At 44.4% G+C, this 243,793-nt stretch overlaps 1 protein-coding gene across 1 annotated transcript; it reads right to left on the reverse strand.

Annotated features, from left to right (window-relative positions):
• Positions 1-66,347: 66,347 nt before the first annotated feature.
• LOC124775289 (sterol O-acyltransferase 2-like) lies at positions 66,348-242,412 on the reverse strand. The gene is made up of 9 exons (XM_047250127.1): positions 242,025-242,412; positions 158,230-158,383; positions 143,618-143,788; positions 134,079-134,227; positions 111,524-111,663; positions 111,024-111,187; positions 91,667-91,940; positions 75,329-75,563; positions 66,348-66,553 (listed from the first exon to the last, which is right to left on the reverse strand). Exons 1-9 carry the CDS (start codon positions 242,410-242,412, stop codon positions 66,348-66,350), a joined length of 1,881 nt encoding a protein of 626 aa, XP_047106083.1.
• Between the last annotated feature and the right edge of the window lie 1,381 nt (positions 242,413-243,793).

Here is a 243,793-nt window from a genome sequence, read left to right on the forward strand (position 1 = left end):
AGCTGCATCAAACCAGTCTCAGGACTGAAGACCACAACAACAACAACAACCTTGTTACTAACGGAACTACATGCTAAGTTCTTTCACATAGATAGTTCAGGTAAACCAATCACAGGCGACAGCGTAAAAGTCAAGGTATTAACAATATATAAAAATATTCTGTCCAGGACATAGGAATGGCTTCGTATCGAAAATACAAAAAGAAGAAACCTGTTCGATGTTATAAATGCTAAAAACGGGACATTTTGCATCGCACTGCACGGAAAAACGAGTAAACAAGAAAAAAGTATTGTTCCAAAGGGAACAGAAAGGAAAGCAAACAGTAAAGGTAAGGCACTGCATATTATTCATGGCAAAAATCGGAGTAACAGTGCTGGTTAGTTCCCTGATTCTGCCGTGTTTATGAATATAACCAAAGGCCAATGAGTTTTATACGATGTTTCACCTAAAACATACAGTGTTGGTCTAACAGTGGTTGGTTCTCAATTACAATGTGAATGGGAAGGAAAGAAAAACTGTATTACAGCCAATAATGTACATTATATTAAGATTTGCCTTCACTTAGTGAAACAGTGAATAAGGGCTACAAATTAATATTTTTATTTTGAAAGGTGGAGAAATAATTCATCAGAGGAGCAGTGTGACAGCCACAGATAGTAAAGAAAAAGTTATTTATAAATTATATGTTCCTGAAGTTTGAAATAGTTATTCAGTACATTCCGCAAACAGTTTTTTACGGCATAAAGGACTGGACATCTTAATGGGAAAAGTCTGGCCTTGTTAAAAGATACGGCAACAGGTTAAAAGGAATATGTGTTGTAACTAGCGTTGTGAAATTTGTATTGAATGATATCAAGCCAAATCACCGTTTATTTGCTAAGACCCTACTATTAATCGTTGGGTTGCAGTTAAAGAACATTTAGATATTTAAAAGGAACTGGTGATTACCAATTAAGTAATTGTAAGACAGTGAACTAGAACTTGGAATGTTTCAAGGCAGCTGTATCAAGTTGATGGGAGGATTAATATCCTGGCCTTGCAAGAAATAAACAACAGTGGTTTTGATTAGTGTTGAGGCTGAGAATACGGCATTCTCTTTCATCATACCAGAAGTGTTATGGTTAATAGCTCTAATAGGTGAAACTGAGCCACATACGATTATTGAATCTATCGAAGTGTTTTCCGACAACAAGGGAACTATCACGCTAGCTCAGAAGCAAATAACAAGTGTACGATTCAAGCATATTGATATTAGGCACAATTTTACTAGGTATCGCTAAAACAGAAGGATACGGCTATAAACTGTTTGTGTACGGAGGAAGCAGGTGCTGATTTATTGACCAAGGCTCTCAGTAAAGACAAATTCCAGGATTTGGGAAAGCTGTATGGTTTAACAACATAGAGTACCATGCGTAGTGCTCTGAAATGATGTAGTGTTCATGATTATTGTGAGCACATAAAACATTTGTTCAACAGGAAGTGTTGAATGTTCGTGCTCGAAATATGTGTTATGTGTGTCAGCATTGAGTTGACATGTATAGACTTCCTGGCCCAATGTATGTAGTCTTGGTATATATGCTAGATGTTATGTGTTCCATTCTTGTTGTAGTATGTCTTTGTAAATTACGGGGAATACATCAAATATAATAAAAATATGTTCCTAAATAGCGTTTCTCCATCAATATTATTTTACTGTGTAAATGTGCAATGCAACAATTAAGTACTTTGTGAGACTGGAAACCACTAAATATTTTCAATAATAAATGTCCGTTCCTCTATTTCGAATCCATTTCCATTTCACAACACATCAAAATGCACAAAATAAACAGCTTGACAGACTGCGCTGACTGACATACAGCATTAGCCAGAGACATTAGCATTAAAATCTAATTTCAGTAGATCCGTCAGTGTGCCGTACAATACATTACACAACTTTCAATTTTACCTACAGACAGCCAATAACATTGGGCAATATGAAATAATGCATCATTCCCTGACATTTAGTTCCCACAAGTATACAGTGAAAATATTATTGAATAATACGTATACGTGCATCCAGAAATGTGCTCAATTACGTGAAATACACTGACATGCACAACCCCTAAATTTAAGATAATGTTGTAAACAAACCAACCTCAAACACATGTACACCAGCTGTCAGATTTGAATACTACCAGGGCTACAGTTCTCGCCTGGTCAGAGCAAAGCACACTTATAATAGGTGTGCGAGCACACAGTGTAATGGGTTTGTAAATATGTTCATTTCATAAAGTTATTTATGTATTATGTCAGTAACATGACTCTATACAACGCGGTTAATCCACTGAATGAATGAGAGCAAATATGGCTATTATTTTATTAAATAGTAAAAACGTTATAGGGTACATTTATGTGTTCGTACTGTTGCAATGACAACACTATCATAAAAATCAAATAAAAAAAGTCTCGATCGCGTTTCCAGATTTTTCATTTGTTAGCAACCGGTATGGGCTCGTTCCTCAGGCCATCTTCTGGCTCTTTCTGCCATTATGGCTGGTGGTGACGGCAACCGGAGGGAGATCCGTGGAATTACGGTTCTTTAGCATATTATACCGATCGCTGTGCTCCAACTACAAAATGCTTCCTAAAATTATGAAAACATTGTCGTTGATTGACTAAATATTATGACCGGAGCAAATTTTGTTTTAACGAGAAACCAGATTGACAAAATATTATGACCGCTGCAGATTTTGTTTCAAAGAGAAACCAGATACCGTACTACATTACATTTCCAGCTAAGAGCCTTATTTGCGTAGCAGCCTTTTTCAAAAATCTTCGCTTTGACTGCAGCTCACGCCGCTGCAGTATTCCAAGATAGTATGGCGAGTCTGGTATTGGACGATAATATGCTGAAAATGTTTTTAGGTCCGTTATACATCTGAGGTAGAGACAGCACTCCGATACTGGCGCAGCTGTCGGCGTGAGCTCGATGTCGTGGAATTGCAGGTCCAGAGTGTGCATAATTTGATACATGCGAACATATGTTCGTATATTGTTCTGCTCAGTGGAACATGCGATACAATTTCAATTCAGTGATTTATACGACACAGTTTTAGATTTACTCACATACAATTTCAATCTTCGAAACACTCAAACGAGGTACCATGCACACACATGTTACACCAGTGCCCTACCGATCTGTGCCCAAAAACTGTCTCAGTTTATTCAAGAATAAAAGTGCAACACACAGTTCACATAATATTACTCGCTCTCTTTCGGCAGTTCCCATGAATACGCGCACGTATTAATTTAAATGATTTATCCATGACTTAACGCGCGAAAACCAACGCACCAGCCATGCCACATGTCAGCAGTCCGCGTTCTCATGTTACTCACCGCCCTACAACTGGACTGTTCAGACTCTACAGGGTCATTTTTTTCCACCGGGTACAACCTCAGAGATTGGTCGCTGAGAGGATACGGAACAAAAAATGTCTAATGAACTTACTTACGGAAGTGCATGGTTTCCACGCTAGAGATCATTTATTCAATCATACTTTGATACAGAGGCTGCGGTCTGATACGCGATCCTGTACCATCAGCCACAGTTACAGTATGCATGTTTTTCTCCTAGAGGGTGGTACAGTTCTTCAGGTGTCATGCCCTAGAGCCCTCTCCTGCCATAGTAATTGGTAACGTTGTGTGTGATTCACTTCTCTATGTGATTCACGTTGTAGTGGATGTGACACAGTGTTGTACACAATGGTTCCGACATGGCGTTCACTAACAGAAAGGCAAATGGCAACGTCGGGAAGGGGGGGGGGGGGGGGGAGCGGCAGCAAGGTTGTACCAGGAGAGCTATCCTCACCGATAATAACTACAGCATTCTGTTTTTCGCCATTTGTCTGATACAGGGTCGTTTCAGGAAACAGGAAACCATGAGGAACCTACCCGAAATATTCGAACACCAGACTTGGAAGAAAATATAATTAACACACCAGGAAGGCGACCGCCGTGTCAGTACCTGGCGGTTTCCCCCCCAGTGCAGGGTACGCCAGACGACCGAGTGGAACTTTCTCCATGACAGTTGTTACTATCCTTATCACTTAAGACGTGTGCAGGGCGTTCTAGAGACAGACTTTCCACATCGGGAGCAGTTTCGTCACTGGTTTCTTCCCCAGGCAACCACGATTCTGGGATTTATGTCGTCTGTCCTATTCACAGCTGATACCACCTTTACGAGGAGTGGTATGTTCAACTTTCTTATCAGTGATCTGTGCTATAATATGCAGAACCCCCATGGTATGGCGACAGCGAATTATCAGCATCAGAGCAGCCGGAATGTGTGATCCGGGATAATTGGCGATCGTCTTTTGACACCAGTCTTCCTTCAGCGTCGCCTAACGGGCCGGAACTATCGGCGTTTCTTGCGGGTGACTTTGCCTCCCTTACTGGAAGAAGTGCCAATGATGATTCGAAGGGTTACGTGGCGGCTACATGATGGTTCTCCAGCCTACTGGACGCATCTTAATCGTGTCTTCCAGGTCGGTGGACCGGACGAGGGTGTCCAGTTGCATGGCCTCACGTTCACCGGATCTCAACCGGTGTGGTTTCTGGTTATGGGGCCATCTCAAATGTATCCTGTACACAGAACCTATTCCAGATATGTAGACAAGGAAGGAGGATATTCATGCTGCCTTTGACACTGTTCGGATGCAGCCTGGCCCACGTGAACGTGTGAGACAGAGCATGCTACAGCGCGTATATACATGCCTTGCGGCACACGGAAATCATTTTCAACACATACTGTAGCTATAGCTGCATGCTGCAGCGTGCATTAGACCGCAGTCTGTATAACACTGTATGATCGAATATGTGGAAATCATGAATTTCCAGACATAAGGTCATTAGACCTTTTCTGTTCCGTATCCTCTCATCGATCAGTCCATAGACTTTGTACACGGGGGAAAAAAAAATCACCCTGTGTTGTCGAAAACAGGCACTTTTATAGCATAGGTATAAACAGAAACAATGAAAAATTAATGTTCAGGTAGGACTACTATCTGAACATCTTGACGTTTACTACTAAACACAATGAATAAAACAAAACAATAAAGGGAAAAATTAATTATGTAGGCTCCCTAGAGTTATACCTTCAATTTTTTAAAATTGTTTCGGTTTTCAATTAAGATGACTTGTCTGACACAGTCTGTAAATGCTCTATGGATGAATAAACAACTAATTACCAGTGCCTCGATAGATAATGTCTGAAGCATTGAACATACTGTAGAACATCCTCCTTTTCGAACTATATCTTGGTAAAATGCTGCTTTCGATATCTTAAACCATTATTCAAATACAATATTTGTATGCTTTGTGATTTTTCATCATAATCTAATATTTGCCTTTTTATTTTTTTAGATTTTATGAAGTCAGTATGTCCATTCCTGAACCGCGTTCCGGAAGACCAGAAGGATAATTTCTTAGATGATTGGCTACAGCGTATGGAGAAACTGAACGGATTATCAAAGGACGTTGGAAGCAGCGAAGAGCCGAAATACTATATCCACTTTAACATAATGGTGGCTATGGCCAGAAAACTGTAATTGGGAGTTTTGCACCACCGCTTGAACAAGAAACAATATTAAATAACGCAAATGAGAAGCTACGCAGAGCACAAACAGATTTCCCCGCCTAATCTGTTGTTAACAGAAAATTAAACTATAGACATTCATATGTAATTATCTTGCCGTAAAGTATCTGTTAGGAAAAGCCTCTCTGATGTAAATGGTACTATAAGAGTATCCTGATCTGTACAGTTTTGACGATACTCCTGTCAAAGATATTCCAACTGTGCTAGTATTCCGTTTCTAATTACCAGGATGTCAACATGACGCTCCTTTGCTCCCTTAATTCTGTGGTTTCTCCCTCACTTTAACATCAGAGTCATAAATGATTCGTTTCGCACCTCTGTCGAAATGAAGAACTACCAAAGGTTTGCTGCTTTAGTATAAATACCACAACAGAAGCATAAGCAGGGAGCTTACCAATGGAATGGAGTGAAGTAACCGGACAGAGAGACTACTAAATGTTTGCACCTTTAGTAGTTCAAAAAATGGTTCAAATGGCACTGAGCACTATGGGACTTAACATCTATGGTCATCAGTCCCCTAGAACTTAGAACTACTTAAACCTAACTAACCTAAGGACGTCACATAACACCCAGTCATCACGAGGCAGAGAAAATCCCTGACCCCGCCGGGAATCGAACCCGGGACCCCGTGCTCGAGAAGCGAGAACGCTACCGCGAGACCACGAGCTGCGGACCCTTTAGTAGTTCCTCATGTCGACAAGGGTGGCGAAAGGAAATGTATTGTTAAGAAGAGTTGTAATTTATGCCTTTACTGGTATTCACTGAGAGATGCAGCTGAGATTACTACGAAAGGGGTTACTATTGCATGACTTACGCCTATTTTCATGCCAAATTTTGTAAACACTGCAATACCAAAATTGCAACCCTCAAATAGTGTGAAGTAATACGGCGTGCGGAAAAGTAATGTCTCCGATTTTTTTATGTGAAAACTCTTAAAGATTTTTAAATAATCCAACCTTATGAAGATTATGCATCTTTATTGTTCATGCCTACATATTTATTTCTCAACGTAGTCACCATGGCGACGAACACATTTTTCCCAACGAGGGACATGTTTGTTGATATCGTCACTGTAGAATGCTTGACTTAGTTGACGGAGCCACGCCCTCACCTCCGGTTGCACCACTTCGTCACTATGAAGCTGAAGTCCTCGAAAGTGTTCTTTAAGGTTTTGAAAGAGCTCAAAATTGGATGGAGCCAAGTCGACATTGTATCGAGGACGGCCGTTGACAGCGAACCCAAGACGTCGGATTGTTGCAGATGTCGCAGCGCTCCTGTGTGGCCTGGCATTGTTATCCTGAAGGAGAGGGTGTTCGATATGCGGACAAACTCTTGGAATTCGCGCTTTCAGGTTTCTCAGTGTCTCGCAGTGCACTGATATTGTTACGTAACACATCGCCATGCTGCATACTATAGTTGGGAGTCCTCAAGTGGCAGAGAGTTGCAACTTACGTCAGCGATGCGGAAAAGTCGACCGGCTAATACGCATGTCATGTAACTCCTGATATTGAAAATAAAATAAAAAAAAATTCGGAGGCATTACTTTCCAACGCGCCCTCGTAACCGGACAGTGGTACTTGAAGTTAAAGGCGACCAGAAAAAACAATCTTCAGCGAAGCTCTTTGTTGCCCAGTATTTAATGTCTATGCATATCTAAATGTTTTCAGAGTGGGCAGTAGTGGCATGAAATTATTTATGTTTGTGAAGAAAGTGGCACTAGAAAACTTAAAGTGTTTACGTTTCCTAGCAGAATAAGCTGCAGAAGTGGCACAAAGGAAAATGACGTCAAACCTCTGCATTTGCATTATTGCAAATAATTTAAGGTACGAGGGCGAAAGAAATAGTTTTCTGAAACTTCCTGGCAGATTAAATCTGTGTGTCGGACTGAGACTCGAACTTGGGGCCTTTGCCTTTCGCGGGCAAGTGGTCTACCAACTGAGCTACCCAAGCACGACTCACGACCCGTCCTCACACAGTTCTGCCAGTTCCTCGTATCCTACCTTCCAAACTTCACAGAAGCTCTACTGCGAACTTCTCAGAAACAGCACTCTTCGAAGAAAGGAAATTGCGGAGACATGGCTTAGCCACAGACTAGGGAATGTTTCCAGAATGATATTTTCACTCTGCAGCACCAAGATTTTATAAAATTCCCGTCCGATTCCAGTTTTAATCTGCCAGGAAGTTTAATATCAGCGCACACTCCGCTGCGAAGTGAAATTCTCATTCTAAATTGTTTTCTGATTAAATAGGGTCGACAACTCAAAGTTATCAAATCAGGGCATTGCTTCACAGAAAGCAGTACGTTTTTTTTTAAAAAAAGAGATTGACAGTTACCTATTTTAGAATCTACTTCTTCATCTACATCTACATGGATACTCTGAAAATCACATTTAAGTGTCTGGCACAGGGTTCATCGAACCACCGTCACAATTCTCTACTATCCAATATCGTATAGCGCGCGGAAAGAACGAACATCTATATCTCTCCATACGCGCTCTGATTTCCCTTATTTTATCATGGTGATTGTTTCCCCCTATCTAGGTCGGCGTCAACAAAATATTGTCGCATTCGGAAAAGAAAACTGGTGATTGGAATTACTTGAGAAGATCGCTGCGCAACGAAACACGCCTTTGTTTAAATGACACTCTCTCCCCTATTTCGCGATAATACAAAACGTGCTGCTCTTCTTTGAAATCTTAGATGTACTCCGTCAGTCCTATCTGGTAAGGATACCAAATCTCGCAGCAATACTCTAAAAGAGGACGGACAAGCGTAGTGTAGGCAGATCTGTTACATTTTCTAAGTGTCCTGTCAAACGTAGTCTTTGGTTAGCCTTCCCCACAACGTTTTTTATGTCTTCCTACCAATTCAAGTTTTTCGTAATCGTAATTCCTATGTATTTAGTTGATTTCTCGTCTAACCGAAGTTTAACGAATTCCTGTTAGCACACATGTGGATGACCTCACACTTTCCGTTATTTAGGATGAACTGCCAATTAATGCACCATTCAGATATCTTTCTTAAATCGTTTTGCAATTTGTTTTGACCTTCTGATGACTTTATAAGTCGATAAACGACAGTGCCATCTGCAAATAACCTAAGACGGCTGCTCAGATTGTCTCCTAAATCGTTTATATAGATAAGGAACAGCAAAGGGCCTATAACACTACCTTGGGGAAAGCCAGAAATCACTTCTGTTTTACTTCATGACTTTCCGTCAGTTACTTCGAATTATGGCTTCTCTGACAGGGAATCACGCGTCCAGTCACTAATTGAGACTATATTCCATAAGCACGCAGTTTCACTACAAGCCACTTGTGTGGTTACAGTATCATAAGCTTTCCGGAAATCTAGAAATACGGAATCAATTTGAAATCCCTTGTCAATAGCACTCAACACTTCATGCGAGTAAAGAGCTAGTTGTGTTCCACAAGAATGATGTTTTCTAAATCCGTGTTGACTGTGTGTCAATAGACCGTTTCCTTGAAAGTAATTCATAATGCTCGAACACAATACATGTTGCAAAATCCTGTTTCATATCTATGTTAATTCTATGGACCTGTAAGTTAGTGGATTAATCATACTACCTTTCTTGAATTTTGGTGTGACCTGTGCAACTTTCCAGTCTTTTGGTACGGATCTTCCGTAGAGCGAGCGGTAGTATATGATTGTTCAGTATGGAGCTGTTGCAGAATCAACAAATTGTTCATATTTCACAGTGGGATAATAAACATACTCTAATTTCAGAGGTTGGTACAGGAAAGGAATTCGTGGCGGGCCGCATCAAACCAGTCAGTAGACTGATGACCAAAAAAAAAAAAAAAAAATCAGTATGAGCAGAAAATAATACGAGATCCTTCGAATTAGTAGGATGCAGTCATATACAGCGACAGTACTTCACTGAACTTCTCACTGAAACAGCACTTGTAAACAAGATAGCAAGCAAAATCTCTAGCTTTAAGTGATTAACTAGCAAGCCTTCGTTTCACAGCGTGAAAATATCAGGATAATCTAAAAGGACTCCAATATCTCGAATCGAGATATCTATTACGTCTATTGCGAATGCAACATTTCTCCAAAGAGTTGCGCCATTGGTAACGAGCCTTGCGAAAAAGCGATGGCCAAATGAGGGCTGCTTGTCATGAGTCCAATTATGATACACAGAAATTCTTTAGATGATGAAATGAAACTTCGTCACCAGAAAGCTGGTCATTTTCTAAAGATGTCTACAGATGTCACTAACCTCGAAATTTTTTTAGTTATTTTTACGTATGGTGAGTAGTAACCGAATCCGAGCATCAACGTGTTCTGGGAGAGTTTCTTTTCCGCCCTTTTAAAGTAGTCTGGTGCGACGTTTGATGCTCATCGTACTATCATTCTGGATATTTCTTACACGACAGAAGTTGTAAGGAGCTGCTTCTTTTACTAAATACTACAGTTCGTTTAATTTGAAGGCCGGTCCTTCGAAAGGAGACAACTTTCAAACTTCTCCCACCCGAGATATTATGAAATCTTGTGCCTACTGTCTTCATTACTGGCACACAAAATTAATAATCAATTATGACAAGAATGTACTGCAATAAAAAACGATGGAAATTGACTTGGTTTATTAGTATTAAAACGATATAAGATATTTCTCATTCACACTAATTACACTCTAAGACAAGAGAAAAAAGGCACCGCGAAGAAATTATCCGAATGAAACAGAAGTCGGTAGAACTGATGTTCACGTACAGACAAGCAAACGACTACAGTTTGAGCAAAACTGGGTGATTTGTTTAAGAGAAAGAGCTTCACAGATTCAGTAAATGAATAACGCATTGGCCGGGCGGAGTGGCCGTGTGGTTCTAGGCGCTACAGTCTGGAACCGAGCGACGCTATGGTCACAGGTTCGAATCCTGCCTCGGGCATGGATGTGTGTGATGTCCTTAGGTTAGTCAGGTTTAATTAGTTCTAAGTTCTAGGCGACTGATTATCTCAGAAGTTAAATCGCATAGTGCTCAGAGCCATTTCAACCATTTTTTGAATAACCCATTGATACACTTCTGGGCCTTAAGCAAGCAATTATTCGGTTTGGCACTGGTTGATGAAGTTGTTAGATATCCCACTGTCCAATTGGCGCGTTAGGTTGTCAAAATCGCTTTCAGTAATGCACGAAACTTTCTCAACTGGGAAGAGATCCGGCGACCTTGCTGGACAAAGTAAGGTTTGACAGGCCCAAAGGCAAGCAGTCTTCACACACACACTTGTCGTGTTTGGGTGGGCATTATCTTGACGAAATACAAGCCCAAAGTGGCATGCCATGAAGGGCATCCCACTGTGCGGCAAGGGACCGTTCACTGATCATCGGGGCCCATTTCACAGCAGGACACATCACTGGAGACAATTCTACTCCGGTACTCTACGTGGGATGTAAAACGGATTCTTTCTGACTGCCTTGTAAAGGATAAGGTATACACGTCAAGTACTAACTTCAAGCTTTTAGACCTACTGGCTGAAAAGTTATGGAGGTAGTATGGTTATGAGAGATCTGTCGCACAATTCACGTGTCCACCATTAATCTGCACTGCAGTTGGTGAAAAAATCCAAGATGGCGACGGCAGAAAATTTCTTAAAAATCCGAGATGGCACTGGTGAAAAAGTTAAAAAAATCCAAGACGACTGATACGTGGCGCTGCTGGCGCCAGTCGCTTCTCAATATTCATTTAAGACCTTTGCCATCGATTCTGTATCGCGTGGCCGCTGTTTTCCTCTTTGGTCGCTTTTCGGCTACTTAAGCGCACGACGCTGTGGGGAGCGGGCTGGTTTTGGTTGGTTGGTGGGCGCAGTCTGGTTTTCGGCGATCGCTCTTTGCGCATGCTCCGCCTCTTTCTGTCACGTGGGCAGTGGGGCTGCGGACGGAGACGTGCGTGCGGTCGGCGAGTGTGTACTGCGTCTAGTGAGAGGGCGATGGTCCCGTTTGTGCTGCTAAACGGCGTGAACATGTGATAGCGCCTTTCGTATGTATCAGCCTGCAACCGGATAAGCTACAGAATCAAACTGTGGGAACTATTCAGGCTCTTAAAGTTCTGATATATATATATATATATATATATATATATATATATATATATATATATATATTCAGTTTCGTGCTGTTTGCAGTTAAGGAATCTTACAGTATTTGGCTTCCCATGTTATCTGTTTCGTATTGACCACACGTGCACAACTTATTGAATAGTTGTTACCTGTGTGAACGAGGTTTGCCTGTTTTGAACGCACTCAAATATGGGCAAGGAGTGTATATTTAAGTGTGTGTCTGTGCACTCCGAAACAACCACAGGCTGAGTTTTCTGGCTGTCTGCTGGATTTTAGGTAACGTGTTCAGAGGTAAACAAGCGGTGGCTCAATGACGAAAAATTTATTGGGTGCTATTACTGAGTGTGTGTTTATGGAATATATATAACTAATCGGTTCTGGGGTTATATTATGAGTTAAGTTACGGGTGCGTGATTTAGCACTATGACCAGCTTCTTATATTTTTGAGTATATCATCACTTCCTGCTCTGGCAGGAATAAGCCTGTCTGCACGTATTATTAATGACAAAATAGTGCAGATATCCCGTGTGGTAATATTCCTGTTTTGAAATTTCGTAATGTTTTAAGGAATGTGTTATTCAGGGTACTTCCCAGTTGCGGTGTGGTTTTGTGTTGGTGTTTCCGTGGTGTAATCAGCGGTGCGCGTCGTCCGTTGTAGCTGGTCGTTTAGCTGGGGGACGACGCCTTGGCGGCGGCCAGTTTGATTTGTAATCGAAAGCGCAGTCGCCGTGTTTATCCGTAGACAGCAGTTCTCCGGCGAATCTAAGTTGAATATTTTGTTATTTGTTCCTGGTGACGCCGAGGCGTCCGTCTTTCCTTTTTCAACGTTCCTTTCAGCTTTCATTCAGGCTCGATCTAAGTTGTATTTCCGCAAACCTTTGATTTGCCATTACCTGTCACTGAAATTTTTGTAATACCTGAAAGATGCCTTTCATTCTACTAGGTTTTTAATGTCTTACAACTGTTATATCTTAAAAGGTGTCCTGCTTGTGTGGGAGTGTTTGTCAGTAAACCATTTACTGTTTATATAGTTCTTAAGATTTATGTAAATAGGCTTCTACAATTATTTGTTTAGGGTGGGCTTTGACGCCTGTACACATTTTGTTTCTTTAGTAATGTTTCAATTTCTAGTGTACTTGTGTATATTATTCTGGGGTAACAGCATTTTGCTGTTGTCATGCAACTGTTAAATAAAATCTGTTGGAAATTACAAGCCAGGGTTTGTGTTTCATTGATAATTATTGCCTTGTCTTTATTGGGTTGAAGTATCCTTTAGCGTGTGTCCCACGTCACAATGACGCTGGTGGTATAAAAAAAAGATGGAAGATGGTGGTGGTGGAAAATTCCAAATTGCAATAAGTAAAACTAACCCAGTTGTGCTATTGGGCAATTAAAAACAATTAAATTTGAAAAATTAAAAAAATTCAAAAACATTGGAAGTATACCAGTTATACCTTGCAAGACTGCTGATGCAACAATCCAGTAGGCCGCTGTGTTCAAAAGTATCTGAACGATCCGGATTTTGTGCCTCAATCAAAGGCAATCGATTATACAACCCAATATGATTATTAATTCTGTGTAATTTTCACTGTTCTTTGAGTACTTTTTTTTCGTGTACAGCCTTTTCACAAGCCGAGTAAACGCATTTTTCATGTAGCTTTAAATTTCACAAGGAGAAATTTTATTGCAAGTAAGAAAAATTTTATTTTAATAATCTGGAGTAGCTGGCTATACTGTCACGTCCATCTGATTGCTAGGGGGAAGCTTCAGTTGATTGTGGATGTGCTACAGTGTTGAGAGACTACATTTGCATTGTTAGATGTACTTTTCCAGTTTCTTAAATGAGTTTCAACAAGTGTTTGAATAACTCAAACGTATTCTATTATGTTTGTGTTAGCTATGTAATTGGTAAGAAAAGACTCGTCATTAATAGTTTTGTGAAAAATGTCTACTAAACAACTTTTTTCGTATAAGGCTTGGTAATCAAGACAAAAGCTGAACACCTCACAACGTGCGCCGTACATATGTTAAGGGACTGAGATTGTGGAATAATGGGAAGAGAAAATCAGTGCTTTTTGCAATTCCCATAGTGTGGAGGAAGCTGCAAAAACATGTATATCGTTGTTGTTGTTGTTGTTGTTGTATGGTTATTGTTGGACACAAAAAGAAAGAAAGACACAAAATGTCCTAACATTTCTTCGCCCTTACGACCGGTTATGCATTCTGAATCTCTCCCTATTCCAAACCCACATACAATTCTTAAGATTTTGCGAGAGGAGAGCAGCACCAAAAATGAATGCGATGATGGAGGTGATTACAAGCCAGAAAAAGATTATGTACCATAATTGTTTAGTTAAAACGATATAAGTGATTTAACTTGTGACTTGACTGACAAGGGATCCTGCCAAACTGTACGGGCGTAGACTGAAAGCGAAACACTTATTACCTGGAGACTCATTCTCTCTGTACAGGAACAGAGAAACAGTAAAACTATTTATTGTAGAAGATATGGCTCTTTGTTGTGATACTGAACGTTTATGATCCATATCAGTGGAGGTTATTTAGTCTTATCAAAACATAGCAGAAAGATGTACTTTTGCGTAATGGAAATTTGTTTGGCTCAATACCAGTTGCACACTCAGTGCACCACAAGGAGATGTACTGTGCCTTATGCGGCACTGTTGCCTAGGTTTGCATTAGCAGCCCCAGGCTATCGGTTACCTATACTGCCTAGTAGTTGGTGCTCTTCCCTCTCTGTTGGCAGAACTGGTTATTGGTAGCAGTCAAGACACAGACGAGATCAGTGAGTTGGTCGTAACCACTAAGAAAGGCAGTCGCTTGTTTGCTCAAGAAGTGCTTATCCACAAGCTCTCAATGTGGTTTGTTTATGAGCCCACCACATACACTGAGTGATTGCTGCCCTAGAGTAGTGTGAGCTCTGTGAATGAAACAGCCTGAATTTATCGTGATTATAGCACGTTTACTCGAGTTCGAAGTACGGAAGGAATCCATGTATGCTTCCGTTTGAATCAGGTACTTTGTCTTGAAGTGGCCATATCAGCATTTTCTAGTTACTATTTAAACGGATTGTGCACCGATAGAGTTTGAAAGTTGGACGTTCATAGCGTCTTTTGGAGAGTTGGCTATTGATTCTGCTGCTGCGTGCATACAGCAACTTTGAGATATTATTATTGCGAGTGGTAGCGAGCGAACAGTTAGCTGTTGGTAGTAGTGGGACGCAGCCTGGCGTGGGGAGAAGCCGCGCGTCAGGAGAGGTTGCAGCGCGCCCTGACCGCGATGGTGGCGCCGGAGGAGAGCTCTGTATTAATCGAGGACTTCCGGTCATTTGCAATTTGGTGCGCCTAGTTGATCGCCGAAGGGATTTTCTCAGTTTTGTGTGTGTATACATTGAAAGTAATATTCATATCTTTGTTGTCACCAGATACATAATTACTGATGTAAGAAATTGTGGAATAATTGATGTTTTCAAAATGTTCAAGGAAAAAAAGGTCTGAGTGAAGTTTGTCAGTGTGTCAATCATCAGTTTTCAGAATACCATAAATTAAAAGTTTTTGTTGAGTCCTTTCATTTTTACACCGCTCAAGGCTTGTTGACTAAACCCCTCCTGTTCATTTAATTTCTATAAAAACAAGGAGAGTGGTTGCATCATTAGCTGCGACCATGCGCTGTACTCTGCATGGATCTCAGTATTTCTTTTGAATTATTTTAGCATGTTACTGGATGAAGAATATTCACGCATTTGCAGCGGAAAGACGAAAGTTGTCTGTAGCGTGCAAGAGTATTACAATGTAATTGTTAGATGTTAGAGAATACTTCAAAAATTGCAGTCAGATACAAGAGAACTTATCAGATGCAAGAGAACAGGTTTTTCATGATTTATGAGAAGAGTAATTAATTTCTGTTATTGTTCCTTGCTTCTACTTCCCGTAACTGAAAGTTCAAGAAAATGTTTGAATGCTGAGGTGTCGGATTAAGTGTTTTCATAATACAAACCACACGGCTACATATCAGATTTTATGATAATGATAATTAAGTTTCACTAGATAGCCTAGAAATTTTTTGTGAAATGGTATAGGTAACGATAATATCGTTAGATGCAGGGGGAAACTTTCAAGTTATTTAAGCTTTGTTAACAAATTTGCACATAGCCTAAGATTGCTTAAATGTGTTACAAAATCACAAAATTTGTCTGTACTCTTGAGAGAAGAAGAGTAACTGTTGGGGAAAAATTGTAGGCAATTTGTGCTGCTTTAAAATGAAAACATTTAATTCTTTAAAGTTACAAATACAGACCAGAAAAAATTAAAACTGTGTACCATTTTTGTGGACTGAAATTCTTAGACATCACACAGCAGGTCCAAAGCATGATACACAAGTGATATTGTTCGAACAGTGGAGAAGGTTGAGGTCTTTTGTTTTTCGTATTTCAATCGAGTACTATTTAGTTATCCAGCAATGGACAAGAACTGTTTACAATTAAACTTACTACATTGACAGTAATACAAAAATAAAAGATTCAGAAAAGAGAATCACTGTCATATGTTTTCATGAATATCAACGGGACCGTTTCCCACCCCAGCAGCAACATGAGAAATTGGCAGTTTCCGTACCAAATCAATCTATCAATTATTTATTTTTCATCCATTTGAAAACTGTTTTGTCTTTGTCGACAGAATGTACCGTATATTCATAACTCTAGGTCATTTTTCAGTACTTTTTGAACGGTGCAGACATAGCTGTAGCTGTGTGAATTCCTCTTTCCTCCCAGAAATTTAACCAAGTTATATACTTCTCCAACTACATGTGCTAGATCTGTCATTACAGTAAAATCTAAACAGATAGATATTATCTGGGGTGTCATCACTCTTCAAAGAGACGTGAGAGTCAGAATCAGTCTCCTTAGTTTGTTTTCTTCTTTGTGTAGTTGACATATCTTTGATCACAGGCATAATTTTGCATAACTCCTACTTTTGGACAGCTCCTTTTCTGTTAGGTGGCTTTTCTTTTTCAGCAATGAGTTTACTGCTAGAAATGGGATCTCTCGCAGTTGTGTAGTCGGCACATGGAAAGGCGACGCCCCCGGTACACAGCTGTGTGGCTGGGAGCTGGGCACTGGGTGACAGTGTATCACTTTTAGAAATGAACCGTGTCATACATACATTTATGTGAGAAAAGTCAAGAGATATCTCCTAGTATCGTGTCGGACTTCCTGTCGCCCGGAGTAGTGCAGCAGCTCGACATGGTATGGACTCAACAAGTCTTTAGAAGTACACTGCAGAAATATTGAGCCGTGTTGCCTCTATAGCCGTCCATTATTACGAAAGTGTTGCCGGTGCAGGATTTTGTGCATGAACTGACCTCTCAATTATATCAGAAAAATTTTCGATCGGATTAATGTCGGGCGATCTGGGTGGCTAAATCAATTGCTGGAACTGTTTATAACGTTCTTCAAACCGGTAGCGAACAACGGGGGCGCAGTGGGATGGTGCATTGTCATCCGTAAAAATTCCATCGTTGTCTGGGAACATGAAGTTCATGAATGGCAGAAAATGGTATCAAGTAGCTCAAAATAACCATATCCAGTCAATGCTTGATTCAGCTGGAGCAAAGGACCCAGTCCACTCCAAGTAGACACAGGCCACACTTTTATGGGGCCACCAACAGCTTGCGCAGTGTCTTGTTGATAACTTGGGTCCATGGCTTCGGGGAGTGTGTACCACACTCGAATCCTACCATCAGCTCTCACCAACTGATTTCGGACTCATCTCACCAGGCCACGATTTTACAGTCGTCTAGGGTCCAACCTGCTTGATCACGAGCCCAGGGGCATAGCTGCAGGCTATGCCGTGCTGTTACCATATCCATAGCGTTGGTCGCATGCTGCTATAGAGCTCATTAACCAAATGTATCCGCACTGCCCTAATGGATACGTACTTCGTACGTCGCACATTGATTTCTGTGGCTATTCACTCAACTCTACGGAAATGCCGCTGCTCTTGGTCGTTAAGTGAAGGTCGTCGGCCACTGGTATGTCCATGGTCAGAGGTATTCTAGGCACGCTCTTGGCATTGTGGATCTGGGACCATTGAATTCTCTTACGATTTCCGAAATTGACTGACCCATGCACCTAGCTCCAACTACCATTCTGTGCTGAAATTCTGTTACTTCCCGTCGTGCGGCCATAAGCACATCGGAAATCTTTCACACGAAATCACCTGAGTATAAATGACAGCTCCGCCAAAAAACTGCCCTTCTATTATACCTTGTGTGCACAATACTACCGCCATCTGTATATGTGCATATCACTAAGGTATGACTTGTCACCTCAGCGTATTCTGGAATGAAGCGTATCATACTTAAGGATTATATTGATCGTTCAATAATTACCTTATTATAACAAATGTGCCAATAATGAGTAATTTTCCGTGTATGAAACACAAATTTGACTTGACTTAATTCCTTTGGCCCCTATGGGGGCATAGGGCATCCAGGAGAACTCGCCATCCGTCTCTGTCTTTGGCCATTTGCCTCAATTCTGCCCAGGTCTTGCCAACACCTTTTGCTTCCCCTTCCACTGTCCTCTTCCATGTGCCCCTTGGTCTTCCTCTCTTCCTTGTTCCCTGGGGATTCTATTCCAATGCTTTTTTCTCGATGGCTCCATCTGGTTTTCTTAAGGTGTGCCCCAAGCATCCCCACTTTCTCTCTCGTATCTGGTCTTCTATAGGTATCTGGTTTGTTATTCGCCAGAGCTCCTCATTACATATTTTTTCTGGCCACCAGATATTCATGATGCGTCGAAGACATCTATTTATGAAGCTTTGTAACTGGGATGTATCTTTTTATCCATTTTCCAGCTTTCACTGCCGTACAGAAGCACAGACTTCACATTTGAATTAAAGATACGGATTTTTGTTTTATACGTGATATTTCTAGTTTTCCATGTTGGATACAATTGTATGAAGGCAGCATTTGCCTTTTTAATGCGGTTTTTCACATCATCTCCAGCTCCACCATCTTCCGCCACTATACTACCCAGATCAGGAATGAGTTGGCAGTCTCCACCCGCTGCTCACCTATTAACAATGGCACCTCCATGTTCCCTGAATTTACTCTCATTTCCTTTGTTTTACCTATATTTATCCTGAGGTCAGCAGTCTCTGCTTCTTCTTTCAGTAAGTTTAATTTATCTTGCATATCAGTCAGCCTTGGAGCTAGTAAAACTATGTCGTCTGCAAAATCCAAATCCTCCAGACGTTCGTGGATCCCCCACTGGATTCCTCGTGTCCTGCCAGCAGTGACTCTTCTCATAACAGAGTCTAGAACGAGTAGAAAAAGTGTTGGTGACAAAATGCAACCCTGACGGACTCCAGTTGTTACTTTTATGGACTCTGTCATATTTCCCTTGTGGAGAACGCAGCATTTGTAGCCATCATATAGATCTTTTATGATGTTTAAGATCTTCTGTGGCATGCTATACTTCCGCAATACCTGCCAGAGCACTTTATGTTTCACGGAATCGAAGGCCTTTTGAAAATCAATGAATGCCAGGTACATGGTTGCTTGGAATTCTTTGCTTTGCTCTGAAATGATCCTAAGAGAGTTAATAAGATCAATACAACTGCGTTGTGCCCTAAAACCGGCCTGTTCTTTACGGAGTCGCCTTTCGAGGGATTCTTTAATTCTGTTTAAAATAATTCTGGTGAGGACCTTACTGGGCACTGACAACAATGTAATACCACGCCAGTTGTTACAATCTGACAAATTTCCCTTTTTTGGGAGCTTTACCACCAAATCATTTTTTCACTCCTTTGGAGCTTTCTCTTCAAGCCAAATATGCTTCAGCAAAGGATGGAGCATTTTAACAGTACTTTCAATATCAGCTTTTAAGAGCTCCGGTGCTATGTTGTCTAGGCCTGTAGCCTTTGTATTTTTTAGTGTTTTCAAGGCAATCCTAATTTCGTCTGTTGTGGGGCACTGCAAATTTATATCTTGATCTTCTTCGACTTCCTCTGGAACATCTCTTACTTGTTCCTCTTGGTTGTCTTCACAATTTAACGGTTCCTTGAAGTGCTGCTCCCATCTCTGCAGCTGTGCCTGTTGAGTTGTAAGCATCACCCCATCCTTGTTCATAACTGGTCCTTCATGTCTGAAGTTCTTCATTGACAACCGTTTGGTAATGTTGTAGAGCTCTTTCATATTTCCTTGTTTTGCTGCCTTTTCTGCTAATTTTGCTTGCTCATCTATCCATTTCCTTTTATCTCGACGTAGCAATGTTTTCACTTTTTTGTTCGCCTCCATGTGTTCTTTATGCGCTTCGCTCTTCTGTGCTCTTGTCTTACAAAAATTTAACTTAAGTTCTAGTTCTTTCCTGTGGCTGATTTCATTCCATGTAGCATCGGAGATCCATTCCTTCCTTTGATGTGCCTTAAACCCTAAGATTTTTTTCCCCACATCTAAATAACTGTCTTTGATTTTTTGCCAGCATGTTTCAGTTCCCTCTGCCACAAAATTTTCTTCTGAGAGGACCTGGAATCTGTTTTCTAGTTCAAGGGCAAATGTTTCTTTGATCTGTTGGTCTTTTAATCTTGCCACATCCATTTTCTTGCACCTGTGATTGAGCTTGGTTCTATTTGCCACTATCTTCAGTCTGAATTCCGCCAAAAGTAGGTGGTGGTCACTTCCAACGTCTGCCCCTCTTCTATTTCTGACATCTAACAGAGAGTGTCGGAACTTGCAGCTTATGACTATGTGGTCTACTTGATTTTCGGTAACGTGATCTGGAGAAACCCACATTATCTTATGGCAGTTACGGTGTGGAAACAATGTGCCTCCAATGACTAGGTCATGTTCAGCGCATGTATCTATCAACATTTCACCATTTACATTCCTGATCCCCATTCCATGCACGCCCATGATATGTTCAAGCCCTTCGTTTTCTGAACCAACTTTTGCGTTCAAGTCACCCATTAAAATTTTTATGTCCCTAGAATTTGTTTGTCTAAGGACTCCGTTAAGCTCTGTATAAAATGCATCTTCTAATTCGCCTTTAGCTATTTCAGTAGATGCATAGCATTGAATTACAGTGACATATCGCACATTTGTTTTAAAGCGTGCGGTTATTATCCGTTCCGAGACTGGTTTCCACTCCAGTAAGCTCTTCTTGCTGCTTTTAGATAGTAAGAGCCCTACACCATTCTTATGGATTGCATGCTCACCTGTCTGACCCGCATACAGCAACACTCCACCATTTTGTGTTTGGAATTCCCCAGATTCTGGCCACCTTACTTCACTTAGTCCCAATATATCTAGTCGATAGTTCTCCATCTCTTTTTCAACCTGTCTTAGTCTGCCTGCCTAACGTCCTTACATTGCAAAAACCAATACGGGTTTTCCTTTTCAGGCCAAAGATCATATCCTTAAGATCCATCCAGCTGCTTCTTTTAGTTTCTGTGATATGTGTTTTTTGGTGATGCAGGTTTATCATCCCACAGCCCCCGAGTGTCCTGGTGGGGCTGCCACCTCATGGCCTGGACACCTGCCAAGGTTTTATTTCAGGGCCTTACCCCTTAGATAGCTTGTCTTCACCACGACTACAGAACGCTATCCATCCCTTCGCAGTAAGGCCTATGTTCATCAACGTTGTCCTGGTTTCCAAGGGTCTTCCGCTGTCCACATTAGGGGACTGTGTCTGCTGCCACACAATCACAAGGAGGAAAAGGAAAAGAAGGGAGTGTATAGGATGGGACAGAACAGAATAGAATAGGACAGGACAGGACAGGACACTAGACGGGACGTTGTGAGACACACTTTGTCTGGATCCTCTAGAGAGACCTGTCCGGCTTGGGAGGCCCTGCTGGTAGTTACACCACCGCCGGCACAGCCCTCCACTTCATTGGATCACACAAACCCCCTCGCCCACATGGACAGCGTTTCGTTAAGGTGGTGTCTTGGTAGGTATATATCGAATATGCGTAAATGTGAAAAGTATTGTACAGCTGTATGCACATTTATTTTCGGTATAGAAGTGCTGTTTGTCAAAAGTTTCTAATGGAAAAAAAAATTGTGGGTAACTATTCCCAAACAGTGGCAGCATAACTAACAGTAGGGATATTTGTCGTTGTGTGGCCTTCTTATAAACAGACCGAGTATATCATATTGGTGGAAAGTTTTGGCTATACAAGTTTTAGTGCACTATTGGTTCTGTATAGCGATAGACTTCGTGGGAGTGTAGGTTGTGAATGGAAAGTTGTATGATTACCTTTAACCATCTATGAATCGCACACATATTTTAATGCTGTTATATAACTGTAGTCTTGCAGGAGGATATGTTGCTGATGTGTAGTCAGCTTGTTAAATTTATAGAAAGCGTTGCTATACTATCTGACCACGGCAAGGTTTTTAGTTTACTCTTGTTACCCTGCAGTTGTCTGAGGATAACTGTGACCTTTCCTTATATGTGTATTTACTGATGGACTGCAGCTCCAGTATTAAGGCCTATGTGACGGCGCTGGGCTCCTGTCAACGAGAGCTTCGTGTTTATTGAAACTATTATCTTATTCTCCTTAATTGGTTGACTATTCACAAAGTGATATTGAGTCCAGTCCGTTCTGAACTTAAAGTACCGTTTTGCTCTCCTAAGCTATGACACTAAACAAGGTGCTAAGTTGTATACAGACATTTTCTTAAGAGTCTTCTTATATCTTTAATGTTCGAGTAAGACTATGTATCTAACTGCTGACGTAATTTCGTTGGACCATAATGTTTAATTATATAATATTTAACATGATACCAAAATTTTAATAAAATATCGTTTTGTCGTTGTTATTACTTCTGCTGCTAATATATATATATATATATATATATATATATATATATATATATGTGTGTGTGTGTGTGTGTGTGTGTGTGTGTGTGTGTGTGTGTGTGTGTGTGTGTGTGTAAGTTTCACATCTCCTCCTAAACCAGTGGACAAATTTCAACCAAACTTGGTACACATATCCCTTACTGTCAGGCAACAATCGTTGTGGGAGTAAGAGCCACCTACCTATTACAGTTCAGGAGATATGTCATAAACAATGAGATGCGTAAGAAACTACTATCTCATGTGTAACGTTTAGATGTAATACTAATGTGCTAGTAACTGCATTCGCAATAAATGTCGTAGGCACTATCCACATACGCCGTTAAACGCACTTCTAAAACGTGTATCATGGTACCACGTATTGTTCTGCAGACATGACGTCATAAACACTGAGATGCGCAAAACATTGCGGCATCAGCATTGTGCATGACATTTAAATTTACTTTTTGCTACTCTGCCCACAGCATATTTCGCTGACAGTATTAACATATGCCGCTGAATGAACCTATCATTGCACGACATTTCATTCAAGAGGTATGGCGTCATAAACACTTGAGATGTGTGAAAAAAATGCAACATCACACATGAAATTTTCACACATTTATTCTTTACTACCAACAGTAAGACACTCCTACAGTCGAGTCGACGTAAGGGAATACCTGACATATTGCAACGCCTTTGACGCTTTTAACTGCGAAACGCAAATGTTTGTAGGCGAAAACTATAGTCGTCTATGTGGCCACGAAGAGCCGTTACCATAGAGACGTTCACAAAATCGCGTTGTAGAGACGCGAATTAGCTGTCCCCAGTGCACAGAAACTATCCAGAATCATGTTTCTCAATTCGAATAATACATTTGTAAATTAAGCGTATTTCTTTGTACGACTATTTCGTAAGTTCAGAGGTGTTTTCACGAATACAAGGAAATCAAACTTTTACAATACTTCCTTATAAATACAGATCACTTTTTGTTTTCGTCTGTAACAGAAAATTGACAAAATGAATACCCAGGCAGTGCCAGGTTTGTCACGTAGTCAAACTATAATTTTAGTGTTATCAGTAGATGAGTATTATTTTACTTTGAACTCAGTCTATCGATTTCAGCTTTTTGTTTGGCCTTGGGCCTACCTCCTTCCCACAGTACGGAAACCTGAAATCTATGTTGAAACACAGCAACTATCAAAAACATTATGGCGCAATATGTGGGAATTTGAGAGTAGCTGGCATGTTACTGGTCAACAAACTCGCTGCACAAAAATGTCGTGTTCATTTGTGAGGGTGACAGCCAAGCCAAAAATAGGCATTCGAAGGTAACTAACTGGCCAGAAAGATGAACCCTCCAATTGGGTTCATAGAATGTAATAAATGAACCAGTTGTTCACAAAATATAATGACCTTTTCATATCACGCTTGGACTAATGAATAGTTCACTACAGTATTTTCAAAAAATGGTAACTGCTTCCTGTACTTGATAACAAGATTTTCAAAAATACAAGAAGCTTAAAGAGGGGTGTTCGTGAATCCGCAGATCACAAATTTTATGAAAGACGATTTGTTTGAAAGTACAGTGAATCCAGTGGAGAAAAAAACTCCTGTTCTTTTTAATGAGATAGTGGCCAACTTTGTGCGCGACAACAAATATCTCATTTACAAAATCATTAATAAAGCGATGTTGCGAAGTTTCATGAAATTTTGATGTAATGTGAGTGTGAAGCTTCATTTTCTACATATTGAATTTTCCCTGTGAATCTTGCCACTGTCATTGAAGAACATCACGGCTGACTATTGTTTCATGCTAAAAAGAGATGGCACTGGTGAAAATAGACAGTCAATGAAGGGAAGTTTTGCCCCATGTCAGAAGGAACTTGTTGCTGTGAAACCAGCGAAGCGAAATTAAATTGTCATACATGTTTTGCGCTTCGTAATAATTATTAGCATTTTAAGTTAACATATGCTATTGTCTATTCCAATGCAGTGTGTAGTGATTCTGCACAAGATTACAAAATAAATAAATTTAGTGCAATTAAAGAATCCTGTGTCAGAAAAAAATGTGATTGCAGCTAAAACTTTAGACATCATTTGTACAAAAAGCTGATGTGGTGCAAAAAAACGAAAATCAAAATTTAATGTAACCAAAGGACCGAAAAGCGATGCAATAAAAGATCTGTTTGAAAAATTTCAACGGACTGGGAACGTGATGGATGAACGTGCTGGAAAGGTAGGGCGACCGCTTACGGCAACCACAGAGGGCAACGCACAGCTAGTGCAGCAGGTGATCCAACAGCGACCTCGGGTTTCCGTTCGCCATGTTGCAGCTGCGGTCCAAATGACGCCAACGTCCACGTATCGTCTCATGGGCCAGAGTTTACACCTCTATCCATACAAAATTCAAACGCGGCAACCCCTCAGCGCCGCTACCATTGCTGCACGAGAGACATTCGCTAACGATATAGTGCACAGGATTGATGACGGCGATATGCATGTGGGCAGCATTTGGTTTACTGACGAAGCTTATTTTTACCTGGACGGCTTCGTCAATAAACAGAACTGGCGCATATGGGGAACCGAAAAGCCCCATGTTGCAGTCCCATCGTCCCTGCATCCTCAAAAAGTACTGGTCTGGGCCGCCCTTTCATCCAAAGGAATCATTGGCCCATTTTTCAGATCCGAAACGATTACTGCATCACGCTATCTGGACATTCTTCGTGAATTTGTGGCGGTACAAACTGCCTTAGACGACACTGCGAACACCTCGTGGTTTATGCAAGATGGTGCCTGGCCACATCGCACGGCCGACGTCTTTAATTTCCTGAATGAATATTTCGATGATCGTGTGATTGCTTTGGGCTATCCGAAACATACAGGAGGCGGCGTGGATTGGCCTCCCTATTCGCCAGACATGAACCCCTGTGACTTCTTTCTGTGGGGACACTTGAAAGACCAGGTGTACCGCCAGAATCCAGAAACAATTGAACAGCTGAAGCAGTACATCTCATCTGCATGTGAAGCCATTCCGCCAGACACGTTGTCAAAGGTTTCGGGTAATTTCATTCAGAGACTACGCCATATTATTGCTACGCATGGTGGATATGTAGAAAATATCGTACTATAGAGTTTCCCAGATCGCAGCGCCATCTGTTGTTGAAAATTGTAACTACTGTAATTTCGAAAGTTTGTCTGCCTGAAAATGTACTGTTGTGCCAAGCATATTGCAACAAACGGTGGATTTCTATCGCTGCTCGTTTAGTTTTTATTGCCGTTTCAAATATACCGGTCATTTTTGAAACACCCTGTATAATTGTTATACAAGAATATAAATCACGTTATTAAAAATGAAATGCTAAGCAAGCATTGATACATCGATTTCAGGCCTACATGAGGCTATTCATAAAAATGTTGCAACATTTACCGATTGTAACTACGGCGCTAAGGGTCTCTAAAAGCGTTACAGACTATTTCCCTTCCTTTCTCTAATCAACACCTACTTAATATCAAGATATTATTGTAAAGAGCGTAATATGAAATGTAAACATACAAAATGGTCAAACAAAATGTTGAACAAGGTTCCACAAAGAGAAGAAAATTGTATGTATTATTTATCGAAATATACAGAAGTTTGTTCTGTAACACGACAAAACACTTATGGTTGTTACTTCTGAAAAAACTTGCACCTGAAAGTGCACTTGTCGAAAACAATAGCTTGATCTTTGTGAAAAAGTAAACACTGCTAAGCCATGTCTAAATTGTCTGTATGATTTGTCAAAAACAGGTCTTAGTTCGATTAAAATTGAAGCGTTAGTCAAAGAGCACAGTGATCGCCATGCATGATCATTAGCTTTATATTGCAGTGCGAAGCACTTGTCTTCAGCTGGTAATGCTAGCATGCGATATCACACAGTGGAGACCACAGGAAGCTTCAATGAAACAATGTAACGAAACTGTGTAATATCACAATAGTAAGCCACATTTCCATGTAGTAGGCTAGATCTCGTCATTGTTTAGTCATACCATCAGATTATTGTGAATTTTGCTTACGTTACTGTTGCTGTTACATTGTCACGCCCCTGATATGTGGGTGTGTTATTGCATAAATTTGCAGCTGTAAGACAAGAGTTAAGTCACTTTTTATTATAATATTTAATAGTTTTAACAATCCAAGTATCAAGGGATAACAAAAATTAGTAATCCGTACCTCTTTCTTTTTCCTTCCATGCGCAACGAAGGGTTTGTATCTCGAGATAGAAATGATCTGCTATATCGATTTGAAAGTGCAATATAAGTGCTGAGTATCGGTCTCTTAGCTGCATAGTCATTAATTCCAGAGCTGCCAGTTGGTGGACCTGCCATCACCATGAAGAGAATAACTTACATCACAGAACAGTTTTGTTAAATGGAATATAAATGTTTTTAACATTGAAATCAATACACAGTGAAGACTGCAGTTGTCATAATCATTGTAATTACGTAGGTTACATCATGTTAATCGATTACCGATCTTCTTTGTATAACTATTTCATCTTGAGACTTATGGACATTATATTCCTTTTCAGAGGTTGTCGCGAAGAGGTAACGTGTATTAGACATTCATCAAAATTTTATGATATTTAAAGTACTAACCAATTAATTTTTATGTAATAGGAATTTGTTTAGGAAGTGAACTGTTTTAGGCGTTCTCTGCGAGGCATACTGTTTGTATATAACTGTAAATGCGGTATACGCTACCTAGCCTTGCCTTTCTCGAGCATAAGAAGAACAGGGCACACAGGCGCACGAGGTAGCCCCACGGTCTCAGGCGCCTTGCCACAGTTTGCGCGCCTACCCCCGTCGGAGATTCGAGTCTTCCCTCGGGCGCGCGTGCGCGTGTGCGTGCGTGTGCGTTTGTTTTGCCCTTAGTTAGTTTTTAAGTTAGATTAAGTAGTTTGTAAGCCTAGTGACCGGTGACATCAGCAGTTTGGTCCCATAAGAACTTACCACCACCACCAAAGGACGTTCAAGTAGAGGTTTTTTTTCTTGTCTGAATGAGACCAACCGATTTTAGCGATATTTAAATTGTTCTAACTGAAAATAATTCGCAGATTAGTTATATTTATTACCTTATAATTGACATGGAGCCTCAGAATTACTTATGCAGCAAACACTGCCAGAAGATCGTATGACCACTAAGTATGATCAAAAGACCAAGAGTACATATAATACTGGTGCAACATTTCATCAAGAGTTCCGCTGGCATACGAGCTGTTCCATTATTAACATGATCTGCAGTCCGTGTAGTAACATTCGAAATAGGACATGTGTCCATATGGAGTTTTCTTGTTTCAAACCAGAATTCCTGTAATATCCTTAAATGTTGACTGTTCCTTCTGGGAGACACTGTATTACATAGCAAATATGGTCTGAAATAACTAGTCTGCAATTTAAGCCAAAAAGTTCACAATGTGTAATGTTTCTATGTTTTTACATCAAAAATACACAATTTACTTAATAACTTGAAAAACAACGGAAATAGCTGAACAAGTTTGTCCGAAGGACGTTTCCTTTCTAAGCTGACCTGAATTCCTTCTCAATCGATTGTAAAGAAACTATTTGATAAAACAACTTGATTCTGGTATATCACAAACATTAATTTGTTACCTTCATGATGAACTGCCTATCGTGTCATTAATGGTCATAGTTACAGTGATATTTCGAGATTAAGTAAACTACTGCCTGAAATTTTTAAAGTATGCCATGAAAAATAGGAGTCACTATGAATTTGCGTTTGGTGCAAGTAAGGTCATATTTTGTTTCCTGTGAAATGTAGCTAACGCACTGAATTATTCTTTAAGCTTGGGAGGATATCGCTAACTATCTCAGGGTTTTTAAGTTTTGTGATGTGTCTGGACTCTGGCCTAAACTTTTAGGCTGGAGGTTTTAGTGTATTGCAGAGTGGCTGACTCCTCCCTTTTTTCCTTGCGGCCAGCCAGCCAGCCACTTCCATCTGCTTCATTGTTTTAGCTCCCTCTATCATTTTCTTCCTGTGTTGTCCATGTTTTACTGCTGACACCTTGCTTCATCCGACGCTTGGGTGTGGGTGACCACATATTTTTCAATGATTGTTCCCCGAGTTTTATGTTCCGTTTTATGTAAATGTTCTGAGTTTTTTCTTCTTGACACCCATCTCACTATGATACTGAACGGGCGCTGAAGACCTTGCTGTCGTGCGCTCACAAACCCCTCTACTACTACTACTACTCCATTCTTGAGAAAATGGATTGAATACAAAGCGCTTCATCTCAAACTCACGTGCCAACAGAAGGGTCAGAATGAAATATTCACAACATTCCTCATATCTTATAAACGTTTTGAACTATCGAAACAAGATTTTGCGAAATTGCGAAACTTCCATATGTAGAGCCATATTCAAGCAGGTACCGGCTTGTTCAGTGAAAAAATGTGATTTTTAAGGGCAATCGACAGCTGGAGAAACGAGAATTGCTGTGAGTTTGGAACAATATATGTGAAGAAATTACAGTTTACTTTCATATCAAAAATGGGTATTTTGATTAACTACTGATTTCTCTTTTCCTCAGTTGCTAGTTTAGGAATACTGTGTTTTGGCAAAAGAAGTGGATTTCAATGTAGAAACGAGCGGAAGTAACCCATTACTCAAAACGCATTACTAATAACATTTATATGAAAATATATGAACATGGGGGAAATAAACTGCTAATTTTGTTGAAATTTAGGTGTAGTCCTATAACCCAGCGTATTTTCAATAATGAACGACTGGTAACGAAACAGGCCACAGGATATTACTTCTATACCTAAATTATCTGAGAAATATGGAAAAAGTGAATACGATCCTTTAGTTCCAGTCCCTACATGGAATGAAAGATGTATTTTTTTCACCACAAAGACCTTTAATTTCATCGAAGATATTGACGATCTCTTTACACTATAAGGGGTAAAACACAAAAGTCTGTAAACTGAAATGTTTTCATATTTCTCAAATAACTGAGATATAGAAATAAAAGCCTTAGGTCAATCTCATTACCAATCACTCATTATCAGAAATAAACTGTATCATACGACTACACCGAAATTTCAACAAAAGTAGTAATTTATTTTCCCCAGAGTTCTTAGAAATCTTTTTCTTTCATAGAAAAGTTATCAGTAACGTCTCTTGTTGCCGTGTTAAAATCTATTTCTGTTGCCAAAACACAATATTGTTTACGAATGTTCATCTCAGTAATCTTCCAATCCAGTTCAAATTGTGACAGAATCCTAAGAGGATGTATTATCAAACCACCACATGAGAGCAAGATTGTTAAATAGTTTACGAAAAAGCCCATACTCAGTGCTACAGTTCACTTATATTGTTGCGAAACACACAGCAGTTCTAGTTCCCACAACTATTGACGGCCTTAAAAATTACATTATTTCATTGAAAATCTGTAGTTGCTTGCTATTGTAGTAGTTGTAGGAGTTTCACATATCAATCATTTGTCAAAATACTCTCCTCTTTGTGTGCTATCACATACCGAAATCTTGTTTCGATCATTCAAACTATTTATAAGATACGAGGGATTTATGAATACTTCGCTTTTTTCGCTGTCACGCTGATTCAGGACGCAGTGCTGTACATATAATTCATTTTCTACAGACTGTAGACTGACAGCGATATCCTCCAAAGTTTAAAGAACAATTCAGTGGGTTACCTACACTTCACTTCAAAGATAGCGAAGTATGATCTAACATCCTCCAAAATCCAAATCCCTAGCGATCGCTATCTGCGGTGCGAACCTTTCGAATTTACTGCAGTACCTTACTTATTCTCGAACTATCTCAGTAAGTATAATCGCTAAAGAAACAATAGACTATTCTCATGAGACTGATGAGTGAAGCTATAAAATTTTGAAGAATGTAATTTTGATTACCCAATAGTTTCTTTGAAATCTTTTCAGAAAGACTACAGATAGGCCAGCTTGCGAACCTTGCTGTTCACGTAGTCAATTGAGCCTGTTAGCTTACGCGCCGACTTTCACACCGTCTCAGAGATCCAGCATGTGAGGTAACCATAACTCCTCTCCCTGACAGCCGGCAGTCAAGGGCGCCATTTAGCAAACTTACGTTGGTTGGTTTGGGGGATTAAAGGGACCAGACTGCCATGGTCATCGGTCCCTTTTTCCAAAGACAAAGAACACCCACAGAGAATAAAAACAAGGAACAGAAGATATCACAGACGATACAGAACAAGGGATACTGAGACAAAGACAAGACAAAACAAACTAAAACCACACAGAGTGTGACGGTGGTTGGCCGACCATAGACATAAAAAAGGAAAGGCCAGCCACTTAGAAACACATTAAAAAATCAGTGTAAAACCATAGGCCAAAGGCCAGAATCAACACAAAACAATAAAATACAACAGAAACACTCAGAGTAAATGATAAAATCCCCCTGCCCGAATAAAACGTAAAACTAAGTCAGCCATAGTGGAGTCGTCTGTTAAAATGGCAGGGAGCGTAGCAGGCAGCGCAAATGTCTGCCTGACCACTGCTAAAAGGGGGCAGGCCAGCAAAATGTGGGCCACTGTCAAAGCTGCCCCACAGCGACATAGAGGAGGGTCCTCCCGGCGCAGTAAATAACTGTGTGTCAGCCGAGAGTGGCCAATGCGGAGCCGGCAAAGAACGACTGAGTCCCTGCGAGTGGCTCGCAGGGATGACCGCCACACAGCCGTCGTCCCCTTGACAGCACGGTGTTTATTGCGCATTGGCAGTTCGCGCCATTCATCGCCCCATAGCGCCAAGATTTTGCGGCGGAAGACTGCCCGCAAATCAGTCTCTGGGAGGCCAACGTCCAGAGATGGCTTACTGGTGGCCTCTTTCGCCAGGCGGTCAACATGTTCGTTACCCGGGATACCGACATGACCGGGGGTCCACACAAAGACCACAGAGCGGCCGCAACAGGCGAGAGTATGCAGAGACTCGTGGATAGCCATCACCAAACGAGAACGAGGGAAACACTGGTCGAGAGCTCGTAAACCGCTCAGGGAATCGCTACAGATAACGAAGGACTCACCTGAGCAGGAGCGGATATACTCTAGGGCACGAAAGATGGCGACCAGTTCAGCAGTGTAAACGCTGCAGCCATCCGGCAAGGAACGTTGTTCGGAACGGTCCCCTAGGGTGAGCGCATGCCCGACACGACCAGCAACCATCGAACCGTCAGTGTAGACAATACCAGAGCCCTGATACGTGGCCAGGAGAGAATAAAAGCGGCGGCGGAAGGCCTCTGGAGGGACTGAGTCCTTCGGGCCCTGTGCCAGGTCCAGCCGAAGGCAAGGGCGACGAACACACCATGGGGGTGTATGCAAAGTAGCCCGGAAAGTAGGTGGAACAGTGAAAACCTGAAGCCCAGAGAGAAGCTCTTTGACGCGGACCGCTACTGTACAACCAGACCGGGGCCGACGATCTGGCAGATGGACGACCGATCGCGGGAACAGGAGACGATAATTTGGATGCCCGGGCGAGCTGAGAACATGGGCAGCATAAGCGGCCAGCAAACGTTGGCGTCGGAACCGCAGGGGAGGGACACCTGCCTCCACGAGTAAGCTGTCCACAGGGCTGGTGCGGAAAGCACCAGTGGCAAGGCGTATCCCGCTGTGGAGAATTGGGTCCAGCACCCGTAACGCAGACGGGGATGCTGAACCATATGCCAGGCACCCATAATCCAGACGGGACTGGATTAACGCCTGGTAGAGCCGTAGCAGGGTAGAGCGGTCGGCTCCCCAGCGGGTGTGGCTCAAACACCGGAGTGCATTGAGATGCCGCCAACACGTCTGTTTGAGCTGCCGGATATGAGGCAGCCAAGTCAACCGGGCATCGAAAACCACCCCCAAAAACCTGTGGGTCTCCACCACAGCAAGGAGTTCGTCGGCAAGATAAAGCCGCGGCTCAGGATGGACTGTTCGGCGCCGGCAGAAATGCATAACGCGGGTCTTGGCTGCCGAAAACTGAAACCCATGGGCTACAGCCCAAGACTGCGCCCTACGGATAGCGCCCTGTAGCTGACGTTCAACAGCTGCAATGCCAGGAGAGCTGTAATAAAGGCAGAAGTCGTCAGCATACAGGGAAGCAGAGACAGAATTACCCACGGCCGCAGCAAGCCCGTTAATGGCTATTAAAAACAGACAGACACTTAAAACAGAGCCCTGTGGCACACCGTTCTCCTGGACGTGGGAGGAACTATACGAGGCCGCGACTTGCACGCGGAAGGTACGACACGACAGAAAATTGCGGATAAAAATCGGCAGAGGACCCCGAAGATCCCATCCATGAAGCGTAGAAAGAATGTGATGACGCCACGTCGTATCGTACGCCTTCCGCATGTCGAAAAAGACAGCGGCCAGGTGCTGACGGCGGGAAAAGGCAGTACGGATGGCCGACTCCAGGCTCACCAGATTGTCGGCGGCGGAGCGGCCTTTACGGAACCCACCCTGAGATGGAGCCAGAAGGCCCCGAGACTCCAGTACCCAATTCAAGCGCCGGCTCACCATCCGTTCAAGCAACTTGCAAAGAACGTTGGTGAGGCTAATGGGACGGTAGCTGTCCACCTCCAGAGGGTTCTTTCCAGGCTTCAAAACGGGGATGACAATGCCTTCCCGCCATTGCGACGGAAACTCCCCCTCGACCCAAAGACGGTTGTAAAGATCGAGAAGGCGCCGCTGGCAGTCCACTGAAAGGTGTTTCAGCATCTGACAGTGGATGCCATCTGGCCCAGGAGCGGTATCAGGGCAAGCAGCGAGGGCACTGCGAAATTCCCACTCACTAAATGGAGCATTGTAAGATTCTGGGTGGGTGGTGCGAAACGAAAGGCTCCGACGTTCCATCCGCTCTTTAATGGAGCGGAAGGCCTGGGGGTAATTCGCAGAAGCGGAACTCATAGCAAAATGCTCTGCTAAGCGATTTGCAATGACGTCGGAGTCAGTACAAACTGCTCCATTCAGTGAGAGCGCAGGGACGCTGACAGGTGGCCGATAGCCGTAGACGCGTCGAATCTTGGCCCACACCTGCGATGGAGTGACATGGAGGCCAATCGTGGACACATACCGCTCCCAGCACTCCTTCTTGCCTTGGCGGATAAGGAGGCGGGCCCGCGCACGCAGCCGTTTGAAGGCAATAAGGTGGTCGAGGGAGGGATGTCGCTTGTGACGCTGGAGCGCCCGCCGGCGATCTTTAATCGCTTCAGCGATCTCAGGCGACCACCAAGGCACAGCCTTCCGCCGAGGGGACCCACAGGAATGGGGAATGGCAGATTCGGCGGCAGTAACGATGCCGGTGGTGACCGATTGAACCACCGCATCAATGTCATCGGTAGAGAGAGGCTCAAAAGCGGCAGTGGAGGAGAACAAGTCCCAGTCAGCCTTATTCAGAGCCCATCTGCTAGGGCGCCCAGAAGAGTGGCGCTGTGGTAGTGACAAAAAGATCGGAAAATGGTCACTACCACACAGGTCGTCATGCACACTCCATTGGACAGACGGTAAGAGGCTATGGCTACAGATTGAAAGGTCAATGGCGGAGTAGGTGCCATGCGCCACACTGAAGTGTGTGAAGGCACCATCATTTAACAGCGAGAGATCGAGCTGCGACAATAAATGCTCAACGATGGTGCCTCGACCTGTTGCCACTGACCCACCCCACAGAGGGTTATGGGCGTTGAAGTCGCCCAATAGCAAGAAAGGTGGCGGCAATTGGGCGACCAGTGCAGCCAGGACATGCTGCGAGACATCACCATCCGGTGGAATGTAAAGACTGCAGATGGTAACAGCCTGTGGCGTCCACACGCGTACAGCGACAGCCTCTAAAGGCGTCTGGAGAGGAACAGACTCGCTGTGCAGAGTGTGAAGGACATATATGCAGACGCCACCAGACACCCTTTCATAAGCTGCTCGGTTCTTAAAATAACCCCGATAGCCACGGAGGGCGGGGGTTCGCATTGCTGGAAACCAAGTTTCCTGGAGAGCAATGCAGAAGAAAGGGTGAAGGCTGATAAGTTGACGGAGCTCGGCTAGATGTTGGAAGAAACCGCTGCAGTTCCACTGGAGGATGGTGTTGTCCATGGCTGGGAAAGGCGTGACGAGACTGGGAAGGCAGATTACGCCACTGGGTCACCTGCTGCCTCCGATGGAGCATCCGTACAAATGCCATCCATTGCGTCCGAGGGACCGGCAAGAGCGAGGTCCTCAGCGGACGCCAGAATCTCCACCTCGTCCTCAGAGGCAGAGCTTGTAGGAAGCGGTGGGATCGGTGCCACCGCAATACCGTTGGTCTTGGGGACTTTCTTCTTTGTCGGCTTGTCACGCTGCGCCTTCGGCGGTTCAGGCGGCATGGGCTTCACTGGGTCAGTCTCAGGGACAGACGACGACCGCGAGGCCCGACGACCAGGGACTGGCGGTTGTTTCAACCACTTGCGGGCGTCCGCTTTTCCACTGGTCGGAACTGGTGAAGGGAGAGCCCCAAGGGATCCCTTCCTGGCGAGAGCAGCCGAAGAAGTCTTACGCTTCTCCGGCTGGGAAGGGGGAGCTGATGTCCCCGAAGTTTGGGAGGGTGTTGCTCCTGAAGAAGATGGAGCAGGAGCAACAGGGTGTGAAGTGCCCCCCACGAGCAAGGGGGCCGGTGGATGCTGACCGATCTTAGAGCCGATTCGTGATGACGGGAGAACCGTCGTTGCAGCAGCGGCGTAGGTTGACGGCATTGCCACAGGATGGAGCCTCTCATATTTCCGTCTAGCCTCGGGGTAGGTCAGCCGGTCCAAGGTCTTATATTCCATTATCTTCCGTTCTTTCTGCAATATCCTACAGTCCGGCGAGCAGGGGGAATGGTGTTCTCCGCAGTTAACACAGAGAGGAGGCGGGGCACATGGAGTATCGGGATGCGAAGGACGTCCGCAATCCCGACACGTCATGCTGGAAGTACAGCGAGATGACATGTGCCCGAACTTCCAGCATTTAAAACACCGCATCGGAGGAGGGATATATGGTTTCACATCACAACGGTAAACCATCACCTTAACCTTTTCGGGTAAGACATCACCCTCAAAGGCCAAGATGAAGGCACCGGTGGCGACCTGATTATCCCTCGGACCCCGATGGACGCGCCGGACGAAGTGAACACCTCGTCGTTCGAGGTTGGCGCGTAATTCATCGTCGGACTGCAGAAGAAGATCCCGGTGGAATATAATACCCTGGACCATGTTCAGACTCTTATGCGGCGTGATGCTAACGGAAACATCCCCCAACTTGTCACAATTGAGCAACCTCCGTGACTGGGCAGAGGATGCCGTTTTTATCAACACCGATCCAGACCGCATCTTGGACAAGCCCTCCACCTCACCGAACTTGTCCTCTAAATGCTCTACAAAGAACTGAGGCTTCACGGTTAGAAAAGATTCCCCATCAGCTCTGGTACAGACAAGATATCTGGGCGAATACGTCTCAGTGTCACGCAATGCCTGTCGTTCCTCCCATGGTGTGGCGAGGGAGGGGAACGATTTGGGGTCATAAACGTTACCTTTAAAATGGGCTCTCGAACGCTTAGAGACTGCTGACGGCTGGCCGCCAGCGACAGATGATGTACCACGCTTCATTGCGGGTCATCCGCCCTGATGCCACCTACTCCGACCAAGGGCCCTCCCCACGGGCGCCACCCAGCCACAGCAAAGGCCACCTGGCAGGATGGCCATTGCCGGGAGTCCTGATGCCCCAGGGAGATGGGCATCTACTCCTTGGCATACGTGGGGAGTGAACGGCGCAGGCATCAGTAGAGCGATCCCTGTGTTGTCAGGGGGCTACAACCAAGAGGGTACATGGCGACCCCACCACAACGGACTGGCTACCGTGCTGGATCTTAGGTGCAAAAATGGCCAAGGTCGTCGTCACAGTTAAAAGAAACACTGCAGAGTGCAGCGTGGTAATCGCCCAAGTGATCGAAAACGAGCGGGACACCATTGCAACGACGAGAAAGACGGCTATAGGTCTAATTGCACGAAGGATACAGTGCACCATGTAAGGTGCCCTTCCCCAATTGGCTCGCTCTTCGGAATAATTTAGATAGATGGAGGTCAAACCCGAGAGGGGACCATCACATAAGGCCGAAACGTTTGAGACTCCTTTTAGTCGCCTCTTACGACAGGCAGGACTACCGCGGGCCTATTCTTACCCCCGAACCCGCAGGGGGGAGCAAACTTACGGCAAACCTTACTCCATGTCCATCAGGGTTTATAGGCATTCGGAACGTGGGGGAGGAACCACATTTTCACTGCAGGCACCCATGAAAGAGTGGGGGGGGGGGGGGGGGGACTGCAGGTTCTCTCTTTTTCACCGGCATCCAGCTAGCTAAGAAGCATTTTCTCACACAATCTTATAATTTAATGCCCCCTAAAACTGCCCACGTTATATCAGTCTTAACCACCATTACTCTGTGCATTCACGGTGAATGATGGTGGTGCATGGATATTAGAGATTAACTTACCACGAGGTAGATGACAAGAAAGAATTATTCTACCTCGGAAGCAAAATAACACATGTTGGGCAAATGAAGAAAAACACACACCGCTCTGCAAAACGATATAGATTAAGTAACATATCACATTAACTACTTGGTGGAAATGGACGCAAGTGTGGGAGAATCTTACCAGAACTCTCCCAGTCGTGCACAGAACATTGGACGTCACATGGTGTGAGGTCAGCGTGACTAGTGTCACATGCGGTTGGCCCCAAGCCATGAGATAGGTGAAGGGATCAGTGAACAGTTACTGTATACTGCGGTGGTATTCTTCGTAACAACATGGTCCGTAGACGACATGTGGATGACTTCACACGGTTAACTGGAAGAAGTACCAAGTGTGATGAGTGTAGCCCTAGAGTTTAATACTGCTCACAGCTTTGGTTAACGTGTATGGTGAGCGTTCCGAACTGCTGCCAGGAGGAGAGGAGGTGGTTGGCCACAGTCAACTACAGCAGCAGCTGACAGCTACAAGTGCAACAGGCCGTCAGGTACAATTGGAAACATTTAAAAGGTCTGCAAAGCAGTCTCAAGCTCCACAGCGCCACAGCAAGTGCGTGATGGAGGGGGGAGGGGTCTGGTCTCGTTGTGCGACGACCAGCGTTACGCTGCAATCACACATTGGCGGCACAGTTCCGATGGCGTTAAGAACATAAGGGGTGGACCAACGAGATGTGAGGTCGATGGCGAGAGGTGGGAATACGTAATGTAGCCAGGAACATAGTCGGATTGATCGTTTTGGTGGTCCAAATGTTTGTGGCTGGGTGGAGTCATAACTTTGCATTGGCATTCTGCATGACCTCCAAATCTCTGGACAAAACACACTCACCAGTCAAAGCTATTGCGACGCTGTGCTCCTTCCTGACGTGCGTCTTTTCAGGGGTGCATTTTTATGGATGACGGTGCACGATCGCGGCGAACAGCGCAGGTGGAGAAGATAAAGGAAGCTCTTTCAACGAGAGGATATTCGGCGAATGGACTGGCCTACCCGTTCCCCCAATTTAAATCTCATCGAACACGTGAGAAATGCGTTGGGGAGACGTATTTCAGCACGTCCATATCCAACAAAGACCATCCAGCGGCTGTCAACCTCGCTGGTGGAGGAATGAAACGACCTACCACAGCAATTCCTTACCAACCTTGTGACAGCATGGGAGCGCATTGAGGTGCACGTACCGCCGTCCTTGATTATCACACAATCTATTAAGAACCATGTCCCGCCTTTCGTAACATCCAGGGGACCTTCATAAATTAATGTGACTTCAGTTTAACTATTGTCTTTAAATAAAAGTGTCATTTCTGTTCGTATCATTCCGTGTTTCTTTCAGTTACCTCCTGTACTGCTTGCTTCTATTGGTAGCTGCTGGTAAAACATTGTGCAAAAGCTACTTTCATCCTTCAGTTCTGTAGTGCACAGTAGAAGATCAAACAATCACAGGCAAAGAGGACTTCTTGGCCGAAAGAGGTCTACTAGCACCAAGCATCGACCCTGAGGAATAAATTTCGGAGATCATACGTTTGGAACATCACATTCTGTGGAATGTGAATTACGGACTGTGGGGGAAGCCGAAAAAGAAGAGACTGGAAGCATTTCGGACGTGGTACCTGAGGGAGCTGGATATAATAAAAACTGTAGGAATGTATCAAAGAGGTAATAGAGAACGTTGGGTGCCAGTGCTACTTCGAGTTGAATGAGTTGCCAGAGAGAGCAATTCGTGGTCGGCTGCATCAAACCAGTGAGGAGACTGACAGCCAGGGGGAAGAGCCACTCTTTCACAACCAGTATGCTACAGGTAACAACATTCGCCATACATTGTTTGCCCATCTGTAGTACTGGACCAGAGGTCAACAAATTGTAACGTCAGTGTCGAGAGCCCCAATTTCAACAATCATCAACACCTTCATCACTGTCTTTGATGATGTACGAATAAAGCAAGTGTTGGGGCAGGCGAGAGCAAACAACTGCAGTAGCATTGACTTCAGCCGTGAAAGATATTCCTCAAATCTACGTGTACCACTTACAAGACCTCACAGGATTGTTCTGATAATAAAGACATAATTTTAGAAAGGAGATATCTTCGAGTAACAGAAGATCTCAAGTACAGTGCCTTTTTATCGTCAATTCTGGAATGTTATCTTAACAATGCAATAAAGTGAAATCTATGTATGATTTGTAAAGTTCAATCTATAATATCTTGGATTTTCTGAGGTAGAAAACGAATGATACAGGCTGGCTGTAATTAAGCAATGCTGTCAGATCTTTTTCGCGGATAACACTAAATCAGGCGACTATTTAGTTATACAATCAGTGGAGCTGAACGAGAATGTGTCTGCTGCTCGGTTGCATTAGACGATCATCATTTGACGACGTTTGAAGGTTGGATACGGCAATTTGCCGACAGGACGACACCAGCAGAGACGTGACAATGGGAAGATTAATTGAATATAAACAAAGTGTCCTTAAAACACGATTAGCGTTACCAGGTGCTAGTGTGAAGGTCCATAGTTCAATTAACAATTACTACATCGGACTTTACTGCGGTGGTAAATTGTGGTTTGTTAATTTTAATTGCATGAAGCATATTTAGTTATAGAATTTGAAGCCTCTGTAATGGCGCTTGTGTGAAAAAAAACATACTCGACATGAGTGGTTCATTACGGCAAAATTTGCACCAGAAAATGAAAATAATGTCGGACATGCTTTACCACTTGCATGAGTGCATAGAAAGAACTATTCTCAAAAATATCTGGGCTAGAAGAGCCGTAATTACTAAAAATAGTTGTACCGACCGTAATGGCAGACAACAGCACGATAAGACCATAACTAATAAAACTTTCAATAACTGCAGGAAAGGACACAGTTCTCCTATAAATAAAAGATTGTTATATTATCTAAATCGTTTTCAGAATACGAAATGTTATTTGTTACTATTGAAACAATTATTGTACTTGTTACGGATCTTTGAATATGAAAGGTAGGAAGAGGGCGTCTTGCCAGGGAACTGGTCCAACTCGAAAAGCTGCAGTGTCTTCTCTTTTACCAGACAAATGAAAGTTAACAGAATAAATATTATCTTCTTTAATCATTGTCTACACAGATGATAAATTGTGAATATTGCCTTCGTCCTTATCACTCGATGTTCTTCAGATGAATAAATGTCAATATTTTCCACATATTACAGAAAAATATTAATTCCTTTTCTCAAGGATATTCAAAGGGAAAAATACGCCAGGAGACGGTATACGCCACAGAAGAGCGCCAATGTAGCCACCGGCAGGACAAGTAAAGTTTAGTGTTGCACATATACGCATGGATCAGTAATTTCCTGAATTTTTTAATAAGTATGTTTATCCTTCTATCGTGAACACTGATTTGTCCTCAATGAATTATCTTTATAGGGACCTTTCCCTATTACGGAGATATTCGGAGTTCCTTTCAAGGTTTAAGAATCATATAATAAATGTTGTTCAAAACTGCTGTTTCAATTCGTGGAACTATAATTTTCTTTATTGGTTAGTTAACATTCTGTGGCCGAGTAATTTCCATTAGTAAATGATTAGCGTCGAACTTAAATTCCTATCGAAGGAGTAACACTTTAGGGGAATTGCTGTTCATCTGCATCTACATATACATATACATCCATACTCCGCAAGCCACCTGACCGTGTCTGGCGGAGGGTACCTTGAGTACCTCTATCGGTTCTCCCTTCTATTCCAGTCTCGTATTGTTCGTGGAAAGAAGGATTGTCGGTATGCTTCTGGATGGGCTCTAATCTCTCTGATTTTATCATCATGGTCTCTTCGCGAGATATACGTACGAGGGAGCAATATACTGCTTGACTCTTCGGTGAAGGTATGTTCTCGAAACTTTAACAAAAGCCCGTACCGAGCTACTGAGCGTCTCTCCTGCAGAGTCTTCCACTGGAGTTTATCATCTCCGTAACGCTTTCGCGATTACTAAATGATCCTGTAACGAAGCGCGCTGCTCTCCGTTGGATCCTCTCTATCTCTTCTATCAACCCTATCTGGTACGGATCCCACGCTGCTGAGCAGTATTCAAGCAGTGGGCGAACAAGCGTACTGTAACCTACTTCCTTTGTTTTCGGATTGCATTTCCATAGGATTCTTCCAATGAATCTCACTCTGGCATCTGCTTTACCGACGATTAATTTTATATGATCATTCCATTTTAAATCACTCCTAATGCGTACTCCCAGATAGTTTATGGAATTAACTCTTCCAGTTGCTGACCTATTTTGTAGCTAAATGATAAGGGATCTATCTTTCTATGTATTCGCAGCACATTACACTTCTACATTGAGATTGAATTGCCATTCCCTGCACCATGCGTCAATTCGCTGCAGATCCTCCTCCATTTCAATACAATTTTCCATTGTTACAACCTCTCGATACACCACAGCATCATCTGTAAAAAGCCTCAGTGAACTTCCGAAGTCATCCACAAGGTTATTTATGTATATTGTGAATAGCAACGGTCCTATGACACTCCCCTGCGGCACACCTGAAATCACTCTTACTTCGGAAGACTCCTCTCCATTGTAGTAATAACCTACAGTGTTATAAACTGACGCTACGTTTTTATGAGTCACGTAAGGAAACAAAGTCTGGATTTAGAATACTTCGTATGCATGTACAACTTCTGATTCTTCTTCTTCTTTGCTTTGGCACAGTTTCCCGGCAGCTATTGTCACAAAGGCGTACCTGTAGAGTGCAAATGACAAGACAGCTGTTATGTAAAGATGCACCACAATACAAAGATAAGTCCTGATTTATTATCTCTCACCGTTGATTCTGGGTAGCAACAAAGTTGCAATCTGTTCAACAGTTTCACTTATGGCAGACAAACACGACAGCTTTATATAAAACCAAAAGACATGTAACGCAGGTAAAGCTGCCTCTCAAAGTGATAACGATTCCACTACATCTCTGCTGGAAAGTTTGTTTCATTTTCAGTCCATTATTTCGTGATCTGGATATCAAAATAATAATCGTAAAATGTGTTCTGTAGACTGTTGTAAATCCATAGCTTTAGCTCTTAAGTCATTCAATAGTTCCTACTGCCACTCGACATATTGGCAAAACTTGTAAACTTCGACTTCTTAAATGTAAGAAAGAACCTTTCGGCCTCAATGTTAAATCAAAAATTCAATAAAGAAATTTTAAAAGTTGATAGGTAAATCTTACAATAGGAATTTGAAATTAATACTGTTCGTTTTTGTTTTTAATGCAACAAAAGGCCACGTATCACATGAAGGAAGAATAATGCATGTGTAATTCATCATGTTCCAAGAAATTTGCTATATTGTAATTACCAGTTACCCTGGCATATCTCTGTAGTGCTACAAGTTAAGCCTTCAATTGTTTTTCTTCACAACAAGACGCATTACATGTTCCCCTTACGATTTCCTTTAAGAATTGAAACTCTTATTGCTATTTTGAAGCGATTTAACCGACCCTGGACAACATACTCCTACACCATGCAAGGAAACATTTTGCATTTTGAGAGTGAGTAGGGCGCAAAATTAAATAATGGTGAACTTGTCAAGTTATTCTGCATCTGAGTCTTCTCTAATGTTAAATAACAGTTTCGCAGTACGTCCTTAAACACTATACACAGACTTCTCAGTTGGTTTCTTTCTGATGATCACCACACTAGTAATGCAATAGAACACTTACATCGTTAATAAACGTACTTTACATTTTCGCTGTTAAACATTGTTAAATATTCTCGAAATGGAGTAACTTACACAGGGTGATTCATATGGAAGGATCCACCCTTCTAAAGCAAAACCCCTGGATAACCAGGAATTTAAAGTGGTGGGAGACGAGAAAGGGGGGAAAACCTACAAAGCTGTTACCAACATTGGGACCAATTTTGAAGCATCCATCACGGATGCAAATCGCAATTTCGTAGAGGAAACGGTGTCATCTGACTTATGTAAACAAATTTCTTGTTTATAGATAAACTGTAACTAAGAAATTCCCGAAACAGAACAGTTCAATGATATACGAAATACTATTTCAGATAAAAATATAAATTTAAATATGTATTTAAACAAACCTTTTAAATAATTTTGCTAAAATGCATATTTTGTCACTTTTCTTTGTTATAATGTTTAAGTCTAACAAAAATCTTGAGGTAGTCATATTGTGAGAGCGCAATATGACTTCGTCCGTAGACATACTGTGTAGTGAATGAGCTCATACATGTGCAGCGTCACTATCTGAAATGGAAATGCAGTAGTTGTGATGTGGACAGCTGACTTAGCTATGTACGAACAGTTACTGTGACAGATGAGTTTAAAATGCAGAGCTCGTGAATCACCTTGGGACTGTGGTTTCGAAACTGCCCACAATGCTGCAAAACTCTTCCAATTTCCTTATGTTGTAACTGACTTATTTAAAATCATCCGTTGTGTGTGGTGAGCTTTGGTAGCAGCAGTAGCAACATGATTTACACCGTGCTACGTCTAGTTTTCTGCGAGAGGCCGTGGAACAGAGCGTGTTAATGTCAGTTTAGAACCTGACACAGACCTCGAAGTCGTGGCGGAAAAACAAAAAGTGTTTGACAGTGTACAAAGCATGCTGAAGCAGAAAACAAAATGTTTAAAACAACGAGACTGGGTCACAGAGAGCGCATCTTGCGACTTACAGTATACTTAGCGGGATACGACCATCATCCTACAGTACAGGTGATGAAACTTTGAACTGGTCTGTGCAGTTGATCAATATGTGTATATTTAATAGGATCATCTCATGCCTGCATGCATTCGGTATTTGATTTCGATATAAGGGAGGAGAGAGATGCGGTAAAAATCTTATCGAGTTCTGCATCGGATGAAATTTTTGAAGCTTTTACAGTTCATAATTTTTCTCTGATGGATGGTAAAGAATAACAAAGGTAGCATGTTGAGAAGATAGAGGTGAATGGCGCGGATCTGTAGTACCTGTATGTAGGTTGGGGGACGCACCACAGTGCAGTAGCAAAAATCCTTGGCCTTCTCACAGTTCCCATTTCCATCAATGGTCAAACACAGTCCTGTCGCAGTAACGCAGCTTAGCCTCTTTCTACATGGGTTACAGAAGGTGGTAGATATAGCTTTCTGTGACTCCTCAGTTCAGACTTAAATTGGAACGATCAAATACGTAAAGTTGGAGAAATGGCAGCAGTTGCAAGATGCATGGGGGCTACCTAAAACGAGGTTGTAATTTTACTGTAGCAGATCGGTTCGAGAAAGAGTGACAGAAATATGATTCACTAGTGGCTGTAATGAATGAAGGACTCCTTCATAGGATCCTATGCAGGTATCTGCATGAATGGGAGGACTTGATTCCAATTCCCAGACAGCATTTCTAGTGGATGCGTAGCGCTAGAGATCTGAAGAGCTAGTGTACATTTCTTACGACCTCAATCAACACATCATCCACACTGTGCTATCCTTCTGAATCAAGCATCGCCTATAGCCCAGTTGATGTATCACCGAACCTCTGGCATGGCATTGAGACAGAATGCGTTACCAATACTGGAGAAATATCCATGGGTTGAAAATACTAGTTTCATACCATGTTCCTTAGCTGAATCACTTTCAGAATTGGGTAAGTTTATTACTAGCTTGCTCCGTCGGCGACGTGTAACCTCACGGCTGGTCTGATACTATATACTCCAGCGATCAACGTCTGTATTCAGTGTCACGGTATTTGTGTGGACAAAAACCACCTCATTCAGAGGCAATGCCGTACCTCTATTTGTAGAGCGGTTATAGCATTTAACAGGGATACTTGTATGCGCCTGTAGAACCTAGACCACTTGTGATGGTTGTGTTTTTAAACTTCTCGCTGTTTGTAAGACGACTTCGCCTCTCTTTCTAGGACACAGTGGCGCCACTCGCAAGGAAACTTATTAGACATGTCCACCCAGGGTTGATTTTCGGTTAGTATTATTTTGTATCGCCAGCAATCAGTTACTGACTAAGCAGTATACTTAGTAGTAGGGGAAGTGTGATAGGTTCGCCTTGAGCATGAGGCTTATAAAGCACGTGTCCGAATTCAGCCATTTGCAAAGGAAATGACTATGTCCAGTCGTAAGGAAGGTATGCATTTGACGTGCAATACTGTGATGGCGAAGGGAGGCGTATGTCAAGTCATAAGAATTGTACAGATATTTCTATTTCCAGAGCCAAAGCCGTCAGCAGGGTGTATTTCTGATACTTCGCTCATTGTCGAATGCCATTCAACTGAAACCGCAATCTTAAGATTTAATTGTAAGTATAGCGATCAAATATATATGTGGCCGATCTCATATGATGATTATGTCTATGCGTGGCCTGTGGTGGGAATGATTCACGTTGAAACATCCACTTAGAACAATTATACATGACTGTGCTTAAACTGTCACACAATATTTTTAGCGCAACGCAATCTGACTTTCAATAATCCCTACAAAAGAATGGCCCTGACTAACATTAACCTATACTTTTCACAAATCACTTACCTCACAAAAATCTTCGTTACTCGAACTACTGCAATATAGCGAGCGCCACTACTGCCAGCTAAATAAAAGAGTCTAACTACTGAAGGCACTAACTACTGATAGGCATAGTTAGCAAATGAAAGATTTTGATAGAGAACAAATGATGTATTTACCTTAATAGTCATAATATATATAGCAGTTCGTGACATCCAGTCTTACAAATTTCAAAACTCCGCCATCTCTCTCCCCACATCCACCACTGCTGGCGGCTCACCTCCAACTGCACAACGCTACGCGCTGTTAACAGCCAACAGCCCAACACTACAATTGCAGACAACAATGCAAACTAGCCACAGACTGCACACAGCACAGTCAGTGATTTTCATACAGAGCGCTACGTGGCGTTACCTATAAGAAAACCTAAATAGCCTACTTACATAGCCCCCGTGCTCCCCACAAAAGATTTTACAAATTGTTTTGAGCAGTGGCCAATACAGATTCGAAAAATTTTTTCATAATTACAATAACAAAGAAATCAAATGCACACACTTATTGATATAATGTTGGTCAAAAGCTAAAATTTTCTCACAGTCCATAAAAACAGTCCTGATCATCACAGTAAAATGGCAGTGTTTTTTTTCTCAAAATCTGAGCAGTAAAAGAAAATGCACACGAAAATGCTTTGTGCTGGGATATAGGAGTCTCTACATAGCGGTGAGAAGGTTTGCGTATGTTGAAAGCAGGAAGGGTAACACGTGATGGAGAGGGTGCCAAGTTAGGACCGCAAGGAAGAATGCATTCGACGTTACTCTGCGCTATTTTCGTAAACAGATTCTGTTACAGCAAGAATTTCCATGCAGACAAGCTGAGACATCACTAAAGCTTCTACAAAAATGAGCATTAACTATTTCTGGGATACTATACAATTTCCGAGAGGTCAACTTTGTTCTTATTTTACATAGCAATGTGACATCAGTATAATACAGTTGAACTCTTTACATGCGCTTGCGATGGTGTGTAGTGTGCCGTACCCAGTGGAAATACTGCAAAAAAACTCTAATGTGATACATAAAAGAAATAAAATGGACAAGAGATTTTATCTCAACATTAAATATTATACTGTATGTGAATACTGACCACTCAGGCGGTAGATAATTTTTCTCATGTATCATCATCATCATCTAAAATTCTGTTAAGACTTTCGAGTGAAAAGAATAAGAAGGATGCACTCTGACAATAATGGACAATATAGATGAAAAGGACTGTTTAGTGGTCTTCTTTTATCAGTACACACACTACCTCTCTTGTCTTTGGTGCAAGAAATCAGACATATTGGCAAGTGCTGCTGAATGTAAGATCAATTGTAATCTTAATTTGATAATATAATGGTTTGATGTTAATATTCATTTTTATTTGTAATGGATGAGCCCTCTCTGATGTCCGCTTCCTTTAAATACCTGTATTTCAAGTAATTTTCAGCAAAAGAATTGCAGCCGCCACTGCAGCCATGCACGCCATTATGTGGCAATCTTAATTTATAAAATTATCAGAAGCGAATAATTCTCCCCAGTAAATTATAATAAGCATATTTTCCACAGCTGACAAACACGGCAGCAGGATACGTAGTTTTAAGATTTTAATTTTCAGTTCAACAGCCGATATCCAGAGCCACAACTGACAACAATGCATTACAAAAAAGTGGTAAGAAATAATTCTCTTGCGCAAGTGTGGGCAATGCAAATAATAATCAAAGATCTCATGCTTGAGCAGAAAAGTTTAGCTGAAGCAAAAATATAAAAAAGTTTATTTCATTTTTCAACTTAAATGTAACGTGTTTCAGTATCAATGTGTCTTACATTTATTAACGTGATTAATAATTTTGCTCAGGATTAGCTTTTATTAAACAACCAATTTTCCAAAAAGCAATTTGATTTAAATTCAAAAGTCAAAACGAAAATTCAAATTATCAGTCATTTTGAGAAGAGCCCACTGTGTTGCAACAAAAAAAAAATATTTTATTATATTTCCTCTCATTTAACGATGTTATCTTTGTAATGAGATAGTAGCTACGCGCGCATTGCGGCGATGTGTCAGCTGCGCTGGGCAGGTAAGCATGGCTAGATGCAGCTCTTTTATCCCATTAGGACTGCAAGGAAGAGAAAGCAGGCTGTGCTATTCTAGGAAGCGTTGGAATAGATTTCTATGGAGCTGGACCCGCAGCTCTGCATCATCGCAGCAGTAATGGTGCCTAGGTGAACACATATTTCGACAGGAATTTCTCGGGTGTCAAGTATGAAAGGGATGCCGCTGCTTCAGCCTTGGGGGTGGGGGGGGGGGGCGAAGTGATACCTGAGCAGGGTTCAGCAGCTGAGAGCTGTGTCGTCACTTCATGGGGGCCACCAGTGCATCCTGACTCTTGGGAGTGCAGTCCAGTGGTTGGGGACGGCAGGATGTAATTTTTACTAGCAATCTTTTGTTTGAACTATATTCCATCGATTTCACCAACCAATACGATGCAGCAAATTAAGAAAAACTACCCCATACATGTGAAGATTATCGATTTAATTAATTTCCATAAATTTTTTATATCATGTTAGCGGTACGATAGTTAGGGGAAGGGTGTGCGTGAGTGGGTGGTGTGAAGCAGAACAGCAGGTTAAGTGCAGAACACTAGGTTACTTTGCATAATTTTTATATAAAATGCAGTACACTAGTATAATGGGGGGTGTGACAAAGAAGAATGCGCCAGAAATGGCGTTCAAAAGCATGTGAAATTCGAAAAGTGTACCAGAAAATGGTGGGAGAACATAACTAATTACTTAATTTGGTATGAAACGCGCCACAATAGTTTCAGGAAATGGGGGTGACATGGAAAACCACGTATCGGAACAATAGGTTAAGTAACGACAAAAGGCCGAACATTAGGTTAAGACACCCAGAGTACAGTGCTGAACATTGGGTTACGCAACATGTTTGCCCCAGAGTTGTTTGTGTCTCCGCACATCACTGTACTGTATTATTTACAAGTAGTTTGCAGGTCTGTAGACTATTTACTGCGACCTCAAGAACGTCAGGGTGAGTGTTTTGTATCCGTGTAATAAATATACTATATCAAATCCGTTCATAAATAAATTGTTCCTAAATAAATACACTCCTCCTTCCTTTCCCCTGCAGCCCAGCATAGGCTTTCCCCGCCATTTTCCCCTCCAGACCACAATCTCGGATTTCGTCATGGGAGGGGCGATAGTACCCTCTGTTGTCGGTACTGTGTACTAGGTCTGTTTGACTCTGGGCCTCATGGTGGACACACTGGATGGAGGTATTACCTCAAATTGTTTAAATAAAGACTGCCTGCAAGATAAAGACTTACATCCATCCTGTCCAGCACAGGCTGAGTCCTTTCCCAAGGAAGAGGTGGTGGTCAGATGACAGGTTGTAGTAGGCAGCCCAAGTGATTTTTTTCCCACTATTTTCTTAGGTTAGTGGATGTAGCAATGGTGTGTTGCGTTGTCCTGCTGGAATGTGAACCTCGCACAATTTTCTGGGGGAGGTAGGGGAGGGGGTTTGGTTTAATTAAATAGTTAATCAAATCGATATCAGAAGTGTAGGTGTAACAGCGAGGGGGAGGTGGGTGGGTTGGAGATGTCCAGGAATGAGTGGAGTGAGAGGGGGGTGAGGGACGATAGGTTAATGACCTGTCAATCAAAAGGAAGGATCCTTCTAGCAGAACAATACGTTAAGTACCCATCAGTCGAAGGTGAACAATAGGTTTTCCCCTGAGTGCATGCCTGCCCCTGATGTAGACAACCTGCACTAGCAAACAGTGCTCGTATGAACTTTGCTCTACTACTGACACTCACTTCCCTTTGCATGATGGCAATTTGCTGACGGACAGAAGTGTGGTTCATCTCACCTGTCAGGGTCATGGGACCTCATTCCTCCCTCTTCGGAGAAATCAGGTCTCCAGACAGACCTTTCTACACACCTGAAGAAGTAACTTACATTTCACTAATTGGAATAAAAGAAAAAGTTTTGTCTTCTTGCTCAAATTCTTTGCATGAACTCTACAGTTCATTCGCTGAACCTTAATCCTGAACTTTTTTTTTAGTCCAATCCTCTGCCAAGTGGCGCACTGGGAGCTCAACAGTTCTGGCAGTTTTCAATTTGAAGCAGATGAAAGTTACACAAATCTACATCGAAACCACAGTGGTACCAGAAACTGAGACATTTTGTCACAATCATATTGCGCTGTTTACTGTGGTACTGTCAAACACGCTGTTAACATTCACTCAGTGGCAAAACGACTGTTTTGTGAGGCACATCCAGCGAAAGCTGGTGGTCTTGTTTCAAGTTATTTTAGAAGGTTAGGTCTGAATCATCTAATCGTTTTTCTGGCCAACACAGATACATTATAGTTGTCCCGTTGATAACTGGCACAGACTTTAGTACCTGATCTATTTCACATTTTATCATTGTTTAAGATTCCAATGCATCAAAATGCTCGGCTGGTCACTCCTTATGTGTCCTCTAGTTATTGGATAAGTCTTGCTATGGGAATTCTCATATCTGATTTACATTGCGTCTGAATCTTGGCCGTCTTCATGTATCCTATTAATTCATTAGTTTAATTCCCTTATCATCTGGATATTGTTCAGCACACCTTTCTGTGCACCAGTATTTCCGAATTGTGTGGTATGGCACTCCTTAGCTGTCTTGTTTCTGTTCTGTAATTCTTGCTCTTGTCCCAATCCGCTATTTAACTCCCTGATAACATCAATATCTGCCATTCCAAATACTGTCTTCAGTAATTCCCCACCTGCACCTACCCATGCACTATTTTCAAACAGCAAAGTGTGTCGTGCTAAATGCGTCACTTGAGCCAACTACTCTTAACTGCTCGTATGAGAGCTCAAATCCCTGATATTCCATTCGGATCCGTTTCAATACTGCTTTTTCTCAAGCTTCAAGATGCAATCCAGTGCATATTTTCTCTGGAATCCATTCCTCATTACTTACTCCCTAAGAGTCTCAAGTTAACCTTGGTGTCCATTGGTGGCTGGTTAACACAGCGTCACTCTACCTGGAGGACAGCACACCTTTTTGAGTGGTTCATTCTGTAGTGCATCCACCACTCCTTCCGCAAAGAGGTGTATTGCCATCAGATTTACATTTTACACTTTCAATCATTCCTGTTGTGAGAAACTATATCAGAAAATGTAAAATAAGTCACCTAAATTAACAAACTGTAAGAACTCCATGGAGCTAGGACAATTAAGTAGCCAAAACATGTTTTACAACAAATCAGTTTTGCATGCCTCATGAAACTCTATACTTACAGGCAAGATTTGAGTGCACATGAAAGATTTGAGTCCTGTGAATACTGTGTATTAACTTCTGTCTCTATCCATCTGTTCTTACCTTTGCCTTTTTGCCTTCGTAGGGAATAGCACCTACAGTCGATATAACATGTACAGAGTACCCTTAAAAGGTTTAACACATCCTTCATGGACAATAGACATTTGGATTGGTTACTGCGAATACTCGTTCACATGTGCTGTCACCTCTGTGACCTTATATGGATCCTGGTAGCATGTAATGGTTTCTTCGTTTATGACCTTAAGTGTATAGGGACCTGCTGGCATGACCCACTGGTCAATCCTGTAGAAGTAACTTCACAGCAACTTGTCTCATCTTTCTTGCCACTCATGGGCTCTAGTATTTACCTCATTCACCATCTTCCACACAGTATTCAACGTTTTTGAAAAATGTCCTATTGATTTCTAATTTTTTTCCCAATTTTACGTTTAATAACTTTGAAAGGTGACATCTTCCCAGCATATATCACCTCATAGGATGACAGCCCAACACTAAAGTGTACTCTTGAGTTGTATGCAGCTGTTAAATAAGGCTGATAAAGGTCCCAGTCACTGCAAAACTGTTCACTTGACATTCTACCACTACTGCAGTGATTACACTCAGTTCTCCTGTTTACCTGAGGGTGAAAGGGACTCAATCCTAGCTTATTGATTCGCAGCAGAGGAGATAATTGCCTGCTTACTTGATACAAAATTGGTGCCCTGATCTGGAATTATTGTGTCAGGTGGAGCAGACTTCAATAATCAGTTTTTTACCGTCTCTTGTCCTACTGTACTCAGTTGTTGATTTAGAAACGGTAACCATCATAACCTAATCTGAAATGTGGTCTATGATTTTTAATGCATGTCAGTTAACCTCCATTTCCTGGTTAAATAGACTCAAAATGTGTATCCCTACCATTTAAAATGGCTTTGACACCTCCACTGATGTTTGGAGTGGTTTTTGTTGTTGGTACATGGGACACAGTTCTTTATATTTTGGTTAATGTCCTCTTCCATCAAATTCTTTCAGCTGTTTTATGATACAGTTACCTTTTCTCTCAATGTTCTTCTAATATGCAGCTGTGGGCCTCTTTACACATTTTCCACTGCTGCAGGTACCATGATGCAGGGCCCAAATTTTGTCATTCTACATGGTGGCCCAATGTGCATAGCAAATTGTGGCTGTGTTAGTGGCCTGTACCTTCTGCCATTCTGCTAGATTCAGCAGAGCTGCTTCATGGCTCCAATTTTCCTGCTCAACCTATCCAAACTGCCGTGATTCCTGCTGGTTTTTAACATTAAAATTTAGTGAATTCGATTTTGAAGCAGTGCACATCGAGTCAGTCTGTTTGGAGACTCCTTACAGCCACTTAACTGCTGCATTGTCTGTTGTAACTATGAATTTCCTGCTCTGCGGGTAACAATGAAAGCAAATGCTGCCATATACTAAGTTCAACATCTTAGGTAAGCGATTAATGCTGTCCCAATTTATGTAATTGTCTTGATGCATATGTTGTATGTGTTCATTGCCAGCGTCTACCTGTCTCAGAATGCATCCTACAACTTGGTTGCTCACATCACAGAACAAGATAAACTTTTTCGTAATTCGGAAATGCCAACCAAGGGCTAGGTTTTAGTACCTTCTCCAGTTCTCCAGTGTAGACTGACAGTCAACCAACCACTGAAATTTCACAACTTTTCTACAAAAATGTGGTAATGCGTGCTTAAGCTGAAGTCAAAGCCACATGCCTGCAATGGGCAGTGATCAGCGAAGACAGAGTCCCTCAGGATGCTCCAACGTCCATCCCACTAGGGTGGTGGGCACCAGCATGAGACCTGGTGATATGAATGCTCCAAGTTGTCTGCAGAGGGTTCCCAGCTGAGACAGTTGCCGGTTGATGCTGGAGGTTAAGTCCTTGGTAGGTGACTATAGTAATGCCCACCTCTAGCACCGAAGCTGATGTAGACAGTGGTCGCAGACACAATGTACACATATAAATGCGATCATGTACCCGAACCTCGGACCTGGAAGATACACCAGACTGTAGTGGTCGAATCTCAGAACTGAGTAGCTGTGACTTCTTTCATTCAGTTTCCCTTATTTAGTCAGCTCCTGCTGAAGCCTAGCTGGAGCTGTAGTATTATTGTCCAACTTCGCCAATCAGAATCGCTGGATAGCTTCTTCCACTTGGGCAGCTTCCCGAATAAACACCCTTTCATCCTGATGAAAACATCTTGTGAGACAGTGTCTGAGATTCATGGTGACACATGCATCCCTCGGTATGACGATGACTTGCTGTCGCAAGAGCAGTTCGTCGCACCTGATGGAGACATGGTACAACGAAGTACTTGACACAATGAAGCCAATGAACCAAGACGAAAAAGAGACAAATTAGTCATATTTTAGTGATATGGTAAATTTTATTTATTATTCTAACGCTAAAAGATGTTTCATCTATCTAGAAACATTTCTATTAAAATCATTGCATTAAATCAAACAAACAAATTTGAAGTACAAATCCATCAGATAAGCAGGCATCGCCATAGTGTTAGTGCTTGACAGTTCAGATGCCCTCCAATGACGAAAAGCAGAACCATGACCGGGGAATGTAGAAATCCCAAGATGAATCCTGAAACAATTATTTGCAATAATGCTCTCGGTGGAACGTGAAAGTCTTCGGCCACAGAAGACTTTACTGGAAGATGCATTTCGAATTACAAGCAGCATTTAGGGACGAACTCACAAAATGACATTTGTGACTATGGGTGACAATATCTACATGTAATATCAAAATATTCCTAAATTAATACATTTTGCCATCAACTTGCAATAAGGACTGGAATGTGCTGCTGAAAGTACACTTCCTGTTTAATTTAAAGTGGCTCATTACCCAGAATTAAGCAACACACTACTTCAAAATTTTCTCTCTAGCCTTTGATATAAAAAAAAACTTTTAATATGACAAAAATATAAAACTAAATACTAACTCAAGCAGCTAGGAAATTTTATTACAATATTCATTATTTTGGTTTATTACTCTCTTATCTCTTAATTGTCATTTAAAATTAATTACTACTATCAAGGTAATTTCATTATAGGGATCTGGGAATGGAACTTTTCCTCAGTATACAGTATTACACCAAAACTGGTGCTCCCCTAAGTTCTGATAGGTTTTTCTACTCCTAACGCAGTTCTAGGCATAAGCATATGGGCTTTTCCATGGCACTTCAAAAATACTCAAGGTTTGATTCTATCGGCATTAAAGCCCCAAAATGAATTCTCTCATTTGTGTAATACATAACTTATTTCAAAACTCGTTTTTGCACACTATAGACGAATTAAAGTTGTTAGTACAACAGCCAGATTGTGCGGTAAAGCAATAAAGCATCAAACAGAAGCAAAAATAACAAACTGAGGTGGAAAAATAGGTTGGACGCTTATGCACAAATGGCATATTTTGACACCTCATTGAAATGAGGCTATAAATGTGAATGTTGCTTCACTTATTGATCTGCAGAAGGCATACGATACAGTATCATTAAGTACGCTGTGATTAGCAATTGAATATTTTGGCATCGGCAGTAGATATATTGAAGCAATTCGACAGATGTGTGTTCCAATACTATGGTAGGTAACTAATATTCCCAAGACCTCTTCGTAAAGAAGGGTCTCAGATAAAGGTGATTAGGCGAGACGTTTTGCAAAGTGGAAGCGAAAATGATGCGAACGGGAATTCCTGCATGACAAGAAATACTCTTCGCTTAACTCTTCGCTGACGGCCAGGTCCTGATAGCGGGAGACAAACACGACTGCAATTACATTTACAGAAACTGTATGGAGAATACCCTAAACACAGACTGACTGACAAAAAAAAATTGCATACTAATGAGTGAAGGACAAGGCGGCTGGTACGATTATGTAAAATTAAAAATCTCTGAACATTTAAGTACCTGAGTCATTTTTACAGGCTAGAGAAGAGGCACACAAGGCATCACAAAATTTGACAAGGAAAAGAGTAATTGGCCATGTGTCGGCTATGAAGTGTCAAAATTAGAAAGAAAACGAAGGTCATTCTGTCAGCTGTAGATCGTTTTCCTGAAATATGGAGCTAACCAAAAAGGACAGAAAAACTGATGTCCCTCGACGTGACTTTTTATTGAAGAAGTTGTCTCATCTACAGACGAGTAAGTCAGAAATGAAAAAACTGAGAAAATACATTCTCGATTCCATATGTAGCGAAATATTGACTTGGTATGAGCACAAAAAAATGTTCAAATGTGTGTGAATCTTATGGGACTTAACTGCTAAGGTATTCAATCCCTAAGGTTACACACTACTTAACCTAAATTAGCCTAAGAACAAACACACACACCCATGCCCGAGGGGGGACTCGAACCTCCGCTGGGACCAGCCTCACAGTCCATGACTGCAGCGCCCTAGGCCGCTCGGCTAATCCCGCGCGGTGGTATGAGCACATCCAACAAACGGTAACCGATGACCAAAGAGACGCTATGAATTGACACCACCTGAGCGAAGAAAACATGAAAGACCACCTAGAAGATGATTGCGAGATATCGATACGATATTACAGTGCCTGTGTTGTAAAAAAATACGATGCCCCGTTCTTTCGGACGTGTGTGCATATTTGAATGAACTTTGCGTCATTTTTCTTTAGACGTATTCATCCACCAATATCAGGCAGCGAGTTTCAGTTGATATGTCTTCCCCCGTACGGGAAGTACGTAATGCATACGAATATAGACTTATCCAGGAACGGCTATGTGTGGAAGTGGCACTGAATAATATAACTATAAAATTAAAAATTGTTCACAACATGCAAATGTGTATCACAATTAAAAGTCAAGTCTCAACTTGATCGGAGCAATATTTTCGTCAAAATCGCCATTTTTACGAAAAATTTAAGGAACCAAATATTAGACTGAGAAACGTAAAAAATTCGTATGTAGCCTCAGTTTCATATAAAAACATTACCATGTAATATCGTAAGCTACCTCTATTAGTTTTCTAGTTATTTACAAACAAACATTTGGAATGAGAAAGTCCTTATTCCTGTTATATTGTCATTTGTGCCTGTAATACAAAGTCCTAATCACAACACTAATACATTTAAGCAATAACACAGCTGTGCTAAGGTTCAAGGCTGTATTGTAAATGACAATGACTAGAAGGAATCTTTAAGAGGCAGTTCAGAGGTCATGTTCTTTCAGTTCCGTTCTAAAAATTCTAGCTGCCATAATTTAAATGCAGTCGAGCTAAAAAATGTCAATAACTAACGCAAACTTAACTCAATTTACATAAAAACTAAGAAGATTGTAAATTGTTAAACGACGGAGCTAATAATACGTGTCCAAGAAAGGGGCCATTTAGATGCTGCTACCTGTGTCTAGGGCAGTTGACAGCAGATGTTCCGGTTGACGGTTAGCCATGCCAGTATATAAATATAACCAGAGAGCCGGTTAAGAAGAGGGACTTCATAACGAGATATCAATCGGTTCGCGCCAGTCAAACGCCTGCGTGCGTGCTGCCTCGGACGACGTCAGAGCTGGGCAGACTTCAAGGCGTTTTGGAAGAAGTAGAAAGTGAACTCACGAGGACTGAACACGGTCCTGCATCGCTTAGATTTTACGGAAGTAACTGTTTGAGTGCCACACGCAATGTTAACAAAATTGCAAGGCATATGCGAGATTATTTTCCAATTATAGGCGAGCAGTTAACTTTTGCTGGTTAGAAGTCAGGGCGATATACCGTTTTACTTGGAACTTCTCGTAGAGGCCGCTACTAAAGTGGTAATACTGCTGTTTCAGGTAAGTGTATTAGATAGAAAACCAGGACATATTTTGTGAATGTGAACTTTTATAGAGTACATCAGTTACAACTCAAAACTTATTTACCGTCATAGTTCCTGATTCCACTGAGTAAATAGCTATTAGGAACATTTTCTTTCAGTGAGCACAAATAGTAATGTGAACTTTTAGACTAAGTTATGGTCATTATGTTCTTCATCGCTTTCTCGATACAGCAGAAATAGTTCTCAGGCTCTCGTAAACAGCGAAGATAGGTATAAAGTGTTTTTTATTCCAGTCTTTGATCGCAATATGAATTCTTTTGACGATGACCGGTTTCAGTCAGTAATGACCATCCTCAGATCTTTGTTTACACCATGTCCTAAAGTGGTAAGGCCGTAATAGCATCGTCAAATCATCACTTTAGGATATGGTGTATAAAAAACTCTGAGGAAGGTCATTACTGACTGAAATCGGTCATCGTCAAAAGAATTGATTTTGTGATCAAAGACTGGAATAAAAAACATTTGACAGTATTGGATCACCGTTTATACAAGCGACTATGTCGCAGCTGGCGAAAATAGGTGTAAAGCATGTACAGCCAATTTGTGAGTCTTTTCATAACAACATAACGAAAGTATCGGCCGTTTGCTTAATTCCCTATCCTACCGTACCCTCTGAAAGTCAAAGCACATTCTTAATTTACAGAAATCGTTTACAATTACGTATCATTTAAATTTATACGTATACCATTTTGATGTAGCTGTTTTATTGTGAAAGCACAGTAAAGCAAAAGAACAGTACTGCACTCTTCAGTCGATGACGTGAAAGGCGCGCTTTGTTTTGTCAGCTTCTGCTGGAGGCTCACAGGGTTCTGCGCTTAAATCCAGAAAAATAAAACTTTTTAAAAGCCAATTTAATAAAACAAAGTAGAAATGAAAATTCCTTTACATATAAATAGTGGTATCTTTCAAGAGTAACATTACTCGATGTAACCCCCTTCAGTCGCAGTGATCGTCTCCAATCTTGTCTTGAAGCGATCGCACGCACTCTTTAAAACAGCGCTGTCCATATTCGTGAATGTTGCTTGGATGGCGGTGCCTAGAGATGCGACATTAGGGTGCCTAGTCTATTGGTAACTCACTCTACCACTCTCCGAAGATACTAGTCGAGGGGGTTCAAATCCGGGCTATTCGGGGGGCCAGAACTCCTTTGACCAGAACTCCGAAGCCAGCTTTGGAGTAAATGGATCGTATGAGCCGGTGCACCGTTCCGTTTAAAGACATTGTCTCCCCGAGACCACAGTTACCATCCACGGTTTCACGACATTCGTCGAAACTTCCAGATAAACTTCGTTTGTGACGGTTTGTCCCTCTTCAAAGAAATGTGGTGGCATGAAATCATCCTCACTGGACACAACACCTAAGACGTGAACCCCAGGCTTCTCCGAAGCGTTATACGTGGCTACAATATAGCCGACAACCGATCGCAGGTACCCTAAAAATCTAACTACACTCCTGGAAATTGAAATAAGAACACTGTGAATTCATTGTCCCAGGAAGGGGAAACTTTATTGACACATTCCTGGGGTCAGATACATCACATGATCACACTGACAGAACCACAGGCACATAGACACAGGCAACAGAGCATGCACAATGTCTGCACTAGTACAGTGTATATCCACCTTTCGCAGCAATGCAGGCTGCTATTCTTCCATGGAGACGATCGTAGAGATGCTGGATGTAGTCCTGTGGAACGGCTTGCCATGCCATTTCCACCTGGCGCCTCAGTTGGACCAGCGTTCGTGCTGGACGTGCAGACCGCGTGAGACGACGCTTCATCCAGTCCCAAACATGCTCAATGGAGGACAGATCCGGAGATCTTGCTGGCCAGGGTAGTTGACTTACACCTTCTAGAGCACGTTGGGTGGCACGGGATACATGCGGACGTGCATTGTCCTGTTGGAACAGCAAGTTCCCTTGCCGGTCTAGGAATGGTAGAACGATGGGTTCGATGACGGTTTGGATGTACCGTGCACTATTCAGTGTCCCCTCGACGATCACCAGTGGTGTATGGCCAGTGTAGGAGATCGTTCCCCACACCATGATGCCGGGTGTTGGCCCTGTGTGCCTCGGTCGTATGCAGTCCTGATTGTGGCGCTCACCTGCACGGCGCCAAACACGCATACGACCATCATTGGCACCAAGGCAGAAGCGACTCTCATCGCTGAAGACGACACGTCTCCATTCGTCCCTCCATTCACGCCTGTCGCGACACCACTGGAGGCGGGCTGCACGATGTTGGGGCGTGAGCGGAAGACGGCCTAACGGTGTGCGGGACCGTAGCCCAGCTTCATGGAGACGGTTGCGAATGGTCCTCGCCGATACCCCAGGAGCAACAGTGTCCCTAATTTGCTGGGAAGTGGCGGTGCGGTCCCCTACGGCACTGCGTAGGATCCTACGGTCTTGGCGTGCATCCGTGCGTCGCTGCGGTCCGGTCCCAGATCGACGGGCACGTGCATCTTCCGCCGACCACTGGCGACAACATCGATGTACTGTGGAGACCTCACGCCCCACGTGTTGAGCAATTCGGCGGTACGTCCACCCGGCCTCCCGCATGCCCACTATACGCCCTCGCTCAAAGTCCGTCAACGGCACATACGGTTCACGTCCACGCTGTCGCGGCATGCTACCAGTGTTAAAGACTGCGATGGAGCTCCGTATGCCACGGCAAACTGGCTGACACTGACGGCGGCGGTGCACAAATGCTGCGCAGCTAGCGCCATTCGACGGCCAATACCGCGGTTCCTGGTGTGTCCGCTGTGCCGTGCGTGTGATCATTGCTTGTACAGCCCTCTCGCAGTGTCCGGAGCAAGTATGGTGGGTCTGACACACCGGCGTCAATGTGTTCTTTTTTCCATTTCCAGGAGTGTATTTCAGTGGGCGAACGCCCAGCGCGAAGAGTTTCGATAATCGCGGCTCTTCAGTTGTACTCCCCACTTGTCTGTAGTATCTCGGCCACTTTGAGGTTCTGAGTGTTGTTAGATGCCTACGGCTGAAGAACTCCAATCGTGAGCTCCGGTCGTACTACTGTATGGCGGGAAATTCAAATTGAAACAAATTCGTACGGAGTTAAACGCCGCGCCCTGTACTTGCAGCCCATGTGAGGCAGAGTAGTATCCACCGTAAGCTTACTTGCTGGTTCGTGTTACGGCTTTCCTTCAGGGCGCTCTTCAAGTTTTCTGTAGTAGTCCCGCTGCTGTTTACCTTCAAAGGTTTTCCGAATGCTACCCCTGCTGGTTTATCAAGAATTCTAATCGGTGTCTGCATCTGTGTGACGACTCTGCAATTCACATTTAAGCGCCTGTCGGAGGGTTTATCGAACCACCCACACTGTTTCTCCTAAGTTCCACTCTCTAACAGCACGCGGGGAAAACCAACACTCAAATCTCTCCGTGCGAGCTGTGATTTCTCTTCTTGTATTACGACGATCATTTCAGCATATGAAGGCGGGCGTCAAAAAATTTCCGCATACAGAGGAGAAAGATGCTGTTCGAAATTTCGTGCAAAGATGCCGCCGCAGCGAAGAACGCCTTTGTTCTAACGATTCCCAACTGGCGTATCATATCCGTGACACTGTCTCCACTAGTTCGCGAAGATAACAAAACAAGATACCTTCCTTTGGACTTTTTCGATGTACTACGTCTGTAATATCTGGTAAGAATCCCATACCGCACAGCAATACTCGAGCTGAGGACGGACAAGCGTAATGTAGGCAGTCTCCCTAGCAGACCTATTCCTTCTCCCTAGTACTTTGGCAACAAAACGCAGGCTTTAGTTCGCTTTACTATGTAATTGTTTCTTTTTCAGTGCTATTTAGTCGAAATGGAAGCCTTTGGATTTGTGTGATTTATACTATAACCGAAATTTCATGCAGTTCTTTCAGCAGTCATGTTGATAACCTCACACTTTTCATTATTTGGGATCAGCTGCCAATTTTCGCGCCATACAGTTCTTATCAACATCATTGTGCAACTGGTTTTGATCTTCTGATGAGTTTACAAGACATTAAATTACCGCATCAAGTGGAAAGAATTTAAGACGGCTGTTCACATTGTCTTCACAATCGTTTACGTCTATTACGAACGCTAGATATCACTTCTGTTTTACTCAATTACTTTCTATCAGTTACTGTGAACTGTCTCCTCTCCGATAGGATATTACGAATGCAATCGCACGACACACCATAGGTTCCCTTTTGATAAATCGCCTCTTGAGGAACGGTGTAAAAAGGCCTCTCTAAATATACAAGTAGGTCATCAACCTGCGCTCCCTTGCCGATAGTACTGATTACTTCGAGTAAATAAAGAACTATTAGTATTTCACAAGAACAAGATTTTGAAAGTGTGCTAACTATTTGCCAGTTCTATTTACATGAAATTTATTTAAAGTTGCGAATATGAGCAACCGTCAGCTATATAATGGAATGGCAACCAAAATTTTTGCCAGAGCAGGGCACACTCAACCCGGATTTCCCTCTTATCTCGAGCAGTCGCCTTATCATGAGCTATTTCAGGATGCCCCACAGCCAGACCCAAACTTCCTTACGCCATCAAGCGTAAGTGTATAGCCTGCACTGGTACATTCGTTGTGTGTATTCCCATTCTTGGGAGACATTTTACTTTAAAGTCGCCTGTCCAGTGACGGCAATGGAAAATAAGTCACTAAGAGTTTGTTTTATGCATGTTAGGTCATTTCTGCACATGAAATACAGTTACCATATTGAATAATTATATAATATTTTGAGGAGATGTAGCTATCTTCAGTTTCATGAAAATGGAATGCATATAGTGTACTCAAACTCGTGCGTGCAGACGGTAAAGCCAGAATGAAATATTCGTGACATATCTCATAAATGGTTTGAGATTTTTAAACGCGTTTTCTACCATCATATCATGCAAAGAGGAATTGTACTTCGCTGTATGGTTAATAAGTGAGACTGGTTTACCTACCACAACGTATGGGATACTGGCCGTTTTTTCTAGACAATTATGTAATTTGTAAGTGTTATTGACAATTTTTTTTACGAGAATTATTGTGGGTTTTACAATTTGAACATTTTTTTTACAAAAACGTGCTTTTTCAAGAACTACTGACTTCCCTTGCCCCCAGTTGCTCCTTGAATAACGCACTTTCAAGATCCCACTCAATTTCAACTACAGCAAGTATCTATGATCCTTAAAAATTACTTTATTATATAGAAAAACTCTGTAGCTTCTCACATGTTGAGAAAGTTTCTCATGTTAACCATATGGCAAAATAATTGTTTGCAGGCTATCACGTGCCAAAACCTCATTAGGTAAATCAAACATTTTATAAAATGTGAGGCACGTTATGAGCATTACATTCTCTAAATACGAGCTGAACTACATGTAATCCATTTTCTTGAATTTAGATGTAGCTTTCCTCTCAAGATTACACAGTAATTCAGTATGTTAACTAAATTTCATATGTATAAATATTTAACGTAATATGCACCCCAAGAAGAAAAAAATAAAAATGGAAAGCTAGCGATTCCTACTTTTTATTGCAAACTATTCGACCTGTGATGGAAGCGGATTTTTTGAATCATGTAGTTTCTTTAAACTGGCTTGAGAAGGATCGCAATGAAGCACACAACCTGGCAAACTAATGGTGAACCTTACCCTGTGACAACCCCCACTAAAGCAAGGCGCGTGACGCAGGTGGATGTAGCTGGCAGAAGTGGACGCCGGAGTGTTATCCCTGAAGAGAAAACAGAGTGTGAGTCGAACTTTAGCAGGGGGCAAGGACGACAACGAATGACGTGAGAGTGCGTGAAAAAGAAAATTAACGTTCTGAGATAGAACGTTGAGGATACAAGAGCGATGATAGTACTACAAATAAAATTATCGAAATAGTTTTATTTGATGAAGTTCGAATGTAATTAATAGAGGAGACGAGAAAAAGAACTACTCCAGGCAGTGACCAGTGATGACATCTCAGTCGATACTTTAAAGCTAATGGATTAGTAATCTAGGAAGCATTTAACTAAAATATTTTCGAGTTGTTTGTACAATGGTACATTCCCAAGAGATTTGAGTTAAGCCAAAATAAGCCCAATACGTAAGGAAGGTAATAACAAGATACAAAGAACTATTACTCCGTCAGCCTTCTGTCCACACACTACATTTTTTAAATTAGAATTCGAACTCCAGATTGAGCACTGCACTTGACATGGCTCAGCCAACAGTGCAAGCCAATTTCCGCACAGGATTAAGTGCAATTGACCATATACTCACTCTAGGTGAAACAACAGTACAAGTGAGTCCCATCTAGCTCTTTGTCTTGAAAAGGCATTCGATTCGATTAATCAACAAGTTGTGTTTGAGGCTGTAACACAAGAAAAATGAGTTGAAGAAACCAATGATTTTTCTGTTCAAAAGTGTGTAAAATAAGGTGATTATCCACGAAACTATTCCCAGCAGTTCTAGAAATCACAGTGTCTAAACTGAATAGGAAAACGAAGTGAAGCCGGGTTCCGATAAAGAGATGAAATAACCTATGGTTCCGCTTATAAGTATTGGAGTGGCCCCCAGTTAACCGCTGAAGATTGAAGGGAAGCCCGCTGGACAGACAGTACAGAGACTTGAGAAAGACAGCTGACCTGGACTGGGAACGGGAAGCTCAAGATCGGCAGAAGCGGAGGAACCTGTTGGGAACCTATGCTGCACGCCGACACAAAGAAGCCACATCAAGTAAATTGGCTTATGATGGCGACGGCGAACCAGTGTGGTGCAATCTGTATTTTTTTTTTTTATTTACACGTCGAGTTCCGTAGGACCAAACAGGAGAATCTCCTAGGTCATGGAATTTGTCAATACATGAAATTACAACATAAAAGTAATAAAAGATAAAATGTTAATGAGCCCAAAGAAAGACAAGCCATAAGTTTAAGTAAACGCAATCAACAATGTAACATAGGAATCAGTTTAATTTTTCGAGGATCAGCTCGACAGTATAGAAGGAGTGATCCATGAGGAAAGTCTTCAGTTTCGATTTGAAAGCGAATGGATTACTGCTGAGATTTTTGAGTTCTTGTGGTAGTTTACTGAAAGTGGATGCAGCAGTATACTGCACACTTTTCTCCACATGAGTCAAAGAAGTGCAATCCAAATGCATATTGGATTTCTGCCTAGCATTAACTGAGTGAAATCTGCTAATTCCTGGGAATAAGCTGATATTGTAAACAAGAAACGACATTAAAGACTATGTATATTGAGAGGCCAATGTCAGAATACCCACACTAGTGAACAAGGGATCGACAAGAGGTTCTCGAACTTACACCACTCATCAGCTGAACTGCTCGTTTCTGAGCTAAAAATATCCTTTGAGATTGGGAAGAGTTACCCCAAAATATAATGCCATACAGCATAAGAGAATGAAGATAAGAAGAGTGGACTACATTTCTTTAGATTTGTATATTAAAATTTGGCGCCGCCAAACAAAGTGAAAATAATTTCTATCTCAGAACGAATGTTAATTTCGCTCATGATAATCGACGTTTTAGGAAAGCCTGCAGCTGCGTCATTTATGATTTAAATTATGAAAAACTGCACCAGTTATTTTTTCATGCTTAGCACAATACGTTTCGAGAATTTATTCTCACATTCAAGTCCATTTGTTTACATGAATATTTTTTATGAGGTTTGCAAGTGTGATTTTCTCCTTTGACTCTAGATGTCTCTCTGAGGCTATACTGCAATTAGAAAAGTCGGACAAACTGGATCCTGCAGTGTTTTTATACTCTAATGTTAGATACGGTATTTTTGTTTGTCTAGTTATAGGTATTGTGCCTCCTCCATTGCAAATCATGTCACGGACATTAGTATCACACTGTTTTTTTGTAATCTAAACATGCTATAGAGATATGACAGTATGGTTTCACAAAGAGTTTGTACACAGAGGTATTACAGTGTTTTTGGATTACATTATAAATATTAAAATGTCACCGATAAGTTTTTAGCACTATTGAGTACTGAATTACCAGTTATATTTTTCCATGTACGTGGAAATATACATATATATGAAAATTTCTACAGTTATCACATACAGGAAAAAACTGAAGATGGCCAAGTGGCTCACTACCTAGTTAGTCTTTGATAATTTTTTTCCTTCCTTTTTTTTGGTTTACAAAAACCTCAAGCTCATCCATTTAATGTATTGTACGTGATTTTTGGACGCAGAGTATCTTACCATCTCTGTTTCCCAATGGGTTCCAGCGTTTGTGGGTTTTGCTATTGCTGATTCTGCAAATTCGTTATGTGAGTAACAGGTGATGCGTTGAGTGCATCTAAATTGAAAACTCCTGCTAGTCTCTGCTATGCAGCAGCTAGCAGTATTCATTTTGTCCAATTTCTGTGTTGCAGTGTAACTTTACAAAAATCTACAATACAAGAGAGGCAGGAAACAAAAACTCAGACGTCACCAAACGTATTAATGTATGCAGAATCACTCTAAAAGAGAAATTCTGGTTACGCATTGCGCTAAGCATGAAAACATAAGCAACTGTTACAGTGTTTCATTATTTAACTCATCAAACTGTGGGTCTTCGTTTATTTCTTCATTTTTCCACAAAGGATCAACAAGAAATGAATGAGGCAACCATCCATAGCTCTCCACCAAACTGCAGATGGAATAGCACCTCTTTCGCACTCTCAGGAAGAAACTGCTTCACATGTAGAAGATAGATGATGTCTGAATAGAAAGCCTACGGAATTCAGTGCTTGGGAAAAGGTGCTACATCTACATCTATACTCCGCAAGCCACCTGACGTTGTGTGGCGGTGGGTACCTTGAATACCTCTATCGGTTCTCCCTTCTATTCCACTCTTGTGTTGTTCGTGGAAAGAAAGATTGTCTGTACGCCTCTATGTGGGTTCTAACCTCTGATTTTATCCTAATGGTTTCTTCGCGAGATATACATAGGAGGGAGCAATATGCTGCTTGACTCCTCGGTAAAGGTATGTTCTCGAAACTTCAACAAAAGCCCGTACCGAGCTACTGAGCATCTCTCTTGCAGACTCTTCCACTGGAGTCTGTCATCTCCGTAACTCTTTCTCGATTACTAAATGATCCTGTAACGAAGCGCACTGCTCTCCTTTGGATCTTCTCTCTCTCTTCTATCAACCCTATCTAGTACGGATCCCACACCGGTGAGCAGTATTCAAGCAGTGGGCGAGCAAGTGTACTGTAACCTACTTCGTTTTCGGATTGCGATGCCTTAGGATTCTTCCAATGAATCTCAGGCTGGCACCTGCTTTACCGACGATTTATTTTATATGGTCATTCCATTGTAGATCACTCCTAATGGCTACTCCCAGATAATTTACGGAATTAACTGCTTCCAGTTGCTGATCTATATTGTAGCTAAATGATAAAGGATCTTGCACGTTGCAAACTCTTGCGCCAACAGTTCATTTGGCAGTTATATCATACGTAGAAACTATGTCTTGCGCAGATAGACGGTGAAGCTGACGTTTAACAAACATGAACATTAATATGCAAGTGTGTGACAGTATGTGCCATGTAGCTGAGGGTACTCACGACGGCGGGAGGGCAGCGCCGTCGGGCCTCCCACTCCATGAGGTGGGCGCTGACCAGCAGCCCGGTGCCCACCATCAGCTGCAGCCACAGCATCACGTTGCCGCCCCTCAGCTGGTCGTGCGTCACCAACACCAGACCCACTGCGGCACACAACCAAAGCCATTCTAGCGCGACAGTTCACCGCAAGGCTGCAAGGTAAGTGTAGAGAGTAAGTAGACTGGAAAACAAAATAAGTCGCCCACAAGAGACATCGTGCTAATGGTTCAAATAGCTCTGAGCACTATGCGACTTAACTTCTGAGGTCATCAGTCCCCTAGAACTTAGGACCACTTAAACCTAACTAACTTAAGGACATCACACACAACCATGCCCGAGGCAGGATTCGAACCTGCGACCGTAGCGGTCGCTTGGTTCCAGACTGCAGCGCCTAGAACCGCACGGCCACTCCGGCCGGCACATCGGGCTAATACTGTGTTAGGAAGTTTCTAGGCCTATCGATAGAAACCCGTGCAAGGCAATAGCAGCACCATCATCTGGTGAAGAGCGACTGTTTGTCGGACACATGCGCAGCGCACGTAGTATCAACGAATAGCTGCATATGTGTAGAACAGGCAAGTTTGACCCAGGGCAGATTGCGATGGCCCTGAGGCTAGGCATGAGCCTTTAGAAAACTGCACGACACCGAGGCGCAACCACATCCAGATATTTTAGCGTAGGGCAGCCCCCCCCCCCCCCCCCCCATTACAGATGTCTGACGTCGTAGACAGGGTAGACCGCTAAAACAGGGCACAGACTTTAATGCTGGGCAGAGTACAAGTGCATCTGAATGCATAGTGCACTAAACACACTCCTAATGATGGGCCTCCGCAGGCAACGACTCATATATCTGCCGATGTTAACACTACAACATTTGCAACTACGACTCAGATGGGTATGTGACCATCAGCACTGGACGTTGGTGCAGTGGCAGAGCGTTGCATGGTCTGATGAATTCCGATTCCGATACCACCACCACCACCACCACCACCACCACCACCACCACCACGTCGATGGGAGGACGCGAATCCGTCATCAGTCATCTACCAGGGTAACAGTTCCTTGACACCTGTACTGTGGGATGGAGACAAGATGGCGGCGGCTCAATTATGCTTCCGGTATAACTATTTGTTTATGGTTCATTGAAATTTTGTATTTTTTGCTTTAAAATTCTCGCATATTGGCACTATATTTTCTGTATATATGAAGTACAGTGTGATGTACATAAGTTTGAAATTCTTTGCATTGTATGAGAGTAATGTACGTAAAATACTCTGTAAACTTTTTATTATGTTTAATTTTCTGATGACTTTATATTTAAAAATATTTGTGTGTATAAATTGCTCATGTAAATTTGACAATTTAAGAAATGGTCACACTTAGGAACAATATAAAAATTAGGTGTTATACAAAAGCCGGTATGCTTTTGTTTCAAACAAAAGTGGCTCTGGGGACAGAAGAAACTTTCCCTGCAAATTTGCACAAAATTGCCTACGATGAAGACGGCATAGCTGCTAGTTGTTGAGCTACTGTATGTAAAATTAGACGACGCCAAGAAGATAAATTGAGCCCATACAGAAAGATACTTGCAGGTCGTACTGTTGGTAATGTAGCCGTCGTAATTGTTCGCCACACCCAAGTCTACAGCCACCAAGTAAGAATTATTTGTATTTTACTTTTGTACAGCGTGAACCATTGAGATAAAGTATGTTTTAATAATCATTCTTGAGCTTTAAAGAAACTGGTTCACCCTGTTATTTCATCCTAATCACACACCTATGTACGGTCCTTCCTTGTGTTTCATTAATCCGACTTACGAACTGCCACGTTAATATGATGAGGCACCATTTAAATTGTTTTTGTGTTTTGTTAACTATTGCAAAGCGTTACAGTAGAAGTTCGCTTACATAAACTTCAATCAGACTGTACCCAAGTTACTAGAGTGTGTTCAATGCCTATACAGAGTTAGTTCAAATAACAATAGCTTTTGAAAGTAAATTCCAGTAAGATAGAGGTTTTCGTGAAGTGAAATGTTCAGTACAAAAAGAATGTGCTTTAGTATCCAAGTTTTTTGGGTTATGGGAAGTGCTTTTCTGAAGGTCCCCCTGGCCAAAATTTTTTTTAGCTTCCTTGAATTTATCTACTGGGCTTTTTTCACTTTTAAAACGTAATGTACAATGGTGTAGTAGTCAAAAAGAAACTCCAGGGTCTGCACCAACATTGTCTACGTGGAGTAATGTTTATTTGAAGAAGAAACTTAAACAATAGCAAGAAAGTAGGCAAAATTCATACTACTTCTTTTCCAAAACTTCAGTGTTTGATTGCCTGGATAGGCTGGTGACGATTAGAACATGTTTTAAACCACTGAATGAACTTGAAACTGAGTTGTCATAGCCTCAGTATAATACATCAAAAAAAGTTTTGCATCACATCGGTTCCGAGAGTTCCGAAAACTGTACAGAAAATTGGAAGAGAGATCAACAAAAACATTTCCGCCCTTTTTATTGCACATGAAAACCACACATTGCATGTTATACCACCATATAGCGAGACCTTCAAAGGTGGTGGTCCAGATTTCTGGACCTGTAACACCTAGTACCACGTCCTCTTGCACTGGTGCATGCCTGTATTCGTCGTGGCATACTATCTACAATTTTATCAAAGCACTGTTGCTCCAGATTGTCCCACTCCTCAACGGCGATTCGGCGTAGATCTTTCAGAGTGGTTGGTGGGTCACGTCGTCCATTAATAGCCCTTTTCAATCTATCCCAGGCTTGTTCGATAGGGTTGATGTCTGGAGAACATGCTGGCCACTCGAGCGATGTCATTATCCTGAAGGAAGTCATTCACAAGTTGTGCAAGATGGGGGCATGAATTGTCCCCCACGAAGACGAATGCTTCGCCAACATGCTGCCGATATGATTGCACTATCGTTCGGAGGATGGTATTCACGTATCGTACAGCCGTTACGTCGCCTTCCATGACCACCGGCGGCTTACGTCAGCCCCACATAATGCCACCCCAAAACATCAGGGACCTCCACCTTGATGCACTCGCAGGACAGTGTGTCTAAGGTGTTCAGCCTGACGGGTTGCCTCCAAATACGTCTCCGACTATTGTCTGGTTGAAGGCATAGGCGACGCTCATCGGTGAAGAGAACGTGATGCCAATGCTGAGCGGTCCACTCGGCATGTTGTTAGGCCCATCTGTACCGCGGTGCATGGTATCGTGCTTGCAAAGGTGGACTTCACCATGGACGTCGGGAGTGAAGTTGCGCATCATGCAGCCCATTGCGCGCACTTTGAGTCTTAACACGACGTCCTGTGGCTGCACGAAAAGCATTATTCAACATGGTGGCGTTGTTGTCAGGGTTCCTCAGAGCCATAATCCGCAGGTAGCGGTCTTCCACTGCAGTAGTAGCCCTTGGGCGGCCTGAGCGAGGCATGTCATTGACAGTTCCTGTCTCTCTGTATCTCTATCTCCTCCATGTCCGAACAACATCGCTTTGGTTCACTGCGAGACGCCTGGACAGTTCCCTTGTTGGGAGCCCTTCCTGGCACAAAGTAACAATGGGGACACGATCGCAACCACGGTATTGACCGTCTAGGAATGGTTGAACTACAGACAATACGAGCCGTGTACCTCATTCCTGGTGGAATGACTGTGGCGATTGGCTGTCGGACCCCCTCCGTCTCATAGGCGCTGCTCAATCATGGTTGTTTACATCTTTGGGCGGGTTTAGTGACCTCTGAACAGTTAAAGGGACTGTCTGTGTGATACAATATCCACAGTCAACGTCTATCTTCAGCAATTCTGAGAAACGGGGTGATGCAAAACTTTTTCTGATGTATGTATTATTCATACTGCGTTTCTAACTGCTGGGTAACGTCTTAGGAAAAGAAGTGAATAGTTTGATTTACTTATCCATTAGACACGACATACGGTCAAATCCTGTAAAAAGGGTAACACTATTGATTAGCTTTTCTTATAAATAGGACTATCCTCCAATAGGATACTTTATATGGGAACTAAACTAAATTTTAGTGACAGGGTTATACGTGGCAACATAGAAACAGGGTTTCTGTTATTTAGGTAAGAGTATACTGAATTACAATAGTAGCGATAGGGTTATACAGGTAACATTCACATGGGCGTCCGTGAGTCCAATGGAGCTCGTGCATGGCATCATGGGTGCCAAGGAGTATCCAGGTCTGATCACAGACCATGTGCACCCTTTAATGACGATCATGTTTCTCGACGGCAGTGGCATTTACCAACAAGAATGCGTCATGTCATGAAACCAAGTCTGTGACGGAGTGGTCTGAGGGGCAGAGTGGAGAATACCAGTTGATACACTGGCCCCGCAACTCTCCAGATCTGAACGATATCTACCACATGCGCGGTGTGAGTGTGATGTTAGAGCTCATCGCTCTCTCCCCAGAACGTATGGGAATTAGGTGATGTGTGTGAGTGTGCAGATGTTGTACCAGCTTCCTTCAGCGACCTATTAAGGCGGCCTGCTTCCGTGCAACAACGCTGTTATCTGTGCCAGAAGTTGACATACTGGCTGTTGGCAGTCATAGTGTTCTGGCTGCTCACTGTATTGCGTCAGTTTGGTGAGAAAGTGCGTGCAAGTTTTTCCAAGTAGGCCATATTCATCTGAAGTAATTAGGAGCTGTACAGATCTCAGATTGCAATCATGTTGATTGCTTCACCCAACTGTTCTCTAGTCCCTGTCGACTAGGATTATTTAATTTTACGGTCAATCTTCTTACACCGTGGTACACGGCTGTGAGTGGTATATCATTCGTGTAAGACTCGTTGGATAGTCCACATTGGTACAACAACAAATTTGAAAACTTGCTCATTGGTACTTCCCAATACCACAGCTGCTTTCTGCCATTTTTTACTCTGTTTCAGCTCACCTTACTGAGTCCATACAACCAACTGGCTCGTGCCCACCACTTCACCGTCATGAGCTACATCAGTGGTGGAGGGTAATAGAACCACCTGGTACCTGTTCTACACCATTCACTTCCACTCCAAAACTACCAGTGCACTATAAGGATTTGAGTAGTAACGTGTCTTGTTAACTTTTCATGTAATGGGCTAATATTCCGAACCAAGGTTACTATCAATGTAACCAGGAACAAAAAATGTGGTGATAGTAAGTTTCAATGGGACCAAACTGCTGAGGTAATCGGTCCCTAGGCTTACACACTGCTTAATCTAACATTTTACACATACCCATGCCCACGGGAGGACTAACCTCCAATAGGGGGAGCCGCGTGAACCATGGCAAGGCGGCTAAGACCGTATGCGCCAAAAAATGTGTAATAATTTTAAATCTTTCCATATTAATTGATTCTTCTGTATTTTTGGTAGAGAAACTTCGTAATTGTAAATGGGAAGAACAATGTTATTTGTGTTCCGCAGTGTTAATATGAACTCCATGCCTCGCAGATTCTATAAGCTGCACAACTACCTCATCAAAATTAACCCACCTGTCCAGCTGTAAATTGGACACTATTTACACTACTTAAAAAGTAAGAATAATCGAAATCCTAGTATTTCGAAATCAGCGCGCCTTCTAAACAGAATAAAAGACCTATCTCACACAGTGCTAAATCAGTACCATTTGATATCTCCAATTTTATTCCAATATACCAGTAGTGGAGTGAGTTTATCTACAGATCTAACGGCAAGCCTGTCGAAATGGATGGCTTGAGACTTGGTAGTTACACGTACTTGGCTCATGTGATTGAAGGGACTATGGAGAAACTGGCTTAGCTATTCAGTTCCTTCTTAGTCCACTTTTAGATGATATATTCATGCACAATTCCCAACATTTCTTGAATAAATAGTCTTACAGTAGAAACAGTAAATGCTGCTTCACATAGGTAAAAATCATTTACTGTTTATGTTGATAGGCACTACAAGATAGCTCACCACAATTTTGGATAACAAACAGCCAACCTAGAAACATGCAGTTCACAAATCTATTGGCTGCTGTGACTATTGGTATCAGTATGCAATCATTGTTTCGGACTTCATATAAATTACAGCTAGAGGCACAATAATACCAGTAACACACCAAGTTTCAGGTTTCCACTAAAGTGTGCAAGAGTTGTTATCCATTCAAACATAAAAATAAGATTTTAAAGACTTAAACAATAAAATTTATTGCCTCCACAAATGGCTGTTACCATGTCCTGACTGACACAATCCTCCTATACCTTCCCTCTGTTGTTTCTCCAATGTTTGTAGCAAGTGGTGTACAATTCTATGTCTAGCGAAGCATCAGACAATGTAGCCAAAACACTGAAGTCTAAACTATAGGATTTTCTACTCTGTGGGAACCACCACAGCACAGTGTAGTTTCAGTATTAAAGTTAACATCCAATTATTAGCCAACAGCGAAGTATGCAAAATTTCTGCCCTAGTTGTGTTATATTGGTCAACCAGGCACAATTATAGCTATTAGATTGGCTGAAGATGAACGCAGATGGAGGTTGCAGAATTATGACCTCAGATTTGCTGAGCATCTCCATGTGGGCCACAGATACCAGCCGCAGTATCATGTCCTCAACTTAGGAAACAAAGGCAAAAAACTTAAAACAGATCAAGTTCATGTGACCAAGAAATGTCTGGCACACACAACTGATTTAATAGTATATGGCCAGACAGGCCCAGTACTTCCCCTCTTCTAAACTCACTAAATCCTCCCATTTTCCCCGTGCTTCCCACAGTATTTCGGTCTATACCTGTACTTATTTTGTTGCAAATGTGTATGTGCTCCACTTATCCTGTTGTTGCAATTGTCAGTTCCATCTTTTACTCCGTTTCTGTATCACCTTAATATCACTGTACTGTCGAAGAGGACTTTCAGTCTGTACTTGTACCTCACTCTCAATGTGTAAAATCTTTTTCAGTATTTTTCACGAATTTAGTGTTCTCTTTGACGACGATATGTATTTGAAGTATGACGGTAGCACTGTAATCCGAAAACCGGTTAACAAAATAAATACTATAGAACCGACAACACTTTTTCTTTTATATGCTACTCAACAACATTAAAGCGCTACTTTTTTTGCAACCATGTCAATTCCTCCCATTGCAACACAGGGATTAGTAGTATGGCTCTAACATGCCAGTAGTCGTCCTCTGTAATGCTGCGAAAGCGTGGCGCCCTGCAATGTCAACCTCATGCTCAGCTACTCTTCAAACAGCAAGATGGCGACATATGAAAAAAAAAAATTTAAAAAGTGGCCAGAGCTTGGAAGTACATGTAAGGTTTAAGTTGTGTTAATGATGCCACACTGACAAATTTCACAGCTGTGGTATTACTTATCGATACCATCCCATGGACGTCAAATTTGGTAACGGAATTGGACGTCTCCACCAGACTCCGATAGCAGTCGTACGGGATACGGCGGACCCAATGATGCACGGCCACTGAGCCACGCTTACAGCAGCTCTGGATGGTGAGCGCCCTGTGTCACCGCTACATAGGGTGGCCGGTGGCGGCCAGACAACCACCTGCATTTGGAGCCTATGTGACACTACTACACGGATGCCACCCAGTCGTGGCTCCGACACCATCATTCGTGACTTAGTTCAGAAAGCATCTTCCTTGTTAATATTGAGAGCTAGAGCTGGACTACTCCTTGTTGCATTGTTTGTAGTGAGTCTTCGTAGGCTTTGAGAAATGCCAGTTAAGTAAATCATGTTTATTGTGTTATCTTTTTCGTAAATCATCTGTTTATTGTGTTATCTTTCTCGTAAATCATCTGTTCCTTTCTAGCTTTCCTACGAAGACAGTAGCCACAACACACTGTAGCCCACCTCTCGCTACCATTTTCTTTTTACTAAGTCGTACACAACTACAATGGCCGAATGAGACCATGGACGTGTCAACCCATTGGGAAATTGTCAGACCTTCCTTTATAGCTCACCCCTCGCCCCTCCCTCCTCCCGTGCATAAGCCACAGGAGAGTGCGAAAAAAGAAGGTATGGAAAAGTAGGCGCGCACACTTTTTGTTTCGGATCGCCTTCAGATTTCGTCGAATGCTTTTGAGCGATCCCTAGAGGTTTGATTCTGTACACCAGAGGATAAAAAAAAACTGTGGTCATGCTTCACTCCAAAGAGACGGGACCACGTTGAGTGGGGTTGCAGCCCCGTGATGTCCTTAGGGAAGGGTTTAATCGTATGGGGAGATCAGCTGCAACAAATGTTGTCCAGAACGTCGTCGTGGTGCAAATCCCATACCAAACAATCGTTTTCGATAGCGAAATATCGCCAAGGGAAGGAGTTATTTCATTCACCCCCTTTATGACATTGATACTGAGGCGTTTTAGTGTCAGTTCTGAGCAACGATGTGTTTGAAACCTTTTCGTCGTCCACACGTAAGAGAACTGCTCGATTTTGACGCTGGGCGTCGCGCTGCCAACCCCTGTCGCAGAAGCAGCAAGGGAAGAGGTGAGATGTGGATAAGGGGAAGTGTGACGAAATTCCCATCGCATGACACGTGCACTGTCGCGGTGGGTAGAATTTTGCTGAAATGTGACAGCAGTGTGAAGTAATTTACCCAGTTTACACCTCACTTGTACTTCTAAGCTTTTACCTAATTTTCCTTGCACATGTGAGACCTTGCTGTTTGAAGCGTCGTGGAGAACGTGGGTGACGTCACAAGAAGCCATGCTTTTGCTCTACTACAGAGGTACGTTGTAGGCACGTTCAAGCCATATTTCGGATGTCTCTGGTGCAACGAAAGAAACTGGCGGTATATCAGAAAATTGACCCTTAAATTTCGTTGCACGTTATAGTTAAATTTGTTCTGGAACTTTGAACCCGTACAGCATTAAGAGATAGCACGCACCTGAACAGATGCCGAACGCAACAAAGAGCGTGGGGTAGAAGAAGCCGAACGTGTAGGTGACGATGTACTCGTGGACGGCGGCGGATAGCAGGAAGACGGCGAGCAGCGGCTGGGTGCGTCGGCCGGGCCCCAGCAGGCGGCTCACGTCGCGGAACACGTGCTCGTACAGCCAGTCGTGCACGATCACGTTCCACGTGCGGTAGTACGTCGCGTGCGACCGCGCGTTCCACCAGTCCTGCAACGGAGCGCGGAAATATGACTGCGAGCGGGTCTCGCCGCAGGTGTACGACACCTACCTTTAAGTTTGCTTTGCACCTGTAACAGAGTCACTTTCACCGATTAGCCAGAATACTGTTACCACCTGCCTAATAGCCAGAATGTCCACCTTTAGCAAGGGAACTGCGGCGTCGCATCGTGTCGTGGAAGCAAGGAGGCCCTGGTAGGTAGCTGGGGGGAGTTGGCACCATATCTGCGCACACCTAATCCCCGTAAAGTCCACGAGGGGGAAGGGGGAGAGGCAATGAGCTCTGATGCCACATTCAATCTCAACCCGACTGTGTTCGATCAGGTTCAGATCTGGCGAGATGGGGTATGTAACGTTCGCTGGCAGCACACATCCAAAGTGAAAGTTAAAAGAACATTTCGATGTATAATGCTCACTGTAACAAATAATTTATATGTATTTCTGTTAATTGAATTTCAAATGGACTCAATTTTTTGAGGTAAAATATAATTATAAATTTTACTGTTATAAATGGTTATTCAAAGAGTGTGAACTACTATCTGTGGCGGAGGATGTAAAAACCGCTACAGAAGAAACGGTATGTAATCAAAATGACAAAGACTGTACAAGAATTAGTTAAGATATAAATAGGCAATATATTGTAATAGAATCGCTTGTCTTCTGCACGGACTGAATGGGGAGAGGAACCTGTGACGTTGCATTAGGCTCTTACGTAGTTATTTGTCATAAGTCGACGATCGGCGCCATTTGTAGCTGGGATTGTAAAAGGTGTGTAAAGATTTTAATCGTTTCTCTTAAACTATATTTATCTAGCAAAATCTGTTTGTCACAATTACTGCAAAGTTCGCACCGGACATTACCCATTTTGTTTAAGAAGTTTCAGCATTTTATTGGATATCGCTGGCGGTGCGGAGCTGCGCCGCGAGCGAGCAGTCTGCAGCAGAGGCAGATTTAAATATACGATCGTTATAACGACCACATCCTAAAAAGGGTACAGGTGGAGATGAACGAAAATAATAAAGTGTTTCTTTCCACAGCATTCCAGCCGCAGAATAAAAGGAGATAGTAGATTTTGTCTTGTGCATTCACATGTGGATACAAGACGCAGCTTTTGTAAATTTTCATTCAAAAAAGTGATAAATTCTGGACATATCGTAAAGTGTATTTAAAAGTGAATAATTTTCATGAGAACTTAGCAATATAAAAAAGGAAAACATTTTCATATGGTAAAGATAGTATGCTTCCAAGCTAGTCGGGGTATATCCACTTAAACAAAAATCCACTGCAACGTGAAAATGTTTGCTAAGTTCGATGGACAATAATGTTTTCATTCTTACACAAACAGCTTCAGTACTTGAATAAAAGTAAAACTTGAATAATTATTTTGGATTCTTCAAAGAAATTCATTTTTATTAATCTGCAACAGAATATTTCATACGAAAAGGAATAATCACAGATGAAAAATCTATTGCAACCTTTCATGTCTCATGTCCATTCATGTATATGTTAAGTTCAATCTCAACGGTTTCCCAATCAAATTAAACGAAACAGGAAAGAAAGTTTAAAACCAGACGGTCAAATCCCGAATAATTAAAAGACAGAATCGCATTAAAGGTATCCGCACATCAAATGGACTCGCCAATGTGTTCTTTGATGCATTTCATCGTACTCCGTCTTGTTGAAAAATGCAGTGCCGTCGGGAAACATGATCGTCATGAAGGGATGTAAGTGGTCTGCAACCAGTGTACGATCTCCTTGGCCGTCATGGTGCCTTGCACGAGCTCCGCTGGACAGATGGACCCCCGCGTGATTGTTCCCCAGAGCATAGCAGAGCCGATGACATCTTGTCTCTGTCCCGCAGTGCAGGTGTGAAGGAGATGTTCCCCTGGAAGACGACGGATTCGCGCCCTCCTGTCGACGTGATGAAGGCGGCATCGGTATTCATCAGACCATGCAATGCTCTGCTACTGCGCCAACGTGCTCATCTGAGTCCGTAGTTGCACATGTCGTGGTGTTAACATTGGGACATGCATGGGTCAGCAGCTGCCGAGGCCCATCGTTAGGAGTGTTCGGTGCAAAGAGTTCAGACGCACTTTTACTCTGACCAGCACTGAAGTCCGATGTTAGTTTCGCCACAGTTCGCCGCCTGTTCTGTTTTACCAGCCTGCCCAACCTACGACGGACGGTTCACATCTGTAAATAGGGGTAGCCGGCCAACCCCACGGCGTCTGGACGTGATTTCACCTTAGTTTCACCACGTGTTGGGGACACCACAGCACTCCTCTAACAACTGAGAAGTTGTCGAAAGCCGTTGACAATTTGTCAATCACAATCCGCCATCGATCAAACTAATTTAGATCTGGCGCCTTCCGTGCTCTACACACGGACACCACGCTCACTGAAGCTACGTGCAACGTACTTGGGTCTAACAGTCATTTCTTGCCAGGTGACGTTGCTAGCGGCTGGAGCGGTTTATACCGACAGGTCGGTGATCATAATGTTCTGACTGATCAGTGTATTGCAAGTTAACATTTATTTGTGCTGTACAAGCCACCACAGCATAACGGACAAGTCTTGTGCGCGGGCCTGGTTACGTAACATAAACGACTTATTTGGTGTTTTCCTTTGCCTCTATCCTCCAATACACTTGCAACCTTGCCAGTTTTCGCAACTAATTGCAGGACACTCTGTACACAAATCCTGCACTAGGACGCACTTCTCAGCTTTGCGCCCCCCCAACCGGACACTATTATTATGTGACGCGACCTTGACGGAGATCTTACAGTTATGGCGCCTCCGGTGCCGCTCTCCCCTTTTCCGCTCAAGCGGCAGCTTGTGTCGCTAGGGCCTTAAACCGGCCCGTATTATTCATAGTCATGCGTCTCGTACTGAGCCGCACGAAAATGTGACTAGAACGTAACTCGTCCATCCCAAAATTCTACCCACGTGAACTGCCCGTCCTAGGCCAGTATTACACTATCAAAAATGGTCTTAACACCTTTCATAAAAAAGATCTTTTATAAAAATGTGTTCTGCGGTACTTTTTTGTAGCTTTTTATAACTTAGCGTGGTGCTAGCTTTTATAAACCGTTTTTGAAAGGTCACCGGTTCAACTTCTATAAGAGGAACTTCGGTAACGTGAAGAAACGAAATATCGATATAATAAGACCAAAAACATTTTAGTATCATAACTTATTGCTTTATTTTTCGCACTGTTTAAAATAAGTTCGTTGCCTGAATAAAAACAGAACTTTCTACGGACCTGACAGAGTTGCACAGTCAATCACACTTCCAAGCGCAGGTGAGAGATTTCAATGAAATATTCGAAGTGTAATGAGACAAAATGCAGACACCCATCTGACTAAAGCCACTTTTTCACATGTAACGTCACTCCTGTATTCAAGCATTCTAATATCGAACGCCGCATTAATTTTACTTTCAAACAATGGTAGTGGTAATAGTTTGTTGATTGCGTTTCACATGTTTGATAAATTTTACGAATGACATGTGTCAATTGAAGCTGTTGTGTAATTTTTTAATTGTTCGACATGTTCCAATCAAATACACTTTTGGAAACAGCAGCTGACACACAGCTACTTCTCAAATGTAAAAATGCCTGTTGACAGTAACAAACTAAAAGTGGGTTAAATCACGACAGTAATTTTGAAAGTACGAACCGACAGCGTGTCCGCGCATCCTGTCACGTGACGTCCGTTCACGGTTGGCCGCAGTTGGTTGTATGGTTATACTGCTTCGTTTTTGGCTATGTCAATCAGTAATTCAGCCGATTGTGAAGTGCTCTCGGTTATTCGGTTCTTAAATGCGAAACAAGTTCGTCCTGCTGAAATTCACCGGCAGCTTGTTGAAGTTTATGGTGCAAGTGTTATGAATGATGGAAATGTGCGTAAATGGTGTAGGGCAGGCTGTTTAATGAAGGAAGGAAGGACAAATGTTTGTCATAATGAACGATCTCGACGGCCTACAGTCATGAATTAAGATATGACACAAAGGGTTGATGACAATTAGCCAAAACAGGCGCGTGACTATTGACGAGCTGTATCAGAATTTTCCAAAAGTCTCAAGATCAGTAGTTTTTCACATTGTTACTGACAAACTTCACTACAACAAAATTTTTGAGAGATGGTTGCCGAAATTGTCGACAGATGAACACAAAGCTAGTGGCACATTCTCTGACCGTTTTGGAGCGCTGTCAGAAGGATGGTGACGAGTTCTTGAGTTACATTGTGATCAATGATGAAACGTGATTTGCATACTACGCTCCAGAAAATAAACATCAATCCAGTGAGTGGCATCATTCAAAATCCGCGACGAAACCACGAAAATTTCCAAGATCATTCGACAAGCGAAATCACGACCACGGTTATTTGGACCCGGAATGGCATTCTTCTGTTGGACTTTTTGTCAAGAGTAATGACAATGCTGAGAGGCATTGTGAAACATTATTGAAGCTGAGGCGCGCTATTCAACATCGCCGGCGGGGACTGCTCTCTAGCGGCGTCGTTCTGCTTCACGACTGATCGGTCTAGCGTTAGTCCGCAGCTCGTGGACTTCCGGTAGCGTTCTCGCTTCCCGCGCACCGGGTCTCGGGTTCGATTCACGGTGGGGTCAGGGATTTTTCCTGCCTCGAGATGACGGTGTTGTGTCGTCTTCATCATCAACATTAATCTCCATTACGATCGGAGGAAGGCAACGACAAACCCCCCCCCCCCACTAGGACCTTTTCTAGTACGTCGGTGCGTGTATCGCGCATCGTCCCCTACGCTCCTAGGAGTACAGGACATCATCATCGGCCTCCCGTTACGACAAGAACTAAGACCCAGCTGGACGGGTTTCATTGGCAATTACTGGATCGTCCGCCATGCAGCCCTGACTTAGCACCATCAGACTCATCTGCTTCCAAAACTGAAGGCATTTCTTTGTGGAAAGCGCTTGGAAAGTGACGACATGTTGAAGGAAACTGTTACTAACTGGGTTAACGGCCGGCGGCAGAGTTATTTGATGGGATGCAAAAGCTGGTGCCACATCTTGAAAAATGTTTAAATGTTCACCGTGACTATGTTGAAAAGTGAAAGAACGTGCATATTGTTGTTCATGATACAGTTAGCATTCATAAGCAAAGTTTCTCTACTCCATTACAAATCGGTTCTAGATATCGTAATTTGAACAGTTCCCACCCCTACACTTGCTGTGCCATTCAACCTGTGTAGTTGCTACGTAGAATGTTATGTTTGCTTGCAGTGTGGCTGTGTGCTCCGCAAGTGCATGTGCGACTTGCTAGTCAGCGTGTGACAAAGCAGTAGGTCAGGAGTGGACGATAGGATTTACCAATGTAGGAAAAGCCGATATGCTCATGGTGGGAGAGTAGCAAGAATTCTATTCGTTTCTGTATTGTGCCTGCAGCAAGCTATTCCAATACAAGTCAGCCACCTCGGCAATTATATATCAACCTCTTACTTGAAAGTGGTAGTTCAACAGGAACAAGTGAGGACAGAAGAAGGCACAAATTACCGTTTTGGGTACTGTTGCAGTTTATCCGCATGCTAGCTCCCACGCAATCGCACGAGGAAGTGGTGTGAATCTGTCATGTGTACTACGCATTCTCAATCGACAAAGGTTCCATCCCTATCACGTCACTCTCCATAAAGAGCTGCAAGGAAACTATTCTAGTAATCTACATCCTTACTCCGCAAGCTACCTGACGGTGTGTGCCGGAGGGTACGAGTACCTCTATCGGTTCCACCTTCTATTCCAGTCTCGTATTGTTCGTGGAAAGAGGGATTGTCGGTATGCCTTTGTGTGGGCTCTAATCTCTCTGATTTTATCCTCATGGTCTCTTCGCGAGATATACGTAGGAGGGAGCAATGTACTGCTTGACTCTTCGGTGAAGGTATGTTCTCGAAACTTCAACAAAAGCCCGCACCGAGCTACCGAGCGTCTCTCTTGCAGAGTCTTCCACTGGAGTTTATCTATTATCTCCGTAACGCTTTCCCGATTACTAAATGATCCTGTAATGAAGCGCGCTGCCCTCCGTTGGATCTTCTCTATCTCTTCTATCAACCCTATCTGGTACAGATCTCACACCGGTGAGCAGTATTCAAGCAGTGGGCGAACAAGTGTACTGTAACCTACTTCCTTTGTTTTCCGACTGCATTTCCTTAGGATTCTTCCAATGAACCTCAGTCTGGCATCTGCTTTACTGACGATTAATTTTATGTGGTCAATCCATTTTAAATCACTCCTAATGCCTACTCCCAGATAGTTTATGGAATTAACTGCTTGCAGTTGCTGACCGGCTATATTGCAGCTAAATGATAAAGGATCTTTCTTCCTATGTATTCGCAGCACAATACACTTGTCTACATTGAGATTCAATTGCCATTCCCTGCACCATGCGTCAATTCGTTGCAGATCCTCCGGCATTTCAGTACAATGTTCTACTGTTATAACCTCTGGATAAACTACAGCGCCATCCGCAAAAAGCCTCAGTGAACTCCCGACGTTATCCACAAGGTCATTGATGTATATTGTGAATAGCAACGGTCCTACGACACTCCCCTGCGGCACACCTGAAATCACTCTTACTTCGGAAGACTTCTCTCCATTGAGAATGACATGCTGCGATCTGTTATCTAGGAACTCTTCAATCCAATCACACAATTAGTCTGATAGTCTAAATGCTCTTACTTTGTTCATTAAACGACTGTGGAGAACTGTATCAAACGCCTTGTGGAAGTCAAGAAACACGGCATCTACCTGGGAACCCGTGTCTATGGCTTTCTGAGTCTCGTGGACGAATAGCGCGAGCTGTGTTTCACACGATCGTATTTTTCGAATCCGATGCTGATTCCTACAGAGTAGATTTCTAGTCTCCAGAAAAGTCATTATACTTTAACGTAATACGTGTTCCAAAATTCTACAACTGATCGACGTTGGAAATAAAGGTCTACAGTTCTGCACGTCTGTTCGACGTCCCTTCTTGAAAATGGGGATGACCTGTGCCCTTTTCCAATCCTTTGGAACGCTACGCTCTTCTAGAGACCTACGGTACACCGCTGCAAGAAGGGCGGCAAGTTCCTTCGCGTACTCTGTGTAAAATCGAACTGGTATGCAATCAGGTCCAGCGCCCTTTCCTCTTGAGTGATTTTAATTGGTTTTCTATCCCTATGTCATGTATTTCGATATCTACCGTTTTGTAGTCTGTGTGACAATCTAGAGAAGGAACTACAGCGCAGTCTTCCTCTGTGAAACAGCGTTGGAAAAAGACATTTAGTATTTCGACCTTTAGTCTGTCATCCTCTGTTTCAGCACCATTTTGGTCACAGAGTGTCTGGACATTTTGTTTTGATCCACCTACCGCTTTGACATAAGACCAAAATTTCTTAGGATTTTCTGCCAAGTCAGTACACAGAACTTTACTTTCGAATTCATTGAACGCCTCTCGCATAGACCTCCTCAACACTACATTTCGCTTCGTGTAATTTTTGTTTGTCTGCAAGGCTTTGGCTATGTTTTTGTTTGCTGTGAAGTTCCCTTTGCTTCCGCAGCAGTTTTCTAACTCGGTTGTTGTACCATGGTGGCTCTTTTGCATCTCTTACAATCTTGCTTGGCACATTCTCATCGAGTGCATATTGTACGATGGTTTTGAACTTTGTCCACTGATCCTCAACACTATCTCTACTTGAGTACTCGTGTTATCTTCTGTACTCGTGTTATCTTCTGTACATGGGCATCAAGATAGGATACTCCAGATTTATCATGTCTCTTGTTCAGTGAAGAAGCCACATTTACCAATGACAACCAGGTAAACCGCCGGAACGTGCACTATTGGTCTATTGACAATTCCCGTTGGCCTCGTCAGGTGGAACGTCAGCGTTCATGAAGCATAAACGTGTGGTGAGGGATAGTGAACCATCAGCTCATAAGACCCTTTTTCATAGATAGAGCAATGAATGAGAACTAGTATTAAAGCCTACTAACGAGCCATCTTCCACAGATGCTAGAAGGCGTTCCTCTGCAGACTAGGAGGAACCTATGGTGCCAAAACGGTGGCTGTCCATCCCATATTGCACGAACAACTACAGAGTGTCTTTACGAATTGTTTCCAAATTCTTGGAGGACATTACCTTGGCCGACAAATTCCCAGACTGACTCCAGTAGCATTTTTCCTGCGGAGGAAAACTGAAAAAGGCTACCTACGAGGACATACCAACTACACCCGATGATATGCAACGGCATATTACTGCAATCTGCTCGGACGTCTCCACAGAAATGCTAGCGTGTGTGCAGTGGTTGCTCTGTACCAGACTGGAAGGATGTAGTGGCGCTGCCAGTGGTCCTTTTGAACATAACCTGTGATTGGATATTGTCTCGTTACTGGTCAGAATTGAGGTAACTAGTGTACACACTTGCATTGTTCTATAATATGTGCTACCATAGGTACTGTGAAAGTGTCAGAGTGGGAACTTTTCAAAATGAAGTATCTGGCAAATGACACACTAGAATCCTGCAACAAACATCGATGGCATTCTAATTTAGCCTACTTTTAATTTGTCCACGTCAAAAGGCATTGTGCACGTCAACAGGCATTCTTAATTTAAAAAGTGCACCTCTGCACAAAAAACAGTCTTTATAAGTGTTATTAAAATCTGTTTATTGGCCAACAATACGAACCCATGATTACCAACCATTCTGTGGAAATCGCGTATCAATAGCACTATCCATTTCGGCAATATTTGTGGTCCACGTTTTAGGTGATTCAGCCTTTATATTACACAGTATGATGTGCCGAACGGATATATTCGTCCGTTTAAGAAACTGTACAGTAGCAGCAAAAATAAAACAAAATAAAGTAAAGTAAGAAATGAAAGAGCGATTTTAACTTAAGTTATGATCGTCGATGTGTTAGATTGTCATTGAAAACGCAATTTTACTATTTATATGAATTTTAACTACTGAGATTCCAGTTTCATTTAAAACCACCGGTTTGGTCTGTGACTGCTCTCTTCTGAAGCAATAGGCAATGACCACCCTTAAGGATACTGAAGCTAGCATAGTATCAGTACTGTGGCATTTGATTTGTCTCTTCGTGAATGGGTTATATATTCTGAAGGATCAAACTAATCACCTAGCGATTAGTGTCCGTTTTATTTTCCCACAGCAGCCAAAACTCTGAAAAAATAGTGTTCTACGTCAACTAACGTAATATTTAGGCATATTGAATTATCATCATTCTTGTTCACACACAATTACACGAACTGCGCACTAATTAAAGTACCTGAAGGTAGGAGGGGGCAGTTGCGATAGCGTAATTTAATGGTCCTTTTGTAAATAAAATTTCACTTGGGTGCATGTTTTATTTATTTAGGTTATAATTAATATCAATATCTGTCATGATAATTACCATAATGCATAATAAAGACTGGCCCCTAGTGAGTTCGCGTTTACACAGCTATTTAATGCTTTTAGCTTGTTGTGATAACTAACTTTTGAAGACATCAATTTATGTCTCACTAAAATTACCCCCTCTCCTCTGTACTGCTGATCGTCACAACCCACCATCGCCATCATTGTTTCTTAGCGTACCCAAGCTTGGTATTCTGTACGAGGATCTGTCTCCAGCACTAGCACCAACATCAGCGTCAGCGTCGGCGTCGGCATCGGCAAATTCCAGTGATGTTGCAAGTTACCAGCAAGCATAGCACCCAGCAATATTGGCATAGTCTTCGGTAATGTTCGGCACCCATGCTATTTTCTTTAACATTCGGCCCTATTTACGGCTTCGTGGCTACCTTTTACTGATTTTAAGACGGTACACATAAATATCGGTTTTGCTGCTATCTTATCGATTTTTTGGAAACTAAAAATACATGACTTTAAATGTTTAATAATCTTTTCCTAGTAATAAACAAATGGCCATTTCTTCACGAAGACAGACGTACAAATATCGGTCAAGCAGTCACCTCATCGCGGTAATTCAAAAATTATACGAATACTCAGTGTTAAACAATTTTTATTTAACAAAACACGGACCTATTAAACTGCGCTGAGAAGGTATCGAATAGGTAGTAAATTTTTTAATACATCTTTCTCACATAAATGTGTGCCTGATTTATCGCAAGCAGATGTTAAGGGGGTCACTCCCCTTACCTCTCTATTTGGAATCACGTTACTGAATATGCTAAACCAGAAACTAAAATTAGGTGCAAATCATGCAGTGAGAGCTAACATACTTCTGTGAGTTGCGTGCGCCTGTAGATGGATGGACTGCTATCTTAATACGAAGACTAAATGTACATTGTTGACTCTTAGATTAAGTGCTGTGAATGAAGTAACGGCATCGCGCTACAGTTCAAAAGTTTTGATCGGCAGACGTACTTTCCACCTGCCAAAAACAGAGCAGATGAATGTATTCGCAAAGAATGAACTTCTTATGTTTCGTTACATGATGGTTATATGATAAATGACACTGGACAAATAGCTTTAAGTACGTTGCAGCAGACACACAGACATAGGTTTCCTAGTTTTATTTTCATTGGCTTGTGGAAGAAAATGTTAAAGTCACCAACACAGAGTTGACTTGTAATTTAGCATTTTATCTCAGTTGTTCATTTTTGAAATTAGTTACGTTATTTCGACAATTATCACTCTTACGCTCAGTTGCAGTAGGCTAACATATTATGGACTTCACGAGTGCCTGAGAGAATTGGGTGGATAGCGCACATTCTTCCGAAAGTGTAGTATGCCGGTATATGGGTGGACTTAATGGCAGACTGAATTTACGTTGACTCATAAGTGAAAGGCGGTGAATAAAGTTATGGAATTCATTTGCAGCACAAAGAGTCTGACTGACAATCTTCCCGCTCGCCGTTCACGAATGGTTCTAGTTGATGACGAGAAACAAATATTCCTGACTACTAATAGTGGTAGGGTGTAAATGTGATCGGGACAATAGTGGAACTAAAACGATGGGAGGGAGTGCTGTAACTGGAACACATTGTCGAAACGAGGGAAAATACAGGAATCGTCAAACCGTAATTGAACGTGAAATTCTTCAAAAATATGGAGTCATATACCTCTGGAAACATAAAAGCTTTGTGTCACCCAGAATTGATGTATTCTGAGTATGTGCTGTCAAGGTGTACCCTGTGCACTATCGCAATGACATGACTCGTTTGCAAAATATAGTGTAGATGATGAAACAAAGCTTACTGTTCATGTCTTGCTATGCCGATGAATGTACTAGGGTGAGAGGATGTTAATAGCGTTTTATTTCAGCAACTAAGAGACAAGTTACATTAAAAAGTTTAGCGATCTATACAAGTAAAGGCTTGACATATGCAAGTGTTTGAGCTGCAGTTGCACAAGAAAAACGTCCACATTTTCTTTTTATCATACTACAAGCAACTAGGAGGAACGCAAATTTGTGGGCATGTGGTCTGCTTGAATATGTAGGAATAGTGGTAAGAAAGCGCATTACTTCCTTTTTCAATTGAGATACGCTCATTGGTCATAGACGCTGGTCTCAGCAGCAGACACCACGCTTCTCTGACCATTGGGCTCTGGACTGGTGAAGGAGTGGGGATAGCATGAGCGATGGGTGTGGGAATGGGGAGTCCGCTTGACGAGTACAGAAGACCGTTGTCACAGGCTGTGCCCTACACTTGGGTCCAGTGGTGGAGCAGGAGAGCAAGGCTTTTTTATTCCCCTCTCATTACAGACGCCACCGTTGCTGGACCGTTCAGCTGTGCAACAGAATCTACAAGGAATTCATCACAGCAGTATCTGTGGCGCACTTGGGAGACGCTACACTGTGTGCTGTTTGTTTAAACATAGATGCGGCAGTCATACGCGCGCTATCCCGGCAGTTTGCATTCCTAAACTGCAGAGTATCGACGGTGGCGAAGACAGTGGTCGTAGTTGCAAACTAGAAGCAGTGTCTACATGCTAGACACACACACACACACACACACACACACACACACACACACACACACACACACACACACACAGAGAGAGAGAGAGACAGACAGACAGACAGAGACAGACAGACAGAGAGAGAACACAAAGTTGCGAGGTAAGTTCATTTGAGAGAAATGTAGGCCTGGTGCATATTTGTTAAATGTACATCGTTTAATGCTGAATATTTAAATTATTACATTACCACGATGTGGTATTTATTTGACCGATATTTTTGTGTGTGTCTTCCTGAAAAAAGCAGCCATTGTGGAATTCTGAGAAAAACATTATTAAACAGTTATGTCAAGTATTTTTACTTTTGTTTCCCAAAAATTGAAACAATATCAGCAAAACCCATATTTATCTTCTTAAAAACTCTGTGAAATTACAAAAGCGGTGTTTACATTTGTCTTCCTAAAAAGTGGGGAAAAATAGCACCGAAAGACATTTACCTGTATCTTCTTAAAAGGTGGGGGGAAATCAGCAAAATAAAAATGAAATGTGCATCTTCTTAAAAGTTAGCCACAAAACAGCGAAGGTGCTCAACATTCTTTAAAACTAGGCCGGTACCACTAGGTGCTATGCTACGCTGGTAGTTTATAATGTAACCTGTATATATTGCTGTTGCTTCTTTTTGAGTTAGGTCCACATTAAGAATGATAATCTTGCGGACACAAAGGAATAGTGAGTGTGGTAGTAGGGACGTAGCCAGCAGAAGCATGGAGGGGGCATTCATTTTTGTGACACGAATTGCGAAAATTAAAAATAAAAGTTATCACTTCAAGCTAAAAGCGTTGAACAAACACGAGCCCACTAGGCGAACATTTTGTCCATAAAATACGGTAATTATCGTGGCACCTACTGACCATTAATTATAGCCAAAAAAAACGAAACATGCACCCAAGTGAACAGTTTGTTTACATAAGAGTCATTAAATTATATTAGTGTAACTGGCTGGTTTGTTTCCCTGAAGAGAATAATTGCCCCCCCCCCCCTCCTTTGTTCCAGAACACACATACCCCCTTGCTCCCAATGGCCTGAAATACGCCAGACAAAATGAGGATTACATAATATTGCCATCGTTGTACTTGAGCTAAGCGTTAGATACAGCAGGTCGACATACCGTTCATAAAACGCGTCACAGATAACATTTTCAGATGTTTCACAGAAGTGATATGAAACTTACTTGATAAACTGTTTAGAAATGAAGTGGTTTGGAACCAAAGTGTCTCAGAAGCGCCACTCCAGTCAGCCTTGGACTTCCTCATTTCTGTTAACGGCATGGAGGTGGTTCTGTCCTCACGTAAACCTTGGTGTGCCATTCTCTAACTTTACTTAGATTGCTGCTCTGAAAATATCAATACTATCATCCAGCTGAATGACCATTGGTATTTAGTTTTCCAGTGAGTAGAACTCCTGTGTGTAAAAGTAAATGAAAAGTTAGTCCGAAGTATTCTTAGTATTCTTAGTACCCTAACGATGTGAGGGTAACACTCCCCCCGCGCCCCCTCCTGCTGTTCTTGATAGGACCCCAGTGGCGTATCAGAAAACTGGGAAGAATTTTAGTGCAGAATTCGACGAGAATCACCAATAGGTAGCAAAGAAAGCTAATCACTTGCAGAAAATTATCTTGCCTGTGCTGTCCAGAATTTTCTGCACTTCCTTTGGACAGGATGTCAAACGTGTTCATGTTTTGTCCTTCCTTCTGTGTGATCTCCAGAATTAAAATTTAGTCCAAGACGACGCAAGTTCTGAGAACTAGCGACGAGTAGTTCTAACTATGAATACTACAGTCTTGTGAAACCTTCACTCCATCTGTATCAGAGCGTAATACAGCCAGCAACAATGGCAGCTGCCAGATGAGTTGCGTAGCTACCATACGCTACGTCCACTTCACTGGCTAAGCAATGCAACATCTCCATGATGCGTCATATCACAGATTAAGTGTGCCGGAGTACCGTAACTACAACGCAGGTTGCAACTTTAGTGCCACAGCTTAAAAAAAAAAGAAAAAAAACGCAATCTCTTCAACTTCTGCTTTCCGTCCGTAGTACTTGGTACGTACCACTAAGCACAATTCAACATCCTCTTGGATTTAAAGAAAATGATCGTATTGCATCCGCACTTCTGCAAAAATTTGTGTATGTATTGACACTTCTATCAGGCTGAAAAGAATTCATTCTATTCCACTTACGTTTTCGTCTTTCAGGGACGAATTTTTTCATCCTCTTAGTAGCTGTGTTTTACCATTCTCCGGTGTTTCTTAACCCTTAATTCGCGACGTAACTTTTCTGTAACTACAAGGCGTGTCCTCTGGGACCCCTAACTTTAAACAAAGATTTTAGCTGTAAAAATTTAATTTATGTTATACAACATTTATGGTTACAAATAGGTAAGTGCTGTTTAAATACTCTTTGTCGATTTTATTGCACTAATTAAAGCCAGCAGAATTTTTTTATCACGCAAAAAATTACTTTTGTGAAGTTTCTTCAATAGTACACATAAACGAACTGTTAGAGAACTGAACCTTACCTTTTAAAAAATACTGGTATCTCTGTAGCAAGCAAATTTTCACGTAAAACTAATTTCAGGGATTTAAAAACACGCATATAAAAACTGAGCTCTATAGTCAGAAAAAGAAAGGCTGCAGAATTAACGTTCAGTATTGAGATCTACATTTTTCTTTACCACCACTCAGAACACATTTAATTTTAACTAACACTAAGTATTTTGTTGGAGAAACTGAAAGGTGCTCATCACCATTGTCCTGAAGTTCTTCCTCTGAATAGTCCTTTTGTGTGCTAGCAGAATTCTGATCACTGGCTATTTAAAAATCGTTATTTTCTTTGTCTACTTCTTGTTCTATGTCATTGGCATCATTCTCCAGCCACTGACTAAAATTTCCGTTGAATTTGAATGCGTAAATTGTCACGTTCTTGTGAACACATTTTGTACTCAAATGACTAAAACAGATCCGCAGTTCACAAGGTGGGGTCCAGCAGACCCCATCACATGTCAACAACACATATCAGTAACAATCAGGTAATAATAAATCAAGTAAGGCGATAACGTAACTGGCAATAATAAATCAAGTAAGGCGATAACGCAACTGGCAATAATAATATGTAGGGTTGGTGATTAAAGGATGGTATGTGGTATATAAAAACAATCCGCCGTAACTGACCTACGAGAGCGACTTAGAAAATTCTGGCATGGTCTGAGAGCGCACACCTTGTGAGTTGTGAGTTAAAGTACATCATCTTTTCTTTACTGTCCATTTTGCCACCAAATGTAGTCTCATTTATCTGTCTACAGTTCTGACTTTACTCCCCACAAATGAACTGCTTTTCCCATTACGGATATATATAAGTTTGTACTATGTCCTTTATAATTACTTCAAAGTAGTACTCCACACTAAATGTAAGGTCTCATCACACCGGTGTGTTCTATAGAACAAAAATAAAATGTGAAGAACTCGTTGTTTGTAACAGGAAGGGCCTTCGCGACTACAATATTGTTACGAAAAAAGAATTACTAAATAAAAAACTCCTTTCTGTTGCCTAAATGCCAACAATGCTTTGAGACTTTATTAGAGGATAAACAGTTCTATTTCCCTTTTGTCTCACGGACTAAATAACGTATAACATGAAATGTATTCCCAAATTGCAAATACCATACCCACAATACTATTCAATTTACTCAAAAAATATGAAGATTTGTGCCAGACCGGGACTCTAAACCAGATTTCAGACTTGTCGCAAGCTGTCGCCTGAACTGCTTCGGCCACCTGAGCAAGCTTTCATGTCCAAACCATACCTCCAACTATTCCAGTATCTGCTTCCCATAGTGCTCGCACAATTAAGTCATTCCAACATAGCTTTAGAGTTTCTTATTTGCATGGATGTCTGAAGGAACATTGCTTCAAAGTCCACCGACATGCACGGACACTACACTAATATAATTGATAAATTATAATTTATAATAAAGTGTTGTAATAAATTATAACAACAAATTATAAATTATAATAAATTATAACAAAAACTATAACAATTTATAGTAAATAAAATGTAACATATTGGGTCTTTACATACACTAATGTTAATGCTCTGAAGTATTACCTTGTAAAACATGCGATCAGCAAAACACATCATCTCAGCAAATGCGTTTTGCCACGCATGCAGTACACAGTAGAAGCAGCTAAGAAACACAGCAAGAGACGGCACCATACTTCCAAAAACGGCGGCGATCAGCGACCGGGGACATGGAGGGTGCTTCCCGAAGTCCACAAACAGAGGCAGCAGGCTGCGCTCGAAGGTGATGCTGACGAACAGAATGACGGCGCACACCTCGGCCAAGTGCCAGGCTACCACCTTCCAGCGTATTTCTTTCGTCCTGTGGCAAAAGTTTTCAAGTGTAACTCGCAACCATACAGCTAAAATTACTGTAGGAACAGCGGCGAGAAAAGCCACCGCGGCGAGAAAAGTCATTATTTGGAACATTTCTCCACTTATCTTTACCAGTAAACTGACAATCCAGAAATATCTGAACACACTTGAATGTATTGTAAACCTGAGACTTCTCCACAGTTTCACACACAGGTGAAGAGGTCTTAGCGAGCGTTTCATCCAGCCGTTACGGAGACTGTATCTAATTATTTGATAAATAATAATGAAACTCCTTTCTTAGATTCTTTTCATGTCACTGAACTTTTATTTCATGCTGTTCGCACTCAACCATTTGTGACTGGGGTATAGATTTTTCCACTAAGCACCGAATCCTGTGTATATTACCCACATTCTGTGCCTCCAAAATTCTCTCTTTATCCTGTGTATGAATGAGTGAGTGAGTTTGTCTTTCACGTGGTAGCAATACAGTGTCTGTCTGCCCGCTGTGGTAGTAACATTGCAGCCAACGTAACTTATGCGCCTGTGGATAGCATACAAGGTATAGCGCCATAATCTAAGAATGAAATTAAGAACTAAAGTAGCTTTTCCAAACTCTGTCAACATACGCTTGAGCATTTTGATGCTAAAATTGATAAATCTCAGAGGTATCAGATGAATATGTTTCCCTAAATACTTTGTTTTATGGGAAAAAAACAAGTGGCGCTAAATAATAAAGCTGGAAAGCCAAAAATTGTTCAGAATGTGCAAATGTATGTCACAATCAACTATTGCAAGTTTCAACTTTATCTGAACAACATTTCGGTCAAAATTGGCGTGTTTACGAAAAATCGAACGCGCTAAATATTAGACTCCGAAATATCAAAACTCTTATGAAGCTTCGTTTTTAATTAAAACATTAACCTGGTGACCCCATTAAGCTATTCTAATAGTTTTCAAAAAATTCACTAAAAGCTAAATTTGGAACAAGAACACCCTTATTTATAATAGTACCAGCTAAATTAATGATAGTCAGTTCCGATTTCGGCACGTGATTACATCCATTAAATAACAGTGTCACAACAGTTTCAAGACTTTGATCTAAATACCAATCAATACAAGGTAGCAAAGAGGCAATTCAGAGGTAATGTTGTTCTGTCAGTAGCGTTCTAAAAATTCTAGCTAGCAAAGTTTAAATACAGTCGAGCTAAAACTCTCTCTGTAATTAAAGCCAACTTAACTGCACTGATATAAAAATTACGAAGACTCTAAATTGAGTCATGACAGTGAAATGTGTGTCCAAGAAAGCGGCCATTTGAGGGCATGCAGCAGATTACGTCAGATGTTCCGTTCGGCCATCCGCTGCGCGGATATATAAATACGGCTGAGAGGCAGTACGTACACACACACACACACACACACACACACACACACACACACACACTTCGCACCCAGCTATCTCTGTCTTAAGCGCTACCTAGGATGACGTAACAGCCAATCTGATGCTAAATTCATGTTCCCGGTAAGAATAAGAAGTGAAATCGCGAGGACTGTACATCGTCCTGGATCGCTTAGATTTCGGGGAAGTAATTTTTGTGTACGAACGTAATGTTAACAAAACGAAGTTACAAGTGGTGAGATTATTTTCCACTTTTCTAACGAGCAATTAACTTTGATTGTTAGAAGTCTGAGTGAAAGATCGATTAATGGGAACTTCTGAAGTGTTCATAGCGCTATTTATGATAAAGACCATCATCATCATCATCATCATCATCATCAATATTACTACGTTGTGCGTGTGAAGTTTTATCAAATATATTTCAGTCACAGATTTACGCAGGGGGGGGGGGGGGGGCAAAAGTACAAATATGATGGTCACAATCACAGGTCATCTGTGTGCTTATCTAAACAGTGACTATGCACATTTCTAGTAAAATATCAATTTTTCTCGCTATTCTGGACATCGGCGTGGTTAGAGTCAGGAACATCAGATTGTGAAAAAGTAGTTTCAGTTTCTGCCTATGACATTTAGTAAACTCACAGTACGACTTAGATCGTTGAAGAAAAGAGGCGTTTTCTTTTTTTGTTCGAACTGGCGTTGCAGACCCACTACCACCGAGGAATACTTTTTACGGGATCCTGACTGATCCCTCTGCCATCCTAAATGTCGGAGTTTCCCCCGTCACTCTGCCTAAAAAGCCACAGGAGTGGTCAGTGCAGCCACTTCAGTAAATTTGGCTCAGGAAATTCTTCATTACCTGTGGAGACGGTTCACCGCGTACCCACTGAGCCAATGAAAGAAATGAGACGCTTTCTTACCGAAGTTCTAAACACGCCCAGTCCTCTCAATCACGAGAAGAAGAGTGAAAGTCGCCGCCAACTTTGCTTAACACGTATTGGCATCCATTTTTTTGGAGTTATTTCTGTGTAGAGTCACGTCGGTAAGAATATGGTCGCGTCATGAGGGTATCCACGTGCCTACTTCAATCACCCTAACTACGCGCACACGCCATCTGCCGTGGTTGGGTAAGAGCTGCCGCATTTGCTGCCCTTCGATTTCATTTCTAGAATTTCTCATGGTCAACAGTGTCTCCCATCTTCATCTCTAGGTGGTTTCAAATGTTATACTAGTTGGGCCTTTTGAGCGCTGGACGAGCAATAATCAGACAATTATTTTTCCTCTTTTAACTTCTCATTCAATTGGAGGACTCGCTGTACAAAGAATAATCTAGAACTGTGGACTGATGCTGTCCCATTATCTAGAAGCTACCTCGCATTATGTTGTGTTTTATTGTTTTTCTTACATGTTCCTGTGGCCCGCCCTCTGTCCCTTACTCTGTAACATGATACGGCTGAAAACTCCGCTGTAGATTAGATATCAGATGCTAACACCGTCAAGATGACACGATCTTCAGGTATGATAGCTTTTATCTGGAGGCAGGTATGCAGTAAGAACAACATATTCATATACTTTGTCGTCGTCGTCGTGGTCTTCAGTCCTGGGACTGGTTTGATGCAGGTCTCCATTCCACTCTAACCTGTGCAAGCTGCTTCATCTCTTAGTATTTACTGCAACATACATCCTTCTGAATCTGCTTAGTGTATTCATTTCTTGCTCTCCCTCTACGATTTTTATACTCCATGCTGCCCTTCAACACTAAATTGGTGATCCTTTTTTTTGTTTTGGTTTTAGGGCGCAAAACTGCTATGGTCATTAGCGCCTGGTCCATGACTCAGGAAACAGTAAAAAACCGAAATTGAAAACCAGCAGCAATGGGAACGAAAGTCATAAAATTGGAGAAACTAAAAGCAGAAGGAAGGCTTAAAAATTCACTACAGAAAGGGGTTGGTTGTCCCCCCCCCTCCAAAAAAAAAAAAGCTTCAAATGACTGACGTCATTTCACTGGCACTAATAAACTTGAGAACGCGGTCGGCTGAGCGCGTGTCATCTGCTAAAATCGACGATATATCAGGCGATAGCTGTAGAAGGGAGCGTAACGGATTAAAATAGGGGCACTCAATTAAAAGGTGTCTTACCGTCCACAGCTGAGAGCAGTGGGGACAGAGTGGGGGAGGATCGCCGCTTAAAAGATGTCGATGGCTAAAAAGACAGTGCCCTATCCGGAGTCTAGTTAAAATTACCTCCTCCCGACGACGCGTTCGGGAGGAAGAGGTCCAAGCACAAGGAAGAGCTTTCACGTCCCGCAATTTATTTTGGGGAAGTGTCGACCAATGCGCGTGCCATAAATGAACAACACGACGACATAAAACGCTCCGTACATCGGCGAAGAGAAGTGATTGAATAGCTGGCCGAAGAAGAGAGATTGCAGCCTTGGCTGCAATGTCGGCCGTCTCATTTCCACAGATACCAACGTGTCCCGGGAGCCAGAGGAACGGCACCGAGACGCCCCCCAGGTGGAGCAAGCGCAGACAGTCCTGAATCTGGTGGACCAGAGGGTGGACAGGATAAAGAGCTTGGAGACTGAGGAGAGAGCTGAGAGAATCTGAGCAGATAACGTACTGTATCCGCTGATGGCGGCGGATGTAGTGGACAGCCTGGAGAACAGCGTAAAGCTCCACAGTATAAACCGAACACTGGTCGGGAAGCCGAAAGTGATTTGGGGTGTCGCCAACAATATAGGCACTCCCTACACCTAACGATGTTTTCGAGCCGTCGGTGTAAATAAATGTGGCGTCCGTCATTTGTGCACAGAGCAGCAAATGCCCGACGATAAACAAGTGAAGGGGTACCATCCTTGGGAAATCGACAAAGGTCACGGAGCAGGCAGATCCGGGGACGGAGCCAAGGCGGTGCTGTACCCCAAGTTATCAAGAAGGTTTTAGGAAAGCGGAAGGAAAGAGAATGGAGCAGTTGACGGAAGCGGACTCCCGGTGGTAGTAGGGTGGAGGGGCGGCCTGCATACCCTACATCAAAAGAGGCGTCGAAAAAAATGTCATGGGCTGGATTAGCAGGCATGGAAGACAGATGGCTAGCATAACGACTCAGAAGGACTGCTCGCCGATTGGACAGCGGAGGTTCAGCAGTCTCAGCATAAAGGCTTTCCACAGGGCTGGTGTAAAAAGCTCCAGACACTAAACGTAATCCACGGTGGTGGATAGAGTCGAGACGCTGAAGAATAGACGGCCGAGCAGAGGAGTAGACTGTGCTTCCATAGTCCAATTTCGAGAGCACTAAGGCGCGATAAAGGCGGAGAAGGACCACTCGGTCCGCTCCCCAGGTGGTACCATTCAGGACACGGAGTGTGTTGAGGGATCGCAGACAGCGAACCGAAAGATAGGAAACGTGGGAGGACCAGCACAGTTTTCTGTCAAACATAAGACCCAAGAATTTAGCGACGTCCGAAAACGGAAGGTTGACAGGTCCTAGATGTAAGGAGGGTGGAAGAAACTCCTTTCGTCGCCAAAAATTAACACAAACGGTCTTACTGGGAGAAAAACGGAAGCCGGTTTCGATGCTCCAAGAGTGGAGGCGATTGAGACATCCTTTAAGACGTCGTTCAAGAAGGCTGGTCCGTTGAGAGCTGTAGTAGATCGCAAAATCGTCTACAAAGAGGGAGACCGAGACATCAGGAAGGAAACAATCCATTATTGGATTTATGGCGATGGCAAACAGTACAACACTCAGCACGGAGCCCTGGGGTACCCCGTTTTCTTGGGAGAAAGTACGGGAAAGAGTAGTGTTCACCCGCATCCTAAATGTGCGCTCTGCCATAAATTCGCAAAGAAAAAGGGGCAGCCGGCCTCGAAAACCCCAAGAGAACAGTGTGCGGAGGATGCCTGTCCTCCAAAAGGTATCGTATGCTCTCTCCAGATCAAAAAATATTGCTACCGTTTGGCGTTTACGGAGAAAATTGTTCATGATATAAGTGGAGAGAACAACAAAATGGTCAACTGCAGAACGATGCTTTCGGAATCCGCATTGGGCAGGTGTTAAAAGACTGCGGGATTCCAGCCACCAAGCTAAACGGTAATTCACCATACGCTCCAAAACCTTACAGACACTACTCGTGAGAGAAATGGGCGATAGCTACAGGGGAGATGTTTGTCCTTTCAAGGTTTCGGAACGGGAACGACGATAGCTTCCCGCCATCGTCTGGGGAAAGTACTGTCGGTCCAAATTCGATTATAAAGGCGAAGGAGGTAACGCAGACTATGGGTTGATAAATGCAGCAACATTTGGACGTGGATACCATCCGATCCTGGGGCGGAGGAGCGAGAAGAGGAGAGTGCATGTTGCAGTTCCCGCATGGAGAAAACAGTATTGTAGCTTTCGCGATTTTGAGAGGAGAAAGCAAGATGTCGCACTTCCATTGCACGTTTCTTCGGGAGAAACGCTGGCGGGTAATTTGAAGAGCTCGAAATCTCAGCAAAGTGCTGACCCAATGAGTTAGAAATTGCGACGGGGTCCACTAATGTATCATGCGCGACAGTGAGCCCAGAGACCGGGCAGAAGCTAGGCGCGCCTGAGAACCGTCGAAGCCGACTTCGAACTTCCGAGGAGGGAGTGAAGGTGTTAAATGAGCTAATAAAGAATTTACAACTTGCCTTCTCGCTATCGCGGATGACGCGACGGCATCGCGCACGGAACTGCTTATAGCGGATATAGTTGGCCAAAGTAGGATGGTGGCGGAAAATGCGAAGAGCACGTCGCCGCTCACGTATTGCGTCACGGCATGCCTCGTTCCACCAAGGAACTGGGGGGGGCGCCGGGGCAATTCGGAGGTGCGTGGGATTGAACGTTCCGCAGCTGTAAGAATAACGTCGGTAATATGTGTGACCTCATCGTCGACGCTGGGAAAGCGACGGTCATCGAATGTCGCTAGAGACGAAAAAAGTGTCCAATCGGCTTGGGCAAACTTCCAGCGTCGCGGCCGCATATATGGCTGTTGAGGCTGCAGTCTAAGGACACATGGAAAGTGGTCACTCGAGAGTGTATCATCAAGGGCGAACCATCCGAAGCGCCGAGCTAGCGGAACGGTACCGACCGCAAGGTCCAAATGAGATAAATGTGTCGTGGAAGCAGACAAAAATGTAGGGACCCCAGTGTTGAGGCAAACTAGATCCGCTTGGTGGAAGACGTCTAGCAATCGTGAGCCACGTGGACAAGGATGTGGAGATCCCCAAAGCGGGTGGTGGGCATTGTAGTCCCCAACCAGCAAATAGGGGGGTGGAAGCTGACCAAGAAGATGAAGGAGATCAGCTCGTGCCATTGGTATGGACGATGGAATGTATACAGTACAAAGAGAGAACGTGTATCCGGAACGGGAAAGACGGACGGCGACAGCTTGGAAGGAAGTGGTTAAATGGATTGGATGATAATGGAGAGTTTCATGGAGAAGAATCACGAGTCCTCCATGTGCTGGAGTGCCTTCAACAGAGGGGAGATCAGATCGGACGGACTGGAGATGAGGGAGACAAAGCGATCATGGGGACGCAGCTTTGTTTCCTGAAGACAAAAGATGACTGGCGAGTAGGATCGCAAGAGGACCGACAATTCATCCCGATTGGCTCGAATACCTCGCATATTCCAGTGGATAATGGACATAGGGTGAACAGAAAATGGAGGAATGTGACCAAGGTCGCTGTCAACTTAACGACTGCTCAGAGCTTGCGACCGACAGCAGGGAATGGCATTCAGCCGAAGGCAGAAGATCCTGATCCATAGGTTGGTCAGGAGCAGCTCCTGCCACCAGCGATCGGCCAGTTGATCGGCCGCCAGCAGTGCGCCTCGGCGACACAGAAGACGGCCGAGGGCGATTCCGGCCAGATGGTGCTGTAGATGGGACATGCCTTGGCGGAGAAGGAGATGAACTGGGTTTCTTAGTAGCCTTCTTGGAAGTATGATGTTTAAATGGAGGAGGAACCGATGGTTGGGAAGTTGCGGTACGTGAAAACTCTTCACGAGTATGCTTTTTTTTCGAAGTCTTGGTGTCTGACTTTTGGGCTCGAGATTTAGCAGAACCCGACGAAGGGTGAGCCAGAGAGTGGGCAGGCGAAAGTGGTGAGGTTGAACGGGCGATCTTTGCGCTGGCCGATCTGACGACCGTGGTACTAAAGGTGAGGTCGCAAGTCTGCGTGGCCGCCTCCTTTGTTGGCCGAGGAGAGGCAAGGACAGTGCTGCATTTTCCTGTTTGAGGCACAGTGGGCTGTCGACTGGCGAATAATTTTCGAGCAGCAAAGGTCGACACCTTTTCCTTCACTCTAATTTCCTGGATGAGCTTTTCGTCCTTAAAAACGGGGCAATCTCGAGAGGAAGCAGCGTGGTCACCCATACAGTTGATGCAGCGAGGGGATGGAGGTGGACAAGCACCCTCATGGGCATCCTTGCCACACGTTACACAATTGGCCGGATTGGAACAGGACTGGCTGGTGTGATTGAACCGCTGACACTGATAGTAACGCGTAGGGTTTGAGACGTAAGGGCGAACGGAAATTATCTCATAGCCTGTTTTGATTTTCGATGGGAGTTGAACTTTGGCAAATGTCAAGAAGACAGTGCGGGTTGGAATGATGTTCGTGTCAACCCTTTTCATAACCCTATGAACAGCCGTTACGCCCTGATCAGACAGGTAGTGCTGAATTTCTTCATTAGACAATCCATCAAGGGAGCGTGTATAAACGACTCCACACGAGGAATTTAAAGTGCGGTGCACTTCAACCCTGACAGCGAAGGTGTGGAGCAGTGAAGTACGCAGCAATTTTTGTGCCTGGAGGGCACTGACTGTTTCTAACAACAGGGTGCCATTCCATAATCTGGAACAGGACTTTACAGGACCTGCAATTGCGTCGACACCTTTCTGAATAATGAAAGGGTTGACCGTGGAAAAGTCGTGACCTTCGTCAGAACGAGAGACAACAAGGAACTGTGGCAACGATGGAAGAACTGTCTGTGGCTGAGACTCAGTGAACTTACGTTTGTGAGCAGACATAGTGGAAGGTGAGGAAACCATTGCGGAAGAATCCCCCATGATTATCGGCGTCTCTGATGGCGCGCTCCTCCCTTGTGGGGGCCCTCTCTGAGGGCACTCCCGCCTTAGGTGATTGTTCACACCTCAGGTCACACCTCCCGACAAACGGACGGAGGGACCAATCGGCACTTTCGGAAGCTATCAGCTCGGGTAATCGCCCCTCCCTGGGTCTGGCCGTTACCAGGTGGTACGTACGTGTCCTACCTGTCTACCCGGGGCGGGGAATTACGCGTTACCCCGTCACCGGCTAGGCATGGAAGTGCGTGGGTCGGCCTTCAGACACACACAGGGAGGAAAAAAGAGAAAGGGAAAGGAAAGAAGAGGGGTCTCAAACGCCGCAGCGTAGAAAAGTGCAAAGAGAAGAGGGAAGGAAAAGAGAAGGACAGAGGAAGAAAGCAAGGAATTTGTAACAGTTTCGAGCGTCCGTCTCCGGACGTAGGCACAAACCATACTCCCAGAGGGGAAGAAAGGGAAGGAAAGAGCCAGAAGTGAGGGGGGGTGGGCGAAGATGGGGGATGGGGAAGGATGGGGATGGGGAAGGATGCGGAAGGGGAAGGTATGCAGCCCGGAAAGGAAGGAGGGCCACATTAGCTCGGGGTCCCGTGCTCGCTACGCACGTATCCACAAAAGAGTTGTGGATCCCCTGGGGGGATTGGTGATCCCTTGATGCCTCAGAACATGTCCTACCAACCGATCCCTTCTTCTAGTCAAGTTGTGCCACAAACTTCTCTTCTCCCCAATCCTATTCAATACCTCCTCATTAGTTATGTGATCTACCCATCTAATCTAAAGCATTCTTCTGTAGCACCACATTTCGAAAGCTTCTACTCTCTTCTTGTCCAAACTAGTTATCGTCCATGTTTCACTTCCATACATGACTACACTCCATACAAATACTTTCAGAAACGACTTCCTGACCCTTAAATCTATACTCGATGTTAACAAATTTCTCTTCTCCAGAAACGCTTTCCTTGCCATTGCCAGTCTACATTTTATATCCTCTCTACTTCGACCATCATCAGTTATATTGCTCCCCAAATAGCAAAACTGCTTTACTTCTTTAAGTGTCTCATTTCCTAATCTAATTCCCTCAGCATCACCCGAATTAGTTCGACTACATTCCATTATACTCGTTTTGCTTTTGTTGACGTTCATCTTATATCCTCCTTTCAAGACACTGTCCATTCCGTTCAAGTGCTCTTCCATGTCCTTTGCTGTCTCTGACAGAATTACAATGACATCGGCGAACCTCAAAGTTTTTATTTCTTCTCCACGGATTTTAATACATACTGCGAATTTTTCTTTTGTTTCCTTTATTGCTTGTTCAATATACAGATTGGATAACATCGGGCATAGGCTACAACCCTGTCTCACTCCCTTCCCAACCACTGCTTCCCTTTCATACCCCTCGACTCTTGTAACTGCCATCTGCTTTCTGTACAAATTATAAACAGCCTTTCGCTCCCTGTATTTCACCCCTGCCACCTTTAGAATATGAAAGACTATTCCAGTCAACCTTGTCAAAAGCTTTCTCTAAGTCTACAAATGCTAGAAACGTAGGTTGGCCTTTCCTTAATCTTCCTTCTAAGATACGTCGGAAGGTCAGTATCGCCTCACGTGTTCCAATATTTCTACGAAATCCAAACTGATCTTCCCAAGGTCCGTATCCACTAGTTTTTCCATTCGTCTGTAAAGAATTCGCGTTATTATTTTGGAGCTGTGGCTTATTAAACCGATTGTTCGGTAATTTTCACATCTGTCAACACCTGCTTTCTTTGGGATTGGAATTATTATATTCTTCTTGAAGTCTGAGGGTATTTCGCCTGTTTCATACATCTTGCTCACCAGATGGTAGAGTTTTGTCAGGACTGGCTCTCCCAAGGCCGTCAGTAGTTCTAATGGAATGTTGTCTGCTCCCAGGGCCTTGTTTCGACCCAAGTCTTTCAGTGCTCTGTCAAACTCTTCACGCAGTATCGTATCTCCCCATTTCATCTTCATCTACATCCTCTTCCATTTCCATAACATTGTCCTCAAGTACGTCGCCCTTTATAGACCCTCTATATACTCCTTCCACCTTTCTGCTTTCCCTTCTTTGCTTAGAACTTGGTTTCCATCTGAGCTCTTGATATTCATACAAGTGGTTCTCTTTTCTCCAAAGGTCTCTTTAATTTTCCTGTAGGCAGTATCAATCTTACCCCTACTGAGATAAGACTAAATCCTTACATTTGTCCTCTAGCCATCCCTGATTAGCTAATTTGCACTTCCTGTCTATCTCATTTTCAAGACGTTTGTATTCATTTTTGCCTGCTTCATTTACTGCATTTTTATATTTTCTCCTTTCATCAATTAAATTCAATATTTCTTCTGTTACTCAAGGATTTCTACTAGCCCTCGTCTTTTTACCTACTTGATCCTCTGCTGCCTTCACTACTTCATCCCTCAGTGCTACCCATTCTTGTTCTACTGTATTTCTTTCCCCCATTCGTGACAATTGTTCCCTTATGCTCTGCCTGAAACGAAGTACAACCTCTGGCTTAATCAGATTGTCCAGGTCCTATCTCCTTAAATTCCCACCTTTTTGCAGTTTCCTTAGTTTTAATCTGAGGTTCATAACCAATAGATTGTGGTCAGAGTCTTACAATTTAAAACCTGGTTCCTGTGTCTTACCATTATATAATCTGTGAGATACCTTTTATTATCTCCAGGGTTCTTCCATGTATACAACCTTCTTTCATGATTCTTGAGCCAAGTGTTAGCTATGATTAAGTTATGCTCTGCGCAAAATTCTACCAGGCGACTTCCTCTTTCATTTCTTTCCCCCAATCCATATTCACCTAGTATGTTTCCTTCTCTCTCTTTTCCTACTCTCTAAGTCCAGTCACCCATCACTATTAAATTTTCGTCTACCTTTACTACGTGAGTAATTTCATTTATCTCATCATACATTTCATTTCATCAATTTCTTCATCAGCTGCAGAGCTAGCTGGCATATAAACTTGTACTACTGTTGTAGGCATGGGCTTCGTGTCTATCTTGGCCACAATAATGCGTTCACTATGCTGTTTGTAGTAGCTTACCCGTACTCCTATTTTTTTATTCATTATTAAACCTACTCCAGCATTACCCCTATTCGATTTTGTATTTATAACCCTGTATTCACCTGACCAGAAGTCTTGTTCCTCCTGCCACCGAACTTCACTAATTCCCACTATATCTAACTTTAACCTATGCATTTCCATTTTTAAATTTTCTAACCTACCTGCCCGATTACGGGATCTGACATTCCACGCTCCGATCCGTAGAACGCCAGTTTTCTTTCTCCTGATAACGACTTCCTCTTGAGTAGTCCCCGTCCGGAGATCCGAATGGGGGACTATTTTACCTCCGGAATATTTTACCCAAGAGGACGCCATCATCATTTAATCATACACTAAAGCTGCATGCCCTCGGGAAAAATTACGGCCGTAGTTTCCCCTTGCTTTCAGCCGTTCGCAGTACCAGCACAGCAAGGCCGTTTTGGTTAGTGTTACAAGGCCAGATCAGTCAATCATCCAGACTGTTGCCCCTGCAACTACTGAAAAGGCCGCTGCCCTCTTCAGGAACCACACGTTTGTCTGGCCTCTCAACAGATACCCCTCCGTTGTGGTTGCAGCTACGGTACGGCCATCTGTATCCTTGAGGCACGCAAGCCTCCCCACCAACGGTAAGGTCCATGGTTCATGGGGGAAAAAATACTTTGTTATTCAATTTAATTATTTCACTGAAGGTGTTCTAGTGAGATATTTTACTCAACCCAGCACCACTGCTACACTATGAATTTTTAATTGCCTCACTGGAATGCATTTATTTTGCAATATGTAAAATATTGCCCTGTAATAATTTGCACGTTAAGGAATATAAAGCATTAAGGAAAGAAATCTTATTTCCTTAAATACAGATAAAGCCTCTCAAATCCCACAGTATTTTTCTGTAGACCTTTATTTCCACTATAAAATTGCTACTACTTAGTCCTCCAACTGCAAATATTTTCTACATTATAAGTTATAATGTTTCTAGGTAGGACTCCCAGATCAGTAGGGAAGTGCCCGAATATATATTCATAGGCCTGCGGTTGAATCCTCTGTCAGTTCAGGGACTTTTTTCCGTCTTCACTTCCTTCATATCTAGGAAAAGGATAACGAAAAATGCGAAGCTGGAATTTAGTTAGGATTCCACGTAAAACTGCTAGTCTCCCTGTAACTGGATGCACAATCTATTTAAATTATCAAAAGATACCCACAGCACCATTCCCAGTAAAGCACTGTGGTCCTTAAACCAACTCTCAGGTAGTGTTGATTGCTTTGCCTTTGTTCCAGCTACATAAATATCGCTTCTTCTCCTCATATTTCGGCTGCATAGCGCCCAGCCACCTTCAGAATGAGCCAGGTGACTGGCGCTCCAGCACTACTACAGTCATTTTAAACCCACGGATCGTGCCGAAGATACACAAGGCGCCAGAGGCGTTCATCAGAGGCAAAGAAGTTCAACATATGCATGGAATTAGGTCTGTAGCTACACGGTGATTTGTAAATTTCACTGTGAGCTGCAATTTTGCGACGGAATCCGCCACTTTCTGTAATAAACTCACAAAGATAGCGCAACTGCGCAATTCGCAGTGATATTTTGTTATCACTGTGTGGATCGAGTTAGCATTAGAAGTAGTGAGATTTATGTGGGTGTACGCCCGAAATTTTAAGAAACAATGACTGCTCCGCGAAAATGTGAAAATTATTTGCCATTGTTTTTAGAGTGCGTAAGATAACCGATCCGGAGAGCTCCTGCCTTGAAATGAATTATATTTTACTTATTCTACTACCTCTTCCCAAGTGCATAACTTGCTATGTTGAAAATGTCTTAGTCACTGTACCACTGGGAAGATAGTTTAACATCAATTGCAAAATTCGCATCGAACAGTGACAGACGAAGCTACCTAACAGAACGTGTTGAAATACGTATCAGGGAAACGCATATATGCCACAACTGTAGAGAAAAAAAAATTTCACAAAAAATTTACACTCTGTCAGAAATACTGATACGAGTAACAAATTTGTAACATCGTGTCGGAAACAGTAATAAGTGATACTACAGTATGACACCGATGCTATCACATCCCATTAACGCTACACATCAACTGCAAACACCGGGCAGCTAATACCTGTAATATCTCACACACACACACACACACACACACACACACACTGTGCTAACAGCAATAAACCAAAACGTTGTCGGCAGGCGAAGATTAATTTTTCCACAAACTATCATAGCTAAACCAGCTGTCACTCGATGGCTGTCAACATACAACACAAGACGCAACAGTAAAGAATGAACTTAGATATGTTACTTACTTTCTGCATTTCTACTAACTTGCGAGGATATAGGATACCACAAAGGGGCAAAAAAGTGTACTTTGTAAGGTAACGAGATCGTGGGATGTGATTGGACGCATACTTAGGTGCCAAGTCGGCGGAAACAGTTTGCAGCCAATCCCAGGGCAGCACGTTCCATAGGCTTCTTCCTCAGAAGAGCAGTTGTTAGACAGTTGTACAGACGGGCAGCTCCTAAAACCAGTAATTCCCCGCCCCTCCCCCCACTACAGGAGATTTTCAAACGGACTGCTTAACTATGAGACTGGACCATGGCGCAACAACGCGAGTCCCAAAACTACAAGCAAGCATCACAGTGAGCATTTGGTTTTGTAAATGAAATGGAAGAAAGGGCTCCTATTAAAGGGAGACATGCCTGGAGTAAAAAGTAATAAAATATTATTTCGCAACAAAGGTAAGAGGACTTATGTGAGATTTGGCGATCGCCTGTCGCCTTAGCTTGAAATCTAACAGTTTAAGTGTAATACGGAAGGAAGCCTGGTAAAGACAGTGGGACAGGAAATCATTCTTGGTTGCACAATATTAGCTGGATAGGATGTTCCATGGAAGTGTGGTAGCACCCGTGGATGAGTGACCAGATTTGGCTATACGTATATTCGTTGGCATGTGAATTATTTTCCGGATTTTTAATAGTACAGATATTTAGTTATACGAGTATCATGTACACGTGCGTGCATTACGAGAATCATTAACAGCAAAGTTTCTTTTAGTGTCCTGTGCTGCTGAAGTAATACGCATTTTGTTAACTGGTAATGCTTAAATATGCCTTAGTTCCAATCATCATGCAACGCCGGAAATGCATATCCCTATTTCCATCTATTGTACTTTAAATTTTTTCCTTATTTTGTTACCTGAAGATGTGACATTTCTGTGTCTTTATATATTGTAATTGTTGTACATTTATGTCGATGTATAATTGGTTTGTTTTGTAAATATTATTTGTATTTTTACGCTGGGTCTGGCCTAGGGAAAACTATGCTATCTAACGATTACATCGATAGGTCGTGTGGAGAACAAAAGTGTTTAGGATCTTTGGTAGTGTTAACCTTGCCGCGTGGAGCACGGGCAGGGCAGAGTCTGGCTGGAGTAGGGCGGTGGAGCAGGTGTGTTGAGTGACGCTCCCGCGAGTTGCCGCGCTTTCGGGGTTTGGCAGCATGTAATTACGCTCGACTTGCTGTGATAGCTTCTGGCACGGTGTTGATAGCTTCTGGCACGGTGTTGATAGCTTCTGGCACGGTGTTGATAGCTTCTGGCATGGTGGCGCGGACGGGAAACATTAGCTGGCACACATCAAGAGCCCGTTTCGCCTGAGGACAATGTCGAGAAGAAGGCGCGCTAACATACAGCTTCTGCAACAGTGACGGCCGACAATAAGTGATTGTCGCCACCTCCTCGATCGAAGACTTCAAACCTTCAATCAACCAACAAGGAAGACAACACACGTAAAGTTTTAGAACTGTGTGGCAGACCTCAGCTTTTCAAACTGTTCCATTTGCATCACTAAAATAGAGCAACTTAGCATGAACCTTTGTTGCTCATTGTCCCAATTGCATTACCAAGCAGGGTCTTTTTCTTTTCTGAAATGAACCCGCGTGTTGTTGTTATTCAATCAACAGCATTAAAGTGATGTCGTTCCATTTCACTGCTTTAATTTCGATGTTCAGTTAAAGTATTCATAGCTGGCTACAATATTTAGATTACACAAGCACAAATTAAGAGTGCGACTTTTGTTACCCTATTTTAGCTTACCTGTGACTGCAGCTCAGCTCAGTACATACTAAATTCCAATATTGTTAATTGTTCAAAATCATTTAATTCAAGTTCAAAGCTAAATCTCTTATTTCTAAATTACGTAGATTCAAGCAGCTTTTGAGATGATTGTTGAGGTAGCCCAAGACTAACCTTATTTTATCTAATTTCGTAGTGCCTCGGAAACTAAGTTCACTATTAATTTCAGTCACTAAAATAACTTTCAATTTTCCGGTTTTATTAATTATTTTGCTAAATTATGTCAGAGTGTAGCGAAATTTATTATTTCTGACAAACATTCAGTTTTCACACAACACGTGTCAACCTTCAGTTGCCACGCTTTTAATGTTAATTATATGTGCATTAACCTTTCTTTTTCAGTTATTATAGTAGTTGTCCATAGCACTGGCGGCCGTAATGTTCTCCAAATGTCAAATATCTAACGCCAGTTAATTGTTAACGTAACGACCGCACATTTACTTTCTTCATTAACTTTACCCTTTTTCAAAAATTAATTTCAATTTAATTTGCATTTTTCCTTTCATTTAGATGTAATCCTTCCTCCCTCTTTACCGACAGATTAACTTCGGTGACGATTGCTTTTCCCAAATTTCCATTAGGTACACGCGGTTTAATACAGGGCGTTTCAAAAAGAAAGAGCAGATTTCAAACATTTATTTCTCAAAAACTACAAATGATAGAAACACAATTCCAACGGTCCTTCACTCAATATGAGTACCAAATGTTACACAACAAATATCAAAACTGTACCTCAATATGAGCACCATTTGTTACACGACAAATATCAAACCGGTATCTCATTTCTTGCCACACACGACGCAACTGGTCTTTAGTTACCGAATTCACGGCCGCAACAATTCGATGTCGTACCTCTTGAAGAGTAGCGGGCATAGGTGGGACATAAACACAGTCCTTTATGTACCCCCACAAATAAAAATCGCAGGGAGTAAGGTCTGGTGACCTGGGAGGCCACAGACGATGACATTGATCTTGTGCTCCTGCTCTTCCAATCCACCGTCCTGGAATGGTGTTATTTAGGTACCGTCGTACAGGTTCAGAGAAGTGTGGTGGGGCGCCATCTTGCATGAAGATGAAGTGATTTGAATCTTCCTGAAGTTGAGGAAATAGCCAGTTTTCTAACATGTCCAGGTAAATGGTTCCTGTGATAGTTTTCTCCATGAAAAAGAAAGGTCCATAAACTTTGTTTACCGAAATTGCACAAAAGACGTTAACCTTTGGTGAGTCTCTTTCATGTTGAATAACGTCCCTCGGAGTTTCACTCGCCCAAATTCGTACGTTATGCCGATTAACTTTACCAGAAATGTGAAACGTTGATTCATCTGAAAAAATTAATCGTTCGGCAAAATTGTCCTCTTCCATGTCCTGTAGAATTGCAGTTGAAAATTCGAACCTTTTGTTGTGGTCGTCAGGACGCAATGCTTGCAATAACTGCAGTTTGTACGGCTTCATGTGCAGACGCTTACTCAGAACGCGCCATACCGTTGTTTTAGACATGTTTAGTTCGTGACTTGCCCGTGTCGTGGATTTTCTAGGGCTCCTTTCGTAAGCTGCACGGACACGCTCGACATTTTCATCCGATGTGCGTGGACGACCCGTGCTTTTTCGCTTGCAGATGCAACCATCTTCTACGAATCTGTGATGCCACTCATAAATTTGCTTATGACGAGGCGGCTGTTTGTTGAATTGACGGCGGAATGCACGTTGCACACCAACAATGGACTCTAACTTTGCAAATTGCAGCACACAAAATGATCGTTCCTGTGGTGTCGTCGCCATTTTCCTACAAACAAACGCCAGCGCCACTGCGGATTTGCATGGAACTTCTGCGCGGACCATTGAAAAACTTTGAACCTTTCTCTGACAAGAAACGTTTGAATTGTGTTTCTATCATTTGTAGTTTTTGAGAAATAAATGTTTGAAATCTGCTCTTTCTTTTTGAAACGCCCTGTATTTCACTGTCATTAAGGTCGATAAGTGAGGGGAGGGTTACAATCATCATCGTCATAATAATCATAATTCGTTACCAGGACTGCAGCTTCGCTTTTCGCACCTCGACGCGCGTATCACTGAAATGTTTTCACTTCTATGTAGGTGATAAAGCCTAGTGCTGACCCTTTTACTGAATAGTTAATCTGTCTATATGAAAGGCGTTAAGTAAGTAATACAACACTTTTCTCAGCTATTTCCGATTTAAGAAATTTGGAAATAGTTGTGGGGTATCGTGAAATATTCCCGCTTCAGCCCCTATAGTTTCACGAAGATCCAGTACGCAGCCTTCAAAAAGGCGTTTCCAACGGAGGTGCATTCCAAGCAGAGAGCAGTCACTGAGTTTCTTTTCGCGGAAAATCAAAGCATTGTGGATATTCATAGGCGCTTGCAGAATGTCGTCGGAGACCTGGCAATTAACAAAAGCACGGTGAGTCGATGGGAGAGGAGTCTGACATCATCCCAACAAGGTAGAGCGAATCTGTCCCCCGTCCCGCGTGCTGGCCGGCCGCTCACAGCTGTGACTCCTCCAACGTTTGAACGTGCGCACACACCCATTCGAGATGATAGACGACTCACTAACACCTCGCTACACAACTGAAGTCTCTGCTGGTAGTACTGACACACTCGTCCTCTAGTTGCAGTACTCAAAGGTTTGTACCCGCTAAGTTCGTCGCCGCTTACGCACCTTGCGACTTCCATTTGCGTAACTCTATGAAGAATGCACTCCGCAGGAAGCAGTATGTAGATGATGGGGAGGTATTTGAAGCACCAATACCTTGATTGCGGGGTCCAACAGTAGAGTGATACCATGCGGGCGCACAGACCTGCACAATAAGGTAGCCTTAAGTCATCACATTGGAGATTATATTGAAAACAGGGTTTTCTAACCCAAAGAGAGGGTAATAATGTGGTGTATAGGAATCTTTAATAAACTTGACCTTTCATAAAAAAGTATCGCATTAATTACTGAACGCCCTCGTATTACGTTCCAGAGTTACTAGTTGCCTTGTAATATGGCTTTAGTTAAATGTTAGTAGGCATAAGCTGTGGGAGAATGTGGAAGTGAAATGCAGGTGCGAAAGAAATGAAACAGCATGCACTGTTCAGGAGAATACTTGTCACAGCCGCTCAGGAACTACGAGTAGTCACACAGCGCGCCACCCCCGACAGTATATCCAAGTAAACCAAGAACTTCACAGTAAGGATGCGAAGGTTGTTAACCTTTGAGATCTTGCCGAAAAATAACGTTAAGTGAGAAATTGGATCCATGCTTAAATACAGAACTTCTTTAAAAGTTTTTTGGCTGTTAATGCAAAATGTTTCCTAAAGAAAGAGATACGTCATAACGAACCTACCATCTTTGTTAACTATCAACAGTTAAGGTACGCGAAGATTTACCTTGGATACGAATCCCTGTATAACAGTGTAGGCACGAACATGAAGTACAGAAATTTGCTGAATTCCGGAACCAGCCTGGAACTTCTCTCTGTATGTGGCTTGTACGCCAGAACATGCGGGACGTTGCTACGAATGAAAGCATGCGTCTTCATCAGCATCCTTACCTAGAAAATGATAATTGTTATAAATTAGAGTATTTACGATTTTGGAAGAAAAATTAAAGGAGTTACACGTAGTGCATACAACAATGCCTGTGGGTTATAAATGCTGAACTGTCGAAAAAATGTAACAAGCTCAAATCAGTTATTGTAGAAAATGTCATTTCAATTTCAATGTGACAGGCTATTCAGTTAAACCGGGAAGAAATTACTGGTTTAAGATTTGACGAAGCAGATTGCGAATTGTATAATTCACGGAAAGAACAAGCAATATAGTTAAGAAGTAAAAAATTTTGATTTGGTATCTATCAGTGGTCAGCTGCTCCCCTTGCTAATACTAACCTGTTCGCCAAGAATGATCATAGCAGATACGGGAGGCAGCTTGTTGGCATACAGGATTCGCGCTGGCAGCACTAAGAACTGCGTCTGGAACCACAACAGGGACACCAGGCCGCCAAGGTCCAGAACGCGTCGCCCGTACCCTGAACCAGCATTTAAGAAACAAGACAGTAAAAAAACACACACACACACACACACACACACACACACACACGCGCGCGCGCGCGCGCGCGCGCGCGCGCGAGACATCGGCATCAGAATGACAAATACGTGAACTTGGTAGCTGGAGAAATTTGGCAAATAATATTCTTTTAACATTTTTGGTAGTTTCAAATGAATGCCTATGTCGGTTGGTTACCACTTGAAGTGGACAGTGTAGTTCTTAGTGCAGTAAGTGTAGCTTCTAACATTATGACAGCATGAAGTTCGAGGGGAAACAGCGATGGTTATGCTACGTTTTGGCACACTTTTTTTTTTTCAAAATATTGCGCAGCACTGTTCAAAGGTAGAAAAATGGTCGCTTGTGAGTCTTATGAGGCACACAGGCAAATAATGGCAAAGGGCCGGGGGCAGGGGGGGGGGGGGGTGGGGGGGGGGGGTTCGCAGGAGTTACCAAATCAGGCAGATTTATACATACGTGCGTATTATAAACCCCTTCACTCAAAAATATCTCTCTCCTTCATACCACCTCTGTGTTACCACAGATGAGATGTCACTGATCTCATTTGTACTAAGACTGAAGTACACGCAAGGTGTATTTGCTTCCACTGCCCTGAACGGTATGCGTAAGTTCTATTAAATGTTCATCAACCTCCAGTCTTCTATAGGAACTGTTGCCTCCGCACAAAGCAGCAGGTTGGTCGTGAATCCGGTATCTTGAGACCGTAGGAGACTATTAGCGAGGAACTTACGTTAGGAATAATTAAATATGTAGTCAGTTTGTTTACACGGAATGCCCCTCGCTTTTTATTGGCAGAACAAGAGAAACTGCACGATCACTTTACACTGCACTCAAAAATAATTTCTTTTCTACAGAAAATTAATGAACTGGGTATTTCCGTAATTACAGCTCTCATATTTACGAACTAGACATTGTAAAGTCAGTCTTAACTGACACCGCGGCAGACAACAGGTCTGTCCCCGAAAACAGTCAGCCCAGCTCTATCTTACTGCTGAACCACTTCGCCCGCCATCTAATTTAGGCGCGATCTGAAGATCTCTTAAGTGCTTCGTCTGTCTTTTCGTTTAGCAGTTGTTTATTCTACTGCAGATTATTAATACAGGGTGGAGCAGAGGAAAAGATGTTTTTTGAACCGCTAGTACGCGGCAACGAGAGGGGGTATTGACCTTTAATACTGCCCATACAATGCAGTTTCAGTCGATATGGAGCGCTGGAGCATAGAGCATCGTGTGTTCGTTGTCGAGCAGTAGAAAGAATGATTCCGTAGTCACAGTGCAACGTCTTTTCTGTCAAAATTTTATAGCTGGACGTCTAGGTGCAGTGCCTGATCGAAATACTGTACTCCGATGGGTTGCAGCTTTTAGAAGTACTGGATCTGTGATGAAAAAGGAACCACCTGGTTTTCCCCGATCAGTTTGTACTCCGGAAAATGTAGACAGAGGGAGAACGGCAGTTCTTGCTAGTCCGAAACGATCGGCTGGACGACAGGCTGTAGCGCTGGTTATGTCACGTTGTTCGGTTCACCGCGTCTTACATGATGATCTCAAGTTTCACCCGTACAAGATAATGATCGTCCAGCAGCTTAGTGAAGGGGATTTTGTGCAGTGAAGAGAGTTCAGCCGCGTAATGGACGAAATTTTTGCGGAAGATGCAGATGCTACAGTCTTCATGACTGATGAAGCACGTTTTCATGTAGACGGTTACGTCAATGTTCAAAATTGTCGGTATTTGGTGCTGGAGAACCCAAATGAATTACACCAAACACCTCTCCACAGTTTAAAAGTAACAGTGTGGTGCTGCATTTCAGAGATGGGGATTGTTGGATCCTATTTTTTTGAAAAGGAAGGAACTGCAGTTACTGTGACATCAGCGCACTACAATAAAATGTTAACAACTTTCTTCGTCCAGAAATTGAAAGTCGTCAAGTGAAGATGAGAGAAATATGGTTTCAGCAGGACGGTGCCACAGCTCACACGGCGAGAGCGTCCATGGAAGTGGTTCGACAAATGTTCCCAGGACATGTTATTTCGAGATATCATTGCGCCCCCCCCCCCCCCCCTCGCTCACCCGGTTTGTCAATACGCGACTTCTTTTTTGTCGGGATATTTAAAAATCGAAAGTCTACATGAACAAGCATCGCACAATCGATGACCTGAAGAATTCCATTCGTCAGGAAAATGAAGCCATGCCGAATGAAATGGTGGAGAGAGCCATGCGTAACTTTCAGGAGAGGATCCAAATTTGTATCCAACAAGGAGATCACCTCCGAGACATTTTTCGAACCCAATTAAGGTATGTATATTTCAAAACTTCATTAGAAATCTATTACTTAATGCTGGTTTTTATTACTTTTATCAAACCGTGTCCCAATCATTCAATAGTGAAAAACATGTTTCCTCTGCTCCACCCTGTACTTTTGAAATAATTGAATGACAGCACGCTATTGAGATGCCTTAATTTGAAACGGAAGTAAATATGTTGTTTAGTTTTTCTAACATTAATAATAGAAGTTTATCATTTTGGCGTGCAACTTCCGAACATAGCAACCAATCGCTGAGAAGGACCACAATTTAGGCTGTTTTTCTCACGATATCCGTACAGAGTGAACCATCTGTCATCGGTACGTCACACCACGTTACGTCATCTTGCTACTGCTGTCTTCTCAGTTGCTCTAAGGAGAGCTTCTTGAAACCGAATATGATGGCTGTAAAACCATAAATATTACACAGGCAAGACACCAGTCATTGAATTTGCATCTCCGAGTCTCCACCAAACTGACCTTCCTTACGCAAGCGATATTATATTCTCAAGGTCCTATCGATCACGAAATAGAAACAACAGTGAAAAATGTTTCATTTTCAACATTTTCTACACCATCAAGCTACTTCTCTACGTAGTCCCGCTGCATCTTGACGTTTGTCATAGGATTGTACTGACTTTCCGATATCCTCCGCACAGAAGGTAGTCACCTGGGCCTTCTGCCCATTCTCTACGCTGCTCTGCAGCAGGCTGTTTGTGCCAAAATGCTGTCCTCATAGCCAGCTGATCATGTGAGCAATGAGATGAAAATAGGAAGTTGCGCAGACCCGACTGTGTGGTGGGTGATCAAACACTCCCCATCGAAAACACTGCAAGAATGTGTCGTAAAGGAGGACAATGCCTGATGACAACATTCCCCTTCCCTTGTTCTGAATTGCCCTTCGTAGACCATTTCCTCTAACCACCTGATCCATTCTAACGAACTCGTCTGTTGACAATCTCTTTCTTCCCTGACCGACTGTATAATGAATTAATGTAGGTCGTCCTTCAGAACCCTTGCACCACTGCTGTTCTTTCCTGTCACGCATGACAGTTACGTTAGTGGGCTGGATGAAATCAGGCGGAATCCCTCAGCATAAAGAAATCTAGAGGTGACAAAAGCCATAGGCTACTTCCTAATATCCTGTCGGGCCTCCTTTTGTCCGGCAGTACACCAACTCGACGTGGCATGCACTCAAGTTGTTGGAAGTCCCCCTGCAGAAATATTCAGCCATGCTGTCTCTAAAGCCGTCCATAATTGCGAAGGTGTTTGCGTTGCAGGATTTTGTGCACGAACTAACTTCTCAATCATCCCCCAGAAATGTTCCATGGGATTCACGTCGAGCGGTCTGGGTGGCCAAATCATTCCCTCGAATTGTCCAGAATGTTCTTCAAACCATTCGTGAACAATCGTGCCCTGGTAACATTGTGCGTTGTCATCCATAAAAATTGCACGGTTGTTTGAAAACATGAAGGTTATGAACAGTTGCAAATTGTCTACAAGTAACCGAATAATCATTTACTGTCAGTGATCGGTTCCAAATGAAGTCCACACCATTAAGGAGCAACCGCCAGCTTGCATAGTGCGTCACTGACAACTTGGGTAAATGGCTTCGTGGAGTCTGTGGCACACTCAACCCCTACTATCGGGTCTTACCACCTGAAATCGGGACTGTTCTGACCAGGCCACGGTTTTCCAGTCGCATACGTTGTAACAAATATGATCACGAGCACATGAGAGGCACTGCAGGCAATGTCATGCTCTTAGCAAACACTCACGTGACGGTCGTCTGCTGCCATAACTAAACAACAACAAACTTCAGCACACTGTGTTAACGGATATATTCGTCGTACGTCCTACGCTGATTTCTACAATTTCATGCAGTGTTGCTTGTATGTTAGCACTGATGAATCTACACAAATGCCGCTGCTCTCGTTCGTTAAGTGAAGGCCGTCGGCCACTGCGTTGTCAGTGGTGAGAGGTAAAGCCTGAAACGTGGTATATCTGGCACATTCCTGACACTGTCGATCTCTGAATATTGAACTTCCTAACGATTTCCGAAATGGAGTGCCCCATGCGTCTAGCTCCAAATACAGTTCCACATTCAAAGTATTAATTTCCGTCCTGTGGCCATAATCCTACCGCAAACCTTTTCACGTGAATATCCTGAATACAAATAACAGCTTCGCCAATGTACTGTCCATTTATGCATTCTGCGTGCCACACAACCGCCATATGTGTATGTTTATCACTATCCTATGACTTGGTACCTCAGTGTAATGACTCTACTCACTTCACAATTTGTGGTGGACACTGTTGTTCTAGGCATTTGTACGTGCTGCATGCTTTGAACGGAAACAGTGACACGACGTAATCGGTGGGAGTACTAGAGACTGCACAATGTACATGGGCAAAGCTGCTTCGGATTTCCACGGTGGTATTAATTTCATGACATACGACCTTAAAATAAAAAAAAGAAAGAAGCCCTATTATGTAAACTCTTATACCATTACATCTTTTACGAACTAAAATAAATCATTAGTCAAGGTCAAGTACTATCTTTAACGACAAAAGGATTTAAAAGATTGACATAACAAAGCAGTATACAAAAGAAGGGTGAAGTAGAACGGACTTCCTTGTTGCAAGCAACAGACTGGTTGGCAATGCCTCCGTCAGGGAATGCCTCCGTCAGGCAGAACCCGTCGTAAGTTCGCCAGAGGGTGAAGCTCGCCACTGCATTGGGGACATACGGGTCGGCAGAAGCAGCCCACGAGAAGTCATCAGCACGGCTCAGCGAAAAACACACGCAGCAAGCGGTCCTCCAAGTCGACGCTATCATCGCAGACGATGCTTCCAGATGCTGTCGTGCAGACTCCTGACAGAATTACGGACTCAGTCAGCTCTTAACACCTAGGCTGCATGAATTAAATGGGTTCTGGAGTACCAATGAGCATAGTTTCCTACACCACAAAGCAACGCCGCTATCGTGTAGAACCATCCCCATATATTCGGAGACTTTCTTGAAGGACATTTCCGCCAACTTATTTTAACGCTGTAGCGCTGGCTCAGAACTTCAGTCACGTAATTACCATGTATACTGAAAATACATAATTGATGAAAGTTATATTAACCTTCGAGTTACCTTCATAAGTCATTGTGAATTACTGACGGTGGCGGTTTGTTTGTTGCTACTGGAAGTACTTTATCTTGTAATGAATTTGAAGGAGATAGTTCCTGGGAGTTATTATGGATAGAAGCTACACTTGGCAACCGAAATAAATTAAAACTGATTCCTTTAAACGATCTGCCGCTACAAGTGATTAATTTTCAAAACGGTTCAAAGAAAACTTTACTATTATCTCAAATAGGTAGGGCCTACACCACTCATACAGTTACAGTTGGTGGTGACTTCAGTCAACGTTGGATGTGTTGGCGAAAATGCATGTTCAAAGCCGGTGGACGTACAAAGCAGAAGTTCTACTAAATGCTTTCTCTGAAAATTATTTTGACTTTTTCAGGACCCCTGTAAGAGTGAATAGTTGCGGAAACTTACTTGGCCTCTTAGCAACAAACAGTCCTAAGCAAATAGAGAACATATGACGGATACATGGATTGGTAAACACATGATCGTTGTAGCGAGACTGGCCACCGTAACATCCAAATCCATGTAAGGTAAAAGCAAAATTATGTATTTAAAACAACAGATAAAAATTGTGCTTGTAGGCTTCCTAACAGATAGTCTCCTATTCTCGCCAGATGTGTAAACGTGGACTAGATATGGCATGGATTCAAAGAAATATCGTCTGTGGCAGTTTAGAGACATATACCGAATAAATTAATAGATGATGGTACTGATCCCCTTATCGTACATGAAACAGGACAAAAACACTATTGCAGAAGCAACAAAAAAATATGCCAAATTTAGAAGAACGCACATTTTCCAAGATTGGTGATTTACTGAGCTCGAAACTTACCACGGGCTTCACTATAAAATATTTTAATAGCTTCCTTGAACGAAACTATCTCGAAATCTGACTGAATTCAAAGATTCTGGTTGTGTGTGAAGTCCACCATCTGCAAGCAATACCCTCACTGCGCGATACAAATGGTAATATTACCAATGACAGTGCCATTAAAGCGGCGTTATTAAACTCAGTTTTTCGAAACTCCTTTACCAAGGAAGACCAAGCAAATATTCCAGAATTGGAATCAAGAACAGCTGACAACGTAAGTAATTTATATATCCTCGATGCAGCGGAGCAGCTTAAAGCACTTCATAAAGGCAAGCGTTCCAGTCAAGATAGCTTACCATTTAGGTTACTTTCGGAGTATCAAGGTACAATAGGGACATACTTAGCTATCACATACAAAAGCTCACTCTACGAAAGATCCGTACTGAAAGACAGGAAAGCTGCGCAGATCACACCAATATTGAAGAAAGTGAGTAGGATTAATCCGATGAATTAAAGACGTGTATCACTGATGTCAACTTGCAGGCGGGTTATGAGCCATATACTGTGTTCCAAAATTATGGATTACCTTTAACAGAACGGTCTATTGACACAGTCATCACGTATTCAGAAAATATCTTCGTGAAACACGGCTGGCTCTTTATTCACTCGAAGTAGTGAGTGCTATCGACAGACCATCACAAATCGACAAAAAATCATCGAATATAACAGAAGTGATATCTAGCGTTCCTCAAGGAAGTGGTATAAGCCCCATATAACCGACTTGGGAGACAATTTAAGCAGCCTTCTTAGATTGTTTGCGTGTGTTGCTGTAATCTACCGTCACGTAGAAATCATCAGAAGATGATTTAGACAAAATGTCTGTATGGTGCGGAAAGTGGCAGTTGTCTCTGAATAAGTAGTAGCGTGAGGTCAGACACATGACTACGAAAATAAATCTTAAATTTCGGGTACAAATAAATCCACAAATTTAAATACTGTCAAGCTAACTAAATACCTAGAAATTACAATTACGAACAACAAAGTGGAACATTCACAATAATGTCGTGGGGTTGGCAAAACAAAGATTGATTTATTGCCAGAACACGTAGAAGTTGCAACAGGTCTACTAAAAAGACTGCCTACAATACGCTTGTCCATCCTATGCTACAGTACTGCTGTGCCCTACGGGGTCCTTTCCAGATAGGACTGACGGAGGACATTGAAGAAGTCTAAAATATAGGCATCTCGTTTCGTATTATCGTGAAATACGATAGTGTATCACGCAAATGATAAACGAGTTCGGGGGGAGAGGCGGGGGGGCGGCAATATTTGAAACAAAGGTGGTTTTCGCTGTGATATTTTCACGAAATTTCAATCATCAACTGTCTCCTATAAATGTGGAAATATTTTGTCAGGAATCTACATAGGAAGAAATGATCATCGTAGTAAGGGCAACGAGAGCTCACACAGAGATTTAGGTGTCCGTTCTTCACCAGGTGGTTTTAGAGAGTGGAACGGGGAACGGCAGAGAAATAGTTTAAGGTGGTTCGAAGAAACCTCTTCCAGACACTTAAGTGTCAATTGAAGAGTAACCACGCACATATAGCCTGACTCTGTCCCTAATGTAATCTTTCCTCCGAAGAATTTAGCGAATAACGATGTCTGAGCGGGTGGAGAACAGGCTGGCATCATCGTGCCGCAATCAGTGCCATAAAGAAATCACAAGTGAACTGAAGTGTTAGAGTACATAGAACAGTGACCTCCAGTACTTTCAACAATTTTAAATGTCAAATTACTTTTTGGTCAGTTAACTCTTTTCCTTGTAACGAATTCATTTTAGTCAAGAAATCTTGAGATTATGTGGCAGGTTCTACTCCTTGTCTTGTCTGGAAGTTACTGCTCTTTTGCACAGCCCGGGACACCTTAGACACACTTTCTCTCAAGGAGCACTTGACGCGAATATATGCTAAGCTGGAAAGCAGGAAGTATGTTCTCCATACGAACTGGTACATCCCTGAGCAAGCTCTGAATTTTGTTGTGCCATCTATGATTTTGTTTCCATGAACTTACAAATGCACAATCACTTATTTTGAATACACTGGACTCCGCAACATTGATAACTTTCAGCAGAATTGGTATCTTTAATTTTAGGTCTAGTAATATGTCCCATGTGTGACTACTGAAAACCTAATTAGACAGAATTTACATGTTGGAGCGCAGCGTACTGGTAACTGCACTGGAGGTAAGGTCAAATGAAGTCGACAGGTCTACGAAATGTGGATGGTCTTCGAGGACGCAGTATTGGCAGGTAGGTCAGTATCAATAGAGGGGCATGCATCCCGGTAAACTGCCACTAGGTAAGATTGCCTAACACCACGTTGTCAATTAGGGTCTGACGTAAGTTTTAGCAGAATCGGCCGATGGAAAATTTGTTGCATTTGTTAGCAGCACAACTTTAAGTTCAGTTTCCGACAATCTTACCAGGAGATGGTATTAGAGACGTTTCATGCCCGCAGCGCCACCTGGGGACTTGCACTGGGCAGCGGTCGTAACGTTTTGGCTTAACGGTGTAGCCAATGTTGGTTAAGTGGAAACTGTCCCTAAACCGCGACCTAAGCCCTGATCTAGAGAACAGCCCCGCTAGACGTAGCACGACAGAAGAAACTTCCCAGCCCATCTAATCACAGTCTGTCAAGAAAAGGCCAAACTCACGCACTAAGTTTCTAGCAATGACACCCCCAGGTTCAATTTAACACTCATTGCTATAAAGTTACGTAGCAATTCAATAATGCCATTGGAGCTTTGCAGTAGGTGCTTGGATTCAGCGGCTTCGTCTGGAAAGATACAGACCCACCCTAAGATGTACACAGAAAAGTGTTTGGAGGATTACTTGAGTCTTCAAGTACTCTCCAAGCAGAGGGGTGTGAAATTGGCATCAGTGTCCGTCCCTGCCGTCCAGAAGCCATGTGGCCGGCAATTAAAGAACCGTGTAGTAATCATTGCCGGACGGCATGGTCCACTCTGCGCAGCGCTATTGGACATCCAGCGTTGGTATGTAAGTTCTTCAGATCTGAGACTTACTTTGCATATGCCACGAGGAGAACGACAGTACACACAATAGCTCGTAACTCTGTCCAACTTCCCAATACATTGTAGTGATGCAAGTCAAGGGAAGGAACCGTTGCCGTAATTGTGCTGCCTAACTTAATCAGCTGGGGCAGTGTTTCGCCACCTCGCCAGCGCTACCATTCCGACAATTTCCAGCGGTGTTATTGTTTGAGATCAAACTGGGCGAGGACGACTCTGGTGTTTTGCGTTCCATACAGTAGAAATCAAGGCGCCGCTTGTACCTCACTGCTATGCTGCCCCTCTGCTGTTCTACGAGTATGACGAGTCGGAAAGATGGCGCCGCAGCTGCTCCCCACCCGTCGACTCGTTCCCTCGTAACTACATCTACACTCCACGTTCTGCACAGTGTGCGTCACATTGTACCAGTTATTAGGGTTTCTTCCTGTTCCATTCACATATGGAGCGCGGGAGGAATTACTGATTGAATGCCCCTGTCCATGCAGTAATTATTCTTATCTTCACGACCCCTGTGTGAGCGATACGTAGGGGATTATATTCCTAGAGTCATAATTTTAATTCTGTTCTCGAAACTTCGTTAAAACACTTTATCGGTATAGTTTACGTCTTTCTGCAAGAGTATGCCAGCTCAGTACCTTCAGTATCTCTGTGACACTCCCACGGATTAAACACGTCTGACCATTCCTTGCCGCCCTTCTCTGTATACGTTCAATATCCCCCGTTAATCCTATTTGATACTGGCCCCACACACTTCAGCAAGATTCTAGAATAGGTAGCACGTGCGGTTTGTAAGGAATCTCCTTTGTAGACTAACTGCACTTACCCTGTATTCTACTAATAAACCGAAGTCTACCGCCAGCTTTACCCACGACTGATCCTATGTGACCACGCCATTTCATATCGCTACTGCGTGTTACCTCCAAGTATTTATACGTGTAGCCCGATTTCAACAGTGACAGGTTGATACTATGGTCTTAGGATACCACTTTTTCGTTTTCTGAAGAGCAGAATTTTACATTTGTGAACATTTACAGGAAGTTGACAATTTTTGCACCACTTTGAAATCTTGTCAAGACCTGACAATATTTACGCATCTTTCGATGGTACTTAATTATAGATAACTGCATCATCTGCAAGAAGTGTGATTGTACTATTGATATTGTCTGCAAGGTCATTAATATACGACATGAACAGCAAGGATCCCAGAACACTTCCGTGGGGCTCACCTGAAGTTTCTACTACATCTGGCGATGACTCTCCGTAAAAGGTAACATGCTGCATACTCCCTACCAAAACGTCCTCAATCCAGTCACAAATTTCACTTCATACCCAAATGATTGTACTTTTGACAATAAGCGTAGCTGTGGCATTTACCCAGATGCTGCTCGGAAATCACGAAACACTGCATCTACCTGGTTGGGTTGATCCATACCTTTCATTATGTCATGTGAGGAAAGTCAGAGGTTTGATTTCACATGAAGCGTGCTGGAGTGTTAGGCTAGTTATTTACACTTAGTACAGAAGCCGAATTCACCAACTTATTGTGGTAAATTAGCACCAAAAGGGCGAAAACGACCGACTCTCAAGATCGGATGACCTGTAACAAACAGTTTTCTTCTTACGCCCTGCACCGTCTCAAAAATCCTAAGTAATGCAGTGTACGCAATTGAAAATGTGCTCCTTAAAAGAAATACTGACGCCTGGAAAAACTCAGACATCACAGACCACGATTCAGACGAGAAACGCATTCGTACAAAGCCCGTTCAGTGCAAACAAAAGGGCTGCAATTCTTGTTTATTCCACGTCCACCATGACAAAATATATGGGCTCCGTCGAACGACAACAGGGCACACAGCCTAGTCAGTTATGTCCCTACGACCCAAAAGCATTTAATTTGTGTAGTCTTTTTAGCATGACAATTTGATCTTCGTATTCTGTTTCCTTGTGCTGTTGTCACAGTTGGAAGTCTGTATGTCAACTGTTAGACATTCTCTGCATAGAGATTAGATATTAAAATACAGTTTCAGCAGCCTTTGAATCAGTTTCGTAAGTAAACATACGAATCTGCATAGAGGCGACGGAAGTCATGGAATAGCGACATGCACATATACAGATAGCAGTAGTATCGCGTACTCGAAGTATAAAAGGGCAGTGCATTGACGAAGCTGTCTTTTGTACTCAGGTGAGTCATATGAAAAGGTATCCGACGTGATTACGGCCACACGACGGTAATTAACAGACTCTGAACGCCGAATGGCAGTTGGAGCAAGAAGCATAAGACATTCCATTTCGGAATGCGTTAGGAAATTCAGTATTCGGAGATACACAGTGTGAAGAGTGTGCCGATAATACCAAATGTCAGGCACTGCCTCTCACCACGGAAAATGCAGTGGCCGTTGGCATTCACATGAAGATCGAGAGCAGCAGCGTTTGAATCGAGTTGTCAGTACTACCAAGCAAGCAACACTGCATCAAATGACCACAGAAATCTATGTGGGACACACATTGAACATGTCCATTACGACAGCGCGGTGAAATTTGGCGTTTCTGGGTTATGGCAGCAGATGACCGACGCGAGTGCCTTTAGTAATAGAACATCACCTGCAGCGCCTTTCCTGGGCTCGTAATCATATGGGCTGGATCAGTTGGCTGGAAAACTGGCCTGGTCAGATGAGTCGCTGTGTTGAGTGGTACTTAAGATAGTGAAATGAAGTAGAAATTAGAAAATAAATCAAAAACTTAGTTTAGTTTAGAAGAGAGACACACTGGCAAACAGTGGGCTGAGCAGCAGTGGCAACGGCCGGCGCTTGCAAGTCAGCACGTTCCGGGGAAGCCATCGCCCTCCCCACGTAAGAGGAAGCTGTCGATTCAGCCGTCAGGGCATCGCCCGAGCAGCTCACGTGTTTCTCAATTGCCACATGTGATAAAAGACCCTCGCCTACACTCCAAGAGCCAATGACCGATATTAAGAAGATTCTTTGAGAAGCTTTTCAACGTGACAGACGAGGCAATGACCGTGAAGTCTTTCACCTCCCGTGAACTGAAGTAAATAAATACGTGAGACGCAGTGGGCCCGACAGTAGTTTTCAGTTAGAGTTCAGTTCCAGTACAGTTCAGTCGGTGCTGAAGACCATCATGCAGGAAGAGACTACATCGTACACAGAAGCACCAAGTCCACCACTGTAATGGAATAGCAAGCAGCAGCCTCGCTGCCAAAAGACAGAAGTTGGAAGGTATTTCAAGACTTATTTTTACGTACCCGGGTGACTCGCGAGGACGGGAAGAAGACGGCCTCACATCAGCAGTCACCTGTGAGCTGGGATGAAGATCTGACAGCCGAAGACTGGCAAGCTGGTGTCCATTGTTCTAGTCCGGGACACTGGCCTTCCCCCGCTGCGCCACTCCGCTGGCCGACGCACAACACTGACACACGCGGCCGCATAGAGAAGAGAAACACCAGCCGGTTCACGGCTTCGTTCTCAATAATTAAATGGTCCACACCACCATGTGCGGCTCCAGTCAACTGGGCGAAACAGCGACATGAGAGAGACACCGCCAGGCGTAATCAGACGCCGCCACTCACGCAGCAGAAGGCTTCGCAAACGACACACCTGCCGCTCTCCCAGCCAGAACAATCCAGTAAGGAAGCCATTGTACAAATCTTTTAGTTATCTTATGTAAAAATTTTGTTTCATTCTACCTCATACCCGAGCCAAGGAAGAACCCACCCTGCCCACATGTTGTTAAGAGAGAAAAAGTAATTTCTTTAGTGTTTTTCACCCCGACATAATGCTTTAGAATCAAATGCCCTTTGCAGTAATGCTCATCCTGACAATTGACTAGCATCAAAAGAGGTTACCCAGTTACAGCTGTTTCAATTGGTAAATTGGTAAGAGCTGATGGTATGGTTCAAGTGCGGTGCAGAGCCCACAAAGCCATGGTTCCAAGTTCTCAACAACGTACTGTGGAAGCTGGTGATGGCTCCGTAATGGTGTGGGCTGTGGCTACATGGAATGGACTGGGTCCTTTGGTCCAACTGGACCAAGTGGGAATCGTTATGTTCAGCTACTTGGAGAACATCTGCAGTCATTCATGTTTCCTACCGAAGATGGAATTTTTACAGATAACACTGCGTCATGACACCGGACCACAGTTGTTTGGATTGGTTTGAAGAACATTCTGGACAATTCGAGTGAATGATCTGGCCATCCAGATCGCCGAACTTCAATCTCATCGAATATTTATGGGACATAATCGAGAAGTCAGGTCGTGCACGAAATCCTGCACTGTTAACACTTCCACAATTATGGACGGCTATAGACGCAGTATGGTTGAATGTTTCTGCAAGGGATTTCCAACCACTTGTTGAGTCCGTGCCATTTCGAGTTTCTGCACTAAGCTGGACAAATATGGATGTATATAAATTAACTTGAGAAAAGAACATTATTCACTGGTAATTGGTCAGTCATTATATTGGTATATTCAAAAAGCCCGCGCTGGAACGCCTAATCAGGCTGTGTCCTTGACGGCGAGTCATCGAGTCTGGGGTCTGCTTTAACGTGGGCTTTCGCCGTGAAGTCACCATCGCTGTACTGTCATCCTGGTAACTACGTGGCTGGGGTGATCTAGCCGCAGCACCGACGGGCCAAGGATCGAACACAGGGCTTTCCAGCGACAGGTCCACCGGGTGTCCGCCACACGCCGAGGCAGTCCGGCAATCCGTCTTCGTTACGCCTTAGCCGTCTCGAGAGCAGCTGATCCATCAACTCATCAATATGCAATCATTTTTAAGAAAGGAAAATGATATTTCAGTATAGACGGCACCTCTCTAGAGTGCTGCGCAAACAGTTTCTAGGAATGTGTATTGATTCTCAGTTGAAATGGCATGAACACACGAAGATACTTGGAAACAAAATGTCACGAGCAAGTTAGCCCTTACAGTTCTGTCGTCAGTCTGCAATAGCCAGTGACGTTTAATTACATACTATTCGTATGTACACTGTTCTAAACTACGGAATTCATTTCTTGGGAACAGATACACAAAATATAACAGTTATCAGCCACAGTAAACAGTAATAAGAATAATAACCAAAAATAGTCAAGCACATTGTAAGGACCTTTTCAAAACACTGGCTGTTAACTACGTCATGCAAATACAGTCATGCACCACCTATACATATCGAAAGTAACATTACTATTGCACAAATAGCTGTGTCTATGATCATGGAGCATGAGTTAGGCCGAAATTTCCTTTACAAAGAAAGAAAAAATATAAAAATCAAAGCAGCATTTTTTACGAGGGAATAAAACTGTACAATATATAGCCCAAGGAGATTGAATAGATTCCCAAGAAAAATTATTTAAAAGGCTCTTGAAAGTATGTAGTAAGCAATATATTCTGGACTGTGAACACCGACTACTGGTTTGATAAAGTAAGAAATAAGAACAGCGATAATCAAACGTTTCACATACAACTTTCACGCTGTTTATTTGCATGAAAAAGTTACTCCTAAGACTAAGTTATGTTTAATACTAAGACATTCTCTTTCTGAGATCGACATCTCACTTGCTATAGGAGGTGCTCAGTTTTTGACGCTAGCAAATAGGAAGTCGCGTTACGCAAAATGGGTACCTGAAATCTCCGTTATGGTCCTTATACTATATTTAGTGCAATATTATGAAACCACTGAGGAGCCAAAGAAACTGGTATACCTGCCTAATATCGTGAATGGCCGCCGCGAGCACGCAGAAGTGCCGCAACACGACGTGGCATGGACTCGACTAATGTCTGATTTAGTGCTGGAGGGTAATAATTAACTCCATGAATCCTGCAGGTCTGTCCATTAATCCATGAGCGTACGGGGGGATGGAGATCTCTTCTGGACAGCACGTTGCAAGGCATCCCAGATATGCGCAATAATGTTCATGTCTGAGGAGTTTGGTGGCCAGCGGAAGTGTTTAAACTCAGAAGCCCAGTTTCTGAAGCCACTCTGCAGCAATTCTGGACGTGCGGGGTGTCGCACTATCCTGTTGGAATTGCTGAAGTCCGTCGGAATGCACAATGGACATAAACGGATGCAGGTGATCAGACAGGATGCTTACGTACGTGTTACCTATCAGAGTCGTATCTAGACGTATCAGGGGTCCCATACCACTGCACACGACCCACAACATTATAGAGCCTCCACCAGCTTCAACAGTCCCCTGCTGACGTTCATGGTCCAAGGGTTCAGAAGATTCTCTCCATACCCGTGAATGTCCATCCACTTGATAAAATTTGAAATGAGACTCTTCCGACTAGGCAACATGTTTTCAGTCAACAGTCCAATGTCGGTGTTGACTGGCACAGGCGAGGCATAAAGCTTTGTGTCGTGCTGTCATCAAGGGTACACGAATGGGCCTTCGGTTCTGAAAGGCCATATCGATGATGTTTCGTTGAATGGTTCGCACGCCGACACTTGTTGATTGTCCAGCGTTGAAATCTTCAGTAATTTGCGGAAGGGTTGCACTTCTGTCGCGTTGAACGATTCTCTTCAGTCGTCGTTGGTCCCGTTCTTGCAGGATCTTTTTCCGGCCGCACCGATGTCTGAGATTTCATCTTTTACCGGATTCCTAATATTCAGGGTACACTCGTGACATGGTCGTGCGGGAAAATCTGCACTTTATAGCTGCGTCGGGGATGCTGTGTCCCATCGCTCGTACGCCGACTGTAACACCACGTTCAAACTCACTCAAATCTTGATAACCTGCTATTGTAGCACAAGTAACCGATCTGCGCCAGACAATTCTTGTCTTATATAGGCATTGCCGACCGCAGTGCTGTTTTCTACGTGTTTACATTTCTCTGTATTTCAATACTCATGCCTGTACCAGTTTCTTGGGCGCTTCAGTGTGTGTGTGTGTGTGTGTGTGTGTGTGTGTGTGTGTGTGTGTGTGTGTGTGTGTGTGTTCCCATTGAGTGGGAGTGAGAAACGAATGATGAGTGTATCACTAGTCTTTTACATTATTCAGTAACTTTTGCGTAAAACAATATTGTACAGAAGGAACAAACCGAATGAGGTAGCAATGTTTTAAACAGAATGACCTTTTATTCGGTGGGGGGGGGGGCGGGGGGGGGCAGGTTCCAGTCTTCACCGGCCATCGTGATTTAGTTTCTATGTGATTTCCCAGAATTACTTTAGGCAAATGCTGGGGTGGTTTCTACTGTAAGGACACCAGACTACCTGTCCCGTCCTTAAACTAGATCTGTAAACGCTTGTACACATGAATGGTTATTTTTGTTATTCTTTAAATATAATCCCGATAGAAGTACCACATACTTGTGGAAGTGGCCTACGGATGAATAACACCACTGGCACTAGCACAGCACAACACAGTCGCCAGGAATGGATATGCCTCATCCACACATCCCTCACCGTGGACCACTAGTTTTATACCTACCACTAACAGCCTGACGTGGACACGGGTCTTCCGTAATAACTATTGGAAATAAAGGATTCATATGTCTTAGTGCTGTTTTTTGTGGGGTTTAAGGGCGCTCAAGTACTGAGGTCATTAGCGCCCAGTCACAGTTATTAGAGCACATGGAATCTAGTAAAATTCTAGGGGAGGGGGGGGGGACACCAGAAAGGCTTGACAAAGATGCAGATAAAATAAGTAAAAAAGCTAGATGTCTTCGGACAAGCCAGTCAAAGTTATAAAGCGCAGAACACGAGCAGCTGCTCGAGCGTCATCAGCTAAAATATCCGGTATAGTAGATGGCAGGGACAGGACAACACGAGATTGACTAAAACAGGGACACGACAATAAAACATGGTGCACTGTTAATGCCTGACCACAAGGGCACTGCGGGGCTGGGTCACCGGAGAGCAGGTAGCGGTGGCTAAACCGGCAATGCCCAATCCGCAACCTGGTCAGAAGGACCTCCTCTCGCCGAGATGGTCGGGAGGAGGTTGTCCAAGCAGTTGGGAGCGGTTTTACTGCCCGGAGCTTGTTTCCTTTGAGGGATGACCAAGCATCCCACCACAACGACACAAGCCTCTTACAAACATCCCCACGAACGTCAGATGACGGGACACAATGGGAGGCTGGCCGAGGCAGGAGGACTGCAGCCTTGGCTGCAGCATCCGCAGCCTCATTCCCAGGGACTCCTACATGTCCGGGAACACACAGAAAGCTGACAGGAGAACCATTATCATCCAAAGAATGGAGGGACTGCTGTATCCGTTGAACCAAGGGATGGACCGGATAGGGAGCTCCAAGGCTCTGAAGAGCACTGAGTGAGTCAGAGCAGAGTACATACGATGAATGGCGGTGGCGGCGGGCATACTGAACGGCCTGATGGAGAGCAAAAAGCTCGGCCGTAAAGGTGGAACATTGGTCGAGGAGCCGGTATTTAAAGGTGGCGGCCCCGACGACAAAGGCAGAGCCGACACCATCGTCAGTTTTGGAGCCATCGGTGTAAATAAAGGTGTGACCGGCAAGTCGAGCACGAAGTTCGACAAACCATGAGCAATACACTGCAGCCGGAGTATCCTCCTTCGGGAGTGAGCTGAGGTCGACATAAAAATGAACTGGAGCCAAGGTGGTGTCGGGCTCTCACCCTCTCTGAAGGTAGTAGGGAGGGCAAAATCCAATTGTCGAAGCAGGCGACGGAAGCTGACTCCGGGGGGTAGCAGAGCAGACACATACAACCCGTACTGACGGTCGAGAGAATCGGCGAAGAAGGACTCTTAAGAGGGGTGGTCGGGCATTGACAACAGCCGGCAGGCATACCGACACAACAGTACGTCGCGCCGGTAGGTCAATGGTAATTCGGCAGCTTCAGCATAAAGAATCTCGACGGGACTAGTGTAGAAGGCTCCGGTCGCAAGACGTAACCCCCGATGGTGGATGGAGTTGAGACGGCGTAAGAGGGATGGCCGAGCAGACGAGTAGACGAAGCTCCCATAATCCAGCTTCTATCGGACTATGGACCAATACAAGCGAAGCAGGACAGTGCGATCCGCTCCCCAAGATGAACCACTAAGAACTCTGAGGACATTAAGGGAACGTGTACAACGGGCCGCCAAATAAGAGACATGCAGAGACCAACACAGTTTCCTGTCCAACATGAGCCCTAGAAACTTAGTTGTTTCCACGAATGGGAGAACAACGGGACCGAGATGTAAGGATGGCGGAAGGAACGCTTTATATCGCCAAAAGTTGATACAAACCGTCTTCTCTTCAGTGAACCGGAAGCCATTTGCCACGCTCCATGAGTATAGGCTGTCTAGACAACGCTGAAGGCAGCGCTCCAGGAGGCACGTTCTCTGGGCACTGCAGTAGATCGCGAAGTCATCGACAAAGAGAGAGCCTGAGACATTAGGTGGAATGCAATCCACAATTGGATTGATCGCGATGGCAAAAAGGGCTACGCTCAAGACGGAGCCCTGAGGCACTCCGTTCTCCTGGAGGAAGACGTCGGACAATACGGAACCCACACGTACCCTAAACTTTCGATCCGTTAAAAAGGAATCAATAAAAAGGGGCAGGCGACCGCGTAGGCCCCACCCGTGCATAGTGCGGAGGATACCTCCTCTCCAACGGGTATCATAAGCCTTCTCCAAATTGAACAACACGGCTACCGTTTGGCGCCTTCGCAAAAAGTTGTTCATGACGAATGTCGACAAGGTCACAAGGTGGTCAACAGCGGAGCGGCGGCGACGAAAGCCGCATTGGACATTGGTAAGTAGCCATCGAGATTCAAGAATCCAAACTAACCGAGCATGAACCATGCGCTTCATCACCTTACAGACACAGCTTGTAAGAGAAATGGGGTGGTAACTAGAAGGAAGGTGTCTATCCTTCCCGGGTTTGGGTATAGGAACAACGACGGCGTCACGCCAATGCATGGGGACCTGACCTTCGGTCCAGACGCGATTGTAGGTACGAAGAAGGAAGCTTTTGCCTGCCGGAGAAAGGTGTGCCAGCATCTGAACGTGAATGGCATCTGGCCCCGGAGCAGAGGACCGGGACAGTGCAAGAGCACGTTCGAGTTCCCGCATAGTAAAGGGGGCATTATAAGTTTCCAGATTCAGCGAGTCGAAGGAAGGTCGCCGAGCCTCTTCTGCCTCTTTCCTGGGAAGGAAGGCAGGGTGGTAATGGGCGGAGCTTGAAACCTCCGCGAAAAACCGGCCGAAGGCGTTGGAGACAGCCACCGGATCAACGAGGACCTCATTACCTGAGGTCAGGCCAGGTACCGAGGAGTGGGCCTTAATGCCCGACAGCCGGCGCAGGCCCCCCCCCCCCCCCCATACGACAGAAGAGGGAGTGTAAAACTGTTAAAGGAGCTGGTGAAAGAGGCCCAACAAGCTTTTTTGCTGTCTTTGATGATTCTACGGTATTGCGCCCGGAGTCGTTTATATCCAATACAATTCGCCAACGTAGGATGGCGGCGAAAGGTGCGTAAAGCACGTCGTCGAGCACGGATAGCGTCTGTACAAGCCTCGTTCCACCAGGGGACGGAAACGCGATGTGAAGAAGAGGTAGTACGAGGAATGGAACGTTCGGCAGCATTGATGATAACAGCCGTGAGGTATTCGACCTGTCACAACTGAGAAAATCGTGGTCTGAAAAGGTCGCCAGGGAGGAGTAAAGTCCCCAGTCAGCTTTCGGTATGTTCCAGCTCGAAGGAGGTGGGGATGGGGTGTGGTGCAGGAGACGAACGACACAGGGGAAGTGGTCGCTCGAATAGGTGTCAGAAAGGACATACCACTCGAATCGACGGGCAAGAGCGGTAGAAGAGATCGAGAGATCCAAGTGGGTGTAGGTATGAGTAGAGTCTGAGAGGAAAGTCGGGGCACCAGTATTGAGGCAGACAAGATTGAGATGGTTGAAGACATCCGCCAACAGTGAGCCTCTTTGACAGGATGCAGGAGAGCCCCAAAGGGGATGATGGGCATTGAAGTCGCCAAACAATAAAAACGGCGGGAAGCTGAACAATCAGGTGCATCATGTCAGTCCGACGATGGAGTGTAGATGGTACAAACTGAAAAAGTAAAAGCAGAAAGAGTAATATGGACAGCTATTGCTTGGAGTGGGGTGGTCAGTGGGATGGGATGGTAATAGACATCGTCCCGAACGAGCAACATGACCCCACCATGAGCTGGGATACCGTCCACAGGGGTGAGGTCATACCGCTCCGAGGTATAGTGGGTAAAGGCAATACGGTCAGTCGGGCGCAACTTGGTTTCCTGGAGACCAAGGACGAGCGGACAGTGCAGGCGGAGGAGCAGTTGTAATTCCTCCCAATTAGATCGAATACCTCTTATGTTCCAATGTAACAAGGCCATCGCTAGTCAAAAAAGAGGGGGAACGAGATGGGGAAAGAGCTGGTCACCTCGACGGCCGCGGAGGGCCGGGTATCGAGGGAACAACGCTACAACCGGCGGGAGGCGGATCCTGTTCCATCGAGTCGTCGCCAGCTGCGGCCGCTGTCCGTGGTGGTGTAGGAGGGGCAGCATCATTTGCCGACGAGAGGCCAGCTGAGCGCATGGCAGCAGAGCATCCCAGCGAAACTGAGGACGGCCGGGAGCGGCGACTCACGGATGGAGCGTCAGACGAAACGCCCCAGGGTGGAGAGGGGGATAGAGACTTCTTCTTGGAGGCCTTCTTGGAAGTCCGAGGAGGCACAGGGATGGTGGGCTGGACCCGAAGAAGGTCCTCACGCGTGGGGTCCGTTTTGGAACGCCGGACCTCGGAAGCTGGGGTCCGAAACGTTTCACCAATGGACGCCTGAGAAGAGGATCGCTTCTCAGGCGGTGGGGGGGTTGGCCCTGAGCTCCTCATCAGATTGCAGCAGGAGGTCCCGATGAAAAATAACCCCCTGCGTCCTATTTAGTGCCAGATGCGGGACAATGGACACTGGGATGTCCCCTAGGCAGTCGCACGCCTGGAGCGCCGCCGACTGTGTGGCAGAGGTGGTCTTTATAAGAACAGACCCCGAACGCATCTTACTGAGAGCCTCGATTTCCCCAAAGATGTCCTCAATGTGCTGAACAAAGAACATGGGCTTGGAGGTGGCGAACGTCCCCCCCATCGGTTCGAGAACAGACCAAATAGCGGGGGAAGTACTTCGCCCCAAGCCGGCGGGCCTGTCCCTCCTCCCAGGGAGTGGCCAAGGGGGAAAGGGCAGGAGAACCAGAACCAGATACAGTACCTTTCCTTTTGAAAGACTCGGCCGCAGAGCGACCTGATACGTGTTGACGTTTCATCTGCGAAACGTCCGCCCCGATACCACCCACTCCGACCAGGGGCTCTCCCCACAGGCGCCACCCAGCCTCAGCAAGGGCCACCTGGCAAGATGACCATTGCCGGGAGTCCTGATGCCCCAAGGAGACGGGCATCTACTCCTTGGCCGACGTGGGGAGAGTGCAGCTCAGGTATCGGCAGTACGATCCCTGTGTTGTCAGGGGGCTACAACCTAGAGGGTACATGACGACCCCACCACAATGGGCTGGCTACCGTGCTGGATTTCTGGTGCCATGGAAAGTCCATCATGATCGTAGGTGCAGATGGGGACGCACTATGGGCGTAACTTGTACAACCCATCAGGCGTTTAAGCCCAATTTGAGGAATAGTGGGTATGGTGACAACGCTGTTAGAATGCTGAGTGCCACGGTCTTAGTGCACTGAGGACCAGTGGTACACCACGTAAGGCGTCCTTCCCCAAAAGGCTCGTACTTCTGTAGAATTTTGAAAAATGGAGGTCAAACCCCAAGGGGGACCATCACATGGAAGGCCGAAATGGTTGAAACTCCTTTTAGTCGCCTCTTACGACAGGCAGGAATACCTCGGTCCCATTCTTACCCCGGACCCGCAGGGCGAGTCCTAGTGCTGTCTGTGACTTGGACTGCACAGCTAACACCTCCAGAGCACCCCAATGCCTCTACACCACCTTGTTTCTGTATCACAGTATCACTCACCCGTGTTGAACCTCTTATCACTATACATAATTTTTCTCGAATTTCTAAGCTCATTTAACCTACGGTAACTGACCTTTCGTAGGCAGAGCGACCCGCAACGCTGACCAGCGGCAGAAGACGGCGTACAGACAGCAGGTGGCGGTCTGCATGCAGAGCCACGTGGTGATTACCGTGTGGTACCCGGAAAAGTTCCACCACACCAGCGACAGGCCAAGCTTCACTCTGCAATATACACAACACACCACTCCTCCAACCAAATACAAGTAACACCTAAAAAATAAACTCAATCACGAGATAAAGGTGATCACCCATTTCCCATGTTCCTTAGGAAAAGTGGACCACCACCGCCTTTGAAAACTACTCGTGTTCATTTATACAATTTCTGAAGGGCGTTTTTCCTTGCTCAAGCAACTGTAGCGATTGTTCAGAGTCACATTTCAATACTTTCTATAATTATCTTCGCTCAAAATTTGTGGAAAATTACTGACATTATCCATGTGGTGATTACTGTGTGGTACCCGGACAAATTCCACTACTTCACGAAGTGTATTACAAAAATTTTGCAGGGAACAGTTACAGTGCTGCTAGAGTTGACTCACCAAATTCAATGCAAAGACAATGTCGATAGATCTGCATAGGAGTGACCAATGAGAACAGTACTGATTGATGTTCTTTTCACTTAATTAAACATGCTACTTTAAGTATTGCTGGAACAGATATGCATTATTTACAGACTCTTGTTCTGAGTGAATATTGAATAGCCTCGGTAAACAATATCTACCAGTAATCCTCTGCAGAAACCTTTATACTTGGAATTGGAAAAAAATGGTTCAAATGGCTCTGAGCACTATGGGACTCAACATCGGATGTCATCTACATCTACATCTACATTTATACTCCGCAAGCCACCCAACGGTGTGTGACGGAGGGCACTTTACGTGTCACTGTCATTACCTCCCTTTCCTGTTCCAGTCGCGTATGGTTCGCGGGAAGAACGACTGTCTGAAAGCCTCCGTGCGCGCTCTAATCTCTCTAATTTTACATTCGTGATCTCCTCGGGAGGTATAAGTAGGGGGAAGCAATATATTCGATACCTCATCCAGAAACGCACCCTCTCGAAACCTGGCGAGCAAGCTACACCGCGATGCAGAGCGCCTCTCTTGCAGAGTCTGCCACTTGAGTTTATTAAACATCTCCGTAACACTATCACGGTTACCAAATAACCCTGTGACGAAACGCGCCGCTCTTCTTTGGATCTTCTCTATCTCCTCCGTCAGACAGATCTGGTACGGATCCCACACTGATGAGCAATACTCAAGTATAGGTCGAACGAGTGTTTTGTAAGCCACCTCCTTTGTTGATGGACTACATTTTCTAAGCACTCTCCCAATGAATCTCAACCTGGTACCCGCCTTACCAACAGTTAATTTTATATGATCATTCCACTTCAAATCGTTCCGCACGCATACTCCCAGATATTTTACAGAAGTAACTGCTACCAGTGTTTGTTCCGCTATCATATAATCATACAATAGAACTTACAACTACTTAAACGTAACTAATCTAAGGACATCACACACATCCATGCCCGAGGCAGGATTCGAACCTGGGACCGTAGCGGTCGCGCAGTTCCGGACTGAAGCGCCTAGAACCGTTGGTCCACAACGGCCAGATTTGGAACTGGAAATTTGTGTTAACATCCTATGGGATCAAACTGCTGAAGTCCTCGGTCCCTAAACGTACACACTACTTAATTTAACAAACTAACTTACGCTAAGAGACACACACACACACACACACACACACACACACACACACACACACACACACACACACACAGACAGACAGACAGAGAGAGAGAGAGAGAGAGAGAGAGAGAGAGAGAGATGCCCGAGGGAAGACTCTAACCTCTGCGGGGGTGGTGGGGGGGGGGGGGGGGGAAGCCGCGAGAACCGTGACAAGGAGCCCACCAAGACCGCGCGGCTACCCCGCACGGCACGGCTCAGAAACCTGTACATGTGGAATAGTGACCACATAAAATATTGCAGTAAAATTGTTCGAAACTCAAATTCATTGTAATAATATTAGTTTTACCAAAATCTTTATTTTTATCGATGACTTATACTGTTCCAGAAACTTGGCATTTGCACCACGATAGAGTTTTACTTAATTTCATAGTTGTACCCGGCACAGTGCTCTGTGACAGCTGGTTTGCTTCGTAGTTTTACTGGGGTGTGCTGCTAATATTCAGTTCACCTCTCCTCGATCGTTCTAATAGCCTTCTGTCATATAACACATCCCACATTCACATGTCGCTTACGTTACGAAGAACATATTGTATCTTGTTTAACTTGAGCGAAATGCATGGGAGTATCACATTCCCGTAGACGTATACCCATCTCTCGGCCAGCGTAAAGCAGATGTTCTTTGCCTCCCTTTCGCAATCTAAACTTCAACTGTTGCGGATAATACCTGCAACGCCCGTTCAGATTGCCGATTTGAGTACCCATTCCTTTGAAACACTATTAGTAGATGTTTCAATTATTTAAGATGTCTCCGACCGTCTCACCCAGCAGGTCTGCGAAACTCCGAGAGAATGTTTATTTCACGAAACAAAGCGGGCACTGAATTTTAATTTTGTGTGTCCAGAAATCGATATTTTTCAGCCCAAAATTGGGTCTAGCCCAACGCCTTCTTGCTTCCCTGTCTTAACTCTTAGAGGGTAGTTTTAAAGGGACAATTGAGTCAGGAGACTTTCCTTATCCCGATATTCGGTACAATTACGTCTCTCGTCGCATCTGTAAGGCCTTACCTGATTGCATTTGCCTTCACTGGTCTTACACATGTTCTGATGCAGTTAACGCTTCTCCGAAACTTCCCTCAAGTTCTTTGCACTGGGCGTCTCCTGGTAGTTTTCGGTACGATCTTGGTTCGAGTATCTCTTGCTGGATTTAAGTCTCGCAAGTTCACAGGAATATCCAAATAAGGTGTATCATCATCGAAGGTATTCGTAAGTGTCTCACTGTGTCTGTGACCAGTTCTCCGAGAGCTCATGTCCGTAAATCCAGCCCCTCTGCCCCGTTCATTGAATGGCATGGGTTCCATGCAAGTGGTTGTTAGTTCCTAAGTTCCATTGAAGGCTAAGTTGACCCTTTTGACATCTACAGATCTGTATCACACCGGGCAAGCCTAGTCTTGATGTGAAGAATCACAGTACCCCGACAGTGGTTACCTGGACCTTTGGTCAGCATCCGCGTTTACTGTTAGCGAATTATCTCATATTATTTCTTGCTGGCTTTTCATGGCAGTCTTCTCCCAGTGATGTTTGTACGTCACTTACTGGTCCAGTACGTCAACCACGTATGTCCGTTCATTCGCGTGTTCCAAGGTGAGGCCACTGCATGATACATCCACCTTTAACTCTGCTTGGTTTGGGCATAGATGCAAAGAACATTTCAGCTGCCAAGATCGCTAAAACATTTATTCGTGTAAATGACCAGTTTCGGCAGTTCTCTGTTCGGATCTTCAAAAGATGGGACCGAAAATGCAAGGATACAGCAACTAACGTAGGCTAGCAGCATACATAATCGTATCCAAAATTTGCAATGCATGGATTAGCCAACATACCTATGTTTACACCATTACACGGTCTACTCCTTCAGCACAGTGAGTGGTGCTACACATGTTGATATCGTGAGCTATACTACAAGTCAGCATGTCAGTTTTTAAGTAACAGTTTAAGTGAAGTACACACCTATTACAAGCGCTCACATTCACCACGATTTTACAACTAACAGATCCAATCGTAAACGTTCTTAGTGGTACATAAGTACATCAGATGGCTCAGTGGTAGTACAAATCGATAACACCATCTCAGATTAGATTAAGGCATGGATCTACTATTTCATGTAACTACGTAAGCCTAAACTAGTGTAACATGTAAGCCAAATCAGCATTCTACATTGTTTTTAAATAGTCTGTAAAACCACGCGCAACTTTCATAAAAATTTATACATAAATGTTTTAGATCAGTCAAAAATCTTTAAAACATTCCATAAGCAGTCTTAATAATTTACCAAATTTTCTTTTATACAAAATCACAACCAATAGGATGACCTATAATCACTTAAAAGCTCTAAATGTGCAGCTAACGGTATCGTATGTAGGCTGATTTTAATACAAGTAGCAGCTCGATATCTACAAGCACAGACATGACACTGGATCAGGAATACATTCAAGGTGTGTGTACTAACAATGGAACTATTTTATGTTTGTACTTTTGTTGCCACTTGCGAGGTTCACGTGAACTTACGGAAGTCAACACGTCACTCGAGGTGTAAATGGAATCTCGTCACCTGACGCCTAAATGCAGTGTAATCGAATGGTTCAAATGGCTGTAAGCACTATGAGACTTAACATCTGAGGTCATCAGTCCCCTAGACGTAGAACTAGGTAACCTAACTAACCTAAGGACATCACACCATCCATGCCCCAGGCAGGATTGGAACCTGCGACCGTAGCAGCAGCGCGGTTCCGGACTGAAGCGCCTAGAACCGCTCGGTCACAACGGCCGGCTGCAGTGTGATCACCTGATATCTAGGTAAACACTCTTCCAGTGTTTAATATAACAAGGACACAATTCTTACATCATGTGGGATTGCTATCACTGTTAAAATAAGCGATTGAAGTGTCATCAGCTCTTGGTCTGTACGTACTTTCTCTAACGGTAATCTTGCAATTCTATGTAGCATGATAATGAAGTATTCCAGCTTATATCGCTGTAGTCAATGACTATCATGGTGTCCTAGTAGATGACCTATACAGGAAGGTTAACAAACATTTAAAAATAATTCAGTTAATAGCACTGTACAACAAAACTATTTAAAATCAAAATTTTATACAAATTTGTTAGCATTGCATATAGAACAAGTGTCAGAATAGAACGGCAATTTTTAAAAAAAGCTTGCATTTAATACTGCTAACACAGTATAATCAAACCTAAGACGTAATACTGAGAAAGACAAATATAGAAAGACTGGCGAACGTAAGATTGTGGCGAGTACCAAGAATTTTATGTTAGGGAAACAGGTAGATTTCTTTAGAAGGTTTAACGAGCATACCAGTGCTGACGACGAAGGTGCCCCTGGAGATCACCTGGGTGACAGGAAACGCTATATTACGAACGTAATGCACATAACTTAAGTCTTTAAAAAAAAAGGCCCTAAAGCGAGGATGGGGTTGAGGATTTTAGAGAATTTGCAGGTATATGGCAACCGAAAACGTCATCCGGAACGTTTGTTGAACGATCAGCTGGACTCTGGTCAAACTTTACTGTTTTTGATGAGCTGTGATACATCTAATTAGGTCCAAGGGCGTCTTTAAACCGACTATGCATGTTTAGACGTAGCATGTCATTAGATTCTTTGCCTTTACAGACTATAGAAGGTATTAAAATCTGTAGTAACAATGTTTAGTGTGTAGTAGATTTCCTACTGACTGCGATCTAAAATTGTGCAGCTTACAATCTCATGTTTCAAAAAATTTGTATTTTGGTTTCAGTCATGACTTTTACATGTATACTTTGTTTTATAATAATGACTATTAATATATCATGGGGCGTAGACAGAATAATGTAACCATCGGCCACACTGTATTTCATGATAGCACATTTTACATTAATCATCTAAAGAGTATCATGTGAAAACAGTAACCGTACTAGAACAGATGTGTATGAAGGGTTAGTAATACGAGATCATCAGTTACAATTCTAGAAGGTTTATAATTGTGTGTGCATATCAGACAAACGAATATACCTAGACATCGAGAGACAACGTTGTATAAGTAACATTATGCTGGGTGCCGAGATTTCAGCTAGATGTCATACAACGTGTTGTAAGTAAGGACGTTTATGCATCAGATTAAGGGGAAGAATAAATGTTTGTTAGATTGATCACGGGATCGAAAAGGACTATTGCAATTCCACATGAGACGTCAAAAAATGGAAAAGAATTAGTTTATTTATAGTCCCATATGTAATTTTTATCGTTGATTCCTAGTAATTCTGGATAGATTTAAATTAAGATGATGTACACGCTGGCACCTTGATGGTCATCCAGAGAGAATACATGTGAATATTACACACATACCTACCAATGAATAGCAAAATTAGATCACGAGTTATTTTGAGAGCATTTGTAATCTAAACAGGCTTGTAACTGCGTTGATCATGGAAAACAGAGACTTAACATGAACTTTAGGTGACAAAATTGCAGGTGGACATGGGTAACGAGCTTGCAACTAGACTTAGAACGAGATGATGTATACAAGCTAGAACAAATAGCATGTCTGCTAACAAAAAACAAACTATCAATTGTAGCTCCATTGGTAAAAACGTACAGTGTATACTTTCCAGATGGAAAGTATCATGTATTTATTGCTCCTTTGATTTCGAGTATTTAAAAATGTAATAAAACTAGCTCACTTATGGCATTTTAAGACAAGAAATTTTTGTAATTTTAAGTTCATTTAATGTAATTTAATACTAATAATGGTTAAAAAGATTTCTAGAAATATTTTAGGAACATATTTTTAGAGAAAGATTGGTATCAATGTAATTATGTATGAAGAGTTGCCTTATGGATTTGTTGTAAAAATATTTTTAAAATTATGATTTAGACGTTGCTAACATTCCAGTTCATGTTGACATTTTGGCATTAGCCGTCGAAGATGAATATCGTTCCAGAAAAGGTTTATGTATGAGTGAGCTGGTAATCCTAGATCATGGACTTAGATGAAGAGCGATTGCAATCCCACATTGTGTAATAATTGTACATTGGTGGTATTTAACATTGGAAGAGAGTCCACCTAGCACTCGAGTGAAGTGTTTTCCTTGACAAACTTATGTAAACATCGTAATTGATAACGAAAGTGCAAAAATTAAGTAACTCCATTGTTGGTACACCTACCTTGAAGATATTCTTGATGGACTATCTTGTACGTGCATGTAGATATCGAGCCATCCCTTTAAGTATTACTGTTACCCTACATATATCTCTTTTTTCCAACAAACAGCTTAGTTCATACATACAATACCAGGAACAAAAATGATCTGCACAACGACTTAAAAGCACTTTAGTTCAAAAAGGGGTCCACTACTCAGGAACACTCATCTTCAATCATTTACCAGCAAACATAAAAAATTTAGTTAGAAATAAAGATCAGTTTAAAAGGAGTCTAAAAGACGTGCTAGTGACCAACTCCTACTCCATTGATTTTTTTAATAGAAATAAATGATGTATTGTATATATTCATACTTTTAGTATTGTTATTTCAGCTTAAAAAAATTGACATGTTCCACATCCACGAGTATCTCCTCAGCACGGATCTATGGAACGAAAAACTAATCTAATCTGATCACACATGATACCACACGCTGTAAATACAGAGCTTTTAAAAGGTTGTAGGTTTTCGTAGTGGTCATGATTTTGCGTAAAGGAAAATCCGGTAAAGAATTATTAAGAATGTTCATGAAATGTTTTTAGAATTTTTTAGAATGATAGAAAAAGGTTTACACATAAATTAAGTTTTATGGATGTTGCACATGTTTTTCAAGCGATTTAAAAAAAATATAGAATGCTAACTTGGCTTCTATGTTAGATAATAATTTAAGCAGATGCAGTTATATGAAATAACAGATCTATGCCTTAATCTAGTGTCAGATGATATCTATCTGTACCAGCATGCGCCACCTGGTGTACTTATGTACCACAAAGATCGTTTACAATGGAATCTGGCAGTTGTAAAATAGTAGTGAATGTGAGCATTTGTAACCCGTGCAACAATGTGTGTGTACACAGCTATTATTTTATAATTGACCAGCCGACTTCTAGTATAGCTCACGATACCAAAATGTATAGCACCATTTACTGTGCTGAAGGAGAAGACTGTAATTGTGTAAACATATGTATATTGCTATTGCAAATTTTGGATATATTATGTATGCTGTTAGCTATGTTTGTTGCTGTATCGTGCATTTTCGGTATCTTTTGCAGATCCGAAAATGGCAAATGAGAATTGCCGAAACCTGTCATCTGCAACAATGAATGATTTTAGTGATCTTGGTAATTGTTAACTTGTTCATTGTTCATAATACTACAGATCGCCCCCACGCTGACTTCCGGAGTGTATATGGAAAGCCTTGATTTGTGAATTTGAGGGATTTTGTTTAAAGGAATTTTCCTGGTAGTATTCTAACATGGTGCGTATCGTACGTTCCAGGTTTTGTTCCACCTCCTCAAAACTCTTTCCTTTAGCTGAGATGGTCAGTCGTCGCTGTGTAGGAGCTGGATCATGTAATCTGATGCCGGTTGGGCGTTGGTACACGTAGCTGGAGTCTGAAGTCTTAAAAACAGTTGCGCACAGCAACAATAGCTCAGTCGTTTGCGTCCAGGCAGCGAGAAACCGTACGACAGCTCTCATAACCTAAAGAAGAACGCGACGGTCTCCTAAATACACATTGTGCGCAAAATCTGAACACGTCTGCTGTACACCAGAAATTATGCAACGCGCTGATCAAGAGCGTAAAAGTGATCGGTTTATGGAAAAAGGGAACCTGAGGTCCATACTAGGACTGTTTATATTTTTAAAAATATCGGGAATCCAATACATCTATTTTTAAGAAATCGATATCGGCTCTATATATCGAGGAAAATTATTTACGTACCTGTCTATAAAAATATCGGCTCCACATAGTAAATATACAGCCAGTTTTAGAGCTTTACATGTAAGTATCGATTTACTATTACATGTTCTGCGGATCAATAAGCTAGCAGCCTGTCTATCACACTCACTGCAAAAATTGAAAGGAAAACTATGCATATTCTTGCTTGGCGACAACCACTTTGCTAACAGTGGTAACTGCATGTAAGTAGCACAATATAAGGTGTCCGACAAATCCGTCACATATCTGATTTGTCCGGAACCCTTCATGTCGACTTCCCCTTTCTTTCATTTTTCCCAACGGCAGAGACATAGCAGTTGTGTCAAAAATACAGTGGTGAAGCAAAAAAATTGCAATTTCTATTGTTAGCACCGAGCACCGATTACGTCAGCATTTCCCCCTCAAGTTTCCGCCCACGGTAAAGACTAATCTTGGCATTTAGACTTTTGTTTTTTAACGCAGCTGGCGTGCTTTTTCTTGACATAGGAAATCTTGTTATTCCATTCACACCGCAACCCCCGAGTGCAATCGGACTTCTTTTGTGCCATACTTCATTCACACAGTCTGAGAGAAATATTGGGCGCGATGAAAGCTCTACTAGTATTAGGGCTGCTTCACACTGTCAAAGTAAAATTATGTTCTGCTACAATTCCAATAGAACAACTTTTTACATATTTATCGGAAACTGTGAAAAAATATAAAATAAAAATATCGGCACTAGACATTGCCATTCTGACATATACTTCGCGAAATATTATCGCCGATATACACCGATAATTGTCGAAAAATCTGTCGATGTATTGATGTATCAAAGTTTTACAATAGACCTAGTCCATACTAGTGAAAACATTAAGTTTCATTTTTGTATAAATGTGTCTGCTGTGTTTACTTACCGCCCTTCGATGACAAAGTCGTAGACTGCTGTTTGCAAGAAGAGCATGAGCAGCGTAGCGATGAAGATGTTGTAGACGGTGCGGAAGTGCCGCACCTTGAGCATCTCCGTGAGCACCGACTCTCGGGCCAGGAACTGTTTCTGTGGCAGCGAACCATCCCTGGCAGGCTTACTGTGTGGGGCACATTCAGAGGAATGTATGTTAACACACAATAGTTTGTTGAACAGCGTGTTCCGTATACTGTGAATCACCGCGTTGTGATATGCAACTGCAGAAATTAATATACACTAACACCAAATATAGCACGTTTTCCAAGAAGGCTGTACAGTTGAACATGTTTTATATATCCCCCATTAATCCCGATCTCTTGTTCATCCAGATCGTTACTTTAATTGCAGTCAGCTGTACAGAATGATACTACGCAGGTAATAATTTCGAGCAATTGGTTCATGAACTCACGCGAATAGTAAACGGTTCTGTGAACACACGTGGCCTCTTAGCAACAAATAATCCGGAACCAACAAGGAGCATCAAAACGTATACAGGGATTAGTGAACACAGGTCTGTCGCAGCAAGACAGATTACCGTAACTCCCAAACCGCCCAAAAATAAATGAAAAGTATATCTGTTGAAGAAAGATAAAAATTCGCTTGACACCTTCTAGGGATACAATCTCCACTTCTTCCAAATTAACAATGTAAGTGTAGACCAGATGTGGCTTGAATTCAGAGAAACAGTATCGACAGCAATTTAGAGATTCATAGCAAATAAATTAATTAACGATGGAGGCGAACCCCCACGGTACACAAAACAGGTAAGAACACAGTAACAGTAACGAAAAAAACTATGCCAAATTTAAAAGAACGCAAAATCCTCAAGATAGGCGATCTTTTACAATGCTTGAAATTTAGTGCGGACTTCAATGCGAGATGATAATAGTTTCCACAATGAAACCTTGTCATGGAGCCTGGCAGAAAATCCAAAGAGATTAGTGTCGTATGTAACGTATGCTAGGGGCAAGGAGGAATCAATGACTTCTGTGCGAGACAGCAATGGAAATACTATCAATGACAGTGCTGCTAAAGTAGGGTTACTAAACACAGCCCTCCGAAGTTCCTTCACCAAATAAAACGAAGTAAATATTGCAGAATACGAATCACAGACAGCTGCCAACATGAGTAACTTCAACACATCCTCGGAGCATTATCATTATTATTATTATTATTATTCTTTCTTCTCTCAGACGTTATGTCTGGTCAACAATGGAAAGTGACGCAGACCTAGATCAAGCGTGACTTCCTTTTAACTGTACGGTATATGTTATATTGCATTTAGGAACTTTCGGGTAATTGAACATGTATCAATAATTACGGATTTCTGTAGTTGTATATATAAGTTTGGATGTAGCTGTATTGCATTGATGTATTGGTGGATATTGTGTGGTATGACTCCTGTAGTTGATAGTATAATTGGTATAATGTCAACTTTATCCTGATGCCACATGTACTTGACTTCCTCAGCCAGTTGGATGTATTTTTCAATTTTTTCTCCTGTTTTCTTTTGTATATTCGTTGTATTCGGTATGGATATTTGGATTAGTTGTGTTAATTTCTTCTTTTTATTGGTGAGTATGATGTCAGGTTTGTTATGTGGTGTTGTTTTATCTGTTATAATGGTTCTGTTCCAGTATAATTTGTATTCATCATTCTCCAGTACATTTTGTGGTGCATACTTGTATGTGGTAACGTGTTGTTTTATAAGTTTATGTTGTAAGGCAAGCTGTTGATGTATTATTTTTGCTACATTGTCATGTCTTCTGGGGTATTCTGTATTTGCTAGTATTGTACACCCGCTTGTGATGTGATCTACTGTTTCTATTTGTTGTTTGCAAAGTCTGCATTTATCTGTTGTGGTATTGGGATATTTAATAATATGCTTGCTGTAATATGTGGTGTTTATTGTTTGATCCTGTACTGCAATCACTAATCCTTCCATCTCACTGTATATATTGCCTTTTCTTAGCCATGTGTTGGATGCGTCTTGATCGATGTGTGGCTGTGTTAGATGATACGGGTGCTTGCCCTGTAGTGTTTTCTTTTTCCAATTTACTTTCTTCGTATCTGCTGATGTTATGTGATCTAAAGGGTTGTAGAGGTGGTTATGAAATTGTAGTGGTGTAGCCGATGTATTTATATGAGTGATTGCTTTGTGTATTTTGCTAGTTTCTGCTCGTTCTAGAAAGAATTTTCTTAAATTATCTACCTGTCCATAATGTAGGTTTTTTATATCGATAAATCCCCTTCCTCCTCCCTTTCTGCTTAATGTGAATCTTTCTGTTGCTGAATGTATGTGATGTATTCTGTATTTGTGGCATTGCGATCGTGTAAGTGTATTGAGTGCTTCTAGGTCTGTTACTCCATTTCACTACTCCAAATGAGTAGGTCAATATTGGTATGGCATCAGTATTTATAGCTTTTGTCTTGTTTCTTGCTGTCAATTCTGTTTTCAGTATTTTTGTTAGTCTTTGTCTATATTTTTCTTTTAGTTCTTTAATATTTGTATTATCTATTCCTATTTTTGTCTGTATCCTAGATATTTATAGGCATCTGTTTTTTCCATCGCTTCTATGCAGTCGCTGTGGTTATCCAATATGTAATCTTGTTTAGTGTGTTTTCCCTTGACTGTGCTATTTTTCTTACATTTGTCTGTTCCAAAAGCCATATTTATATCATTGCTGAATACTTCTGTTATCTTTAGTAATTGGTTGAGTTGCTGATTTGTTGCTGCCAGTAGTTTTAGATCATCCATGTATAGCAAATGTGTCATTTTGTGTGGGTATGTTCCAGTAATATTGTATCCATAATTTGTATTATTTAGCATATTGGATAGTGGGTTCAGAGCAAGGCAGAACCAGAAAGGACTTACTGAGTCTCCTTGGTATATTCCACGCTTAATCTGTATTGGCTGTGATGTGATATTATTTGAATTTGTTTGGATATTAAGTGTGGTTTTCCAATTTTTCATTACTATGTTTAGGAACTGTATCAGTTTAGGATGTACTTTTTATATTTCCAATATTTGTAGTAACCATGAGTGGGGTACGCTATCAAAAGCTTTTTGGTAATCAATGTATGCGTAGTGTAGCGACCTTTGTTTAGTTTTAGCTTGATATGTCACCTCTGCATCTATTATCAGTTGCTCTTTACATCCTCGTGCTCCTTTGCAACAGCCTTTTTGTTCTTCATTTATAATTTTGTTCTGTGTGGTATGTGTCATTAATTTCTGTGTAATGACTGAAGTTAATATTTTGTATATTGTTGGTAGGCATGTTATGGGGCGATATTTAGCTGGGTTTGCTGTATCTGCTTGATCTTTAGGTTTCAGATACGTTATTCCTTGTCTAAGTGTATCAGGGAATGTGTATGGGTCTGCAATGTAACTGTTAAATAGTTTAGTTAGATGTGAATGTGTTGAACTTCTTTAGCCAGGAATTTGCTATCTTATCTTTTCCAGGGGCTTTCCAATTGTGAGTAGAATTAATTGCTTGGGTGACTTCATGTTGCAAAATTATCACTTCAGGCATTTGTGGTATCATCTTGTATGTGTCTTTCTGCTTGTATCCACTGTGCATGCCTGTTATGTTGTACTGGGTTTGACCATATGTTGCTCCAGAAGTGTTCCATGTCTGTTATGTTTGGTGGATTGTCTATTTTAGTGTGTGTTATCTATTGTCTGGTAAAATTTCTTTTGGTTTGTGTTGAATGTTTGGTTTTGTTTCCTTCTATTTTCACTTTTTTTGTATCTTCTAAGTCGTTTGGCCAACGCTTGTAATTTCTGCTTCTTTTCATTTAATTGCTCTATCGTTTCTTGTTGTGAGATTTTACCTAACCGTTTTCGTTTTTTTTTCTGACATTTCATTTCTTCTAAATTGTGTTAGCTGTCCGATGTCTTTTCTCAGCTTTTCTATTCTGATCTGTAGCCTGTGTTGCCATGCTGGTTTTGTGGGTTTCTTCTGTGTGTTGGTTGGTTCTAATCTCTGCCTAGTGTGTATATTTAGTGTAGTGAGTGCTCCTATATAAACCAGTAGTTCTAACTCTTCCATAGTTGTGTTTTCATTTATTTTGTTCTGTATGATTGTGTTGATAGTTTTTATTGTTGTTTCGACTTGTGGGTTATTTGGCGGTCTATGCAAGAATGGTCTAATGTCTGTATTTGTGTCTTTGTATTCTATATGTCAGCTGAAATTTGTCTTCTATATCAAACATGTGTGTCACTTCGTGTTCTATTTGTGCTTGTTCTGGTGGCTGTCTTAAGATTTCGTTTTCCTCTGATCGTTTAATTGATGCGTGTTGTTCTTTGTTTGTTTGCCCCGGGATGTTTGAGTCCATTACTGTATTTTCTTCTTCTGATTGCACATTATTTTGTTCCAGTATTTGTTGTACTTCTTGATTATTACACGCATCTGATCAGCTAGTCGTTGTTCTGTTAACAATTTTAATTCTGGGTATCTGGTAATAAATGTTGTGTATACTTGTAATCTGTATCCAGTTGTGTTGGTTCCTAGGTTTGTTGCTTGGTAATAACAGAACATGAGGTGTCGATTAACTTCATCTGACCATCTCATCCTCTGTTTTCCTTCTAGGGTGGTTGCAGGAAGCATATCCTGCAGAACACCTCTATTTGGATTAAAATCATTTTCCAGTTGGCTAGCAGTGTCGTTACGATTGTGGGCGGGCATAGGATTCAAGCGTCGTCCCCGACCATGACTGCGCTTGTCCGAGGCTTCTTTAGTTCTGTCCTGAACCAACTAATCACACTAAAAGGAGGGTTAGCCCTATTAGTGGTTTGTTCTTTTCGTCGCCTTTTACGACTGGCAGAACATACCGGAAGCCTATTCTTTTCCCGGGCCTCCACAGGGATTATTATTATTATTATTATTATTATGTTTGAGGGACGCTCGACATAATTACCATCAGCGACCTGAAGAAAAGTCAGCATGCTAATCTGATCTGATGGGAGAGGACGAAGGCTATCCCCCACATGCTGAGCAGTTTATAATCTATTAATGTCTGCCGCCCTTCCCACCAATTTAGGGATGAGACCTGACAGTTCACAAAATTCCACCAGCCTTGTAACGCTGGAGTCGGTATCTGCGAGGATGGTGGGCAGATCTCCATCGATACTGAGGTCTGCCCTAATATCAGTATGTAGGACACACGTAGCCACAATATGCTTAACTGAAAACGGCACGTCACAAACTTCACAGAGTGGTAGATCCTCCTGCCGGAGAAAGAAGTCGTGTGTTAAAGGGATATGCCGATGCACAGGCTGGTAAGCATTCAGTCTCCCGCTGACGCAGCATGTGTCTGTCAGGAAATGAGGGATGGGACATTGATGGACAGAACCGTCCAAACATGTTTCCTTAGCGGCTTTGTCGGCCATGTCGTTGCCCTGTATCCCAATGTGGCCCACTACCAAACAGAAGACCACCACCTTGCCACAGTGCTGCAGCTGCTGAAAGGAATCATGGATGAGCTGAATCAGCATGTCTACAGGATACATTTGGTGAAGTGTTTGCAGTGCACTACGAGAGTGACACAGAAGAAACCTGTACGGCGATGTCTGTGAACCCTCTCCAGTGCCATCAGAATGCCATTTAATTCTGTATCATAATTGGTGAATTGTTTCAGAAGACGCACTTTAAAAACCATATCAGGAAAACAGCAGAACGACAGAGAGCATTCTCTTACTGGGATCCATCTGTATAAACAACGATGTAACTGTGATACGTACTCAAAATTCACAAAAACAAAGTTGTAAAAGCACAATCTGGAGTACAAGTTTTCTTGTACTGTGTCAAGCTTAAAATCACTGTGGGTCTTTGAAGACGTCAAGGCGGCAATGCGCTCCATCCCTGGCTGTGTTTTTTTATGCCTGAGATATCCAGATCCTTGAGACAGTCTGTAGCACATATCTTAAAGGGCTTGGTCGCATGGAGCCGATTCCTGAACAGCAGTTCAAAGGTGACCTGGACGGCTGAACTAAGTGACTGAGGTGACGCTTATTTTCAACACCTATCGAGCGAAAACTATACGTCGCCGAATCCAGAGCTGTGGTTCAACAGCCACTGCTCACAGTGTCCGTACTGAGCCGGTCCCAAAGGCTCCAGTCGATATCCGAATGCCCTCATGGTGGACAGTATCTGATACCTCGAGGTAGGAAGGACGGGCCGATCCGTAGACCACGCTGCTATAATCTAAACGCAATCGAACAAATGCCCTATAAAACTGCAGGAGGCGGGATCTGTCTGCACCCCATGTTTTTCCTCAAAGCGTTTCAAAATATTCAATGACTGGGAGCCCCTTGTTCGTAGGTCTTTCAGGTGTGGGAACCAAGTTAATTTCGAGTCAAATAATAAACCTAAATAGCGCGTAGTGTCTTAAAAACTTAAAATATTGTCCCCCATTGTGAGCACTGGTTGGTTAAAACTTCGACGAGCACGGTTAAAATCGACGCATGTAGTCTTCTCGGGTGAGAACCAAAAACCAGTTGTCCTGGCCCAAGTTTCCAGCCTCTTAATGGTCAGCTGTAGCTGCCTTGTCGTCGTTAGGTCAGAGGAAGAGAAGAAGATTTCAAATTCATCCACAAACAAAGAGCATTTGACAGGACTCATGACTGCAGAGGAAATGCCATTGATAGCGATGGCAAACAATATGACACTGAGGGCACTGCCCTGGGGGACCCAATTCTCCTGAATATAGCAGTCAAACATGGCATAGCCAACGCGGTATCTAAACCGCCGGTCCTCGAGAAAGGATTGGATATGAAAAGGCAGGCGTCCCCGAAGGCCCCATTGACGAAGGATGTTGTACCTACAGGTAGTGTCATGTTTTTTCGAGGTCAAAAAACACACAAACTAAATTGTTCCAGCGTAAGGAGGACTCTTGTATCGCCATCTCCAGTAGAATTGTCAAGGGTGGAATTGAAGCGGCTGAAACCGCACTGGAAGTGACTCAGATGACCTCGGGATTAGAGCAGCCAGACGAGGCGGCGGTTGACCATGCGTTCAAGTGTCTTACCAATACAGCTAGTAGGGGTTACACTCCGATAACTGTTACGGGCGCTACGGTCCCTGCCTGATTTCCAGAATTGAATTAATATTGCATCCTTCCAGGATGTAGGGTACTATCCAAGAAACCAGATGTGATTGAAACAAGGGAGGAGCTGTCCGTCCGCTTTAGGGCACAGACGACGGAGCATGGCAAATGGAACTTATCAGGTCCTGGATCGGTGTGTCTGGCTGCAAACAAAGCTGATTCCACTTCCCACGTGGAGAACGGAAGGTTTTACACTTCCTCATTACGCGAGAAGAAATTGAGTTTCCTCATCTCTGTAGTCCTACGGAAGACCTGAAAAACAGTAGTTTGACGTCATAACGGTAAAGAAGTGTAACTAAAAACTGAGCCATGTCTTCTGGCGTGTTCACCAAGACCCCATTACTTGACGAGGCCGTAAGACGATTTGTACTTACTTGAAATCAGTCTTATTGATTCCCAAACTTGCGCAGTGGAAGGGGACAGGTTAATGGAAGTCGTGAATTCCGTTCAAGAAGTGCTATTGCTCTCTCTTCAGTCACCTCGCATGTTGTAAAACCAGAGCCCTAAGGCTCTATTAATTTATTTTTCCTTTTTGTTTTATTTAACATTCTGTAGTTAAACTGTTGTAAATATTATTTGACTGTATCGGTACCATAAGAGTGTTTGCCTTTTTCCTTTGTAAAAACTGATGTCATGATTTGATCCTATGTAAGGTAGTTGGATGGAGACAAAACTTACTGTATATAATTTTAATGTGTGAATAATTTTTAGTAGAGATGTCAGTGTGTGTAATTGATCTGTTTTGTTCAATGTGTTTGTTTGTTACTTTGTATGTGCTGATCTTCACTTACGGTTCTTAGTTCTTTATATGTATAAAAGGTGTTGTGGTTCGGAAACGGAATCATGCAGCGCGCGCAAAATGTGGTTGGCATGAAGGAAGAGTTGGGGCAACGAGTTAGTCGGGGACGAGCTACCAAACTGCCAACAGCTTATGTTGAAGTCGTATTGTGCTGGTGCCGAGAGAGGCTTTTTGTGCCGTTTTCCAATATGCCAAAGCCTCGGATGGATGGATAAATAGCTGGCTCTATTCTGGAAATGATACTTATTAATCTGAGGATCGTCGCTACCAAGAAATGACAGAGGTCAACATTACCAACTGCAAAGCCACCTGCCCCGATGTACTCGCGACTACATTGAGCAATCACTGCAACGGAATAAAGGAATCTTAGCAAGGTACAGTGAAGAATCAGTTTATGTGGATGTGGATGTTTCCAATAATAAGATAAACTAAAAGCTATTTCTGAAAACTTACCTTGATTTATCCACAGTCACATATCCATTTGGGGTCCTTCCCATGCTAAATATGCTTACCGAGTGTCCATGTTGTGAAAATAGGACAGCCCAGTCAATTTAATAATGCCACTTTAATATAGTAAGAAAAAACTAATCAAAGTTAAAGTGGCAAACATGTGTGATATAGTAAATGAGGTTTGCTGAATATTTTGCAATTAATACTGCTTATTAAAAGTTTGTGGGCTTTCAGAAGACTGAAGTGAATAATTTAATTTTAAGTAATAAAGTAGTACAAATAGACATTAAAACAATTTGATGTCAACTTCAAAAGTGGATGTTCTCAAAACTGTGGCTTATAGAGGTTTGCATATTAAATGATCATAGTGCAGCCTGTTGAAAATTGCAAAAAGGTGAGTCACTGTCATAACTTTGTCAATTTGTGTCTCACTGTCGTAAAAGTTAAAAACTGTCACTTTTGAAAGTTATATACTTATACTTGCTAAATTCTTGATCCTCATTTGTATTGAAAGTGCATATTACCATCACAACAGGAGCCATAGTTTGCCTTCTGTGCTCACTGATAGAAAATTATTAACAGAAATATAATTACCTATGGAAATAACTTTTCTTTAGAGGACAGTTAAAATTTTTGCTTGCCAGGGAACTAAAATTAATTTTCATGCCAAGTAGAAAAACATTTGATGAATTGAGACTAAATCCATACCCAGATTTATAATTTAGCAGCGAGTTTTAATAGTACTGTTATTGAAGCTATTCAGTTAGACTAAGCCTTGAATATGAAAGTGGTGTCATTAACTGTTGTGTTTAAGCAAATAGGTTTCTTCTGCTATGACTGTCGGCACTTTCTTTAATGTTATCATACGCTTGTGACTGGGTTCATTGCACTCTAGTGTGAGAAAGTATAGGTTGAGTCTTTCCACTAAATTTACTTATACATATATTCTTTGAACAGGAGTGTTACACATTCCTATACTTAATTAGGCTGGCGACCGTTTTCCTTTATCATTTGAACAGTTTAAATAGGTAAAATATTATCTGTTACTTGTGTAATTACGTAATTCTGACTTTCACGTCCGACAGGCAACCTCCTTTAGGCACATCACGGTCAAAACAACAAAATTCCTTCAGAGTGTATCATTGCACTGCTTCTAAATGCCATAATTGGTCACCAAATATAGTATCAGAACGTAAATAAAGAGCAATAGGAGTGTTATAATGTGCTCTCGCAGATCTGAAGACACGGATATTTTCTGTAGCTGGACAGTGTTTCAAGTTCCGCAGAACTGTTCGTCTGGCCCTGATTGCCAATCGACAGTCGTCATTCCACCAAGGTACAAGCTGTCTTCTGAGTTGGTTACTAGACCGGGGATGGAGTCTGCGGCAGCCCGTCTGATCTCACAAGCGGTACGAGCCACCGCCTCCTGTGCATTTGCCCTTTGTATCATCCATCTGTGTGTTCTGTCAACCACCGTGCTAGTCGGCAGACGGATCCACACTGGTGGTCACTAGACTGTAAATATGGAGCCATTTCCCACTGAACTGGGTCTGCAATAGCTGAGGATCAAAAACAAAGGTCAATGGCTGAAAAACACCCTGTAGCTGTGGTAAAGAGTGTTATCTGAGCCGCGTTCAGAAGGCAGATATTCTCAGAATGGACGAGTCGCTCAATCATCCGACCCCTGGATCAAGTGGTAGCCGAGCCCCACAGCGTATTATTGTGCAGGGGGTTCGATGAACGCTCTGCAAGGCACTTAAATGTGTTTTGCAGAGTATCCCTGTAGATCTAAATGTACATGTGGATGGTGCCAAATAGACGATGACATCGATATACAAGGATTCTTACACGGTGTCAGCCATCCGTGACATGTGCAGTCTTATTGCTCTGGTTTGTTACGACTGCCAAATGAAGGCAAAGCAGATAGTAGCCTGTGTAGACGAAATATTAGAGACACTACACAGAATGAATAAAGGAGAATAAAGAATGCTGCTTCTCAGTTTGGTGTTCGAACTTCAATGGAGTCAGATTTGATGAACAACAGGAGGAAAATTGAAGCAAGTCAAGTAGTCGCAGGACAGCCAGAAACGACGAAGATGAGTCGCTAGCTAATGATCTTTTCCTTTGGAATCATGCAAAGAGGGAGAGCATGATTTCTGGTGACAAAATTATCCACGATACCTAGTCCGGAGACACTGGTGGCAGGTGTGTTAGGAGACGAAGCTGTCGCTGAATGTGAAGACATCATGACCCGTAAAAGGCAACAACGCAGATACACAGAGTAACGGTTTGTTCAGAACGCTAGGCGGTATAAACTGTGGCCTTACTAACACTGGTGGCTGATTAAGCACCTGAATGATAATGCTGCCCGTGGACTGCCTACGAATTTAGCTGAAAAGCAACTGATTATCTCAGTGTATAAAACTCGCTGTTTTTTCTGTTTGTAGTCAAAATTTATCATAAGATCATGTATAATTGTGTGTATACGTGGAAATAACTGACGTTTGTGATTATGGCATTTAACACACGTCATCCTATTTGTTCTGTATTTCTGAACCTCCCAATTTTCGACAATGCCGATGACCCGTAATCCTGTCTAGTCCAGATAAATGAGAATCTGCTGTACTTGGAAGCGGGAAGTCAATCGTGCCCTTCCCAGTGACGATAGTTCACAGCAATCAGTTTGTCAGTTGAACGTGCAACAGTTCCTTCTGGCAGTTCTTGAAAAACTAATTTTGCAGCTGCTTTGTAATGCTTGAACAGACAACGGTTCGACAGTACGCAAAACTCTGCGAGCACCAATCAGGATCTACGAGAGTTTGAACTTAGAGAGTGGCTACTATTTATTCACAACCGATACGAAAGAGTTACGTGTTTGCACCTGTTACTGTTCTTCAAAGTAGTCACCAGCGTTGTGTAGAACCCGTTGCCAGCTATGTGGAAGGCGTAGTATACCGTTAGCAGAGCCTGTTCTGTTGATGGTGCGAATGGAGTGGTCTACTGCCTATCTAATCTGTGGAACAGCTCTGAAGGGAATGCCACGAAGTGGTTCCTTCATCTTCAGAATCAAATCGAAGTCACAAGGACTGAAGTCTGGGGAGTATGGTGGATGGTACAGTACTTCCCAGTCCCATCGACCGAACAGAGCAGCCACAGCTTGCACCGTATGCGACCGCGCATTGTCGTTCAAAACTATGGGTGGGCTGCGGAGAAAGTGTCACCCCTTCTTTCGCGAATTCGCGAAGCTGGTCGCAGGTGATGCTTCAAAAACTAACAGTAACACTGTGCATTGACGGTATGCCGTAGAGGAACGTAATGAGTTAGGATAACACCATCACAGTCGTACGCGAGAATCACCATAACTTTAGACCGCTCCATTCGCACCATCAACAGAACAGGCTCTGCTAACGGTATACTACGCCTTTCACATCGCTGGCAACGGGTTCTACACAACGCTGGTGACTACTTTCAAGGACAGTAGCAGGTGCAAACATGTAACTCTTTTGTATCAGTTGGGAATAAATAGCTGCCACTAAGTTCCAACCCTCGCATTTATTAGATACACGTAGCGTTCCGTTGTGGGCAGTCATAGGACGTTGAGATCGTGGGAGTCAGTCATGAGAATACCGATTGATTAAACAGACATGAAGCTGCAAACATCCGGTCAAAGAAATCCATTCTCTCAAAAGTTTCTAGCACCACAATCTTGGCCAAGAAGATGAACTTTTACATGTAGTATGATGATAGCATGGCCAAATTCAAACGCACGTACTGTAAGGTGTTTAGATATTGAAAAGGTATGCGTGGCTGTGATTTACCCCGAATAACTTAGATTTTTTTAGAAGAATATCTACTGGCGAACAAGAATATTTCTTTAGGAAACCACACACAAATGTCTCCATTTCCTCAGTTTAACAATGTGTATACGTTACTATACACAGTCAGTTTCCACTTGTTCCTACATCGAAGCTGATCGTGGTATTTTCCTGTAAGGGAAGAGAGGAAGGGAGGGGGGGGGGGGTAGTTTCAAACAGCTGGCTGAAATTTATACGACAGTTTATCTCTACTGAATGTCACAAGGGGCTCATATAATCTATTGACATATCCAGAAGCGACTGTCGACCTAATGTACCTAATGTACCGGGAAGCGTCGAGCATCTGAACAGCGCGACATGTTTCCATTGGTCCACAATCCAATCTCGATGAATCACTGTCCTCTGCAATCGACGTGGTTGAGTCAACAGGGAACACACATAGGGTGTCATCTGCTGCGGAGACGCACGTTCAAAAATGTGCGCTGAACAATGTCCTGCGAAACACTTCACTGCACCAGCTTTGTTTACGTAGTCACGTCCGTCAGAGATCGACGCCTGTCTTGCTTTACAAAGCTGAGAAGCGTCCAAACACCCCTCCTCCTCCTCCTCCTCCTCCTCCTCCTCCTCCTCGTTTGTCCACCGACTTTCCATACATGCTCACTACAGCAGCTCGCTGACAGACGACCAGATTCGCCATTTCAGAAATACTCGTTCCCAGAAGCAGGGCCATAATCTGTCATTTGTCGACGTCGATTATGTAAAGATTTCCCCGTTTTCCCATCTCAGCTGTATCTGTGTTCCGTCTAAATAGCTTCAATATTTTTCTTACCTCGACAACTGCACGCAGCGCCACCAGATGGCATTCACTTTTGTGGTGGGCAGTGGTGACTTTTTGGCTCATCAGTGTATGTCTATAATTGTTGCCGTAAGTGAAATGCTGACAAAGGTGGGCGCACAGATCAATTTTATATTAAGTAAATGATGACGATACGAGTTTTTCGCTCTCATAGTTCCATACGCCAAATCGGTGACACGTGCTTCTTGAGGTGTGTGTCACATGCTTTTCAAGTTCTGCAGTTATCTGAACTGCAGTTATGCCACAGCGATGTATTAAACACTGAGCTAATTATATTAAAATACTTATTATAAAGGATGGACAAAAATATGCAAACACCAAACACGCAACATTACCACGTCTAACACAGTGCACGAAAACCGTTCGCAATCATAACGACTTCCAGTAGTCTCTGAATGGTTTCCAAGACAATCTTATACCTTTAGTCCTTCAGAATAGTGGCAAGTTCAGGTAAGGAGGATAATTGTAGACAGCGATCATGCACCCTTCTCTCCTACATAGACAGCAAAGGCTCCATAATATTAAGGTCTGGTGACTGGCAGGCAGGCGAGATGCGATAATCCATCATCGTGCTCACAAAACCTGTCCTGGATGATGCGAGCTGTAGAAACAGGAGCCCTTTCGTTTTGGAACACAGCACCAGCACAGGGGAACAAACATACCATGGGATGGGCCCAATTAGCCAGAATGGTCAAACGATCTTCGGCAGTAATACGACGTTTTAGAGTAACCATGGGGCCCCTGGAGTACCACGCTGTGGCTGCCAAACCATCAACGACCTCCTGCTATGTTTCCCTCTTGTGACCTAAATTCGGCTAGAAGTTTGGAAGAAGTATAACAAGACCCATCCGGTCAAATGACTTCCTTTCATTGCTCCACAGTCCATGTTTCAAGGTTTCAGCCCCATTTTTTCTCCATTACGGGGATTTGCATCACTGGTGAATGGTTTTAGAATCTCAGCTCGCCCTGCAGTTCCCTGCTTATATAGCTCCCTGTTTTGGTGCTGACGTTCAGTTCTGGAGTGACTTCTACAGCTGTCAGCTTCTTAGTTTTCCTCACAATCCTCTTCAATAACCGTCTGTCACTGTCACTCAACACACACTTCCGTCCGCGTCGTGACTTAGCGGATGATGCTTTCCCACTTTCCCTGTAAGCGGTATAAATCTTCGGTACGCTAGCTCTGAACACCAACCAGTTCTGCTACCTAGGTTATGGATTCCCACAGCATACAAGCTCCAGTTTTTCCACATTCGAATTCGCTTAGCTCCGACATAATGTAATCACACATACACAGAACACTACCAACACTGGCAACGTATTGACGACATGTCAAACGTGCCGTTCGAGATCAAATACAACAACGCAATCTGTATGCTTGGCTACCACCTGCATTTATGTTCGATCATGCGTTTCTCTCGCGGTGTTTCCATATTTTTACTAAGCTCTGCGTACCTACACGCGAACGCGAGCGAGATCGAGAGAGAGAGAGAGAGAGAGAGAGAGAGAGAGAGAGAGAGGCAGCGCTGTTGACTTACTCCCTGTTGCGGTACTTGGCGCTGTCGTACAGCAGGTGGGGGTGGTGGTGCCTGGGAGCCGGGGGTGGGCCGTCCGCCGCCACCAGCGCTGTCTCCAGCAGCTGCTGCAGCTTCAGCTCCAGTTGCTCCAGGGTCTCCTCGTGCAGCTGCTGTGCTCCCGGAAACAAACGCAAGGAAGGCTTAACAAAACACACTGAATTTTAGAATGAGATTTTCACTCTGTAGCGGAATGTGCGCTGATATGAAACTTTCCTGGCAGATTAAAACTGTGTACCAGGCCGAGACTCGAACTCTGCACCTTTTCCTTCCGCGGGCAAAGGTCTCGAGTTCGAGTCTCGGCCTGGAACACAGTTTTAATCTGCCAGGAAAGTTTCACACTGCATTTTTGTTGCCTCTTATTAAACTCTCTAACAATTATGTAGCTCTGATGATATCAAACATAACGAATTAAATGTGTGTATGGAGCAACTGCCTATGTTTTACTGGGTCCTAATTCGTACGAATATCATCTCTACTATAGTACTGATCTGGCATCTAGGGAACTCCCTGCGAGCTACCTACAACTTTGAGCCATATTGTCAGTACTCAGCTCCTTATGTTTAACAGATCTGTTTGTTTTGTAAATAAAAACACCTACTCTTGCTGCACTTTTCTTCAGTTTCAGAGACGCGTTTCGCCTTTTTTTTTTCACTTTAAGGCATCAGGGGGATATGTAACGATAGAGTTATCATACCCTTTTGTTTTGAGATGTATTATTCCTGTATTATAAAACAGTTCATTGCTCGATTTTTTTAAAGTGATTACTAAACGTTCTTTCTGTTTTTAGTTGGTATCTGTGTTCCCTCTGATCTAAGCACATGCAGGTCGTACTAGCGCTGTATCGCTCTATTTACGAAACGTAAGCAAGCTTTTTTGTGCTTCGAACATTTTTCTTCCCTTTCTCATTTTGTTTGCACTTGTTTTGATGCATTCTCAGTCTTCTGTCACTAGTATAGACGTAACACTAATTTTGCGTGTGTGCGTGCTACTATTTTATATGTTAGTGCAAACAATGAGCTGTTTGGTTTATGCACCTGATCATTCGACAGGATTTTTCTTTTCTGCTTTGGTTTTCTGTATGTGGTGATTTTCTTGCAGGTTTAGGTGGTGTTTTTATTTTTGATTCTAATTATTTCAAAGTCTTCTCTAGGGGTTGGTTTGTGATTGTGTTCTATTAGATGTTCTACAAATGTAGAGTGGTTTGTTCCATACTTCCATGCTCTCGTGTGTTCTTTGTGTCTTACATTAAATGTTCTGCCATTGTCAGTGTTACACTGTATCTGATTTATACCTGCTTTGCTTTTGTCACTTTTGGAGTGTGATTTTGTTTTTGATAGAGTTGTCTGTTGTGTATGTTATGTTTATTCACCGTCTTTTGGTCATTTTATGTGGGAGTTTGTGTGTCGTTGTGTACCATCTTGTTTTCCCTTATATTTTTCTGATTATTTTGTGTAGTTATTATGGTAACGAGTGATTGGGATTGTTTCTATTGTGATGTCAACAGTCTTTTTGTGCTTTCTGCTTTTATTTTACTTTTAACTTTGTTGTTCAGCTTTGTGAGTATGTTACTATTGTACTCATTGTTTTGGGCTGTCTGCATTATGTAAAGTTCTTTTTGGTAGTTTCCTTTGTTGAGTGGGATTGTGTTGACTCAATGGAGCTTGTGCTGAGATGCTCCTTTTGTGTAGGGGGTTGGATCGAATATTTCGGGATGATGTCAGTTGCTATGCGTTTACCTCAAGTTTCACATAAATGCTTACTATTTGGCTTTTTGATTGTAATATCCAGAAAGTTAATTTATTTATTCTGTTGTGTTTCCATTGTGAATTTTATATTTTTATATACATTGTCAGTGTGTAATTTTTCAATTTTTCTTTCTGGTTCATCTCTTAAGAAGCGTATGTCATAGGTATACCTGAACAAGTATAGGATGTTGTATTGTTTTGCTACTATCTCTGTGAAAATGACCCATTCAATGTGATTTATAAAAATATTAGCTAAGGCATACCAAAGTCAACTAAAACCAGGAAGCATCGTAAGTAATCACCTATTAGCATAAAAAGCAAGCAGTATACTGTTTTGTAACTACGAATAATGTATATCTAAATAAAAGTTTATCGGAACTATCATTATAGATCCCACAGGTAATGTCTTACAGAGAAAAAATGCAAAACTGTGTCTGAGAAAATGAAACAGTGTAGCAAGAGAAGACATTTTGATTTACTAAAGAAATATTTCTGCGCTTGCTGTAGAGGATGGCCACGCAAATAAAATCATTCACACCAAGTCAGCCATGTCGATGTAGTCTATACCAGGAATTCGAAGGACTTCACCTGAACGTTCAGGAAATCATGCAACACACAAAATTCAACAGCAAATGCAAATGTAATGATCTTTAACCTAAAAATATCAATGTAAAGGTTAAGAACAGTTCAGTTCACCAAGCGCCCAAAAACCAATGCACGCTGTTCACCAAACAGTTAAAATTCGAAATCAAATCCCAATACGCAACCAAAGAGATAAATTATGAGTCACAAGACGTTTGCAACTCGAAAACGCCATTAATATGACAGTTTTCTCCCATCTACTTAAAGTCTAAAGTCACAAAAAAGCTGCCGTACAAAGAATGGAAACATTCTTAGAAGAAAGATTAGTCAATTCAAAAAACTTTAATCACGATCATCAAAACCACACATAGTCTACTCAAGATTAGTGAATCTTACTGACACACAAATAAGCAGTAAGGAAAGACAACTGTTGGAGAAAGGATTAAAATACAAGGTAAATTCGGAAATAGGTAAAGATTACACACAAAATCTAGTTATAGAAGCAGAAGTTATACTGACAAGGGAAAATAGATAAAATAGTGTCAACATTGGATTAACAAAGAACTATTGAAAAAGAAATCCATTATATAATAACCAATAAAAATAACAGACACAGAAGCTATAAAACTTAGGAACGAACTCTCATTTCAAAAGGAGGCCAGTAGAACACAGTAGTTCTTATAAACAAAGAACAAGAATTATCCTCACAAAATAACATTACGAAAGTAAAATCACACCTACAGACAGATTCTGGACAAAAGTAAAAAAACTCAGTAAAATATAGACGTCACACTGGTAACACAGGTAAAAGAAACCTGACCATGATTAACTCTGCTGCACCTGTCTTCCAAAGCCAAATCTCCCTGCAAGACCAATACTGAATTTCAGAAAACACACACTTACAAGCTTGCAGCATAGATGTTAAAATTACTGTCTTGAAATTTCGAAGTACAAGAAGATAGAACCGTTAAAAACACTACACAACTAATAAAACAAAAGATGAAAAAATCCCAGGCTCACCAGAAATCCTCTCATTTGGTATAGGAATCATGTATTCCAACACACCACTACCAGAAAGAATAGAAATCTCAGATTAGGAACAGAGAACACTGTCAACCCCCACATGAACAGATTAAGGAACTACATTACTGAGACTCATAGCAGAGGATAATTACTTAAAAATCAATAATGAATTTTATTTATGAGAAGGATTACCAATAGAGTCCCCAGTCTCAGGAGCCTTACTAAATATTTTTCTAAACCACACTTAACAGACCATTTTCACAAAAACAACAACAAAACAATACAACATATCTATTGGTTCAGGTATATGGAAGACGTACTCTGCTTAATAGATGAACCACAAAAACAAATTGAGAAATTACGAACTGACAATGTACATAAAAGTATAAAATTCACAATAGAAAGAGAACAGAATGAACAAATTAACTCTCTCTTTATAACAATCAAAAAGCTCTCTCACTCTCGTCACTATGTTATTTGTAGATAGTGAGTGGTGCTGTGGACACTAGAAATTGGAGTGTCAAGTTGAGAAATCCTAACATTCTGCCATGTTGTTCTTCACGAGTTTAGTAGTTGGGTGGCAGCAGCAGAGGCAGCCAGGTACAGTTGGGTCGATTATAGGGATAACGCCATTGTGCAGATCACGGCAAAAAGTTTCTCGTTTAAAGGAGGACCGTTTTTGACATTAATGATTCTTCATGTCTAGGTAGGTCTTCAGGGTCTGATGATTGTTTAAGTGCACTAATCCACAATGATACAGGTCAGCGTACTCGAGAACTGGCAAATGTGATGAACTGTGAGCATTCCACCATCGAGCGAATTTTGCATGCTATTGGTAGGGTTCAAAAATTGGGTGTATGAGGATTGTATGATCAAGCCAAAATCACACAAATCAGTAAGTGGCCTTATGTACATCTCTGGTTGCTCGTTATCAATTGATTTGTGAAAAACACTGACCATTCCCATCCCGTATCGTTACTGGTGACGAGAAATAGTGTCTGCATGCTAATGCAAGTAAAGGTTGGTTTGTGGGAGTTGAAGGGGCAAGACTACAAAGGCATTGGTCCATTTTCCACCATCATGAAATACCCACAAGGAATAAAAACAAGCCATGGAGATTACAAGGGATGACACAGAACAACCAAGACATAGACAAAGACCAGAAAAGAGGAATTAAAAAAACACAGACAGTCACAGTGGTTGGCCGACTAATGAAACAAAAAAGGAAAAGCCAACCCCCAAGACACACACTAAGAAACCGAATCTAAAACCGTAGGCCAAAGGCCAGACTCAACACAAAAGATAGAAACCCTCATAACGAGCGATAAAAGCCCCCTGCACGAATAAAACTCAAAACTAAGCCTGCCATGGCTGCGTCATCCGTTAAAAGTGCAGGGAGCGTATCAGGCAGCGCAAACGTTTGCCTAAGCGCAGTTAAAAGCGGACAGTCCAACAAATTGTGGACCACTGTCAATGCTTAACCACAGCGACAGAGAGGTGCGACCTCGCAGCGCAATAAATAACCGTCCGTCATCCATGTGTGGCCAACGCACAGCCGGCAGAGTACAATAGAGTCCTTGTGAGGGGCCAAGGAGGAGTGCCACACACCAGTAGTCTCCTTGATGATCCAAAGTTTGTTGGGTGAAGGCAGGGTGCACCATTCATCACCCCAGGTACCAAGGACCTTCTGCCACAAAACTGGATGGAGATCATACTCCGAAAGGCCAATCTCCAAAGCCGGTGCACCGACAGCCTGTTTGGCCAATGTGTCAACACTTTCATTACCCAGGATGCCGACATGACCCAGGGTCCACATAAAAAAAAGGAGCGTCCGCAACGGGCAAGAGTATGGATGGACTCCTGGATAGCCATCACCAGACGAGAACGAGGGAAACACTGGTCGATAGCTTGTAAACCGCTCAGGGAGTGACACTACAGTTAACGAAGGACTCACCTGAGCAGGATCGGATATACTCTAGGGCACCAGAGAAACGGCGAGCAGCTCGGCAGTGAAAACACTGCAGCCAGCCGGCAATGGGCGTTGTTCAGAAAGATCCCCAAGAGTAAGAGCATAATCAACTCTAGCAGCAACCATCTAACCGTCAGTATAGACCACGTCGCACCCTTGAAACGTTGCAAGGATGGAAAGACAGCGGTGGCGGAGGGCATCAGGAAGGACTGAGTCCTTCGAGCCATGTGCCAAATCCAGCCAAAGGCATGGGTGGGGCACACACCACGGGGGTATACGTGTATGAGCCCAGAAAAAGAGGTGGGAGAGGTAAAACCTCAAGCCCAAAGAGAAGAGCCCAGATGCGAACCACGATCGTACACCATGACAGGGGCCGCCGTTCTGGAAGATGGGTGATCGAATTGGGGAACAGGAGACGGTAATTTGGATGCCTGGGCAAGCTACAAACATGTGTAGCATAAGCAGCCAGAAGTCGTTGGCGCCGGATCCGCAATGGAGGGACACCAGCCTCCACAAGTAGGTTGTTTACAGGGCTTCTGTGGAAATCTCCAGTTGCGAATCGGATCCCGCACTGAAGCATGTCGAACCTTAAGCCAGACTCCCATAATCAAGACGGGACTGGATCAATGCCTCATACAGTTGTAGAAGGGTAACCCCTGCTTGTGTGACTCTAGAAACGAAGAGCGTTAAGACGGCGTCACAACGTTTGTTTAAGCTGCCGAATATGAGAGAGCCAAGTCAACTGAGCTTGCGTCTCCACCACGGCAAGAGCTTCGCCGTCAAGATAAAACTGTGGCTCAGGGAGAATAGTGCAACGCCGGTAGAAATGCAGGATGCAGGTCTTGCCAGCTGAGAACAGGAAGCCGTGTGTGATGGCCCAAGACTGCACCCTGCGGATAGTGCCCTGTAGCCACTGTTCAGCAACTACAATGCTACTGGAGCTATAGTACAGGAAAAAGTATTCATCATACAAAGAATCAGATACGGACGTTCCCACAGCTGCAGCTAGCTGATTGATAGCAACTAAGAAGAGAGAGACGCTCAAGTCAGGACCTTGCAGGATCCCATTCTCCTGGAATCGGGAGGAACTATGGGAGGCACCAACTTGTATGGAGAAGGAACGAAGCGACAGAAAATTCTGAATAAAATGCGGGAGCATGCTCATAAGACCACATCCATGAAGTGTGGTGAGGATGTGATGTCACCACATCGTATTGTACGCCATCCGGTGTCAAAAAAGATGGCAGCCAGATGCTGACGGCGGGCATATGCCATGTGGATGTAGACTGCAGGCAGACCAGACTATCGGTGGCAGAGAACCCCTTATGGAACCCACCCTAGGATGGAGCCAGCAGGCCAAAAGACTCAAGTAGCCAACTCATCCTCCAGCTCACCAAGAGTTCGAGCAATTTGCACATACTGTTGGTGAGGCTAATTGGGCGGTAGCTGTCCACCTCCAGGGGATTCTTAACAGGCTTCAGCACTGGGATGACAATGATTTCCTGCCATTGAGATACAGTCGAGGAGGTTGCTGGCAGTCCACCGAGAGGTGTTTTAGCATCTGATAGTGAATGCTATCTGGCATGGGAGCTGTATCAGAGCAAGTGGCTAGGGCACTGTGAAATTCCCAGTCACTGAATGGAGCATTGTACGATTCCAGGGGGTGTGTATGGAATGAAAGGCTCCGACTTTCCAACCGCTCTTTCCAACCGCAGAAGGCCAGTGGGTAATTTGTAGAAGGAGAACTCTAAGCATAATGCTCTGCTAAGAGTTCTGCAATTTTTTCTGATTCAGTACAGACTGCTCTCTTCAGGGAAATCCCAGGTACACTGACAGGTATCTGATACCAATAGACTCGCCTAATCGTGCACCAAACCTGTGATGGAGAGGTACAGGTGCCAATGATGGAGACATCCATTCCCAGCACTCCTGCTTCCGTCGGCGAATAAGGCGTCAGGCGTGGTCACGGAGCCATTTAAAGTTTAATCAGGTGTTCCAATGATGGATGCCGTTTATGATCTCTAATCGCCTCAGCAGTCTCCAGTGACCACCAAGACACCCCATAGAACAGGGAATTGCAGATTCTTCGGCAGAAACGATGCTGGTTGTGATCGTGTGAACCACCACATCAATGGCGCAAAGAGAAAGAGGCTCAAGAGTGGCAATGGAGGAGAACGAATCCCAGTCAGCCGTGTTCAAAGCCCATCTGGGGAGGCATCCAGGTGAGTGACGCTGGGGCAGTGACAGAAAGATCGGAAAGTGGTCACTACCGAGCAAGCCGTCATGCACACTCCATTGGACAAATGGTAGAAGGCCAGGGCTACAGACCAAAAGGTCTATGGCTGAGTACATGCCATACACCACACTGAAATGTGTGGAGGCACTATTATTTAAAAGAGAAAGGTGGAACTGTGTTAACACATGCTCAACGACAGTGCCTAGGCCTGTAGCCACCAATCCAGCCCACAAAAGGTTATGGGCGTTAAAGTCACCCAATAGCAGAAAAGGTGGCGGCAATTGGGCTATCAACGCAGCCAATACATGCTGTGGGACATCATCTGGTGGAAGATAGAGACTGCAGACAGTAACAGCTTGAGGTGTCCAAACCTGAACAGCGACAGCCTCTAAAGGTGTTTGAAGAGGGACACACTTGCTGTAAAGAGAGTTAAGGATGTAGACACAGACTCCACCAGATACCCTTTCATAAGCTGCCCGATCCTTATAATAACCTGATAGCCACGGAGGTCAGGGTTTCACATCGTGAGAAACCAAGTTTCCTGGAGAGCAATGCAGAAGAAAGGGTGAAGGCTGTGTAGTTGTCGGAGCTCAGCAAGGTGGTAGAAAAAACCGCTGCAATTCCACTGGAGGATGACATTGCAGCGGACAAAAAAGGCATGAAGGGATCGAAGAGTCAGATTACACCACTGGATCACCTGCTGCCATCGATTGAGTTCCTGTGCGATCGACTTCCATGGTGTCTGAGGGTCCAGCGAGATCTAGGTCCTCAGTGGTCGCCAGAATCTCCACCCCATCCTCAGATGCAGAGCTTGTAGGTTGCGGTGGGGTGGGCGTCACCACAAGTTCCTTGGTCTTAGAGGTAGTCTTCTCGGCTTTTCTCACGCTCCTTGGGTTTCACTGGCTGGGAGGGTTTCACTGATTCAGTCTCTGTGACTGAGGAGGATAGTGAATCCCTATGACTAGCTGCTTGTGGGCACTTACACCACCAGCGGGCATCATCCTTCCCACTGTGGAAACATGGGACCCAAGGGACCCCTTCCAAGCAAGAGAAGCTGAAGAAGTTGGATGCTTCTCCAGCTTAGAACTGGGGACGGACATTCCCAATGGGCTGCCCTCCCCCCCCCCCCCCCCCTCCCATGGTCAAGGGGGAAAGTGTAGTCTTATAGCTCAGGGAGCCGACTGGAATTTGCTCAACTGATGGGGCTATCACTGTTGTTGTTGTGGCGACATAAGAGGAAGTCATCCGCACAGGATAGAGTCGTTCATATTTTCTCTTAGCCTCTGTGTAGGTCAGTCAGTCCAGGGTCTTATATTCCATAATTTTCCACTCTTTCTGTAAAATCCTGCAGTCTGGCAAACAAGGTCGAATGATGCCCTCTACAATTCACACAGATGGGAGGCGGGGCACATAGAGTGTTAGGAGGTGATGGGCGTCCACAAACTCTACGTGTGGGGCTGAAGTACAGCGGGAAGACATGGCTGGAATTCCAGCACTTAAAGCACTTCATCAGGTTTTTTTGTTTAGTTTATGGCGCTCAACTACTAAGGTCATTAGCGCCCAGTCACAATCGTTACTGCACTAATAGCGTAGAAAAACGCAAGGGGGCAACACCAGAAAGTACTTGCAAAGATGCAGAGGAACAAAATAAAAGCGTTAGACCTCTTTGGACAAGTCCGTCAATGTAATAAAACTAAGGACACAAGCAGCTGCTCGAGTGTCCTCAGCTAAGAGTTCCTGTAAGGTAGAAAGCAGACAGGACATCATGAGTGAAGAAAATTGGGACAGGACAATAAAACATGGCGCACCATCAATGAATGACCACAGGGGCACTGCGGGGTGGGGTCACCGGACAACAGGTAGCGGTGGCTAAAGCGGCAATGCCCAATCCGCAACTTGGCCAAAATGACCTCCTCTCGCCGGGAAGGGCGTGAGAAGGTCGTCCAAGCCGTCGGGATCGGTTTGATGGCCCTAAGCTTATTTTCATGGAGAGAGGACCAAGCCTCATGCCACAATGATGAAACGCGCCGACAAAGAACCCCACTAATATCAGTTGATGGGACACAAAAGGAAGCTGTCCGAGGCAGGAGGACAGCAGCCTTGGCCGCAGCAACAGGGGCTTCGTTCCCAGGCACACCAACGTGGCCAGGAATCCACAAAAAAAAGGACACAAGCGCCGGTATCGGCTACCAACTGAAGGGACCGGTGAATGCGTTTGCACGAGAGGGTGGTCCGAATATGGGTCATGGAGACACTGAATGGCGCTCAAAGAATCAAAGCACATGGCATAGGGAGAATGACGATGGCGGCGGATATACTGAACAGCCTGATAGAGAGCAAAAAGCTCAGCTGTAAAGCTTTAACACTGGTCAAGGAGCCGGTACTGAAAGGTATCATCCCCAACGACAACAACACATCCGACGCCAGCAGTAGTCTTGGAGCCATCTGTGTAAATAAAGACGTTATTAGCAAGCCTTGAACCAAGTTCGACAAACCCAGAGCGGTATATCGAATCCGCGGTCCGCTCCTTTGGAAGTGAGCTGAGTTCAAGGTGAATGCGAACCTGAGCCTGGAGCCCAGGTGGCGTCGGGCTCTCACCCATTCGAAAAGTCGTAGGGAGGTTAAAATCAAGGTGCTGAAGCAGGCGACGAAAGCGAACTCCAGGAGGTAACAGGGCAGAGACATACAGCCAGTACCTGCAGGCGAGAGAGTCGTCAAAGGAGGAGAAATATGACGGGTGGTCGGGCATTGACATCAGTCGGCAGGCGTACCGACAAAGCAACATATCGCGCCGGTAGTTTAGCGGTAATGCGGCAGATTCGGCATACAGACTCAATAGGGCTGGTGTAGAATGCTCCAGTCGCCAGACGTAACCCCCGATGGTGGACAGAGTTTAGACGGTGTAAGATGGACGGCCGGGCAGAAGAGTAGACAAAGCTCCCATAATCCAGCTTTGATCGGACAATGGACTGATATAAGAGAAGCAGGACCATTCGATCTGCTCCCCATGATGTACCGTTGAGAACACGGAGGACATTTAGGGAACTGGTACAACGAGCAGCCAAGTAAGACACGTGTAGACCAGCAAAGTTTCCCGTGAAATGTAAGACGTAAAAATTTTGTTGTCTCCATGGATGAGGGAGCAACGGGACCGAGGTGTAAGGATGGTGGAGGAACTGTTTGTAAAGCCAGACGTTCATACAGTTTTCTCACCAGAAAAACTGAAACTGTAAGCGACACACTAGGAAAATAGACGGTCTAGACAACGCTCAAGACAGCGCCCCAGGAGACATGTTCTCTGAGCGCTGCAGTAGATCGTAAAGTCGTCCACGAAAAGGGAGCATGAAAAGTCAGCTGGAAGGTAATCGATTATTGGATTGATAGCTATGGCAAAAAGGGCCACGCTCAAAACGGAGCCCTGGGGCACCCCATTCTCCTGGCGAAAGGCAGCTAACAAAACAGAACCCACACGTACCCTGAACATTCGATCCATTAAAAATGCATTAATAAAAAAGAGGGAGGCGACTGCGAAGGCCCCAAGTGTGCATGGCGCAGAGAATGCCCGCCCGCCAACAGGTGTCGTATGCCTTCTCCAAATCGAAGAACACAGCCACCCTCTGGCACTTACGCAAGAAGTTGTTCATAATGAAGGTCGACAAGGTAACTAGGTGGTCAAAAGCAGAGCAGCGCCTACGAAAACCACATTGTACATTGGTAAAGAGGCGTCGAGATTCAAGGAGCCAAACCAATCGAGAATTTACCATGCGCTCCATCACCTTGCAGACGCAGCTGGGAAGGGAGATGGGACGATAACTGGAAGAAAGGTGTTTGTCCTTTCCTGGTTTGGGTATGGGAACAACAATAGCTTCCCGCCAGCAAGTGGGAACATGACCTTCAGTCCAGATGCGATTATAGGAGCGAAGAAGGAAGCTTTTACCTGCAGGAGAAGGGTTCTTCAGCATCTGAATATGGATACCATCGGGCCCCGGAGCAGAGGATCGGGACCGGGCGAGTGCACTTTCGAGTTCCCACACGGTGATAGTGGCATTGTACCTTTCACGATTCAAAGACTGGAAAGAAGGTGACTGTGCCTCCTCTGCTTGTTTTCGGGGGAGGAAGGCAGGGTGGCAATGGGCAGAGCTCGAAACCTCCGCGAAAAAGCGGACGAAGGCATTGGAGCCAGCCTCAAGATCCACAAGGACTTCATTCGCTACAGTCAGGCCAGAAATCGGGGAGTGGACCTTGGTGCCAGATAGCCGGCTCAGGGCACCCCAGACAACCGAAGGAGTAAAACTGTTGAATGAGCTGGTGAAAGCCACCCAGCAAGCCTTTTTGCTTTCTTTGATAACACGACGACATTGTGCACGGAGTCATTTGTAACGGATACAGTTCGCCATCGTAGGGTGGTGTTGGAAGGTGCGTAAAGCACGTCGCCGAGCACGAATAGCGTCTCTGCATGCTGTAGTCCACTAGGGGACTGGGACTCGACGTGGAGAAGAAGTACGAGGAATGGAATATTCAGCAGCAGTGAGAATAACATCCGTGAGGTATCGTCCCGACTATCGTAGCTGGAGAAGGTTTGATCATGGAAGGTCGCCAGGGAGGTGAAAAGCCCCCAGTCAGCTTTGGAGATGTTCCAGCTAGTGGAACGTGGAGAAGGGGTGTGATGCAGGAGATGGATTACGCAGGGGAAATGGTCGCCCGAGTATGTATCAGACAGAGCATACCACTCGAACTGACTTGCAAGTTGGATAGTGGATATTGAGAGGTCCAAATGGGACTAGGTATGCATTGCATCCGAAAGGAAGGTAGGTGCACCAGTATTTAAGCAGACTAGATTGAGGTGGTTGAAAAGGTCTGCCAAGAGGGAGCCTCTCGGGCAGGATGCTGGAGAGCCCCACAGGGGATGGTGGGCATTAAAGTCTCCAATCAACAAAAATGGTGTAAGAAGCTGAGCAATCAGTTGTATCATGTCTGCCCTAGTAAAGGCAGACGATGATGGAGTGTGAACAGTACAAATGGAAAAAGTGAAAGTGGGGAGAGTAATTTGGGCGGCAACTGCCTGCAGATCTGTGTGCAATTTGATTGGATCGTAGTAGATATCATCCTGAACCAGCAACATGACCCCTCCATGAGCCGGAATACCTGCCACAGGGGGTAGGTCAAAACGCACGAAGATATAGTGTGCCAGGTCAATACAATCTCATGGGCGTAACTTCATTTCTTGGAGACCTACGACAAGTGGGCAGTGCATTCGAAAGAGCAATTTTAGTTCCTCTCGGTTGGACCGAATGCCGCGAATATTCCATTGAAGAAGTGCCATTATGAAAACGAAAAAAAAAGAAACAAGAAAGGGGCACCTCGTTGGCTGCTGAGGGCCTGGCTTCGAGGGTGCATTGCTGCTGCAATCGACAGGTGGTGAGTCATGGGACATCAACTCAACAGTTGCGCCTGCCACCTTCCTGAGCTGGTCAGGAGGGGCAGCTTCCTCCGCCAGTGAAAAACCAGCTGATCGGCTACCAGCGGTGCGGCCTGGCGAAAATGAAGATGGACGGGAACGGCAACCGCTGCGTGGCGCAGGAGAAGAAACGCACCTCGGCGGAGATGGAGAACTCTTCTTTCTATGAGCCTTCTTTGAAGAATTACGTTTTGTCGAAAGAACAATTGATGGCTGTGAAGTTTGTGTATGCAAGAAATCGTCGCGTGTCTTTTTTGAAGGTCCGAGCATCTGATTTAGAGGTCCTCGTCTTAGCAGTAGCAGATGATGATGATTGAGCCTTAGGGTTGGTGGGAGGAAGAGGAGACGTTGATCGGGCGATCTTAGCACTGGCCGATCTGACGACCGAATCCCTAAATGTTAGATGGCATGTCTGTGTAGCTACCTCCCTGGTAGGCCGAGGAGAGGTGAGAACGGTACTGTATTTACCTGCCGGAAGCACAGTGGGCTTTCTGCTATTGAGTAACTTGCGAACAGCCGAGGTCGACACCTTCTCTTTCACTCTAATTTCCTGTATACTTTTCTCATCTTTGTAGACGGGGCAGTCGTGAGAAGAGGCAGCATGGTCGCCCATGCAGTTGATGTAACGAGGGGACGGAGAGGGACAGTCACCCTCATGGGCGTCCCTGCCACAGGCATTTAGCCGCACTTTAACAAGACTGCCGTGTATGGTTAAACCGCTGACATTGGTAACACCTTGTAGGGCTGGGTATATACGGCCGAACAGAAATGATCTCATAACCCACTTTAATTCGTGAAGGAAATTTCACATTGTCGAATGTAAAGAATATGGTTCAGTTCGGTATGAGGTCCTTGTCGACCCTTTTCATGACCCGATGGACGGCCGTCACTCCCTGATCAGAGAGGAAAGACAGAATCGCCTCAACATTTATTCCGTCGAGTGACCTGGTATACACCACGCCACGCGACTAATTCAAGGTGCGGTGGGCCTCCACCCGTACAGGGAATGTGTGTAAGAGAGTGGCTCGAAGTCATTTTTGGGCCTGGAAGGCGCTCTGTCTCCAACAGCAAGTTACCGTTGCGCAACCGAATACAAGATTTCACTGGTCCTGCAATAGCATCCACACCCTTCTGAATGACGAAAGGGTTGACTGTGGAGAAATCGTGACCGTCACATCATGTGACAACAAGAAACTTCGGTGCTGGGGGTAGAATTTTCGGAACAGGAGTTTCATCTAGCTTTCTTTTTTGGGCAGAAGACAGGAGAAGAAGAAGAAGAAGAAGAAGAAGAAGAAGAAGAAGAAGAGAAATCCACTGTGGATGACTCCCCATGATTGCCAGCGTCTCCTATGGCGCGCTCCCTCCTTATGGGGGCTCTCTCAGAGGGCACGCCCGCCTTAAATTATTGTCCATGCCTCAGGTCACACCTCCCGAGAAACGGACGGAGGGACCAATCGGCTAGTTCGGAAGGTAACATCTCAGGCAATCACCCCTCCCTGGGCCTGGCCTTTACCAGGGGGCGGGGAATTACGCGTTACCCCTTCACTGGCTACGCATGCGAACGCGTGGGTCGTCCTTCAGACCCGCACAGGGAGGAAAGAAGAGAGGAGAGAGAGAGAGAAGAAAGAATCTCAAACGCCGAAGCAGAGAGTAAGATACGGAAAAGAAGACAAGGAGAATAGGGCAAGGAGAATGAGGCAGAGATAGAAGGCATGAAAGCGAGGAGAAGAGTGAACGTAGGGAAAGACCAATAGAGGAAGAAAGTGTGAGGATGGAGAAAAATAAAGGCAACAGGATCCTGGAGTTTTCAAACGTCCATCTCCGGACGAAGGGGAGGTAAGGGGGGGAGGATTGGGGACAAGGAGGAAACGGGGGGGGGGGGGTAGGGCAGCCCGGAAAGGAAGGAGAACTGCACTAGCTCAAGGCCCCGTGCTCACCACACACGTATCCACAACAGTTTTGGACCCTCTGGGGGCACCGTATCAGGTGAGGGTATAGGGCTTGACATCACAGCAGTAGACGGCAATATGATTATCCAACTGACCCTAATGAATGCACTGGACGTGCTGGACGAAATGAACATCTCGCAGCTCTAAGTTGGTGCGCAGCTCGTCATCAGACTGCAAAAGAAGGTCCCTGTGGAATATAATACCCTAGACCATATTTAAACTCTTATGGGGCATGATAACTGGAACATCTCCCAACTTGTCACAAGCGAGTAATGCCCGTGACTGGGGAGAGGATGCTGTTTTTATCAAAAGTGGCCCAGAGCGCATTTTAGACAAGCCCCCACCTCTCCAAACTTGTCCTCTAAATGCTCTACAAAGAACTGAGGCTTCATGGACACAAAGGGTTCCGCATCAGATCTCATACATTCTAGATAGCATGGCGAATAAGCTTCATTGCCATTTTTAGACTTACATTCCTCCCATGGTGTTGCCAGAGAGGGAAACAATTTGGGGCCACTCATGTTTGCATTAAATTGAGCCCTGGAACGCTGAGACTGCTGGCGGCTGGCCACCAGCAAGAGAAAATGTGCCACACTTCACTGCATGTCACCCGCACTGATGCCACCCACTCCGACCGAGAGCCCGCCCCACAGGCGCCACCCAGCTGCAGCAAGGGCCACCTGGCAGGATGGCCATTGCCGGGAGTCCCGATGTCCCTGGGCGATAGGCATCTACTCCTTGGCGTACGTGGGGAGTTAACGGCGCAGGCATCAGCAGAGCCATCCCTGTGTTGTCAGGGGGCTACAACCAATAGGGTACATGGCGACCCCACCACAACATACTGGCTATCGTCCTGGATATCAGGTGCAAAGAAGTCGACGGAGAAAGCGACAGCATGGTGGATGGCGGAAACTGCACCCAGGAATGTATCCCCGCCCAAGAGATGGAGAGTGAGTTGGACTGCAATGCGACGATGAGAAAGCGGGCTACAGATGTCAATGCACGATGGACACTATATACCATCTAAGGCACCCTTCCCCAATTGGCTCGGTCATCGGAAAAATTTGGAAGTATGGAGATCAAATCCTACAGGGGACCATCACATGAAGGCCGAAAAGTGTGAGACGCCTTTTAGTCGCCTCTTACGACAGGCAGGAATACTGTGGGGTCCTATTCTAACCCCCAGACCCGCAAGAGTAACATAAGTAAAATAAAGCAATAGCTGAACCCGAAGATATCAGCAGCTTCGCCGTAAGAGTAAGTTTTGTACATCATGATTTTAACATAGGGTAAACTGGTACTAACTGATCGAAACAAAGTTGCCCATGATGTCAGTTTTACGTTACTAATGTGTGTGGTCAGTAATAGCCGTCTCCCTGGTGCAGCCAGCGATCTCACGCTCGTTTATTAGACGGCGTGGGTTTCGAACCGTGAAGGGCGGTAACTCAGCAACAAACCACGTTTTCTGTTCTTTTCCACAGGTCAAATTCAGTTACAACTATGCGGCATGATTTTAGTCGGCAGAGCGGCGTTGTACTTATTACGGGTCGGATAGGCAGTAGAAGGTGCACGAATCTCTTACCATTGGTCACCGACGTTACCTGACCTGTAGTTTTTTCAATGGACATTTATGCCTTTGTGCCTCCTCTTCCACCAGATTTGGGTGAGCAGCGACACTGTATTACAGCAGTGAATGCACACATGCTCGCAAAATCACGGGACGAGTTTCGTTATCTCTGTTTGTCTTGCGTCCGGTTATACCACCAAAAATGCAGATAAAAAGTCTTCTGCGCAATACAAAATATTTCGCCGTTTAGTATGAGTTGACAACACTGAATATGTGAACGTTATTACAGAAACTATATTTAGTACGTAATGGACATAATGTTTTAATTATTTTTAAACGTATGTAATTGAGTGTAATCTTAACGTCAATATTCCGTGGGGGGAGGGGGGGGGGGAAGATATTTTATGGGTGCCCAACGGCGTGGTTATAAATTGCTGCGTTTTCGTCAAGGGAGTTTTTTTGTAAATGTATCGATTGCAACAAAGAAACGGCTGTAGCTGTGCCTATCTTTGCGTATGGAGAGTGTCGCGCTGCAAGCAGAGAGAAGATGCAGCAGCTTGAGTATTGAAAGAGTGCTGAAGAGTGCTGAAGAGTGTGTTGGGCGCTCCGCAGACGCGGTGTGCAGCTGTGATCACGCCAGTGTAGGCGCACCTACTTTGTAAACCAGGGAGTATTGAGATCACGGTCGGAGTGGAGAGGTGCAGAAAGCTGCAATTCTATTTCCTGTCCCATAATTATCCATGGCTCTGGAGACGACTCATAGTTGTCAACCAGCAGCAGCTCATGCGTTGTCATCAGCTACATTTTTCGTCGTCCGCACAGTTACAGCATCGTAAGACTTAACTCAGAGTATAACATTACATGCATTACCCAGTGGCATTTCTTTAACGAACTTTAATGACTAACTTTCTTGTATAATAAACTGCAATAATTAAAACCTTTAGGGCACCTGTGTTGTCACTGACCTCAGACATTATTACCAAGCAGGGTCCCTTTCCACGCAATCACCGAGTGTCGTAAAAAATATGAAAATTGATTAACTGTTTACTTCCAGTTTTGTTTGGTTGCTAGTGGTCAGTTTCAGTCCAAATTTTTCTTCCGCAGTAACTGTTCATTCTTGTATTGCATAACAGAGGCATAATTAACTTCACTCAAAATAACGTAAAGCTTCACTAGCAAAACTAGTAACTAAAGATACAGCACAAATTAAGAGTGCTCAGATTCATATAGTCTGTATTTAGCTCAGTGAGTAACTTCCTCTGGGTTGGTACGTATTCTATTGGTCTTATATTAAAAGTAAATCCAGTTCAATCTTTCAATAATTGAAAGTAAACTGCTTGCATCTTTTCCAAATTTTGCATGAAATTACGCTGAGGCTACTGGAAGTTATTTTTACTTAACAAAGTGTCAGTTACAATCAGTCGATTACTTAACCAGCATCTTCATTTAACTTTGCTTTCAAAATTTAGTATTTCATAATAAGTAATTGCAAACTCAATGCTTTCTAAGCCATTTATTTTCTCGTGAACTGTTATGTTGTGAAAAGCGAGACAGCCTTTTTTTGCCACACCGGGGATTATTTCGTTGATGTTCTTTCCCCATTACCTTTCTTAGGATTTTGGATATTCATTTCCTTAGTGGGCTGGCGACCGTACACCCTTTCCCCCCGTGTGGTTCCTGAGCGACTGCAAAAAATTCCACTCGTTTCAGAATTATCATCAGTATTCACGTTAGGTTTACAATAAATTCTTTTTTCAGATGGGTCTGTTGTACGCTTTCCTCCTACTAACTGCTATTATTTTCCTTCGGTAACGATAACCTTACTCATCATAAATTTTCATCAGTCGTACGCAATCACGGTTGTTTACATCGCAGTCCAATAGGCCGATTAGGAATGGGGACGTTACACGGTGATGAACATTTATGAAACATATCAACAACACAATAACGCAGGCAGATAGCGCAGGTAACAGCCAGAACTAACACAAAATGGGTTTAACGGTTTGTGCATCTAACTAGTTGACAAAAATAGTAGGGAGAAGAATTTCAAAGAAAATCGAGTCTATAATAGATAATCAGTTAGGCTTTGCGAAAGTTTATGACACGAGACAGGCAGTTCTGGCGTTGCCATTGACAGTGGAAGTAAAACTTCAGAGAAGACATTTATAGAAATGATCGATCTCGGAAGCGTTAGACAATGTAACGGTGCAAGATCGAAATTCTGAGAAAAATGGGACTAAGCTACAGCGAAAGATAGAATACAATAAGTACAATAACAAAGGGAACAATAAGAATGGAACACGAAGTGCTCAGATTAAGTCTTGTAAGACAGCGATGTAGTCTTTCGCCCCCTACTGAACAATCTATAGGTCTAAGAAGCAACGACAAATGGAAGAAAGGCTCAAGAGTGGGATAAAGATTCAGGATGGAAGTACGGACGTTAACGTTTCCTGACGACGTTGCTGCCTTCAGTACAAGTGGAGGAGAATTATAGGACGTGTTGAGTGGACGCGTAGTCTAATGAGTACAGATCATCGACAGAGACTGATAAACGATTAATGTAATGTGGAGTAGCAGAAAAGAGATTATCAATAAACTAATCAATATTGGGGACCACAAGTAGATGAAGTGAGAAAAAGCTGCTACCGCGGAAGCGAAACAACACATGAGAGAACAAATGAGGACAGAGAAAGTAGATTAGCGCAGGAAAAGAGGGCATTCCTGGGAGAGAGAGGTCTAATACGCATTAACCATAAGCCTTAATTTCAGAAAGAAATTTCTGAGTGTGTACGTGAGTGAATTATGCTCTGTGGAAAAACCGGGCAAGAGGAGAATCGGAGGGTCTGAGATGTGGTGCTACAAAACGACGTTGAAACTTAGATCGACTGATAAAATGAGGAATGAGGAGATTCTCAACAGAATCTGTGAAGAAAGGAACATGTGGAGAACACTGACAAGAAGGAACAGGATGGTAGGAGATGTCTTAAGACATCAGGAAATAACTTCCATGATACCAGGGCAGTGGTTCCCAACTTTCCTGAGACCATTAACCCTGAACTACGAGGGTTGCCCCGAAAGTAATGCACCGCGTTTTTGTTTTCCTTCAACAATTCTTCATTGAACCTAATGAGAATTACACACATTAAAGAATGGTGTTTTATCTACACACAATGTTTTTCCACGTGATCTCCATCCGATATATGGCATTTCTCCATTTGTAAACTAGGGCGTGTATGCTCTGTCGGTACCAATCCTTGTCCCCATGGCAGAGCGAGTGCTTCACTGTGTGAATAACCTCATCTTCCTCAAAATATCTTCCACGAATGGCACCCTTTAATGGCCCAAACAAGTGGAAGTCCGAGGGTGGGAGGGGGGGGGGGGGGGTAGGTCAGGTGTGACAGCCGTGGACGGTCTCACCTACCGCTGCAAATCGTGGAGCTCCGCCGAACCGCCTTCTGATGATCTCACCCTCCGTGCCCAGCGACCAACTGTACTTTTGTCGCAGCAGAAGCATTTGCACAAGCATTTGTGAATATTCCCCACATTTTCTTTCTCTGCAGTGAGAAATTCAATGACGGCAAGTTGCTTGTAATGTTCACCTACAGACGCCATTTTGAAACTGTCCCGCAGCTACACTATCTGTTGGAAGTGACGGAAACTTGGCGCGCTCACTCAGGAGGCTTAAAATAATAAATAAGTAAGGTTTCGCATTCGCAGCATTATTTTCGGCTGAGGAAAAAATGCAGTGCATTACGTTCGGGACAACCCTTGTACATCATATAGAAACCAATACTCTTACACGGTTTAGTGCCTAGCTAAAATATTGATTGGGGAAAATTTGTTTGAACATTCGTATCTTTTAAAATTACAGGAAAATACATAATAGGCCTACTTCATTAACGTTCACCAAATAAGGCTGATGTTTTTGCAGGTGCTATATCAAACCAAGAAGTAATGAAAGTCAATGAGATAGTTGGTAGTGTTTACTTTTAAGAATCTTTTTATATGTGCGGTTTGGTCTTTGCCAATGCACATCTTAAATCGTCTTCAAAGTTCAAGCTGATTCCTATTTTTTATTTTCATTGCCACAATAGTCGGCCATCTACTTTCACACAAGAAAGTAGCGGCGTTTGCAGGCTGTATTAATAAAGCATTTTTATAATAATAGTGGAAACTCGTCATCTGTGTCTCTGAAATGTTCCTAGTTTGATTTTAGAGAAAACTGTTTCTAGTGTATCGTCTTTACCTAGACCAAGAAATTTGCTTTGTTTTTCGCTTCACTTTCTGAAAATATTCCCTTATTCACTGGAAAAGGTTTTTACATCCGGGCATTTACTTGTCACTTCCTCAGATCATGAAATTCGTTACTTATAGAATTTATTACTAATAGTAAGTTCTTGGGTTTGTTTTGTTTTAGGGCGCAAAAAACAACTGAGGTCATACGCGCCCAAGTCGAAACTATAGAACACAAACACGAGGGGAACGACTGTGTGCCAGTCCCAATGGACAGAATAGGAGACAGCTAAACAAGGCACTTGGAGAAAGGGCCGGCCGGAGTGGACGAGCGGTTCTAGGTGCTACAGTCTAGAACCGCGCGACCGCTACGGTCGCAGGTTCGAATCCTGCCTCGGGCATGGATGTGTGCGATGTTCTTAGATTAGTTAGGTTTAAGTAGTTCTAAGTTCTAGGGGACTCATGACCTCAACAGTTAAGTCCCATTGTGCTCAAAGCCATTTGAACCATTTGGAAAAAGGGCTGAAAAACACCATACAAAATAGGAGATCCAAAACCAACAATTAAACGGCCTTGGTAGGTTGGTTGTTTAAAGGCGGGAAAAGGGACCTAACTACGAGGTAATCGGTCCCTTGTTCCTAATAAAAAAATGCCACAGATGTGAGAATAAAACGGACGAAACATATAACACAAAACGGAAAGAAAGGAAAAGCCACAAGAAGGAAGTGGAGGAAACGTACACTAAAAGGAACAAAAAGAGGATAAGAAAACAGACGCTAGAAACAGGAGAGAGTAAAAGATGAAAGCACATTACAGTGCCTGGCCAACCACGAGAATAAAAAGGGAAAGGAAAGCCAGCCACACTGCAATACATTAAAACCTCCACCCTAAAAGCACGAGGGTGGAGGACACAGAGGGACAAAGGACATGCGCTAAAACCGACATAGAAGTACAAAACCCACTCTCATGGATAAAACGTGAAACTAAAGCTGCTGTGGAGGCACTGCCGCCCAACACCGACGGCAGGGTGCCGGTAAAGTTAAAAGTCTGCCGCAGAGTGGCAGAAAGTGGGCAGTCCAGCAAGAGGTGGACGACTGTCATTTGGGAGCCACAGCGACACTCATTCAGGTGGGTCCTCGCGATGGAGTAGGTAACCATGCGTTTGCCATGTACGGCCAATGCGGAGCCAGCAGAGGACAACTGATTCCCCGCGAGAGGCCTGCATGGATGACTTCCACACATTCATAGTCTCCTTAATGACACAGTTTGTTGTTCGTGCTGTTCTGCCATTCCGTCTCCCAAAGCCGGAAAACCCTGCCGTGTAAGATAGAACGCAGGTCAGCTTCGGAGATGCCGATCTCCAGAGGCGGTTTCCGTGTCGCCTCTTTGGCCACCCTGTCGGCAAGTTCGTTGCCGGGGATTCCGACGTGTCCTGGGGTCCACACAAATACCACGGAATGGAGGGACTGTTCCAGCGCATAGATGGACTCCTGAATAGACGCTACCAGAGGGTGGCGAGGATAGCACTGGTCGATAGCTTGTAGGCTGCTCAACGAGTCAGTACACAGGAGACATGACTCGCCAGGGCATGAGCGGAGTACTCAAGAGCACGAGATATGGCCGCCAGCTCTGCAGTGAAAACACTGTAGCCAACTGGCAAGGAGTGCTGCTCAATATGTCTTCCATGAACATATGCGAAGCCTACATGACCATCAACCATTTCAACCATTGAGCCATCGATGTAAACCACTTCAGAGCTCTGGAACACGTCAAGAATCTAGAGGAAGTGACAGCGGAGAGCGGCGGGGTTAACGGAGACCTTGGGCCATGCAAAACGTCCAGACGAAGCTGCCGCCGAGGCGTACACCATGGAGGTAAAGGGAAGGAGCCTACGGAATATCAGACCAGCTGTGTGGCTGGATGGAAGAGTTTTTAGCAAACAGAACACAGCATGTTGTTATCAATGGAGAGACAACTACAGACGTTAAAGTAACCTCTGGCGAGCCACAGGGGAGTGTTATGGGACCATTGCTTTTCACAGTATATATAAATGACCTAGTAGATAGTGTCGGAAGTTCCATGCGGTTTTCGCGGATGATGCTGTAGTATACAGAGAAGTTGCAGCATTAGAAAATTGTAGCGAAATGCAGGAAGATCTGCAGCGGATAGGCACTTGGTGCAGGGAGTGGCAACTGACCCTGAACATAGACAAATGTAATATATTGCGAATACATAGAAAGATGGATCCTTTATTGTATGATTATATGATAGCGGAACAAACACTGGTAGCAGTTACGTCTGTAAAATATCTGGGAGTATGCGTGCGGAACGATTTGAAGTGGAATGATCATGTAAAATTAATTGTTGGTAAGGCGGGTACCAGGTTGAGATTCATTGGGAGAGTGCTTAGAAAATGTAGTCCATCAACAAAGGAGGTGGCTTACAAAACACTCGTTCGACCTATACTTGAGTATTGCTCATCAGTGTGGGATCCGTACCAGGTCGGGTTGACGGAAGAGATAGAGAAGATCCAAAGAAGAGCGGCGCGTTTCGTTACCGGGTTATTTGGTAACCGTGATAGCGTTACGGAGATGTTTAATAAACTCAAGTGGCAGACTCTGCAAGAGAGGCGCTCTGCATCGCGGTGTAACTTGCTCGCCAGGTTTCGAGAGGGTGCCTTTCTGGATGAGGTATCGAATATATTGCTTCCCCCTACTTATACCTCCCGAGGAGATCACGAATGTAAAATTAGAGAGATTAGAGCGCGCACGGAGGCTTTCAGACAGTCGTTCTTCCCGCGAACCATACGCGACTGGAACAGGAAAGGGAGGTAATGACAGTGGCACGTAAAGTGCCCTCCGCCACACACCGTAGGGTGGCTTGCGGAGTATCAATGTAGATGTAGATGTAGACTCCAGCTCGGACAGAAGGGATCGTACGCGAACCGCATTCGTTAGCCCCGATCTGGGCCGCCGACGCGGGCGATGGACTGACGCGGGCGGGAAGAGGAGACGGTAATTCGGATGCTCATGGGAACTATGAATGTGTGCTGCGTATCTGGCGAGCAGTTGCGCACGTCTGATATGCAGTGGAGAGACACCAGCCTCCACCAGTACACTGGTCACCAGACTCGTCCTAAAAGCTACTGTCGCTAATCGAACCCCACAGTTGTGCACAGGGTCGAGTAACTACAATGCTGAAGGCGCTGCCGAACCATAAACCACACTCCCATAGTCGATTCGGGACTGGACGAGGGCTCTGTAGAGCTGCAGCAGCGTAGAGCTATCTGTACCCTAATTGGTGTTGTTCAGGCAGTGGAAAGCATTGAGGTGCTACCAGCACTTCTGCTTAAGCTGACGAAGATGAGGGAGCCAAGTCAATGTAGCGACGAAAACCAGTCCTAGGAATTGATATGTCTCCACTACAGTGAGTGGATCGTCATTAAGGTAAAGTGCGGGTTCCAGATGAACGGTACGACTGAAGTGCATGACACGACTTTGTGTCTGAAAACTGGAAGCTGTAGGCTAGAGCCCATGACTGCGCCTTGTGGATGGCTCCCTGGGAGCGCCGCTCAGCAACAACAGTACTGGTGGAGCAGTGCGAAATGCAGAAGTCGTCTGCATACAGAGAATGTGAGGAGGAGGACCCGACAGTTGCTGCTAGACCATTCATGGCCACTAAAAATAGACACACACCCAATACAGAGCCCTGGATATGGATGGAACTATGCGAGTCAACAACTTGGACACGGAAAGTACGGAGCGACAGGGAGTTTTGGATAAAAATCGGGAGTGGTCCCTAGAGACCCCACTCATACAATGTGGCAAGGATATGATGTCACCAAGAAGTGTCATATGCTTTACGTAAGTCAAAAAGTAAGGCAATCAGGTGTTACCATCTGGAAAAGGCTATTTGGATGGCAGACTCGATGGACAAGATTATCAGTGGTAGAGCGACCCTGGCGGAAGCCGCCCTGACATGGAGCCAGCAAGCCACGTAACTCCAGGACCCAACCCAACCGCCGACGTACCATACGTTCCAGCAGCATACAAAGAACGTTGGTGTGGATGATGGGCCATAGCTATCCACATCAAGCAGGTTGTTACTGGGTTTGAGCACCAGAATGATGGTGCTCTCCCGTCACTGCGATGGAAAGACGTTAGTTGGTTGGTTGGTTGGTTGGGGGGATTAAAGGGGCCAGACTGCGACGGTCATCGGTTCCTTGTTCCAAAACTTAAAAACACCCACACAGAATAAAAACGAACTGTGGAAAAGACGACGGACGACGCAGGACAAGAAAGATGCAGACACAGATCAGACAAAACGAATTAAAATCACACAGAGTATGACAGTGGTTGGCCGACCATAGAGATAAAGGAAAAGCCAACCACCGAGAACACATTACAAACTCAGTTTAAAATCGTAGGCCAAAGGCCAGAATCAACACAAAAAACACTCCGATTAAATGATAAAAAATCCCTGTCCGAATAAAACGCAAAACTAAGTCCACCATGGCAGAGTCATCTGTTAAAAGGGCAGGGAGCGTGTCAGGCAGCGCAAACGTCTGCCTGAGCACACTTACAAGTGGACAGTCCAACAAAATGTGGACCACCGTCAAAGCAGACTCTCATCGACATAGAGGCGGGTCCTCCTGCCGCAGTATAAAGCTGTGTGTCAAGCGGGTGTGGCCAATGCGGAGCTGACAAAGGACGACTGAGTCCCTGCGAATGGCTCGCAGGGATGACCGCCACACAGTCGTCGTCTCCCTGACAGCACGGAGTTTCTTAGGAGTGGTCAGATCGCGCCATTCAGCGTCCCAAAGCGCGAAAACTTTGTGGTGGAAGACAGCTCGCAAATCAGTCTCTGGGATACCAATGTCCAGGGTTGGTTCACTGGTGGCCTCTTTCGGCAGCCGGTCAACATTTTCATTGCCGGGTATCACAACATGGCCTGGGGTCCACACAAAGACCACAGAGCGGCCGCAACAGGCAGGAGTATGCAGGGACTCCTGGATAGCGATCACCAGACGAGAACGAGGGAAACACTGGTCGATAGTTAATAAACCGCTCAGGCAGTCGCTACAGATAACGAAGGACTCACCTGAGCAGGAGCGGATATACTCTAGGGCACAAAAGATGGCGACCAGCTCAGCAGTGAAAATGCTGCAGCCAGCCGGCAATGAATGTTGTTCGTAGTGGTCCCCCTGAGTTAGAGCATAACCAACACCACCAGCGACCATGGAACCGTCAGTGTAAACAACGCCAGAGCCCTGATACGTGGCTAGGATAGAATAAAAGTGGCGGCGGAAGGCCTCCAGAGGGACTGAATCCTTCGGGCCCTTTGCCAATTCGAGCTGAAGGCAAGGGCGGGGCACACACCACAGGGGTGTACGTAGAGGAGCCCGGAAAGGAGTCGAAAGAGGGAAAACCCCAAGCCCAGAGAGAAGCTCACTGATGCGGATTGCGATCGTACAACCCGACCGGGGCGGACGATCTGGGAGATGGACGACCGACGGCGGGAACAGGAGACGACAGTTAGGATGCGCGGGCAAGCTACAAACATGCGTAGCATAAGCGGCCAGTAAACGTTGGCGCCGTAACCGCAGTGGAGGGACACCTGCCTCCACAAGTATGCTGTCCACAGGGCTGGTCCGGAAAGCACCAGTGGGAAGTCGGATCCCGCTGAGAAGGATTGGGTCCAGCACCCGCAACGCAGAAGGGGATGCTGAACCATAAGCCAGGCTCCCATAATCCAGACGAGACTGGATTAACGCCTGGTAGAGCCGTAAGAGGGTAGATCGGTCGGCGCCCCAGTTGGTGTGGCTCAAACATCGCAGAGTATTTAGATGCCGCCAACACTTTTTTTTTTTTTTTTTTGTGGTTTTAGGGCGCAAAACTTCTATGGTCATTAGCGCCCAGCCCGTGACTCAGGAAACAGTAAAAAACCGAAATTGAAAACCAGCAGCAATGGGAACAAAGTCATGAAATTGGAGAAACTAAAAGCAGAAGGAATGCTGAAAAATCTACTACAGAAAGGGGTTGGTTGTCCCCAAAAAAAGCGTCAAATGACTGACGTCATTTCACTGTCACAAATAAACTGGAGAACGCGGTCGGCTGAGCGCGTGTCATCTGCTAAAAGCAACGATAGATCAGGCGATAGCTGTAGACGGGAGCGTAACGGATTAAAATAGGGGCATTCAATTAAAAGGTGTCTTACCGTCCACAGCTGAGAGCAGTGGGGACAGAGTGGGGGAGGATCGCCGCTTAAAAGATGTCGATGGCTAAAAAGACAGTGCCCTATCCGGAGTCTAGCTAAAATTACCTCCTCCCGACGACACGTTCGGGAGGAAGAAGTCCAAGCCCAAGGAAGGGCTTTCACTTCCCGCAATTTATTATGGGGAAGTGTTGACCAATGTGCATGCCATAAATGAGCAACTTTGCGACATAAAACGCTCCGTAGTTCGATGAAGGGAAGCGACTGAATAGCTGGCCGAGGAAGAGAGACTGCAGCCTTGGCCGCTATATCGGCCGCCTCATTCCCACAGATACCAGCGTGTCCCGGGAGCCAGAGGAACGGCACCGAGACGCCCCCCAGGTGGAGCAAGCGCAGACAGTCCTGAATCCGGTGGACCAGAGGGTGCACAGGGTAAAGAGCTTGGAGACTGAGGAGAGAGCTGAGAGAATCTCAGCAGATTACGTACTGTATCCGCTGATGGCGGCGGATGTAGTGGACAGCCTGGAGAACAGCGTAAAGCTCCGCAGTATACACCGAACACTGGTCGGGAAGCCGAAAGTGATTTGGGGTGTCGCCAACAATATAGGCACTCCCTACACCTAACGATGTTTTCGAGCCGTCTGTGTAAATAAATGTGGCGTCCGTCATTTGTGCACATAGAGCAGCAAATGCCCGACGATAAACAAGTGTAGGGGTACCATCCTTAAGAAATTGACAAAGGTCACGGAGCAAGCAGATCCGGGGACGGAGCCAAGGCGGTGCTGTACCCCAAGTTGTCAAGAAGGTTTTAGGAAAGCGGAAGGAAAGAGAATTGAGCAGTTGACGGAAGCGGACTCCCGGTGGTAGTAGGGAGGAGGGGCGGCCTGCATACCCTACATCAAAGGAGGCGTCGAAAAAAATGTCATGGGCCGGATTAGCAGGCATGGAAGACAAATGGCTAGCATAACGACTCAGAAGGACTGCTCGCCGATTGGACAGCGGAGGTTCAGCAGTCTCAGCATAAAGGCTTTCCACAGGGCTGGTGTAAAAAGCTCCAGACACTAAACGTAATCAACGGGGGTGGATGGAGTCGAGACGCCAAAGAATAGACGGCCGAGCATAGGAGTATACTATGCTTTCATAGTCCAATTACGAGCGCACTAAGGCGCGATAGAGGCGGAGAAGGACCACTCGGTCCGCTCCCCAGGAGGTACCATTCAGGACACGGAGTGTGTTGAGGGATCGCAGACAGCGAGCCGAAAGATAGAAAACGTGGGATGACCGGCACAGTTTTCTGTCAAACATAAGACCCAAGAATTTAGCGACGTCCGAAAACGGAAGGTTGACAGGTCCTAGATGTAAGGAGGGCGGAAGAAACTCCTTACGTCGCCAAAAATTAACACAAACGGTCTTACTGGGAGAAAAACGGAAGCCGGTTTCGATGGTCCAAGAGTGGCGTCGTTCAAGAAGGCTGGTCCGTTGAGAGCTGTAGTAGATCGCAAAATCGTCCACAAAGAGGGAGCCCGAGACATCAGGAAGGAGACAATCCATTATTGGATTTATGGCAATGGCAAACAGTACAACACTCAGCACGGAGCCCTGGGGTACCCCGTTTTCTTGGGAGAAAGTACGGGAGAGAGTAGTGTTCACCCGCACTCTAAATGTGCACTCTGCCATAAATTCGCGAAGAAAAAGGGGCAGCCGACCTCGAAAGCCCCAAGGGAACAGTGTGCGGAGGATGCCTGTCCTCCAAAAGGTATCGTATGCTCTCTCCAGATCAAAAAATATTGCTACTGTTTGGCGTTTCCGGAGAAAATTGTTCATGATGTAAGTGGAGAGAGCAACAAGATGGTCAACTGCACAACGATGCATTCGGAATCCGCATTGGGCAGGTGTTGAAAGACTTCGGGACTCCAGCCACCAAGCTAAACGGAAATTCACCATGCGCTCCAAAACCTTACATACAATACTCGTGAGAGAAATGGGGCGATAGCTAGAGGGGAGATGTTTGTCCTTTCCAGGTTTCGGAACAGGAACGACGATAGCTTCCCGCCATCGTCTGGGAAAATTACTGTCAGTCCAAATTCGATTATAAAGGCGAAGGAGGTAACGCAGACTATGGGTTGGTAAATGCAGCAACATTTGGACGTGGATACCATACGGTCCTGGGGCGGAGGAGCGAGAAGAAGAGAGCATGTTGGAGATCCCGCATGGAGAAAACAATATTGTAGCTTTCGCGATTTTGAGAGGAGAAAGCAAGATGTCGCACTTCCACTGCACGTTTCTTCGGGAGAAACGCTGGCGGGTAATTTGAAGAGCTCGAAATCTCAGCAAAGTGCTGACCCAATGAGTTAGAAATTGCGACAGGGTCCACTAATGTATCATGCGCGACAGTGCGCCCAGAGACCGGGGAGAAACTAGGCGCGCCTAAGAACCGTCGAAGCCGACTCCAAACTTCCGAGGAGGGAGTGGTGGTGGTGGTTGTTGGGATGTTTAAGGGGGACTAAACAGCGAAGGTCATCAGTCCCCCATTCCAAAATCAGGAGAGCCGAAAATCTACGGAGCAGGTAAAAACCAAAGGGGGAGGAGACGTCCCCCCAGGCGCTAAAAGAACACAAATGCAGCAACAAACACTACAGACAAGAACAGGACAGAGGAACACCAGACAGAAAGAAACAGAAGAAAGGAAGATGGCCGGAGACTGGTTGACTGACCACAAGAACAAAAAACGGAAAGAGTCAACCATCTCACGGCACACCAGAACAGCAACAGACACAAGGACAAAAGACACAGAAAGGGAAAGGTGCAGGACCTTCCTAAATCGAACCAAAAAACGGACTACCAAGGATAAAATTTAAAACGTCATCAGCCATGGAGGCATCGTCGGATAAAACCAAAGCCAAAGTGCCCGGGAGATTAAAAGATTGCCGGAGTGTGCGCAATGGAGGACACTCCAGCAAAATGTGGCCGACCGTCAGCCGGGACCCACACCGACACAGGGGGGGGATCCTCCTGACGCAACAGATGGCCGTGCGTCAGGTACGTATGGCCGATGCACAGCCGACACAGGACCACCGAGTCCCTGCGAGAAGCCCGCAGGGAGGAACGCCACACAGCGGTCGTCTCCTTGACAGCCCGCAGTTTATTCGGGGCTGTCATGCCACGCCACTCAGCAGCCCACATCCCAAGTACCTTACGGCGCAACACCAGCTGCTGGTCGCGAGCCGTAAGGCCGATCTCCAAAGCTGGGGAGTCTATCGCCCCTTTGGCCAGCCTGTTAACACGTTCGTTCCCCGGGATGCCAACGTGACCTGGCGTCCAAAATAAAACCACCGAACGACCAGAGTGGGTAATGGTGGAAACAGACTCCCGAATAGAGGACACCAGAGGAGAAGAGGGATAGCAGCGGTCGATGGCCTGGAGGCTGCTCAGGGAGTCACTGCAGAGGACGCTGGACGCACCTGAGCAGGAACGCATATGCTCAAGAGCGCTCAAGATGGCCACCAGCTCTGCAGTAAAAACACTACAGCCAGCTGGCAAGGAGCGCTGTTCAACATGGGCAGTGTGAGCAAAAGCATAGGCAGTGCGACCATCAACCAGGGAACCATCAGTGTAGACAGGCTTACAGCCCGGAAATGAGGCGAGGAGCGCAAGAAAACGGCGACAGAGGGCCACAGGCGGAACCGAGTCCTTAGGTCCCTGTGCCAAATCCAGACAGACGGACGGCCGGGACAAACACCAGGGAGGCGTAGGTGTACGGACCCGGAAGGGAGGCAGAAGAGGGAATGACCCCAGTTCTGACAGCAGGGACTGGACACGGACAGCTACGGAAAGCCCAGACCTAGGTCGCCGTTCGGGCAGATGGAGGACCATGGCAGGGAAAAGCAGGAGACGATTGGGATGGCCTGGCGAGCAATGCACGTGGACAGCATAGTCGGCGAGCAGACGATGGCGGCGAATCCGCAGCGGGGGAAACCCAGCCTCGACCAGTAGACTATCCACGGGACTGGTGCGAAAAGCGCCAGTTGCAAGCCGAACCCCACAGTGGTGTATGGGGTCTAACAACTTCAACACTGAGGGTGACGCAGACCCATAGGCCAGGCTCCCATAATCAAGCCGGGACTGCACAAGGGCTCTGTACAATCGCAGCAACGTGCAGCGATCTGCACCCCAAGACGTGTGGCTAAGGCAGCGGAGGGCGTTGAGGTGCCGCCAGCATGTTTGCTTCAGCTGAGTAACATGAGGAACCCATGTGAGCCGGGCATCAAACACGAGTCCCAAGAAGTGGCAAGTGTCCACCACTTCAAGCAGGTGGCCGTCGAGGTAAAGGTCAGGATGAGGGTGGACCGTCCGACGCCTGCAGAAGTGCATAACTCGAGTCTTAGCAGCAGAGAACTGAAAACCATGAGACAGAGCCCATGATGCTGCCTTGCGAACGGCGACTTGAAGCCTGCGTTCGGCGACTCCCGTAGTCGTGGAGCTAAATGAGATGCAGAAGTCGTCGGCATACAAAGAAGGAGACACCGACGACCCCACTACTGCAGCCAGACCATTAATGGCCACCAGAAATAAGGAGACGCTCAACACCGAGCCCTGCAGGACCCCATTTTCCTGTACATAAGATGAACTAGAGGTGGCACCGACTTGCACCCGGAAAGAGCGGCGCAATAAAAAGCTTTGAAGAAAAGCCGGGAGCTGACCACGAAGACCCCACTCATGCAACGTGGCGAGGATGTGATGCCTCCATGTGGTGTCATACGCCTTCCGCAGATCGAAAAATACAGCAACGAGATGCTGACGTCGGGCAAAGGCCGTACGGACAGCAGATTCCAGCCGCACCAAATTGTCCGCTGCAGACCGGCCCCGGTGGAAGCCACCCTGGGATGGAGAGAGGAGACCGCGCGACTCAAGGACCCAACACAAACGCCGCCCCACCATACGTTCGAGCAATTTGCTCAAAACGTTGGTGAGGGTAATGGGACGATAGCTGTCCACCGCCAGTGGGTCCGCACCGGGCTTCAAGATGGGGACAATAAGGCCCTCCCGCCATTGCGACGGGAACACGCCCTCGCTCCAGATGCGGTTAAAGATGGTGAGGATGCGTCTCTGGCAGTCCCTGGAGAGATGCTTCAGCATCTGTGCGTGGATACAGTCTGGGCCTGGTGCTGTATCAGGGCAATCGGCGAGGGCAGCGAGGAATTCCCTCTCGCTGAAAGGAGCATTGTATTCTTCAGAACGACGCGTGCGGAACGATAACGGCGTTTGCTCGGCACGCTCCTTGAGAGAGTGAAAGGCGGGGGGATAAGTTGCAGTCGCAGAGCTCTTAGCGAAGTGCGCAGCAAGGTGTTCAGCAATGGCGGCAGCGTCCGTGCAGACAGCGCCGTCCAAAGAGATCCCAGGGACACCCATAGGGGTCTGGTGTCCGTAAATCCGCCGTATCCGGGACCACACGAGCGAGGGGGAGACACGGGAGCCCAAGGATGAGACATACCGCTCCCAGCACTCCTGCTTACGCCGTGTAATAAGACGACGGGCGAAAGCACGGAGCCTCTTAAAGGCGATGAGGGTCTCAAGAGACGGGTGCCGCCTAAGACGCTGGAGGGCCCGCCTACGGTCGCGAATAGCCTCAGCAATCTCCGGCGACCACCAAGGGACAGCCTTCCTCCGAGGGAGTCCAGAAGAGCGTGGGATGGCAGCCTCGGCCGCCGAAATGATTGACGTGGTTAACACACAGACCACCTTGTCAATGTCACCCTGTGGGGGAGACTCAATGGTTGCAGCGGAAGAAAAAGCCGGCCAGTCAGCCCTGTGGAGAGCCCAGCGGGCAGGCGCCCAGAAGAATGACACTGGGGCAGTGACAAATAGATGGGAAAATGGTCACTACCACACAGGTCAGGATGCACACTCCAGTGGAGGGATGGGACAAGTCCAGGGCTGCAAATAGAGAGATCGATGGCCGAGAACGAGCCATGGGCCACACTGAAGTGCGTGGGAGCACCGGTGTTCAAGAGGCTAAGGTCGAGCTGAGCCAACACATGCTCCACTGCCCGACCGCGGTCATCGGAGACAGTCCCACCCCATAGAGGGTTGTGGGCATTGAAATCGCCCAGCAGCAAAAAAGGTGGCGGCAGTTGGGCTATCAGAGCAGCCAGGACATGCTGCGCGACAGCACCATCAGGTGGAAGGTAAATACTGCAGACGGTAATAGCCTGTGGCGTCCACACCGGAACAGCGACAGCCTCTAAAGCTGTTTGTAGAGGTACAAACTCGCTGTGAAGAGAGTTAAGGACATATATGCAGACGCCACCAGACACCCTTTCATAAGCTGCCCGGTTCTTAAAATAACCCCGATAGCCACGGAGGGCGGGGGTTCGCATTGCTGGAAACCAAGGTTCCTGCAGAGCAATGCAAAGGAAAGAATGACGGCTGAGAAGTTGGCAGAGCTCAGCTAGATGGTGGAAGAAACCGCTGCAGTTCCACTGGAGGATGGTATTAGCTATGGATGGGAAAGGCGTGAAGGGACTGGGGAGGCAGATTACGCCTCCGGGGCCCCAGCTGCTACTGAGTCACCACCTGGACAACAGCTATCTATTGCATCCAAGGGACTGGCGAGATCCATGTCCTTAGCAGACGCCAGAATCTCCACCTCATCCTCAGACGCAGAGCTTGTAGGAAGCGGTGGAATGGGTGCCACCGCAATGTCGGTAGCCTTGGGGAGTTTCTTCTTCTTCTGCTTCTCGCGCTGCGCCTTGGGTGGTTCGGGCTGGGAGGGCGTCACTGGGTCAGTCTCAGGGACAGACGACGACCGTGTGTCCTGACGACCAGGGACTGGCGGTTGTTTGAGCCACTTGCGGCTGTCGGCTTTGGAACCGGTTGAAACGTGCGAAGGGAGGTCCCCAAGGGACCCCTTCCTTACGAGAGTAGCCGAAGAAGTCTTACGCTTCTCCGGCTGGGAAGGGGGGACTGATGTCCCCGATGGTTGGGGGGGTGTTGCTCCTGAAGTAGATGGAGCAGGAGCAACAGGAGGTTTAGTGCCCCCCACCATCAAGGGGGCAGGTGTGGGACTTCGACTCTGAGAGCTGACTGGAGCGGATGGAATTGTAGAAGGAGTGACAGTTGCGGCATAAGAAGCTGTCATGCGCACTGGATGAAGCCGATCATATTTCCGCTTCGCCTCAGTGTACGTCAGGCGGTCGAGAGTCTTGATTTCCATGATCTTCCGCTCCTTCTGCAGAATCGGACAGTCTGGCGAGCAAGGCGGATGGTGCGCACCACAGTTCACACAGATTGGAGGCGGCGCACAGGGATGATCAGGATGGGATGGTCGACCGCAATCGCGACAGACGAGGTCGGAAGCACAGCGTGAAGACATGTGGCCGAACTTCCAACACTTGAAGCACCGCATCGGGGGAGGGATATACGGCTTGACACCACAACGGTACACCATCACCTTGACCTTCTCAGGTAACGTGTCACCCTCGAAGGCCAAGATGAAGGCACCGGTGGCAACTTGACGATCCCTCGGACCCCGGTGGACGCGCCGGACGAAATGGACACCGCGGCGCTCCAAGTTGGCGCGCAGCTCGTCATCGGACTGTAAAAGGAGATCCCTGTGGAAGATAATGCCCTGGACCATATTCAGACTTTTATGGGGCGTGATAGTGACGGAGACATCCCCAGCTTAGTACAAGCGAGCAAGGCCCGCGACTGGGCGGAGGATGCCGTTTTGATCAACATCGATCCGGACCGCATCTTGGACAAAACCTCCACCTCCCCAAACTTGTCCTCTAAATGCTCTACAAAGAACTGAGGCTTCACGGACATAAAAGATTTCCCGTCAGCTCTGGTACAGACGAGATACCGGGGCGAGTATCTTTTGCACGCATTCATAGCCCTTCGTTCCTCCCATGGTGTGGCCAGGGAGGGGAACGATTTGGGGTCATACACATTAGCCTTAAAGTGAGCTTTTGAATGCTTAGAGACTGCTGACGGCTGGCCGCCAGCGAGAGATGATGTACCACGCTTCATTGCAGGTCATCCGCCCTGATGCCACCTACTCCGACCAAGGGCCCTCCCCACGGGCGCCACCCAGCCACAGCAAAGGCCACCTGGCAGGATGGCCATTGCCGGGAGTCCCGATGCCCCAGGGCGATGGGCATCTACTCCTTGGCATATGTGGGGAGTTAACGGCGCAGGCATCAGTAGAGCGATCCCTGTGTTGTCAGGGGGTTACAACCAAGAGGATACATGGCAGCCCCACCACAACGAACTGGCTACCGTGCTCTATGTTAGGTGACATGTGATCCATGGTCGCCGTCAGTGCAGACAATGGCCCTGCACAGTGTTTGGCAGAAAGTGTACGCAGGAGCGTATCCATGCCCAAGCGATGGAGAGCGGGCAGGACTGCAATGCAACGACAAAGAAGACGGCGAAAGTTCTCAACACAACATGGACACAATGCACCAAGTAATGCGCCCTTCCCCAATCGGCTCGCTCTTCGGAGGAATTTTGAGATATGGAGGTCAAACCCGACAGGGGACCAACATGTAGGGCCGAAACGTTGGAGACTCCTTTTAGTCGCCTCTTACGACAGGCAGGAATACCGCGGGCCTATTCTAACCCCCGAACCCGCAGGGGGGGAGGAGGGAGTGAAGGTGTTAAATGAGCTAATAAAGAATTTCCAACTTGCCTTCTTGCTATCGCGGACGGAACTGCTTATAGCGGATATAGTTGGCCAAAGTAGGATGGTGGCGGAAAATGCGAAGAGCACGTCGCCGCTCACGTATTGCGTCACGGCATGCCTCGTTCCACCAAGGAACTGGGGGGCGCCAGGGCAATTCGGAGGTGCGTGGGATTGAACGTTCCGCAGCTGTAAGAATAACGTCGGTAATATGTGTGACCTCATCGTCGACGCTGGGAAAGCGACGGTCATCGAATGTCGCTAGAGACGAAAAAAGTGTCCAATCGGCTTGGGCAAACTTCCAGCGTCGCGGCCGCATATATGGCTGTTGAGGCTGCAGTCTAAGGACACATGGAAAGTGGTCACTCGAGTGTGTATCATCAAGGGCGAACCATTCGAAGCGCCGAGCTAGCGGAACAGTACCGACCGCAAGGTCCAAATGCGATAAATGTGTCGTGGAAGCAGACAAAAATGTAGGGACCCCAGTGTTGAGGCAAACTAGATCCGCTTGGTGGAAGACGTCTAGCAATAGTGAGCCACGTGGACAAGGATGTGGAGATCCCCAAAGCGGGTGGTGGGCATTGAAGTCCCCAACCAGCAAATAGGGGGGTGGAAGCTGACCAAGAAGATGAAGGAGATCAGCTCGTGCCATTGGTGTGGACGATGGAATGTATACAGTACAAAGAGAGAACGTGTATCCGGAAAGGGAAAGACGGACGACGACAGCTTGGAAGGAAGTGGTTAAATGGATTGGTTGATAATGGAGAGTTTCATGGAGAAGAATCACGAGTCCTCCATGTGCTGGAGTGCCTTCAACAGAGGGGAGATCATATTGGACAGACTGGAAATGAGGGAGAACAAAGCGATCATGGGGACGCAGCTTTGTTTCCTGAAGACAAAAGATGACTGGCGAGTAGGATCGCAAGAGGATCGACAATTCATCCCGATTGGCTCGAATACCGCGCATATTCCAGTGGATAATGGACATAGGGTGAACAGAAAAGGTCGCTGTCAACGACTGCTCAGAGCTTGCGACCGACAGCATGGAATGGCATTCAGCCGAAGGCAGAAGATCCTGATCCATAGGTTGGTCAGGAGCAGCTCCTGCCACCAGCGATCGGCCAGTTGATCGGCCGCCAGCAGTGCGCCTCGGCGACACAGAAGACGGCCGAGGGCGATTCCCGCCAGGTGGTGCTGTAGATGGGACACGCCTTGGCGGAGAAGGAGAGGAACTGGGTTTCTTTGTAGCCTTCTTGGAAGTATGATGTTTAGATGAAGGAGGAACCGATGGTTGGGAAGTTGCGCTACGTAAAAGCTCTTCACGAGTATGCTCTTTTTTCGAAGTCTTGGTGTCTGACTTTTGGGCTCGAGACTTAGCAGAACCCAATGAAGGGTGAGCCATAGAGTGGGCAGGCGAAAGTGGTGAGGTTGAACGGGCGATCTTTGCGCTGGCCGATCTGACGACCGTGGCACTGAAGGTGAGGTCGCAAGTCTGCGTGGCCGCCTCCTTTGTTGGCCGAGGAGAAGCAAGGACAGTGCTGTATTTTCCTGTCTGAGGCACGGTGGGCTGTCGACTGGCGAATAATTTTCGAGCAGCAAAGGTCGACACGTTTTCCTTCACGCTGATTTCCTGGATGAGCTTTTCGTCTTTAAAAACGGGGCAATCTCGAGAGGAAGCAGCGTGGTCACCCATTCAGTTGATGCAGCGAGGGGAAGGACGTGGACAAGCACCCTCATCGGCATCCTTGTGACACGTAACACATTTGGCCGGATTGGAACAGGACTGGCTGGTGTGATTGAACCGCTGACACTGATAGTAACGCGTAGGGTTTGGGACGTAAGGGCGAACGGAAATTGTCTCATAGCCTGTTTTGATTTTCGATGGGAGTTGAACTTTGGCAAATGTCAAGAAGACAGTGCGGGTTGGAATGATGTTCGTGCCAACCCTTTTCATAACCCTATGAACAGCCGTTACGCCCTGATCAGACAGGTAGTGCTGAATTTCTTCGTCAGACAATCCATCGAGGGAGCGTGTATAAACGACTCCACGCGAGGAATTTAAAGTACGGTGCAGTTCCACCCGGACAGGGAAGGTGTGTAGTAGTGAGGCACGCAGCAATTTTTGTGCCTGGAGGGCACTGACTGTTTCTAACAAGGTGCCATTCCGTAATCTGGAACAAGACTTTACAGGACCTGCAATTACGTCGACACCTTTCTGAATAATGAAAGGGTTGACCGTGGAAAAGTCGTGACCTTCGTCAGAACGAGAGACAACAAGGAACTGTGGCAACGATGGAAGAACTGTCTGTGGCTGAGACTCAGTGAACTTACGCTTGTGAGCATACATAGTGGAAGGTGAGGAAACCATTGCAGAAGAGTCCCCCATGATTACCGGCGTCTCCGATGGCGCGCTCCTCCCTTGTGGGGGCCCTCTCTGAGGGCACTCCCGCCTTAGGTGATTGTTCACACCTCAGGTCACACCTCCCGACAAACGGATGGAGGGACCAATCGGCACTTTCGGAAGGTATCAGCTCGGGTAATCACCCCTCCCTGGGCCTGGCCGTTACCAGGGGGTACGTACGTGTCCTACCTGTCTACCCGGGGAGGGGAATTACGCGTTACCTCGTCACCGGCTACTTACGAAAATGCGTGGGTCGGCCTTCAGACACGCACAGGGAGGAAGAAAGAGAAAGGGAGAAACAAAGAAAGCGAAAGGAAAGAAGAGAGGTCTCAAACGCCGCAGCGGAGAAAAGGGCAAAGAGAAGAGGGAAGGAAAAGAGAAGGACAAAATAAGGATGAAGACATACAAGCAGGGAAGGCAAAGAATGCGTTAAATTTACGAGCGTCCGTCTCCGGACGTAGGCACAAACCATACTCCCAGATGGGGAGAAAGGGAAGGAAAGAGCCAGAGGTGATGGGAGGGGGGGCGAAGATGGGGGGGGATAGGGAAGGATGCAGAAAAGGAAGGTACGCAGCCCGGAAAATAAGGAGGACCACATTAGCTCGGGGTCCCATGCTCGCTACGCACGTATCCACAAAAGAGTTGTGGACCCCCTGGGGGTCATTCTAGGTTGACGCGCAGTTCATTGTCGGACTGCAGAAGAAGATCCCTGTGGAAGATAATACCCTGGACCATGTTGAGCCTCTTATGGGGCATGATGCTAACTGAAACATCCCCCAACTTGTCACAAGCGAGCAACCTCCTTGATTGGGCAGAAGATGCTGTTTTGATGAGAACTGAACCAGAGCGCATTTTGGACAAGCCCTCCACCTCCCCGAACTTGTCCTCTAAATGCTCCACAAAAAACTGGGACTTGGTCGACATAAATGATTCTCCATCAACTCGCGCACACATGCGGTACCGGGGTGAATAGTCTCCACTGCCTTCTTTAGCCATACGTTCCTCCCCTGGCCAGAGAGGGAAATGGCCTTGGTTCATATTTCTTGCCATTGAGGTTAGACCTCGATCACTTAGAGACTGCTGGTGGAGGTCTACCAGCGAGAGATGATGTACCACGCTTCATTGCGGGTCATCCGCCATGATGCCACCCACTCTGACCAGGGGCTCTCCCCACAGGTGCCACCTAGCCACAGCAAAGACCACCTGGCAGGATGGCCTTTGCCGCGAGTCCTGATGGCCCAGAGGGATAGGCATCTACTCCTTGGCATACGTGGGGAGGTAGCAGCTCAGGCATCAGTTGTGCGATCCCTGTGTAGTCAGGGGGCTACCACCAAGATGGTACATGACGACCCCACCACAACGGACTGGCTACCGTGCTGGTTGTCAGGTGTCGAATATCCATTAATAAAGGGAGTAAAGATGGGAGTACACAATGGAGGGAATGTAGGCTACCTGGGTCACACTGCAGCCGGTGGTGCTGGAAGCTCAGTGTAAGTCCAACTCCATGACAATAACGAATATGCCAGATCGTAGAGCAAGATGGATATAGAATGCACCACATAAGGCGTCCTTCCCCAAGTGGTACGCACTAACGGAAAAATTTTGAAAGGTAGTGGTCAAACCCCTTAGGGGACCATCATATTAAAGGCCGAAACAGTTCAGACTCCTTTTAGTCGCCTCTTACGACAGGCAGGAATACTGTGGGCCCATTCTTACCCCCAAACCCGCAGGGGGGACGGAAAGACGCCATTGCACCTGATCCAGTTGTAGTCAGATGAGAGCTGTTTAATCATCTGGCTGTGGACGCGATCAGGCCCAGGAGCTGTGTTGGGGCAATGTGCAAGGGCACTGAGGAGCTCCCACTCTGTAAATGGGGCGTTATAGGATTCACTGAAGCGTGTAGTGAATGATTGGACGTTCCTTTCCAACCACCGTTTGAGTGTGCGAAAGGCTGGTGGGTAACTCTCCCACGCAGAAGCTTGAGCAAAGTGCTCGGCAATCGCGTTTGGATCGGCACATAACTCGCCATTTATGGTAAAACTGGGGACAGCTGTTGGGGCCTGGTACCCGAAAAGACGTTTGATCTTTGGCCAGACATTGGAAGGTGACCTGTGGCACCAGATGGTGGAGACTTATCTCTCCCAACACACCTCCTCCCGTTGTTTGACAAGGTAGCGAACTCAGGCACAGAGCCGTTTAAAGGCTATGAGGTGCTCTAGGGAAGGGTGCCGTTTATGCCACTGTAGAGCTCGCCAACGCTCCTTAATTTCTTCAGCGACTTCCGGCGACCACCAAGGGACTGCCTTACGCCTCTGGCTGCCTAAAGAGTGAGGGATCGCGTTTTGTGCCGCAGAAACTATTTTGCTAGTCACCTGCTCAACCATCACATCGATATTACCGTGTGGGGGAGATACAGCAGTGACATCAGAGGTGAAAGTTCCCCAGTCTGCCTTGCTCAAAGCCCATCTGGGCAGGAGTCTGTGGGGCTGATGCTGGGGCAGTGACAGGAAGATGGGGAAGTGGTCACTACCACACAGGTCGTCATGTGCTCCTCCAGTGGATAGATGGGAGAAGTCCCGGGCTGCAAATAGATAAATCAGTGGCCGAGTAACTACCATGAACCACACTAAAATATGTGGTGGTCCCAGTATTTAAGAGGCAGAGGTCGAATTGGGACAGTAAAGTTTCGACATCTCTACCTCGGCCAGTAAGCATGGTACCACCCCACAGGGACTATTGGCATTAAAATTTCCCAGAAGTAGGAAAGGTTTAGGTAGTTGATCAGTCAGTGCAGCTAATACATTCAGAATTACTACACCATCTGGAGGAAGATATACACTGCAGACAGTTAATTTCAGCATTGTCATTCTGACAGCCACAGCTTCAAGAGGGGTTTGAAGGGGCTCATGTTCATTACACGCCAAATTTAGAACATAAACGCAAACTCCACCTGACACTGGATCATAGCCGCTACGGTTCCTGTAATATCCCTTATAGCCGCAGATGGTAGGGGGTCTGCATTGCTGGGAACCAGGTTTCCTGGAGGGCAATGCAGATAGCAGGTGTAAAACTTAACAGTTGCCGTAGCTCAGCCAGGTGGTGGAAAAAACAGCCTCAATTCCACTGGAGGATGACATCATGAGACTGCCAAGGCATGGAACATTCAATGAGACAGTTTACGCCTCAGACTCACCTGCTGTCACCGATTTATTGCCTGCGCAGTCTATATCCATTGTGTCTGAGGGTCTGGCGAGGTCTGTGTCCTCAACGGACGCCAAAATCTCCACCACATCCTCAACGGCAGAGCTTGTAAGTAGCGATGGTGTGGGTGTCACCACAATTTCCTTGGGCTTAGGGTTGTCTTTTTGGATTTCTCTCACTGCTGCTTTTGGGCTCTTCAGCCACTGGTAGGTGTCGTTTTTCCGACTAGAAGAAACCTGGGAAGGTAGTGACCCAAGGGACCCCTTCCTATCGAAAGAAGCCGAAGAAGACTTATGCTTCTCCGACTTAGAAGTTGGGACAGATGTCCCCAATGGTTGTGGGGTGTGTTGCTCCCGAAGGTGGTGGTACAGGAGCAACAGTGAGGGAAATGCCCCCATCATCAAGGGGGCAGTTGTGTCTACTGGCTCTGAGAGGTGAACTGGGTTGGCAGAACTGATGGTGCCAGAACTGTTGTAGCGGTGGCGTAAGATGATGTCATACACACGGGATGCAGGCATTCAAATTTTCTCTTAGCCTAGTGTAGGTCAGTCTTTCCAGGGTCTTTTACTCCATGATTTTCCTTTCTTTCTGGAGAATCCTGCAGTCAGGCGAGAAGGCGAATGGTGCTCTCCGCAGTTGACACAGATGGGAGGCAGGGCGCATGGAGTATTTGGATGTGATGGGCGTCCGCAATCTCGGCATGTGACGCTGGAAGTACAGTGGGAAGACATATGGCCGAAATTCGAGCACTTAAAGCACCACATTGGGGGAGGGATATAGGGCTTTACATCACACTGGTACACCATCACCTTGACCTTATCTCGGGCAATGTATCACCATCAAAGGCACCGGTGGCAACCTGATTGTCCTTCGGACACCAGTGGACATGCCGGACGAAATGTACACCTCCCTGCTTTAAATTGGCACGCAGCTCATTGTCAGACTGCAAAAGAAGGTCTCTGTGAAATATGATACCCTGGACCATATTTAAGCTCTAATGGGGCGTGATGGTTACAGGACCATCCCCCAGCATGTCACAAGCATGTAACTCCTGTGACTGGGCTGAGGATGCTGTTTTGATCAAGGCTGACACTGATCTCATTTTGGACAAGCCCTCCACCACCTGGAACTTGCCCTCAAAAGCTCAACGAACAACTGAGGCTTCATCGTCATGAAAGATTCCCCATCAGCTCTCTAACATACAAGGTACCGGGGCGAACAAGATGTGCTGCCATCCTTAGCCTGATGTTCCTCCCATGGTGTGGCCAGGGAGGGGAACGATTTTGGGTTGCACGTCTGTGTGTTGAATTGAGCTTGTGATTGCTTAGAGAGTACTAGTGTTTCACCAACAGCAAGAGATGATGGACTATGCTTCATCTCTGTTTTCCACCCTGATGCCACCCACTCTGACCACGGGCTCTCCCCACAGGCGCCACCCTGCCGCAGCAAAGGTCACCTGGCAGGGTGGCCACTACCAGGAGTCCCGACGCCCCTGTGGATGAGCATCTACACCTTGCCAAATGTGGGAAGTTAATGGTGCAGGCATCAGCAGAGCAATCACTGTGTGGTCAAAGGGGCTACAACCAACAGGTTACATAGCGGCCCCACCACAATGGACTGTCTACCATGCTTGATATCATGTGCAAAGAAGTCTATGGTAATCATCGACGCAGAAATAGACACTCCATAGTGCATGGTGGAAAACGCACGCAGGAAGGTGGCCCCTCCCAAGAGATGGAGAATGGGCAGGACTGCAATGCGACTACAAGAAAGGGGCCCGAGAATCTCAATGCAAAATGGACACTATGCACCTTGTAAGGCACCCTTCCCAAATTGGCTCGCTCTTTAGGAAAATTTTGAAGAATGGAGGTCAAACCCTGCAGGGGACAATAACAAAGGCCGAAACATGTGAAACTCCTTTTAGTCACCTCAAACAACAAGCAGGAATACCTCGAGCCTATTCTAACCCCCAGAGGGGGAGAAGAGAGGGAGAGAGAGAGAGAGAGATGGGGTGGTAGGGAGATGGGGGGGTGGGGGAGAGAGAGCGAGATGGGGGGGAGATGGGGGGTGGAGATAGGGGGGTTAGGGGGGAGATGGGGGGGGAGAGAGAGGGAGATGGGGGGGGAGAGAGAGGGAGATGGGGGGGGGAGAGAGAGGGAGATGGGGGGGGGGGAGAGAGGGGGAGATGGGGGGGAGAGGGGGAGATGGGGGGGAGAGGGGGAGATGGGGGGGGGGAGAGGGGGAGATGGGGGGGGGAGAGGGGGAGATGGGGGGGAGAGGGTGAGATAGGGGGGGGAGAGGGTGAGATAGGGGGGGGAGAGGGTGAGATAGGGGGGGGGAGAGGGTGAGATAGGGGGGGGAGAGGGTGAGATAGGGGGAGAGGGGGAGTTGGGGGGGGAGAGGGGGAGTTGGGGGGGGAGAGGGGGAGTTGGGGGGGGAGAGGGGGAGTTGGGGGGGGAGAGGGGGAGTTGGGGGGGGAGAGGGGGAGTTGGGGGGGGAGAGGGGGAGTTGGGGGGGGAGAGGGGGAGTTGGGGGGGGGAGAGGGGGAGTTGGGGGGGGAGAGGGGCAGTTGGGGGGGGAGAGGGGGAGTTGGGGGGGGAGAGGGGGAGTTGGGGGGGGAGAGGGGGAGTTGGGGGGGGAGAGGGGGAGTTGGGGGGGGGAGAGGGGGAGTTGGGGGGGGAGAGGGGGAGTTGGGGGGGGAGAGGGGGAGTTGGGGGGGAGAGGGGGAGTTGGGGGGGAGAGGGGGAGTTGGGGGGGAGAGGGGGAGTTGGGGGGGGGAGAGGGGGAGTTGGGGGGGGAGAGGGGGAGTTGGGGGGGGAGAGGGGGAGTTGGGGGGGGGGGAGAGGGGGAGTTGGAGGGGGAGAGGGGGAGTTGGAGGGGGAGATAGGGGGGAGAGGGGGAGATAGGGGGGAGAGGGGGAGATAGGGGGGGAGAGGGGGAGATAGGGGGGGAGAGGGGGAGATGGGGGGGGAGAGGGGGAGATGGGGGGGGAGAGGGGGAGATGGGGGGGGAGAGGGGGAGATGGGGGGGGAGAGGGGGAGATGGGGGGGGAGAGGGGGAGATGGGGGGGGAGAGGGGGAGATGGGGGGGAGAGGGGGAGATGGGGGGGAGAGGGGGAGATGGGGGGGGAGAGGGGGAGATGGGGGGGGGAGAGGGGGAGATGGGGGGGAGAGGGGGAGATGGGGGGGAGAGGGGGAGATGGGGGGGAGAGGGGGAGATGGGGGGGGAGAGGGGGAGATGGGGGGGGAGAGGGGGAGATGGGGGGGTAGAGGGGGAGATGGGGGGGAGAGGGGGAGATGGGGGGGAGAGGGGGAGATGGGGGGGGGGAGAGGGGGAGATGGGGAGGGGGAGAGGGGGAGATGGGGAGGGGGAGAGGGGGAGATGGGGGGGGGGGGAGAGGGGGAGATGGGGAGGGGGAGAGGGGGAGATGGGGAGGGGGAGAGGGGGAGATGGGGGGGGGGGAGAGGGGGAGATGGGGGGGGGGAGAGGGGGAGATGGGGGGGGGAGAGGGGGAGATGGGGGGGAGAGGGGGAGATGGGGGGGAGAGGGGGAGATAGGGGGGAGAGAGGGGGGAGATAGGGGGAGAGAGGGGGGGAGAGAGGGGGGGAGAGAGGGGGGGAGAGAGGGGGAGAGAGGGGGAGAGAGGGGGAGAGAGAGGGGAGAGAGGGGGAGAGAGGGGGAGAGAGGGGGAGAGAGGGGGAGAGAGGGGGAGAGAGGGGGAGAGAGGGGGAGAGAGGGGGAGAGAGGGGGAGAGAGGGGGAGAGAGGGGGAGAGAGGGGGAGAGAGGGGGAGAGAGAGGGAGAGAGGGGGAGAGAGGGGGAGAGAGGGGGAGAGAGGGGGAGAGAGGGGGAGAGAGGGGGAGAGAGGGGGAGCGAGGGGGGAGAGAGGGGGAGAGAGGGGGAGAGAGGGGGAGAGAGGGGGAGAGAGGGGGGAGAGAGGGGGAGAGAGGGGGAGAGAGGGGGAGAGAGGGGGAGAGAGGGGGAGAGAGGGGGAGAGAGGGGGAGAGAGGGGGAGAGAGGGGGAGAGAGGGGGAGAGAGGGGGAGAGAGGGGGAGAGAGGGGGAGAGAGGGGGAGAGAGGGGGAGAGAGGGGGAGAGAGGGGGAGAGAGGGGGAGAGAGGGGGAGAGAGGGGGAGAGAGGGGGAGAGAGGGGGAGAGAGGGGGAGAGAGGGGGAGAGAGGGGGAGAGAGGGGGAGAGAGGGGGAGAGAGGGGGAGAGAGGGGGAGAGAGGGGGAGAGAGGGGGAGAGAGGGGGAGAGAGGGGGAGAGAGGGGGAGAGAGGGGGAGAGAGGGGGAGAGAGGGGGAGAGAGGGGGAGAGAGGGGGAGAGAGGGGGAGAGAGGGGGAGAGAGGGGGAGAGAGGGGACGTCGCATCACTTTGGTCTGACATTGTTACTTTCACCAAAAAAATGGTTCAAATGGCTCTGAGCTCTATGTGACTTAATGTCTGAGGTCATTAGTCGCCTAGAACTTACAACTACTTAAACCTAACTAACCTAAGGTCATCACACACAGCCATGCCCGAGGCAGGATTCGAACCTGCGACCGTAGCGGTCGCTCGGTTCCAGACTGATGCGCTTAAAACCGCACGGCCACATCCGGCCGGCGTTACGTTCACTGGCGCAGGCGCCGCGGTAAATTATAGTTACGTTGCGCTCTGACACAAGTCTACTATTTGAAATCTTCGATGCCGACTTGCCGTGAGATTAAAAAAACGTACCTGGGTGGAGCCGGAAGATCGTTCCGCCATGTTCCGGCCAAAATTTAGCCCTTATATAGGTAGCTATAGAATGGGGGTGCCCAAGCCGGGACCCACGGACCGCATTCGGCCTAGGATGAATTTAATATTTTCAGTTTGAAATTCCTGCCACGCGATGTTGTGTGTTATTGGTATGTACCTCCGTCCGTCCTTTTTCCACTGGTTATTATTACCTTTAAGTATATTATGTGCGGCCCAATTATTCGACTCCTACCGTGTCGCGCAGGTGATGTAAAATGAAGGACAAACCTGTTGTAGAAGGTAATAATTGTAGGGAAAACGACTGGAATAATCCAACGAATAACTGAGGTATGGTGTACAAGTGGAATACGTGACGGGCCGCACCAAACCAGAGAACTCATGACTAAAGAAGGAATTATAGTAAGCATAATTGCAAAAAGTATTCCGAGATTGTATGTGTAGGCTTGTAAAAGATGAAAGCTTGTAGAATCGGTCGGTTTTTTGGAAACTAACAGGCTCGGACTTCCTTAACTCTTGTGCACAAAGGTGATCTATATACTGCTGCATCCATTTTCAATTAGCTACCACAAGAGCTGAAAAATGTTACCAGTAATCCCAGCGCTTTCAAATCGAAACTGAAGGGTCACCTCATGGGACATCCTTCTACTCTGCTGAGGAGTTCCTTGAAAAATTAAGCTGATTCTTATGTTGTATTGTTGATTGCGTTTACTTCAGTGAAAATTCACACTAGGTTTCTGTCTACCACCGTTCAGATGACGTTGTCTTATGAAGTAGTAGGAATCATTTTGAGACGCTCTGTATTCTAGGAGGAGATCCACTGACAAATGGGGCGGTGCCCCCTGGCACAAGACCTGCCCTCGTAATATTCGTGACCGTAGCTTCGAACTGCACATACTGCAGTAATGTTTTAGTCTTACAGAAGAGATTATATCTATCGCAAAACATACATATTGTTAACTTCAACTTTATTGCCAATAAAAAGTGGATGTATCAGCTCCGTGATACAATCCCCCTGAGTAAAAAGACAAAGGTTTCTCTGCTCTGTAAGGAAGTTTTCAACTTGGCCAAAGGAAGACTTAACATACTTATGTGACAGCACTCTGCAACCCAGCGGGGCAGCCACCGCTGTGCACTGTTACTGGCTTTGGTAGTTCACAATCCGAGTTTGCCCACCCCATGAATCCACTAACAAAACTTGTAATACAGGCTTTCAATGTATTCTAAGTTCGTATACGCGAACGCTATTAGCTTTCCTTTTTGACAATAAAACCTTTATTCTATCTATTTTCTTCTGTTGCAGAAACAGAGCAACAGATTTATTGACACTCCCCGCTAACTGAAGCCAGTAGAGCGGAATATAGACACTACATCAGGTAACCACTGCCCGAGTAAGCAAATGGGCGAGGGAAGGGGATTATCAAATGTATCTGCAACGAATCAATCTGGCTTAGGGGACAATGTGATACCGCTACTACAGATTGATGACGTTGGGAGCGTGGAGATACGAGTGATTATTTTTATTTTAATTACACGTCAAGTTCCGTAAGACCAAATTGAGGAGCAAACCTCCAAGGTCATTGAACGTGTCAGTACATTAAATTACAACGTAACATAACAGATAAAAATAAAACGTTTATGAACCCAAAAAGTCTAGCCATTTGAGTAAATGCAATCAACAACACACTGAAGAATCGCCTTAATTTTTCAACAGAGTAGAAGGAATGACCCTTGAGGAAGCTCTTCAGTTTCGATTTGAAACCGCGTGGATCACTGCTAAGATTTTTGAGTTCTTGTGGCAGCTTACTGCAAATGGATGCAGTAGTATATTGCACACCTTTCTGCGCAAGAGTTAAGGGAGTCCGATCCAAATGAAGGTTTGATTTCTGCCGAGTATTAACTGAGTGAAAGCTGCTTATTCTTGGGGCTGAGCTGATACTGTTAACAAGAAATGACAAAGAATATCGAGAGGCCAGTGTCAAAATACCGAGCCAAATGCATAGGGGTCGACAAGAGGTTCGCGAACTTACACTAATTATTGCCCGAACCGCCCGTTTCTGAGCCAAAAAAATCCTTTTAAATGGGAAGAGTTGCCCCAAAATATAACGCCATACGACATAAGCGAAAGAAAATAAGCAAAGTAGACTAATTTTCGTGTTCAACGATTACTTACTTCAGATACCGTTCGAATAGTAGAAACTACTTAGATTGTCCGGAAATTATTGGTCTGAAGCTCACGACGCGTCGTGCTCTTTGACCTGTCACGAAACAGGAATCTCTGTGACCAAAACCTTTCACAGAAGTTACTTTTGAATGGCTATCTAATAGGCTACTCAAGCTTGACGAAATCTGGACCGCAGGGCAACACCACTCTTCAACCTACGCTGCTCCAAATGCTGCCGTATCACAGTAGAGGGGTTGAAACGTCGACTGTGTGAGAAGAAACTGAAGAGAAACTCTATGCGGCCTGCTGCCAACGCCCACGAAAACCTACAGATTTACTGGAATTCCTTCTGTTTCTATGGAAACGGTGACCGATTGACTCTTGACTGCTCTGCTGTTGCGGAGATCAAGGGCGTAAGTTGGTAAGAGCTGGTTGAAGGTGGTGTACGAAGCGTCAGTGGTGTACATTTTTCAGTCCTGCAGTCGCGTCTCTCAAACTTTCTGAAAGTGGTCAGATTGCTACAGGTTATTTGTTACTGGCATAAGGGTATTGCCAGTTTCACCCTGTCTCCCAGGAGAGTTATCGTGTCGGTGGAGCGCATTCCAGAAAGTTGAAACCGTCATTTCAAATCCGTATTTTTTCGAAAGCTTTATAGCCTCCATAATATCCCGAAGTACATACAAAACTCCCGTAGCTGAAAAATTAAGTGATTCGCTTCTAATCAAGTTTCTTCCAAACAGCTTTAAGCTGACAGTATCAAATTTAAAGATTCATGTCAAGTGTTATCAGTAATTGTTAAAAAGTAATTTCATACTTCACCTTGATTCTTTCTCTGAGTTCTTCCATGTGTGGATTTCTTAGATGATTTGGCGACACTGTAAGGAAGAAGCATAACGGATATTTAGTATTTGCATTGCTATGTAGCCAACTGACAATATGGAAATGACTCTGTCCTTAAGTCTGCAAACCTGATACTGCATTAGAAGCACCACAGGAATAACTAAGGTTTCATTACGTTGTCGTTCTGATAAGTCAGCAGCGTCAACGTTTGGCAGGGCTTCAGATATTTAGGACAGGCATTAGCGGCAGCAATAGCGAATAAAAGTATGACTAAAGCAAACCTAGTGAGACTCAATTAACATAGGAGATGCTCAAGACGGCAGAAATGAAGATTCAGGTACCACGGCCAGCATATTGTATACGAGCTTTAAGTGCTAGTAAATGCTACAGTTTAAGCATAATGCACTGAATTAGGATACTCGAAAAATCAGTGTTATTTATATATTTCCCATGATATACAGCTTTAATTAGGTACCAAGCACTACTTCAGACGCACTATATGTGCACGTTCGTTAACTTTAGAATTCTGTACGACAGAAGATAATTACCAATGTTCAGTTTCATTGTGGCGCATAGTTCCAAGCTATCAGATCTCAACAGCGAAACTTCTTATAATGAACGTACATGTCCGTCTAATTACATTACATAAAAACGTTAAAATTCCGCTAACACGGGAAGTGCTGAATCCGTAACAGTTCAGTCTTTTCATTCACATAGGTGCTGTAAGAGAAAAACTTCGCACGTTGGCGTAATTTTTCTGAATGGGCCGCAAGTGTCCTTTGTGGCTAATAATGCGAGGTGAAAGAAACAGAAGTTCCCAAAAAGTTTTGTTCTGTATTTTGTGACAAATTAGTATGAATAGTGAAAAGATCATTGGAAAGCAATCCGAAAAACAAGAAACATTGCCAAGCTGAGAGAGTGTATGCAGGAAAGTAAATAAAGTTTAACAATTCCGGTTAGCGGTGCTAGTGAGCAAAGATCATCGTGTCAAATGTATCAAAAATGAACTGTATCTTTATGCATACAAATTTTCTGTTGTGTAACAATTAAGACTTCGAAATAATAACTTAAAAGAAACCAGACAGCAATTGTAAGTCCAAGGACATGAAAGGGATGCAGTAGTTCAGAAGATAGATGACTAACCTATTCCAGATGTTATCCGATCTATTAGTAGTAAACGAAACCAAGTGATCATTTTAAAACGAAGTTCAGGGAGATGTTAAAACTATGAAGTTTGCCGATGACATTTTAATTCTGTCAGATGACTAAGTACTTTCGAGAGCAGTTTTACGGAATGAATACTACCTTGGAAAAAGGTTATGTAATGAACATCAAAACTAAAACAAGTGTGCTGCAAAATAATCTAATTAAATCAGGTGATACAGAGGAAATTTGACGGACGTAGAAGGGATATAAAATTCAGGCTACCAGTAGCAAGGAAAGAATTTCCGTAAAAGAAACTTGTTTATGTGGAACAAAAATCTGAGAGTTGCAAAGAATTTCATGAAGGTATTTGCCTTGAGTGTAGCTTTGTGCAGAAGTGATACATGAACCAGTATCAGCTGACAAGAAGATAGAGCTTTTGAAGAGGACTGCTACAGAATACTATAGGTTGGCTGATGACTGGTTTGTCAGGCACTCAGCTGCGCAGTCATCAGTGCCCGTACACAGTCCAACTTTTACACAGTCACGAATGAAGATTACGGTGAAATGATGAGAACACAAATACTCACTCCCTCAGGCAGAGGAAACCTCCAACCCAACCAGGAATCGAACCCAGAACCCTGCAATCCAGAAGTAGCAACACTAGCCACTTGACCATGAACTGCAGGCTAAAAGGTTGGATGGCTGGATAGAGTAATGTGTTACTGAATGTAATGTGAGAGAAGAGAAATATGTGGCACAAATTAAGAGAGAATCGAAAAGTTTGAGGTGTGGTAGTACAGAAGATTGATAAATTAGGTGGACTGAGATGATGCTCTCCTCAGAATTGGTGAGGACAGTAGCATGTGGGAAACATTGATAAGAAGAGGACAGTGTGAGAGGGGGTGTTTTAACACAAGAAGGAGTAGGAGGGAGAGGGTAAAAACTGTAGAGGAAGACAGAGACTGAAATATAGGTCTATGCAACAAGTAATTGAGGATGCTGGGTTTGCTATTCTGTGATGGAGAAGTTGGTACAGGACAAATTTGTGAAATGCCATGTCAGACCAGTCACAATACCTGTGACCACTTCTCTACACCCACCACCTCCCAAGAACAGCGATGGATTTGATTTACCATATCGTGGGAACATTTCCTACTTGAAACTAAACTACAGTACAAGAATCCTTTGTACAATACTATATAACAAACAGGATCTTCATGATAGTGGTTGCAAGCACTCACCCGTAGACTGCACATCTACCTCCTCTGCCATTTTCTCCACTTGGACGTCTTCCGACTGTTGGAAGCTCCCTTCACCTTTGAAGTCTATTTGTGCTACTCCGACAGAAGCGCCAACGCTGCCTTCGCCCAGCGAGAACCGTCGTACTGGTGTGGACCCAGGGTCCACTTCTGAGCTCTATACAGCTCCACGCAACGGCCGTGTAGGATCACAACAGTCCACCTGTAAACACGAACGAGAATCTCCACAACCTTTCATACTCCACTGCAGACAATCTGCTACTCCATCAAAGTAGCGTGATACTGCAACAGAACTGCTGGATCGCCCAATGTTTTATTAGCATAGTTCCATGCAGTGATCAAGGACATGGAAAATGGTGTAAGCTGTAATCCATTTATAACACAAGTAGACCCCATATCGTGAAAGTACTGTTCGTCAATATGATGTGGGGCGTGACTCAGTCCGAAGTGAACAAAGGAAGTCCTGCTGTTCTCACTTTCGATATTAAGGAAATGCAGCCAAATCAACAAATGTAATTCTAACCAAATGCTTTGCTACCTAAAATGGAGTATTGCATCGCTGTAGAGTGAACCCTATGTAAGAAGGTGAGCTTCTGGATTGACTACAGACAATGAAGGACGGAACACAGACTGCTACATTTGTTCCTCTACGAAAGTAGGCACCCCTGAGAAGTTGTCACATGAAGAAATACGCAAAGTACCTATAATTCGGTTAGATCCTAGATACCGATTCTGCAAGAATTCTCTGCGTTCCCTTCAAACTACTCGCGTGATTACAATTTTTAACAACTACATGTTATTCGCCACGCGTTCGCTCTACGATGTATCTCAGTAGGCCTACATGACTTACCCTCTGCTACGCTATCAAACTCATCTAGCAAGGGACCACTGGTTACAACTGAAGACATTAACCTGTTTCTTGAAGCAGTTCAAACTGCTCCCGAAATTTGCATCCTTAAACTACAGAGCAAACTTCACTGTTTACTTAATTTACAAAAACTCCAGCATGCTACAAACGTTTATTGTTCATTCTTAATAGAATACAGGGAAATATAGAAATTTCTGATTCCATCTGTCTGATCCATGACATCATCGAGATGACGGACACCCCTATTTCCCAGCACATACTATGTGACGACCATAACGTGACTAAATACACCAGCAAACTCTGCAATAAAATAAAACTAACGGGAGAACTGCCGGAAGTATGGGTGTTAGGGCGGTGGCAAGCTAATTAACAATAATTACGTGATGATTCCAAAACAAAACCGAAAAGTAACACGAAATCTTCGAGAATAAACTGCCCCCCCCCCCCCCCAAAAAAAAAAAATTGGAACCTAATATTTCATTTGACCTGTAGCTCAAACGAAAGTAGCGATACCAGCCACACACCACAAAGTAAATTTCGTTGTAAGACCCATAGATAGTACCAAACGAAACTAAGAAAAAAATATTTAGTTCGTCATGTTGTTGTTGATTGGAAAGTGTATATAATCAACAACATGACGAACTAAATATCAAACCCTAAAACAATATAGTAGCCAATAACTAACGACACAAAACTGTCACGGAAACAAACTTACAAAACACTGAGTAATACAGCACTAAGTCCAATGCCGCATGAACATCATTCATAAACACATTAGAAACACATATCCTACTAGAGCGCGCTACCGTTGGCGCCAACACGGCATCTGCAAGTAATTCCTTTCAGACACACCGTGCCTCTGTGACTTCATAATACACATTTACGTCTCGGGTCAAATCAGATTTGACTTGATCCATATACAGCATACATAATTTGCATTTCCAGTAAAAATTAGTCGACTTTTACCCAAAGATTTACGTCTGAAATTCTGCTTCATATTTTCCATTGAATCATTGCTGCCTGAGAATCACGTGTGACAGGCCAACAACCGTGTCAAAGACTGAATCCACACCACCAACAATCCTGTTTTTTGTCTTTGATGCAACCAACGCTTTATTAATGTATGTAACTTTTCCTTCATTAAAACTCTTAAAGGAAACATAAGTTGTTACGACTTTTGCCGTCATTCCAGATTCTGGAGGGTTTGACCTACCAATACTAGATGTCTGTTTTCACATCTGACAACAGGCGACGTGACATCATAAGATGGCACAATCAACAGAACATTAATTAATTGTTCTTAAAATATAGGATGTGGCGAGATTGATCTGTAGCTTGTCCGAGGTCTACGTTACGTTAAAAGTTATACTTCGCGAAGCCACCTAATGTACTATAATGGGGGAAAGAAGAGTAGCGTTTAAGATCCTGTCAACATTGTTGCTATTAGGGACGGAGTACACATTTAATGTTTCAAAATGTGTCCAAATGAACCATCCCTCTATTTGTCTGGAAAGATTTAGGGGAAATCACAGGAAACCTAATTATGGCTGGCCGGACGCAGATTTGAACCGTCGTCGTCCTGCATGCGAGTCCAGTGTGCTAACCACTAAGCCACGTCGCTCGGTGGTTGTGAAGAGAACTATCTTATTATTGGGCGTATTTTACATGTGTGTGCGCAGTTCTGATCACGTAATGGATTAAAGCGGATGAGTAGCATCTGTTCCCTAGTTTGACAAGTTTCTGAAGTGGGATCAGTCCATTTCATTTACATTCTACTTGCTAAATTTCTTAAAAACTTATTGGGAAGTTCGTTAGACGCCATTTAGTGAAAAGTTATCGCTTTCATCAAATTCTACAAGACAACCTTAAGCAGCATAAGAGTGACAACCATCGCCAGAAAATGTATTATTTAAGTTTAATAAAAGAAGGCATATTCCAAAATTTTCAGAATAGTTCTCCTAGCTGTCAGTGAAAGCTTCATTCAGTCCACACCGAGTCGCTAAATAATACTGGAAAAGGTAATGACACAGCGCTTCGTCCTATACCTTGGTTGCTATACCTGTTGAGTGAACATTGAAAGTATTTGAATAATTCACTTATCAAGCTATGCTATCCAACGCATACATTTTAGGAATATTCGGATTGTTTTACATGAGAAACGTGGTTTGTAATACCCGGGTCGGAGACGATTTGGTCTCACTAATTCATAAAAAAATGAAACCCGTTTACCAAATGTATAACAATCACTGCAGTAGAGCACACCGCAGATAGCATTTTATGGCTAATTATTCACAAGGTTTCGAAACAGCTGTCACAGCAGCTACTGTGAAACCGGAAATACGGAAGCGTCCGTTCCCGCCCGTCTGCTTTGACCCATGACGTCACAAATATGGCGGAAACAAAAACAAACACACACACTTTCCATAAGAAGCCTAATGACACTAACGGGACAAGCGCGGGAAATGGGGTGTTTTGGATGGGGGCAAACTAAATATAAACAAATTTAGACGCCTTGCGTAGCTACAACGTGTAAGTGAAGACAGCCATGCATGAATACCCACCCACCTCCCCAGGGGTCGTAACCCCTGCAACCCATAGAAGATAAATATGCTTCAGTAGCTGATTAGTGTTTTTTGTCTTTAAAAAAATCTCACGGGATAGAACGAACAGATCAGAAAGATAAATATAATAAACTAAAACAGAATTTTGAGGGGAAATACGGAAGCGTCCGATCTAACCCGTCGGCTTTGACCCATGACGTCACAAATATAGCGGAAACGACAATTCCAATATGGCGGATATAGAAACGTTGCATACGTATCACAAAGACGAAAACACATAGAAAAACAACACACACAAAGGTTTCACAAGAACAATCTGCTAACATTGATAGCAAACAAAGATAATGATAAACAAGTGGTACTCAAGGCCAGGTAGGGGGGGGGGGGGGGGGCTGCGCCCCCCCTGACCCCCACCCCCCGCCAAAAAAAAAACTCCCAACCTAACCTCGTATTCAGGGCTACGCTACAGATCAATGTGTAGGTCAATCAAAAGATAAAAAAAAAGAAACAAATAAAAAAAAAAAGAAAAAACAATATTGATTCATTAGACATAACGAGTAGCGACAAAACATATAGACCATAAAGATTGAACAATCTAATGGCAAACTGATAAAAGCCTCATAGACGACGTTAAAACAAAAAGTACAGTAAAAAGGTAAACTATATATTACAGGCCCTAAAACTCCTACTAAGGTAACGTCAACGAGGCAATATCTACAAACACGCCACACTCACAAACCAAACTCCGCGCCGTAATGACATCACACACCACAACACCCTTACGTCACGGGTCAAAGCCGACGCGTGAGATCGGGTGTTTCTGTTGACCCAACAGATCAGAAAAGTAAATAAAATAAGATAAAACAGAACTGGAGACAGCCACACTCAAACCAAACTCCGCGCCGTCATGACGTCACACACGACAACACCCTTACGTCACGGGTCAAAGCCGACGCGTGGGATCGGACGCTTCCGTTGACCCGTGAAACCATACAACCTGAAGGTATTAAACTGGCAGCTTTAAGTTTTCTTCGGTGGAGACCGCTAAATAAGACTAACAGCAAGATACACATCCAGGTTCACATTTTCAATCATCCAATACCAAAAGAAAAACTAGTATTAACGTGCTATTTAAGAGTCAAATTTAAGTGCTCTCGTTTCATAACAGCTCAAGTGCATATACTCCAGAATGAATGTGTGGAGTCCTAAGCGGAAAAGAAACGGCCAAACTAGCCCCCTCCTTGTTCATATGAGACCAAGACTAACTATTAGAATCTGTTACACCACTTCCATTGCCCTCTCACTGTCCTGAGGTTTAAAATGGAAATTTTTTCGCGAATCTGAGAAAATTTCTGCCAGTATCTCAATGAATCTAAATTTACTAGGAGCACACCGTGTGTAACATGTGAAAGTGCCATCAGAATTACCAGATATTATAACGCTGTTCAAATTAAAATTACTTCAGTCCACATTCCTGCAGAAGTATGAACTGCAATTTTTCTACGCCATGGGATACTTTCCATTTTCCACAGACTGGAAGGTCCTATATTCACACTTAATATGGCAGCAAAGCAATCAGCCATCGATCGAAAAACTTCGAAGATGGATTTGAATTTTAGTCCATAAATGAGGTCGATTGTGCCAAACTCAAGGAAGTTCGTTTCACGTGCAGTTGCACTTGAAATAAGTTCAAACCGAAATGGTAGTTATAAATTAATGTCTTAATTCCTATATATTACAACAACGGAAGATTTGCAAAAGTTTTCATTGCACATATAAATATTTTCTAGTACGAAAGGCATAAAAGTTTGAGTTGCATGGAAACCTTGCTGAAAAAGTATCTGGAATCACTGCCTGTATAAGCAAAACAAATCTATGTCTAGTAAATAGTTACGCTGCTGGCAACAAAATTCTTCAGAACCGAGAAACATTTATAATTACGAGGCATGAAACAAACGACTAGCCTCACATTGCCACCAACGCACTCGAAAACACTGAAGTACACAAGAACTCGCCGAGACGGTGGACTATGTTGACATCACTGGGTCAAGCTCAACTCACCTCACCACTCTTTGGAAAAATAGCTAACAGTGCATAGGCAGATTTGCATCAACTGATTGATCCAAAGACACTAACTAAGCTATACCCGTACACAGGCATTGTGCAACGACAGTAGTGGTGTCAAAGTGTTCTGCAGTACGTGTGTTCAAGTACATGTTAATCTTTGCTTTGAACCAAGTAATGTCTTTAAAGAACCGAAAGAAATATTTGAGTTAAAGTCGGTGTTAATAAAACCGAGGCCTATAGGCTCCTATGCACGCACCAACCGACAGACCGACCAACCGAGCGACAAATTGGACGCGTGCATACGCTTTGGCCAATCGACCGACCACCTGTGTTACTTGTCGGAGGGTCGGTTGGGTATGCCAACCCGACAACCAACGCACCTCCACCAACAACGCTGCACCCAACAACCTGCGCCCTATGTAGCGCTGTCGTGCCAACCGCCCTCACAAAAGTTCATCTATTGTCATTACGGCGCTGTAATCGCTGCTTAAAGGCGGTCGGGACGTGTGTAGGCTGTACACGAATTCGGTTAGTCGATCGACTGGTCTGTCAGTTGGTGTGTGCATGGGGCCCTTAAAAACAGAACTCCAAAGCAGTCTCTTTGAACTGCATTGATCTACGGCATGTCTTCTCCTGACAATGGCATTCGACGTTATCGGCGTGGTCCTGATGTGTTCCTCCTTCATATATCAAGACGAGATGAAACAGGAATTTCAAGAGTTAGATGCACTCATAAACGCCCTTGTTGGTCAGAGACGAAACATTATTCCCGATACAAATGGCTAAGACATTGTCCGGCACCGTGTTAGTGGAACCATCGATAATTTATCTGACAGGACTTTGGAAAGCCATAGAAAATGTAGCTCACTTTGGCGGAACCATGAAACCAATCCATTGAATAAGGATAAACGTTCTGGAGGATGACATTATTGTTAATACCAGACCACTACTTAAAATGCGATATGACATACGGAAACAAAAATGCGGCATGGTAGCAATTTATTAATTTGTGACATGAGTAATATTAGACAACTACATACAACAGATATGTACATTCATACACAGATACACATAATTTGAAGTTCGCAATCGATACATAGCTCTAAGTTCAGTCTTGAAATACAGTCAGAAGCTTGTACAGACTAATTGAGAAGGTCTTCCATCGTACCTCTGAAAGCTCTGACGCAACATTCAAGTTTTACATGACGTACAGTTTGCTGATCTTCGCCGCAGTCAGATTCAGGGGAGGATTTCCCTACCCACTGATGCAGCAATGCTCCACATATGTCCCCGTCAGTTCTGATCCAATTGCCGGCCGTTGTAGCCGAGCGGTTCCAGGCGCTTCAGTCGGGAACCAGGCGGCTGCTACGGTCGCAAGTTCGAATCCTGCCTCGGGCATGGATGTGTGTGATGTCCTTAGGTTATTTAGGTTTAAGTAGTTCTCAGTTCGATGGTACTGATGACCTCAGATGTTAAGTCCCATAGTGCTTAGAGCCATATGAACCTTTTTTTTCTGATCCGATTCAGTACGCACTAGTGTCTTCGGGGTAGATGAAAACCTGCAGGTTGCTCCCGGGGAATTTTAATTAGTTGACGATGGTTGACGGAAGAGTGTTCCTGCCATTGATAGAGGCAGGCACATTGCATGTTGAAGTCAGTGTCCTGCAGGCTGACTGCTGTGCTCGACGATGGCCTTTCAGACCTCAGTCGCTGGGCTTCTGATAATGAAATATCTGAATGATTAGTTAATTCTGGGTGCTTTTTTATTCTTTTTCACACGTTCAGCAATGACTGTGATCTTCTTATGGATGGTGGTGGAATGTCACTAAGCGCTGGTAGCCAGTGAATGTTTATGGGACGAATACACCCTGTGATGGGGGGCATTGTTTGATTGTGCTGTGTGTTGATTATTTTAATGTAAGCACTGTTTATGCAGATGGAACAGCGGTATTCTTCAGCTCAGTGTGATAGAGCTAAAGCTGATGATCTGAGGACTGTTTCAGTGACACCCCAGGCGGCTCCTGTTAACTTCTGGACTGTACAAGGTCTCTTTAAAAATTTTCGGAACATTCGTAATTTTGCGCCAGTGGTGTGTTGGAGCGAAATGCGGTTGGCCTCCCTGCACAAGGCTGTGTTTAAATGTGTAACTGCCGGAAGTTTTATTGTAGTACATCTGTTAGTTATTCTTCAGTGCTGTATTGAGTAGCATCGTCCTTGGAATGCATCGTGTTGCCGCCAAGTTGGTCCCACGGCCTATGAGTCAAGACCAGAAAAACCTTCGCCTCGTAACCTGAGAAGAGCTTTTGGATAGAGCGAATGAGAACGAGATGTTCCTTAAGAGAATCATAACTGATGATGAGACGTGGGTCTACGATTATGATGTTGAGACCAATGTTCAATCTTCGCAGTGGGTCGGGAAAGGTTCTCCAAGACCAAAAAAAGCTCATCAGGTCAGATTAAATGTCAAAGCCATGCTGATAGGTTTCTTTGATTTTGAAGAATTAGTTCATCATGAATTCGTGCCGGAGGGCAAACTGTTAATCGATGGTACTATTGGGATGTGTTGCGACGCCCTTCAGAAAATGTAAGAAGCCTGAAATGTGGCGAGACAATTCATGGCTCTTGCATCACGATAACGCACCCGAACAATCATCTCTGTTGGTGTGTGACTATTGCATAAAAAACCAAACCACTGTACTCTCCAGGCCTGGCCCTGAGGACCTTTTTTTATTTCAAAAGTTGAAACCCCCGTTGAAAGGACGAACATTTGCAACGAGAGACGAGATAAAAGGAAATTCGCAGACGACGCTTCGCGCGATCCAGCAAGAGGCGTACCAAGACTGCTTCCGATGGTGGAACCGGCGTTGGGAGCGATGTATCAATTGTGGAGGAGAGTATTTCGTAGGAGATCCACCCGCCAGATTAGCCGAGAGCGCTAATGCGCTGCTTCCTGGACTCGGGTAGGCGCGCCGGCCTCAGATCGAATCCACCCGGCGGCTTAAAGACGGAGGCCAGTGTGCTGGCCAGCCTGGATGTGGTTTTTAGGCGGTTATCCACATCTCCCTAGGTGAATACCGGGCTGGTCCCCACGTCCCGCCTCAGTCACACGGTTCGCAGACATCTGAACACATTCGCACTATTCCATGGATTACACTAGACACAGACAGTTGGGGTACACTAATTCCGTCCCGGGGGGTACGGGGTGGCGGCAGGAAGGGCATCCGGCCACCCCTTAAATTAACCTTGCCAAATCCGATTAACCATGCCGATCCTGCGTCATTGCGGGAGAAAGGCACAAGCAAAAGAAAGAAAGAAAGTATTTAGAAGGAGATCATGCACAATAAGTAAGGGGTAGTCGTAGAAAAATTCTGTGGGCAAAGTTCCAGAATTTGTTGAACAGACCTGGTATTGTTACGAGTTTTGATTTTAGCTACCTCATTCTGGAGATGGATAATGTATGTCAAAGACCAGTGTAGGGACGCATCGTGAAAAGACCATGAAGGTAAAATTAGGGAGATCTCAGCTCGCGTGGAAATTTAGAAACAATCGTTCTCCCCTGGCACGATTTACGACGAACAAAAAAGGGGATAAGTGACATACAGGAAGTATGCTGCGCCACACACTATAAGGGGACTAGCGAATTAGAGATGTAGCTGTAGATGTAAGAGAAGAGTTCGTATCAAGACAATGCCAACTGCTGTGCCGAGGTGGACACACCGATTCCCAACAGACCACCGAAATCAAGCACCGTCGAGTGCGGCCAGTAATTGGATGGGTGACCGTACGGGTACGCCGTCTACTGTTCACAACTTTCTCTTTCCCTGGAAGACAGAGGGAACAGGAGGAATGGTGGCGTAAAGTTCCTATTCACCGCTTTTTCCGCCAGTGGCCTGGGTTAAATTCCAAACCTCTCCTTAGTGTCTCGCGAAGTAAGTATACGACACTGTTGATGGCGATCCGCCCGCGGATGGGGACATTAAGCTCGGCGGTCCCTTTGGTGCACCTCGAGAACAGTAGGCTATGTGTAGGTAACGGATTTCACCCTCATCTTTTATTACTCCTAACACCAACATGGCACTACACTCCACACACACGTTTCACTGTCATCTACCCGTACAGTAGGACAATTATTGTATTATACGAAATAATAGGACGTTCAAACTGCACGGTTGGCCGCTGGGCATGATAGGAATTAGTATGCGCATGCAAGGTTCGGTTTAGCGACGGAGCCCACTTTCATTTGGACGAGCTAGTCAATAAGCAAAAGTGTTGCATGAGAATCCACATTTCGTGACCGAGAAGTCTCTTCACCCTCAACGAATGACTGTGTGATGTACAATGTCCAGTCACGGAATAATCTGTGCGACATTTCTTGATGGCATGGTGACTGCCGAACGGTATGTGAGGGTTTTGGAAGATGATTTCATCCACATTATACAAAATGACTCTGATTTCGACAGAATGTGATTCATGCAAGATGGAGCTCGACCCCATCGAAGCAGGAGAAGGTTTGATGTCCAGCAGGAGCTCTTTGGGGACCGCACTCTGGCTCTGGGGTACCCAGAGACCACTGGTATAGGCCTCGATTGGCCGCCATGTTCTACGGATCTGATCACATGCCACTCCTTTTTGTGGGGCTATGATAAAGGCAAGGTGTACAGCAATAACCCCAAAACCATTGCTGAGCTGAAAACAGCCATTCAGGAGGTCATCGACAGCGTCGATGTTCCGACCCTTCAGCGGGTCATGCAGGATTTCGCTATTCGTCTGCGCCACATCATCACCAATAACGGTAGACGTATCGAACATGTCATAACCCAGATCCGAATATGTGTTGTGCCGTTTACATGTTGAATAAAGTTTGTCACTAATTTACTTTTTTTCATATATTCCAATAATTGTCACTCTGTACGTACGCAGCTGTAACAATTCACGAAGGAAACGTCCCTGTGGACGCGGAGGAGAGGGAAAACCATTCCAATTAGGCGGCTGAATCTGCCCTTCGGGATCTCCCAACCGTTCACACTTCACTGCTTTTTTTCGTTTTTTACCAAAACATGAAAAAAGACGTCAAATATCAAATTTAAGATATTAATATACCATATATAATGTGTTGTCGCTGTATTGGTCCAGTTAGTCACAATGACAGACTGCGAACACGACCAGTTTAGTTTCTGGGACGATGGTGATTCACTAGTCAAAAAACAGTGTATCTTCCAGCACTCGCAATTAGCAGTGCTGTTCGGAGCTGAGATTACGCTGAATGGTTGTTTACAAATATGGCGAATATGAGCAATTCCTGGTTTCGATAGTGCCACAGTCACCTGCGCTTCTAACGAAGATGCACTTTTAAACTACCATACTGACTTTGTGTGTCTATAAATGTATGATTCATTGACATATCTGTGTTTAATTGGTACCAGAAGACTGTGAGGCATTGTGTGGAAAACCTTTGAAAATTTCGATGCACTGAGCCTAGATGCTCACCGCCGCCAACAGTCTTCAATATTTCACTCGTTGAGAATTTCACAATAAAGCTCGTTTCTAAAACTATGCTGATTTTGTAGAGAAGCTGATTCTTATCGAGAAAAGTCGAGTCACTCTGAAACATAGACTAGAGACCCACTAAAGACGAACATGGTGGTATGGTAGTCTGTAAGTTTGGACCTGTATTCAGAAATCCACCTTAAGGAATGCTGCAGAAGGTACAAATTGAACCATTACCTTTTCCCCACATCTTTTCTGCCCGTAAACGATGTACAGCTAAAATCGATGCCCGAATTACACGGTACGAAAGAATGAAAGGGACATTTTTCTTAAACCTCGTTATTCTCCACAGTTGCGACGCAGAAGTGCGAAATTTGACTCAAACGTGCCTGCAACCTCCCTCTGCAATGGTGCAAAAGCGAGGCACCCGACGATGTCACCCTCGGGCTTGGCGACACTTCAAACAGCAAGGTGTTGATACATGCGAAGAAAAAGGCCATAGCCCAGAAGTTCATGTGAGGTGTTTGGTGGGTTCATGATGTCACATTGGCACCAAATTTCACGATAATTCAGCCCAACACTACCACTTTCCCTCACTTACCCACATCTCACTCCTTCTCTTGACACCTGTACTGTGGAGGTCAAGATCGCGATGTCCAGCATTAAAATCATTCGATGTTCTTCTGAATGACGAATGAAAACATTTCAGATACACCACCTCTCAGAATCGACATGAAAAGACCTCAGGTGGTGGTGTAAAAGACGTCAATGAAACCACCCCTTTCCTTGGGGCGTTGATTGACACTCATTTCGCGATCGAAAACGACAGTCGGGAGTGTGATGTGCAACAGAAGGACATTTCGGACAACACTTTGACGCTGCTTGCACAGCCTCTTGATAGATTAACCCTTTCTAAATACTCGTGGGGCTGTAACCCCTTTGATCTGACCCTTTTGGAGTGTAGAGCGAGAATGTAGAGGGTGAAACCGCTAAAGGCCGATCAAAATCATTCGACGAAATCTGAATGTCATCCGAAGCACACTCCTGTGGCTTGATCACAGGAAGGATTTGGGTGGCGGTGGGGGGGGGGGGGGGGCGATCCGATATTGATCATTGAGAGAGGCATGAATAAAGGGTTCCTCTAAGACTTCCCACTTCTAGTCCGACAGCACACTCGGTGCCACCAGCGCACCTTTATTGAGCACCTTAACAATGTACCTATACAGAAACAACCCTTGACCGATTCCTAGGCACCTGTAGGCGGGCAACCCTTCGAAACCTTCCAGCTGACTGGCGCTATGCTTCTGCTTCAGCACCTGCTTGCAGGCATGCAGAATCTGAAACTGTCGAAGGAGTTGCCTGCCCTGGGCAGGTACCTAGCTATCATCGGTCAAGGGTTGTCTCCATACAGGTACATTTTTAAAGCAGTCGACGAAGATGTGTAGGAGGTGTGCGACAGTATTGTCGAACTGGGTATGTGGGTGGGGCTTAGACGGATACTTTGCTGTTTTGTTCCTGTGAACACGCCAGAGGTATCAGAACATTTCAAAAGGAGTCGCAGCCCCATAATGTCCTTAGCGAAGAGCTGCATCATCCTGCGAGAAGGGGGAAGGGTGCCGGCAGTATCAAAAGTTGTATAGCGTAAACTTTCAATGCTGGAAACGTCACAGATAATAAAATCTTCCGGGTCACATTGCCGTGGTCGAATGGATTTTACCTTAAAACCCAAAGTTTCGTCCCCACCTGCAAAGAACATTTTCAAGGGGAACAGTAGTTTCTTTGAACGTGCGATTCACACTCTGGCTCGCTAGTAACTACAGGAAAATTCCGCTTCCGTGCAGTGGCGTAACGTCACATGTTTTGAGTACGCGAGCGTAATTGGCCGTTGTCCACTGCCGTCGTCCACTGTTACTATCATTCCATGGTGGAAGAGAGGTACATAGCTTCTTCAGCACCGGAATGCAAATGTTATTCAATTTCACGTCCTCCTCCTTGCTACTGAAATTCCTGGGGTGTCTTGCAATCTCTATGGCTTCCCTGTATAGCCTTTCATGGTATCCGCTTCTGGTTGCCAGTACTTGAGTCCTGTCAAAATGAATGTGTTGATCTTCTGGCTGCAAAGCATGTTCCACAACAGCTGACTATTGATCTCCCCTCTCCTGCAATTGTCCCTGTGCTCTTCTAGTCGTTTTTTGACTGTTGTTTTTGTAGTACCCAAGTACGACTCCTCACAACTACGCGGAATCCCACAAATTCCACATTTTTCCAGCGGTAGGCGAACATCCTTGGCCGATTTTAGGTGATCTTGTATCTTCCGTTTAGAGGTGTAGATCGCGATGATATTCCACTTTTTCAAGATTTTTCTTATGCGGTGAGTAATGTCTTTAATGAATGGCAGGAAAACCTTCAATTTTACTATGATTTCTACGAGGTGTTCTTAACGAACATTTCACCTCAGCTAACAAATAAGCATTCTTGAGCGATGAATTGGTGAGACGTTTTAGTTCTGCGTCAAGCAGCTCTGGTTCGCAGATTTTCCTTGCTCTCTCCACCAATTTTTTATGATGCCTCACTTTTGTTGGTGGGTGGTGGTCTGAATCCCAGTGTAGGTAATGGTCTGTGTGCATGGGTTTTCGGTAAACCGTGTGGCCCAAGCTACCATCTTCTTTTTTGAAAACTAACATATAAAGAAAATTCAATCTTCCACCCTCCTTCTCCTCCATCGCAGACTGAATCTTCGGACTAATCCCCTTCAGATGTTTGTGAAAACGATCTATGGCTTCCCTGTATAGCCTTTCATGGTATCCGCTTCTGGTTGCCAGTACTTGAGTCCTGTCAAAATGAATGTGTTGATCTTCTGGCTGCAAAGCATGTTCCACAACAGCTGACTATCGATCTCCCCTCACCACCACAAACCAAACGTATCATACACTTGCAGGAACCAAATATTCCGTTTCTTGTTCGCAGTTTCCAATGCTTGCTCCTCGAATTTTTCCACAAAGAAGTCCATAATAACCCGTAACATTTTATTAATAATATCGAAAGTTGTCAAGAACATCGTTTCGTTGCATATCGCGATGAAAACTGTCATTTTTGAGCGCGAAATATTTATAAATGAACGTCCCAAGGAGGGGGGTGAGTTCATCGGTGCCCTTAAGGCACCTCACGTAGCCTTTTCGTATCGATTCTGAGAGGGAGTGTGTCTGAAATATTTTCTCGGCCACACATAAGAAAATCGTGTGAGTTCTCTGTTGGGCATCGTGATGCAGACCTTCCTCGAAGAGACGTCAACCAAGGGTTGAAACGTTATGATGATGGGGGTGGGGGTGGGAGGCGAAGGAGAGTGACGACCTCCCCATAGTGTGATACGTCCAAGGCGACGTTGGGCAGAACCGTGGTGAAATTTGGTGCCATTATGACTTAATTTTCTACCCCACATAACACGTGAACTTCCGAGCTCTGGCCTTTCTTTTCGCATGTGTCGATACTTTTGCTGTTTGAGGCGTCGCCGAGCGCGAGCGTGAAATCGCAGGGCGCCACGCTTTTGAATCATTACAGAGAAAGGCTGTAGGCACCTTTGAGACAAATTTCACACTTTTGGGTCGCAGTAGGGGAAAATGAAGGGGTTTAAAAAAATGACCCTTTCACTCTTTTGCGCAGTGTATTTAACTTTATCATGTGCACTACGGAACATGCATAGACGAGAAATTAATACGGGGTGGCTATAATTAAAGTGCAGCTACCCACGGAGTTCCAGTGTGAGCTGCAATTACTGTCTGGCAGCGGAACCGATTTGCGCTGCAAAAAATTAGTTCCAATTTTGGCCACCAGATGCAAATTTGGCACTGTACAGCATTTCGCCGATGTCTCCGCTGTTCATAATGAACAAACGGTGTAAGCGGCGATTAATAATAAAATAAACATTATGGCTTTCTCACTTGTTTGAGCTTTTTTGTCCACGGTCTTTCCTAATCCATTACATATGGTCGGCCGTGAGGCCGAGCGGTTCTAGGCGCTACAGTCTGGAACCGCGCAACCGCTACGGTCGCAGGTTCGAATCCTACCTCGCGCATGTATGTGTGTGATGTCCTTAGGTTAGTTATGTTTAAGTAGTTCTCAGTTCTAGGGGACTGATGACCTCAGAAGCTAAGTCCCATAGGGCTCAGAGCCATTTCAACCATTTGAACCATTACATATGGAAACATTTCTATGCGTCTTTCTTGCATTCACAGAGACAGATTTGCATAGGAGGCCAAAATCTGAACTTTTTTTTCAGCTAAAATCGGTTCTGCATTAACGCATTAGAATATCTACCAAGTTTTGCTGCCACACGTTAATTACAAATCATTGTTGACTTCTGTGAGTAGCTGCATTTTCATTATAACCACCAGGTACATGGTATCCGAAATAAAACCGGCACAGGAAAGAGTATGACATGAACTAAGTAACACTAGTTCATGAACAGAGAACTGCTCTTTAGTTGGCCATCCAGTTTGTTTCGAGCTGTTTCAAGTTTTCTCTGCCGTAAAGCTGTAGCTGTAGCTGTAGTAACTGTAGGTTACGATGAATGGTGTTGTTAAACTTCCTACGGCGTGTACGAAACATCTGCTTGTCATCTGCAACCCAACGAAGCTGACTGCTGGTGGATGAAAAAAAAATGATGGTATGGCATTGTTGTCAGGGAGAGCTTGTCTGGCGGTGTTTGGGCGTCTGGTGCAAGTCATTTTGCTTGATGCCTCTACGACGAATCGTGTGTCTATAAAAATGAGATAAAATGATAAGGACAACATAAGCACCGATTCCCCAGAGCAAAAAAGCTTCAACCCGGCCGGGAGTCGAACCAGGAACACCATGATGTAGGGGCAACTACGATAACCACTCTTTTTAATTTTTTTAATGGACCACCTTAATTCACCTTAGCCCTTACATTCGCTCAGTTGTCTTCCCGGCCTGGCTTCTGTGCCTTTTACCTTGTTTGTTAAAACAACATAATTCTCCTGGACGATAGAAGAAATTAACTGACGTAACTACACTGGAGACCCAAAGAAACTGGTCTACCTACCTGACACCGTGTAAGGTCCCGCGAGCAAGGAGAAATGTCGCAACACCACGTGGCGTGAACTCGACTGATGTCTGAAGTAGTGCTGGAGGGATTTGACACCATGAATCCTGCAGGGCTGGCCACAAATCCGTAAGAGTACGAGGGGGTGGTGATCTCTTGTGAGCAGCACGTTGCAAGGCATCCCAGATATGCTCAATAATGTTCATATCTGGGGAGTCTGGTGGCAAGCAGAAGTGTTTAAACTCAGACGATTGTTCCTGAAGTCACTCTGTAGTAATTCTGGACGTGTGGGGTGTCGCATTGTCCTGCTAGAATTGCCAAAATCCGTCGGAATGAATAGTGGACATGAATGGATGCAGGTGATGAGACAGGATGCTTACGTACGTGTCATCTGTCAGAGTCGTATCTAGACGTATCAGGGGTCCCATATCATTCCAACTACAATACGCCCCATACCACTACACAGCCTCCACCAGCTTGAACAGTCCCCTGCTGACACGCTGTGTTCACGGATTCATGAGCTACTCTATATACCCGTACACGTCCATCCGCTCGATATAATTTGAAATGAGTCTCGTCCGACCAGGTAACATGTTTCTAGTCATTAACAGTTTAATATCGGTGCTGACGGGCCCAGGCGAGGCGTAAAGCTTTGTGTCGTACAGTTATCTAAGGTACACGAGTGGGCCTTCGGCTCCGAAGGCTCATATCGATGATGTTTCTTTGAATGGTTCGCACGCTGACACTTGTTGACGGCTCATCACTGAAATCTGCAGCAGTTTGAGGAAGGGTTGCACTTCCGTCACGTTGAACGATTCTCTTCAGTCTTCGTTGGTCCCGTCCCTGTAGGATCTTTTTCCGGTCGCAGCGATGTTAGAGATTTGGTTCAAATGGTTCAAATGGTTCTGAGCACGATGGGACTCAACTTCTGAGGTCATTAGTCCCCTAGAACTTAGAACTAGTTAAACCTAACTAACCTAAGGACGTCACATACATCCATGCCCGAGGCAGGATTCGAACCTGCGACCGTAGCGGTCTCGCGGTTCCAGACTGCAGCGCCTAGAACCACACGGCCACTTCGGCCGGCAGAGATTCGGTGTTTTTCCGGATTCCGAGATATTCATGGTATACTCGAGAAATGATCGTACTGGAATAAATCTTGATAACATGCCACTGTAGCAGCAGTAACCGATCTAACAACTGCGCGAGACATTTCTTGTCTTGTATAGGCGTATCCGACTGCAGTGCCGTATTCTGCCTGTTTACATATCTCTGTATCTGAATACGCATGGCTATACCAGTTTCTTTGGTGCTTCAGTGTATTTCGTTTCATGAGGCAATTTCTTCCTAGTGGAGCTGAAAAAAGTGATAACGTACTAGAGCGCCTTCTGATGACTGCATATTCCGTCACTCTGAAAACGTGATTTCTGCTTCTTCTCATTCTAGTATGTCTCTCTTTCATGTAAAACTCGTGAGGTGACGGGCTAATTGTGGCGCCCTGAAAATACTCTAAGTTGGCGTGACCGCACGGGCCGCTCGTTCAGCCGGGGCCCGGCGGCAGACACGTGGTTCCGAACGTTAGCCGGACGAGAGGGGTAGCCCCAGCGCATGGTCCAGCCGCGTGGCTGGGAATTCCATGGTGACGCTGTGTCAATGAAAGAGACTTGTATGCCGAGAGTGCCAAAGATGGCGGACTTTGTGACACCAACATGGCAGACATTTCACAGCTCGTATAGAAATTAATAGTAGCCAGATGAATCATGATACCTCAAAATTACACATGTACATTACTATTATTTGCACAACGATTCTGATGGTGTAATCAGATTTTTAATATCTTTATTAGTTTAAAGTTGAGTATCTGACAGTAAATTATACAACTAACACCCAGCAACGAATTTCCAAAATTTAAACACTTCATCCGATTTCGTCGATCGACGTGTCTTTAGAAAGCTATTAGTGTAAACCTAAATTGGTATAAATTACAGGCATCTAACTTGAATAGTACATGAGTTATTGGAGGTCAACGTGGCCGATTACTACCGATCGCGTCTGTCCATAAGTATTATACAGTTACACGAAAAACCGGTAGCAGCATGCTTATAAATGTATTTATTCATCTATGTCTTTGTTTATATCCGATATATACTAATCATGAAGAAATTGGTTAAATATTTACTGTGTTTAGAAAGCACAGAGACATTAGGCTACTGGCCTATCTTTTGTTGCTATTCTTTGATATATGTTTATTTAATTTGTTTGTGTATTTAATAATGTGTGTTAGAGCGTGTTTATGGTCCAGCCGTAGGAATATTTATTTAATTTCAAGTTATTTAAATGTAAATCCAGTATTTCGTATGTGTTTCAATATGTCCGTGATTGTGCGTTAGCTTGGAGACATGACAGGAGCGCTATCGCCAATCACAGAGCTCGTTATTAAGGGAGGGGACAACCGCAGTGAATGGAGTTCGGCAGTTCTGGAGAGTACGGCGTAGGACACAGGAAGTGCCGGGACGCACGGTCACGAGAGAGACTTGAGAGTGTGGAGCGGTTTGCGCGTGGTCGCGGCAGATAGAAATATTTCGTAGTACTGACTTATGCAGTTGTGAGATTTCCACGGTTTCTACAGTGAAGACGTAGTGTGCGTTTAGAAGTGGATATCTCGCGAGTTTTGTTGTTGTTCATAACTTATTACGTGCAGTAGGAATCTAATGTTTCCCTGTTATTCAACTTTTATTTAATTGCTGGACCATCGACACCAGTAAGTGTTTTGCAGAAATATACCGCAATCTCAAAAGAGCTTCTACTATCGTACTCACCATTTAAAGTCGTTTGGATAGTACCTGCATACTTTTAATTGCAATTTTTCATTTATAAGTTTATATGTTACTTTCATAATTCGCAGTTGCCGAGTGATACAAACCTTCGACCATTCGATTCATGTGTGCATTCTTATCGTATACTGTAGACTCAGCAGTATTTGGCCTGTAACGCGGCAACTACGTATCCTAACCCCTACACATCGAAACTTTTAATATTTCAACGTTGAGTCGGAGGGTACGTAGTTGAGGGTCACCAACATCAGTTCATCATTTTCATTTTATATTATTTGGATGGCCCGCAAACTGAAATTTATGCTTGTTTATAAATGCATAAGTTCTGAAATTTTGTCGCAATCCAGTCACTTCGACATCTATAGAAATTGAAGTTCTTGTTTCGTTTTAACAGAAAAAATAACTAACAAAATAGATTTCTTCTCCTTCGTTGTAGCATTTTCCCTTTTTACCACTGTGGTCCTACTTCCAGTGCGTAAGCTGCATTTAAAATATAAGGGGCGATCAAAAAGTTTCCATTCGAAGGTCGTACAAGTCAGAGTCGGCATACCAAGCAGGCAAACTCGCCTTGATCACCGAGGTGCTCACCCCACTGACACACCAGGTTGAAGATACCCATTTTCTGAAACTTCGTGTCCTGCTGCGCTAAGAAGCCTGTAGCTGATTGCTGCACATCCTCGTCCGACGTGAATCGTCGACTCCTCAACCTCTTTTTTAAGGGACCTAAGTCGTGATAATCGCATGGGGAGAGGTGAGGATTGTAGGGCGGTGTCTCCCACTTGAGTTTGCGTAACTTCTGCGTTACGACATTTGTGATACGAGAACGTGTGTTATCATGAAGCAGTAGCATCCCTTGTCGCAGTTTTCGCAGGACATTTCACCGTAATTGCATACATATTCTTCATTCCCTGATGGATGTCTGCCGGTGTTTGTTCTTCGATAGCCAAGAAAAGGATAACAGCACGTTGGTCCTGTTTGGGCGCATTTGGTAATAACGTAGCCATAGTTCATGTTCCCGCAATCACGGCATAGGCGAAGGAAAGACACGAATGCTACACTAATCCTTTGTCTGTATGTCGATCTTATATACACGCATCGGAGTCACATTATGTGGCATGTAATCTGCAACAACGCTCTTAAAGGGAAACTTTTTGAATAACAGTAGTGGAAAAAGTATTCATCCCAAATACAACATAAAAAGTAGAGGATTTAGCAGTCTATGAACTGGTCGTAATATCTCACTCTTCCGTAGCTTGCAAAATTGTTTTCATAATTCCATTTCTTTTGCAGTTCATGGTATAACGTTGGTATTCTATATATTGTTTTTCTGGCCGCGGTATCCCTTTTTGTCTGATATTACAACTTCTTCTACATCTGCATCATCTACGTCAATACACCTCAAGCCACCTGAGTTGTGAATCGGAATATAAATGTATCTTCTGCATTACGCCTCTCACAAATGGACGAACCCGCAAAACGTATTGAGTATAGCGTTATGCGCACTGGAATCGTTTCAGTGACGATCTTATATCACGTGGTCCTGCCAGCTAATGTGAGCTGGTTTTTGTAAATGTTCTTCCACACTTCACGTCAGTTACATGAGGGTATTTACCTTCATTCTGTTTTATTCGACATTTTATTAATGTGGTGGTACCACTTCTTTCCATTGAACATTTTTCCTCCCTGGGTTATGTAGCTGCTCTCAACTGTGGCGTTTCTAAGAAAGCTGAGCTTTGAGTTTATTTTTCCAACATTGATGGGTACTGCTTGGCTTTGTGGTTGAATTACTTTTATAAGTAGATTTATCGTGTTGATACGGCTGCACTTTTATCTCCTTAAGGACATTATGTACTAGTAATGCTTTGCATTTTGCGTAAATGTCTTTTTAATACTAATGCTCCTTCTTCTACTGGTAATGTGTTGTATCCTCGTCGCTACTGTTGTGTCTTCATACCGCAGAAGCAAGGGAAAGGATGTTATGGGTGACCAGAATCCTCTTTCTACAACACAACTGCACACATGGATTAACAGTGTTCTTTAATTATTTGACAGAAAGCTACTTATCTTTAAGAGAGTCCTGTGCTGTGGTACTAGCTCTTCCGTAATAGTCCAAGTTAGCCTTACTGCTGGTGAAGTACAAGTCCCGCTATGCGATGAATGACAGACGCCAAACTGCAGTGCGAGTTGGTGCGCCAGTGACTGAGCTAGTAACTGAGCAACTACGTTAGGACCTGAGCGTCTCCGGTCAGCGGCGGCGGCCTCAATACTTGAAGTCGAGAAGGCGTTGGCAGCGTATTGCTTGCGAGTCTGTCTTTGGCCTCTCTCCTGATAGGCGTGCTTTATCCAACGCTTGCCATCGATCTTCTTGCTACATCTTTGCTAATCAGTGTGCTGGCAACAGCTTACGCCAGCACATAATGTTGGTGGGCTGCATCTTACTCCAAAAATATTTCCACAGCATACGAAATATGCAGTCGCTGATAGTAGACTTTTGACTGTTCACACTCGTATTCGCAAAATGGACACTATGCAATAAATTTTTGATAAGATGAGCCTATTCACTAGCATCAGTAGGTTTACTTTTTGAATCATATCAAGACTTCACTTGGAACGTAACTATTTGCTGCCCCAAATAAAGATCACCATCAGGTGCCAGTTAGTAGTCTGCATGTGTTATGGGTCTGAAACCAGGTCTGGGGCTATACACTGTATCTTTCTTCCTGTGGGCAATCACCATTGCTCGGCCAGCAGTAACGATTTTTTTAAGTTCATTAGCTTGTATTTGTTGCAGTTAATATTGGCTCCTTCTGCTTCAGATTAAGTGTTGAGAAAATGGTTTGCATGTGTTATCTGGTTTTGAATAGACATAAATATGATGAGATCATTTGCAAATACTCTACATATGCTTTTGTTTTACAATAAGCTCAAGCCTGGAAGCGGACTGTTAAGTTTCCTCAAGAGCAGTTCGACTGCAGTTGCATACTGGGCTGTCGATAGTGGACAACACTGGCAGACTGACCGACTTACACTGGAAGCCTCAGTTAGTTGACCACTGATCCTTGTTTTGGACTGGGATCCTTGTAAAATTACTGTAACAAGATCATAAAATTTGTTCCAGATTCCCAATTGCTGTCATGTTATCAGTAGAAAACTGTGGGAGATCTGGTCGAAAGCATTGGAAAAATCAGTAGATATTACATGGCCCCTTGTTTTACAAAAATGCATAATGGTTATTATGTCACAGTAGTCACTCAGGGTAATTATACTATGCGCAGAAAATCTGTAGCGGCTGGGTTAGTATTGAGCAGTCGTTGTTCATCAAGGTTATTGGCCTAATGGATTCGATGTTCGTTGGCGCGGATTTCTTGCGTATCAATAAGATGAGCCGTTTGCAGAAGGTTGTAGGAAGCAGTTGGCCATTACAGGCCTCGTTAAATATGTGAATTAGCTCTTTTTTATATATATCGCAACACCTTAGGTAAAATTCAGTTGGTCTGCCATCTATACCTGGTGACTTTCCTTTCGGGCTTTTCAGTAATGCTTGGTACATTGGTGTGCAACACTTAAGAACGGAAGCAACATTCACATGATGTGTCACTGCAAAGTATAGGTAAGATATCTCGATGAAACGTGGGCCATACATGAAAAGGACTGCTGCAATGTAGAACAGAATGTAACTAAAACAACTACGCAATGAAACGAACAGAAATGGAACTTTTGTCCAATGAAAACAAACTGATGGGAAGAACTTCCAACACCAAAAAATAATTGACGTAGAGTAATGAAATTTTGGGAATACATTTGTCTAGGTAAAATATGTAAGTGATTAACATTGGAAGATCACTAGTTAATGTAAGCGTGAGATAAGTTATTGTGAATGTGAAATGCTGGTACATTAATAACCGGTGTAACTGCCAGTATGTAGAATGCAGGCAGATGTGCATGCATTCTGCTGTACAGATGCTGGATCTCAGTTTGTGGGATGAAGTTCCATGCCCATTGCATGTGTTCGGTCAATACAGGAACGGTTACTGCTAGTTGTGGATGACTCTAGAGTTGTAGTCCGATGATATCCCATATGGGCTCGACTGGAGACAGATCGAGCAGGCCAAAACAAATTTCGACACTCTGTGCAGCATATTGGTACGTGGACGAGTGTTATCCTGTTGGAGAACAACTCCTGGAACGCTTTTAATGAATGGCAGCACAACAGATCAAATCACCAGACTGACATACAAATTTGCTTTCAAGTTGCTTGGGATAACCACGGGAAATATCCTGCTGTCATAAGAAACCGCCTCCCAGACCAGAACTCCAGGTGTATGCCCAGTGTGTTTAGCACACAAGCGGGTTTGCTGAAGGTTTTCAACCAACCTTCTAACCAACATCCAGTCATCACTGGCACAGAGGCACAACCAACTTTCATTAGAAAACACAGGTGACCTCCACCCTGCCCTCCGATTAGCTCCCGCTTGACACCACTCAATTAGTAAATTGCTGTGGGTTAAGGTCAATGGAATGAACGCTACAGGGCGTCTGGATCGAAGCTGCTCTTGAAGTATCCGATCTGTAACAGGTCATTGTGTCACTGTGGTGCCAACTGCTGCTCAGATTGCTGTGATGCCCCAGAGCCATATAACAAACCGCAATGGTCTTCACTCTCAGGAGTGCTACGTGGCTGTCCGGAGCCCGATCTCCTTGCGGCCGTGCATTCTCGTGACCACTGCTGTCAGCTACCACATACAGTGGCTATATTCCAGCCAACACTTCCTGCAATATCACAGAATGAACACACAGCTTCTCGTAGCTCTATAACGCGACCTCGTTCAATCTCAGTGAGCTGTTAATAACGGCACCTTTGTCGCCTTCAAGACCTTCTTACCTAACATCAGCTCACCACGTCCAGTCTCAAAGGTAACTAACCCTCACGACCGCTACTGCGTGTATTGAATGCAAACTTGATTTGCACCCTCATAGTGGTTCTACTGGCGCCGCTCTTATGTGACTGTCGCGAAATTGTAATAGGCTCGTGCTTCAGATGTAGAAGGATGCCTACCAACTTTCGTTTATGTCGCATGACTCGTCCTTGAGGTTGTGATTTTTTTCCGTCACTGTAATTTCACTGAAATCACCACGATTCATGACGATCCCCCAGCCACTGCAAAAGGCGAGATATGGTTCTTAATACGGTGTGTGATTGTGGTGTCACCGCAAGGCACCGCACTTGCTAGGTTGTAGGCTTCAAATCGGCCGCGGTCCGTCAGTACACATCGGACCTGCGAGTCGCCACTGTCGACGCTAGCAGACCGAGCGCCGCCACTCGGCTGGTCTTACAAGACAAGCTAGCGTACTGGCCAGTTCTATAGCCGACTTTAATAGGAATGGTTCACTTGTTACAGCTTCAGAGATCTCATTTGCAGAGACGCTACTTATCATAGCCTTCAGCTAAGTCAGTAGCTACGACCTAGCCAGGCGCCACATACAGTTTATGCATTGACAATTGATCTATATGTGTGGAGCAATCAGAATTGTAAAGAAGTCTGCGCAGTTCAGTCTATAACTGCACTTGTAAATATTATTGTACAAAGTTAAGATCGACGTTCACCGCTGATGCTGAATTAAAGCTAAGTATTTAATTGTATTCCTATCTACTAACTTCTAATCACCTAAGATGTTCCAGATACATCCCGTCAAGTATAGGTCATTGATCCTCACGTCAGCCTACGTGATCAACGCGTGCAATTAATGGCCACACCTCGAAATCAGACTAAGAGTCAAATTTCGTGACTCAGCCGGGTCACCCTATTTCCATGAGGCCCATAGTTCCGCCACATACATAACAGTGATCACTGTGGACGTCCACACATGCTGGTCACAATGTTGGTAAGGAGCTCTTATAGTATGATACTCCATTCCTCCATCAGCGCCGTTGACAATTGCTGGATGATCGTTGGGGCATGTGAACGTGCTGCAGTAGCTCTCACCAACGCATCCCACATGTACTCTATGGGATTTCAGTTGGGGGAATCAGCAGGCCAGTCCATACGCCTAAAATCTCGTTCCAGAAGTTACTCCAGCTGCGCTGTCTGATACGGTCGCGCACTGCCATCCATAAAAGTTATGTCTGGGATTAATACACCATTGAAAAGACAGATAGGGAGAAGTGTGAGAGGATCAGAATGGCGATGACCGTTGAGTGTACTGTGTTCAAAGATGTAGAGGTCAGTACACACATCCATCATTATGCCTCCCCACACCACGACACCTGGACCACCAAAAGGATCATGTTCGACTGTGCTGCACAGAGTCTCATTTGGCGTCATGTGGGAGCACGTTATGTACCCATGCCTGTTTTGATGGTCCAGGTGTTATGGTGTGGGGAAGCATAATGTTGTTTGGGCATATCGATCTTCAAATCCTTCAACATGTTACTGTGCCATTGTGCTTCCCATGTGTGTCTTTCCGGGTGTGGATTCGGGCCTGACCATTTTTATACATAACAGTTGCGTTGACACAGTTCAATAGCCGTGTCGGTACTTGGTATCAGACACACAACTACAATGAGGTTCTGTGCCTAGCCTTAGACGTGAGTTTTAGATCTACGACTCGGTTCTCATTTCTGCTTTACGAAAGATGTCCATAAATCTTCCGGGGCAATAATGTCAGAAATGGGTAAGGACTTGTTTGCACTTGTCACTTCTATCATAACACCGTGGGCCTCCAGCCGTAGAAGTATATCTGTCTCCGCAACTCAGGAACAGGGCTGACACACAAAAAGGTTAGTCTTCACGACGATATAACTTCTTAAAATAATGGATTAAGTTCAGTCTACCAGCTTCTTTTATCTCAAATAAAGAGACCTGGAGATCTTCCCACCGCTGTTCCCGTAAATTTGCAATGTTCTAGAAACAAAACGCTGTCGCTATTATAATGATCTTTAAATATTCTCTCTGCTATCATTAACTATTTATTTCATTTTTCACACAACTATGGACTATCGTGACTCGATACTTCATCGTCTGAATTTAAAATAAATAACTTCGATTAACATGAGCGTTCCAGCAATACAATTCAGCGTATCTGCAGTCACAACTTTACTTAATTACGAATCGTAGTCAGAAACATTAACACTGGTTGAAGCTGAGCATTCATATTTAATGTTATTGCCGTCCTAAATTGATTAAAACGACCATTTGGCTTAACAAAATGTATCTAAAGATTGCTGAAAAGCTTTTCGAGATTACATAATTATCAATGAAGTCCATCATGAAAGACAACGGTCCCGATTTCGAGTCTCGGTCCGGCACACAGTTTTAATCTGCCAGGAAGTTTCAATGAAGTCCATTACTCTCAGTTAATATTTCTCAGAAGTACTGATTGTTAATGTAATTTCACTAAAAACATATTACGAACTGTCTTGAATTTTCAACGTCATGAGTTATTTCGATCTTCTCGACTGTTCCACCCTAGAAATCACAGTTTACGAACTGCGTATGATTCCCCATTACGATCAAAAACGCATCATCTTGAATTTCGAATAAACTGTTTATACGAAGAGATATTACTGCATGTAATGTTGTCTCTAAAAATCCTACATACTCGGTTCGCTAGACAAACAATCAAACAACACTTATTAATGAGTTTTATTATCACAAGACAATTACAATACTTAACTTTTATAGATGTGTCGCAAGCAAAGGGCGACATACAAAGTAATCACTCTTCTTCAGAACAGACAAACAAGTGTGTGCTATGTAGAGATTCCTAACGAAGTGGCTAACGTTGAAACTGCTATCGAAGTGGGCTGCCACCAGTCGGAAGCGGCGCTTATGTCCTCTCCACATAGGGGCCGCTGCTTTTGCGTTGTCGGTCAGTGTGCCATTGGCTGACCTTCTTCTCACAGCTATCTCTTTTCTTTCATTCCTGACTGGCCTGCCGGCGCTTGACTCTACGCCAAGACCTTCCTCCCTCCTTCGCCCCCCCCCCCCCCGCTTCGAAATCGACGGACCTTTGTCGTATATGGAGCACGACAACAGGGGGGGGGGGAGGCAGGAATGTGGTGGACGCTCTGATGGGCCGGAAGCTGTGGCTGCAAGGGAAGTCAGGCTTCCGGTCGTACCCTGCCATCCGGCCTTCGCATTGGTGGAAACGTCCCCCGAAAAGCGCACAGAAGGGTACGCGTCCACCTCCTGAAGCCCATTCCGAGATGTAGGAGGTGTCGACCGCTGCGGCGTGGGTGGGTCCAGCTCCATCGGTAGAGCGGTAGGGCGAGACGAGGCGGAGGAGGCGAAGGCTTCTTCTCCATGTGGTCGTCCTGCAGTGTCGTGATGACACCCTCTGGCGGCTGCTGTGGCCGCGCTGTCCTCGACATCCGTGAATGTGGGTAAAGAGATACAGAAGGATCACCGTGCACATGACTGTGGCGAATTTGACTGTGATGCCGGCGCAGCATCCGTCTGGGCCTGAAATGAGATACCTGCATGCTCCAAGTCGACGAAGGATCTCGCCTCTCTCCCACCGTCTGCTGCCGCTAAAACCCTCAAAAGCACAGTATCATGCGGCGCGAAGAGATACTTACGGCCCTCCTTCGGCGCCGGATGCTGAGAATGGTGGATGAGGTGGAGCAGGGTCCGATGGCGGCGGCCGTGAAGCAATTCCGCCGACGGTCGTCCACCTCGTGGACGCGAACGCTAGGAGGCGAGAAACAGTTGCAACGCTTGATCCGTGGTGTGTGTGCGGTGCGAAGTTTGGCCATGGAACAGTGCACTAGTTAGATGCTGTATGCACTTGCGTACACAGTCTGTTTCAAATTCATTTGACGTGAACTGAAGGCCGTTGTCCGACGATATGGTTTCAAGCAAATCTTCGAGTCAAAAAATAGAGGCCAACGCCTGAATTGTGCTATGTGACGTTGTCGAATACATTTGCACAGCATAAGGAAACTTGCTACAAGAGTCTACCACTATCAACCAAAGAATGTTCCAAAAAAGGACCCGCAAAGTCTGTATGCACACGTTGCCATGGCGATTGCGACTTAGGCCAAGCAGAGAATTTCTGTGGCGGAGCGGACTGACTTTCCGCACACTCGTGACACTGTGACGTTATCTGTTCTATTTGGGTGTCGACTCCCTAACAAGTACAGTGCCGACGCGCTTGTTTCGTACGAACAATCCCCCAGTGTCCTTCTTGAAGTAACTACAGTACTATTTTTTGTAAAGCTTTGGGGATCAACACATGTGACTGTCCACTGTCATTTCAAACAACAATCCCACCCTTGTTGCCAATGTTTTCTCTAGGGATCCTGCATTCTCCGTTCGCCAGACAAACAATCAAACAATTCGTATGAATGAGTTTTATTATCACAAGACAGTTACAAAACTTAGTTTTGATAGATGTGTCGCAATCAAAGCGCGACCTACAAAATAATCAGTCTTCTTCAGCATGGACAAAAAGTGGGCTGCCACCAGTCGGGCGTGGCGCTTATGTTCTCTCCACATAGGGGCCACTGCTGTCCCGTTGTCGTCGTGGAGGGAGGTCGGTCAGTGTGCGACTGGCTGACCTCTTCTCACAGCCGTCTCTTCTCTTTCGTTCCCGACTGGCGTGCCGGCGCTGTCTGTACGCCGTAACACGTAACAACGACTTTTTCCCCATTTCTATATTAATGACATACTATTCACCTTTCCTGAAACTCGAATTATCTTCCTTCGTTGAATCAGTTTTTAACCAATTTGACACGGATTAATCTCTCTTGAATATCCTGTCACAAATTATTGAACTTCCCGGTTTAGATTGAGATAACTTCGGAACATTCTTCAGAAATCATTTGAAGTGGTTTAACTTTATTAACAGTATTAAGCGACACAGATTGAATGGAGCACACACACATTTTATTGTTCACATTTTGAGCATCTCTACAAAAGCGGTTACAACAATACATTTCATCACTTTTTCTTCGACATTTTAACAATGTAATAGGAGTACTGTCAAATTCTCCGAGGCGTTCTTCCGTTGGCTGGTTGTCGGCTGGAATTCAGTATCGACCGGTTCAGACAGGTTCGCGACGGCAACGCACCTCTGGAATAACTTGCCTCCCCCGTGGTCGTCAAGTGAGACAAAACAAAACATACACACTTTTCTCGGGTACAACAACATGGAAAACAATTACAAATATAATTAAGGCGTTGAGATCAGAAACGGGACTTGTCATTATTTTTGGGGTATATGAGTTATTACTGTAGTTGGTATTTTCACATGATTCCGCATCTGTTGGTTCTAAAATGGGAATTATTCAGTGATTTTTCCCTCTCAAAATCAGTGTTGAAATTACGTTTCGTGCAGAAAGAGGACTGGTCACAGAGACAAGTCCCAATATTGCACGAAAGAACGTGAGGCGTGAGGGCAGCACTGTAGCAGTTTGCAATTATCAGCTGTGAGATTTCCAAATGACTTCGGTGACGCAACCATCAGACGAGTCCGAAGACGATTTACATGAATTTAGAAGGAAGGAAAGACGCCCCGTATTGTGGAAGAGGAATGTGATTACACAAAAGAAGCTCAAGGGTTTGGAGCATGCCAACTGGAAAGCAAAACATTCCTAGGAGGGAAACAGGTGCAGACTGCAGGTAAATAGTCATACAATGTTCATTGTTTGAATTATCTGTACATAATATAATATTCTGTAGCAGAGGCAAGTTGTGTAGAAACATTGTACTAAAATGTGAATATAAATTCCTTTCATGGACTCAAGGTTTCAATTTATATTTTAGTTGTAATACAGGAAATCGGTAAAAATATGTTATTCGCCGAGTATATAGTTTAATAATACGCTAATATCTGTTTACAGATGCCGGCGTAAATGGTTTGAGAAGTTCTCATTTGCTGAGAAGAAACTATTGTTGACAGAATTCAACAATATGCCCAACAAAGATGGACAGGATGGGTACTTGAGAGCTCACATTCTTCCCTTCTTTCCAAAAGCAAGGAGACCACGCCCAAATTCCATTATCAGTCGTGGAAGGACAGCAAATTATTATAATAAGGTAACTGGCATAAGAACTGTAATATTATTTTATTGACCATTTCGTTCCCGAATTAAGTACATCTTTGATCCACGTTTTGTAAAGTCTTTAAGGCAAATTGTTAAGGCATTAAGGTATTACGATTACGTAGATTTTTGTTTTATGATACTAATTCACTTGTATCTACATGTTAAAGTTGGCTTCAAGGAAACTATGGTATGCAAGAAAGCTTTATTGTTGAACTCCATGGCATATCAAAACGCCGAGTGGAGAGACTGTGCCACTTAAGTTAATATTTCAGTACACTGACTGTTGTTTAAATCAAAAAGGGGATATGTGAGTCATTTTCTATTAGCCTACCATTTTCTATTAGTTACCTTCATCCTATGATTACAGATTGTGGGTACAACATTGCATTCTTCCTCACGAGTCTATGGGGTTTGGGAATAACGCTATTCAGAATTATACAGTTTTTTCAATATATCTCAGAACATCAGTTGATTGACATATCCCCCTTCTGGTCTCAACGTCTCAATTATGATTAATAACCTATCTGGTATCACAAAGTAGAAGTAAGCACAGAGTGTTTCAAGGCTCTTTTTGAAAGACTGTAACTGCATCGAACTGCGCACATGGAGGAGCTCTTGGAACGAGGTGATATTAGGTGAATAGATTGGCCTGCCCGTTCTCCTGACTGAAAACCAATCGAACACGTGTGGGACGCGTTGGGGAAACGGGTTCCAGCATGTTCACATGCATCAGCGATGATCCAGCAGTTCGGAGGAACGGAACGCCCGACCACAGCAACTCCCTACCACCCATGTGGCCAGCCTGCGAGCACGTTGCAGGCCCTGCACTGCAATCCGTGATGATCACACACCCTATTAAGAAGAGTGTCCTATCGTTTGTAATGTCCAGAGGACTATCATGAGTCGCAGTGACCTTAGCGTAATTGATGTCTTTGAATAAAACTGTCGGTTCCTTTCGTCTCAATGCGTATTTCTTTCAGTTACTTTCTACACTACATTATACTGCAGCAGTTCTTTTCCTATATGGTCAAAGTTTCATCTATCTTACTTGGCAGTGACGTACCATGCGAAAATTTCTTTCATCCGTAAGTTTTGCACACCGTTGTGCATTTCTTCTTCTGTAAATTCTTCGCTGAGATAAGCCTACCGCTTCTGTCAGAACGTTGTCGACATCATTCAGAAAAACTGATTCGTGGTTCTGGTCTTCTAAGGCAGCAAGCGACTCACTCCGGTTTCGATACAGCTTGTTGTTGTGTTATTTCGTCTCTAATCTTGTGTTTCTCTATTATTTAATGTCCTGCTCTTTCCAGTGTTTGGGTTATATGATGATACAACGCATTCCGCCCTTGGATGATATTGTCAACTCTTGACGTCACTTTCCGACCCGGTAGTTTCCTTTTCTGAACCGACAATATCTGCACCTTGTCTTGAACTATTAGCAGATATATCTCCTGTATTTTGGTATAATTTTTTGAGGCGTGAAAGAAAATTTCTCTGTGCGTTTTCCTACTCACTTTCATTGTAATCGTATTGTCCAAGCAACCTCTGTAGTTTGGGTTTTACATTCTCTACCCACGAATTTAACCTGCTGCGATATTTCTTTGCGCTAGTGATACTGGTCTCCCACGTTTCCAGGACCATAATTCTCAGTCACTTATCCCTAAGTAAGGTATTATTTAATTTCTTGTACTCTTTCCCACGGAAAGTTGTTTGTTTGCGGAAATTGAGTCTGGTAATATAAGCGCAATGATGGGAGAGAATTAGAGACCGCGTATACGTACTAAAACTTAAGTAACATAAATCCAGTGTATTCAGTTCGCTGAAGGATTAGTGACATAGATGGACTGTATACCAGTGAATCTGCTTTCGTTTATTTCCACCTGTCGATCATATTTAAACTTTTGATTACATATAAGAGTTCCACACAGCTGCTGAAATTTGGCTTTTGGTCTTTTTTGCTCTCGTAATAAAGGAGTTACAATCACCCTGCTGCATGTCGTTGGTGAACCAGATATAACATCCTGTTGGAAAAACTCGTTCCTCGCTCCTCGACGACAGCTTCCAGACAGAACATACAGATTTTCAAAGACTATATCTTCTATTTGTGCCGATATTCTTCTAGCGTTAAAAAGCCTACCAGTTTCTGCTACTTGAATACCGTCTTTTTTTAACATCACTGTGCCTGCACTTTCAGATCTGTTGAGAACTGCATCATATTCTGCAATTTTATTTACCTGTCAATTTCAAGTTCCAGTAGAAGTGCTTTATCGATTTCAGCCGAGTGTAAGAATCTTTGGAGATATGTCAGTTTTATCTTAGCTGATAGACCCTTGTTTAAAGAACAAATTTCAGAACTTTAATAGGCCATTGTTGTGTTTTGTAGTTGTGAATTACTTCTTCTCAGTTCCGATGTCTACACTTGTTCCCGACCTTGTACTAGGTCTGGATTTTGGGCTGAGAATAGCCTTCGCCTCTCTTTTCCTAAATTTCCTCTTGGTTCTATTTCACTCTGCAGTCCTACAGTTTTCTTTCCTCTACAACGGTTGTTCGCAGCCAATTCGAGCCCATCAAGGGAGATCGCTTCCGAGTAACGCACTGGTATACCATCAATCTCGCTTTTCACTATGTCAGTCCCATTAGAAACTTGACTCGACTTTTCTGTACCAGCAGAATCAACTGTGTCAATTTGTGATTGTTCTCTTGTCTCAGATGGCGAATCCACAGCTGCTTCCTGTGGATGTACCACTGATTGCGCTTCAAGACTTCCCTCTCGAGGACCGCCCATCTTGTCTCCTTGAACAATCTCCTTGGCAGACATTTCTGAGTTATTTGTTGTCCTACCGCGACTGCACTGTCTTTTTGACACTCAGGTTGTTTACCGTTTGTTTCCTCGACGGTGCGAATATCAGCTGTACTGTTATCTTCAGGTTTACTACTAGCCTGGGGTTGACTGTGAGCTAATGGATCAGTATGCCTATTCCGCGTTGCTAAATGTTCTGACTCTTTTTATGCGGTTTTAGGCTACAGGACGATTAAAAACCGATTTTTCCCATCCGATGTGATAATATCTTGCTGTGGCGACTGGGCTTATGTAACTAACGGTATCACACCTGTACACCCATGCACACTGAGTAGTACAGTTTACTTAACGTCAAACGTATGCCTTTAGCATTGTTGTATGATTCGTTTGTCATTTGTAGTCGACCACTATTAAATTATGATGTGTGTGTGTGTGTGTGTGTGTGTGTGTGTGTGTGTGTGTACGTATACATGTGTAGTATATTACAAGAGTATATAGCCAATGTCCATCCGAACTTTCATTAGAGCATCGTGTAAAAACTGGAAGTAAATCGCTTAAGAACTTTTCGAGATTTATGGTAACAACTCCTCTTATATATTACATATATTGCAAAAGTATATAGCATATCTGCCTATTTCCGTCCGAATGTTAGAGTATCGTGTAAAAATTTTTAAGTAGGGCGGTAAAAAAGTTTTCGAGATTTGTGGTAAGATGCCAAAGGAGAGATGCTGACAAATGAATATCAAATTTCAAAGAGATGGGAAGAATATTTCAGTGACTTGTCAAATTGTGAAGACCCAACGACACTCTCTAACTTCCCCCTACCACAGACAGCAGACCCTGAATACCTACCGCCAACTGTAGAAGAGATCTGGAAGCATATAAAACGGCTTAAAAAGGACAGAAGCACAGGATAAGCTGGCATCTATGCTCAAATAATTCAGGAAGGAGGTGAATACCTTATCGCAAGGATTCACAAATTAATAGAGACTATTTGGAACACTGAAAACATTCCATAAAACTGGAGGAATGCACTAATCTGCCCCATTACAACGGTAGCATGGCGATGTAAGGTCTGTTCTGACACTTGAAGACATATATAACGATAGTATGTACACGTAGTATTTGTTCTAGTCCTGTCTAAAGGCCGCTTACAACACTCACGGTTTCTACTCTTGCAATTATGTTTAGTACTTCAGATGTTATTCTAGCTTCGGTAGTTGAAGCACTTAAACACAACTACCTACTTAACAACCGCAAGTGACCTCAGATGCCGCGTAATGGAGAAAGCTGGTCCAATGTGAAGTTATCGTATAGTCTTGCTTGCAGCTTTTCTTTCTCGTCGAACTACTTCTTGCGAGTGATAATAATACTGAAAAACACGGTCGCCAGCCAATAT

This window comes from Schistocerca piceifrons, chromosome 2, assembly GCF_021461385.2.
Source record: "Schistocerca piceifrons isolate TAMUIC-IGC-003096 chromosome 2, iqSchPice1.1, whole genome shotgun sequence".
Taxonomy (NCBI): Eukaryota; Metazoa; Arthropoda; class Insecta; order Orthoptera; family Acrididae; genus Schistocerca; species Schistocerca piceifrons.

Coding starts and splice junctions, on each gene's coding strand:
- LOC124775289 (XM_047250127.1), bottom strand. CDS start 242,412: ATGTCTGCCAAGGAGATTGTTCAAGGAGACAAGATGGGCGGTCCTCGA. Junction 91,941..111,023: donor TACAGGGATTCGTATCCAAG/GTAAATCTTCGC, acceptor CTTTTGCCACAG/GACGAAAGAAATACGCTGGA. Junction 66,554..75,328: donor TGCGTTCGGCATCTGTTCAG/GTGCGTGCTATC, acceptor TGTGTGCCGCAG/TGGGTCTGGTGTTGGTGACG.